This window comes from Dufourea novaeangliae, unplaced genomic scaffold (assembly GCF_001272555.1).
Source record: "Dufourea novaeangliae isolate 0120121106 unplaced genomic scaffold, ASM127255v1 scaffold172, whole genome shotgun sequence".
NCBI lineage: Eukaryota > Metazoa > Arthropoda > Insecta > Hymenoptera > Halictidae > Dufourea > Dufourea novaeangliae.
Genome location: NW_015374058.1, coordinates 453,105 through 668,419, shown reverse-complemented (window position 1 = coordinate 668,419; position 215,315 = coordinate 453,105). Strand labels below are relative to the sequence as shown.

The window sequence follows — 215,315 nt, the reverse complement described above, 5'->3', positions numbered from 1 at the left end:
TCGTATCTATAAACATCTTTCTCTTAAAGATTATCAGTAAAATGAAATATTACGTAAAATAATAATTCTACGAAAGTAAAAGTAAAAGTACATCGGTTTCATACATAAATTCCGGAATTGTGATTTTAGAATGATTCAGTGCATTCTCTCGACTCATTCAATCTACAGAGAATAATAAATCTCTCTCTGCACACTCTATAATCAATGCACAATAAAAAGTGCAATAGCACAGAGGCATTGCAATTTCCTCATAGCCGCAATAGTCTCATCAAATATTTACTCGCATTCCTGGATCTTTATCCATACGGTAGAATTACATTACCCGTTTCCAAGAATAAGACTTTAATTCAGACGATCAACACTAGCAACACAAGGATGCTTCTTTTAACATATATATACGCCCGAAGGTAGTGTTAAGTTCGAACATATTTCTTTTTTTAATTTGTCGTACAAATGTATTCATATACAATTACTTCAAAAAGGTGCATAGCATTTTCAAGTTATTAGAGACCACTACCTTATGCATTTACAGAATATACAAGTGTGATATATAATTGTTGTAATTGTAACTTGACAAATTTCGGTACTGTCGAAATAAATGTCTCGTACATTCTTTCGCGAGGTCGCCTATAAAAACGAGGATTTGCATGAACACCTGTAGTGTAACTATCACTTACATAAAAATTACAAGTAACGAGAACATTTTTCCATATTTATGTACCTGTCACTTATTATCAGACTCTGGATCTTTGTACGAATACCAATTTCTATGCACCAATTTACAGAATAATATCGACATGAAAAAAAAAACCGACAAAAAAATTAAACTCTATTTGTTGCAATGGATGCACTGCGTCATATTTCAAGAGTGAGCCGGATCGGTGTTTACCCGGAGGAGCATCCCTCTTGTAACTATCATCACAACACCAATTGATGCTTAATAAGAACGAATATAAACTGAGTCATGTGCAGTTGCCGCTGTCAATTGCCCGTTTCAAGTTAATTTGCGATGCGGAACAATTAGCTCGTTTAATTCGTAATTTACATTGACCGCCGGGTTTTCGTGCCTTACGACCGAGAAACGCATCATCGTAGCTGCTCTTATCGGTGGTCAGATAGTACCGTATTAGTCATTCTTTCTTTCCTGGTTTATGAATAGTTTCGTCGACTGAACAGTTCGAAATCCGTGTTTGTACATACACACGAACACACACGGGATATTTCCGTCTTATTTGGCCGTGCTATCAAAATTCGCAATTATATAATATAATTATGTAAGGGGAATCGTAGAGTATGTTTTCGTGTATATTGGAAATGCTGCATGTTCGCTTATCGTAATTCTATAGAATCAGTGTAGATATCCATTCTCCCGCGTAGAACGGACATAAATACAGTGAGAATCAAAACTGAGTATGCATCTTGCAAAAGCGAAGTTCGTGTAATATTTTCTGCATCATACCACCAAGATCAAGGTAATCATACAACTGAATAACGATGTTTCTGGCATTTTGTCGTATAAAATTAGCCAAAAATTTTGGAGAAAATTAAATTCGGCACTATAATCATAACTATGTTGTAAATACTGTTAAAAATAGTGAATGTATATATTATTCATGGTCTGGGGCAGCATGATTGTCACTGGTGTAGGACAATAGGCCTTTATCGATAGTACCAGGCCCGGATTAAGATTTTTTGTGGCCTAGGGCTATCAAATACATAAATTTTCAATGATTGAAATTTATTTCAAATAAAATTAAATAACATTTAATCATAACGAAATAGAAAATTTAGAACGGGGCCTCCCTGGAACGTGAGGCCCCGAACTACAGCCCCCCCTCCCTAAACCACCCCTTGATCCACCGCTGGGTAATACTATGGACAAATTTGGATATTTCGATGCTTTAAAATCAAATTGTATTGCAAGTGTAACGAAAGTATGATTGCCAGACTCATCGGTTTTTTCAGCAAGATCGTGACACAAAACATACAGCAAAGCGAATCAGTCAAATCCTCCTCCGCAGTTATCTGTGGGAAATATTAGAAAGCATGGAACGATACTTCCGTTAGTGCAACACGAAATTCGGTTACACGCATGCCAAGACGATTAGCTGTCGTAATTAAAGCTAAAAGTGGATCGATAAGGTATTAAATGTATGTATGTAATTACTACTTTAGACTGTTTTGCATCGTATAATAACATTTGATGTATCAGATATGATTATGTATTCTACCGTTAATTTATGTTCCTACATACTTTCTGTCTTTCATATTAATTTCCAATTTCTGCAACATAAGTGCAGGAATCGTTGCATAAACTTCTGTGCATTCAAGGTGTATATACTCTTTTATATTACTTTTGACTCTCACTGTATATCGATATTATCGACACAAAGTCACGCATACGTTCTATGTAATAAAAGTGATAACGGGCACTTGAGAATAAAAAAGTGGATCATCTGGTTTCATTTCGAAATATTTGCTCGACGGCATATATGTTCTTGAGATTTACTTTTAAATCATTCCAGTCCAGATGACAAGGGTTAAATTCTCAGACTGATATTTTGTATACACATGGGAAATCTAATGTAATAATCTACGAAATAATATTTCGAAAATATTTTCACAATCCGTTCGTGTTATAAATATATCAGTTCTGTGCAACTGTTGTCTGGTTAGCGTCCAGCCGGGCACGTGTTGTTCACGCGCCATTTACAAACATTTTGTTCTAATTCCCTGAACAGTCATCGTCAAATGCACGCACAATGGCTTCTCTGACAAACACAGCGCGCCAGCAATCCGCGATATGACCGAAACGATAGAATCTCGTCTTGCTACGTAACCAACCAGTAACTGCGTGAAAATTGTTTACATAAGCCTCCGTTGATAATCATTTGCTTCACAAAACACGTAAATCGTCTTATGGTTCAACTAACTGTACACCCGTCATTCATTATTATATCTTCCACAATGACCCAAAATAAATAGTATCGTAACTCTCTTTCGTTCGATAAAAATTTTCTTTGTTCGTCCAATAACTCATGTGGATATTTCTACGCGTTAAATTGAATTCGAGAAATACGTTAATCGGTAGCTACATTACATCATATAAAAAAAAAACAGTGGGATAAAATTTATCTAAAAGCTTACCTAACAGACATAGATATACTAAAAATATTCAATTTTCTTTTCGGGTTATGTTGACTTGAGAACATAGTACGCGATGGTAAGAAGAGGATATTGACTCTGCCAGAATAGTTACCAGTTCTGTTTTCTATTTTTATAGTTCAAATCGCATTAGAAAGACTGAGAAAATCAATGTTTCTTCCTTAAGTACCGTTACCTAAGTGACTGCATTTTTTTTCAACAGTTAAGGTTATTTTAAATTTTTACAACCAGTGGCTCGTTATATACGACCGAGCCGAATACAGTTGATGGAAACCGTTCCGAAAAGGATCGCCAGATAATGGTGTTCCGAGAGGTAAACTCACCGATGAGTCGTTTGGAATTTACCTTTTCGCGATAAGTCGGTATGCCGGATTTCTCTCGAAGTAATTAGACATTTTTCACGATTGGCATTCAGTATCGGGCACGAATCTGGACCATATCACGTTCGACATTTGTTTTTCGCACCTCGACTTCTCTATATGTACACCTAAAAATGGGACGAAGGCATCGGCGCCGCCGTGACAAAACGTTAAATTTGTGCGCGGGACGTTCCGAGAGGACAAAATCCTACACCATTTGCCCCTGACTGTTCTTGCGACTTGCGACCGCTGTAAATTTTCCATTCCCTTGTTCAACGGCTCTGTTTCTCTGTCCTTCTATGCAGGCCCGGTGTACGATGTCTCTCAATGAGTCGTGTTGCCACGGGGCACTGACGCTCTTGTAGAAATTCGATTGATTGATATGAATAGTGTTCCGTTAAATTTTATCTGTACGACACGCATCGAACGGGGACAATATCATTCGGCCGTTAAAGCCCAGCACAGTAAGAATATTTAACCAGATTCAATGGTAACTTTCTTTTATTTCGAACCCGATAGAATCGTTAATAATATAAACGAAGGTTCTTACTCTACCCAGATAGCATATGACGCCATGAAGATGCCTTAAAGGCGCCTTACACCTAAAATAGCCGTAAAATAGACGTCTTTAAGGTGTCATGTACTATCTGGGTAGTGCCTGTAAATTGAATCCGTGAAATTTTATAGTTTCCATAAACATTCACAGTCTAATAAGTATCATCGGTTTAATCCTCGTGGACTTTTATTGAAAAATCAGTTTACTGATATAATCGTTTGCTATCATTACAATTGCCTATAATGTAATCCCGTACCAAAATCTCCGTCCAAATATGCTCCACCCGAGATTTTTCCATGCGATTACTTTCGTCCCTCCCTATAGAATGTATCGTTGGAAATGGGGTGGGGGGAATCGTGGAACTGGCCGGAGGGAAGAGTGGAAACGGGAGGACGAGGAACGACGGGTGGGAGACAGGATGAAGTAGTGGCAGCAGCGGCCCCTGCGTGATACACAGCTGATCGGTCGTTCCGCGGCGAAGGAGCTATTCACTGTTTGGTTGCGCGGGTGCGTCTGGTGGTGTGGTGTGTGGGATATCGTTTCTCGAGCTGCGACAGGGATGACAGTGAACCGTGTCTGAGAAAGAATATCCCGTATACATGCGATTGTTTACGTGCTCTATGCGATTTAACGCAGCATCAGAACCAAGAGGTACGAGCGGAAGTGTTAGCCCAGTTGTGGCACAGCTCGCACCGTCGTCGACGCATTGCGGATCGTCGGCCGTGGCGTCGAGTCCGTTCCATTGGAATTATTCTATTCGTCGGTTTCGAAGGAAATCGTTAACGCGAGAAAGGTCTATGACCGGACCGAGACGGGGTACGCTTCATCAGAGGAGCACCAACACGAGTCACCGCGCGACCAGCATCAGGCTGGAATTGATGAAGTCCGAGGCAATCGGGGAGGAGGACACGACTGCCGATCCAGCAGTCTGTGAACATTGATACTGTTTTTTGTGTTTGTTATCCACCCGTGAGTCGTCGTGTGGAATATATTTATTCTGTGTTTGTAATCCCGTCTCTGCGTACATCTGCTGCTCTCCGTCTCGTCGTTGTATTTCGTTTCCACACCCCTACCGTTTCCCTCGTCTACTCCCTGTTTTCGATTTCGACCTGTGCTCTCGGTTTACATTTATTACGTTCGGATGACTTTGTACGGCGATCGCGCGTTAGATTTTCTTTCTTTGTAACAGCGCCGGGGATTGGTTTCGCTTTTCCTTTGTACATACCACACGCGCACGCAGGCGTGTGTACATGCGTGTGATCGCGAGCGCGTCACTGTGAGCGGGAAAGAAAAGGTCGATGACAATGCAACGAGTCCAAGATCAAGACAATGGGATCAACATCAAATTCGGCTCGAGCCAAGGCAAGAAGGGTGACTATACGCTCGTGTCACAGCATACGGAAAAAGAGAAGAATAGTAACTTGAATGGGACCAACAAACAAGGTGAGCTGTCTCTTTTGTATCTCAAAATTTTCACTGACAAAAGACACTCGACTAGTGTTTTTCTTTTTTTAATTTATTTATTTATATAATGTTTAAAATAGAATTTATTTTTGCGGTGAAAGGCTACTTCTGTGTCATCTTTCTGATATTCTTGAATATAAACAAGTTTCTGTACTTATCTGTGACATTTATATTGTACGCAAAAGTTATAAATAGTATGAAACACAATTCAAGGGTTTTATAGCGAATAAACTTGAAAGCGAGGCAAACAATTTTGTGTTTCAGTTAAACATGTAACAGCTCAGGAAGACTTAGTCCCACCAGATGGAGGGTGGGGATGGCTTGTACTTTTAGCATCCGTCATGGTCAATCTCCTCATTCCAGGAACAGTGAAATCTTTTGGTGTATTGTTTGTTGAATTTCTTGAAGTTTTTGACGCGTCACCTGCTGCAGCTGCTTGGATACCAGCTTTGTGTTATTTTCTATATAGTTCACTTGGTAATTATTTCTTCTAAAATATTCTGACACTTTTCAAATCTGAAGCTAAAAGCTCAATTGTATATAATATTTGTTGTAGGACCACTTTCTAGTGTATTATCAGTTAAATACTCCTATCGAACAGTAACACTTATTGGAGGTACATTTGCAGCTGTAGGAATGATGTTAAGCTACTTTGCGGATTCTGTGGCCTTTTTATGCATTAGGTAATTATATAAAACAAGACAAAATTGAAAATTCTAATATTAAAAGATGACAAAATCTAGTATTATCGATGTTCGAGTAGCAATATATGAACATATGTGTTGTTTTGCATTTAGTTATGGAGTCCTGGTAGGAATAGGAGCAGGATTGGCTTTCCCTCCAACTGTGTACATTGTAACTTCTTACTTTGTACGGTTACGTGGACTTGCAAATGGTCTCTGCATATCTGGTAGCGCATTAGGCTCAATATTCCTCCCACCCATCCTTGGAGTGCTTCTACGCGAATATGGATACAGGTATGTTTGTTTTCTGTTGCCTTAATAACTTGATCAATATGACTTTATTTTCCTGATAAAACATTGAATTTCTAATCAGTAAAAAGGAATTACAGCTAGGGAATCGTATTTTCATCAATTGTTTATTTAACAATATTTCATTTATTTGAATTAATGCAATATCATGTATTAATACTCGTCTCTGTGTGTTTATTTTCGAACGTGTAAAACTAAATTGTTCTCGATTGTTTGAAGAAAATAACAAAAGTAAAAAATACACTTTGATGCATTGATTTAAATCAGTTTTGACAAAATTTAATCTTATCTGTGATTTGTGGCCTTGATCGTCCAATTTTTTCATGTAACTTTGTAACGCCGGATGTTGTGTTACAAAAATACAAGACGTTTGTGTATATTTTTTTTTCCACGTGCGTTCTCACGTTCCCGTGAGGATATCTGTAAATAAAGTGTTACTGTCGTAATATTTTGTGAAGATCGTTTTTCGGTGAGTACTAATATATACATCATTACTAGAATTTAATAAATGGATGTGACAATGATTGATATGCATGTAACAGTCTCTCTTTTCCGCGAGGGACGCTCAGATAAACCACGCGCGTACATCTGTGTATACACAACACGCTATTGTGTATAGTCCTGCAAATTTACAGCTCCTATAGCTGTTTTATGGTGTTTCCATTTAAACGCGTTTCTCGCTATAGATAACGGGGGAACGTGAACCGTGTTCAACGTTTCCACGGTAATGTATACACCATACACAAACTTACACACACACACACACACACACATATATATATACGTGTAAAAAAAACTGTAGAAGAAGAGACTAGGAACGCCAACCGAGTTACGCTGCATTCCTCTGTTGTAACACATTGATTGCCACGCGAGTATCCACTGAAATTTTCGGTCTCATTTCCATGGAATATGGAAATAGTACGGAACCAAGATACATCACGGTGTTTATACATACATATACATTCAATCTTATTGAATCTAATAATTCCTAACCAAATTTATCTTATTCAGTGCCTCAGTCTAAAAATTGATTTTTTAGCTTCGGATTGAGTAGTATTACCCACGACCTAACCCATATATACATATACATGTATATGTATATATATATATATATATATATATATGTATATAAATTTGTATACTAACCGGAAGTCTGCGCCTGAAAACGTGTTGATGCCATAAATAACAAGCCGGCTGCGTGTTTTAGGTAAGGAATCTTATCTCATGCGTTTTCTTTGGTTCATGTGCTCTTTTTCCGTATTATTCGAGATATAACGGCATTTCCTATAAAAGAATTACATTTTGAGTTGTATGTTCCAACGGACATTCCCGAATTAAGACACACAACCGCAACACGTGACCGCAATAGAGAAAGGGACGCAAGTACGTTTGGGGCGCCACGATTATGCCTTCTTCCATCGTGGGGCGTGTGTGATGTCTTTCCTGCATCATGTGTAAAGGGACATTAGAGACGTCCAGAAATGAAAGTGTACATTGTTACTCGAAATATAATTGTGGTACATGGAAGATAACGCTTTCTTGTCATTTTTAAAACAAAGATCGTTCTGGATAACAAAAACAAAGAGAAAAAATAGGACAATATCTCACACGCTGAACGAGTGAGACAGAATGATCATCCCACGTATACGCGTGTCATTCATTGCACGCGCAGAGAGTAAGGGACAGAAGTGTGTTTGTACGGTGAAGGTGGGGGAAGTAAACAAAACGTGAATGTGACGATGCTTGCACGTTCCAGACTGTACGCGCACTTTTCTCCCTTACTGTACATACAATAATTACGTCCGCGAGAGAACTACGGAAACGTACGACTTGACGTTTGTTTGAAAGTACATGCACAATTTGCGTTTACGTGCGCGCGTATTATGCCCCCGCGAACGCGTGATGCTCACGTGTTTGCTGCGGCGTTAACGTGTCACACTACGCAGAAAGAAAAAAGGAAAAACAGGGGGGGGGGACCAGGAATTACGATATAACTTTGAAATCGTCGTTACGCTTGTCGCCACAAATTATAAGATAACTTCAACAAAAATGATACTTAATCATATCAATTTTCTCGCGTCGACGAGGCATTATTACATTTTTTTCATTCAATAACACACACGCAAGTTCGTTTTTCCTCGCTTTATTTAAAATCGAAGCTGTGTGTGAGTAAGTCGTGTGTCCTTATCAACTAATCAATGATAACGAGCGCATATATCGTTGATAGATCAATGTGTACGCCTGTAAGAATTTGCATTGTCGTCTTGTCACCATTTTATTTCAAGTTTCCTTTTCAGCGAGACGAGGTGTTGCACACCGGTGTGTCGAACCTGCTTCTCGCCCGTGTGAATTTATGGTCGCTAATGACGACCGCGCGTGTCGAATTATTCTACCAAAAAAAAAAAACCGTGGGACGCGTGTGACGCCCGCGCGTCACAAACTCGAACGTAAATCACTCTTTTTTTTCTTTCTTTCTTTTCTTTCTTTCTTTCTTTTTATCTTTCTATATATAAACACATGAATAGTCTCTCACCTCGAATGCTACACAATCTAGATACGTAAGAATAAAGGACTCTGGCCCCGTCTAAGCATCCGTTTTGTTTTTCTTTTGTTGCAGAGAAATGTGTTTCCATGGAAGAAGACAGGGACAGTATGCGATTTCGAAGAAGACGAACTGTTCGTACCGCGCGCAGAACATTGTACGCGATCTGAAACACGCTAAAAATATATAACTTCCATCGCGAGATCTATTTTTAAAACGCGCGGAGGGATGCACGTCTCGACTTTGATATTATTTCTTTTTCTTTCTTTTCTTACATTTCTGTGTTTTTAGCGCAACGCCCACAGAGGAGTGTTATCGTTCGAAGAAATTTCATGCACGTTTTGCATCACGCTGAATTTTGTTGAATCGATATTTGTGTTTCGCATGAATGCATACCCAGTCAGGAGATATGTATATATTCCAGCTTCTTGGTTCCGCGTGTAAATCTCTTTGTACGGACGGTTTCAGATTGTCGCACAAAGTTGGTGGGGTGCGTCATAGTCTGAGCCCTAGATGGGAGGATGACTATGGCGCAGACTATGAAAACCTGCTGTTTTAAGAGTATTATCAAAGGAAGTCTCATGTATTTTCGTATATATAATTGTAATAATTATCGTGATAACTGTGTAACATATGTCTTGGAATATATGAGACTTCAATAGTGATATTTATCTGTGATAGGTTACCAAACATATGTAAACCAGTGTTAATTAATTTATTATATTATTACTTGTAAATGAGAAATACTCGCGATGTTGTATGAATTACCACGGGCAGTATTATTGGCACTGTTAACTAAGGAGTACCTGTGACCCATGGTATTGACTTTTTTATATTGGTTGTTTTTTTTTTTTTGTACAACTTATAAATAATAAGACATGATATTTGGAAATTTGTTCTACTCCTGTAATTAAAGCATATCAGGAATATAAAAAATAACGCGTTTTTTATAAACGCCTGTAATAATTACTATCTTTTGAATTCTTTTCATTTTATTGCATCACAGTCATATTACATACATTCAGATCCCTTATAAAACGACCATAAAAAAATCTTTCAAAAATATATCATCTGTTTCCATTTCAGTTTTACAACAATAACGAACTGAGACCATTTCTCGCCTGTTCTCGATCATTCGTTAATCATGAATCTTTGGTGTGTGTAGCATTCCATATAAATTAAGGATCATTATCTGTCCGATTACCGTCAGCGGGTACAAAACGTTATTTTCTTCTTTACATTGATCTTCTGTAGTTGGAAAAGCTTGCGACCGTTTCGCCAATGTTTTTCGTTTCGATTAAAATTTTGATTTTCCACAGCCACGGAATGTTCCCCCGATGACGATATTGTAAGCTATATAGCAAAATTCTGATTGTCGACCGAACGTGTGAACGCTAAAGTTTATTTTGCTTTTTTACAGAGGTGCAGTATTAATAATGGGTGCTGTCACTTTGAATGTATGGGCGAGCGCGCTTTTGTACGAACCGGTGGAAAAACACATGGTGCCCGCCGCGACTTCGAGCGAGTCGAATGACAACTGTGACTTGGAAGCCGCCGCCGTCGTCGCCCCCGTAATGATAACTAGTCCCGTGGACGAGAAGAAATCGAATCACGTGATTTCTTCGGAAGACACGAACGAGAAGGCTGCACCGATCGTGCCGAAAAGCGCTTCCAGCGTCGCGTTAGAATATTACAAGAACACGCCGGTCCAGGGAAGGACAAGAAAGATCAGTATGCCGACCGGCCGTGAGATAACCGGCCAGATGCACAGCACGCCCGCGTTGCACGCGGTCCCGGAACGCGGCGGCGGCGATTATAACAGCAGGCTGTCGAGACGCAAGTCGCCCTTACGATCGCCGAGCACGTCGTCGTTTAATTACATCAGCACGCCGTACCACGGTAGCACTCTGTCCGCCTTACACCCGGAAAGGGCGTCCACGTTGACGTTGAACGCGATCTCGAGCACGTTCACGAAAAAGACCGTGAACGAGACGACCAAAGACGACGAGGAGAAGCAGCAACAGCAGGAAAACAAGTTCTTCGACTTCAGCTTGCTCAAGGATCCTATCTATCTAGTGATATTGATCTCAAACTCGACGAACGCGGTTAGCTACACGAATTTCGTCATTCTACTGCCAGCATACGCGATCTCTTTAGGCTTCGACAAGAATATGTCTTCCCTTCTCCTATCGACCGTCTCCATATTGGATCTGATCGGTCGTATCGGGGGCTCGGCCCTCTCCGATGTCTCGATAATGCCGAAGCATTGGTACTTCGTCGGTGGATTGTTCATTTCTGGAATCTCGTTAGCCATATTACCGATCGCGACCACCTACACAATGCTGTCGGTTTATTGCGGTATATTCGGCCTCGCGTCCGGCATTTACGTAGGCATCACCGCGGTGATCATGGCCGATATGCTCGGCACAGAGAAACTAACCTCATCGTACGGTATCTCGTTGTTCGTTAACGGAATCATTCAACTGGTCGGCCCGCCGATCTGCGGGATTGTATTCGAACAGATCGGTAGCTACGGTCCGATCTTCAGCATCCTGGGAGTCATTCTGGTGGTGGGCGCGTCCCTGTGGGGTTTCGTGCCGTTCATTAGGAGAAGGCAAGACGCTCTGGAGAAAGAGAACCCGGTCGAGAAATTATAGTGTATTTCGTACACGCCTGAATCTGACTATCTCTTACGGGAAGAGCTTAATTGTATAATTACCGTAGATGTTAATATATATAAGCGTGTCTCGGTATATAATTAACGATGATTGTATAATTATGAAATACTGTGATGTTAGGAATGAATGTTCTGTATATACCACTGGCACTGTGATGACCGTTACACGATCCACACGCGCACATTTCCAGGTGGATTGGTGGAGAAACAATTTTTTCAAAGGATATATTTTTAAGAAACGTGACGGTTTCTCTTTTCCTTCAAAATTGAAAGTGTCTTGCCTTACACACGTGAGAAAAAGAAAGTTACTCTTTGAATGTATGTTCTTGTTGATACTAGAAAAAAAAAAAGAAAGAAAGAAACACATAGGGATAATTAAGTACTTAGTTCGAAAGCGCACTAGCTGCTGGTGCTACTGTAATTTAAATACATGAAAGCGCAATAATATAATTTAGTGCACATAACGTTCTTTTAGTGTAAACATAACGGTAAAGAAAACGTCGAATATTTGTTCTTACACTTCTCTTGAAAGAAAAAGAAGAGATAAGTATGTATATAATTCCTACTGTTATGAACACTCAGTCACTGAATATAGAGTCAATTTTGTTATTCATTCGTTTACTATTCACCGAAAAATATGCCTTAAAAGTAGGATATAAGTACTTTGTTATTAATAAATTACATTTATAATACTATACAATATGTAAAATAAATAATGACACGAAACATGCATATCTCATTTGCTGTATCCTACGAGAATGAACAGATTATTTATATCTTCAGGATTAATAAAAAGTGATTCATGATTTGCATTTGTTTTATTGAAGGGGCTCGGTATTAATATCGTTTATTACTAATATGTTGTGTAGACTGACCCCTTCATTATGTTTTTGCGATTGCTATGTGCAAAATTTACAGTAAACAAATTTTTTCTCACACTATTAGAAGACATCGGCAACATGACTTATTTCTTCTTTGGTTCTGCATCGGAAGGAGGCGGTAGTTCCCGAAAATTGGGAAACTGTTCCCATGGAGCAGACAATTCGAATTTACGAAATTCTTGGGCTAACTCTAGTGGTTCACATACCACCCTCTGCTTCTCATCGTCATAGCGTACCTACAAAACGAAAACATTTTTTATTCGATTTCTTATTCAATGAAAGAAGATTTATATTACTTGTGTACCTCGACATAACCAGAAAGTGGAAAATCTTTCCTTAATGGATGCCCTTCAAAACCATAATCTGTAAGAATTCTACGAAGATCTGAATGATTTGAAAAGAATACGCCATACATGTCCCACACTTCTCGTTCATACCAGTTAGCAGCATCAAATATATGTTCTACTGATGGAACAGGTGTCAATTCGTCTGTGTACGTTTTCACTCTAATACGTGAATTGTATCTTAATGACAGAATAATGTAGACAAGCTGGAAGTAACAACGTATACAATACTGTATATTATGAGCATTATTAATATATTAATAAACATCTGAAGAAATTCTTACTTCAAATCTATATGTACGACTAGGTACATCTACCGCAGTGATATCTGACAAGTTCATAAACTGAGCATTGTGATGATTTCTCAAGAATGACAATACAGGAATTATTCCATCTGGAGCGATTAAAACTTCAAGTTCGTCGCCAGCAGCAATTTGAACCTTTTGTACATATTTTGGTAAGCATTCGGCAACATATTGACCAAACTCCTTTAAGTTTTCAACATCCACGTGACTGGGTTTGCGTATTGTTGCTGTTAAAAATAAGTTAACAGATTCAAATATAACGTTAACACGATTAGTACTACTGAAACACGGAAGATATGTGATCTTTAAATTACGCAAAATGAAAAGGGTTAAAAGAAATTCGGTAAGAATTATACAATTATTTGAATGGTAATTAAATATCTAGTGAACAATAACTTTACATACGCTGAGTCTCCGTTTTTTCGACTGTCGTGGTATTTGTTCTTAACGAGGGAAGAAGTTTTGGATAACCTATCAATTAAATTAATAATACATTACATAATATGGCAAAAGAGAAATTTCAGAATTAACAAAGAAATTATTTACATTTGGGTGTTGCGACGGGCAAATTTCGTGAGAGCTTTAAACAGTTCCTTAATAGGGACGTCATTTTTAGAGAAAAATCTCTTTCTTCTCACAGCACCAACGAAACAGCACAGCCACACACAACGAGACGTATTTACTGTGCTCTGTAGGTAACAAAGTTGACATATTTTGGTCTCTTCGCATATTGTTTAATAAAAAATTATCTTACGAATGGTGCGTTTTATACGAATGCGTAATATATCTTAAATTTCTTTTTTCTTTAGACTAAAATCTATTAACTTTCTTAAACAACTGACTATAAAAACACTTAAATTTTACTTTATTACTTATTTACATTAGATTTAACAATACATTTACAATATAAAACTTGATTATATAGTTTCTTCATATGATTATGTATAAAATGATATTGTATATACATGACTGAAAGAAGAGAAAAGCATTATATTGCTGTTTACATAATCCTCAACTGCAAATATTTTTTGAAGCACACTGTTGTTCAACTTTCTGCATTTCCACAAGTAAAGTTGCTACAGTGTGTCTCAGTTGATGGAATTTTGACATAGACAATTCAAATATCTGCCGCTCTCCATTGTTGAATGTCCATTCCATTAGAATATGTGGTTCTAAGACTCTGTTTAAGATGCTGAAAATAACAGAAGTTTTTAAACCGACACAGTACTTTAATTTATTATAGAAATTACCTAGAAGAAATTATGATGTCCACATGCCACTTGCAAGATATTAAATGGGCATAAAACTTAGTTCTGTTGATCAAGCCTGTCAACAACTCTGGTCGCTTCTGGCCATAAATCACTGTAGACAAATCTTCAATGCAGTCAGAGGATAAACTATGAAATAATGTCCATTAATATGTCATACAATAATACAATTCAGAATAGCTGAATAATAAATATAATAGGTACTTTAGTTCGTCTAATGTTTGCTTGAATTCTGTAGGCTTAACATTTTGAGACAGTCTGCCTAAGTGAACTTTCAATATCGTATAAATAACTGAATAGTATTCGTCTACAGATTCTTCTGGTATATTGTACTTTTGGCTTATTCTATCCAATATTCCCTCCTCTATATGTTCTTCAGTTATTGCTTTCACAGCAACTGAGAATGTATAATTACAATATTCACACGATCTGTGACAGTTTTAATACATAATGAAATACACTTACTCTGTATTAGAGGACGAACAAACACCTTTTTCAACTCATGCAAAACTTTTGTTCTGTTTCCTAAAGCATACAAAAGTTGACTTTGAAAAGTTGTCATCTTTCCTGCGAACTCGTTATTTCCCGTTTTGCAAATGAGGTAGAATGGAAAAACGGATACGAAATGGAAAGATTAGTTAACAAGTATCAACACAGACGAGATACAGGATCCATAACTCGTATGTGCTCGCAATTATTCAGGCGATAGCAATCTCTACATGCATATTATTAAAAAAATCTGTTACAATTGTCTCAAATTAATAAATCTTAAAAATGTACGTTTAGAATAATACGATGTCGCCATCTAGTGCTGAATAGTTCATACGAATAGCTACTAGCTTGCACGATTTACCATAGGTAGCGTTACGATTTCCTCGCCCTCTGCATCATTCTCTATATGTGAAAAATTGAATACATGTGTATTAATTAGAACACGACATGTAACGATTGTTCGTATACGGTATCGATTTTATGGGATTCTACAAAGAATCTCGCAGCATTGGAAAAAATGTGTATGCATAGCTTGTACAATTTGTTTATATTTTTCATTATATACGATTGAATATTAGAATGTAAAAGATAACTTATTGTAGCTGCTGATATTGTAGTTTTTGAAGTGCTATGAACACTTAATTTAAGCATTGGTGTATACTATTTAAAATTTATGAATGGTGTCTGTGAAATTCCTATATATAGTTGGTTTGGATTCTATCATTCAACTGACCGTGTGGCCTAATGGATAAGGCGTCGGACTTCGGATCCGAAGATTGCAGGTTCGAGTCCTGTCACGGTCGAACCAAAATTTTTTTATTTTAAACCATTTTCTACTTATATCTATCTACCGTATGAAAAGGAATATATGATGTATACGCAAATTATTTTTAAAAATTTTACCTAACTATAATCATTTAATTAAATTTATTTATGTTTTCTGTTTTCTATGTACATATTTGTTTCACATTCATTAATATATTAATAACATTAATTATTTCAATTTATTTCATAAGCAAAATCATTGATAACTAAAAATATTTTACTAAAAATATACATGTAATTATATAATAAATAATAAGTAAGTTCTGTTAGAATGAGAAAGAAAAAAAATGTATTCCTTCGAGCCGGATTTGAACCAGCGACCTATGGATATCTTATCATTTGAACAAGCCGACTACAGTCCACCGCTCTACCAACTGAGCTATCGAAGGTTGTTGAATCCTCAATTCCATTGGAGAGTTAATAAGCTACATAATCCAAATTTGGAAATCTGATTTAATTTTGAATTATTTGTACATTTTAAGGGGACTAAAATATCATTTTACAACAAGAGTTCTATAATATGTACAGTTTATTTTTTTAAATACATTCATTTACAAGGTTTTCGAGAAAATGTGAATTTGCAGCTGCATGACCCCAAAACATTTCTTTCGGCGTGAAAGAAGAGAGCATGTGACACGAAGATGGAGGGAATTAATTATTTCCTACTCTGACATTATGATGAGCATAAAGGTTGCAGCTTTTTTTTCAGATCCTACCACGCATTCCACGTCCGTTATTTGTTTGAGAAGCAGAGTAAAAAAGGAAGAAATACGTTATACTGTTTAGTACAAACGATCAGTTTATGATAGGTTATGTAATGCTTCCAAAGCAAAGATTAATAATATGAAAACAAAATTATGGGTCCGAGTAAAGTACTTCACTAATGGATATAGTCCAAGGTCATCTTGTGTATCCGGTCAGTCTGGGAATATAAAAATCCTTGTCGATTAACTAAACGGTTAATGCATACGGTGGGTACTCTTAATTAAATTACTGTGACCAATTAGCAAATTGGTACTTTCGAATACGAAGTGATAACATGTAGTAACTAGATTATGGATGTTTATGCAAATTAAGGCATGAAACGAAAATTCATTACCGTTGCTGCGTAGTTTATTAAGTTAGAAAAAAAGATTTCATATTAATGTTTCGTATTATTATGTTTTGCAGATTCCAAATTTTTATAAGTATGTAAAATCCATTGTCCAATGATAAGGCACTGAAAGCTATTAGTGACTAAATAGTAATCGTTCGAAATTGACGTGCAATTGTTCAGCCTGATCAATTTGAGTATATTTTTTGTATATTGTTGCATCGGTAAATTTAAAATACAAAAGTAAAGGAGATTAAAAAGTATGCAATCAACTCGACCAATTGTTCCATTTTGAAATAGGTTTACCTAATTTACTTCTTTTTTTTCATTTATAGAACTTGTATGGATTCCGTGCTTTCTAACGACAAAATCATTCTAGGAGTGCCGGTTGTCTAATCAGAACATAGTGAATCCATTTTGACAAGACCACACCTAAATGTCAATCGTACTTTAGACGATCCTTTCTTTCGATTTCCTTTCGTCTATTCATTCGTATCACGAGAAACATAATGTCAGCTATTTAATGATTCCTTTAATTTAGAGCCTTCCAATTGCAATCACTTTCTATTGCTATGACTTTAGTTAGTCGTTCCATTTTTAATGCAGCTATAAGTTGACCATGAAATAAATGTGTATTTATTCTGTCGTCCCAAGTACGTCCGTGAGAGGTTAAAAAAATATATGTGTAACATTCTGTAAAACGAGTTTATACTTTATAACGTACGATGGCTACCGCTCTGAGGCTTCGAATACCGAAGTAGTGAACCCTCGAATGAAGGAGTCCACAAGGAGAGTACATCAATAAAACAGCGAACATCGTACTCCTTGGGAGTAAATATCCGATATTGCCCCGGCAGCAGCCGGAAATTCGTACAAGGCACGGTTCAGTGGCATGCAAATACTCAAAGATGCTTGAAAACTTCAATAAATATCCGAGTATACACATTTATCGATTCAATTCGACGACATGAAACAATCGTGTCCCTATTCCACGGGCGTAATTAGAGTAAACGATGTTGTTCAACGATACTGTCATTCAGGTGTTGTCGTTTAATCAAAATATTGATATGATCACAGTCTCAAATTCACGTACGTACATATATACAAACATGTAATAATGCGACGTACATATGTCAGGTGAACTGTGGGAAACAATGCCACGTACTTTTCCGTTTATTACGTATTTAGTAAATATTGTCGATACACCATAACCCCTTGAATCGCGTGTCTTTTGTTTCGATCGGCAGCGCCACCTTTTTAATGTATAAAAATTACATGTCGATAAGTAAACGGGGCATCCGTTGAGATTATTCATAGCGATTGGGCAATCAATTTTAATTTCAATTTTGCAATCAATAGAATCATGAGACCATCTATCATGTATGTTTTTGTTTTATACATATCATATGTCCTACATTTTATACTAAGGTTTATAAAAATAAAACTCGTCCCAATCGTAGACTTCTCTGTCAGGTTTATTGTATGTATTATATTGATATAATATCAGACTTTATACATTTACATCATATGTAAGTGAAACACGTGATATATTTTATTCTTGGAAACAAGTTTACGTCATGACCATAATTTTTGTTCGAAAGTGCATAATTTATCCCTCCCCCCTGGTCATTCGTCCTTCGATGATAGTCACAAGAGGATGGAAACGCGTGTCGCCATCCGCCGGCCGATGTCGAGAGGCGGCATAGCGTATTCCCCCGTTGTGGGAGGGTGGAACGGTTGGGTAATTCCCTTCTGATCACACGCTACTACAACGAATGGTGTCCATAGTCGAACGAAGAGGGTGAACACGAAAAGAATTGGTGGAACAAAGAACGTTAGAAAGCACGCAGTCGCCGTTCCTGTTCCACGATAACGGTGTAGCCGTGGTGCGCCTGTGCGGCTCGTGGCTGGGCTAGCTGGCGAGAAGAAGAGGGTAGGAAGATGATAGACAAGAATGGAAACACGGTAAGAGAACACATATAGGATAGATTCGCATAACACTAGAGAAAGGGAATAAATTTAGCCGGATAAGAGACTCGTTGCTGAAACAAGAAGAAACATATTAATGAAGGCTTATTAATGAAGAAATCTTAAGGTAACGAATACATAGGGGTAGGAACGAAACCGTGTATATCAGGGAATAACGATACGGCGAGGTAGTAAACCCAGTGAGGCCATAAACGAAAGCCTCTTCCGTAGGTCTGACTAGCTAAGATCTGGCCCAAAAATAGTCGATTTTTGGAAACTAGTCTAAATAGGAAACTAACATAGAAGCGAGTATTTTGCAAAGGAACGCGTCGATTCTCTATTGTCATGGTACCCTTTGTTAGCTGGATTCAAATCATTATGGGCCCGTTGGATGTATGACCCCACCAGATACATATATTGTTACCTCCTGGTATATATCTAATCAAAAATCATAGCATCTTGAATTGGACAGTCAAATATGGTTCAGATATGAGAAAGAAGAAAGGGTGGAACGAATCGAGAAAGGATAAGACATTCATGAGAGAGAAAGAGATGGAGGTTGTAAAGCGGTACAAAGGGTGGCGCTGGTAGGAAGGGGGGGGGGATGAAGCAGAATAGGCGAGGAAGGTGGCGCTCTCGCGCAGTCTGGCGTCGTCGGCCGACTAGTGCGCGGTGTGGGGCCGATTTTAGTCGTGATTTATTTTCGTCCCGTTGTGCTCTCGCGACCGTTCCCAACCGCGGTACCGTCATCGTCGTCGGTGTTCTGCTTTTATTCGTTCACGCGAGGACCATCATTTTAGTGCTGTTACCGGAGTTTTGTAACGGTAATAGCGGGAGCCAGCTAGAGGACTCGTTGCACACCGGTCGATGAGCTCCCGTAACTTGTGTTGTGAGGATCCTCGCGTACAACAGTCGCCGGCCGATGCGAGGGGTAATAAGGTAAAGTTTCATCGCGATGGTACACTACGGTTCCGACTTGGACTGCTGTCCTGGCCGGTAGCGGATCGATTTTCACGAAGAGTAAAGCGGGAGCTGGTGTGAATGTGTGTGTGTGTGGGAGAGAGAGCAAGAGGGCAGGGTATTGGGTGAGAGAAAAGACAGGTAACAGGCCTAGAAATGTGATAACGTACGGTGGGTGGAAAAAGTGTTGGTAATCTGGCGACTCTTATTCACAATTGACAATATGATTAACAGTTATTTCCTGTTGTCTATTTCATAACCATTTAGCTACTCGTTATGATCTAGTGGAAACAATATTTAAATTACAATTAATATTGAGAACAGTATTGTCCATTGGTGACAAAGATGTATCGGTGTATGAAAGTTTTCTTCACCACCACTGTACCGTGTCTTCCTCCTTTTATCTTGCTTTATTACCTTTCTCCTACATCCTCCCCTCTCGCGTTCATTCCTCTCTGACTCGTCTTTCCACTATTTATGCTCTCTCTGACGCTCGAAACGATCTTCTCGTTGGTCGATTCTATGTTACATCCACGGGTTTCTTGTTTCATCGTCTTTTTCTCCATCTATTTCGCTCGGTTGCGCTTTCCGCTTTCGTCCGCCGCGTGCACACGCGTGCGCGCGCGCCTGTGTTCTTTGGCTCGCGAACCAAGGGGACACGAACCCTGAGATAGAATGTCGGTTACTTTTACGTCCGTTTCTGACATATTTTTAACGTTTGAATATAAATCATCTGTTTCTTGCATTAGTATCATTACTGCGACCAAAAATTTTGTCCATTTTCCTTCAACTCTGTAAAGTGAAGTGAACCTCTGTCGCTAGCTAACCAAACGTCCTATAGACCCCACGCAAAGGCGATCAACCCGACGCGTTTACATGTGATGTTCGAACATTCTGTGTGGTAATCCTTTCGGATGAATCGTACCTTTAATTGTACACGTTTCGGTTATCACGGCGTTACACGCTCTGGATTGATCGAGAAGAAAAAAGTGAAAGACCGACAGTACTGTGTCGAGGCATTTGTCAGCAAGACTTGTCCTTGTCGGTTTGCTTTTACAAGTGCATCGTGCCTTTGAATCGCAAAACGTCAAGCAGGTGCAAGTAACAACAAAGTTTTACAGTTTACACGGAAGACCAGACTTCACGGTAGATCAGTTTCAGCCGTTGTACCCCCTCCCCCGGGCAGGAATCGAAGACGAGACCGTAATATCGTGATGAGTTCTCTCAGTGACAGTCGCGACCGACCGATCGAATGTGACAAATTGCCAGCCGGGTAATATCCTATCGACCATGAAGGTGCTAACGACAAGAACGATTAAAGGGATTATTAAGAGAAGCACGGGTGCGACGTTTAGCGACCTCTGCGTGGTAGTGCGCGAGTGCGATAATCGCTTTAAACGCGTCCTAAATGAATTATAATCCGTTGACCGGAGTGAAACCGACGTACGGTCGGGGCTGGGGTGACTTAAGCTCGAATAAGAATCGTGTCGAGGCCTTTGTGTGTGTGTGTCTGTTAAATAACAGGAACCATATATATAATCGTGCGGAATTTTTGGTGTGTACCGCGTCTCTGACCCTCTTCCGCCCTCTCCGATTCTGACCGGTCGATAGACCCGACTCGACGTGCTCTCTCTCTCTCTCTCGCTCGCTCGCTCTGTGTGTGTGTGTGTGTCTGTGCCTCTGTCTCGCTCTATCTCATTCACGGTTCGCGAAAGAGACGGAAGGGAAGAAACGAGGAACGAGTAACGACACGAAAATCGTGCGATCGTGATTGTATATAACGGGACAGTGCGTTTTCCTGATCGATATACAAGGGGACTGCAAAGTGCACACGGGACGTCGGCAAACGTGACCGACACCAAGTGGGTGGTGAAAAAAGGATTTGGTATATATACAGTGATCGTTTGACCCTTTGTTTTGTAAGGATCGAGGGGAGAGAAGGGAGTATGGAGGGAGGATACGTGAAGCTCTGCGACCCGAATTAATCGGTACACAGACAGGGGAACATATACACCATAGGGTAAGGCAGGATTTCCGGAAAGATATACGATGTGTGTTCCTTTGCTTTCGTGGCCCCTCTCGAGGCAATTATACTTACTTTTCGACCTCTCCACTGTCATCCAGTGGTGAGTCAACCGCTGTGGTGATTACGTACGAACGTTGAACGGTGCAAACAGATACGTACAACTTGCTGAGACGGAAATTTGTCGAAGTTTTCATTTTTCTTGTAGAGTGGATATGAATTTTGGAATCCTGCGACCACGTCGATAAACAAGAACCCTCTATAAATTAACCAATATGTGGTATCCGTGTTTCTTATTTTCTCTTTTCCCGTAGCAAAAGGGTGAATCGTATGCTTCCATTATTTGAGTTATTAATAGAATGCAGGTTTTAAGCCTTAAAAACTTACAAAAGAAAATAATACAATAATATAGTTAAAGGTTATAATTGTTTAAAGCTGTGTAATAATAGGTCTAATAAGGTTCAACGTGACTTCGAGTTTATTCGGCAACGGAACGGAATGGAACCATTAACGAAATCCTCGGGGACTTCGTTTTAGTCACAGATTCAGTTAATAACCTTTGTTTTTACCGTGGCAACAATGGGCTCGCTCGTACCGTGAAACCTTCCTTCGCCGGGTGGCTACGGGCTTACGCGACTTCCGGCTGATGCGATTAAATCCTCCTGGATACATGTACAACGAGTGCACCGCAACAAGTAATCTCTTAGGGTCCTCTTTGTAGTGCTTCGAGATTATACGCTTACGTGCCGGCTTGTCCGTACACCCCTGTCTTCGCCATATTAATCCTGGTTATTATTTAATATATACATATATATTAAACCTTCGAACGGCAGGACCATCCAATAACCGGTGACAGACGACGATCACTCGGACAATTGTGATCCGTACCCGACATTCTACATGCTTTGGAAACAATTATATTGTTCACTTTTCTGTGCACACTAAGCCTTCTATTTATGTCAGAAAATAATTACGTGAAATTTTGTTTACAGTTTCTCTTTTGAAATAATTAGAAATCGCAGTAAGAAATAGCATTGTTATGATTAAATGTTCCTTAATATTATTTAGAGTAAATTTCACTTTTTGCAGATTTGTGTACTTTATTATATGTTCTATTACAAACATTTTTTGCCACCTCGCTTTTCAACCAAGGGGGTCCATGAAGGTTGATAGCGCCGGGCCCCAAAAATCATCACTCATCGTCAATCAGAAACATGACTCGCGTATAATCGGACACATTTTCACGATTTTTCATTTGTTATTATCGCTAATATTTGAACTACAGAGACGAGTCAAAAGTGACCCAGTCTTTTATTTAAATAGAAGTGAATGAATGAAACCAAATTTTATCAATTTTAGGGATCTCCTTCGATAACGACATCATTCACTGACGATGTTGCTAAAATCTTCATGAAAGTTTAAACTTTTAGGGAATTTTTTTTTTCTATTTGTCACTGAGATCGATGTAACTAAAGTTGCTGAGTAGAACAATAGTACGTAGAACAATTCTTTAATCGTTAATAACAAGTTTGTATGTTTTTTATTTCTTTTGCAAAACAGAAGAAATTTGTTTTTTATCAGTTGGACGATTGGAGGTGTCGGTGCGTGCACAATGGATGCACATACAATATGCGTTCAGCAAAACTGTCTGAATAAACATGTAGGAACAAAGCAGACCTTGCTACTATAATTTTATGTAACGAAAGATCGAAGCTGAAATTTATGCCTTGTATACTTTTAACTCTCGTGTTTCGAAGGCCGGGTTACCCGTGATCTCTCGACTGTTTACGAAATGCATATCGTATTACATGTAGGCATGTCTTTAAGATTTTGTTAAGGGTCACAATTAACCTACCCATCGATTGTTGTGGTCTCAAGAGCTAATTATCAGTACGGGGATACGCGAGTAAAAATTTTTTCTGGGGCTATCAAAACTTCCAGGGCCTCCTTGGTTGAAAAGGAGAGGGAGTAATAAATTTTTGTAATAAAACATACAATACATAAATCTTAAAAAAATTGAAATTTATTTTGAATAAAATTAAGTAATATATAATCATAACGAAATGGAAGGCTTCGAAGGAGGCCCAACTACTTGGAAAGGGGATCCGGGGTTACAGCCCCCCTTTGATCCGGCGCTGGTCGTCACGGGCCAATTGTGTCGTTCATGACGATCGATCCCTTTTTTGACTGTGTATGTATGTACTTACTTTGTACTCGAATGGTTAATTGCACATCCTTCTTATTTTATTAAATTTATCGCTCTTATCCTTCACATTAAAGTAGGTATTAAGGTTAATTATTTTTCGGAAGTATGAAGTCTTTGTAAATAGAAATAGCAGAGGGAAATGAAAATGTATGGAATGTTTCGGACGATGGCGCGGAATGGTCATCCAGAGGATGCTATCTTTCTCGAATATTTGATGCAGTCTGGTTATTATACGTCTATGCGTCCGACTACAATACGAATTGTTCGAAACCGCCGCGCAACCGTGTCTCTTATGCGGAACCGAGATACGATAATGTCCGCACGTTCTTCATTAAAAGCGTCACGAAAAACGTACACAAGGCGGATGTCCCAATTACTGCCACCGCATAAATTCATTGAATCATTTTACGTCTTGCTTAACATAGAAATCGTTTTGTTAACGAGATATTAACGAAATACCCCGACCAATCAGAGCTCGGCCGGCAGTCTCGCGCTTTGATTGGTCGGGGTTTTTCGTTAATATCTCGTTAATAAAGCCTCTACTAACATTTTTGCTAAGGAAAAACTTGTTCCAAATCACCTCACGAGTGACCCATTTTAGGGACCTACAATACTTTTGTTTAATTAATACAATTCTTTATACAGAATTTTTTTATACGTTACGTTTTTATTCAGTAAAATGCATAAAGTGGCAGTAATTGGGATATGTGCTCTATGTATTCCAATTGCACCTTTCGACCGTGTCACTCGCCACTTTATTTTATGGTTCTTGCAGTAGATATTTGGGACACTCGAGTCACCTAATACCACCACTTCATATAGCTGCATGTAATATTTTCTTTTTTGCAACCGCGCCCATGTGTTCACTTTTCATGATTTAATGTTGCGGCGGTTTTTTTTTCTCTTTTATTTTTCACGAAGTTGACGGTTTCGTCTCTCTCTGCGCGACGAGGTTCCAATTGTCATACGTTCGAACACTGACGCACGATACACTCGCTGGCAGAGGGGGAGGGGGAACGCGTAGCGAGCCATGACGGCGTCGGTTCGTCTCTGCTCGGTTGTTCCTTACCTCGACAACCCTCGTGTGGGGTGACGACCCCGCGTGTCTGCCCTCCCCCGTGCCATTTCGAATTTATTATTTATACGCCGGCAACTGTTTGCATCCGGTGGGAGGATGCGCGCGGGGGATATCCACTTCATTTAAAAGTACAATATCATCGTGCGCCGCCAGACGGTTACAAATGGGGGCAGACGCGCGCGCGCTGAATTAAATTTTGGTGGGCAAACGCGTGGAAAACGATACAGTAAAACCGAAAATTTTCCGTATATCTAGTTTTCTTTACGGTACTTATGGGTTATCGGGACAATTTAACCAATAAACAGCAAATCACAAAAATAACAAATTGTAAAAAAAAGTACTAGGTCTAGTATGAAAGTACTAGTGGTGGTCACACTGATCGCGCTGGTGGCGACTGCGTGCGTAAGGGGGGGGGGCAGTGCCTCAGGCGGCAATATAACAAACTGCAATGTATCAAGAGTTTACTGAATTTATTGGTAACTTGTAGCAGCACCGTATTATCGATCTTCACGAAATTGGACTCACACCACCTGCAAAATAAACGCCCACGTACACGTTGGTATATACGATTTCGTCAGGGATTACTATTAATCCTTCAAATGTTTCTGTTTGATATTTCTCGAGTCTGGGGGGAGGGGGGGGGGCAAAAATCGTTCGCAGACGGAATGGAGACACATGCATCGTGTATACCTTCCCGGTGTTATTTACGAGACTGGGTTCCCTTCGTGCGGCACGATCGAATAAATAATTAGAAAGGGCACCATATGGTTCGGAGTAGGAGTTTTTGCGTGGATTCCGGATAAAAGTGGACACCGGTATTTATATCTGAATTACAACTATTTATATCCACGTCCGTATATGTGTTTCGTTTATTATTTACGGTTGGTGTGTGTGTATGTCTGTGTGCACGCGCCCTTCGTGCCCACGTTCATGAGAACGAACCTTTATGAAATATGCACAGCATATGTATGAATCGTAGTGTGTATTGGTTTACGACCCCCTGGGCAGAAACTTTTCCTCGACGTGTATAATCTTATTAAACGTGCAATTCAGAAAAAGTTTACAGAAATAGGGGAATATCAATCAAAATTAATAACTCGTTTTTCTCCACGTATAAACTTATTCTTTTTTTTTTAATGCATGTATATATATCTGTATTCGAGTTATTTTTACAATTAATTTTATATGAATGAACGTTATTATATTTTTGTTTGGCTTTCCTATTCTTTGCTTAAATCCAAGTGAAAGAATAGAGCAAATTTGGAAAGAGATTCTTTACAGTTATCCCTCGATAAAAACTTTGTGCTAATACGATCGATCACCGTCTTAGACCCGTAGTTTTTAAAATAAATCAAACAATATCAGCAGGCATTGGTGCGTTTTCGGTGTCCTTTTCAGTTTGATCATTAGTTAAACATAATTAGATGTTCATAATATATTAACAATTTATACCATTTTGTTCAGGCGAGTCCAGAGTATTCCTTTGTATAAAAAGCAACTGAATAATTGTTACTGTAAAAGCACAAGACACCTTCAAATTTGTAAATTTGCAATTTTCTTTAAAATCGATTTTTTCAAAAACTGGACGTGCTGGGAAAAGAAAACTTATAAAATATTTAGTTTACATACGTGTTATTAATTTTAACAGTGTAATTAGCTCCAGGTGCACTCGATGTGTTTTCAGAAGGGGGAGGGGGTCTTTCGAATGTTGTGAAACATCGTGCGAATAAGAATGAAAAACGAATAAGGCCTAGATTGAACGAGTTAAAATATCGAGAGGATCACGTGGCGTGTAAAAAGCGTGTTGAAACAGAAGTTTCATGAATATATTTGGATCGATGTACACCTGCCGATCGCAGGTGTGTTAATATCTTCGTTTGTGGACGGGGATATATACATATACTTGTTTTTCAGTCTTGAGCGAGACCTAAGAGCTCTTTGGGTCCACGGTTCGAAGTTATGAATCGTTTTTTAATTGATTTTACGGCCTACGTTGTATCACTTCGGTCAATAGTATTATAGATACAGTAAATCCTCGATGAGTGTTCGAAGGTTCTTTGATTTTATGAAAACAAATTTTTTATACAAGATTCTAAAAAGAAAAGAGAACACGTTTTCTCAAGAAAATATCGATACGTCAATACGTATCGAATACTGGCTACCGTGTCTGACCATCGTTCGCTTATTTTACTTACGACGACTATAGACTGTGGCACGTTGTTGTTAACTGTTTCCTACTCATCGTACAATTTTCTAGTTGGAGTATGCATTCTTATTAATAGAAATGAACAATAATTATATTAGACACGCGAACAGTCCTCCAATAAAATCACTGGAGACCCTCTACGATCCTCTAAAGATGGTTTCGTTTGTCTCTTCATAGCCCACGGTGAACCATCAAGACCTCTGGAAACTCTTTTGAGGCCCTTCAACGAACTTGATGCATCTTAGAGACCTTCGAAAATTCTTTGAGTCCATTAGAAGACCTTAAAGGCCTCTGGGGAAAATCTTTCCCGCCTTTCGTGGACCTTGATGAACCTTGAAGACCTTTGGAAACCCTTTGGGCCCATTAAAAGTCTTCTGTTTTTGCTGTCTTTCTTCTTAAAGACTTCTGCAAACCCATTGAGACCGTTCAGGGACCTCTGCAAACCCTTTAAGGCCCTTCAGGGACCCTGATGAACCTTGAGTGCCTCTGGAAACCGTTTGAGCCCTAAATCAATGACCTTGATGATCTCTAGGAATCCTTTGAGGCACTATAGGACCTCTGGGGATCCTTTGATGCCCTTCACGGACCTCTAAAAGTTCTTTGAACCCCAAATCAATGACTTTGATGATCCCTGAAGACCTCTGGGAATCATTTGAACTGTGTTCGGTGAATTGCCAGTGACTCTAGACTGGTCGGTGACCGCGCGCCGCTGTCGGCACCGAGGACGGCAAGGGGCGGACGGCACTGCGAACGGCGAATCGCAACCGATGCGATGCACCGAGAGAGAACGCACTGTCGTCGTCATCGTTGTCGTTCACCGCAACACCATTCTCGCGGCTCATGGCGCGTCCCCTACGCGAACTCACGATCGATCGGGAATCTGGTACGGTAGGAACGGCACAGGCACCTCGGCCAACATCGGCGGCCCACGCTTACCAGTTTCGATCGCGAAGAGGGCACGGCCGATTAGGGATCGCCCCGTTTCGATATACAGGGTGTCTCAGCTAACTCGATCACCTCGAATAACGACTTAACGGTACACTTTATGAAAATGTTGAGGCGTGAAACTTAAATGGCATCAAAGGGCACATCTTATAAGGTACGTGCTTTTTTGTGGGTGGAGACATTTCAGTGATTTCAAGGTCATCTTGATTTTTTTTTTTAACGGAATGACCTATTGTTTATATCATATATCGATAGGGTATCGAATTCTAAGTAAAGCTGTGGTGACCTTCTTACGTCCTATACGTAATAGTTAACGAGATATTTACAAAATAATCACTGTACTGTAATCGCTGTATTAAAGTTGAGGGGCATCAGTTCGAGCACCTATAGCTACCAGATAGTAAGTACGTATTAAAAATTATTTTGTAAATATCTCGTTTTTACTGGACTTTCGCACATTACACACTTTATACATCATTGTTTAAAAATTACGATAACAATAAGTAATTACGTTTATAAAAATTGCACGAAAAACGAATGTAATTGCAATTTCAACAGTTGTTTTGTTGTTATAAATACATTCAAGTATTAATCTGAAACGTTCATAAATTCAACAATTTGGTCAATCACTGGTTGGTTTACCTTAAATATTTTTTTTAAAGATCAAGAATTACGATCACATTGAGCAAATTCACTCAGCATAAAAAAAAAGTCATATTCGCTGCGATCAATCACTGTATTAGTGATTTTGCATACCCTCTCTAGTCACGATTAAAGGGAGGTCGAGTATGGCGGGAAGTTACGAACGTGTACGTCGAACAAACGTCAGAATTATGTAACGACAGTCGTCACAAGCAAGTGACGCAACGATCAGGAAGAAGAAAATGCACGCGATGTGTTATACGTTGTTTATATCGCGACCAATGATGGTAACGAATCCCATAAATGGCCCCAGGACGCGTACTTATGTGTCCGTTATCATTCAGAGCACGTTCAGCAGTGATTCGACTCGAGCTTGGCTAAATTGGAACGTAACCGTGACTGTCGATCAATGAGAATATTTCTAATTATTAAACTGCCCGTGATTGTGCAAGTGTACGTACAGCCTTGGCCAAAAGTATTTAGCGCTTTTATTATTACAGCCTGACCGCGAAAATTCATTTCTTTGAAACCTGTAATAGTGTTCGTCATTCTTTGTCGAGCAGTTCGAAGGAATTTGATAAACTTTACAATGGAACCGCTAAATCAACTGAGCGGTTTGTAGTCTAAATTTTATGTTTCTTCCAAAAAGTTACAGTCTGCTGGCGGTACACTCGTTGTTAACTCTTTTAGTATCTTTAGTGTCGATGTACAGAATCCTCTCGATTATCGTCCCGAACTCGGGTCCGCGCCGGGACAATAATCTTACAGGGAGAAATGCTTCAGACCTTCGTAAATTCGTTCTTTTTTCCGAAGCTCGAACCTCGACAACAAAAGTGGAGGGGTAACGAAATATGCACTTGAACAGGTTCCACGCCCATCACGAATTGTCACTTCAAGAACGATATTTCGTAGGGATGACGCAGCACGCATTTAACGTAGAGATCCTTCCGCGCAGTTATCGAGACTTTACTCTATTAAAATAAAATTCGCATGGGGTGAAATTTCAAGGGTTAAGAAACTTATTTCTACTGTACAACAGAATTTACTAGTACTAGTAACTTGTAAAATTTTGTTAATAATATTAATTCACTTGTGCACAAGAGGGTCCTGTAACTAATGCTCGAATAATTCTTACCGACGGGTCCATATATGTAGTGTCTAGCTACAAGCGGCAAGAATCATTAGAGAATTACGTAGAACCGACCGGAAGCCTTGGCTTCTTCATTTTCTCTCGATCCCCTGCAAGTCTTTTTGTTCGATGTCGTACAACGAACCAGGTGCTCGCACAATCGGCCTTTTACGCCTTTTTTTTTTTTCCTTTTTCGTAAGCCACGGGTACGGAACTATGCGAGGACCTTGACATTATTCACTGGCATATTGCTCGCTGTTACACGCGCGAACGCTTAAATGGTGCAAACGACGAATTATCGACCAGATCGCGCGACTGTTTCTGCGCGAGCCAGACGTTACGGGCCTGCTCTGATGAAAGGTGTGACGCTCGATCGACGAAACAATTTTTTTACGCGTTTTGGAAGACACTGAAAAGGGAACTACGATATACTTCGAAAACTCCGCCACAGATTTAGACAGTCGTCGACAGAAGCATCTGGCAAATTTTCGTTTTTGCTAGTATTCGGTTTTCTGGGGTGAAACCGCCCCTTATTGGTTAATATGCCTTTTCTTGGTTTACTGTATATTTTGAAAATTATGATAGATATCAAAAAATTGTTCGAATAAAAATTTAATGGCTTCTTATACTCTATAGAACTGTGCAATGAAATTGTTCAAAATTCGTTTATTTATTCATTTGAAAAAACAGATTTTTTATAGAGTATAAAGGATTATAAAATTTTCATTGTAACAATTTTTTGATATTTGCAATAATTTTGAAGATATACAGGAAAATAGGAAAAGGCGGTTTAAGTGGTGGTTTCACCCTGAAGAATCGAATAGCAGCAAAAACGAAATATTGCGCGATACTTCTATGGAGGTCTTCTACAAGTTTACGGAGTTATAAAGAACAATTGGAATTTTCGAGGTAAAGTTTCCTTTTAAACGAGCGATCTTCTGTGTAGACTTCAGGTTAGCTATTGGGCATCACGATGATAATGAAGATTCATGGTTCGCAACGTTTTCGTTTCAGCATCGCATAAAAATCAAAAGTTTAAATGATGTACGATTAAATTACGGAATTATATAGGGAAGAATGGATTACGAGTCGTGGCGGTGAAAGAATGATGAATGCAGTCGGGGGATATACTTATTATCAATTAGAAAGATTTGTGTGATTTTTCCCGACAGGGTAGATTTACGAATAAAAAAATGGGCTTGAGGAATAAATGGTTAATACGAAAATTCTGTAAAAAGTAGATACACCGAATTAGTAGTTTCGAATTGGATCCCCTAAAATCTCCAGTCGGATATTAACCCTTTCTACTCCGGCGACAGCGGCGAAATCTAAAAGTAACTTTGTATTTTTATACATTTAAAAATTAAAATATTCTTCACTTTTCCATGGGGGCCTCTACTGTTACGTTGCATGTATAATTGTATGTTAAAATTAAATAGTCCTGGAGTAGCTGGTTCCTCATAGTAAAAATGACTCGGAGTGCAAAGGGTTAAAAAAATCACGAAGAATGTGTTGAAGGTACAAATGGTGTATCCATTTGTCCAGACGCTCAAAACAGGAATTCCAAAGACTTGGCTCGGGCGACGAAGTCTTAGGGTATGCAATGGAACTTGGCAGCCTCTAACAGGTCAGCCCATTCGTTATGAGAGAAGCCCACGTGCGCTTGAACTAACACGTTGCACCGATTACTCGAGAAACGATCGTCGCTATGTCGATTTATCTGACAAGAAAACTTGGGTATACCTTGAAAATTTCGATTTTCGAAAAGATACATTAACCTTTAAGGGGCGGTTTCACCCAGAAGAACAGAACATCAGCGATAAACGAAAAATTGTCCCATGCTCCTGTCGAAGTCCCGTACAAATCTGTCTAGTTTAAAGAAAAAATCGAAAATTCCCTTGTTAGTCTCATTGTCTTTTTCTTTGTTACAGAAATGGAGAGGACGAGTGCGTCTCGCAGAATGGGTTCGTGCGGGGTCTACTTGTCTCAACTGCGAGCGATGCTCGTGAGAAATCTGTTGCTGAAGAAACGAGAAAAACGAAAGACTACATCGGTACGTCCACGATCAGCATTATAAAATTATTCACGAACCTTTTTGTTCTCATTTTTTTTTTTTTTTTTTTTTTTTTTTTTTTTTGTGTTTTTGGTTATGTCTGTGATCGACATTCGATAGGTGTCTTTAATTCGAACTGTTTGTTCTGCGTTGACGTCGGAGGAATGAAAATAGCCGTACGATCCAATCATAGACATAGAAATATTTCTATTATAAATTATCGAAATATAATTATAAATTATAGAAATATTTCTATAGAAATATTCTGTCTATGGATCCAAGGTGCAAGTTGATACTTAAGTACATTTGTGATGGAAAATTGTGTCGATCACGGTGAGGTGTTTGAAATGTAATTGATTGTGTTTAAACTTCAGAAAATATTTAAGATTCTTCGTTTCGATACACGAACACCGGCCAGCACCTATGGACAAAGAAAATTGGATTTGCAACGGAACGTTTCTGTGGTTCTGCGATTAAAGTCACCACTCCGGTTAGGGATTCAAGATAGAGAAAGGATTTGATTATTTAACCCTTTCAGACCTGGTGGTCATATACACGAAGTTTCTTACAATTTCACCACAAAAACTTAGATACAGTGTGTTGCAGATCCATATTTTTCTTATAAATTTGAATTTTTTCATGTTCTGTGTTTTTAGTAGGTCTAGTGAATTCAGAATTGAATAACAAACCTTTTTTTTTAAATCGTTTTTTAAATATAATATCTAAAGAGTATTGAGTTAAAATGTGTAATCAAATATTTGTTTTTACTCTTAAAAGAAAATTCAGGTCTGAAAGGGTTAGTGTCATTTCTGAAGTACATATATGAAATCCTCTGGAGCATATAGTTTCGTCATGGAGAACTCGACTAGATGGTCTTTGAAACTGAAGAATAGCGAAATTTTGGTTTCTCGTCTCTCGTTCGCTTTGATGTTTTCGTCTGAAACTGCCTTCTTTTGTCTCTCCGATGTGATATCAGATATAGGATGGGATCAGGGGATTGGTACAAAGGACTCGTATCGCCAGTGTGCAAATAATAATGCAGGGAATATAGAATATCGTCACTTTGACGTTCACGTAGTCGAAGCGCTTTATTCGATTCTCGATTGGGGGTGAGAAACGATGATATGAATGGGGGATGGGTGATACATAGACGATACGCCCGAGAAATAATTTTTGTCCCCAAAACAGGTGTTTGTGCGTTAAAGGTATAAAAATAAGTTTAAAAAAACAAACAGCTTCGTTTAATATCTGTATTTTCGACATAAAAATCACAGGATACAACACATGTATCAGTCTCATAATTTTCAAATAACGATCTAAGGGTCTGGGCGTTAACGATATTGTCACTAAAGTGAGAAAGTAGGCGTCTGTCGTAGTAGACAAATGCAGTTATCAGGGTAAGATAAAAAAAAAGGTCTAGACATAAAAGACCCTATGGGGGTATGTGGGAAGCAGTAAAAATAACATGGATCGCGCAGGGGTTAACGATGTTTCTATTCCAGTTGTGAGATCTGTCAACACCCTCAACGACTATCAGAAGAATTTCCCCGTACATAATTCCATTTGTCTGTAAATTAGTCCACGAGAAAATCTATATTCGCACGGATCTCCACCCTACCCATCACGGTGACCAAACACCCCACGAATAAACGTATATACACACTCCACGTGCAAACACCAAACGCGTCACAATTCCTGCGATCAGATTTATTTTAAGAACCATCTAGCCTCAAAACCGGACTTTCTTCTTTTGAACAACGATAAAACCGACGAAAAGAGACGAACAGCCAGTATTTATGAAATTTTTCTCCGCGAAAAACGACGGATCATCATCAAGAGAAAGATATCATCTCTGATCTCGTATTTTGTTTTCCCTGTTTGTAACGGTTCCTCGGTCTTGACGGTTAATGCTCGGTCACGTAGAGTAGGCGGCGCTCTGTGTTCTTTCCGCGGTCCCGGCGCGTTGTTGGTGTCCACGATTTACTATCGCGGACGGGGGACAAGGCAGAAAGGGGTAAGAGAGAGTTTGGAGAAAACAGAAAAGTTCTCTCTCCGTCGGTCGACCCTTGGCCCAGTTGGCACAAGGCGCACGCAAAAAACACACCCACCGAAAACGAATTGGCAGCTCGCCCTCCCTTTCGGTTGCCAGAGCCAGGGGCCGGGGGGAGGGAGGCGGTCCGGCGGACGGCAAAGTCACTTCGTCGCCATCCGATGGGGTTCCCCCTCCCCCTCCCTTTCTACTCATTTCTTTCACTTCCCGTTTTCGATGATCATGAATTCAAATTTCGGCACCCTGGCGTCGATTTTGTCCAACATTTCTCTGTCTCCTTACATGCTAAATCAGTTTGCCATGGTTTCATTCCACTTTTGAAAAAAAAATGTCACTTCTTTCCGCAAACAGCGTGTGCCAGAACCTAGTACAGACACCTCTCGATTATCGTCTGGCTTGTTCTACACGATTATTGTCCTTTTGTTGCCGACGCTCGGACTTCGGGCAAGAAACGGAATTACGAGGGTCTGCAGCATTTCTCCCTAAAAGATTATTGTCCCGGAGCAGACCCGGGATCGGGACAATAATCGAGAGGAGTCTGTATTTCAATTTGATGCCGGACATTTCCATGGACACGACGGAAGGTCGTAATATTGGACAAAACGACAAAACGTTTCCTCGAAAAGTTCATGCACTGACCACCGGATTCAGCGACACTGACTTCGATCGACGTCACATGTTTCCGGGAATTCGGACACATGTGTCTGTGTAATGATTGTTGGTGTAACGTTTTTCTGTAAATTAACATTTTATTGACAGGTAGTCCATAGTTTTTTAAATTTCAGTGCTTAAAAATAAATGGCTTATTAATATTACCCTTAAACGCAAAAGAAATTATTACGTTATTCCGTTAGAGTTTTTAATATTTTTCCATGAATGTTATTCGTGATTGAACTGTTTAATAATAGTCCCTTGTTAAATAGCAACAGATAGATAATGTGGTAAGGTGGACACTAGTAATGGGGATACATTAGGATTATATCGAGATTTGGTATCGATACGTATTGATACCCAGAGTATCGAAAAATGAAGAGAAATAATTTGTTTTAGCAGATATTTACTAAGGCAGATTATCAGATAACAGTGTGCAAACAAAAATCGACCAATGGCAAACTTCGTGGAAAGTTTGCGATATTTGAAATATCGATACTATATCGTCCATCACTAGTGGACACCTTCTCCCCTTGCATTTCAGTCAACCAAATGCCGGGTTCCGAAATTCCGAGGACCTCCAGTTTGCTCACTTCGGCGTGTGCCGCGATAAAGGGTCTATCCGGTAGATCAACAGTGACGGGTTGGAGGGGGGTGAATCGAGGGCCTAAATATAGCTCGTTAGAGGTGGAGAAAATCGATTTATACAGAAAATAAGTATTCCTGTCTATACTTAGTCCCGCGCCTCCTAACGGCGAGCCACTCGATTAACTAGCCTTCCACCATAAAATTGTTCAACCTCGACGGGGCCGAGTGGAAGACAAAGGGAATGACAATCGCGGGGAGAATCTTTACGCGGACTCGACTGACCTTAATCCCACTAAGAATGTTTGGAAACTCCTGAAACGAGAAATTTCTAAAGAAAACATTATAAATAAGAAAGTTTTAATAGAAAAAAATGATCTACCATTCAAATCATAACGAACATCTAAAAGAAATTAATATACGATTAAGAATTTTCTTCTACGCCACTTTTTTCCCTAGCGGAAGCCGAATTTGCTCGCGAGGGTACCTGTTGTCATAGCGGCAAAGTGAGGAAATAACCAAATACTGATTAACAATATTTCTTTGCATATAAAAAAAATTGTCTCTCTTGACTATTGTATTATATTTACCATTAACCTAATATTTCGTACGGATTTTGGCTTACATGAATAAATATTTATTTGATTTGTTAAAAAAAATTTCTCTATACAATTTTCAAACGGTCACTTTAATATGGCCAGGGATTCTATGTAAATAACTGCTTGCGTCTACGTTTCTTTATCGATGTTTACTTCCTCCGCGGGATTTTCTGCTTGCCGTCCTTCCCCTTGAAGATCCCCGGATCGATGACATTGGTGGGCCCGTTGCTCCACAAGGTGGCGGATATTGTTTCGGTGGCCTCAACGGTGGCTGGCAACAGATGCGGACCGACCAGAAAGTAGACTTGCTCGACCCAAGTAGGCAGCGTTACGCCGGCCACGCAACACTGCCACAACGGTAGACCAAGGTGGACCAGCATCATCCGGAAGTAGACGGTGAAGCTGTCAGCCAGGTGGTACCATCGATCTAGCTCCTCCCGGTGCAGCCAGATGCTCGGCGCCGCTTCCGCCTCGGGTTTCGTGCAATACACCAAGTATACCTTGGTCATTCCGATCTCTGGATAACAACGGGCGATCTCGAACATCTTGCAACTTTGTGAACTTCCGGCTTGTAGAGAGCAAGCGTTCTCCAGGTCCACGGCGCTGCTTCTGGGCTCAATTTCCGATCCTGGATCCGTGGACTCTTGTCTGGGACAGTCGAGTTGATGGTCCCTGGTGGTCGAGCATCGTTTCAGCGTGGAGAAACTGCCGATCTCCATTCGACCCACTGAGAATTCTTCACCTGTCGCCGGGGGGAGAGGATCATTTGTGGAAATTGGAACGATTGTACTTATTTCTTTTGGGGATTGGGAAAGTTTTGATACCTGTAATTTGGGGTACTGTTGCGGACCTAGTTTCTGAACTCTTCAGGGACGATTTCATATTATGATCGGAAAGAATATTTTTTTGAGTATTCGACTGTATTTGGGGGAAATATAGAGGGTGTAACAGAAGTGTTGCAGGTCCCTGGAATGGGTCACTCGTGAGGTGATTTGGAACAAGTGTTTCCTTGGTAAAAATATTATCCGAGGGTTTGTTAACGAGATATTAACGAAAAATCCCAAAGGGTTTCTTTTACTAACTCTTTGCAATCAAATGTCAACCACACGTGTGAAACAATATAATTTCGTTATCTGGTACTATAGTTGCGTATATTTTCCTCTTTGCCAATACTTTTATTATTTTTTTTTTAATTCAACATGGGGGTAGTTTATCCTTAAAAGACAAACCCTTCTAAAAAATTAGAATTCCACGTTAGGTTCTTTTATGACCGAAAATATTTTACACCCCCTAAAATTCGAAAGAATTCAATATTTCTATAAAAAATTCGAATTATTCCTATGACAGGTTAAATCTTGGAGCAGGTCAAAGAGTCAAAGCCTAAGAATGTGAAGACAGAATGGGAACAACAGTAGGAAAAGAAGAAATTACAATGGACTTAATAAGCACTGAATCGGTGTCTGCTGGGTTTTATAAATATCACCCCTAAAGCTGACAGGGAATCCATACAAAAAAAATCAGTATCGACCTAACTTTTGTCAGGTTACGAATTAATAATGGGATGTCTCTGTGGAATTACGAGACTGTATATAATTTTCTCTTTTTTCTGTTCATATTAATTTTCTCTTGTGTATTTTTTTAAAACCAAAGGTGCTAGATTCTTTCTATCTATCGGTTTTCAGCACTTCGAAATTCGATCGATTTTGCCGTCCTTCCAAAAAACTCCATTCTTAAAAAGAAAATATCCGCTTTCTTTAAAATTCAGTCAAAACATTTCAAGACACGTCAGTTATTTCCAATGAACGACGGATAGAAGAATTTGAATAGACGAACGTTTAAACTTTAGATCCTAAAGTCTTAAGAGTCACGGGGCTGGGGAGACTGGGAGGAGGATAAGTCTCGGGAGAGTGGTTTACCTGCTATTTCGAGATTCCAGAGAAGCTGAAAACCGTCGATCGACAGATAAAAGTTCCTAAGATCCTCTGGGAGCAGGCAACAATGACGTTGCTCCCAGTTGCTGATTACGGTGTCCTCGCATCCGTTTCGCCTCTCCACTCGCACGTTCTTTACGTACGGCAAACCCTCGAGGATCTTCACCACGCCCACCGTGAGATTCTCGTAAAACGAGTCCTCGGTGACGACGTCCACGAAAAACGACATTGCACCCCCGTCGCCCCACTGTGTCGTATTTTGCTCAATCTAGCTAAATTCAAATTAAAACAAACAAATAGTTGACATATATAAGGTGAGTCAATAAGAACTATTACGTAAAATAACTCGTTACATATTGGTTGGATCAAAAAACATCAGACGGATGCAATGTGATCTTTGTATGTCTTATTTTTTTTTTAGATGTCAAGGTGACCTTGAGTTTTTTTATAGGTTAATGCATCTTTTTTTTTTAATACCGTCATGCTACAGGTCGTCGAATTCGTTAAGAAAAAACATAAAACAAAAAATAATAAAATTATTTCTGCAATTTTTTTATGTTACCCCTACTTCAATAAATACTTAACATAACGCATTCGATTACACATCGTATTCGCCGAGGAAAACAATCCCTGAACGTAGCTTAACATCTCCCGGCCGTCAAAGTAGAATGACCCCTTAACCCCTTGCCTGACGATTTTCGTGACTACTCCAGCCCCCAGAAATCACTTTATCGGATAACAATTGCCCCAGAAACAAAAGGAATTCTACACCTTATCGTACGTACATTTACTCGAAAAAAAAAAATGTGAAATAATATTAACAACCTAGTTCATTAGCAGAAGCTTTCTGTACTTGTGTAAGACCAATCGAGTAGTCTCAGTAAGACTTTTGTCGTCAAATTATTGGTTCACCTGATCGTTCTGGTCCTCAACAATTTTCACGCAAAATCCACAGAAGAGAGACCCCAGCTGAATCCCATTCGGTTTTCCGATGAATCGAGGGCGGTCTAGGGGCCCAGGTGAGACTGGTTTATTCGGTTGTTGATCGCCATGGTGACCGGGAATATCAAAACCGTATCCACTTGTTCGTGTTTTCTACTACCAGAGGGGTGGTAGGTTGTGTATCGAACGCTTGCGCAGGGGATGCTCGGCCGCCCTGCACGACAGGTGTATGGGATAGAGTACAGGTGGGCTTTATTCTATGCACAGGGGTCGGGAGGGTGAGTTTCTTTTCAGCGGTTACCCTGCCATTTCGAATCGAGATAATCGTATATGATTTCGTGACGTGCATTATTAAGTATCAATTGGGGGTTGATGAACATGTTCCCGTGTGTTTCGTCCCACCCTACCCCCTTTGCGCAACTTCAGCCCCGCCTATGCAACCCTCTTTTCATTAAACCGGTTATTATATCTGGCCTGTACAAAGAATGACGTGAAATTCCCTGCAACCGCGTATGTACAGGGTGGTCCAATAAGAATTACCACTCGAATATCTCCGTTATCTTCGAAGATATGAATAAACTTTATTAACAAAAGTTGCTGGGTGTAGAGTGGGTGCTATAATACGGCGGTAATAATTTTTTTTCAGCTGTGTAAAAAATGTATTATAAGTCGGCAGAATTCGTATAAGAGTTGTTCCACGGTGGTTTTTTTCTGTTATTCACGCCGAACGATTTGCTTGTATTTGCAGGAGATCTTCCTACCCCTCTGCACTTTAGGCATTCTGATCGTGGTGAAAGTGTTGCTACCGAATCCAAATTATCCGGCGATGATGTCACAGAGGCAGGAGGGCGGTATATTCAACACATTCAACGGATTGAAGAACAACACGATTGCTGTTGTCCCGAACTCGACGGAAACTTTGGTGTGTACATATTTATGTATATATTCAACTACTAACCGTCTCAATTCGCACAAAATTACGTATAAAGATTGTTCTTATACATTTGGGTGCATTAAATTTCTTCAAGTTGAGAGAATTCTACATCAGTTAGCAATAATGGACATTAACAATTAACACCACATATAGCCATTTATTTAAGCTTTTTTCTTTTTAAGTACCAGGATACAGATACAGAATCCTCTCGATTATCGTTCCGAACTTGGATTCTTGCTGGGACAATAATCTTATAGGGAGAAACGCTTCATACCCTCGTAAATTCGTTTTTTTTTTACCCTCCTCCAGTGGTGGGGATAACGCCTGGACAATAATCGTGTAGAACAAGTCAGACGATAATCGAGAAGAATCTATAATAATTTACAAATATCGATAATCGATACTGACGACATCATCGATACTTTGTTACTGATATTTTAGCCATGTCGATATTTTGACCACCGATATATATCGCCACGAAATATTAATAGAATTTACGTGTATCGACCATCACTAGTCTAAACCTGATCCTGAACAATTTCCCCTTGAGAAACGTTTCTTTGATCGTGTTCCTTCGATTTTCCAGAACTTCTTGAACTCGATGAATACCCTATGGTTATCGATGTGGGATTATCCTGGCAAACTCCCCTTGAATTTCATGGTGTTCGACACGAAGGATGACCTGCAGGCTGCGTACTGGAGGGACCCGTATAGTGTACCACTAGCCGTAATTTTCGAGAATTCTCAGCCGATATCACAGCGTCTTCTGTAAGATAGTTGTGCAACATGTATTTATTCGCTTTTGTGTCTACCATTATCATAAAGATTGAATCTAGACCAAACGTAGTGTCACCCATTCCCAGGAGTGGTTTTGTTTGGCAATGCATCAATATAGGAAATCGGGATAGTACGATAAATATTGTAAATGCAGTATTTCGCACCCTTGCGATAAAAGTGACGTAAAACATGTTTTTCGAGTTATCACTATGGGATAGTCGCAGAATTCAATGGGTGTCTAGAAAAAGGATGTATGTTAAGTTTCATAAAATTTACAGGAAAACGTGAAAACATTTGATTACTCATTGTAGCAGTTGAAGAATAATAATGATTAATTTTTTCTGTCCAGCTCCTGACCCCTAGTGCCATTATCGAGTACTAGAAACTTTTCCAAAGCGTCTTCTACATCACGTTGGCTCTTGTTTCACGGAAAAGTCCTTTCCAAAAATTTATAACATTCGCCCTTCTTCTAGACACCCAATTCGATTATTGTTAATCGTCAAGAGTGTAATCTTTCACAAGTTGGCTAGAAGAAAGCGGTTATGTGTCACTTTTACTGTTTGGAGTGAGACTGTAATTTCCGACAACTCTGCATTTTGTGAATCGTTTTCGAGCTTTCACTTTTGGTAGCAAAGGGCACGATGTATGTCTTTGATCATTTTGGGCATGGACGAATGTCTTCCATGAGTATCTAGGATAATTTCTGTTCAATTTTGAATATCGTTTAGTCCTGAAATCGAGCATTGCATTTCAGGTACGAGATACGAACTAATCCGTCGTACACAAGTCCGCCATCGCCGACCGAATTGTATTCCGCCCCAGTTACTTGTCGAAAGGACACCAGCCACTGGATGGGTGGCGTATTGTCGATAGAGACCGGTGGATCGTGCCCTGTGAACAATTACCTGCATTCTGGCTTCTTGGCGTTGCAGTTGATAATGGATATTACAAAGATAAGGGTACGGTACCGGATGATCGTTCTGTATCCCATTAACCGTTATTTATGCTTCTAGAGACTGTGGCTCTGTTGATCGTAGGTGTGCGCACTTTAGGAAATTACGCTGTATTTGTGTCCTAATCCACCACTATGTACACTTCACCCTATATTTGGATAAACAGTTAATAATTCCCCAATGCTACTGTTAATATTTTCAAAGTACAGTCACTTACAGACTTCTTTCGATTATTGTCTGGCTTGTTCTAAGCGATTATTATCCAGGCATTATCCCCACCACTGGGGGGGACTGGAAATTGTCAAGCGCAGACTGTTGTCCCTTCGCTTTTGTTGACTTCGGGCAAAAAACGAATTCGGGACGATAATCGAGAGGAGTCTGTACAAGGGAAATTCTGTACCCCAAACACTCTGATTTGTTTTAAACTACGCGGGTTTCTAGACTCTTCTTGCTGATATGCGGTTCTTTAGAGTGGAGCCACCCCTTAGAAGTTAGTGTGTGTCTTCACATTGTCTTACATATCTTGTAAACTATATAGTTTTCAAGATATATACAGGAAAATTGATAAAAGACATATTAACCTTTAAGAGGTGGTTTCACTCTGTTGAACCAAGTATCAGCAAAAACGAAATATTGACCGATTCTTCTATCGATATTCCCCACAAACCTGTGGAGTTCAAACAACATCGGATTTTTCGGGGTACCCAAGTTTTCTTGGCCGTGAGTTTGAGCGACCAATCGAATTTGTCCCTGGTATAATGCAATATCGATAATGGTATTAGTATAATTGTGTGCGTTGGTAATTTACAGTTGGACACAGGGAACAGTGACGTAGCTCTGCCGGATGTTAAGTTGGAAATGTTCCCGAAGGAAGCCTTCACAGCGAGTAATTATATACACAACATTTTATAGTCATTATATTTCCATTTCTTTTTTTGCACGTTTAGTATACAAAGGCTGTCCGACTAACGTTAGAAAAACCATACAGTAGTCTACAGATACTTGTGTTTCTTTCGTGGGCATATTTCTAAGGATATGTTTTATTTAGACTGGATGCTGGCCTTTAGAGTTGTTATACCTCTATTTATGGTACTGGCTATCTCGCAGTTCGTCACTTACCTTCTGATCCTGATAGTTGGTGAAAAGGAGAAAAAGATCAAGGAAGGAATGAAGATGATGGGCCTGAAAGATTCGGTGTTTTGGTAGGTGTTTATGGGTAGATTGCGTTCTGTTATTCTAGTTCCCCTGTGAACAATGCATGATCAACGAATATTGTATATACATATTATAATCTTGCATGAGCCAGTAGACAAGCTTACCTGAAAAAGATAATCGAGATTCCATGGCAGAAATGAAAAATCATTTCGTTCTCCATTTCAGGTTGTCGTGGTTCATTATCTACAGTGTCTTCGTCTTGCTGCTCTCTGCGGTCGGAGTGATACTACTTTTTACACTACAGATGTTCCAGCACACACACTTCTTACCGATATTCCTTTTAGTAGTGCTCTACAGTTTCTCCATAATCATGTTCGCTTTCATGATAACGCCATTCTTTGACAAATCACGGGTAAGCATCGAACAGCCTTACATACTGGGCTTCAGAAAAAAAGAAATCGGATCCAGTGCTTGCGATGAAAATTAGACTCTTCTTTTTTAGCCAAGGAAATATCGACAAAAGTTTTTGTTTTTTTTTACTTCCAGACCGCCGGTGTACTTGGCAATTTCGCCGTGACGATATTGAGCTTGATGTACTTCATTCAAGTTTTCGTGAAGGACTCCAGCTCCATTTACTTTTGGGTGGTGTCTCTTCTCAGCCCGACAGGCGTTGCTTTGGCGATGGATAAGGTCTGTGTCGAAACAGAAAAGGACACTGTTCTAATACCCACGAATCGAAAATTGCAAATAATGTGCTAATGACACTTTGTGACAATTAATCCAGGCACTTGTGCTGGATCTACAAGGCGAAGGAGTCAATTTCGGTAATCTTTGGTCCAGTCCTGGTATACCCTTCGGAGGAAGTCTGATTATGATGACTCTGGACATCTTTTTGTATGCCTGCTTAGCCTATTACTTCGACTCTGTCATACCCAGTAAGTTCTTTCCCGATTTGTTCTTTACTGAACTGTTATTTAATATAGGCCCCACGCGAAATTGGACACTTTTTGAAGTAATATTTCGGAGTTTGTTGAAACTTGGATATGTTGTAGTCTTTAGTGATATATAAATGTATCTCAAAGGATATTTTATCGAAGGAAAATGTTTTCTTTTAACTGAAATAATTTGATAAATTGCTGATATGTCTCCACAGTAAGAAACCACAAAACTTCTTCTGATAAGATTGTTAGTTCAACGGATAATTCATTACTCGATCGGTCGTGCCGATATGCTTCGACGCAGCGTTTACTTCAATTAATTTTCATATGACTAATTATAATTTAAAAAATTATAATTTTCCATATTTTAAAAAATTTGTCCATAAAAAGGACAAATGTGACTATACCCTCATTTTCTTCAAATTTTTCAATAGTACCCCCGCTATTCTAAAATTGCATTTAAAATAATTGAAAAATAAATGGTTAAAAAAATATGTTTGCTCAAGTGAAATAATTTTTATTAGGTAGTATCTCCACTGTAAGCACACACACAGCTCATTTCGATCAATTTGTTAAATCAACAGTTATGATTTATCGAAAAAAGGTTGACACAACATTTCAAACTGCTGTAAAATGAACAATCCTTAATATTTTCACAAATTCTTCGAAATACATTTATATATTATTGAAAACCTATAACATATCCAAGTTCCAACAAAATTCGATGTTACCCCAAGAAGTGTCCGATTTCACATAGAATGACGGTAATAGAAAAACCGTATTTATAAACTCAACCCAGTAACTCGTTGCTATGGCACACAACGAATACAATTCAAATTTAATCCTAGGCGAGTACGGAATAAAACGAACACCGTGGTTCTGTTTGACACGGAGTTTTTGGTGCCAGAGGAAGGCTCCACGGGTGAGTTGATGAACGCTTAACGATGAAACTCGACTGGAGAACAACACATAAGAACAAAATAGAGGAAAGAATTGGTTCGTTTTGTCCAGGTTCCGTCGTCCAATGGCGAGTCAAACTCCTTCATACCGGGCGAGGAAACGAACCGCGACATCGAGCCGATGGTGAGGGAGATGAAAGGTCGCGAGGCCATTAGGATAGTCGACCTTTACAAGTCCTACCAGAAGTGTCGCAAGCCAGAGATCAAGGCTGTGAATGGCATCAACCTAACGATCTACGAGGGACAAATCACAGCGATACTTGGCCACAACGGGGCCGGGAAGACAAGTCTGTTCAACATACTCACCGGCTTGACCGCGCCAACCGCTGGCACCGCTTTGATTTTCGGCTACGATATTCGCGATTCCACTGATATGCAGGTGATCCGTAGCATGACAGGCGTTTGCCCGCAACACGATATTCTGTTCGATCTTCTGACACCACGGGAACACCTTGAGTTCTTCGCGGCTGTACGGGGCATTCCGAGGGCAACGATAGATCATGAGGTGAATACACTTAATCCTTTTTCTTAAGGGAGGATTCTCGTGCAACAACTCGATTTTTGGAAATTTGTTTTTTCTTTAGAAAACAATTCATAATATGCGAGTAAACGATCTTGAAATATAGGAGGCCATACTTGAATCGTAGAAAAATATTTTTGTTTCGTTTCAATTTTTCTTATTGTTTATAAACGATCATGGTTAACCAGAATTCTCTACTGTTATCGTCTCCAGGTGAAGAAAACATTGAAGGATATCGATTTGTCGGAGAAAGCGGACACTTTTGCGAAGTATTTGAGCGGCGGTCAGAAGAGGAAGTTGTCCGTGGGTATCGCCATTATTGGCGATCCGAAAATTATCATTCTCGACGAACCGACCGCTGGTGTAGATCCTTACTCCAGAAGACAGATGTGGTCCTTCTTGCAATCCCGTCGTCACGGGAAGGTGATATTGTTAACCACGCATTTCATGGACGAGGCTGACATATTGGCGGACAGGAAGGCGGTGATCAGCAAAGGGAAATTACGGTGTTGCGGTAGTTCGTTGTTCTTGAAGAACAAATTCGGTATTGGATATCATTTAACGTGAGTCAAGAATATATAATGAATAACCAAATACATTCTATGCTTGACACACAATTCACACATCAATGATAAAAATACCCCTGCGCAGATTGGTACTAGAAGGGAACGCGAGAGAGCACGCTATTAACAGATTGGTCACTTCACACGTGTCGAAGGCTGAGAAGGCGAGACGTCACGGCCGGGAACTGAGCTTCATTCTGCCCCATAATTCCGTGGAGAATTTCGCCCCGTTGTTCTCCGCCATAGAACACGAGATCAAAACCAGATCGAGTAGATTGGGGATCAGTAGTTACGGGGTGTCGATGACCACGCTAGAGGAGGTGTTCCTGCATCTTGAGAAAGACGAGGGCACAGAATGTACCATGGACAATTTATCGAAGAAAATGGTACGGAATCGAGCGTTGAGCAGGTCGTTGTCGTTGCAGTCGAAGAGCACGTCTTACCAGAGCTTGCAGAACGAAGGCGTCACCGTCCAGAACGACGGTCAAGCGAAAGGTACGTTCACAGTTCACCGTACCACTCTAAATATTATCAAGTTATTGGAACATGGATTCTTCTTACACCAGGCGCAGGCGATCTGCCGGACGGCGTTCATAATGATCGAAATCCTCCTGTCCTCGGCCTCGGATTAGACCCCATAAAGATCCGGCCTAACTTCATACAGACCCTATACGCTATGCTTCGCCTAAGGATACTCAGGCTCTTCAGGAACATTCAGTTACTCTACTTCACCATCGTTGCTCCACTTCTCCTGATTGCTCTTAGCCTTCATTTAAACAGAATTCGGACTGTTGAGATCAAGATGCAGTCATTAAAATTGGACAATGGTACGCTACAGCCTCGTTATTTCATGTGTATACGGGGTGAACCGCGAAATGTGATCAGCTTAGATTATTCCACTGTTAACTGTAGGATCGAAAATTGTTGTAGCTAATGTAACATGATGCAATGAGAGCTTTAAGATGATTATAGCAAATTTTTTGTCAACCCCCTGTTTTCCCAAAGTTTGCAAGGTCACCTTCAGTCTTTTTTAACGGATACTGAGACGAATTCGGTAAGCATCTTGGCAAATAATTTTTTTTCTTAACTATCTTCTATAGGTTTATCTATAAAAAAAAACTGAAAGTGACCTTGAAAACTCTGGAAAAAGAGGGTTGACAAAGAATTTAGTTGTTATGTGGTATTAGTCAAACAACTTTTCGATGGAACAGCTAGGCAGTAGAATAGTTTCGTGGTCCACCCTGTATATATATTCAGCGGTTGTTTAGAACGCAAAGATGTCAGTGTATAATATCGTTGATAGATACCTACGGCGAGGAGACGAAACTTTTGTACACTAACCATACCGATCACGATATAAGCGACTTAATCGATGGAATAGCTCAGGATATACGATACATTGAAGAATACAATGGAGATTTCGCTAATTTATCGAAAGTCGCACCGCACATGGCTGTTTTCAGTATTAACAAATACAGCGAAGGGAAAATTGATTTGACTGTCGCTTATAACGACACTATGCAACACTCCCTACCGATTTTGATAAATTCGTTATCCAACACGTATTACAGGTAAGACCGTTAATTCTCAGAGACACGATTGACCGGAATTTAGTTACACTTACATTGAAAATTTATTGCTTATAATTAGGTTGCTCTCGGATAAAGAAGATTTGGAGCCAATAGGGGTGAAAACTCATCCTTTCCAACAGACTTCTCAACCGCAGGAATTCAATATTGGCACAGCCAGCTCTGCTGGGCTTATCGGAATGAATTTCGTTCTTTTGCCGATAGTCTTAGTCGTGGACATGGTCTACGATCGAGAGGTAATATATTGGCTTCTATTAAATGACCATTGAAGGTGTTAACAGCTTGTTAATTGGTCACAATTACATGTTCTGTAGATAAAAGCGAAGAATCAACTACGTGTGAATGGTCTGACGTTTTCGATGTACTTCCTGACCTACTTTATCGTACTTGTCAGCCTGATAACGTTCATCTGTCTCTGTATACTCGGCATCATATTCCTCTTCGATGTGCCTTCGCTTCAAGAGATACCAGCGCTCATCACCCTTGGCGGTCTTTTAATGCTTTATTGCCCGGCATCCATTCTGTTCTCCACGTGTCTGAGTTACATGTTCGACAAGATGGATTCTGCACAGAGTATTCTACCCAATATTGTTACCTTCTTCGGGCTCATACCCTTTATACTAGTTACGAGTCTCGATATGCTCGGTCTTAGTAAGTAATAATTTCATTCTTAAAAGATTAAGTACATACAGTATTACCATAGCTATTTCCGTGACATTCGGGACATTGGGAATACATCACTGAGTTCTTAATAAAAAGCAGATGATTCGTTAGAAAAATGTGAAATTACCGGCGAATATGTGCTGTATCATACTATTGCATGAAATTTCGATGATTCTGTTGAACATTTGCTTTTAGACGGTCGGATTTTCTAACAATAGCCAAATTGTTCTTTCAGGTGGAACAGCTGCATTCATTCTGCACGTAATCTTCTCTTTATTAAACACATTGTATGTGCCGTATGCTGCGGTGTATTATGTAGAACGAGTCCACCTAATGTGCTCCATCAACGCCGCTTGCCATCATCTAACTATGTCCGATTATTTGACCACGGAAATAATTATAATGGCCTTTGGAGTGCTTCTGCACTTCCCGGTGTGGTTCTTTATACTTTTGTTATTGGATATCAAAAAGAGCGGTGGCAACGTCAGCGACATATTCAAGCATTTTCTGGTTAGAATACGTTTTTTTTTTTGTATATTCCAAGTACTGTATCGAAATACTATATCGAAAATTGTTACATTCTTATACTCGTAGCGTAACGGAGGCTCCATAGGCGAGGAAATAATGGAGAACACTGATATTGGCGAACATGAGGACTCGGATGTTAAAGCCGAGAGGCAGAAAGTTTTTAATCTCATTACTTCATCGTCCGTTCAGGAACCGCCTGTAGTTCTGGTACAGGTACGAATGTCAAAGAAGACTTTCCAGTGTTAGATTAAGTTCAATTAATTACGATTAAATTGAAAACGATTCGTTGTTTAGAATTTGAGGAAGGAGTACCGACATCGAGAGTCAGGCTCCTGTAGTTGTTGCTCTAAACAAGAGGAGGAGGTCAGTCAAAAACAACGAAAAGTCGCCGTGAGAAATCTCTCGTTGGCGGTGGAACCAGGAGAGGTATTCGGTTTACTGGGTCACAATGGCGCTGGTAAAACTACAACAATGAAAATTATCATAGCGGAGGAGGCGGCCACTCGGGGCAGGGTTCAGATCGGCGGTAACAATATTCATTCCCATATGACGGAGGCTTTCAGACAGATGGGATATTGTCCGCAACACGATGCTCAGTGGAAGAACATCACTGTCCGGGAACATTTAGAGTGTTACGCCGCTATACGCGGTGTACCGTGGGGAGATATCGGCCGGTAAAATTTACACATACTCTCGGCACTTTTCAGACGTCCACAAAATTAATAAGGAAACTATAAATAAGCTCTATTTTCTTTTCTTTTTTAACAGAATCGTAGACCTGTATCTGTCCGGTCTACAAATTCACGAGCATGCTGACAAGCAAACGCAGGAATGCTCCGGTGGGACAAGAAGGAAACTCAGTTTCGCGATGGCAATGATAGGTGGTCCAAAAGTCGTTTTAATGGACGAGCCCAGTACAGGGATGGATCCTAGGTCGAAAAGATTTTTATGGGATACGATCCTCGCCAGCTTCCAGGTGTCCATCAAAGTATAATATTTTCTATTGTCGTCGCAAGGCTCGACACCACTTGTGCTGAAAGAAAAAATATTTTCATCCGCAGGGTGGCAGAGGGGCAATTTTAACGACGCATTCGATGGAGGAAGCCGATGCTTTGTGCTCAAGGGTGGGTATAATGGTGAAGGGAGAGATGAGGTGTATTGGATCTACCCAACATCTGAAGAATCTTTACGGTGCTGGATACACCCTTGAGATGAAACTTCTGGGCGGTGATTGTACACCCACGACACCTTCCGGCGACCGGATTACGGGTCTGAAAGAGTTCGTTTCGAGCCTGTTCCCGGACGCCACCCTGGAGGAAAGTTTCGCCGACAGATTAGTATTCGGCGTTCCCCAACACGCAGTCAACTCGCTGGCCGAGTGCTTCACGCAGTTGGAGAAAGGTTAGGCATATAAAGTTTCTTAACCACTGTGCCATGGCCGACTCTAGTACAGGCCGGAACATATGATGTTGCAACACCGTATCAAAACTAAACATCAGTCCGATTGATGGTCCGATCGAGTCCAATTAAACTACTGTATACGTCGCTTTTATATGCATATTTAATAAGGGTCAGTTGACTCATTTACATGTAAATTTATCTAGCCGGTACCACATAACGCTACCGGTTTTTCCTTAATTCTCATGGGACTGATTACAGCGTTGCCAAATTTACTATGTTCCGGCCTGTGCTGTAGTTGGCCATGACTGTGCCCATACTATTTTTTGTGTGGTCTCGTTCAGCCGTGTACGCGGGACAGATATCTTAACCCCAAACGTTGTTTTATTTCTGCGTGGTTGCAAATAATTCTTAGGATAAACATAATAATACCGTGTCAATGACATTTGGTATTCGATTTTCAGCGAAGCTCGAGCTGGACATTGAAGAGTACAGCTTCAGCCAAACCACTCTGGAGCAAGTTTTTCTGAAATTTTCGCACTACGACGAATCGAATTCGGGAGAATCATGACTCACAGGGAGTGTGTTTATTCGAATGTATTACACAGTGAAATACTCGTGGGACTGTTCAAGTGTAAACGAATCGAGAATAGTGATATCTGTTCGTTAATGTTCCGTTGTGTATACTGTCGGGAATCGGTAAAGACAGAATGATCTCTGCGCTCGTAAGTATCAAGAACGTTCTGATAACAAAGAAGTTTCACGTTACCGTTCGGTGCAGACTTTGCAGTTACATTATTCCTGTTTTGAACCCGACGATCCTGTAAGTCGTAAGTGAACAAAAGAAAAAAAAAAGAATCGTACTATGTTTACGATATACGTCGATCGACCTAACACTGAGAGAAAGAGAGAGAGAGAGAGAGAGAGAGAGAGAGAGAGAGAGACACGAGTTAAATGGTACATCTTTTCTTTTACGTGCCGATGTTCTACATTGTTATGTTCGTCAGAATTATACAGTGACTTCCTGAAGTGATTATGTCGTGGGATATGAAATAAACATACATGTAAAGTTAACGACTTGTAAATAACGGAGACTGTGAATGATATCTCCTAACGTCAGCAGAAGTGATAAAATAATACTATTCAACACTGCAGATTTTCGAATTGTATTGTAATCTAGTCTATTATTCGATTCCTAGGAATAGGTCTCGCGAATTAATATTGCTGTGGAATTGGAACGTTTATTATCATCGATTATAAATACACGAAGCATCCGTTGACAGGGAAAACAGAGAATAAGAATCTCCAGACCGGTATTAAATACTTTTTAAACGCAGTGAACTCTAAATGGACTACCTATGTATGTGCATTGGTGAACGTAAACATGTACAGGACTCTTTGTCTAAGTAAACATTTATAATTGCTCGAGATTACATCGAGTAACTGTTAACACGATGACATATTATTATTTAGAAGTGGATGGCGATTGTATCCAGAATACATCTGGATCTGTACAATCGGGAATGACTCTTAATTTGTGCATATATAATAGTACGTAGTATGTATTTATAAATATTTCTCCATCTCGCTTGTGGTCTTTACCAAAAGCCTTTCGAATAATGAGACAGACACACGATAGGTTGTTAATCTTGCCTCAATAGCGCGTAAATATGATAATAATTCAACGCGAGACATTTCCGGACGAAAGCCAGTGGAGAATGATAGGGTGGACTAGAATCGAATAACAGTAATCTAAGAGAATTTCAATGGTCCACGAATTAAACTTCATTGTAATATTTCAAATGATTTGCTTTTCACCATACACGTTTTTTTTATTGGGGGAACCTTGTTGTTCCTTTCAACTAATAATCTTTTATTACATTATACAAGATTACCTCAAATATTTTTTAAACACCGACATCCGAAAATAGATCTAGAAAGGTCACATTAAGAGGTCTTCCTACTTTAGGAGGTTGAACAAATTGATCTTTTTTATATTACATACTCTTTTATCATAAAGTTTACTGTCCGAAGAATTTTATAACGATTAAAATTTTACTGCATTCGGCGATGTAGGGATATTTCTCTAGAGCTGAACATTAGAGAACATTGCTAAAATAGAATGAGGTTTAGTATTTAAAGAATGATTAGTTTGCTTAAAAGAAACCCTGAATATTATTTATTTTTTAAAATACTGTGGTAGGAAGACCACTTAAGAGCATTACTATGGGAGGAGTAAAAGGAAAATACATAAAAAGAAGCTTTAGTCCAAATAGGAAGAAAATAAACGCCCTCAATTTTCCATGGAGAAAGATTTCGTTCTTAGACACTCATGTATGTATACGTTCGATCTTCCGTGACAGTAGAATTCCGAAAAATCGAACAAAAGAGACAGTAGGGGCACCGTTTGAAGGACTGAGTGAAACATTTTGTAGATGATAGCGCATAGTTAGATGAAAAATTGAAATCGCATCGTAAGGGATGTATTGATTTTTGTAAATAAAAAGAATTCGTTATAAGAATGATTCATATACATATAATATATATGTATATCTAGAGACTATGAAATGCAAAAAAATTCGTGCGTTATGGCGCATGTGCGCATTTATAGGGATTGTGTACGCACAACTCTCGTTTTAGCTAATACCAATATGATATGAAATTTAGTCAATTATGCAATTATACGAATGCAGAGAAAAATAATTGCAGACAGTTTTATGAGAATTATATACGTATAAATATATAAATATGTTGTATATTTATATATTTATATATAAATATGCTGTGTATTTATATAGAGTGTAACACATGCATATACGTATACCGTTTTTTAAAAACATGTGTCATGATTGTGAGGTACATACGAGAATATTATAAACATTCCTAATCATATGTTGCTGCATTAAGGGGGAATTAGGTGTATTTGCATTCACACCAATTTGGTTTAGTTTTTCGTTAATTTCGTATTCATAGCTGTATCTATACGTCTATCTTCTCTGCTCATATTAACCGCCACTTTTTGGCTTTACCTGTTAAAGCGGCTCGTTCGCGTGTGTCGATTTTTCACGACGATTGATATATATGTATATACACACGTATAAATATAACGAAATATACCCGTACAGGTCAATTGCTCAGGGGATAGCGGGGTATGACGAAAGAAACATTTTTTTGGTAATGATAAACATCTGTCCGATTTCGTTTCATTGATAAGTACGTAATAAGACTGTTAAAAGCAAATTCAAAACGCCCGCCGATGAGCAATCCGCCATACAATGAAGTACATATACTAATAATTAGTCTATGGTTTGCGAAGTTGTGTTTCATATGTGATTGTCCACAACTCGGTCTTGTAATAGAATTTAATAAAGTTTAATAGAGTTTTCACTTTATTTGGAAACCCGGTAGCGAGATTGGACATTCATTTATTGGATAAAAATGTGTTTTTCATCAAACCCCCAACCCTTATTTGATTGGCCTGTAAGTCTTGAATCACCCTTGTATATGGATTTATAATTCATAATCGGTGGAAAGGATATACGTAGTCATGCAAGTATAGACCATTGACAAGCTAGTCTCACTGATGTTGCAGGACACGAAATTGTACTCATGAAAACGTACTCGGAAAAAATATTCCTGGCAACTGACAGCAACTTTTTCTGCTAGCAGGAAAGCTACAAATTTTACTTAGCATCTGCAATGTGGAAGTTACTTTCTACGTTTAAATAGCCATTAATGTTGATTAGAATAAAGCAACATTGAACTGAAACAGTGTTTTTTGGACAGTTCGTACGCGTGTGAGTGAGCCTTCGCATCTCATCTTTCTGTTAAATTCTTTTGTCCCATTTCACGAGCACATTTTATATCTCTTCCACCGTAGGTACGTACGCATCGGAAGTTTGCAATTAAATTCGCGGATTTTCTCTTGATAGAATTTCTTTAATACACTGTACAATGCCACTCTATTGTTTACAGAATCGATCGAACAATCGAGCATACACGAGGTATTGTTTCCCGTGCAAGAATGACCAGGTGCGTTTAGTCCACTCTTAAGCTTGTAAATCGAATATAAAATTTATTGCGCTGTTGGTACGTATGATTTTATAGCATATATATATATATGCTATAAATCATGTATATATATATATATACATGAATACGTATCGGTACATGAACCAACACGACTATTTGCTGGTCACTTTTTCGTTTTGTACATCAATGATAAATCTCTCGTTAGAACGAGTGAACAAAATAATTGAGAAGTGAATAATGGTGGGGGTCGGATCGTTTGCACACACGGCACTGACGCACTTTACTCAATGCTCTCGCAGCTCGCGCATATAGCATGCACGTACATACACAACACACACACACACACGCATCATACACATACACACACTTACCAAGGAAATTTAAGAGAGAAAGAGACTCGTATAAGACTAGATACAATTACTAAATGCGATTATCATCACCAAGTGAAAAAAACTACACGCCGAATATACCCTGTCGACGAACAATGATTGACATACTGCGGAAATAACATACGTATTTGTTGTGTAAAGTGAATGTAATCAATTGGTTAACGGAAGCTTTTTCACCAATAAAAAAAATCGGAAAAAAAATCAGTTAAACATTTACGAAGTGTCCTTCTTAAAAAGCGTTTCGTAGTTTTTCTTTTTAAACTATCACTGAAGGACAAGTAGGTCCACGAAGAGACCCAAAGAGCTTCTTGCATCTCGAAACTATTGTTGTTTAATATACAATTTTCAAGGTAACCAATAGTAATATACATTTTATCTAATTGATAACGTTTGTTATCTACTAATTAGCAAGGTTCGTAAGGGTAATTGCATTTCCTTCGAGAGACTTTATTTCGTGGTGTAATGCGAGTGTAACATTGCATATTTGTTGAGAAATACCATTCTTAGAACGGTATTTCTCAACTCCCACCTTAATGTGATTTTTTTCACAAATATCTAAAACGTACTTGTTGCAACTATTTATTTGTTTCTTTCCTAACGTTACTAATTTTTTGTTCCAATAAATGCAGCATTCTTGAATGTAATATTGAAAATTTATATATTTTATACATTTCACAATACAATAACTTCGTTTCGAAATTCTGAATTATTTATAGTTGACGTAGGTGTGTCAGTCACTATGGGCAGCTTGTGTCATAAACAAATGTTAGGTATCAAAGAATTTTTATTAACACGTAGATAGCACGAATTTCATGATCAGTAAATTACCGTTAACGTACACATATGTCCTCCATTAATATTTCCACTAAAAATTCTTACGTATATATATACACATGATACATACACATAGGACACACGTGTATTATTAAATGCTTTATATCAAGCAGAACGTGCATATATTGAAAAAAAGGAGTGTTCGTCACGATTCGTAAAACCGTAAGATGTATCAAAAGAGATTTGTGGTCGTTCTATGATTATTAACAATGGCGAGCCTCTTTTACCAGAATATTTAGACGATTTGTTTAATAATCATTGCCGACGATAATGATAATAATTAACTCTGTAAAAGGACACTAGGTCCCCTGCTTCGGATAAATAAATTTACAACTTTGAATTTATTGTATTATTGTTATATTACTACAAATATATGTATACAAGACGGTTTATAAAATTGCCAACAAAGAAATGTTACTTCCGATCATTTTGTTTTCTGATATTAACGAACGGAACGTCATGCTAGATTTAACCCTTACTGTAAACACTTTTCCGATTAGATCGAAGAAGCCTGAAATCTAAACAAAGTGTTATTGTAAATAATCGGGAAGACTAAAGATTGTTAAAATCATAAGAACACTCAGTACTTTTCATTTCATTTTTATTAAAAAGTATTCGTTTTTTAAATTTATTCACGATAAAACTGTTCTTACATGGAAGGTAATTGTCTGTTATTGTTACGAGGTAAAATTTCATGTATCGTGTCGTGTTGATACTTAGAAGATGAGGATAACGAACACGCGTAAGTCAAGAACACCGTTTACTGTATAGCTTGACGTAGACGTGTTAATTCGTTTCAAAAACGTGGTACATTTAACCATTTAAAAACATTTAATGTTGTGATTTAAAAGCCCTCCTCTATTTATACTTTAAACCGTTGATACATCTTCTTGAACTTTGTTACAAAATATTGAAAATTACATCATTGGATTATCATTATATTTGTTTTCTTTATATCTAATCTCTCATTAACTCGATAGTAATGTATATTATACTGTGTAATAGATACTAGAAACATTTCCACGTTTTCTTTTTCTTTGAATAAAAGAACTGAAATGTTTATTAACAAAAGTAGAAAAAGGATGAGATTACACTAATCAAAATATAAAAAGAACATTTCAATCGGAGAAGTAAAGATTTCTAAATCAATTGCTTTTTTTTTCTTTCTATCTTATACATTCCATACATTTTGACTATAATAAATTAATTACATTTCTAATCGTATCTTTGTTCCTAATGTGCCTCTTAACGTTTCCAATCACTCGATCAATGAGCGATAATAATCGTTAATGAGGTGATTCTTATGAAACTAAAACTTTATCTAGACCTTCAGGCGAGGCCCATGTGTAAAGTAATTTAATAATTATGAAATAATAAATGTTTCCATTTGTTCGCGAGAGTTACCAATAAATTTGAACTATATACGTAGAAGCATCAAATTCCTATTTATAATATATTACAATATATCTACTGCTCAGCGAATCATTCTTAAAATTCAGGCTATCGTAGCTTTCGGATCTGATTAACTTTCATGATTAAGTTACTTGTTCAAGCCGAATTTTAAGACCAAATAAAATTATTGTACAATCGACCATTCTCATATTCTGTTCATCGACGCTACCATCGAATCGCGCATCTGCCAAGATTCGACTTCGTCCTTTACATGAGATCAGAATACATATGTATGTATATATATACGTTCGGGCGTAGTTACTACAAAACGTTTTTAAAAATGCAGTACATTTTTTCCTTGTATTACACACTCGACAAAATAATCGAAATTTTTTACAAAGTTTATTTACCACATTTCACTTCTTTTTCTTTTTTTACGATCGCATTTCTCCGTTTTACCAATGATCGGGGGACAATAAATAGGAAATATATGGAAAAAATGCATATCCGTAATCTTCCGAAAGATTCACGCGATCGAATTAAAAGATGTCACACGAGTTTTCCAATAATTTAGAGTTTCCTTCCTCATGTGGAGAGGTACAGACGATGATAATCATTCGCTCCGAACGCGCAATTACACTTCGGGCATTTCCGTTGCCGTGTTTCGTAACGCGTACGCAAACAGTCCCAACAGAACACGTGGAAGCATTTCGTCAACACTGCGTCCTTGCGTTTTACTTTGCAGGACGGACAAGTGAGAGTCTCTTTGTATTCTCGCAATTCTTCCGCCATCACTTCGTCCAAAGTCTCAGCTAGTTCTATCTTTTTCATTCTCTCGACTTTACGTCTCAATTGAGCAATCTCCTCCTGGAATAAAACGCAGCAATTACAAAATGAAATGGAAAAAGGCATATACAGGGTGTCCCAATATATCTTCGACTCCCAGAAATGAGGGGTTCTTGGGATGTTTTTCAAAAGTTGTGTCAAATCATCCAAGGAACCCCTTATTTCCAGGAGTCGAACCAATTTTGGGACATCCTGTATATAAACATTAGGGTCGGATACATTAGGAAAATCTTACCTGTAATCTTTTTGTTTTATACGCTTCCGCTTCCAGGGAACTTGTCTTCTCGGCCACAACTTGTTGCGCCTCTTTCATCTGGGAATGGTATTTTTCTAACAGTACACAAAAGATACGTATTAAAGCGCATTTCCATTTCGACGAATTTATAAAGTTCGTATATCGCTTACCAAGATGAAGCTTCAAATCAGCCGCGGACTGAGCACTCTCAATAGCTTTCCGTTTATGCATTTCCATTGCCTGTTGCCGCAACGCCAATTCCTTCTCGACCGTAGCCAAAGAGTTCTGTAAAAGACGTTCTTTCTCTTCTAATTTCCGAACAACCACATTGGCCGCTTCAACCTGCGTCGTGAGCGTAGAAACCTGTTCCTTTAACACGTCCTTCTCCTCTCTGGCTAATTTGTGCAGCTGATTACTCTTGATCCTTTCCGTCATCAGCTTGAAGTTAGCGTCGTCCTTTTCACGGAGCTGTTGTATCAATCGAGAATTCTGTTCTTGCATGTCTTCGAAAGCTTGACCGGTTACCTCCATTTCGTTTAAAAGAGCCTCCTCCTCCTGTAACCAGACGCAATTCTGTTCAGCGTTATTCACAGTTCAAGGTTTCAATCAAAGATGGGCTTTAAACAAAAGAAATTTAGGATTCGCCAGTGCAATAGGCGAATACTATTTTTTAATTTTATTATTGTTCATCGAACACTATTGATGCGTCATAAACTAACCTGCTTTTGAGATGCCACCTGACGCTGAAGCGTGTACGCCTGTTCCTCCAGTTTCTTGATCTTTATTTGCGCGTCCTCGTCTGCCAATTTTTTACGCTCCTCGCGTTTACTTTCCTAGAATGACGTCATAATTAATAGGAAGTTACGTGTTTTAAATTTAAAAAAAGGGGTAGTCTGCTTTACGCACTTGAATTTTCTTTATTTGCTGACGCAATTCTTCTAATTCCGCTCTTGTTTTTCGTTCCGCCGCCATCAGTTGTACTTTGTCTCTTTGCTCTTTACCAACACCTTTGTACATGTCTAATAGGAGCTTCATTTCTTTCATTTCATTCACAGCCTTCCTGCAATTAGAACGAAGACGTATAAACGATACAAGGAGACAAAGTGGACGGCAAAATTAATAACAGATTACAATGCTTCTCAATGAATCAATTTATTACCAGAGTTTGGTGACTTCGCAAAAGTTGTCACGTTAACTTGATCGAGGGTAAATCAATTTGTGAAAGTAATATGTGATAATAGAACCTCTGTCTATCGCGTGAATAAAGTGTAATAAAACACCATTCTAATGAATGGATGGAAGTATCATATGATCACCAAACTTAGTAACGATACAATTCATTGTACGTTAACATACTTGAGTTGTGCTTTCAGGTCTCTAACAAGCTCTGATTCAGCTACTTTTGTGTCTTTGGTGCGATGAGCAGTATCGCGATGTTCGGTCTTAACGTTCTCCTTCTTGATGTCCTTCTCGCGCTTTATATCTTTCTCCTTCTTCAGAGTTGGAGACGTTAAGGTCAGAGAATCTGGTGTACCTTTGTTTCCCTCCCCTTCTCCGACTTCAATAGTTTCAACCTCTTCTTCTCCTGATTCTCTTTTAATGGAAACTCCGCTCTCTTCTTTAATCTGCATTAGTAGAAATATGTAAAACCATTATTCTAAAAATTGTTTTTACATTATTCGATAAAATCTACGTATACACTTAAGTAAAGTTCAATGTTATTAAGACCTAATAACATTACCTGAAAACAGAATTTAACATAAAAAGAAGGTATGAGTTTGTACCTGTGTAGAACCTGGAAGAGAATTCGACGCGTCTTCTTCTTTTCCACTGCCATCTGAATTATTGCCTTCCTTATTTTCTTGAGACGTTTGCTGGCCTAGTTTGGCAGTCAGTTCTTCTATTTCTTTCTTAAACTGTAACAAATTATGGGCATCAGTAACAAATACTTTCATTCGATTAATTTAACGAAGTTCTTTCACAATCGTTTAATGCGATAAACATACCCTTGGTATTTCTGAAGACGCTTCTTTGTATTTTCGTTTGTAACGATGAACTTCACCTTTTAATTGTTGATTGTGATTCTGCAGGGACGTTATTAAATGCCTCATTTCTCTATTAATTGGTCCAGTCTGTTCGTTTGCCGCTAAATTTTGTTCGAATTCGATTCTTAACATTTCGTACTCCTTTCGTAATTGAGCTAGAACATCCTCGAGTTGTATACATTCTCCACGCAGTTTCTTTTGTGCCATCAATTCTTCGCTCTAAGCAGAGAACACCAATTAGATTCGTGCGACACAGAAATTATAAAAGGATACAATGTATATTAACACTTGCCTCCATCATTTCGATATGACGCAAGTGAGCGTTCTTGCTGGACTGTAATTGTTGCCGTGCATCATCCAACTGTGTTTTCAGTTGCATCGATTCGTTGTATAATACAGAGAATTGCGACTGTAAGCATTTATACTCAGTGGTCTCGACAATTACTGATTCTGGAAGTTGACGTATCTGGAAATACAAAATATATTTCGAAATAAAATCGAAAGTGAGACGTGACAACAACGTTAAGACTGATTCTGTTAATTTTACACGCGAGTACTTTCTAGTCAAATGTAAAGAAGTAAAACACAAGAAACGAGCAAAAGCAAGTGTAACATGAGTATTTATTGCACATGACAATAATTTACATTCTGCACCGTGCATAAAGATAATATATACAAAACCGAAAGAACTCACATCCATCTTTAATTTTTCTACTTCTTTCAATGTATCGCGATGCTGCTGATGCAGTTTATCCAATTCTTGTAACCTATTATTTGCTAGTTCCCTTGTCTCTTCTAGTTCTCTCTGAAGATCTTCAAGCTGCAGAACAAATGGTGAAATTAAATGTACTATTTGTTCTGTTAAGAATAGCCGAAAAGTACATACCTTTGTCTGTGAAACGCTCGACGCTACAAGGGTATTTGGTTTATTGCTACCCTTTTCATCAGTGCCATGTATTTGCTGAAATGCTTTTAGTTTTTCGATTGCTTCTCCAAGATGGTGTTCCAGTTTGTCATTACGTGCTCTCACTTTATTCAGTTCATACTGCAGATCATCCACTTGATTACGTAGCTCTGCAGCAAGTGTGTCTTTTCCTGTTATAGTATCTTGCAATTCTGACATCTAGGAGGCGATACACATTCATTAAGAAATTTCTAATTAATTGTTAATGAAGAAATAAGTCGAAATTACCTTCAGTGAAATAGTATGATATTTCTCGTGAAGTTGTATGTTTATTGCCTGAAGATTCCTATTTTCCATTTGTATCTCAGAATTTGCTCTACGCACCACTTCATCAATTTTAGGTGCCTCCTCTAAAATACAACAGTGTAGTTAATTTTTAATTCTGTATACCACTCTGTAAATATCACGGATAAATTTGTTAAGTCTTGTGTAAGGTATTAGTAATTTAACATTAACTCAAAGCTTCTACAATTGTGTTCCATCAAGTTAGAGCTATTTGTACTGTACAAGAAAAATAAAAATTACTTATTGAAATGAAAGCTTAGGATATGCCTACTGAATAAGGAAGGACACCAAGTGGTCGAAACGGTTGAATTACCTCCATCAAATTCCCCCTTCAGTGCCAGCATAATTTTCTCATTCCTTTGAGAAAGACGATCAAACGCCTGTACAACTTTGGAAACGGCACGTTTGGAGACTTGGACACGATTTGCTAATTTGTCATCCAACTCTTCTTTATCCCAAGAAGAGAGTTGCATGAGAAACGATGTTGTAGCTTCACTCTCATCTGTAATTGCAACCGATAACAAATAATAAGGTACATGTAATTGATCATTTAATACTTAGAATTAGTCAAATTAATGCAAGTTTATACTTTTATTTTCTGACTCATCGGCTGTTTCAGCATCAAATCTCTGAAGTAATACACGTATGTCCTCATTTAACTGGTTCCAATAACGATTGACAACATTCAGTACCGCGTCATCCTGCATCTGCCTTTTTTCCAACTGTTCAATTCTTTGCCTCAGTTCCGTCTCAATTCTGTGACGTTGTTCTAATCGCTAAGAACATTACAATAGAATAATAACAGAAACTAAAACTAATAGAAGAATGAGTTCACAATAAATGAAAAAAACAGATCAGAAAAATGAATATTCAATTCAATTAAGTAGCTTCCACAAGTGGTAAATATTTTTGATTCTGAAAAAACTAATATGTGTTAAAATTAAAGACTCATAAATCTAGACATTAAACAATACCGGGCACTTCTTATATAACAAATTTTTCAGTTCATTAAATGATTGATAATCACTTTCAAACGCTAAAACTATTACTGACCCTTCCAGTTATTAAAGACGAATAATTGTATGGTAACTTACGTTATTTAAAGTTGCAAAAAGCGATACCAATCGTAATAAAACGCGGCCAAAACGGTACATAAAAATAAAAGACCTTGGTGGCATCTTTTTTTCGACACTGCTATTTAAAATAGAACTCGTAAGTGTAAACATCTCACCTGGGCCAGTTTCTTATTTTGAAACTGTAGAACTTTCATGTCCATTTCTTCGAGGGTCGATATAGGCCCGATTAAAATCGGCTCGAATTGAACTTTTTTAATGGGCGGCTGGGAAGCCGAGTCCCCGCTGTCTGCGGGTCGCTTTGACATTTTGCGGCGGGCAGATCGTCCCTTCTGAAATCACTCAAAGTTAGAAAGCATCGTGAGGAAATCCTAACGTGACTGATCATTCGAAGCCCCTAAGATTTTTGTTATTGATCAAGTGAAATCTATACCTCGTAACGTGTACCAATACCTCCAGCGATCCTCTACACGAATACCTCTGCGTTTCTGTATCGCTATGTCATCATCTTTAGACGACGAGAACCTGTCGAAAAGAGCGCACTTTCGACAGATCTTTACATTTTATTAAAGACGATCGACAAAAAGTATATGACCGTAACGGAAGCCGCCATTGTGCACGGCGTTGCATACGCGGCAAATCAAAAAATGAGGCGAAAACATCGACGTTCGGCATAGACATTAAATTTACGTAGAGGTGGAACACAATTACGTGTTCTTACGAACCCCCATTTATATACAGCTCTTTACTTTTTTTTTATTATGCAATTTTGTAAAGATTTATTTGAATATGATTGTATTCGTATTAGCGATAAATAAATCTGAGGAATAATTGGTGCTAGCCAGAGTTGAGCCTTATTGGATAAAAGTGTCCAAAGAGATCCATGGCAACATCTATGAGAAAACGTTCAAATTATAAGCCAACGAGTGTCACATTCTTGCTGTTAGATGACAGTAACATATTCTTTCATAAAAAAATTCTTGAGACCCCTGTCGCTATCTAACAATGGAAGCGTAGTTATAATTAGCTTATAGCTTGGACGTTTTGAGGTAGATGTTGCTACCGCCTATTTTTTCGCGTTAAATTTGAAATTTTGTTCGATAGTTTATTACCGCATGATTCCAAGCGATCATTGATCTATTAATCTATTGCAAAGAAAGCAATTGTGCGAATAATATCAGTCAATTAGTATAATGGTCGCTTAATGCCTTTAGTAATTAAAATGTGTATAGTACTGAGTTTGAACCCGAAGCCCTATTTTTTTTACTTGGCCGAAAACATTCTTTATAAAACTGACGCTCTTAAATAATTAGTAGGTAATGTTAAATATAATATTATTGCTTATTTCGGTATAAGATATTTCACAGGTTACATGTGAAATTCAGTCAACGTTTCTATAGAAACCACCCCTTCCCAAATCGTCTGTACATATAGATCAAACCTACAAACCCGGTGGTTTAAAAGAACTATCTGGTCGGAAAGCCGAGAATTGAAAACTTCGTAAAATTAATAAAAAAACAACAGAGAAGTATCAAAATGATTAACAATCGTGCTTACGCTATAATTCCTCCACCTCCGCTGAAGTTTACATTAGACGAATGGCATCTTAACAATCGTCATAGGTATGTATGATATCATTTAGTTAAATGAAAAATTCAGAAATAGTTTTAATATAATGCTTGATCAATTTTGATCCATATTTTGCCTTGTATTAGTAACGTAGAGAATATGGTTAAGAAAGTGCACTTTCCGATATAGAGAAAAACAAATTTTACCGTGACTCAAAAATGACCGTTTTTCGTCTTTCGTTGTGACTTTTCGCTATCAAATTAATGGAATTAAAACCATAAAAAAAATAGCATAAAAAACGGAATTCACAAACTTAGAATAAGATGCCGTATCCTATATCTGTCCTGAACTCTTTATTGTCGATCGAATCAGGTATCGATGTTCCGAGGCTCAACAAGAATTAGCCGATCGACTTTTAACCGAGTCTCAACGAGTCTGCGAATTGAGTACTGAGAGAGCTAAAGGCAACAAAGAGGAGACAGACCACAGATTGAAGGAAAAGCTCGAGGACATTGAGTTCCGTAAAAAGGAACTGTTGCGTATAAGGAAGGAAGTTCTTCTTGAAACCGATGCTCTATTGACGTACAAGGAACGCATCATGGATGCGTTGTCCTCCGTTAGGAGGAACGCTCTTGTTATTTGCGAGAAATGTCTCATGTTCAGGTCGAACTACAATTACGAAAATAAATCATCCGATTGAAACATTGATTAAAAATATTTCGGGGTCGAAATATTTTAATCTAACGGTCGAATACTTAACTCTCACTGTGATTTCCTTCCAGGGAGCATAGGTTAGGAATCGATCTAGTTCGCGACGACGTCGAAAGGGAATTGTTGAAAGAATGCGAGGTAATCAAAGGCGCCGAAAATCTGCTGGTTCGAACTCTGGAGCAAACCCAAGAGCAGATTCGTAGGCTAAAAGCAACCCTCTACTATATGGATCACGATCTCGAGGATAAGGAGAACAACTTACGCATCGACAAGCGTAATTTGTCTCTAAAAGAAACCAGCTTGAATTTAAGCATATATCATGGTGTTTCACGGCTCGATGCGTCGTACGAAACTTTTCCATTGAATTCTCCTTTGTTTTACGTTGCCCGAAGACCGCATCGTTAATATTCGTTTTTCTGTCGCAGGACGATAGAATTGAACGAATGGGAGATGCAAACAAACGAGAACATTGTCGCCGCATCGAAGGAGATAAATAGCGCCAGGCCAATGCGCTGTTACATCGACACAATAATTAAACAGGCGATCGACGATTTGAACGAACAGAAGAACGCCACTGACGGGGCATTCAAACGGCGTATCGAGGAGACGAAGGAGGCAAAAACGAAATTAGAGTTACAACACTCCGAGGTGTGTTCTCTCTCCGTAACTCGATCGGATGTGTTTATTATTGATATGTTTCGATTTTTCCTTATTTCAGATAATGCGACAAGCGAACGAAATGACACAAAATGTCACCCGTATAGAGAAAGCAATCGCTGAGAAAGAATGCTACTTGGCTTTATCGCATACGAGACTCGGTAATCGATGTCAAAGACCCGGTCTAGAGCTCACGCGAGATCTAGTGGAAACTCAACTGGTCAAAGAAGTGTACGAACTTCGCGAGGTCGTGTCGAAACTACAAGCAACTATGTTCGAGGTTGGTACTCGGCTTCCACTAGGGGAAAAAGTAGTGTTGGGAAAGGGCCTCCTACCATGCTTATACCACTTGGTATTTGGAATTACTGAAATTTATGCCGAATTAACATTCGATTGAACATTTATTTCAGTACCTGGAATAAATTTACTAAGTGGTAGAAGACTTTTCTTCTACGCCGCTTTTTCCCCTAGCAGAAGCCGAATTTGCTCGCCAGTGTACAATAGAAATAAGACTATGAACTCTGGAACTCACTTATACCATTTCTGAAAATTAAAAACCATTTCGTGTTCTGTTGCGCCACTTGTTCCGACACCCTGCATATGCACAATGTGAACCGTGTTTTTTCCAAAGCATTACTGACATGTAATTAAATATTGCAGGCTCAGGCCTCATTGCGTTACTTACTGAAAACGCAAATCCAAATTGAGGAGGATATCAACATTAAAACGAATACTTTAAAGATCGACGAGGTCGATTGTATGACTCTCCGTCAGAGTATGGATTATCATGCATATTGAATCAATTCTGGGATTCTCTGTACGATCAAACAATGCATAATAAAATACAAGAAGTAATAAAATCAACCCTCAACATAATTGTGTTAACAGATTCCATTCTACCGCCAAAACGTACTCGAAAATATACATGCGCTGTCATCTACGGCAAAATATTCAACTATTAGTAATTTAGTACTCATTTCTTCTTATTAGATGACGCAGCTATGTTATTTTTTTGCGTGAAGGTGTATAACCCGCGCCGTGATGTGTGCATGTGTCGGCAAAATATTCAACTATTAGTAATTTAGTACTCATTTCTTCTTATTAGATGACGCAGCTATGCTATTTTTTTGCGTGAAGGTGTATAACCCGCGCCGTGATGTGTGCATGTTATGTATCCCTTGTGTGATTGGTGTCAAGTGGACAAGATTCGATAATTATGCCTAAGAAAATTAAATATTAATCAAAAACATCATTGAGAATATTTAAAAGAATAGACTGACACCATTGGAAAAAAAATAAGGGCACGATATAACACTGAGAATTTTCGAATTATTGAGCGAGGTGGACAATATTTTGACCGTCCTTCGGCTGACGTATAAACATAATTTCATGTGGATCTGTCTTCATGTTTCAGAACTAAATTGTGGTGAGCCATCTTATAACGTAACCAATGTAAAAATTGGTGCGGAACGAAATTCGGTCCTCTGCTATTATTTTCACGTTTGATCGAATGTATTGTGCACGTATTGCAATTTTGTTATGATCTAAAGACGAAAAGTGTCCTCGAATATTCGAAATAGAATTAAGTGAACATTCTCAAGGAATTCTCGGTAGTGACCCGAGTAACCTACTGTTAGGTTTCAACGCCGCACAATGGATTCCATTCCGAGAACACACGAAGGTTTGTTGTCGATCAAAATCTTTAGCAATTTAGGATTGCTTGTTTATCCTTTCCGTCATATTATTAAGTGTATTAACATTATATTTTTGGCAATTTGTAAAAAGTTACAAGTATTTGCGACTTCATTTGTGCGTTGTTAATTTTCTTGTTCACTGACATGCGTTAATAATTTACAGATATCGAAGCGCAAATAAGAGAGATACAATCAAAGAAGAAAGAGATACAAAATGCTTCAGCAGAGAAGGATCAAGTGGGTTTAGGAAAAACTGGTTTTTATGATCAAGACATCTATGACGGAAGTAATAATAAATATGAAGGGTATGTCACATCAATTGCAGCCAACGATGAAATTGAGGTAAGTTCATCACTTTTAAAATTTTTAGGTATATGGAAGCATAACAGCCTGGTACATTTAAGACGTGTAATTTTTTCAGGATGAAGACTATGAACCTACCACATTTAGCACTAATAAGAGACCAGGTTATAATGCACCAGCAGCATTGCTCAATGATGTTGCTCAGGTAACAAATTTACAACAGTTCATATGCAAACATATGTGTCTTATTTTGCTATTTCCAAGTTATGATTGCTTTTCTATTCTGGTAGTATTTAGTAGCTGTATACTTTTAAAGCTGTAAATGTAACTGTAATTCTCTGAAGTATAATATTAAAGTTAATCGACTCAATTTTAACAATATTGACACTGATGATATTTGTCATGTTCAGAGTGAAAAAGATTACGATCCATTTGCGGATAGACGACGACCCACCATAGCAGATAGGGAAGATGAATATAGACAAAAGAGGAGAAGAATGATAATATCTCCCGAACGTGTTGATCCGTTTGCAGAAGGTTGGTATTTTTTTTCCTTTTAAGTTCAGAATTATAAGAGTCGAACAGGTAATTAGATATTAAGTGTGTTTGCATATTATTATCCTTGTTGATATTTTGGGGCAATGTAACAAGCTACAACCACAAAAATTCTTATGTTGGTACAATGAAGTACAGTATTTGGGAACTCTTCTTTTGAATGTGAGAAATGTTGTGTATAATTGTATATTGATTATATTGCAACAAAATATATGCACAGTAAAGCTTTTATCACATCGAGTTTATATGATAATAAACTCGTATCACTTGTCATAAATATACTGCGGTATATTAAAGGAAAAAGTTAACCTAATTTTCATTGTAACAAAGCTTAATTTTACTCCCACAAAAATGCAATAGAATTTTTTTGAACAGTGTACAATATAAAGTCAGTGTAATGTATCAAGAATAAATTTGGTTCACTTTTTCATGTTAGGTCATGATATTAGCTACATAATTAAAAGGAAGGTATTACACAGAAACTTTACTAGTTCAATGCCAATATGATTTAATTCCTCTTCATAATACTATTTCCTTTCCTTTCTATCTTTATAAAGTAGAGTTCACAATGTTGCCAAAAAACAAGAGCATAAGTATCTATGAAGAATTTAATTTTATTTGTTCACCAAGATCACATTCTTTTAGTTTCCTCGATAATCTGTGAAATTGCTGTGAAGATTTTACTTTAAATTATTGATAGTGCATTTTATTTCATATATCATTAGACATCTTTGATCGTCTCTGTATGTTCTTGACAAATCGAAGTCTTTGCAGATAGACCCATATGAGACTGTATGTTATTTAAGTAAGCTAATGTATATATTAAACGAAGATATTAAATATGTTAATACTACAGCAAGCACCAACACTTGCAAGAATTGCTGTTAATTGAAAGAATAATTTATTACACAAACTGCAATCTGTGAACGAAAATATTTCATGTCTTTACGAATGTTTTAAAGACTTAGTATAATATTAATATGTTATGCTGTAGTATTTCTAGCTATAATAACCGAGGAAAATCGTAAAATTACAGTGTTTCGTTAGCTCTGATTCCGATCAAGCTTCAGAATTGTTGAACGAATCGGGTCTGTTTTCGTTTTACACGAACGAATTGTTTTAGATATTGCCTCAGTTATTGGTAGTTAATAGATTTAAGATTTCTTTTTACTCAGATTGTGGAAGCAATGTGAAGTAGAAAAAACTGGCTTGAATGAAGAGAGTGAATGCGATTCTTTCAAATACATACTAATGTGTACATTTTTTTCCAATCTTAGTGACGGTCTGCGCATTTGGAATCATCTGCTTACCGAGGATACTATGTCGAAGGTTAAGCGAGATTGAATTGTCACAGCGTTACATTCATGTCCTACAGATGATACAATGAGACTTTTCATGGTTACATTTTTAATTTTCGATATATTTTCTCTCGTCTTTTTCATCGTAGATTTGGTGTTTTTTTTCTTGTTTTATACTTTCATTCAGACCCACGTCCTTAAATTCTCATTGTATCATAGGTTTTTTTTCCGCGAGAACGTAAATATTGAAAAAAAAAAAAAAAAAAAAAAAAGAAAATAGTATGAATGGTCGGTGTGCAAATATTATTAATAACAAGAATGAGTTGATTTTTAGATGGCTAAAGTATTTTTCGATGTGGAAGACTTGAGCAGGACAGTGCTCCCTATGGCACCAAACTATCACGTACGTATGATATATGCCATCTACTGTTGCAGCTCTCTCAAACCCGTTGTTACGCATAATCTATTCTCTTACTTACCACTGGTCCCTATAACTAAGTAATCGTTGAACTGCTTTTGTTGTCGTTCGAATTAATGATATACCGCAACGTGGACACGAGAGTGAATTCAGTAGTTTACTTAGAATATACCCAAATATTCTAAGGGCATTTTATTGATAAATATACTATAATAAAATGACTAGGTATGTTCGGAAGTTTTTTGAAAGTTTGAGCATTTTTCGAACAATTGTCTAATGGTTGCGCTTTGCGTGACTTCTGATTCTTGATTACAGGTGGTAAGACTCCAGACATCGGTTCGAGAACGTACACAGAGATTATGCGGGAACAGTTACTCAAAGGAGAAGAAACAGAGGTAATGTCTGAATTCATCGTTGCGTTTCCTTGTTCGTTCTTCGTCGAGTAATACAAACATTCGTACAATTATGTTTCCGTCTGTCTACAGTTAAGAAAGAAATTGGCAGAGAAAGCGAAAGAGGGAACGTTAAAAGCAAACGGTGAACCGAAACCGGCACCGAAAAAGAGAGGTCGTTGGGATCAAACGGACGATGCTCCGACACCTAAGAAAGCATCTGGCGCCACTGCAACACCAACGTCCTGGGATAACGCAGACGTAAGTAAATAAGGAATTCTTAACCCAGCGCTGGTGTGGTGGGGAAATGTAACGAAAGTGATAAGGTGGGATCCTACAGACGCACCCAAATAATGTAATGTATTATAGAAATCTATCTCTTTTTATTCAATATTAGATTACGTATTACTTAAATTTTCATTCAAAGGTGACACCGGCTGCAATCAGATGGGACGAAACACCTGGTCACGGTAAAGGCGGAGAAACTCCTGGTGCAACACCAGGCGTAAGTACTCGAATGTGGGATGCTACACCAGGACACGCAACGCCTGGTGCAGCCACTCCCGGTAGAGAAACGCCGTCTCATGAGAAAACAGTTTCGAGCCGTAGAAATCGTTGGGATGAAACACCGAAAACTGAACGCGGTGAGTGTGCCCATTGAAATGTTGCATGTTAACAACGCGTTAAAGAGTCAAATTAAAGAATGTTGTATTTAAAAAAACAAAACAAAATTACAGAGACACCTGGGCACAGTAGCGGTTGGGCCGAGACACCGAGAACCGATCGTGTGGCGGGTGATTTGATTCAGGAAACCCCTACACCGTCCGCTAGTAAACGACGAAGTCGATGGGACGAAACGCCGTCGAATCAAACGCCTGGATCGATGACACCGCAAACTCCAGCAACACCTCTTACAACGCCCCATCAGACCTCGATTTTAACACCCAGCGGAGTGACGCCAACGGGTCCGAAAGCGATGGGACTGGCTACGCCAACGCCCGGCCATTTAATGTCTATGACACCGGAACAGCTTCAGGCGTATCGTTGGGAACGTGAAATCGACGAGAGAAACAGACCCCTTTCGGACGATGAATTGGATGCCCTGTTTCCACCTGGATACAAAGTTCTGCAGCCACCGGCGGGTTACATTCCGATACGTACACCCGCGAGGAAGCTCACCGCGACGCCCACTCCGATAGCCGGCACTCCCCAAGGGTTCTTCATTCAAACGGAGGACAAGACTGCGAAATTCGTAGACAATCAACCGAAGGGAAATCTTCCTTTCATGAAGCCGGAGGACGCACAGTATTTCGATAAATTGCTGGTCGACGTGGACGAGGAGACGCTTAGCCCCGAGGAACAGAAAGAGAGGAAGATCATGAAGCTACTTTTGAAAATTAAAAATGGCACACCACCGATGAGAAAGGCGGCTTTAAGACAGATCACTGACAAGGCAAGGGAATTCGGCGCCGGACCGTTATTTAATCAAATACTTCCCCTTCTAATGTCTCCTACGCTGGAAGATCAAGAACGGCATCTTCTGGTGAAGGTCATTGACCGTATTCTGTATAAATTGGATGACTTGGTCAGGCCTTATGTACATAAAATTTTGGTCGTAATCGAACCTCTGCTTATCGACGAAGATTACTATGCTCGTGTAGAGGGTCGAGAAATAATATCGAATCTGGCGAAAGCCGCCGGATTAGCGACGATGATCTCTACAATGAGACCGGATATCGACAATATCGACGAGTACGTACGTAACACGACAGCAAGAGCGTTCGCTGTTGTGGCTTCAGCGTTGGGCATCCCCTCGTTACTCCCGTTCCTAAAGGCCGTATGCCGTAGTAAAAAATCATGGCAAGCTCGTCACACGGGTATCAAAATAGTCCAACAAATCGCTATTCTGATGGGATGTGCCATACTGCCGCATCTGAAGAGTTTAGTCGAAATTATAGAACACGGTAATTCCGATTATTACAAGTCCTTAAATTGTTATTGTACCGTGGACAATATGGATGTGTTATTCAATGGATATTATTGACAATTACAGGTTTAGTCGACGAGCAACAAAAAGTTCGTACTATTACTGCTCTGGCTATTGCTGCGTTGGCTGAAGCAGCGACGCCATATGGTATCGAAAGCTTTGATTCTGTTTTGAAACCACTGTGGAAAGGTATTCGCACGCATAGAGGGAAAGGTCTAGCTGCGTTCTTGAAAGCCATCGGGTATTTAATTCCTCTTATGGACGCCGAATATGCGAATTACTATACTCGTGAAGTGATGTTGATTCTTATACGTGAGTTTCAGTCTCCTGACGAAGAAATGAAGAAGATTGTTTTGAAGGTAAATAAACTATAACTGGCAGCAACGATTTTCCGATCAAACGTATTAACTTACATATATTACGATTAATTATTCGTAACAGGTAGTGAAACAATGTTGTGGAACAGATGGTGTGGAAGCACAATACATCAAGGATGAAATCCTTCCGCATTTCTTCAAGCATTTCTGGAATCATCGTATGGCGTTGGATCGTAGGAATTACAGACAGGTATGTATTCGATATCTAAGCAACGTACAATGATCCTGCATGTGACAATAATAAATGTCAACTTTATAGCTCGTGGACACGACAGTGGAAATCGCAAACAAAGTCGGTGCTTCGGAGATCATAAACCGTGTGGTGGACGATTTAAAAGACGAAAATGAACAATATAGGAAGATGGTTATGGAAACCATTGAAAAAATAATGGGCAATTTGGGGGCAGCGGATGTTGACTCCCGTTTGGAAGAACAGCTCATAGACGGTATACTATATGCGTTCCAGGAACAGACAACAGAGGTTTGTAATGTTTCGTTTAGTAAGAATTTAGCAATTAACGTACAGACTGCGAATGATTTTATCTTATTACAGGACGTTGTTATGCTTAATGGTTTCGGTACCATTGTGAACACATTAGGGAAAAGGGTGAAAGCGTATCTGCCACAAATATGCGGTACAATATTGTGGAGATTGAACAATAAATCGGCCAAAGTAAGACAACAAGCTGCTGATTTGATTTCACGTATTGCAGTGGTCATGAAGACTTGCCAGGAGGTGAACTTCCTTCTAATTTTTTATTTAGCGTGTCCTAGAACTCCCGGGGCAAACGTACAAGAGCTATTACTATTAGACATTAATAATATGTTTGTATTTTGGTAACAGGAGAAACTGATGGGTCACTTGGGCGTTGTTCTCTATGAATATTTAGGAGAAGAATACCCCGAAGTATTAGGTAGCATTTTGGGTGCATTGAAAGCTATTGTTAATGTTATAGGAATGACAAAAATGACCCCACCGATTAAAGATTTGCTGCCGCGACTTACTCCTATATTGAAAAACAGACACGAGAAGGTTGGTGTCATTCGTGTTTTCTGTACAATAATTATATCCAAATTTTTCATGTATCTTGCAGCTGTATGAACATCATTTTCAATATATCTTCTTTCAGGTACAAGAAAACTGTATTGACCTAGTAGGTAGAATCGCGGATAGAGGGCCTGAATATGTATCTGCCAGGGAATGGATGAGAATATGTTTCGAACTTTTGGAACTGCTGAAAGCTCACAAGAAAGCAATTAGGAGAGCCACAGTCAACACCTTTGGCTACATTGCAAAAGCGATAGGGTATTTATATGCTGTTCTGAAACATTGTTCAAGCTTGAACGATATTTTACATGTATTCGTGTTTTGTCTGCAGACCTCACGATGTGTTAGCAACTTTGTTAAACAATTTAAAAGTACAAGAACGTCAGAATCGTGTATGTACTACAGTAGCGATAGCTATTGTTGCCGAAACCTGTAGTCCATTCACGGTGCTTCCTGCGCTAATGAATGAATATAGAGTACCAGAATTAAACGTGCAGAACGGTGTACTAAAGTCTTTATCCTTCTTATTTGAGTACATTGGGGAAATGGGCAAGGATTACATATATGCTGTTAGTCCGTTGTTAGAAGACGCGCTAATGGACAGGTAAGGAGTAATATATTATTTTCAATGGGAAATTATGACCAAGTGATTTCACATTGAAATTGGTTTTTTTTTTCTTTTTACAGAGATTTAGTACACAGGCAGACAGCCTGTGCCGCGATTAAACATATGGCACTGGGTGTTTATGGATTCGGGTGTGAAGATGCATTGATACATTTACTGAATCATGTATGGCCAAATGTTTTTGAAACATCGCCACATTTAGTACAAGCATTTATGGATGCTGTGGATGGTTTACGTGTCGCTCTTGGACCAATTAAAATATTGCAATACACTTTACAGGTATGTGACTTGTAGAATTGTTAGGTTAAATCATAAATATTTCTAATACGAAGTCAATCAGGAACTCGAAGAAAGTGGCTGGAGAAGAAAAGATAAATTTTTATTATATGAATTGTATTGTTTTGTAAATTGCAGGGATTATTCCATCCAGCACGAAAAGTACGTGATGTATATTGGAAAATTTATAATTCTCTTTATATAGGTGGACAGGATGCTCTCGTAGCTGGTTATCCTCGTATCATGAATGATCCAAAGAATCAGTATATTAGATACGAACTAGACTATGTTTTGTAATAATTTAATTATATGTAAAAGATATGTATCATACATTTATATAATCTACACGACAGGATTAGCATAATTCGCTTATTATTGTTTACAAACATCAGCTGAATAGTTGTATATTACGTGACACATGAAATAGACGCTACGGTAGATCTTTGAATCTATTTATTTCTTTGACTTCTTTAAACAAGTTGTACGTAAATCTTGTTCAATTAAAAATTAAATCTAATTACAGACTTACTTCAGGAGAAATACGTGTCAGTTCTTATATGAATAAAATGTTTCATATCGTAAATGACATAGAACTTATTTCGCAACATCGATTTCTATGTTCAAAAAATTTATTTTTAATTCTTTAAGACAGAGTTCAATATTTAATAGCGCAAATTGTGTAAATTGTCAACGGACTCAACTTATGCATGTATGTTACAATGGTTAAGTATCATTGGAGAATACAGTCATATTTGTTTTACATAATATATTTCATTCTTCTATGAAACATTCATATACTTAGATCGATCATAATAATTTGTTTTGTATAAAAATTGTATGTGAATCGTCTGCATCTTTAAATAGATATTGTTTCAAAAAATCGGCATAAAGCACATACGCGTAAATATAGAAACGCATACATATCACTGTGTTCATAACGATTCTCAATTGAGTATGAATTCAATGCAATTCCTTCAGTTTCGGTCTTAACAAGTGAATGACATTACCATTTACACATATGTTGAAACGAACAGAAAGAGAAAAACGAGAGAAATTTCTAACTCAAGTTCGTAATGTCATTGAAAATATTTGACACGCATGTATCGTTCATTTACCTAATAGCACATTCTGTAACGTATACATAAATATCCATAAAGCATTACAATAATAAGAAATATATTTGTTACAAGTGTGATATACTCGAATTAAATTTTATATGCAAAATTCATAGATAATAAACACAACTACCAAGTTACATGATAATATATAATTAAAATAGAATAAACTGTATATTCATAACAAATATTCCACAAATGTACGATTTACATTCTTCTCACATTAAAGCTAATGATATTCAAATATTATCTTCAAATATAATGAAATCTATACTTGGTGATACATTTTAATGAATACTCATTCCGAAATTGTAGATTTTAATGGTATTTCTGCACAGCATGTAAATAATGTTTCATGTTTGTCCAAATGACTATATATTCTTAACTATGAAAGCTGCAAAATGAAACACAATGTCCGCTATTGTTCTGTGCCTTATTTCGTAGTGCCTATATATCGTTCTCTATATATAAACGATTCATTATAAAAAGAAACTTTGGTATAAGAAGTACATAGAATTGTTAATTGATATAATATGTTATAACTATTAAGACATAAAGATCAGCCGATTATAGAATCACATTGATACAATATGTACAGTTTGTAAAAATGATGTCCAAGCTAAGTACTTGCATATTACTGTATACGAATTTACAGGAGCAGCTTTTGTTCTATGAGAAACACTCGAAAAACATACTTTTCGCATTTCTGTGTTCATTTTCTAAATAGGTTCGAGGTTCATAGTTTTTGATTCTTAAGCATGAAGTCTGTTCATGAACTCCACAGCATAGGAAAATGATTCTTGCAATTTTAATTCCGACATAGCACCAGACACAATCTTCAAAAGCAGTGAAATTTAACTGTAATAAAACTTATCAATACATTATAAAATACCGTACCAAGACTATATATGCCATTTCGTAACATATGGTTTCGTGATTTTACAAGTACTTCTAACAAGTTTAAAAAGAAACAATTAGAAGCGTAATATCATTTACAAGTATTTAAGTATTTGTTACTTCCTACACCAGCAAAAAGAATAAGCAATGAATAGGCTGCGGATATCTATGCTACTTCGTGTTTTTATAAAATAATCAACGGGAAATATTAATTACATAGAATTTTTCCTTTTTTGTGTTAATAAACTTATCGAATAAAAGGCACAATAAATAATCTATTAAAACTTTAATTAGTTCTTTTTGACTAGCTTTTCCAGAGTTGAAAATACTACAAATGCATAGAATCCGCAATCGAGTAATGAAACTTACGAATACGTTAGATTAAAATGAAAAAGAAAACAAAATCGACAAATATTACAAGCACACGAAATTGTAATATACAATTACATATCTCGCTTACGTTATCTAGGTTATGAAATCTCTTTTATACACAGGCTACATGAAAATAATATTCTTCTTTTGTCTGTGTTGTGATGTGTTAAAATTAAAAAAAAAAATTTTTTTTTTAATTTTTTTTTCTGTATGTCGAATAACTTTGGTAAATAATTATAGAATGTGAAGGTTGTCAGTCATTTCTACAAATAATGAAATCATTTTACGCGAAGAAGTTTTCTTCAAAATATTTGAGAATTGCAACCGGCTATTTTCGCTTTAAATACATATAACGACCGTTTCTACAAAACTAGTGTAGACACGTAGATAATTTAGCGTTTAGGAGAGAGAAAATAGCACTGTACAATCTTTGGACAATGGAACTGGTTTCTCTTCTCTCAAATCCTGTTGCATTTTATATTCATTAAAAAAAAAATTAACATAAAAGTGCAACCGATGTCTAAATACTTTACAATATCATGATCTATAAAAGAAATACATTCTAATTTGTACAAGTACTGTTCAGAAGCTTGGGATCACTTGTAATTTTTTAGGTATATGAAAGAATAATAATATAGTGTATACAGTAAATCCTCGATGAATGTTCGAAGGCTCTTTGGCACTGAACACTAAATATTTCATAAACTGATGGCCATACGCGGCTGAAAGAAATATCATTGGCTTCAGAATTCCAAGCTCTATCACTGTGCTAAACCTCATTAAAACGTCAGCGTTACATCTGGAGATCGCTCCTCGCTCGTACTGAGGAGCTTTTGAACACTCATCAAGGATTCACTGTAATATGAATCTAGTATTTCATTTTTTTAGTATCATTATTTTTATATAGCTATGTGTATTCTTCTAAAATATACTAAAGGGTATATCATCCGTTTCTATTTATCCCGTTAATTGAGAATCGATCCCAAACTTTTGAACGATAATGTGTGTATGTGTGTATATATATATACGTTCAATGATATATGTGTATATACGACGTAAAAGAAGACAGTCAAAAAACATGTTTCTCGTTTGATACCGCGTTCACGACTATGCAAGTTTAAATAGATATTCGAGTATCAATCTGGAATGCGAACAGAAACGCGCACGAGTATACGTTGATATAAAATCCATTCAACACACTTAACGTTAATATTGAAAGGAAATTTGAATCAAAAGGGTGCAACAATCGCCGCTGCTTCACCCCTGCTTGTTGGCAACGAAGCACACTCGTCCCATTTATTCGAATGAGGATCGTAACATTCCACGGTAGAAATTGTGATTTGTGTTCGATAAAAATTGATTTCCTGAGACTGATCGCCCCCTATCACGTACAGTCGACTGTCGGCTGCTGCAACCGCGGGATACGATCTGCCTATATTCATGGGGGCCACGGTGTTCCATTTATTCTGTAACGTAAAAATTATTCTTTCAATTGGAGTACCGCATACAGGGTGCAGACGAAAGGATAGTACGGATAGAATTCGTTTCGGGAATATTCAGGAAAAGAAGGTTACCTTCTCGAACGAATATCGTTCAACGGATGTCAAAACCTCTTGATTTTTATTAGTGCCACCAACAACGTACAGATAACCATCTAATATGGTGATCCCCATCTGTGAACGTGGTGTGAGCATTGGTGCTAAATAAGACCATTCTCTAGTCACTGGGTTATAACTCATCATATCTTGACGGTGTCTACTATTCAGTGTACAACCACCTACGATGTATATTAGTCCTGTACAAGATAATTAACAGTTAAATATTTATCTACCATATTCTGACTATATAATGTAGATACATTTTGTATTAAATCATTCGACCTTCATAAGCAACTACTCCCATACTGAACCGAGGTTCCGGAAGTTGTTCATCGAGTGTCCAAGAATTAGTTATCGGATCGTATATTTCTATCGATCCACCAATATCGTTGCCAACCCAACCGCCAAATGCGTATAAACTATTATCCAAGGCACACAGTCCAAATTCACACCTGGGTACTTCCATACAGGCAATCGAAGTCCAAACGTTATCGCGTGGATCATAGCATTCGCAATTGGCAATAATACATGATTCGAGTTCCCCACCAACGACATACACTTTGCCGTCTAACAGTGCCACTCCTGGTAGTATTCGTCCTATACCTATGGGCGCTACTTCACTCCACTTGCTACAAGAATAATCACAATCCTACTTAAAAATTGAACGAAACTGTAATAAATAATAATGTTTTCTTTATATTCTTAATATAATGTATAATAATCGACAGTACAATAGAGTAGAGAATTAGAATTCGAAAGTAGAATACCCAGTGAATATGTCGTATTTTTCAATCGTTTCGTAAGTACTTTCAGCAGCTCTGCCCCAGCTGTTCGCTGAATGTTCGCGCCGCGATCCACCGATCACCAAAATATTCTTCTTCGCGCAGAGTCTAGGATGCGCATGAAGGGGCACAAGACATCCTTTGTTCGACACTAAATCCTTTTGTATAGATCTCAACGCGACGATAAGACTCGCATCTTTGCATTCCAAGATTACACGTTCCAATCGTGCTAATGAACACAGCCGTAAACGTATGTGACTTAATATTTCGAATACATAACACCTTCTTGTTGGTATATCGTGAACGATCCAATTGTATGCAGCTTGGAAGACCTGTTACATTCACAACAGTTGTTTGAACTGTTTGTCTTACATTTATAGTAATCGAGATTATACATTTTACTCGTTCTATTTTTGTATTAGAAGTAAATATACCTGGAATTCAGTATCAATATGAATATAATCACTACTGAGAAAATGAACGAGATGTTCTTTTGGCAGGTCCAAAAATTCCTCCTCTTGAGATACTTGAGGAAAATTGACTTGTATAAAGCGTAGGGCAGTCTCCAAAAGATCTAGTCTGTTATGTGCTTCCGCGAATCTGTTTGATAGACAATTTTTTAAGAAATGTCAGAAAATTTATAAACCTAGATATTTGAATAAGTCATCAGCCAATTTTATGAATCTTACCTGTAAATCCCAAGAGCATTAGAAGGATGAAGTTGTTGTTTCAAATACGTAATACAACCAAACACCACTTCATCCAATTCTAACATATCAGCTGCTGCAAATAATTCTTGAACATTGTCCTGGGTAATGTCAATGTTCCCAGTGTAAATGAAATCCACCAGGAGGGAAAGAATATTAGCTGACAACGAATGAATTTCTACTAACTCCTGTTGTTCCTCCACCAGACCTCCAGTGAACATTGCATTGAAATATGCACTTCCAGCGGCCAGAACTGACCTATGTGCTCTAATGACACTACCACCGGCAACCAAGCCCACATCACTGAATTGATTCTTCAGTCTTTGGGCATTTAAGTTTCTTAATACTTTTGGAGCATATTGGCCCACAGCATAAACAATATTGGAGACATCGGATGTCTGTTTTACTGCTTGTGTTGCAAAACCCATATTGTTACAGTTATGGCCATTCTTTATTGGTGGCACCGCACCATCCGCCATGAAACCATCAAGTTGTCCTTTATCTGCAGTTCCTAGTAAGGGAATAATAATAAATAATGTCTACTTGAAAGTATGATGTGGTCATTCTTTCGAATATAATTATCAACAATTCGAAAATTTTGTGCAAAATCATGATACTTTGTAGGATCTTGAAACATTTTTGTTAATTTCATATATTAGAAGTATATAACAGCCATGTTGTTCAGATATAGTAAATGAACAGTTCCATTAATAAATGTTGGAGTAAAGACTACTTACGACATATACGCGAAAGCACCTTGTAGACGCCGTGAAAAGATTTTGTGTTGTTTTTCCCTTTTAAACGCATCACTACCACCACATTTTCACGTGATTTATTACTGCTTGACACTGCTTTCCGTTCGATACATCCTTTCCCAACTCTGTCAATCAATCACTAATCCCGTAATACAAAATCTGGCATATGTCAAATAACTGTTTAGCGAATGAAAGTAGCTACGAGACGATCGTTAACAAATGTGTAAGTATTTAATCGCACCACACCTACGGAATTAGTCACGAATGTTAAACAGGGAATCACGCATTGCCAATGTTTCCTGAATGGAACACGAAGCTGTGTGCTCGACTTGACATTTAAAAAGAACGATCAAACCCGTTTGGCTTTGTATGTATTTAAATTAAATCTTCCTATTCATTCGCTTCACTCGTTCGATTTTGATAATTCAATTAGGAGTTCATTGCCTCGCAGTTGTGCCAACAGGATGTGTTGATGAATCATGTTACTAGGGTTTAAGGTGCTTATCACATCACTAACAACTAGTCACAATCATAATAACAATAATAATAAATACTGGACTAAAAAAAAGGTAGTGATAAGATTAATAAACAACACATAGTTACCACTTTATTGTTTTTTTATTTAAATAATTATGAGAAAAGACACAATTTACAACAATACATGTAAAGAATTCAATAAAAATAGGCTTAAATATTATTTCAAATGTAAGTCCCTCGTCTATGTTTGGCAATTTGCCGCATAATCTTCGAAACTTCCTAAAGTCTTCGAAAGGTCGTCGCAGCAATTTAGCAAATTCAATCTGGCATTCAATATCCACAGCAATGATGACAGAGACCTATAGATATGTATATATTTATCGCCTGTTGAATTGTTTTTGTCGAATAAATTTTTCTTGAAGGACCCAAACACCTGGTACGGCCATGATATGTACGCAAGTTCGGGTCAATATATAAACTGGATGTGAAAAATACAACGATTTTCCAGCAGTATGTTTAGGTTATTTAAAACGTATTTGACTGTCCGAAATAATATACGCATCACAGTCGACGTATATCCCGCGTGAATATTAGATATCTTGTCTGTAGTAAGCCTGATGTCAGTTTTGGCTCAATTATAAGCCTACAATTTTAAACATTCTTTTTGTAACTTCCAAATTTATGTCTGTATGTTTATTGTATATATCCAGCCCTTGGCAAGTGAATGACACGATAATAGAAAAAGAAACGGGACAACTGAGTTTGGTGAAAGTTCCCGTTGACCTGAATACCTGCCGGTCATCTTTAAATTTCCGACCGTTTCTTCTGGCAGTTACTTACTTTGCCATGGCGTGTGTACACCGTTCGTCTTGATCGATGGAGCTACTTCTTAAAAAATCCTTATAACCGTTTCCTGGTAAGTTTGCAAAAGTAACTATCAAGACTAAATAATTTGTTTATCGAATTCAAAGTGCTTACAACATAATATTACGAGATCGCGCAAAATGTTCGATAGAATCTGAAACTTCATGATTCAAGTTACCCTCTAAAGTGCATATATATATATATATATATATATATATACATAGACGTAGAAATATGTTATATTCTATGTGTATGGTTACGTATTGACGATTCGACAAGTTTAAAAGCGGACGCGAACAGCAACGGTTCTGTTTCCCGCGTTTTAATTGGCGGAAACTGTAATGTCAGTGATAAGCAAATAATATATTGTTCGAACATGCAATAAGTATAATCAAATCGGGCAAGAATATTTTTCAATGATAAGCGAAGGACGTATCTACCCTAGTAGCATTTATGGTTGGCCAACGGTATCCAACAGTCGTGAGTTGTGAGTTAGTTGGGATATAGTTAGTGTTTTTGCCTAGCAATTCTCAAAATAGGGCCTACGACGACAGAGTTATGACAATTTGCCAACGAATATCCAGTGTTGGGCCTACAATTATTATAGTTGGTTAATTAACAAGAATTTACATTGATAATATAACATTGGCCCACCCAAAGTTTGCCAACATTTAAATATATCAGAAACGTTGCTAAAACCAAAAACTTGTTATTATATTTCAAATTGATTTTTTTGTTTACTCACGATTTGTTACTCTCGTGCAACACGTTTCATATTTGACATTTTGTAAAAATAGAGTCAGGGGATAGAAGATTTGAAATAACTTATAATAATTATTTGTAATAATTATATAGCTATGTGTATAAATCGTACATAATAAATTGTAAAGGTAATTTTGCTGGTAAAAGACGTGTTTACCTGTTTAATGTACATATACAATTTATACATGTATATAATTATTATAACAAGTAATTATTATAAATATTAATTCCAGTGTTATATGATTTTATGGAAGTGTAGTATAGCCAATTGTCTTCCTATTGTTGGTTTATTGTAATAGATACTCAACAATCGTCCCTACAGAAAGAAATCTCCAGTTGGTTCTTCGTAGTATATAGTCACGTAGGCCCCACGTTGGGTATGATTGTTGGCCCAGTAGCAAAAAAGGGTGACAATTCTAACTGTTGGCCAACCAATAGTGCATCATAGGCCCATCAAAATGGTAACAGTAATTGCTACTAGGGTACTTTATTAAATCTCTAGATCAGTGTGTTCGTATCTCCGGACCCGATAACAAGTTCTTCGCGCAGAGAAGTATCATCCGTACCACGATGGCTCGGGACCCACCGAAGTACGAACTTCTGAACGAGAAGAAGACCAAGGAGATGCTGCAAATATTCACGGGCGAGAGAACTGGTTGGGTACTCGTTGGCCCCAAAAAATGGTTCTTTCCGTACAGATACACCGAGCAGGGTGAAGGCTTTTATAATTTTAAGGCAAGACCAGACGACACGTGGGTCGTGTCTTATCCAAGGTCTGGTAAGTGCACCGTATTTTGTAATATATTTTATCTGTGTTATAAATCATAACATTCTAGTAATCATATTTCCAAATTTGCTCCCTTTCGAATTTATGAATTTTCGAGTTTTCAACCGATCATTTTTCTAATATTTTGAATTATCGCAATATAATAAAACAGATTTGTTCAACATGTGGCTCGCTGGTCCAAATCGAATCGCGCCCCCACCGGCTTGCTCTTCCAGCCGAGGGGAATGATCTACAATGATCTCCTCTATATCCACAAGAAGCCCGACGAGATAGAGGCAAGCAAGCGTGTGCGCATGCTCTGACTGTCCCCACTTTCGACGCTCCCGAAATCCTTACACACGGGATCTTGGCCGCTCGCCGCTTCAATATTATTCAATCGATACATACCTACATTATTATGGTTTTCAGATCATAAAAATACAAAATAAAAGACGGAAAAGTATAAAACATTTTAGGCATTTTCTTATTTTCAGGCACGACATGGACTCAAGAACTGGTTTGGCTTTTATCGAACAATTTAGATTTCGAAACGGCCAGGAAGAAGCTGCTTGTAGAACGATTTCCGTTTCTCGAGTTCGTATACATTTGAAAGTATTTTATAACGTTCCATTAATCGCGGATTCATGAAGTTTATTTTCGTGTGCTTTATGATCATATTTATCGCATTACGTAGAGACAAGTGTCTTCTTAATTAACGTGACGGAAGATTTATTGTCATCGATATTGCCTCCGTGACCCCAAAAGTCTTTGGCTAGTGGGTTAAAATAGCGTTTCATAAAATAACGGTGCAACCGAAAGCCTCAGAAAATTGAACATATGCGAAGAAAAACGTGGAACTTAAGTTTATTCGTCAGAAATGAAAAAAAAAAGCACATTTCGCGACATGAATAAGTTGACGCAGTTTGTACTTTTGTTTACTATCACGACAAAAAATATGAATTTGTGTTTAGGTTTAGTATGTTCAATCACCCGGAAGTAACACTCGAATTTTTGGAGATGAATACAGGAAACAAAGATAAGACAGATATGTGCAGCAGTTTTGCCAAGCCAGGATACGAGGTCCTAACAAACATACCATCTCCTAGATTCATTAAATCCCATTTTCCGTTCAGTTTATTACCCGAAATTCTGGACAGCGGCTGTAAGGTATTTACAAAGATTTTCGGAATCGAATATAATTATTTAGTCTACTTTCGCGTAACCATTATTTGAGTCTTTTTCTATGATTAAGGTGGTCTATGTGGCGCGAAATCCAAAAGATGTTGCCGTTTCGTGGTACTATTGGAGTAAAGGAATTAAAACACAAGGATACTTGGGTGATTTTGCAATGTTTTGGAATTATTTTCAAAATGATCTTAGTATGTATTGTTCAAGTCGGAAACAAATTATTGTTATGTAACACGTAGCAGATGTAACATTTAACATTTTTAGCATCCTGGAGCCCTTACTGGGAACATTTAAAGGAAGCATGGGCCCTCAGAGATCATCCAAATGTACTATTTATGTTCTACGAAGAAATGCAGCACGTTAGTCAAGTTAACGTTTCAAGTATATTTAAGACTCTTTGGAGGGGATCCTCATTATTGTTTCATTTTTAGGATTTTCCAAAAGCTGTTAAGAAGGTCGCCAAATTTCTCGGGAAGAATTATACGGAGGAACAGATTGGACACGTAACTGATTTAAAGAGTGTGGCATTATGACAGCAGGAACATTTGTTAGGAGAGGTCAAAGTGGTGGTTGGAGGGACATGTTTACCCCAGATCTTGATGCCAAAGCCAATGAGTGGATGGAACAGAATCTCAAGGACACTGATTTCGTCTTTCCATATTTTAATAATAATACTAACAATAATTGTCATTGATATTTTACATACACGGACTTATTAGTTTAAATTATTTATTTATCAGATTTTTCCTTTGCACATATTACACTCAGACGTATCACTACATTAGTCCTAAAGGCATGCTGTAATTCCTTTTCTGTTAACTGTGATACCAGTTTTACCATTTGCCCATCTTTTCTTAATAAAATCCCTTGGTAACGTCTTTTATCACAGTTTAGTGACACTAAAATATTCATAGTGCCATCTTCTCCAATATCTAAATGTTCTAGCCTTATTTGTATATTGTATGGTACCTCGTCTTGAAGGAGATCCAATAATTTAGCTCTTACTGTTTCTACCACTATAGTATCAATTGACTGATCTGTACACAAGTTCTGATCATACTGCCAATCCTTTGCTTTAGCACAATCGCACAGATAAGTCTGAAATATATGTTTGAATGCAGACATTATAATATTTGTACTACTTTCATTCTAATATTGTTTGAATTATATCTTACCCTTAAATCATTTACACCATCTCCACTGAGGGCGGATACCATGAAAATATCATCAAACTTTGGATAATCTGCATTACTTGTAAGCTTGTTTATCAATTCTAATAAGACCTGTTTTTGTTTAAGTTTATCGACTTTATTCAAAATCAATAGTAGAGGCGTGTCCTCTTTCTTCTGTTTTAAATAATCAATGACAAAATCACTGATTTTATACCTAGTATATACATTGGTAACATCTTGTACTACTCCTATAATGTCTGCTTCAGATGCTGATACTTCTGGATCTTGCTTATAAGATGCCATTAATTTGTACTTCTTCAGCTCATGATTTGTTACTAACCCAGGAGTGTCTACGAATACAATTTGTGTATCACCTTCCAAATACACTGCTTCAGCCTTATGCTGTGTTGTATGAACTTTTAAAGATGTGGGACATATCTGTTTGGTATAGAAACATTCTTTTAATATAAACTGTTTGAACATTAAAATATGAAAGTATGGGCTCATGTATGGATAAAATTTTTAATTTTTTTATATTCACTTGTAAAGTAGATCTTATATGATCAATAATACTGACAGAATAATAAATACTACTAAAAATAGATATAGTCAATTCAGATTGAGTACTGATGCCGATCTGGATTAGATTAGAAATGAATTGCTTGTTGCTCTAGTTTTTATACATTAGTCCATATACATCTGTTTGCATAAACGTTTAGTCTACTCATTAGTATTATTGGCTGTGTAAGATCAACTCTAGCAACTTATTCTTACACATAAATAAAAGAATATACTTCAGAATACGTACATTGCGACGTACAAGAGTATTCACAAGAGTACTCTTTCCAACATTTGGTAAACCTAAAATAGCGACCTTCAAGAATTTTGGATCCTCACGACGTAGTGTTACATTATCATCACATTGTAATATAAAATCATCATTGTTCTGAGTATTCAGCACGGTAGAAGAAAAGTAACAACGTTTGTATAGTTGTTTTTCAATTCGAAGCGCACACCTTCCTATTGTAATCAACATTGTTTGCAATATCCAGAAATCCCTTCATCAAATTATCGATACTTTCGTGTGTATTTTTATAAATACTCCTGTAGGTTATGTTACAATAAGCATTATATTTGTGTATACATGCGGACAGTTATGTTCCTCAATGATATATTACACCAGAATGGTATATATTATGTGCATCACAAAATGATCAATAGAACTGGATAGAATTTTGATTCAGTCTATCTCTTTTGTTTCAACATTATTCAACATTAACTTTTACCAGCTTCTACCGCTTTTACGTTGCGTTTAGTGCGTTTAGTTTAACCAGGCCTGGCCATAGACATATATAATAGACTGCGCGGTCTTATGGTAGAGCTGAAGTCGAGACCGAAGAACAGAAGTAGAGCCGGAGTAACACTCTCTTGCTCGCATATCGCAGAGGGTGGAGGAAAAAGCGCAGAGGAAAGGGAGGCACAAAAGAAAGTGGAAACAGAGTGAAACAGAGTTGAGGGACCAACGAGAGGAGTATATGTATGGATGAATCGGTACAAGTAAATACGAGTACATTACTCGATACTTTTGTTTCGATAGCGAGTATTTTTGGTATCGATACCTGCGGATCCGATCGTAGGTATCTAACAAAGGTATTCGTATCGAATGAGATTAAAATGTTTAGTATCCAGTAAAACAATATATAAATTGTAGAAGTCGAATTAACTCAAATAAAATCGTGCCGCACTCAATATATCGTAAAATATATCCGCGAACTTCAAAAGGGTCGTTGGTTCAAAGTGGCTAAGCGTTCCGAGTACGGAACCGGTGAGAAGTTTTTCGAACGCGATTGGAGCCCCGCAGGTTACATTAAGATTTATATTATTACATTCACTACATATTACATAATAAGTACAAGACGGTTTAAATTGAAATAATTCGACTTCTACAATTTATATAAAATATTTATAATCGTATAATATACTTACTTAATAATGGAAATATAAAAATTTTAAATGTTTGTGTTAGAAACTTTGTATTGATGCTTCGATTTTTATTTGAGATCTGTATTTCTCATAGATTCTGGGGTAAGTGCCGTGCGGTCCCTCACACTAATAATCAGTGTGTTCGTATCTCCGGACCCGATAACAAGTTCTTCGCGCAGAGAAATATCATCCGTACCACGATGGCTCAGGAACCACCGAAGTACGAACTTCTGAACGAGAAAAAGACCAAGGAGCTGCTGCAAGAATTCACGGGCGAGAGAACTGGTTGGGTACTCGTTGGCCCTAAAAAATGGTTCCTTCCGTACAGATACACCGAACAGAGTAAAGGATTTTATAATTTTGAGGCAAGACCAGACGACACGTGGGTCGTGTCTTATCCGAGGTCTGGTAAGTGCTCCGTATTTTGTAATACATTTTATCTGTGTTATAAATCATAACTTTCTAGTAATCATATTTCCAAATTTGCTACCTTTCGAATTTATGAATTTTCGAGTTTTCAACCGACCATTTTTCTAATGTTTTAAATTATCGCAATATGTATGTTGCAATAATGATTAATGTAAAACATGCCTGTTCAACATTTGGCCCGCTGGTCCAAATCGAATCGCGCCCCTACCGACTAGCTCTTTCAGAGCACAAGCCTGACGAGGTAGAGGCAAGAAAACGTGTGCGCATGCTCTGACTATCCCCACTTCCGACGGTCCAGAAATCCTTACCCACGGGATCTTGGCCGCTCGCCGCTTCAATATTATTCAATCGATACATACCTACAATTTTATGGTTTTCAGATCATAAAAATACAAAAATAAAATACGGAAAAGTATAAAACATTTTAGGAATGTTTTCATTTTCAGGCACAACATGGACCCAAGAATTGGTTTGGCTTTTATCGAACAATTTAGATTTCGAAACGGCCAGAAAGAAGCTACTTATAGAACGATTTCCATTTCTCGAGTTCGTATACATTTAAAAGTATTTAGTAACGTTCCATTAATCATAACGTTCCATAATTCATGAAGATTATTTTCGTGTGCTTTATGATCATATTTATCGCATTACGTAGAGACAAATGTCTTCTTAATTAACGTGACGAAAGATTGATTATCGTCGCTATTCCCTCCGTGACCCCAAGTCTTTGGCTAGTGGGTTAAAATAGCGTTTCATAAAATAACGGTGCAACCGAAAGCCTCAGAAAATTGAACATATGCGAAGAAAAACGTGGAACTTAAGTTCATTCGTCAGAAATTTAAAAAAAAAGCATATTTCGCGACATGAATAAGTTTACGCAGTTTGTACTTTTGTTTACTATCACGACAAAAAACATGAATTTGTGTTTAGGCTTAGTATTATACTTCACCCGGAAGTAACACTCGAACTTTTGGAGATGAATATAGGAAACAAAGATAGGACAGATATGTGCAACAGTTTTGCCAAGCCAGGATATGAGGTCCTAGCAAACATACCATCTCCTAGATTCATTAAAACCCATTTTCCGTTCAGTTTATTACCCGGAATTCTGGACAGCGGTTGTAAGGTATTTACAAAGATTTACGGAATCGAATATAATTATTTATTCTACTTTCGTGTAACCATTATTTGAGTCTTTTTCTATGATTAAGGTGGTCTATGTGGCGCGAAATCCAAAAGATGTTGCCGTTTCGTGGTACTATTTGAGTAAAGATTATATAACACAAGGATACTTGGGTGATTTTGCAATGTTTTGGAATTATTTTCAAAATGATCTTAGTAAGTATTGTACAAGTCGGATACAAATTATTGTTATCTAACAAGTAGCGAATGTAACATTTAACATTTTTAGCACTCTGGAGCCCTTACTGGGAACATTTGAAGGAAGCATGGGTCCTCAGAGATCATCCAAATCTTCTATTTATGTTCTACGAAGAAATGCAGCACGTTAGTCAAGTTAACGTTTCAAGTGTATTTAAGACTCTTTGGAGGGGATCCTCATTATTGTTTCATTTCTAGGATTTTCCAAAAGCTGTTAAGAAAGTCGCCAAATTTCTCGGGAAGAATTATACGGAGGAACAGATTGGACACGTAACTGATTATTTAAATATCAAAAACTTCAAAAACAATCCAATGGTGAATTCTATTTAAAGAGTGTGGCATTATGACAGCAGAAACATTTGTTAGGAGAGGTCAAAGTGGTGGTTGGAGGGATATGTTTACCCCAGATCTTGATGCCAAAGCTAATCAGTGGATGGAACAGAATCTCAAGGACACTGATTTCGTCTTTCCATATTTTAATAATAATACTAACGATAATTGTCATTGATACTTTACATACACAGATTTATTAGTTTAAAAGTTTACATATACATATGTAAGTGAACATCGAACAATATATTACATTGAATTATTTCTGCACAAAAGGTGGGACATATCTGTTTGGTATAGATATATTCTTTTATATTATTTAAAAATTAAAAAAATAAAAGTGTTGGGAATAGATTTTTTCTCATCGAAGTTCTACCAGCACAATATGTATCCGTTCACAGTAACGACATACTATCATACGTAATGTCTTCAATTTTGTGAAGATTTTTTTATAGGGTTTGCTGTAGTTTTCAAAATCAAAGACCGATGGTTTTGACGTTTTTTCTGTGAAGAAAGAAGTTACAGGTATTTCACATGTTTATACTTCTTTTATTAATCCTTTAACGCCTAGTGTTGCACCGGTTCAACATTGATTCTAAAATTGCGTCCAATTCTGTTGCCGATTAATATCTAACTTTTTTGAGCATGGAAAAAAAATTAAGAAGTAGGTATTGGTGTTTGGACTTAAAAATAACAAGATACAACATATATATGTATATAATATTATTGATATATCAGTCTCATAACTTTGAAATAACGGGTTAAGAGTCTGGGCGTTAAAGGATTATATAAATATATTACGCGATTGTAAATATTTCCATATCCAGTAAAACAGTATATAAATTGTAGAAGTCGAATTAACTCAATTAAAACCGTGCCGCACTCAATATATCGTCAAATATTTCCTCGAACTTCAAAAGGGTCGTTGGTGTAGTGCAGGGATGCACAGACCGCGGCCCTCCATTGATTTGCTAGCGGCCCGCCGCACCATGTGTTCTTTTAACTTTTAACAAGTTACACGATAGATGATTTTTACAAATTGGAACATGCATACAACAAAGTAGCTGGTAAAGATCAGTTGATCACTCTACTTTACGGCCACATTTTATCTTTTCAATGCAAGTTCAATGCAACATTCGACCGAGCTCGAGAGTTGTACGAGCAACAGCGATAAAGGATCACTTTTCAAACGTGTACTGACGCAAGCCATTTCACTACCGTTCATTGTCCCGTAATCCACATGTAATAATAACTGATTGAATCCGGCAGAGGACTACTGCAAATTATTACACACGTCTATCATATGCCACCGGTAATCAAAATTTCGGCGACAAACTTATGAAACCTTTATGAAGCTTTGAAGACGGTACGGAAGATTTGCAAGTTACAGGGGAGGGAATTATTTGCGGCATATAAGTTACAATATTTTATAAGCCTGAATAATATCTAAGCCTACTTTTTCTGAATTTATATAAATATCATTACAATTATATTGTACAATTATATAAATAAGTTGAATTAAAGTAACATAAGTATCTTAGGGCACTTTTATTGAATCTATACAAATATTGCGCGGGAAAAATTGGGATTTATGGGACATACTAGTTGCGCCCCCATCACTTGGTGGCGGAAATTGGAACTAAATTCAGAACTTTCGATAGTTCGCAAAGTCGCCACCAGATGGCGCTGCTTAAAAGTTTTAGAATTTGTTTTCCTACGCTTCCACTTTTTCCGCGCTTTTTTCAATTCAAATTTCGTGCCAAATTTAACATTAATCTTATTTTTAACGCGATTTTAACTGTATTTAGCAATTATTATTGCTTTATTAATGAAAAATATGGGATAGAGGAAGTGATAGCCTTAGTAAACAACGCTTATGTAACATTCAACTGTTTATTATTGAAAAAATGGTTAGAAAATGTACAATTTACAGTTGTCTTTGTATAAAGTTAACAATAATTGTCTTAAATACTACTTATGTACTCGATTTTACAATATATTTATTATAATATATACAGTAAAACACGGCTTAAATATTATTCAGACTTAGTGTAATTTATCCGTCGCAGAAAAGTTCCACTTCTGAAGTTGGTAGATGTTCCGTACGATTTTCAAAGCTTCGGCTGCATACGATAAATGTGCATAATAAATTGCAGTATCCCTTGACCACATTCAATCTATTATTGTTACCTGCAGGTGACGGGGGAGTGGACGGTAGTGAAATGATTGAATCAACATGCGCTTGAATCATGGTCTTTATTATTGTTGTTCATGTAACTCTTGAGTTTGGTTGGTTCTTGCTCGTCCTCGTTTCTAATTTCTACGAATCGAAATCTCTGGTAACTGACAAGTTAATGGAAGCTGTACTTACTGATTCTGTGCGTGTGCGCCGTATCTCTCGACTAACATTCGCGCACATTCGCGGAACTTCCGCGGCGGAAGTAGTGTACGCACGTGAAGAAGCCGACATGGGTAGCACGGAGGTAACGTCTGTCACGAAAAAATCGAACGACAGTAATGAAATTAGTGATGTGTACGGGCCAAATTTAAAGATCCTTCCGTGTAACAATCAAGTGAAAGAGCTGCAGACTATATTGCGAGACAAGTACGTAAAGGAACCACGGGAGGTTATTCGGTTTTGTGTGTAGAACGTGCTTTTTTTTATATGTAGTCGTAGACAGGCCGATACGATGCCGGTGGCTTGTTTCTTCTCGATTCCGATTAAACAAATTAATAAACACAATGCGTTTCCGTTTACAGAAACACCACCAGGAGTGACTTCAAATTCTATGCTGACCGACTGGTGAATTTGATTTATTTAATAAAATTCTTTTGACACGTTGTCATGTACTTCCAATATACGTTACAACTTATTAAATTGTGTCTGATGCAGAAGCTTCTTATTTCATGACAATAATATTCTTTTAATGAGGTGTAGAGTATCTTCAAAAATTCGTCTTCTGGATTGTTTTATCAATCCTTAATGCCTATTCCCTTATGTAATTAATTATATTTAAATATATTTTTCATATTCTTTGGAAAGCTTTATCTATGAGCTATCAAAAAAGCCATATATATAGATAATAAGATTATCATGCTACATTTGGTACTGATAAATTACCATTTTAAAGTAGAACTACATTTCCCTGGTAATTTATAAAATTAGAATACTATAGTTTTGTATTTCATTGTTTAGATAAGGCTGGTTATAGAAGAAAGCTTAAATCAACTACCATTTTCCAAATGCGTGGTGACTACTCCAACAGGAGCCAAGTACAAGGGCTTGAAGTATCAGAAAGGAAATTGTGGAGTATCCATAGTAAGAAGTGGAGAAGCTATGGAACAGGTATTAAATATTGGGTCCTTTTATAAGCAATGTGATTTTTCTAATTTAGAGAGTTATGCAATTACATAATTGACCTTCGCATGACGATGACTGGGACAGAATAGACCCATGTGGCAATGTTACTTGACTCTGCTCGTGTTTTAACTGTTTACGTTCACTGCGAGAACTCTGTGGTTGTCTTACATTTACAAGTGAATTAGCAATAAATTAATTCAATGTAGTACAATATTTTGAACAGAACCAATTTTTAAAGTCCGTCATGCAAGGGTTAACGAATTTCTTTTCTTAAGATTAAACAAATTTAATACTTTATATTAGCAGTTACTATTAGTAATTCCCATTAATTACATTGTTTAGGGTTTAAGGGATTGTTGTCGCAGCATAAGAATTGGAAAAATATTAGTCGAGAGTGATGTAGACACGCATGAAGCTAGAGTAGTATACGCAAAGTTTCCAGATGATATATCTGGGAGAAAAGTGTTGTTAATGTATCCTATAATGAGTAAGTAGAAGATAATCACAAGGGTATAAGCATGCAAAATATTATTCTTGTCGACTGTACTTTCTTCAACTGTGTGTTGCAAAATTGTAATTTTTAAATTCAAGGCACTGGGAATACAGTGATAAAAGCGATAGCTGTTCTAAAGGAACATAATGTACTTGAAGAAAATATTATCTTGTCAAATTTGTTTTGTACACCAATTGCAGCCAGATGTCTAGTCACTGCATTTCCTCAGGTAAAGTGTCTATGTATGCCACACAGATAAGCAATTTGCATAAGTGTTTTATACTTTCTACATAACTCCTTTTTTCTTGCACAACACGTAGAGTCGTTTTTGTAGGCTTTAATACAATTTAGAGAAATGTAATAATGAGAGATAGGTATACAAAATTCTTTGTTGAATATTTAATTAATTAAGAAAATTTAATTTACATATATCATTCAAAGAGAAACAGTCATGCTATAAGAAACAATTAACCCGGTAGCACACACATGGACTTCTGAAACATGCTCCCATGTGGGGTACTCACAGACCATCATTTAAAAACTAACATTAATTACCAACAACATATGGATATCTGTATGTTTTATGTTACGTTATTAAAATATTAGCAATATGTACACAAGGAATACAAGGTGTTCCAGATTTCAACGCGCAAACTTTGTCAATGTATTTTATGGGTCTAAATAAGAAAAAAATGTTATATATATATATATTGCGACTTCTGCAACATAATGTAGAAATACATTAGTATGTTTTTTTTTTAAGTCTGTTTATGAGACCTCTGTTTACTGTCTGAGATCATCTAAGATTTTGAAGGTAATTTCTGCCAGTACCATTATTAAGTTCTTGAACTTCATACCAAAATGCCGTAATTATTAACGCATCAAGAGTATGCAGATGATATGTAATTCTTTTTCGGCTTCTTCAATGGGAATGCCCGTGCACCTGTGAGGGAGTATCAACATAAGTATTTCTGATGCATTCTTACTTTGTATCGCAGTAACCCGAAGTTCGTTACGGTTCCCTTCGTATTTTTTTTTTGTTATAACTGTTTTACAGCTTTAAACGACCTATGTGTACATAATATTTTTTTCTTATTAGACCCATATAATATACTGACAATGTTTAGCCGTTAAAATCTGGGACACCCTGTATGGAATCCATGGAATAATATTAATACATTTAAACAACTTGTAATCTAATTATCAGACAATTACTAATTTTCTTCAGACAATACGTAACAGTAGGACACAATTTTAAAATTCTTATAGAAGAAAAATAAACATCTCACACAGTCCAATATAAAAGAAATTCTTACCAAAATAATATAAGGAAAATACAATAGGGACTAAAGTATAAAACACAAGAATGAACTGACAGCACTGTGCAAATATACGAACATTCGATGTAGCTCTGAAGAAATCGTAATCGAAACTAATGTACTGAATGTTAACAACGTATTAACACGTTCGCTGTGTACTGAGAATCGTGAACTTTCGCAGGGTGCTGCTATTCTGGCAGTGCACGTAAACAAAATATGTGAGCGCGACGCGGATCCGCGACGTACTTAGCAAACGTGTTAAGAAGCTGGACTGACATTGAGCGACAAAACAATAGCTAAAGAAATATGAGAAGCAGATAAGATATCTGAGCGGTGAGGGTTCCATGGATCCCCACCGTGTGTGCTGCCGGGTTAACGGCCACTTCTTGTTATGCTAATAATATTATATCATCTATTTGTTTCCTTAATGTTGCATTGCTTTTCAATTTCTGTGTTCCAACAAGCATATCATTTTAAGTTTTTCACTTTATCGGATAATTTGTAACGTTCCGGAAATTTTATGGATTGTATTAATCAAATTATTATATATGTAGTACTATCATAGCAGGACAGAAGTAAGCAGTTTGTAAATTAAGTAACATTTATAAGTTGGAAACAGATGCCAATGTTTTGTATGAAATTAAATTCCCTTTTACAGATGAAGATTTTGACGTCGGAGATTCATAGTGTAGCCCCAAATCATTTTGGACAGAAATACTTTGGTACGGATTAATTAAATTTTATTAATTTATGATATACTAAGTTAGTACTTAGCATAGAAAGAGAAACTACCAGAAAATCAGTCGCAGAAGGCAGCATATTGCATTCAAGTATATAATAATAAATTTTATATAATTATGCATTACAAAATGGGAAATATTGGCACTATATTTGTAGTATTGCTAGTACTGATTTCTATAACTTGGTAAATTCTGCATGCAAAAAAGAATTATTGTAGATTGTTGTATTATTGTTTCTCATGCATACATACTATTGAGGTGAAAAGATAAACATTAATTTTCTTCAGCTCGAATAGGGTGTATTTTGCGAACTAGTTGAACGGTTTCATTTAAAAATTCTGTTCTCGTTTTTTAGATTTTTATTTTACAATCAATTTCTAAAAATTTGTCATTAAGGTGAGTATATTTATAATAGAAATCTAGAAATTTAGTACAAAGTTTACTGTTAAATAATTAACATATCTTTTTTTTTTTAAAGTTATATGTAGACTTACAACGTTACATTCTGTGTGTATAATTTCGCGTAACTGTAGTTTTAATGTACTCTTAAGAATGTTACATGCAATTCACAAGTTTATTGTGCAGCTTAGGCAATACTGTAATATGTTGTCATTTGAAATCTCTGTAAAGCATTTATTGTCGAGCTATAAGTGATGTAATTTATTATTCATTATTATATTCAGGTAGAGGTATTCTAAGTGTATGAACGAATTGAACGTAAAATGTAATTCGTTTTCAAATTTATTCGAATTGCCAAATTCGATTCTGTTTCCACCTCATTGTATCACTTATTGCGAGGTATCGTGTATAATAGTTCCATAATACGCTGTTCAAGATACGTAAAGTGTGCAATTATAAAAGCTGAGACCAATATTTTATACTTCCATTAAAATATGCTTTTCAGTTTGTGATTCGTTAAAAATTTTTTATTTCATTCGTTCTCAAGTGTACATTTAAAGAAAAATGTATTACAAAAGCATACTTTGTGTTTGTAATTAGAAGATTGCATAAATCTCCTGTTGACTGATTTTCTGCCATTAATCTAAGACTGTAAGTAATGTGTTTTATTGTTACTTAATCAAGGTAAATCAGTCGTGTTCTGATTGGTTAATCTTTTCAGCATAATATACAAAATAAATTTGTTTTCTAATTTCTACACTGCATATTGTAAACTGTGAATTTCAAATGCTATAATACAATAGAGAATAGATTTTCATGAAATAAAAAAGAATATGTTTTTTTACAGTCATAACAGACTGAATTTCAAATAATTTTTTCTAATATTTTTACTTGTGTAAAAACATAAATCTGATCTGAATCTTGCAAATCTTGTAAGTACTCTTAAAAAACAGAACATGTACTGAACTTAAAACATTATAAGAATTCACAGTAATTTGTTCAATTTTCGTTTTTTTTTTATTACTATAAATAGTAAGTAATTTATAAGCAGAATGTATAATTATGTGAACTAAGTGCTTAAAACTTTGCGTAGTCAAATGTGCATAATATTTTACCAACCTCTAGTATTTTGGTATAATTGTAACAAGAAACATAAAGTACTGTAAAGTGTTTCATCGTCTATCTCACAGAGCACAATTTTTATTCAACGTTTAAACATACGATCGGCATAATTCAGCACTCCTTTTACAGGTGCAAAATGATGTCTTAAGACAAATTTTTTGTTGTGTAAATTGTACAACAACAAGTCGAAAGAAGTACATCCTAAACGAAAGTTATACATCTCAGTTTATTCAAGTATCCTGTATTTATGTACATGTACTACAATTTATTTATCAAGTATTGCAAAATGTATATTGCATATTTATTAATGAATAGTTTTCTTATATTGAAAACTTGTATAATTCAATATTGAAATACCAATTTACTGGAATGCAGATGTCATTTTTGTTAATCAGTTTGTACTGTACACTGAGAAAGATGTCTGTTTTACCACAAAAGAAAATCATTACAATGTAATGAAGAAGATAGGAGCATAAGTGTCTTACCGAACAACACTCTGTGTTAATAACATATTTAACGACGGTGGAAGTATTGTATTTTAATTTTTCTTCTAGTTTCTATGCAACGAGTCGTGTGTGAATAATTCTAATTACTTTTTGAATGCATACTAATATGTAGTATGTGTGGGAATAAGCGGAAAATTTGACATAAATGTTCAATGCAGAATTAAACGTGAAATTTTTGAATGTATAAATTGAGTGATGTACATGTGATAGCATCATTCATGCAGATAGTAATTATTATTTTGTTTCTAATGCATAATAACAGATATATAAAGCAAGAGCAACACGATGAAATGAAGAACATTTCATGAATACTATATATTACTATAGTACATACCATTTATAAACAATAACTTATGTTAAAACACAACCAAATGAAGCTTATTGTGTACCTGTATTAATCAAATCCTTTGTGGTTGTTGAATGGTGGTCTAGAATTGATTATGCAGCTTTTAAGTTCATAATTACGGTTGTGTTAGTTTTTATATTTCTTTGTATTTCATATTTATTTTTCTTTTCAGTTTTACTGTGAAAGTAAAATTTTAACTTCAAAGTTTCTACAAGAACGTTAAAAAACTATGTGCCTTGCAATGTACCTACAAAAGAAGCTGCATTACAGTCTCTAGAATTGTGACTTTAAAATTCACATGTGAACTATGAGCATTATATTCTCTCACATAAATGTCTTCAGTGTACATAAATGTCTGTTATTACGAATAATACCTGTACACTACTGTACTATAATCTACCATCCCTTCAAAGTATATTTCAAGATTTAAAAATAATTTTTGTACAACAATAAACGTACACTCGAAAGATATTGTACATGTATACAGTAATGAATAACTATGCACAGTAAATAGTAACTGCGTGACATAAATGATCTAAAATAAATCGAAATTTGTAAAAATAACACGCCTTTTTTTTATTTAGAAATATGTAAAAATAAATGATACTTCTACATAATTATTTTTGTATTGTAAAAGATTTATACACAAGGTTAAAACACATATTAAATATTATTAAATATTTGATCAAATTTATTAGTGATTATTTTAAACGATATAGTAAATTTCTCTAACTTGAATACAATTTTCTCATACTGTTACATTTAAAAATATTCCTTAAAAGTAATATTCGTTTGACAGCAACTATTTTTTATCAATTTAGAGTTTAATTACCTTACGTATGTTTTGCATAAGTATTACCAAAAACACGTTGAAAATTATTGTTTTCAGGCTGTTCTCGTTTCAACGTAGGAGAGACTACGAACATGCAAGGCAAAGATATTTGAAGAGTTGTGTTACACATACACTTTATAGAGCTTAGAACCCTATTTGTTACGAAAAAAAAACAAATTTATAATGATAATTCTACAGATAGAGATTGTAATACAAATTTTGAATTTTTAAATTTGAAGTGTGATATTCCAAAGCTACATATAGATAGGTAATTTTTATATTGATTAAGTTTAATGCTAGTCTTTTAATTATTGTTTATACAAAAAAAGATATTTATTTTTGGAAATATCATTGTTAATGTATGCTAGTAGTTTATGCATATAATGTTAGCTATTATCGTTGAATACAACATTTAGGTAAAGAATACGAAAGAATAGTAAATTATTGAATATTTTTGAAAAGTACAATATTTGGTACATCTGCCTGTATAAAAAGAAATGTGTATATATTATAGTGTATTAAGATTACCGTATTCGTAATATGTTACTTACCATATTGTAATACAGACATTCCTGGAATGAAAATTCATTGACATTTGTACCTACATAATTGTAATATTGAAAAAATCAACGCATGTACCACGAACCGATGTATGTACAGAATTACTTAAACAGATTCTTAAACTTCTGTCATGATATTTATTAGTAAAGTCTTATATGCATGTAACAATGATCAGCACGATTCATATACATGTTGTATAATGAATGTTTTTCTCGCAAATATATATTTTGAATATACCATGATAAAATCTATTAACTTCAATACTCATGTCCAACACCTTTTGTTTACGGATACAGTGTTCGATGATAAAATGATAGACACCTCGCCTCACTTCGGTAAAGCTTATTATTATTAGATTTTTTTCCCTAATTCGTTTGTAGTAGCAAATATTTAATATTCAGAGGCTGCGATACGCTATATTAAAATTAGTCAGGCTTATTATCTCGTGCACAATTACCGTATCATGAACTTTATATTCTATATTTTATTTCATCTTATAACAAAACAGTTCATAACACTTGCGTAAAGCTACAATTTGTTCGTGATTAATACCCTCCTATTATTTGATCAGTTAAATGAGCGTTATATATAAAATAATTAAAAGTATCTCAACCTGTTTCGATAAGTAAGAAAGTAGGACCGAATACATTTAATCGACCTTACTTTTTCGAATTGAAACAATTATAAGTAGGCCAGCGGTAAAAGGGTTCAAGATTATCAGTAGTTTGGTGGTTCTAATCATCTGTAAGTAAATATTTTCTGCATGAAAAAAGTAAACGAGCTACTGCTACAAATTACATTCTATACTTGTTTATTTTTAATTCACTTGGAATATATCTTTACGAATTGGATTAAGAATAACAAGAATAAGGTTGTTATACACCAAATCGTGATGAATTAATATGTAATTTTGTCTTGGATACGTTATGCAAAACTAAGAAATCTGCCCTAAATTAATCCTAACATGCTTAGAAATAATATCGAGAAACTGTTTCGTTCTCTCTATTTTTCCATATTCAGGATGTAGTTTATGATAAAGAATCACTTAATGCGCATGATATTATGATTAATTTTGTGTCGTCTTTTTTAATAATTGCGTTTTATAGAAAACTGAGTGTTGTACTGTCCGTATTTATTTGTATTGCGCAACGGGAAACCCTCTCAACATGAAGATTTGATATAAAATCAAAAGAATGAAGCTAAATTATTGTGAAGAATCACTATCACATTTTTAATTAGGTGTTCTGGAAGTCATTTCTCCAGTACAAATGGTAAGTAAACTGTTTACACCTTGGACTATCTATACGCGTAGAGAGACTAAAGACTAACCCTCTAAAAACCTTTCAAAATAATTTCAACTGACATTGGAAAATCAATATTTCAGTATGAAATTTCAAACGACAAGAGAAAAATAATTCCCAAACATGATAAAACTATATAATTTCATTGTTACAGTTTTAGTGAGTAGCAGGAGAGAAAGCATTCTCAATACTGAAAATTTATTAGTCCTAGCGCGCCGTTATTGTCGCAAGTAAAAAGTACTGAATAAAATACAATATGAACAATGCAAAATATGAACACAAGAACTTAAAAACATTATACATTAACTAGTGATATGACGAAAGATGAAATTAGTTCATATCTGCTAGCTGGACCTATCAAAAATCTGTTGGTGAAAACATACTCAATTGCAATACAAAATTGTTCTATAAAAGTGTCACTTATACTTCATTTATACTGTTCATTCAATGTGTCTTCTGCAGCACAGAAATATTATCTTGGCAGTACTTTCACTCAGCCTTAGAAATGTGATAAATATAGCTTTTATAAAATACCCTTACTCATGGAGAATCAAGGATGTCAAAGAAATATAAAATACCCCACTATCAAATGGGCTTACTTCCCACCTACTCTTCTTTCTCTTGATCATCGGATTTTTCTACATTCTTTTCAATACTCTCTTCCGGATGTTCTATGTCTTCATCTGCCGTGGTATGTGTCCCCCCATCATGCTCTACAGGTTTTGATTCATCTGACTCTGGACTTTTATTTGGCAGAGCTGTCCTTTCCTCTAGACTACAATGATAGAAGAAGGAAATGATTGAGTCATGTAATAAAGAATTATTTTTGAAACTTATTGTTTTCATCGTATATATTTGCACTTATACCCATTACCTAACTTAATTAAATAATTACAGAATTATGCAATCAATGTGTATATAACTCTTACCTTTCCTCTTGCACTGCAACTGCATCCTTGTCTGTGGAAGGCTAAAATAAACATGTTGTAGTTAGTACAGACATAGTATAAATTTAGTGCCAAGGACAAAACACAAGTAAATAAACACATGTAAGACAATTGAAAATGAAAATTTATAGTCACAAAAATCAGATTTATAGTCACAATGTTCAAATAATTATGATATTTACCTCTCTACTTGTAGTATTTCCATTTTCTTGGATGTTCTTACTTTGATTTGAATCTCGAATAGTGTCTGTTGCACTAGCAGGAGGAGCCACTTTCAAAAACTCTTCCAATTCATCCATCTCATTTGCCAAATCGAAATCTTCATAATCCTGTTAGGTGATTCATTACAATCATAATAGATCAAGCCAAAAATTTATAAGCTTATAGATCTAGAAATATAGAACTAGATTTTAAAGTTATTTCTGATCAATTTATATAGCGATAGTTACCCCACAATATTCCTCTTCATTAAATATTTGTGGAGGTAATGGATACTTGCTCTCCCTTGCGATACCATTGGTTTGCATAAACTCCTTGTCCAATTCTTTTCCTGGTTCTGTTATATCAATGGTTTCATACTCTACATTTTTACTATCTAATATCATTAAAACGCGCTGTTGCCTCTTTTTTACCTGAAAAGATCCAATAAAATACGATTGTAATTTCATAGAGAATATACACTCGTATAAATATTTACGATCATCCGTGTAACGGTATAACGTATTCAATTTTTGTATCCAAAATACCATTGTTTCGGCGTTCTTATCGATCCGATCGAATGAATACCATTTTCAATTTCATCGATAATCTTTCGTGTTAAAGGAAAAAGAATAATTTCCAATTAACACAGAACAATATCATGACAAGGGACCACGGAAAAGGATCTACACGACATCCCAGATAACTCGGGCTTCATTACGACGAACATAAACATTCGACGAAAGCTTTAATTACCCAGGATCTGTAGTTTTATTTCCCAACGAATATTTCTCCATATCCATTCTACGATCCTTCGCGTTAATTTCGCGTTAAATTCGTCAAAAAAGAGCTCGGTCATCGTCCGAGTGTCTAACATACGTTTCCGTGATACCAAATGCATCTCCACTTCTATGAGAAACCAAACCGTATCTCTGTATCGAAACGAGGAGCGTTCCGCGCGACGAATAAAGATCCGCGGTTGACAGTCTTGATCGTTATAGCGACACAACGGTCGCTTGATTCTCAATGTAACCCGATCCAACGTAGCCGTGAAATATCGTAAGAATTCAGGTGCCCGGTAAATCTGGCATTCTCCCTCGGAGTCGCACACACAGAGGGACGGAGACGCATTTGTAAGCGCGCTACACGCACACGGACAGACAAACACAAACGCTCTCTTTCTGGCTCTCTGCTCTCGCACGAAATATCATTATGCTCGGTTGCCCGCTGCGGGTGTTTTTCGCACTCACTTCCTTGTTGCCGCTGATACCCGATATGTAGATTTTGACGACCATCGTTAGCCGGCGCCCTCGTACCAATTGACACGCTCGCGCTCCTGCTCGTCGTGTGTGCCACGATTTATGCGGTTCCGCTAATAGGAGTGATAAGCGATCAGCGTGAACCGCTATAGGCTATTTAGTCCGGCGATCGCCGACGATGAGCAACACTGATTTAACGCGCACTGGCCTGGGCTGGTCTGGGATCCACTGGCTACGTCATTTCAGGCCGGTTTAACGAGTGTTCTCATGCGCGACTGCACACCAATCCTTTCTACGTCGCGGCCACGATCCAACTGCTATCCTGATACCAGAACTGTGTACACCCTCGACGAAATTCTAACGGTCAGGTATCGGGGTCACAGCCACGACTGCATTGTCCGTGAAAATTTAGTCAACCGATCTGGATTGTATACCCGCCGTCAGAAATTGGGCGAGTTTCACTTCACCGAATAAATACGATCTCTGAATTTATTCGTAAATGGCAAATGGTGATTTTAATCGGTCACAAATATTCTTCCTTCGTCATGGATAAATGTGCTACAGCACTTTACGTGAAAAATTTAGCCGAATAAAATTTTATATTCGTTATTTTTTTAGCGAGGAATAAATCTGAAGAGACCAATCGGTGCTGCCGTCTTACATACGTGAGAGATCGAGGACTAAGAGGAGCGCTTCTCGATATAGTGACCTGGCTACTGTAGGCAGAATTGTTTTTATTTTACTAGTTGTTCGACTAAATTTTTATCTAAATAAATGAAAAATTATTCGTTATTCATGAATAGACTCTGGAATAATTTATATCCAATTTTGCCCCCCTTCGTATTAGACAGGCTATGTGGGCCCTTCGGTTTTCATTAATCTTTTCGTAATGATCGTATAGAGAAGTGTTAATCGATGGAGTATTACTAAGGTGATGGAGATCAAGGAATTAAAAAGTGCGGGTTTTATTTGTCCATATGGTATGATTTGAATTCGTGCGTTTCATGTTACGCCATTGCATTACGGTTTCCGGTGACTGACGCGCATCGTGAAGATTGGACTTTAAAGTCTCTCTCCTTTTTCCGGTTCTTTTGGAACGTACCTTAATTTGTGCAAAATGGTAAGAATTGTTATTGGAAAATATTCCTTGAATCTTATCGAAATATTAGTAAACTTTATGGTGTTGTGTTGAAGACAATCGTTGACTAAGTGTTGAAAAATATATTATGGTCATTTATATATTTTGAAACATTAGTTTGTGTATTGAAATTGTGATCTTAGGTTATATTTGTCCTTCAATGGATACATTATGCTATTACTTGTACTTTTGTATAAAATATCACTATAGGGAATATTAATGAAATGTGGTGATACGCTTTATTGGCTTTTTAATTGTTAGAAAAACTAAAGTGATAGTGTTGCAATACCACCTAACTTAATCTATATGTGTCATATTTATATATGTATAAACATGATAATTCCTTTATAATTATTCCGCTTCACCTATACATCAAATTATTAATAATTTAGTTTTAACAATAATAATTGTTTGGAATTGTTAGGCGAAACGCACGAAGAAGGTAGGAATCACCGGAAAGTATGGTACCCGATATGGTGCCTCCCTCAGGAAGATGGTGAAGAAGATGGAAATCACCCAGCACAGCAAATATACCTGCACATTCTGTGGCAAGGTAAACAGTGAATTGTAACATATCATAGACACATGATGATTTACATTTAAAATAATTTAAGTTATATTAGAATAAGACTCTGTTACAAAACAAACATGTGTCAGTATGCAGTACACAAGTATTGTATGTTTTCTATTTAGCTATGAGTATTACAATAACATTTATACTTAAATGTTTTTTTTATTGTGCGGTAGGATGCAATGAAGCGTAGTGTCGTTGGAATTTGGTCATGCAAACGATGCAAGAGGACAGTTGCAGGAGGTGCATGGGTGTACTCAACAACAGCTGCTGCATCTGTTAGATCTGCTGTTAGGAGATTGCGCGAAGTTAAAGAACAATAAGTAAATATAATAAATATCTTATACTAATATTTCAAGACTACAATTTATTTAAACCCTCAATTGATTGCTTGCAATTTTATTTAGTCGCAAACTACTTGAGCTTACATTATCCAAATCTGCATCTAAGCAAAAGAAGTAAATAAATCTGTTTAAAATTATTTTGGTAAAAGAGTAACACCATGAACATTACTTTTCTTTTAGATTTAATTAGGCTTGTTGTATTTCAATATATAATACATCAGAATCATAAATAGTTGGATTCTGTCATAATATGTTTAGAAATTATTCTGGAGGCACATAAGAAACCATAGTTATAATGTCTATTTACACGTGTTTTCGATTGTTGAGATGTATATTGAATTTTATCAGAACTGGACACATCATCTTTTTACAATCTGTATCGTGTCTTATTCTAAGATAGAATTCGATTAATAATAAGTAATCTTTTATGTAAACTTCATAGAACATGAACATACATAGTCTTCCATAAATTAATGAAGCTAACTGATACTTATGAAGTTATGACCTTAGAAAATGTATGAAGATGTTAGCTTAATCATTGAGATTAGTTACATACATGCTTCTCAATATTCATAGAGAAGAACCTAATGGAACATACATAAACTATTTTATTGTCTTTGAAAATGTATTACTTTCACAAGTTATTTTTCAAGTATAAGTGATGAAACAATTGTTTCGTTATACTTAGACAATATTTGTATGTACATAAATTCAAATGTAAAAAATAAATTCAAAATGTTTAAACTTACGAAGTAATCTTATTAACAGCTACAAATTTCTTAAAAAGAAGTTCGTATTAAATGATTTTATATGCTCCAATGTAATTTTTACAATTATGTTCATTAACGATGCCATGTTGCTTTCACAAATAATTACAAATATTACTTGAATAAGATGAATTAAAATGAAGAAAGTATGTTTACAAATTATTGACTTTATTTCTTTTCTATACTCGTGAACTTACTTAACTTTATCAGTTTGAACAACTAACAAATTATCTACAAGTTCTGCTAACACAATTCTTAATTAAACATATATTCAAAATAACATATTGATTTAATGGGAATCAAGTCCTGTACAAAAATAAATACTATAGTTTTGCAATGAGTAATTAAATATGTATAATTAAGCTGTAAACGATAATCCGCTTGCACCATCACCATTCCTTCAAGTAACATAAAACTGAGTATATTGTCTGATATTAAAATTCTCCTAAATTGAAATTTCAGAGTTGTATAATATATTTTAAATATTATAAATGTAGTTCAGTGGCTTCTTATTTAAGGTTGTAGAATTAGCTAGATTTTTTCTCAACCGCGAATGGAAATACAATAATCAGTCAACATTTTTACAGAGAAAATGCTCCACTTCGTCGACTTTCTTTTTTCGTATTGTGAAAAAAAAACAACAATCTGAATCTACTATAATGTAAGGGAAGGGCGCCAGAATCTGATAACAACATTTTTACATTACTTACAGGAAACTGTTCTCTTGAAATCTTACCCAACAAGTATATTGCACTCTAAATCTTTTGACACACCTCTGGTACACGGAAGATGAAACGAAATCTGAATTTATCGTGAATCGCATCTTTCCAAGATGATAGTCATCATAAAAATATTTACTATTTTGCTTTTTAAAAAAATACGGAAGATATTCTGTCTCTAATTCAAGAAAGTTCTTAAAACATAACACTACATTGAACAACAGTCAATAGCTTTTTCTTCGTATTCTTAAACGATATCTTGTAAGTATAATCTCATATAACTATGGCGAATTCAAGTGTAAGTACATACTTATCCATCCAAAAATAAAGAAAATAACAACTAAATCATACGAACGAGATGCAACAAGGAACTGTTAGAAATATCAGTATAAAAAGATTCAGTGCTCTTCCCTAATCGCTAGAAAATTGTACAGTATAAGTCCTAGATCGTAGTCAGTAGTGTCACAATAATTCCACTTGCATTCCCCCAACATTCACTCAGTCGTAACAACATTTATGCCACGAACACATATCTGTGTCTTTTAGTGCACTGATATATCTCCCAGTCATCCAGCATTGCACTCATCCCATATTATCAAATATGTCTCTCTTTTGTATCAACAATCATTTATTTATAACAGTGGTCTGATATGCTTTCCTCTCTACTGTTCGCTGAAAAGAAATGTCCACATCCGTACCATTTTGTATCACTCGTGTACATCCGCGCACTGTTCGGACATAATTTCCTTTTCCACTTAGACGTTCTTGTGCATTTTCAATCAAGGCATACCATGACAAATGGCAGTAAATACATGATACTGCGATTAACAGTAAATAAATCCTATGTAACTAAAAGCATTAACTTCAATCTCTCGTTTTTAGATATAACTGAATTTCAGTTGCAAGATCGATATCCACTGATCGAAGTCAGGGTGGATTTGTCTAAAGGTGATATTGGGACTTTCTGGGGTATAATACTATCATCGATTTTGATCTCGCACGTAGAGAAGTCTTTTCACTGTCAAATCTCCATAGTAAATTAAATATGTCAACAAGTGCTACACGTAGTTGTTACACTCAGTCGATATTAGCTGGCCTGCCATTTGAATTTACTACGCATTTTCCATTTCTGACCAATGTTATGGGAATCACATGGTGCTAGGACAGGTTGCATTACATCGTTCGAACGAGGTTTCGACAGGCAATGTCCTGTATTAGTGTGTTTGATCATTTTTGTCTGTGAAAAGATACATAAATTTATTCTAATGTTTACTTTAAAGATATTATGTCTGTTCTAAGCAGTGTGTATTTTACCTCTTCATTATAAACCCATGCTTGATTTCCACCCATACCATGGCAACGTACTATCTTGACTGGACCTTGGGGACTAGCTGCATCAAGGCACATATCATCAGACATAATTTGCTGTCGTTTGGTATATGCAAATACCTAAAGAAACAAAAACCCTACTTAATTTTCATGAATACGTAAGATCTACGGTCATCAAACTTTGGTAAACAGTATGTAGAGTTATGACTATTGAAGCTTAAGAAATGTAAATCTCTTAGGTGAAAGCCTCAAATCTCCGACCTGATAGATTTTTCGCACGAACCTGATTACCACCTAATCCATGACAATAACTAATCCCAACATTCTCTCCTGTTCTCCTGCCCATTGTGTCCAAACAAGTTTGCGTGTCGACATTTTGTACATCGCCCAAATAGTAATAGTCCAGAGGCATCGGCGATTCAGGGTATATGTTTTCCAAATACCATCTGAAGCTTTTACACTTCAACTGTTCCCTCAACTTGACACGTTCCGATACATCTCCGACAGCCACGTTTCGAGCTCCTATAAGTAAATGTAACAACTCAATATCGTTGAACAGGACACCACCTTACATCTATGTGACGTAACAATGTGCTTTGCATGGACGATTGTTCACTGAAAATAGAGTGTGACGGAAATATGTGCCAACATAAAGGAATTGCCATGTGTGGTGTATTAATGCCGTGATGCTTGCCCATTGGAATGACTGTGCTACTGTGTATTGCAACTTGTAATCGAGACTTTTAATTCGGATAATGCGAACGTAATACATTGTCCTCTGTACATTCTTGTTTCTTCGGGTTACGTCTATCGATTTCCTAATTTAAACGATACGCATGAAACAAAAGGAAACACCTTAATGATGTTTCCTATAGGTACAGTATCCAACGGGTATCTGATATACATGTAGCTGGTTACCCGGGGTTGCGAGAAACTCGTAACGTACACAACTGATAAAAGCATGCCAACCCAATAGATAGAAAAACATAAAATAAACATGCATGACAGACAAGCCAAAGAATTCATAAAGAAGCACATGAGAACTCAGCAGCGACAATGCAGTCTGTTCTTTGATTTTTGTTTTCTCTCTCTCATCCACAAATGCTGGACTGTTAGTGCTACCTGGATTAATGTTGTAATAGAAGTACTTCCATTGGTCCAACCAGACCTCCGCGAGTCGCGCATTGTTGTGGTTCACTATCTTGCTGGTACCACCAGGAAACGTATACGGTGTTGATTTACGGAATACATGACCGACGTGCGAGCACGTTGCGATCTCCAATGTCCCACCACACATCCATATCTAACCAACTCAGTTCTGTTAGTATGTTAGCAGTTACAGTTCATAACACGATCAACGAAAAATAGCTAATACATTAAATTCAGAATTGTTCAGACGGACCTTCACTCTCCCTCTGCTGTACCTATAACGTGGCTTATAAAATCATATCAACTAAAAGCAAGGGAACTCATTCTGTTAGTCAGCTGGATGGATGAGTGGTTAAGACTTATATTGAAGTATGTGTGTAATATTGAAATGCAACAAAATCGATCGTACTCCTGGAAATCAGATCTCGTGTGGCTAAATGCAACAACTCGATCCCAAACTCAGATTTCACACACCAGTAAAAGTATTTTGGGAAAACTGATAATGCATGTGGTTACAGAGAACACAATCATGAATGCATATACGTGTTAATATAACATTCTATGCTAGATGCACAAACAACTTGGTTAATGTTACAATAAGAAATACATTTAAAAGTTAATCTCACAATTGAGTCTGCGGGTATTTCATAGTTATGGGTGTTAATATTTTTAATGCTTAGTTCAACTACGCATGTTACTGATCGCGATAACACTAGTGCAATTTTCTTTTATGTTCCGATTATCTGTTAAGTTTCTAACAAATCTTTTTTAGTGTACGAGAAGTTCGTATCTTTAAAATACACTTTAAGGTACACTTCTACAGATATAATAGCTTACTTATTACTCGAGTAAAAGATACTGGTAACAACTAAAAAGTGTGCTATAATATACTATTTCTTTTGTATAAAAAATATCACAGCATTGCTTCTATCAGATACCCGTCAAGTATATATGTGTACTTGGAACGTTTGTAAACATACTCTAGCACTATAAGAATGTGTACTGTGTCAGTGTCTACCGAGAGTACATGAGCTTAAGCATCAATTTTTCGATCAATTTTTACCTTTTGTACATTCTTGTAGTGAATCCGTTTTTTTTTAGTCGACATACTACAATAATTGCACACTTTTCTAAAGTAAAATTCAATATTGTTAAAATTTCCGTTTACTAGTGAATAATTGACATTGTTAATTAAATAAATTATTGTAAGGACAAAGTGGAAAAAAAGAAATGAAAATGATACACGTTATTATCTAACCTGGGTTCATGGCATAGTAAAAATCTCTCCACTCATCCATCCAGACTTCGGCCACCCTAGCCGCATTGTGTAGTACTACTTTGCTGACACCACCAGGGAATGTATATGGACTCTTGTCTCGGAATACATGTCCAACGTGTGAACACGGACTGATTTCTAATGTCCCACCGCATTGCCATACCTATAAGGTACTTTATGACTTCACAAATGAAGATGAAGGTATTTATAACTAAACCCTCTAATTGGAGTCACAGAAACTTAGATCCTTCATTTCTTTCAACAGCTAATTCCAGAATCCCATTACCGTGTAATACTAAAACTTCAAGAAAGTTATTCAAATCTTAACCATCAAATGGTCAGATGATAGCGCCATTCCCGGAAAATGGATCTCAGTGTATTCCATGAAAGAGATATCATTGATTTGATAGATTCTTCACAAATCACATGTTACGAAACTTGAAGTTCTAGTATCAAGTGTAACTACGACGTTACTGGTACTTTACAGTATTAAAGTATACAAAGAATGAAACGTAACTACTTATTGTATACATGTACTGTAAGGAAAAGAACATTTTTATCAGGAAAATAGCTCGAAAAGCAAACAAAAGGAATACATATTTAAGTTTTTTTTAAATATGTGCTCTAAGTTCCTCTGGAGAAACACCTGTAAATTTTTAATGTCTGTATAACAGACATTAAATAAAAATATTTTAAAAAGTACAATGCCGCGCACTTTTGTACTCATTACTTTTCACGTGCTTATCCTACTTCATGATAGGATACAAAGTGTCACCGATAAATACTCACTCGGAAACTCATTTCAAGGTTTTCACCTCCCCAAATGTCCATGCCTTCGTCGTACGCGCCCAATTCGTAAAAGTAATCCTTATCGATGGAAAACAATCCGCCAGCCATGGTCGGTGTTCTTAGAGGAGCCGTTCTGTCTCCCAATCTTCTGTCCATTTCTCTTTGCGCTACTCTGTACCTTAAACGTTCAAAACATTTTCCATTCAGCAGCGTTATTAAATACAGTGTTCCTAAGGTCTATAAAAAATATTATTTTGAAAACACTGTCGTTCCATACACTTTTGAGAAGCTGACTAGCTCGAGTGTATCTTTACTATAAAGTGAAGAGAAAGATAAAAAAATTTTCTATGAAACAAAAGTGTACATCTTCAATAATGATATTTGTCGGAGAGTGTACTTTAGGTTTCCCTCGGTCAAAGAGTACCTAAACGTCACTCGTTACGGCATCCAGATAGATTCTGACCGTGTGAAATGTAGATTAACTTCTTGAACAAGACTCACTGCTGGGAAATGTCAACCTTCCTTACCACCTAAAGTTCAGTTTCCAATTGAAACCACCCCACGTCATGTCGCTAGCCGGAATGTATTCAAAGGTATCGTCGCTAATCACATCAATGATGGGACAGACAACGGTCGTTCTCTCCTCAGCGATCCTGGCGAGCAATGGTTCCAGCCAGCCTTCCGTGCACTCGCAGTGCGCGTCCAAGAATGTTATAACTTGCCCCTTGACGTGCTTCGCCCCGAGCAATCTAGCTCTTATTAGGCCTGATCTCTTCTCGGTACGGTACACGTACGTGGGCACAGGCAGCGTTTTTACATAGTCCTCCAGCTCGTGTTTCAAGTGAGCTGTGGGATCAATTGAGTATTATCAGTTATTGTGTAAAGTGATTCTACCTGAAGATAACTATACAGTAAAGTGATAAACTCAGTAGAGCTATAAACAGAAGCTGGTTTTAGAGATTTGGTTTAGACCAGGGTCCCCTGTTCCAAGACATTTAGAGTGGTCCAAAAAATTTCAAATCCTATTCTACAAGAGATGGGTGGATTTCCAATTCGGAGGTTGGATGCAATGTTCTGTTCCCTACTGTTATTATAACTATTAATTTGCTGCTGGACCCTAACCTCTGTTTATGCCCCCCCCGCCCTAAGGTTTATCATCTTGCTGTTAAGATTATCTTCAAGTACACGTAAGACACTATTGACCTTGTTCGCTCTTGTCATCCACAAGAATGATCTCCTTGAGCAGTGTCCGTGGTGAGCGGTTTATAACCGACCAGACGGTCCTCAGCAAGGTGCTCCACGCTTCGTTATGGAACACAATGACGATGCTAGTGTCCGGCAGATACTTGCTGTACTTTTTCGTCTTGCATCCCTCCAGTCTGATGTCCTTCAGGGACCGATTCAAGGAGATCATGTCGCTGGCCATCAGATTGAACTGATTCAATTTGAACAGTTCCTGTTGCCTGGCCTCGTCCTCCGGCGAAATATGTACGGCTGCGCCCAACTCGCCGGGGTTACCTTTGCTCTCGCGCACCATCTTCGCCGGCCTCCAAAGATGCAGCTCGCTCTGCTTGTAGTGTTTCTTGCCTAGTTGACTAGTGGGCTGGACCTGTTGCTCGTCCTTCAACGCCTTCGGATGCGGCACACTCTCCTCCGTCAATGATTGCTGCTTGCCGCTCTCCGAGCAACCCCATCCGGACCCTCCGATACAGTCCGAATAGAGCATCAACACCATCACGTCCACGAGGAACCATACCAGTGACGTGAGCAGTATCACTTGACACGTGTGAATGCGAATCTTGAAGCGGAACATTTTCTGCGGGGACTTGTCACCTCGTATCCTGAGCTCATCACCCGGCGCGACCGGAAGTACTAAGAGGCCTGTGACGGGTGCCTTCGAAGAGGGATTTATTCACAACCGAATTTTTTGAGATCTGCCCCTTCGTAGAGGGAATCACATGACTATGCGCGCGGGGTTTGGTATCTGGAACAGAAGACATATCGTGACTGTTAGCGCTGCCTCCATACACTTGAATATTTTAGTCTTTTTTGTGGGTGCAGGTATAGGTTATCCCTCGCATAACACGGTTAGAAAATTGGGGAAACCCCCGAATAACACGGTATCGCTCTAACATGACTAAAGAATTGTGTAGAATACTGTACTTTTGTCAGTTTCTGAAATCTAACCTTGTTTTTTTTTGTATGTATTTACATATCAGTTCTAGTTCCGTACAACACGAATTGGCATACCATTTATTTTTAGAAATCTAACCACCATGTTATACGACGGTTATCCGTAAATCTTTTTAAAACACGGTGGACGTGATACTTCGTCGGCATTGCGGGCTAGCTTTATCATCACTGACCCTGATGGAGGTAGCTGCGATGCTGACGAAAGGAACCCAAAATAATTTCAAAGGTTCTTTCAATGTCTGGTTAGATTTTCCAGTTCCAAGCGATATTCCGTTTATATTAGGTTGAGTCGTAAATAACTTCTATCTGACATTTTTAAATTTATTAGGGACATTTTGCAATCAATACCAATCTAATACGTCCCCCGTTACTAAATCTTACAGCTGACATTTACTTTCTGTATTCTAATTTCATTGTCTTATTTCACCACGTTGAAGGTTATTTATGACTCAATCCCTGGTGAAATAGATTTCCTGCTAATAACATGCACGGTGTCATATCACTAGCGACACCAATGTCACAGCGGACAAAATGCACAGTAACCGTCAGTGTTGGGTAGTATTTTATTCGAATAACACATCGTGAGAAATAACAGTATCTAAGAGCGTCATCCCCACCTTTGAACAGTTAATGAGATTGAATAATTGTTTGCCAAGTATTTACTCGTTCCAGAACAAGTATCATTCTTATTTCCACGTTTAATCAATTGCAAACGCTGAAGTACTTGTTTCTGTCTTTCATTTGTTATTCGAAACTTTTTGGTCAGATAATGAATTTGCCCATCTCTGGTGATCATTAGGATACGATCCAATATTTCCTGATACGTTTCGTTTTCGGTCACACGATATTAAATGTCCCCAGTCGGTATTATTTAACGTCACCTGTGCCTCGCGCATAAATACTTGCTTTCCCCCAGCAGTTAAGGTGGTTCATACCTGACTCTCTGGTCTAGAAAGCATCATATTACTAATTGGTCTTAAATACCCACTAATATGTACCACGCCAAGTAATCTGTTAAATACATTTTAATAGCGTATAAAAATTATATCTATGAATTTCAACATTTCAAATGATCAATCTTCATTATGTTATAAATAAAATATATATTTTGGTTAGTCGTATGACTCGACTGTGCTTGTTTCTGGTATACGTTCTAAATAACTAAAATATTTTTTATATTTATTTGAATTTCGCGGATATGAGCCTACTTCAACAAGCATGGTACTAGATTTAATTCATCAGAAAACTCAGGATTTATACTTTCAGTACCTAGTCGTTGGTTAACAGTTGCAGTTTCTGTGATGAGAAAAGATTATACTTCTTATAAGAGCTGTGTTAAGAACTGAATTTTTGACAAGCTTTTTCTTATTGATTGCATCGGTGACCTAGTCTCACATTTTTCGATTGTGTGTATTTCGTTCTATTAAACAATCTGTACAAAGTTTATTTAATTATCTAGTCTAGAATTTCGCACGAACCATCTTAACACCGGACTACTTGTGTTTTTGCCGCGGGTCTACCGGAAGTCACGCGATCTTCGCCTCTTTATTTATCCCGTTAGACAATACATAAAGTCGATCTACCACAATATATCGATTCGCTTCTATTCTTTTTCGCCGCGTGGTTCTGTCTCGAAGACGATCCCCATTCGTCGTTGCTCCTCTCTGCCAGACATCCGACCGCGTGCACACCGTGTGCACATTCCTGTGTGCCCCCGTCCCGTTTAGATTTCGCTCGGCGTACATTTGATAATATAGTACCCCTCCCACTCCACCCGTCGCTCTGCTCACGTTTCTCAGCGTATTGGACGCCGGTGAATATGTACATATTTCGCGCGACAAGGCGTCAGATATTCACATCAAGGCAGAGGCACGCGTATAGAACTTTGGAGAGCTGAAAAAATATCCTTATATGCTTCACGGTCGACCAAGAATCCAGAGATGTTCAGCCTGTAACTCTGAAGATCAGACAAGCATTAAGATTTTTGGGGCCCAGGAATATCAAACCTTCGAGGGCCTCTTTGGTTGAAACGCGGCGGAAAGGGGGGGGGGTACAGATTATTTTTAAATTTAGCGTAATTCTTAATTATTTCAAAAGGGAAAGAATAAAGAAAATTTCATTCGGTTATTTTTTGACATAAATGGAAGGACTAAGCTGCGTCTACATTATACAGCAAAATAGTGTTCTATAACAAATTGTTATATAACTTTGCTATATAAAATAATATGTTTTTGTGTTTTGTTACAAGATTATATCTTTTGGACGAGTCTGTGACAAGTGTGTGTAACATTTCGCATCTCGTTATAATAATGACGTCCCACTTGATGGATAGAACTTGCTATATAACACGAAAAAGTGTTATACAACATTTTTCTTTCTGTTTTCCTAACAGGTTTTGTAACCTTGCTATATAACGTGTTATGCTATACAGTGTAGACGCAGCTTTAGGTCGGGGCCCGGGGCTACAGAGCCCCGCCCCTTAATTCGACGCTGGAAAGATAAAGGAGGAACAGCACTGTTCTCGTTTTCATAAAACGGAAAAGGATCTCTGAAAACTCTATATACTCTGAAGTTAGCTTCGGGCCAGAGTGAGAGACTCACTCGTTGCCAACTATCGCAAGTCGAGAACAACAGGAAACAACCTTAAAACAGAACGAAAATTATACAGACCGATTACACGTCCCTACGGAGTAAGCTTCTTAGAAAGGGGGCCATGAAAAGTGAGAAGTTCCTACTCTCGCCGGTTAATAATGATTAGGCGATAGCGGGTAAGGTGGAAGTGTTTCCGTTGGAAATTCACCGGAAACGTTGCTGGGGGGGGGGGGCACACACACACACAAATATCTTCTGGTTGGCTCTAACGAGGACTCGCGCGTCTGGGAAAACGATATTACCTCCCGATGCTTCCCGGTGACGCTAATTAATTAGCGGCTGCTGAATAATTCACTTTCATCGCGATAGGCTCCACCTACCTCGGCTGCCAGAGGTAATAGTACCCCGATAATTGCATACCGCTCCGGGAATAACGGAAACGGCGAAGAGACACCGGCGGGACCAAACGAGCCCGCTTTTAATAAAACCGCCTGGTGCCTGGGCTGCTGCGGCGCTTCTCCACGCTCACGGGCCGGATTTCAGCGTACAGTACGACAAGGTGCGCGCGCACGGGCAACTTTTGAGTAACCTCTCTCCACCCCCCTTCGCCCCCCCTCCTATTGGTGCTCCAAGTTTGATGAGGTTCGAGGCTCTGCGGTCGGGGATGCAATAAGCCAAAAAGGGGAACTTCGAGTCTGGCCCGTGGAATGTCAAACAAAATACATATATGTACGGGTCATACATACGTATACGTATACACGGTGGTGTGGTGCAAGTCGGAGGGAGAGACGGAAATGTACCGCTTCGAGCGAGAGACGTAACGTGGTCGTAAAGTAGCCGAGGTAGCTGAAGTACTATATGTATACAAGGTGACCCTCGTATAACAAAGTGGGTTGGGGTTTCGAAAAATTGCACTGTTATGGGAAACTAAGAACTACAACCTCGTTCAACCGAGTCGAGCACTGTAATCATACACAAAGGGGAGCAATGACCGTTTTAGGTGGGATAGAGACAGTTGCCAGCTAATAGCTGGGCTTAGCACGCGAACTGTTTTGGTTATGTTTACTGACACGCAGTAAATGTTATCAAGAGCAAACTGCTGAAAATCTGAAATAAATAGCGTTTTGGGGGATATTAAAGTTCGATGGACAAGGCTTATGCTACTATAAAGTAGGTCACAAATGTTTTTGTAAAACGTCCTATTTTCAGCGTACAGACCAAGTGTCCACATACTTATGAGTGTACATACAAAAAGTAGGGTTAGGTTATAAAAACGTAACAAACCTACACCGTTCCAGACACTATTTAATCCGTTGTGTTATTTGAAGATTTTTCCCAATTCTTTAACCGTGTTATATGGAGATTGCTCTGCACTTATGTTTCAATTGTGGGGAGTAAAGAGCAAGAAATCGGCCCATTTGCATCGTGAACCATGAACGCACCTCATAGTGTCTATCGCAAGGAGGAATAGATGAGGATCGACCCGTATCACCGGTAATTTCTTTTACTTTAGATCGGTATAGATCAGCGCTGGGGAGCCCCTCGTGTGTCTACTTCCCTTTGCAAACTGTTTCTTTCACACTGACTGCCCACGTTGTTAGGGAAACCGCCGCGAGGCGAACGAAGCGGTCATGAGAAACGCGCAGTAGTTTTAAAATGGAAGACTGTATTATTATTTTCGCGGAGGGTAGCCATATTGGTTCCCACTTCGGACCACCATCTTTTTTTTTTGGAACGCAAGAAAACGATTGTGAAATGACCTTAAACGGAGAAAATAGTGGAGTTATCAGAATAGAAGACACTGAGCAATTTCACAGAGATTCTTCATTAATGATATAATATAAAATACGATATAATATAAAATGTATAATGAATTAAAGGCCAACATAAATTCCAACAAAAGCATCATCACGATTTCAGGAAATCCGTCATTTTGTCGAGTTTAGTAGACCCCATTGTTAATCACGATACCATGGCTACCAGTAGTACTCGAAGGACTATATTCATCTCGGAACACATTGTATTCAGTGAATACGAAGCTACTACAGACCGTTAATAAACATTCGCCAGTCACAAACTTTATAGCGACAATGAAAATTTTTAACGTCTTCGTCGACGATCGTAACTGTTTATAACACAACGTCGAGTCGTAACGTCGGAACGACGGTTGTTCCGGAAAGCGTCGCGTTTCCATTCGGATTCGGGGCGGAGCGATAAGTGCCTGCTCTCGGATTCGCGTAAAGCTGCGTCTACACTATACAGCAAAGTTATAAAACTTGTTAAGAGGAACGGGAAGAAAAATGTTATAAAACACGATGTTACAGAAAATTTTTCGTGTTAAACTGCATCTACACTATATAGAAAAATAGTGTTATATAACAAATTGTTGTATAATTTGACAATATAACATGTTTTTATAATTTGTTACGAGACAATTCTAGTTGAGTCTGTAACAAGAAGTATAACATTTCGCATGTCATTATTTAATTTGATGGATCACATACAATTTATTATATAACGTGAAAAATGTTATACATTTTTTTTTCTGCTTTTATTACAAGATTTTCATAACTTTGCTGTATAACGTGTTATGCTACATAGTGTAGACGCAGCTTAACGAAACACGAAAACCCAGGTAAGTCGCGCACACACAGGCGCACTATGAAACTTTGGTCTAACCGGACAACGATGCAAATTAATTGCAACACGACTTGCTAACAATGTTTCGTTGTTCCTTTGAATTTTCGTAATTCCACATTTTTCTTTTCCCTTCTGTATCCCCTCGGGTAGGTAACGCTGTGCATTCACGTAACTGCACTCCGTTTTTTCGCAATCGACTTGCTACGCCTTGGTTTGTTAACATCGCGATTTACGAAACGGATTCTCTAGGTTTCACCCATGACTGATTATTAATTCCACTTTAATTGAAGCGGAACTTTCGGAATCGTTGTTTTCGCAATCGTGCGTCTAGATGCGATTCGTTGATTAAGCTCTTTGAAACGATTCTCGTTTCAATGGAGCAATTCCAGTGTACGATAATGAACGTTGCATTAATTTATGCAAATTAAAGTTTGATTCGACATTTTCGAGTCGTGATATATCGTTCCTCTAGTTCTTAAATGTTCTATCTCCACTAGTCTGTAAACTGAGTTATAAAGTTTATGAAGTTTAACATTACAGAAACAGGAAAGTAGTTAAATAATCTTATCTTACTAAACAAATTTTTCATTATTGTTACTATTTAGAGATACAACCATTAAGGAAAGAAACTTTCAAAATTTCAGAGTTACGACTTAAAAGAACATTTCTTATTTTCTCCGTGGAATTTCATTTATATTATGGTGAATTAGTATTCTTTGGACCTACGAGGCACACGTACGTTGGTTTGGTTTAGGTTACGTCTTCCACGGTTACGCACATCCGCGATTTCCATTCAATCGGACAATCTCAGCTTCCCGCGGCTTCGAATCTCGCAACAAGAGTCCCGGTTGCGTCAACACGGGTGGAATCGTTAACAATATAAATTCGTAATCACCCAGGCCCGAATATCTCGCGGAAGGCATCATCGTCGTGTCCCGATGTTTCGCAACGGAACATCGCAGTGGAGAATAGGAACGATTCACGGCAGGCAAATTAGCAGGAATAATAATGAGAAACGAAAGAGGGGAGGGGGGGGGGTCGTACCTACACTGTTCTCGACGCACCTGTGCAAACGAGCTACACACACCACACAACATACACGATCACCGAAACACGTGTGTATTTTGCCCCCAACGTGGGTGAACTTCCACCGCACAGATCGGTATCGATGAAAGCCCGATTACACGCGGAAGTGACAGACACTGGAGCCCCAGCTAGAAACCACCGAATGGAAACGCATCGGTGACTACAAATCGCTGTTCTTTCGTGGCTCAGAGACCAGAATATAATCATCGCTCGTAATACCACGGTAGACAGTGTATTGTTCGTGAGTGGAGCAGCCTCTTATGATGCTGTTTTCCCCTTCTGTAGGAAACGGAAATGTTACGCGGTAGTTACTCGAGCCTTGCAACGCTGCTACGTACCCTGAATTCAGGAGAATCGAAATCTGTTCTGTTTATTAAGACCGTTACTCAAAGGGGTGGTTTCTCCCGCGATACTCCTAAGAGTAACTGATATTCAAGAATTTTTTTGTAACAAAAACTATTGTTGGTATTGGATGAAACGTTTTTTGGGAATAGAGGACATCTTCCAGTTGTAGAAAACAATATTTTTATGCCCGACAGTTTTTAGTTTATTAATTAATGTGGAAGCTTGTTACCCTCGTCGATGATGTAACTCTTATTGGCGTACACTGTAGTACCCGTCATAGATTGCAGGAAAAGAAAAAATTTTCTTAAAATTACATAGTTAACGGGACTGAAGCAAACTCTAATCGATAAAACAGGATTTCTGACATCAGAAGAGATCCTCCGGCTTGTATTAACTGAACCGAGGATTTCCTAGAGATCGATTTTCGTACGAGTCAATTGGGAAAATGTCTCCTTTTCTGCGCCTATCTCTCGAATCTACGTATGTCACGTGTGTTTGTGTGGGGTTGGTGTCGTCAAAAGACTGTGCGCACCAAAGCAATAATTCTCGCATCGTTGCACGTCGCGAATAGAATTTCACGATATTACGGCGCGGTAATATCGACAGACAGTAGTGAACGGTGCCCGATTCCCGGGCTTGACACAGAAGGTTCTCACCAGGAACATCACAGTTAGTCGGATTTTATTATCCCCGAAAATGTCGGTTTAAACCGGAAATAAGACTGTCGTCGCATTATCGTCAGCTGATATCGGAGGAGTTCCGAGTATACTCTGTGATTCAACATGTGCCGAGATGGGTAGGGCTTTTATGACATTCAAGGCGACTGATAAGAACAGGCCCCTCTTCTTTATATATATAGACGCGCGATTTGCAAATAAAATTGCGGTGGCGACCGTGTTGACTGTGCGCAAATAACCTTCGTCTTGTTCTGTTTCTTCAAACAACAATTGGCACACCTATTCTTTGCAAAACCATCGTCGGCACATATAAGCATAACACGCTGATGGTTGCCCGAATTTTCACTGCTGACAATCAGACGATGTCATGATTAAACACAGCTGTTCTCAAGATTTTGCTATATACAGTGAAAATATTTACTTCTCCCCTTGTCACGCATAGTACAGGAAAGACTCCATGAAAGTTTGAAACTCGGGTCTGATTTAAAACTTTCACGGTGCACCGCGAATCGTTTCAACAACTCATAAATCGATTGTTTGCCCGAAGCCCCACCCTTGGCAACAAAAGTGGGAGGGGGGATAAATTATGCGATTGGCACGTTTCACGGCCTCCCCTCCCCAGTGCTTGGGATGAAGTAGAAACTCTCACGAGGAATTCCTTGTCCAACTCTTATCGAGTATTTACTGTATTTGGATCATTTTTCTACCACCAAGTGTAGTTTCTATTATTATTTACCATAATTATTTTAAATATACAAAGTTCAACGCCAATCGAGTGCTTTACACACTAACATTCGAAGAAATTGAAGAAATGAAGTTAGTCACTTTGGCCTTTGAATAGTTCATTTAATATCGAATATTCTTCATGGCTATCAAAGTATCTGAATTTCGTCTATATCTTTCAAATTATCAAGTACATTCACCAAATCCATTAACACTAGAACTACGAGTACCGAATGTATACTAAATTAACTGATATAATACAGTAATATACATAATATATAGTACAATTTACCATAGTATACTGTACCATAAAATTAATAGTAAATTAAAAGCCAACAAAAATTTCGTCGAAAGGATTATTACAATTTCAATAATGTTTAAATACCAAATCTGAAATCCGTCATTCTGAAGGTTTTAGTAGGTCTAGTGTTAACGACAGCGAAAATGGCCGGCCGACTATACTTCAGAATTTCATCGTTTCCTGCGTATACACGGGAACATCTAAAATCCGGCTACAATCGATCCACTAGAATCTCCATCTGTAATTCCTCCTGATGGAACTCCAAGTGACTGAACCCTCGTAGTCGCGAAAGACGTCGTCCACGAAACTCGAATTTAATAACGCAGTTTCCATTTCCCTGGCTCTCCCATTGGGAGGTTACCGATGATGGATTCGCAACGCGGCATTTTCGGGACGCAGGGAGAACCAGCGGCAATAACTTTTCCGGGAAACACGTACATAACGTTTCGGGTCGTACGCGTTATGGATTTCCACAAAAGCGTTTCAACTTCGCGACGGGCGTGTCGACGTCGCCGCGATATATCGCCCCGGAACTATAACTCTCCATCAATTTCTAAGAGGGGACGGTCGAGGAACTTGAAATTCTCGACGGAACAACGGAAAAGTTCCGCGTAGAAATCGCGACGATCGGAACAGAAAGACTCAATAATCATTTTTCTCGAGGATTCGACACGGAAACTCCGTAAGGCGTTTCCTCTCGGGGGAACGATTCCCTCCTTTTAGCGGGAATTATTAAACAAATCCGGGAGTTTCGATGTCGAAACGGGCGTGGAAGGAAACGATGCGCCACTTTGTTTTCGCTGGGAAGATCGATTCAGCGCCAGCAGTGTCGCTTCCGACTGCGGACCGGTACGACCCGGAAGAACTATCGCGGACGAACCCGGTTTTTTTTTTTTTGACTTTTTGAAATTGTTTCTTGCAATAGCAAAAATACTGGTTAACGTTAATGGCTAGAACTGCTGACTATCAACTTATGAAAATGATAGCTTTCTGGAGAATATAAATTCCACTGATTAATTTCCTCGTTCGCATAGTGTACTGAAAAGCTCTCGAAATCTCAGAGCATACACTGTCACGGTTGAAAGAGGTTTTTATGGAAAATTATTGAGCAATCATTTTGGGCTTTGTTCTTAATTCTAGCGTTAATAGGATAACTGATTATTGCATTTATAGAACATTGGAATGTACGGCATTGAATTTATTTTATTTACTTCAGCATAAAAACCATTTTATTCAAAATAGAGATTTTAGGAATAATTAACCCCTTGCCATATAACATCGAGTCAGACTCGTGTTGACGATTTCAAAATCGAATCAAGAAAGAAGAATATTATTCGGTTTTCTTTGAGTCGAAGTGAAATGCCACGTTGCTGGCATTAATGTTGAACTGTTACAGTAAAAATACCGTTGTGATAAGTACAGAATTCTTTTCGTTTCTGGGAAATCGGCAACAATGTAATCCTGGAGTCTGCAGTCGTTAAGAAAATTGGGAAAGAGGTTAACAAAGGCCTTCATTTATTTGAAATCAATTTGATTTTCTTTGAGTGAAATAGCTCACTTGGAACCTAGAATTTCAAGATTTACAACAGTTGTAATTTCGAACAAACCGTTTTTTGTCGTTCTGCGAGGAGAATATAGGTCCTCCGTGCGAGGTCTCGTTGCGGAGAGAACGAAAGTTGAAAATCTGTAGGTGCGCGAAACTTCGCCTCGCGCCTGGGGAATTTCTGCAAACTTTATTCATTCTGTTACAACAAAGACTGTTTGTTCGGTTAATTGAGACATTGTCGGAGGTGTACGTGTTGTTGTATGCGCAGCTGATGTTCAAACTTGCGGGATCCCTTCTCAAACATTCGGTCAACTTCGCGCAAACCTCCTCGTGTTTCTACAGGCATTTTATATAAAATATATTCAACACTGTCGAAATCGTATTTTGTAATGAAATTTTGTTGAAAAGTTTACGGGGTATCGTTAAATTCTAACGTCACTAAAGGATTTTATTATAATTCGTTGTTGCTTTTGGAACACCCGTTATGTACAGTCGATCGTGAAAACTTACGATCATTCTCACGAAACTGGGAGACTGTATCGATTCGCTTCTATATTTAACTTAGACCGCGTGAAATAATTCATAGCAGTATCTTATAATCTAATCAAATACGACGTTCTTTTAATATAAGTATAAACTTATAGGTTTTGTTAAACAAATTCCCGTGGATAGCGTTGAAATAACACTGCTAGCTGTTCGATCGAAATTTTATTTGGCTTGTATAACAGGATTCAAGAAGAGCTTGAAGATGATTCTACTAAATTTTTTGTCAACCCTTTTCAGCTAGCAGTTGAATAATCTATACTGATCATACGTTTCGTGGTCCACCCTGTATACAAAACTGGAGGAAATTATTATATACTCGCAGATATGACCAAAAAAAAAAAAAAAAAAAAAAAAAAAAAAAAAATACACGATACTCATATTTTATTTCGTAATTTCAAATACGTCTCCATATCGCAACAGTGGGAACGAAGGGGTTAAACAAACTCGACTCGACGCCTCAACTACAAATGCATCAGAAATCGTTTCGTTTTCGGGCTAACCGCAGTCACGGCCGCACCCTGTGTACACACACGGTGCTCGGATACTTCTTGCCGGCCTGTCCATGTAATCGCCGGTCTACGAGCGGCAAGAATCATCTGTGGCCGTGTGTGTACATTGCGGACAACCGTGTCAATACTCGTTCGCACGGTAAAACGAGCCATAAAGCCGATCAAACGCAACGGAACTTATTGTACACCGGGTCTGCGTTATCGAGTCGATGTAATTCGCGCTATCGCCTCGGGAATTTAATTAACTCGCGGCGACGGTTTTAGATTCTCGCCCTGTATCCATTGTTCCTCTGCGACGAACGAAATTCCAACGTTAAAAATCGCGCCTACTCGCGAACGACTCCCCCCACCCCCTCCCCTTTACCATCATTCCGCGCGTTCCTGTCCGCGATTGCGATCGCGAGTGATTTATTGGCGGAGGAAACGGAGAAAGCTTCCGAAAGTGACAAAACTCGCTGGTACCCTGACATTATCATTGTTTGGCAGCTAGACCGCTCGATGGAAACGTTATTCTAGGGAATTTTAGGAAGCAATATGTATTTATTAATATTGACTCGTGGAAACGATATTCTAGGGAGTTTTTGTTTGCACTATCCATTTACGGATATTTACTAATGGAAACGATATTCTAGGGAGTTTTTGTTTGCACTATCAATTTAGTAATGGTAACGTTGCTCTAGAAAATTTTAGTATGCTATTTACCCGCATTTTCGCCTAAATATCATTCGAATATTTCAAGCAATTCTACCGAACAAATTATTACGAAAGTTCAATACATATATAAAAAGACATATTTACAAATAACACAATTTTATATTATCCACGTCACAAAATAGCGGGGACCGTTTCGTAAAATTAGTTTTCACTGGATAACTACTCCTTGTCAATGTAAAGGGATTCCAATTACAAGTGTGATTGCGTTATTTTCAAAAAAGGGGTGGTGTAAGATAACTAAGGCAACAATTCCTATTCGAACGTAAGAAAAAAGGATCTCGCCCATTCGATTTCGTGTTCTCCAGCGTATAATTCATCTTTTAATTTTTGTTCTTGTAACAAGTTTCCAATGACGGTAATTACTCTTCTTAACTCGCGGTAAAAGACGAGATCGAGGTTATTTTGCATATTTCAAGAGGGGACCGAAAGTTTCGTTAAAATGGCGTCAGTTTTGAAGGACTTTACCGCCCAGACTTCTTATCGCGCTCGCGGTTTCCAAGAGATTCGTAATGGCGACGGGTACTTTCAATTACACCAGCGTTGAGCGACGGGCGCCTCCACAATGCACGAAGATCGCGGACAAACCGGCGCGAATTGTACCGTTATTAACGCAACCGTTTCTATACGGGTCGCAAAACCAGCCCGGTGAAGTTTTTCCGGGCAACGAGCGGGATAGATTAACAATGGGACACGAGCCGGAAACGCGGGTACGCGCGTGCGTGTGTGTGGGCCGATTGATACGTTTTCGCTGGAAACGCACCGTGAAGAATTAACCGTCGAGGGACTGCGCGGAGGCGGAGCACATTTATTTTCCCGGCAGGACGCGCGGGATTTCATTGAATTCCTCTGGCAATTATCTGTATTATATGCCTGGGAATGATCTCCCGTTCTCGATTTCGCCGTTAATTGTGAAATATAATATGAATTTTTTCAAGCCTTACGCGCACCGCGCTTCAGCCGGAAGAAGATCGTTTCCGGTGAATTTTACAGCACCGTATTGTGATGGACTTTCATTCAAGAACGTTGCGCTAGGTTAGGTTCGTAAGAATTAACTTGTGCAAAATACAATGAATTAGAATAATACCCGTACTTTTCTGACGACTGTCATGAACTTTCATTCAAGAACTCTGTGTTAGGTTAGGTTCGTAGGAATAAGACATTAGGATAATGTATTTTCCATGCAAGAGGTAACGGAATAAATAAATTTCCGTGGAAGTAAGTTGAGTCCAACTCGACTCAGAGTTTCAAAATCAAACAGGTGCCTCGATAAATAATCTATCGTATCTTCTTAATGAATCGGTAGCATAGTTTAAATTCGTTCGATTTCTGAGAACTTAACCGTTTTAATGCGACAGATATAGCAGATGATATAAATACATATATCTAATGGTGACTGACAAGGAAATATCGGTACCCCGAATAATTATAAAAAATGTGTTATTTTTGATAAATATTATAAAAAATGGATGTTTTCCAAGGTATTTCTAGATGGTACACGGACAAATTATAAGGTACTAAAATGGTTAATAGCATATACTTATATGACGCTAAATTATAATACGTATTCGGATATTTCTACTTGCCACAAGTGGTGCATCTCGCTCATCGATCCGTTCAATGTATTGAGAGGCATCCCGCGCGCGCGTCTCCTGCGGCCGTTGCAACGTTTCGAGCACGTAGCGTTACAAATCGAATAACAAGAGGGACCATCCAGGAGGAGGGGGGATCATTGAAAGCCGCGACGAGCCGGTCGAGTGTCGCGAACAATTCTCGTTAAAGCGCGACCAACGGGGTCTTTAAAGGTTTCACGTAACGAGAGCCGATAACTTGGCCCGCCGCGAGGCAAACAGTCGTTTTCCAACAAAGCCAGACCGTCACACGTCGCGAAAACCAGGTATATAAACCCGAGAAGGTACGAGGAAGGAAGACGTCGAACGCACACGAGGACAGTTATTATTGTGCGTAGATAACTCCACGGGCGTTTTACAACCGGGCCGCTACTGGGGAAGATATTCGGTATAATCGTTAGAGATAACGTTCGAGGTACGCGAGGGACAAGTAACGAGCCGTCTATTATCGTTCTATTACCAGAAATCTAGAGCACGAAGTAATAACAACGTTATTTTTACCGAAGTCTGACAGCCTTGTCAGGATTAACAAGATCAGAACGCCCTGTATATAGATAAAAAAAAAAAAATGTTTCTTACTTGTTTCACAGAGCATACGAAGGGAACAGGAAAGAAATGTAGAAAATTCTCTGTAGACTTCGACGTGGCAGTTCACGAGTCATTGTCGAAAAGTAGTTCAAATTTACGCGGTAACGGGTACACACGCTGCGTTCGAAACGTGACTACGAAGTTCGATACCGGAGAGAAAACGAAGCAATTCACAACAATTGCCCGTTTTTTCTACAGTCCAGACGATCTGTTCACGGTTCGTTTCGTTTTCGAAAGTCACTTCACGAGAACGTCGGTCATTCGGTTTTCCGTCCTTGACAGTCGTCTGTCTCTGCCCGTTTCCTAACCTCACGACGGCCACGCGATAAGCCCGTATTATATGTTATTACCGTTAATGAGGTCGTTTAAAGTTCCTTCGCGTGGAATTAACCGCGAGACTAACGTCGAGAAGAAACAGAAATTGAGAAAAAATGGGTCGGTCGAGGATCCGACGAATTTGAAAACGCGTTGGATGTTGTGAATAAAATATGAGACCGCCTCGACATTTCACCGTTTCGCGCGTAATTAACGCAAGGGACGAAGAAAAGATAGTGGAATGCGCGCGCATGTTGGTGGTAACAATGAAGTTCTTCCGCGACCTCTCACATGTGGCGCCTAATTTAATTGGCGTATCGGTTGGAATGGTTACCGACCAAGCTGTCCGGAGAAGACTGTGTGCATTTACGTGTATGCCTCTCCGCGACAGGAGAAAGAAGAGAAAACAATAATTTAGAAACAATTATGCAGTCACGTTGAGTCATCTCGCACGTTCTACTTTCTAATCCGCGACAGCGAGATTATTATCTTGCCGTGAATCACCCGTGTGGTTATCTTATCTATGTATATGTTACTCGCGAACACGACCCCGAAAACAGTTCGGCCATCTTTTGGAAAATTCATGACACTACGCGTCACGATTCCATGTTATCGCGAATCTCACCGATAAGTGTTTTTTTCTTTTTTTTTTTTTTTTTTGGAAATGAAAACTATTGCTCAACCTACCACCAGTCGGCGAACCAGTGATAATTTCGAGTCAGCTGATGCAGAAAATCTCCGTCCCCGGTTGAAGGTTAATTCAATTCGCTCTCCTAAACACGCACACGTAACATCGGTTTAAATGCATAATTCGACTAACCGACGCACGAAAATAATCGTAGCAATCGTTAAATTAAGGGTGAACACTCCTCGAAAATGAATCGTTATCGTGTGAACTGTGCGTTAATTCTCAAGCATCGAACGTTCATTTATCAATGCGTCCCGTACGGTACAGGGGCAATTTCCCGAAATTCCTATACCCTGTATCGCAAGCAATGCAATTGCATCGTATTTAGATTAACCAGACGCAGATCGTTCGTGCATTTATATTTAATGTCAGTCGAACCGAATCCACGGATCGGTCCATTATCGTTCCGATACGATTCCGTGAATACCATCCCCGTAACGACCAACAATCGTAACTTTCACGCGTTTCGCTGTAATCTCGTTCACCACGAGCCTATTGTCCCTATAGAACGCCATACCGACTAGAAGAATCGTTCTGGCGATTATTCTGATTTGCCCTGTGCCAAAAAAAGGTCTACAAAATGCTACGTTTCGCTTGTATACCTAACCTCAACTCACTGAACGTTTCGTTTTGAAACTATATTAAATACTAATTGATAAAAGAACACGATTCTTCAGATCTAGTACCAAAATCAACAAAAAAAAAAAAATTTCTGGTGAATTCCAGATTTTGTATTTCCAAGACACCACTTTGAAAAATTTTAATTTCAAAGATTCTTATTTCCCAACGGATGCCTGTTTTTCACAGTTCGAATTGTATCCTAAACTTTGACTGTAATTTCTGTCAGAAGCGTAGTAAGTAAATATATTCTACGATCGTGGATTAGTGTCTCATGTATATCAGCCCTGTAAAAATTCTGCAAGAAAACATATTTCTGTTTGTCGAATGAGGTTATCCGGCGACTGCACGAGATCGAATCTCGGTACACGTGTCCTTGCAGGTCGAGCAACGCGTCTCGCCTTTAACCGGTCAACTCGCTCATCAACCTGAGGCGAACTTCACGGCGAACCTTTCACTCGTTTTATTAATCACCGCCGAAGTATGCCGTCTATTCTACAATCCTAACGAGCGAAAACCGGCTTTTCATTGTAAATTGAAATACCATTTGTAACGAAGGTTAGTCACGTGAACGGCGATTGGTATTCATCGGTACGTCCTTATTCCCGTAAGAGATTTTATTCCACGGTGTTTGATCGTACGTGTTTTCGAAGGAAGTTTCGACGGCAAAGGGGGGTCTCGCCCCCCTGTTGGTGGACCTTGGGAATACAGTAAAAGACGAGCAGGTGTGCCGCATTCCTTTAAACGGAACACTGACGTAGCCCCGGCGGAATAAGATTACTGGTTCCACGGGCAGCAAGAAAAACCAGACGGAATTCACGTCCGGTTCCATGCTGAATCGAACGCGGAACGTACTGTGGGTGGAACGAATACAACTTTATAAAAACACACAACGGTGTTATATTCTCGCCTTGCACTTTTTCAGAATGAGATATTAATAATTTAAGCACGAACCTAAATTGATCTAACATTCAGATTTGGCCATCCTAAATGAACTGTCAATAGCCAGAAATCGTGGAATCAGATTTGTAAGCGAAGTGCCCTAATTATAAGAGCTTATTCTCGTGAAACAAAATTTAAAAAAATTTGTTAACTATTTTGTTTGCTGACAGTCTATAAATGTGTACTAACATGTATAGGGTGATTAGTCCAACTGGACAACAGAAGATTACTTCTACACTATTAGCATCTATTGTAAATATCTAATTAAATATACACCTCAGACCGGCAATGCTTCGATATTTTTTACCAAATGTTTTATCCTCTTTTACCTTTCATTAAAAACATAGGTTATGTAGTGTAAAAAAACAAAAGGTAACCGTCAAAAGTTGATAATAGAAAAACAATATACTCATTACAACATGTGTCTACCTTGAAATTACACATCTTTTGTTCTACATATTTCTTCGAGCAAAGAATAATGTACAAGTGATATCTATTATAGTCATCAAGTTGGACGAATTACACTGTATCTATAACGAAAGGCCGAAACAAATGAGGTCTCTCTGTATCCGTCACTACTAATAGTTCGATGAATGATATTTATGGAACTCGTTTCCAAAATGTAATATACATGCAAATATCGCCCTACAGCGAAAAGATGAATTTATAGCTACATCGTAACAGATACGAAGCAATCGTTCAAAATTGATTTAAAACCCGACATAACAGAAAGAATGACTAAAAAATAAATATTTCTTCCGAGTTAATTTACCCTGAGCACAGTACGAGGGTAAAAAGACCTCTTGCACAGGTCAGAAGAAAGTCACTGTATTTCGTTCCACCCACCGAAATTTTGCACGGGGAGTCACAACACAGTAGCAGATCGTAAAACATTTTTGCCACGCGTTAAGGACACGTTCACGGGGGGGGGGGAAATATCCACGCATACACGTATCCAATGCAGCACCGTTAACTTGCACAGCACATGGTCGAGCATTGGTCGCGCGTGTCACTCGGCTTAAAAAGACATTTACCCAGATTTATCGTGGTCGGGTGAACGTCGGCCTCCGGCTCGGCCAACCGTGTTGCTGTATCAATTGACCGAAACAAAATCGTCGACTCGAGTCTCTCGGACGTGGCTGACTTTCGAAGCTTCACCACAGAAATTGGTTATTCGAGGCACACACTGTAGTTGCCGGTGCAAGAATTCGTTGCATGCGTAACAGTTCGCGATGCTCACTTGGAAGCTTTGCTCTGTGATCCCGGACACACGAAACGTAATCACGATTGTCGTCGTTATCTCGACTGCGAGACCCGGATACAGTCGAGACACGTCAACGAAATTCACAAGAGTTGGACACGGGTGGAAAGCAAGACGCGGACTGTAACACACACGAACGGATCACTTACCCCCGTGAGGCGCCAGGTGCGACTGAACACGAACGGTCAAAAAAACTTCTGAACAGACTTCACTCGGGACGACGCGACGAAGAGGCTCTCGCGGTCGCACGCGGACCGCTCCCGTGACTGCGTGCGACTGCTTTCCACCAGCGTACCGCTCGATTACCACGAATCCTCATTGAATACACACCTCTTATGACCTAGTAACGAGAACGCCTCCAGGTGCACATCCCGTACGTCGCACATACGTGTACATCCGACACTGCAGAGCCACTGAGCATCGCCGAGGTTAGGGCATCGAAGTGGGGACACCTGTTCGACATCCGTAGCAGCACTTTCTACGCTCGCCGATGATGGTCGTGCTCGGGCAGCCGCTTATCGATACCATCCACGATCACGCCGATATGCACAAGATATCGAGAGGCCCGTCGACTGCGTCGAGATTTATCGGACCCGAAACGACTGTTCTGCGGGGATCCCATTCACGGTCTACTCGGTCTCATTGATTCCACACTGGAGACTGTCACGCCACCCGTGGACGTCCGTTAAACTATCTGTCGATAACATGCGATCTGGCGTACGGTCGGTATGTACCGGTTGAACTCGTAATGTTATCGACGGTGAAATGGCCAAGTTGGTCAAAGAAATTTTAATTACATATAAACATTGTAAATATGTAATTGTTATTGGGACAAAGTCTATTTAAGGAAATATGAGAAATAATTTTATATGTATGTTGTTCGTTATCCACAGTTGAAGTTATGATTTGTAACAAACATGGAGAGAGTTGTAAAAAGCATAAGTAAACTTCACATAAATTTCAATGTAATTACAAATAAAATGCAGTAAATATTCGTTCGTTAAAGTGTATTTACAATTGTTGTTTCCTTTCCGTTTTCTATATTGGACTTCTTGAAAGTAAATGCCAAGCACGCGTATTTCAGAAGTTTACTCTTTAGAAATAAGTTACCAGAACTGGCTTCGTACACAGTATGATCGTGTATGTACCTATTCTGTAACATGAAAGGATAATAGTGAAACACTCTTTTACTTCAGTTTACGCTGTTTTTCATTAGGAAAGTTTGCAAGTTAAAATTTTCTACCATCTACTTCCAACAGCACAAAAAGGGGCAGTGTTTTCACGAATAAAAGCTTGAGAAGGAAAAAGGAGTACAGAAAAAGTAGCGCTGCTCCGTGAAGTTTGTTTTTTCTATCCCTCCCGCCGTACTTCTTTTTTTCAAACAAATTCCATGGCTGCGCGCAATGTGGTTGTAGAGTCAGTGTTTGTTGCGCCCGGTAATTTTCTTCTTTAAAGTAGCTGGTTTTTTTCTTATTAAGTAAGTACACGTAGAACTTTCGTTAATTTTATTTCCATTGCGATCATTCGTCGGGCCGGCAATGCAGAATCGCGAAACTGCACCACCGACGGAACTGGGGCAAATCGAATGCTCATCTCAACCACCGAAAACAGGTCCGAACACCTGAGAGGATAATGATTCCCGGGTGGTCAATTCTCCCAGAATTATTTAAAATAATTCACGTGACTTCGAATATATTTTAAATAAACTTTGCCCAACACTAAAGGCAATAAAAGTGACAATAATTGAGACGTACAATCGGATATACGTTTTATTGGTCCAGCTGTTCAACTACATAGAACTATTTATAAAACTTTACAAAATGCTCAACGTTTCGTAAATGGGGGATACCTTGCATGTATTTACAAGGTGAAGAAGTTACGAGTACCGTAAATGTTGGTTTACAAGAAGCTTTTTATGAATTGGTATATGTATATATATATATCTATACATATAATTGTATACATATCAGAGATTCTTCGAAATACATCTAATAGAGTTTCTCAAGGGGGGGGGGGGAGTCGATGTTGATGTGACTTTCCGTTTCGAAGTCTGTCGTGATTGTGCAAATACTTCCTGTAAAGCTCAGACTCCTTTCTCCTACGAAACGTGTAACACGTGTTTATACAACAGTTTGAAATCAACAGTCGGTCCGCCATTCCCGACATTAGTTCTCTCAATACCCTTCAACTTGACTACATTTCCGCCGGAAGTTCCACTAGTCATTCGATCTTTTCAACCGTTTACCCTCCATTTTACGTGCCATTCTTTTTTAAATTGTTCACTTACTCTTGACGAAACGGACCAGAAATATATTAACTCTTTACAAATAATTCACGTTTCTTTTAATAAAAATCCTGTTTCATTAACACGTTGACTGTCATGATCGGTCGAAAAACTTTCGATTTCTGAACAGTAATATCTGCAATGTTTGGAAACTGATCATTAGAATAATGATTCATGTAATAAATATTTGTAATAACAGAAACTTAAAAAGATGGATATTAGGGCAATAATTTGAACAGTCAACGTGTTAGATTACAATACGGATTTTTTCTACTATTGATTACAAGATTTTCGCGTTCTTCATTACCTGTCCACTGCTTCTGACGGAAACTCCCGAAGAATAATTAGCAAAGTGTGAACGATTAACCCTACAGGGAGTAAGTTTTGTTGGTTCGTAAGTGATTTGTTGCGCACACGGAGTTACATTGAAAAACATTTGATTTTTTGGTAACGATGTATGTGTGTCGAAGATATTCTGAGGTGTTCCATAAAAATTGACATTACACAAACCATTCACAAAATTCATTTTTACTAAGTACGTTTTGTCATTGGTACTAGACTGCGGACATTGTGCACATGTAGTGAACGCGATTGCACACACTGTACCGAAATAAAAATGCTAGGGTGTAACGCATTCTTTTGTGACTCTGGTTTTCCTTAAAATACTTCAAAAACTTGAAATTCGCAAAAACATCCGCAGTCTATTAATTGGATGAACATTCTATAAATTCAAATTTCTGCGTTATGAACGTCAAGTGTTACCAGACGTTCACTGGTTAAGACCGCAGACGCTATTTTTGTCTCGTGAACGATCAAAATTACATCAAGAATCGAATATAAAAAAAGTTTTTGGAAACTTAAGAAAATACTTCTAAAAGCAAGTTCTCCAAATTTTCTCATGTCCATTTTTAATTGAAATCATTCTTTGGCAACTAACGAGATAATTTTCGGGATAATTTGAACAATACAGCAGTGATTCAAGCAACAGCAAAGAGAAGCGAGTATAGAAACGACTAAAAATGTGAAATTTGTTTGCAAAGTTTTTTCAACCTTATACTCTCGCACAGTCTTCGATCCATGTTTTCGTCAGACACAAATTTCTTTCTTTCAAAAACCGTTCAGAAAGCTGCGTCTGTTTCGACGTGACGCTTCGCAATAAAATCTATCACGTAAAAACGACTTTCTGCGACGGATGGAACGATCCTCGCGTAGTTAACAGCCGTGTAAACCTAGAACACTTAATATTCAGGTACTAAGCATTTACCGTTTGATGACTGAGTTACCGTATCAAAGTCTTTGGATGATTCATTTACTCATCAATAGGAATAGAATGGTTTAACCTTTAATTGGTGCCCTCTTGTAAAAATATTCCTTTGTAGATTTATTCATGTTTTTTTCAGTGACAAATATTAAGATATTGAAGAAACTAGTAAGATTTAAATGAAAAGGTATTCCTGAATGTGAGGACTTTGAATCGATGTAGGATTCAAGATGGCGGACTTAGCGCCATTGAAATTTCTGCACTATAATTTGTTAATTGATGAACCATTATGAATCATCCAAATTCGAATGAAATAAAATTCAACCTTTCAGTGTTTCTTCGAAAGTTATCGTTTCTTAACATTTGATTAATGATTACCAGAGAATAAGAACTCCGAGTCAGTTTAGGAATCAAGATGGCTGACCTAGTGTCACTGAAGATTCTTCCATCTCATTCTTTCAGGCCAATACTACAATTGATTCGTTAACGAACTAACGTAAAATGAAATAAAATTGAACATTTCTGAGCTTTTCTAAAATACTCACTCGACGACACCAACCAAAGGTTAATATCGACTCTAGTGTTCAGTCGACTCACAGACGATATATGTTAATAGCGAGCTCTACCAGAATTCAGGTGAATTTTTAGTTAGTTAAGGGTAAAATACCTGTTGCAGGTTGGTATACAATTTCTCTTCGAAGCTTTCCGCGTCTATCTCTCTGGTCTCAGAAATTCGAAACGACGACTATCCCTCTAACAGGGACAACACGATTCGAATTCCGGATAGATTCGTACAGGTTACAGAAAATGTTCGTCGACGAGATGAGACCATTTCGACCGCGTAAACTGGTCATCCGTTGGTCTGATATTCGTTCATGAGTGTAATACGTGTACTTGTTCCTAAATTGTACTTACTTTCGAGGTTTTCTACTGTATCACTTAAACGTAAACGAACTTTCGAACTAGCGATTCGTGGTGGCGATCTTGGAGACCAGCTCCATTTCTCTATATATCATTCTCTGTAGAAACTTAACTCTCACCATGCTGTCGATCTCCTCTTTCAAATTGTTCTCTCCTCTTTCTTTAAGTGTCTAACAATGCGTGTTATTTCGTGAACACACATGGGAGGGAAGCATCGATCCATTGGGAAGGTAGTTGCGTCTACTAAGCGTACGAATAAATAATTCAAGTGTATCAACAATTGTCTAGCACATTCACTATTTTTTGTAAAGAAAAGTTGAAGAAGACAATTTCCTTTCAGACTATATATCACCACTTTTACTAAAACGAAATCTTGGAAGAATTAATCGAACGAATGATGAACAGATTGACACTTCCCTCGCAGTAATATGGTAACTAAGAAACCATTAACACGGATAATTACTTCCCTAACTTACTGTGACAATTTAATCGTAGATAGACTATAAATTCCATTTACGTACACACTAATACCATCGTCCTCGCCGTTCTGGCAAAGGCGATGATCATAAATCCTCTGCACGATACTTCCACAGTCGTTTGATTTTATGAGTCGTTTTGATTAACATGAGATACTCGCGTTAACAATGTCGTCTTTGTTAATACTTTATTTCGTCCGTATCCTCTCTTAACGCCTTCGTATTTGATATCTGTTCTGGCAACGTTCGAGTCTCTGTCGCGTAACGAGTTCCTTCTAATCTGAACTTCTTTAGAAGATATTGAATTCTGAGATCGGTATTGAATGTGAAAGTTACAAAAATAAATAAAACACAGGTTCCATGTCACTGTTACCATTGGCCTGTTAGGATTTCAATGTATACAAAATTTCTTCAATTCTGTATTCAGAGGGTAACGTGAATTAGGATCTGTAAAATTAAAAACAATTGTAATAAAGAACAATTTCAATGTTCCATGGAAACTATATAGTATCTTAACAGCACCGATCATTTATTTCCACCCACCTAATACGTCAAGTTCCTATTCATCGCGACATTTTGCTACTACTGGGCAACCCAGAAACTAACACAACAGCGCCATTATTGGGCAACCCAGAAACTAACACAACTTGCGAGTGGAATAATACAACTTGTTAATTCTGTTTCAATTAAAAACATCGTCTCAGAAGACAAAGGACCAAGAAAATTGAACGAACTCGTTGTCGAATGTGATCTAACTCTGTTCTGCCCGAATTTTCGTTCAGGTCACAGGCCTCAAACAATGCCATGACCAATAAACGGCGACTACGGTTGGCAACGCGAAATTTACCAGTAACGGGATGCAATCACCGTGATTCGATCGGTAATCTTATACGAGATGGGCTAGATAGCGTCGACACGCTCCTGTTTGATCGAATTTCCGTTGACGCGAGATTCCGATGCCAGTCACACCAGCGTTGAAGAGCTCTGAACGCCCCGTCCCGATAATGGCCCCCGTATTGTTCACGGATATTGCGTGTACGGAGGAACGGTCATGAACGACGAATTTTCCGATCGAGAGGTCATCATCGTCGGGCCATTCCTGGAAGAACTGCGACACGATCGATTCCACGACATTGTCTCCTGATGATTGAAATGTATTCACTGGTTTCACGTCCCTCGTATAATGCACTCGCTGAGGACATTCTGGTCTGGGGAACAGATCTCGTCATTATTTGAGTCATACATTTTGAGTAGTTCAGTACCCTATTCAGCGAATAATGTTGTGATAATTATGTGGTCTTACTATACGTTGTAACGTAAATCTATGAAATATAGTGAACAGACCGGAGATGTTTATGGAAACAGAGATCTTTCATTTTGTGATGTCACATGATCTCAAGTAATAACTAAAAATAGTATTCAAACGAATTGCCGCACTTATTTGGATCTTCCATAACCGCATACAATTTTATGTCTACCCATCATGTGCGAATCAGTGGTACTATCCCATTTCATCCCGCCTCTCAGAACCATTAAAACCGACTCCAGTCTAACCGCGACCCTAAACCTGAACTATGGCCCCACAAAAATTGCACCTATCCAAATTTGGCCGACCTGGCTCTAACCCAGAATCGTGGCTATTCGAAAATTTTCAGATCCCCGATTCTGAACTTCAATCATGGCTGACTAAAATTTACCCGAAATGATCCCAAACTCGAACCACGGCAGATTGACATTTGCCCGACCCGAAACAGGTCTTTGTTGACTTCAACCATGACCGATCCACATTTGCCTGACCCGACCCGGAACATGATTCGTGGTCGATATAAACTCGACCGACTCTACCCTAAACCAGAACCGTGTCCCCGCCTAAACGGCGCTCGAAATTCGAAACTGTTCCCGCAGTTCGATCGTCGACATCCTAGACGCTGGTGGTGATCTGCTCGATCACGGTGACGTCCCGATGACGCCTCGGTCGGTTTCTGTACGAGTTCTGGTGGCTCAACCCCTCGGGTACGCTTTTGCTGGGTCTGAGAGGCGGCCCGTAGAATTGCGGCTGGTAATAATTCTCGGCGGTGTGCATCCTATCCATGTCCCTCTCCCGTAAATTCTCGTCGATGTCCAACGGGACGTGGAGCGATTGGGACTTGGGCAGCCGTGGCCTCGGCGGCGGCGGATAGGTCCTAGGTGGCGGCACCGCCGTGGTGGAGAGATGCGAGTCGGGCAATATCGGGGACGACGGTTGTTGACCCGATCCGACCAGGAAGAGCAACGCTGCGCCGCACAAGGAACTTAACGTGCACGCGTAGTAACCCACTCTTGGGATGTACGCGTTCATGTAACCTGAAAGATCGCGGGAGTGTAGTTTGGAACTGTCCCTGGACCCTTTCGGTATGGAGGGTACGGTCGAGGGTACTACGGGGGTACGTGGGAGGGTACGATGAAGGTTACGATAGACGGCAGGGTAGAGAGTACGATGAAGGGTACGATAGAAGTACGATGGATGGTGCTATGAAGGGTAGGGTGGAGGGTAATATGGAGGGTACGGTGGAGGGTACGAGGTACTGATTTCGTTAATTTATGTTTCTTCAGATACCATTAGGTGCACTAATAAGTAACTCAATATTTCTTTTATTGTACGGTGACACATTTCAAATTAAAAGTATTTTCTCGATTTTAAATTGAAGATGATAGATTCATGACATCCATAGAAGTCAATACCGATTTCGTTAAGAAATCGTGCCAACTAATATATTCATTTACAGGGTGTTACAAAAAAAAGCTTCATAACAATCTAGGGTATCAACTCGTTAATTGATAAAACAAAATGTCCTTTTAAATATGGGTTGAAAGATTAATGTTTTTAAAGTTGTTAACAATTGTTTGTTCCGGTTATAGCGAGTGACTTTTGCGCTTTGGGAGCTATCGGTGCCGTATAGGAAGAATTAAGAAAATTATTAAAGATCCGATAAGAATTGTATAAAACTTCCTGTAACCAGAAAAAGAAGCAATGATAATTCATTGTTTCCATACAGTACGATAGTTCTCGAAGCGAGAAGATCACTCGTTTCAACCGGAAGAAAAAAATTGCTTATAACCTTGAAAATATTAATTTTTCGACCCATGTTTATTAGCACTTTAACCTTTTTTTTATTACCTTGTAGATTCCAAATTCGTATTTTTTGTGTGGTAATGAAACTTGTGTAGAGTGAATATTTTTATGACATCACACAAGCTTCTCTTATACATAAAGTTTTTTAGACTGTCGGACTCGATTTACATAGGTTTGCTACCGCGTAAAAGAACACCACGCGGAACGTACACATCGCGTACAAAAACTACGCGGGATCTGCAATCCACGTAAACTGAGGGACGTTTATACAGTATAAATACGCCCCGAGGCAACCGTGTGATTCAAAATTCACGAGATCGGACGATATTTTACGTACTCCGGTAAAGAAAGTAACATAGACAAGTCACAAACATTTCCGAAATGATCTGTGTCGAATACTCGATTTTGTGTCAAACCACTGTTGAAACCGTGAATTGTGTGTCAAACTACTGTTGACAATGTGAATTCTGTGTCAAACTACTGTTGAAATTGCCAATTCTTTGTAAAACTACTGTTGAAACTGTGAATTCTGCATGAAACTACGGTTGACAATCTGAATTCAGTGTCTAACGTCTCTTGAAACTATGAATTCTGTGTCAAACTACTGTTGAAACTGTGAATTCTGCATGAAACTACGGTTGACAATCTGAATTCAGTGTCTAACGTCTCTTGAAACTATGAATTCTGTGTCAAACTACTGTGGAAACCGTGAATTCTGCATGAAACTACTGTTGACAATGTGAATTCAGTGTCTAACGTCTCTTGAAACTATGAATTCTGTATCAAACTACTGTTGAAACCGTGAATTCTACATGAAACTACTGTTGACAATGTGAATTCAGTGTCTAACGTCTCTTGAAACTATGAATTCTGTATCAAACTACTGTTGAAACCGTGAATTCTGCATGAAACTACTGTTGACAATGTGAATTCAGTGTCTAACGTCTCTTGAAACTATGAATTATGTATCAAACTACTGTTGAAAATGTGAATTCTGTGTGAAACTACTGTTGACAATGTGAATTCAGTGTCTAACGTCTCTTGAAACTATGAATTCTGTATCAAACTACTGTTGATACCGTGAATTCTGCATGAAACTACTGTTGACAATGTGAATTCAGTGTCTAACGTCTCTTGAAACTATGAATTATGTATCAAACTACTGTTGAAAATGTGAATTCTGTGTGAAACTACTGTTGAAAATGTGAATTCTGTGTGAAACTACTGTTGAAAATATGAATTCTGTGTGAAACTACTGTTGAAAATATGAATTCTGTGTGAAACTACTGTTGAAAATATGAATTCTGTGTGAAACTACTGTTGAAAATATGAATTCTGTATCAAACTATTGTTGACAATGTGCATTCTGTGTCAAACTACTGTTGAAACTGTAAATTCTGTGTCAGAGTACAGAGTTACCAGTTAGAGGAACTCCGAGAAGGATAGGTAGAGCCTCCGCGGCCTGCACGAGAGCCCAGGCCCGCGCGAAGTGTCTCGCCCGTAGTCTTTCGAGGGCCAGCATTTTCAGAGAGTAAAGGGCGCCGCCCAGGGACGCGCCGTAGAGACCGGACGCCAGGACCAGTCCGTGGTAACCCTGTACACTGCCCAACGCTACCTGTGCGACGGCTTTAATAAAGGAAAAAAATGGACGAGAATTAGTTATGTTTCATTGTCACGAATATAGTAACTCTATGTGTCCTTATCTTCGAATCATTTATGACAAATAGGATCATTCTCTCTCTATAAAAGCTCGTATCAACAACTTTATTATAAACTATTTCTACCACCACCAAAATGGAGGTTCACTTATAAAATAAGATTTTCTGTCATCCACCCTTGCATTTAAATTCTACCTACACGAATACATTACTTATATCTAAACTCTACTTATCACCTATCTTTGGAGAATATTTATACTTTATTTCTTCCCCCCCCCCTATCTTACACCTTCCCTCTTCCTTTCCTTCAGTTTCCTTCCCTTTAACGCCCAGCCAATGAAATGGTTATTTAAAAATTACGAGACTGACATAAGTATATGTTGTACCACACCCAAAGAGGGAATACTATACTATTGTTCTTTAATGTACACCTTACTGTTCCGTTCCAAATTCTTTCTTCTCTTATTAACATCCCAGTACAAGGTCTCGTTACTGTTATTATTGTACGATAAATAAATGCTAAGAAATAACAATTCCAGGAATATCGCGTCGAACACGAATGTTCCAGAGCAAAGGGTACCGTCGCGGTACAAAATCGTCGTTCCTCTTTCGTCGAGTGGGGCGGACGTACCGCGCGAGTTCCCTGGTCATTTTTCAGCAGCGGTTGCACACCCTCACATAGAGCCACAAGCACGCTATTCACACAGCACAGTGTACAGTTCACTTGGTAATCCTCTTACAGTGCGCAGTCATTAGCGCGACCGGAAATAAAGCAACGAGAAACGGCGCCTCTGTAGCACGGCTAAGCCCTGATGGCTTGATCATGATACTCTCGGCGAGTACACCTGCTGGAAATTAATAATCGGGCCATGGACGTGAATTGTGGAAATTACGAAATGGTTCGCCTGTTTTCGTGCGTTTCATAGAAACTGTTCGTGATTGTTGTGCAAGGTATATATAGGCTGGACTGTTTAAACGGGATGGTTGAACGAAGGTAGGGAATAGGTCAAGCACAGAGTACGAGGTGACGATTGTTTTAGCGCGATCCCGATTTCCTTGTGAGTATGGAGGACTGAGCAAACGGGACGCGATAATGAGACGGCCGGAACGCCCGGGCGGACGGTGACGAATTTAAACGAGAGACGACGGTGTCGACACGAGAGGGAGGAATGACATGGAACGATGACGACTCATCCGTTAGAACTCGTCAGTCTTGACTGAGCAAGGCTAAACGATAAAGTGGAAAGTAGGTTTGGAAAAGCAAAAGGATGGCAGGTTTGGAAAAGCGAAAGGAAATCAGGTTTGGAAAAGCGAAAGGAAAGCAGGTTTGGAAAAGCGAAAGGAAAGAAGGTTTGGAAAAGTGAAAGGAAAGCAGGTTTGGAAAAGCAGGGATTGGAAAAGCAAGGTTGGAAAAGAGTTGGAAAAATAGGGTTGGAATAGCAAGGCGTGCAAAATAGGGTTGAAAAGCAAGGTTGGAAAAACAGAGTTAGAAAAACAGACTTGGAAAAATAGGGTTGGAAAAACAGGGTTGGAAAAGCTAGTTTAGGAAAGTAAGGTTGGAAAAGCTAGTTTAGAAAAGCAGCGTTGAAAAAGCAAAAGAAAAGCAGTAAATTTGTTCATATATGATCCTACTCTGTTTGTCTGTACACACACGGTCTGATTCTACTTATTTGTTCATATCCGATATCACTTTTTCATCAGTGCATTCCTACCTTCTATCTTCACAGTTCCCGTCAAGTAATTCCCCGACAATTTCCACGAGAACAGAATATCTCCCTTCTTCGCTACCAACAAACTGAAATTACATTTACCACCGTCACGAGAATCGTCAGCCTTCCACAAAACAAATTCCACCAGTCTTTCTCGAGTTTCTTTGCTCGATCTTGATACGACCGGATTTTACCAGACGTAAAAATAAAATAGTCGGAAATACGCCACATGCGTTCTCTGGTCCCATTAGAAAGACGAGGAGGAAATTGCAAATACTTTTTTTCCACCGGACGGTTTATCTCTCGCTGGCAAGCCACCACACATTCTATTTCATTCGGGGAACTCGATTCGTTCCGACACGCGGATAAGCCGGTTTTCGGGGATCTGACACCCTCCTCGGTTGTATATTTCAGGTCTCCGTTGTATATTTTGGCTCTTCGTTGTATATTTCGACTCTTGGCTTGTCGCGAGAAAGGGGAGGGTTCCCGTTTAGGAGGGGAAAGTTCAGCGGCTGATCAGGAGTTATGTTCGCCCGGGAAATTTCTCGCTGGGTCGCGTTTTGCATTTCAACTCGACGCCCCTTGCGGCTACGGACGTCCCGTTGTTATGGTGGCGTTGACGTGCTTGCGGTCAGACTCCTCTTCAATGGCCGAAAGCAAGCAGAAAACGTTTGATCTCGATTTGGATTATCGGTTGCGTGAAATTGAATCCGTTCTTGCACGTGAGCCCAATGGAAATTATAAGTTGTTGATTTATCAGGTGAAAAATGTGATTTTGAACAGGCTTGATCATGTTTGATCATACTTGACCTTGCCTGGCCATGCTTGACCCTGTTTGACCATTATTGATCATACTCAATACAGTTTTGTATCATGTTCGACCTTGCTTGACCACGATGAACCGGCGTTGACCCTGATTGCCCATGCTTGATACAGTTTTGTACCATGCTTGACCCTGTTTGACCATGCTTGACTCTGTTTGACCATGTTTGACACAGCTCTGTACCATATTTTGCACAGGTTGGTATCATCCTTGACACATGCTTGACTATTTTTTGGTCAGAGGAATGTATCGAAGCGTCTTTACCTTGGATAATTTGTTTTAAAAGAAGCTAGAAATTAGTAATCCTGTGTGATTGTTTGAAAAAAGGTCGTGCCCCGATTACGATCAATATTTATGTTTCTGTTTCTTTTCTAGTAATCCTTTAATAAAATTTATAGAGTGCACTAGTGACATACTGTACTGTTTTTATGGAATCGAAGCTGATTTTGAAAAATCGACTCACAGTCGAATATGGTAAAACGTGTTAATTAACAGGGTGCAATTGATCCAAAAATCGTTTTCAAATTCTTCCTTACGTCACACTTCCGACGCAACCAATCCGACAGTGAATTCACGGTTGATAAAAGGTGTGTCAACAGTTAGATTTAAATATCTCTCCCCTCGGCGTAAAATCCACCCTTACTCCTCGTCGAAAGCGACTTCAATTCCAACAAAGGGGAATGAAAATTTCACGCTCGACCGCAGGTAAAATATTCCAGGCACTTCAAACACCCCCTCGATCGGTCGGACCGTCGCAAATTTCGGTCTCCCTTGGAGATATATATCTGGTGGTCAGTACGTCAACGAGAGAAATCTACCCAAGGGGATGAAATAACAACGACGCCTGGGACGTTTTAGAAAAATATACAGTGACCCCCACAGATTCCAGCAACGAAGCCCTCATATTTATTTGACCACATTACGCATGGAATCTCAAATGTTATATTCAAATTCACACACTTGTCACAAATGTGTACATTTAATTTTTCTTTCGTTCAAGCATCATTCCAAAATTTTAATTAAACCTTCACTAGAAAATTCTCCAACAAAACACGGTATTCCACGAATTCATTGTTGTTAATATTTATGAATATATTTTATTTAAGTCCACCGGAAAATTAAAAAGAGAAATATTTTTTCAAGCCTTAAAAAATTAGTCCCTGAAGAGGTTTATTTTAATTCACATATCGTGAACGAAGAAGAAGTAAAGATTCTGTATATTAACACTGTATAAGCACACAGTGGCCAACAGGAATAAAGATTGCTTTCTGTGGAATATTTCTTAAGTGGAAAAATTATCACGTGCACACAGTGCATTATAGTAGGTAATTACGTAAATTATGCATTATAGTAGGTAATTACGTCGTAGTGTTTTAGATGTACTATAAGCCTGGTTTTGAGTTTTTGAAAAATGTCAATTATTTTTCCAGATATCGTTCCAACGCTCTTGTGAAACAGATTGTATACGAGTCACTGATATTTCGGTACTCGACAAAGAAGGAACCACAGCTTGGCCAGTCAGGTGTTGTGCTTTTCTACCAAAAGTTCGTCGGCCTGACGTTTCTAAACGTAGACCCTCATTCAGCTCTTGGGGTAGACTCTCCCCCTCCCATTTCCCTTACCCAAGGGGGGGCTCTATCACCCTTTTGAAGCCGGCGAGGCTCTCTTCGAGTGTGTCGGCCGCATGCACGCGTCTTTGCCCTCTCATTCAGTCGGCTTACCCTCCGCTCGATTCCCGCCGACACAAAGTATTTTCCATTCTGTCCCGAGTCACCAACCCTCTACCCCTTGTCCCACACCCCAGAGATTCTTCCTTTCTCTCTCTTTCGCCTCGGTTCTTTGCTTTGGTCACAGGAGGCGAATATCGCAAAGAGGAACGGTGGAATCGTTAATGGGGGGTCTGTGGACCGAGGGACGGTTTTAAAACGCTGCCAGTGGAGAGACTAGGAGCAGGACTTCATTACGAACGGCCCATTTGGGTGGTTCCTTGGTGGATTGTGGTTTTTCGTGTTTTTCGGTTGACATTCGTGATTGTACGGTTTTGGATGATAAATGTACAGGATATTATCCTCGAACCACCATTTTTCAGGCATTTTGCGATAATCTGACGAAAAAATGTTTTCAACTCAAGTTAGTCAACCGACGGTTTGCTACAGATATGAATATTAAAGAATACATGAGTCGTAGCTGACATCAAGACGAATTCAACGACCTAGTCTAATATGACTATCACTAATATCGACCTAAAATTTAGGTTCGATAAATAGAAACGTTAATATGGCAAATTATTTTCATTCAATTGAATTACAAATTTTGAAATAATTCCTGAAATTGACTAATGAAAAACAAGGGACAAGTGAATAATTCGTCGCGTAAATCTGTAACGCAGTAAACGGTCGAGAAGAATATATTTTTTTATTTTGGGCAAAGAAAAACGTGGATTGATCCTGTTCCGGTGTCTTGTCTGAGCACAGATAGGGTTATATCACTTGTTGCGTTTGGCCGGAACTGGGTTGTCCGTGGAGAGACTGTAGTAGTTTAACGTAGAGACATTTCGCTTTGCATATGATTCTCATTTTAGTTGTTTGAATACATTCGAATTATTGTCTTTTCTGATTAGATATGGTCCTGTACTACTTGACAGGTGACAGAGACGATATTCTTTTTACTTGGATACGGGACAGATTGTTCTGCTCTACTTGTTCGCTATGTATGACACTATTGTGCTTGCCTGTCTGTATACGAACTCGTTCTACTTATCTGTACCTCGTACCAGTATGGTTCACATACGTTTCATTTTCTATGTACCTACGTATTTCAGTGTATTGACTTCCCCATGTTCCTTGCTTATGTGGACATCGACCTGTGTGTTTTACATAGATGGTTCTATTTTATCTAACTTGTATACCGACCATTTCAGTTTCGTTTACATGGTACAAATATTTTGTTGTTGTCTTACGTAATAATTGTTTGCCTGACGTATGATCAAAATCAACGTGTCCTGCGTATAACCTATTCCGCTTCTATATATAGGGTGTCTTTTTGGAAAACTGTTTCGCCTATTCTATCATACTTGTCTGTCTAGATACAAACATATTTCACTTGTCCCACTTGCTCATTTATTCATCTCTCCATTTCATCAACTTCTCTAATATCTGTATCATTAAAAAGGATATTTAATTGGTTTATTAATTTCCAAAATATATCAAGTTTCCGGACCTTAACACACCACTTAACCATTTTTTCAAAAAAAGTGAACCTATCATTTATTAACGGTGAATAATTGACTACGTCCAGAGAATAAAATCTCAAATTTTCTTTTGACACGATATCATTGAATATTATTTAACATAAAAATTTCTTAGTATAAGTGCCTAATACCCCGAACATTTCAGACTGATCGGTACATTTGTTCAGCAGTTACGACTATAACTATGACTGAACTTATCATCTCTTAACAGACTACAGTTCCTTCGGTGTTGACCATTGGACCTATCGATCCTCCTAAATTGCAGCCGGTAGGCAATGCGTTAATAGATAAAGCACTATGACAGGTTGCATACTGACCGACTCCTAAGAGCGCCGCTTGACAGAGATACTGCCTGGACACCAGACACTGAGCAGATGGCCGAGCAGTAACAACGCCCCAAGCCGCGCAACCGAGGGCCGCTGCCAACCCGAGACAAGTCTGCAGTAGCACTACAGCGCTGGCCTCCAAGCCATCCTCGTGCCCGTGTACAGCCTGAAACCGATACCGCTCATTAGGAGATTGCAACGGTGAAACGGCCGCCCAGGTAACCAGCACCACCGGCCGTCAGACTGGTTCCTATCGTTATAGGAATCTCTATCTCGTATACCCACTCACAAGCAAACTCCGCTTCAGCTACGGGGAAAAAGCAACGTGGGAGATGAACCTCCGACCACTAGGTAAATTTATTTTGAGTACTGAAACGAATAGTTAAACTGAATGTTAATTTGGCATAAAGGGTATGTAGCAGGATAAGGTGGTCAAAAGTGCCCTTAGACCAATTTGACGATATACCATTCGATCGCTTGTTAAGAAGAAACAGTTTGTGCCAAGTTTCAACCCTTCATCTCGACCACGAGGGTAGTAATAGAGAAAATTCGGATTATTGGATTTACCTCGGATTTTCCTGTTTAATAGCGTGCAACAATTCTGTAAAAAATCGGATAGATAAAATTTGCCAGGGCACGCGTTGGAGAATTTTTGACGATTTTTTAGGTGAATATTTTAGTTGTGAAAAAGCAAAGATACGGAAAAATGGTGTGAACAGTTTTCATTCTCACTTGTTCGAAACGTAGACACCCCCACCCCCCGGGTTAACTTCCCTTGGATGGGTTCAATGTGAAAGTTCCTGAGGTTATACGGAGTGAATTTGAACCCGGGCCGAATCGTCCGCCACGATTATGAGAGTGTAAACCCGGCTAACTTTCGGTGAAACTTCGCTCGACAAATCGAGTTCGAAACTACAGTCACGTGGCTGATCGGCGGGCGCACGTGTGTGCTTGTGGCAGTTCTGTAATCGTGGCCCTGGGATACACACTGCTACTACAGTGAAGTGTTCGAGAAGCGAAATTATATCTGTTACGCGAAATGATATCGATCTGATATACCGTAAATCATCGACGAGTGTTATGTTAAGTTGTTATAACTTTGTCCGATATTGTACACTTTCAAAGTTTCCGTCAGTCCTCGTATTCCATAATGCTCTGCTTGTCTGACATATCATGATAATGTACTACATGTCTGACATACCGTGACGATGTACTACTTGCCTGATATATCATCGCAGTGTACCACTTGTTTCACATACCATGATGACGTACTACTTGTCTGACATATGATAATAACATACTACTTATCTGACCCTTTATGAACATGCCCCACTTTCCCGTCCAATCACTGACCTAACCCACGCGTCTGACCAGTTAGCGACCCATTTCACTTTTCTGACCGACGACTGATCTACGCTATTGGATTTTGGTCGTTCGAATAATAATCCTTGTATCATAAATGTACTCACGATGTAGAAAGCAGGAGTATAAAGGCCGAAACCAGCGGCTCCCGCAGCCAGCATCAACATCCTGACGGGACGACTTCCCAGCGGGCTTAGATCCACCCAGGGCTGCTTAGGCGGCACCTTGGTTCTCTTCTCTTTCACTTTGCCCCGCTGATTCTTCAGGTGCAGCATTGCCCGCCGTTGAGGGTGATAGATGGAGGCACTCTTGTAAATCAAGCCCAGGAAGAAAGCCAACGAGAGAGCTCCAGTTACCGACTGCATCCCCCGTTTCCAGCCCAGCTTTCTGAGAAAACATCGTGAACGTTACGACCTGGGGAAAGGGAATTGCCCTTAAATTTTGTCATACAACTTTTCTCCTCCGTATCAAAACGCTACCCCATCGATTTCGTACCACATCGATATAAACACAAGGATTCAGTCGATACGTTTCGGTGGATTCACCCGCGAGTTCGATTTTCATCGTGCAGAAGGTCGTAAATGTTTTCAATGTCAATGTTCAGCCTATTATATTCGAGTGCTTCTTTTCTATTAACTTCGCACAATATTTACGAACAGTATTTTATGCATTACTTGTCATTCTTTGAAGATAAGAGCACAGGTGTTCTTGTTCTTATGCATTATGTTTTATTCATTATACCAAACTCCTGAATATTGAACTTGAATGTGCACACACGAAAAAAAAAAAATAATTTTTCGAGAATCTATTGTACAAGAAAGGTAGTCCTAGTTTAAGATGTTCTAGGTTGTGGATTCGAGGGAGTCCCGCTTGAAAATTCCAGGATCAACTGATGGGAAACACGTGACTGTTGGAACGTGCTCGATTGAGCGTTCCTCGCGTGGCTGTAAGCAAAATTGATTTGATTTTTTTGGTTTTGCCGCGGGACAAGAACGACGATGCCGTTCCTGAGAATCCGAAGCGTCTGTTCCATCGAGATGAAATTAGATTCCTCGCGACGAGTCCGCCAGCGTGTGCTCTGTTTGCCGACTGGGAAGTTCTCGTCGAGGGGGGTCAAAGCGACCGCAAAGTTCATAACGCGAGCGCGGCATGAAACACGAGCCAGAGGTTTCTACAGGTTTGAGAGGCCAAGGAAATACTACAGTCGGAAGCCATTCACGGTCTTGTTTCGAACGGCTTTAAAGTTCATGCAACCGAATCGTCTGTCGTTCTCCCGAAATGACGGAGTATCATCTTTATTCCAAGCCGCGAATGTCTATCATAGAGCTGCTCGTTGATTGTTTCACTAAAAATTAGGTGGTGCACAATACATAATTGCAGTGACTCAGATATTTAATTTTATGATTAATTTTGTACTCCTTGTCTGGCTATAGTCATGGTGGTTCTCCTTACTCGGTCAAAAGCATAATCTTCTTTTTTCAGAATACTTAGGGTCGTACTCCTTGTCTGGCCAAAGACCTAATTTCTTTGTCCCAGAAAAATCACGACCGTACTCCTTGTCGGGCTAAAATCATGGTCGTACACCTTGTCTATGTAAAGTCACGGTCATACTCTTTACCTGACAAAAAGCACAACGCCCATGTCTGACTAAAATCATGGTCGTTCTCCTTGTCCGGCCATGAGCATGCTTACTCTCCTTTTCTGGATAATATGATGTTTATCTGACCTACCATCATCCAAGTCCACTCACCCGTCCAAACACTTAACCCTGATCCGTCCCTTGTGTCAATTTGACACAATTTTCTCCGAAGATTTTTACTTTAAAGAATTTGCACATTTAACTATTTATCACTTCATTGTATTAATTTTTTACCATTGGATCAATTTGACACCGAGGGATAAATGAAGTTGGGAAAATGAGGGACAGATGAGGGTTAAACTTACAAAAAAAAAATGAACCCACGGACATCTTTTACTCTGTTTCTAGACTTTCCCAAGAGGTACCGATGCTCCGATTTTGAGACCGAGCAAATACTCACTCTGTAACGATAACTCCGCCTCCATTCGTCTCGTACCAGTAGCCTCGCGAGGAACGTTTATTACGTTCTTCGCCCACTCTGTCGTGTCGAAAATACACAACGCCATGACGTCGTCTCTCGGGAATGTGTACACTTTCTTTACGAAGCTCGTCTTACGTAAGCAACACCCCGTGTATATTACGGCACGATAAATAACCAGGTGACGAGGATTACGATTGTCGCGTAACGGCGAACAGTATATCACGCGGGTAACACGTGTCGCATTAATACCGTACTTATACTACTGGCCAATGTCGTTCTGCCGCGTACACAGAGCAGTACTAGCCCGGTAGTTAATGGTTTTATTGTTTCTGTCGCGGAACGCGATTAAATTCCACGCCCTCCTCCTGTTACACCTTCCAACACGAGTCACCCCTCTAACATGGGAGGTCTTTTTCCGTATTTTTTTTTTTACGAGGAGTTTCAACGTTATTGGAGGGACGGGAACAAACTTGACGAGCATACCATACGAAAGCATTCCCATGAATTTCTGAAAATTTCACGAATCCTCGCCCGACTTGTTAACCGCTCGTACATTTTCACGGGCACTATTACATATCATGCAACCTTATATTCATGTCAACGCTAATCAGGAACTTATTCCATTTTCTTCTTGACCCTTTATAGTAATGGTAGGCTTCCGAAGCTACTTTGTACGGATCTCGAAACAATATTGGGTTTCACTGCCAGTTTTTCTAAACTTTGAAATAAAATTTCCAGCTTGGTAAGCGATTTGGTCAACAAACGTGACAATCTTTCCGTGAACAAACTTGTGAGTCACTGTAGACCAGTGTGATTTTCTTGTCCGTGACGATATTTCTTTGGTCTAATTTAATTTTTTATCGTGTTCTATAACCTCTCTTTGGAAACTCTGCCTGAAATATCGGAGTAACCATAAAATCTCTAAAAATAGTAAACTCATTTTTAATTTATATTCAGAGACCGATATTTGTTGATGTCACGTTACATACATTTTCTTACGTTATCGAAAGAGAAACAGTAAATACACCAGTCACACGGTTCTTTTTCTCGATTCATTTTGTAAAACTTAAACGAAGTTACCAGGACCCGCGAAGTCAATGCGATTGTCTCGATAATTGATTGATGGAACCACGTCGGTGTCCGTTTGATTGATGGCATCACGGAATACCACCCCCTAAAATAAAAAAATTCAATCGTTCCGACGTTCGGTTACTCGGATACAGTTTCAGATACGAAACACACCGATTAATGCACTTTCTTTTTTTTGTTTTTTACCTTTTCAATACACCAGGTTACCGAGATAACTGGTCCTGTGTGTATGTGTGTCTGTCAGATTTATCGGGTGCGTGGGACGACGACCACGGAAACGGTTACCGTGAAAAATCACGTGGGCGTGTTCCCCTGGTAACGCCGGGGCGTACGTGGGCGAAAGGATCCACGCGCGTGTTACGCAGCAGAACTCCTACGTACTCGGGGCTCTCTCCCCGATATCAACCACCACCGTTTCTCTCTCTCTCGCAACCTACATCTAGCCGGGCACAACTGCCGTGTCAAGAGTTTCCCGTGAGGACTTCCGCCCCGAGACGTTTCGAAGGAAGAATGTTCCGTTGAAAACGGTGTAATCGTCTGGAGGAAATAAATTTTTTAAATTCCGTTCTCTCGTGCCGTTTTTCGCCGAAGTTCGAAAACGGACTTGGCGGTCTCTATATTGAGTTAATCCACTTGGCGGTATAAATATTGAGTTACTCCACTTGGCGCTATATGTTTGAGTTATTCCAGTTAATGGTTTAAATATTGAGTTATTTCACTTGATGATATATATATATATATATATATATATATATATATATATATATATATATATATCGAGTTCTTCTACTTGGTGATACACTTTGAGAGATACTGCTTCTATTATTAAATACTATCCCGATGGGATTTTGCTACACATCATAGTGAGATATAGTATTGTACTTCCATTATGATATTCTATCCAACAAGATTTTCTTTCGCACTGTACTGAGCTATATACTAAATGCATAACTGTCCACCAGTCATCCACCTCTGCAATTATAATACACTGCAACAGAATGTTCGCTTCATTTTTACTTCCACACAAACTATTCCGCAAGATTCAAAATATCAGATAAATATCCATCAACCTAGAAATTATTCCATAAAATTCTGACTTTATATGAACGTCCACAAAACCGAACTAATTTACGAGAAAATTTTACGTATTGTTAAACGACCGACTAACAGAAACCTACTGGAAACCCCACGGTGAAAATTACTTAGAACCGTCATTCCGTGTGGAACGAATTCAACATGTGTTTCAGCTAAATAGAAATCTCTCTGTCTGCCTGACAGGCCAACAAGCACACTCCCCCCTTGTCTGGCTACACACAGACCCGTTCTACTGTTCCCCAACCGCACCTTATATTACATTTGTCTGTCAACGCGACCCCGTTTCATCCAGCGCAACCGATCTGTTCATTTTCGTTCTGAGACGTGCGGTGTGTCGTGTATTCATTCTCACGGCCGGTTAAAACATCGCCGCGCGTTTTATAATGAAACGGGAGCCTCTGCTCGCGTCGGTTCCAATTGGTGGTGGGCGTCGCGAAACGAGTAAATTAGATAAACTGAAACTCAATCGTTAGCGAAGGGGTGGCGGGTGGGGTGAAAGGCTCATGTTACGCAGTGGAGTTTGTAGCCCACGTCGTTTCCCCTGCGTTAGGAAATTAGGAAGAATGGAATTGAATCGTCGACGTGGGGATGGCGCACGCAACCGACCGGTATTCAGGCGAATTCGGACTGGCTCGTTGTCAGAATATTTACGAAATCAGAGGGGGTGTGGTGGGGGGAGGAATGAAATTGGATCGTTAGGGGGCGAATTCTATTATGCTGGGGAACACGGAATCACTGTTATTGCCCCTGGAAACATCTCGGAAAAATAGAGGGAAAAAATACGGATGTTCATGATCGTGCTTTGTGAACGGACTTATACAGGGTGTTATGCTGATTACAACACTAATTAAGAATAATTCAAACTAGACATAGTTTTATTTCCGATACGAGGGATTTTAGAGTGTTTATCATAATAATACGCTAATGTGGTTAAGCTTCATTGAAATCTCTATTCTATACGGTTTGGAGGACAGATGACTCTATAAATGCATGAATGGCCACCGACTATTCGTAATTATATACGGAGTGTTTCCGATATCGTCGGACAATCAGAATCGGGATGTGATTCTATATGGAAAAATCAGTCGAAAATGTGCAATAATATTTTGTCGTTAGATGCTTCGTTTTTGAGAAAGGTGAAGTTGAGAATCGGTTGGATTGAAAGGAATCCATGAGATCGATGGAAATATTTCTGACTGACTACCCAAAGTCTCTGTGTCTCGATCATTTTCCTTCGAAAGAACAGAGTGCCCGAGTGTATTGCACCTGCAATGCAGTAGATCCGCGGCAAACCGTGGATCAGCTGTCTAGAAGTCGGCAAGAGCATTAGTCTCCCTCTAAACAGGTGAAATAACACTTGATCTCTGACAATTATTAAAACATCACAGCTCCAAGAACGTTTCATATTATTAAATTGCATTCTTTCGTACAATATATTCAACTATCCCTATGAACATATAATTGTAGAAATATTTATACTGAGAAACAACAGGCGCAACATGAAATCATATAGGCTGTGAGTGATCTTCAATCATATTCGTACGATGTCACGAGGAACCCTCTGATAAATCTGACTATAGACTATTTTGTACACATACAATTTTAATTTGTCATTTATCACACAATTGCATCACGAATGAATAATACTTTCTGGGCAATAAAAATTGAGGGGCAACAAAATACGCGCTTGACAGGTTCCACGCCAACACCTCCCAGTGGTGGGAATAACGCCTGGACAATAATCGTGTAGAACAAGTCAGACGATAATCGAGATGAGTCTGTATTCTTTTAGTTATATACCCCAGTGTGAAACACCTTCTTTGTTCACAGGCTGCACATAAATCCTTGTAACTATGATATTTACGGATTTGTCGTGGAAATAAACGTTTTTTTACTCACTTTAACACTAGAACTACCAAACAAATCAAAATGACTTGTCAGCATACTCCTATAACAATGATTAAAATATTATACCAATACATATTCTAAGATCTCTGGAACTTTTATTACGATATGAAAGTGAAGAGATTAGTTAATGTATAAGTTTGTAAATTTTCAACAGTTTGACATGTTTATCATCGGTAGTTCTAATGTTAATTGTACAATAAAGTTATCCTCAAAATTTCAAAGAGATTGGGTTTACTAATTTCTTCGCAATAAATTCCCCGAAATTCGTTCATTTCTAGCTGTTTACACTAGACTGCCTCCCCCTCAAGTGAAACGGTCGAGACAGTCGAAAAAACGCCTATCGGAGCGTGTTTCCCAACGGACAAACCGCGGACGTTACATACACGCGCGCACACGGTGGTGTAAACTTACCCGACAGCCTCCCTGTAGAAGACGCTGAAGAGCACTATTCCCACGCCAGCGCCAGACTGCACGACCATCTCGACGAACTCTCGTCGTTTCCTGAAGTAATGGCCCAGCACCACGCCGGCGGTTTCCCTGACGAGGCCCGCGCCGGTACCCAACACCAGACCATAGCTGTTACATTTTGCACCGTTGAGAGATCGTTTTGGTTTCAACAGAGGGGCGAAGGGGTGGGGGGGGGGGGCGATACGAATGTTTTCTCCCGACAGGTGCGACGGTCCCGCGAGCAAGGGAGTTTTGGGTAATGCTGGAACGCAGTGGGAACCGTTTCTCGAGAAATCGGAGACCCGACATTAATTATTCATTTGGTAGATAGTTGGACGGTGTTTGTCGTGAATATATCGGGTATGAGTGGCGAATAATTTCTCGAATAAACATTGAGAATTTATCGGGGGATGATTCACCCTGTGGCGGTAAAATATGTTAAGTAGACAGTTAATAAATTATTATAGATTAATTAATGAGTTCAATGCAAGAGGGAGGGTATGTCAGAAAATGTAGAAAATGAGATTTTTATTGATTCTGGTAACTCTTGGTGTTTAGTTAGTATCTCCTAAACAATAATTATATGATGAATCAATTAGGAGTATTGATATACTGTCGATTGCATCAGAAAACGTTTTAATAAATTATGTAGCATTTTAACGGATGCATCGGATGGATACAATTTGATTTTTTTATATCTTATTTCCTTTTCAAATATCAAGGTGATCTTGAGTTTTTGTTGGGGCATAGGCTCCCTTGTGCACTGGACCCTTCAATTTACAAGAAAAAAATTGCAACTCTCTTTTTAAAAGTACATCAAATTCTATCGTTGGTTAATATTCAACTAAATCCGTAGTTTCATTGATATGACGCAGATCTTGAAGTGTTCAGTCGAGAAATTCAACTATTCCCTTCAAAAATAAATAAAAATAAAAAAAAAGGGAAAAAAATGGCTCCCAGACACAAAACTTCACATTGATCGCTTGCTGCGTTTTCACACGAACAGTCACGTTCGCCTGTTCGATTATACTATACGAATGGATACTCTATTTCTGTACAGTACGAAGTTTACCACGAAATTAATCGGAAGCCGCTTGACCAACTACTTATTCTTCTCTAGACCGAGCGCGCCAGGGGTCCACGGGGCGCAGAGCGTGCGGTCAGTACATCTGCAACGAAGACTGATCATCTTCGATTTCGCCTCCTGGGAGCTTCCGTATTTCACCGTCGAAAGCCCCTTAGTTTCTCTGGTCGAGAGGGCGTGCGCCCGTCTCACCGCGGTCCTTGTTTGTTATGCTCGTCATTTTTCATCGTGTCGTCGACTCTGTTTGCGAAATAAATTGCCGGACGAGCCTTTGGTTCTCGCCAACGGTCGCTCCGAACCCACCGTTTCTCCCTTCTACTGGCACGTGAACACGGCTCGTAAAAACCGTGGCCCGTTAATTTGTCTTGCGTTCAGACGCGAACGATGAATGCACAAACCCCCGCCTGCCTTAATTGCTCCAGCGAAAATGAATTCACGTCAGCCGTCCCTAAAGGATTCGTCGTCGACCGTTTTTGGTGAAACACCATCTGGACGTGGATTAATCCGCGAGACAATTGCTTGGGTTCGTGGGACACACCTTTTGAGTCCACGCAGGGAATGAGAATGAATGGTAGCGTTATTCGAGAACGAGTTTTTCTATCACTGTGACAGTCAATTATTTTTTTCATGGGGTAATATGCATCGTGTAGGTGTCACAATTGCTTCGAAGTGACAGTTTTCGTTGGTTGCACTGTTATCATTGACCTATTCTGCTTGCTTGATAACGAAGGGTTTTGCGGGGTTCGTCTGAACAGTTTCCCAATTTTGGATTTTATAACTTGTCTGACCAGCGGTGGGTTATACTACTTGCATGTTCAAGGACGGTTAAAGATGACCAATCTTATTTTTAAGTCGAGAAACGGTTCCAATTGAACTTCTGTAACAACTCCTTGATTCCCTTTGTTATACTGATTAATATTCTACTACTTGACCACCAGGTCTCCCTAGCATGAAATTTATGGGGGTCTACATTAAGAACTTTATGTCGAACTGTTTCCGATCCGATCAGACGAAAACTTCTCACTCACCTGAGTAGCACCTGGTGTAACTCAACGGCGAACGAGGTGACCAGGGACGCCAATGCCAGCACAAGACCGCCAATCACTGCCGTAAGCCTTGTATTTCCGCGGCGACACGCGCACACGACCAGCGGAGCCGAACCACGGGAGACCGCAGCACTCAGCGCTCCAGCCCACGCTAAAACGTTAATTCGGTAGTTACTACGGGGCACGTAGACTAATGTCCCATTGGCTACGAACAGAAATATCCGTTTTCGTGTTTCTTTAGCGATAAATGTCTACTCTAACTAGTTTCTGACTTATGAATATGTCATTTTGTCGTTTGTCGACGAGGAGGTTATGTGAACGATCATTGCTGGATCTTTTAAGATTTATATATTTTAAATTATCAGTGGTCGATTTTTTAAGATTTAAACCTTTTGAGTAATAAACCTTGGATTTTTAAAAATCTATATTATTAAAACGACCATTAAACAATATTATAATGCACCGTAAAGAAGCACGTTATTCAAAAATAAATGTTCACGTAGAAATGATGGATGCGTCCTAGGGATAATGTTTACTTTAACACAAACTATAACTCTTTAACAATGTAATACATTTTACAATGTAAACCATGTAACACGGTCAGTAACCGAAACACCAGCTCTTTTTATACCTACATTTCTGTTACACGACACATCCAATTACTACACACACGTTTACAAGTACACAAACACCTTATCCCAGTAAATTTTTCTAAAAATTTAATACCGTTCTCAACGAGCGCGTGCCACAGCGTCCCTGAAAGAGGTCTTTCCCCCTTCTTTCCTTCAATTTCCCCCTCCACCGTTTATCTCGTAAAGCTTAACTAGCAGAAACACGGTCCTCTAGCCGTTGCAATCTCAGCCCGAAGTATCTTTCACAATTTATTTCCTTATTGAAATTGCAGTGGGTCGCGACACGCTTCCACGCGCGTCAGGATCCAACACGGCGGAGTGGATATATACCCGAGGGCGATGCTCGTTTCATACGTGAGCTCCTCCGTTGACGTTCTAACGAAATGCTACGACGACTTTGACGGTGCTGTGAGTGCACGATCGTAAAGTGACGCGAATCATCGAACGAATAGAAAAAAAAATACACCGAATAAACATGAAATGTTGGGTCGAACGTTTTATTCTAAATAAATTCCACTGTACTGTGTGAGAGAAGGCGATTTACAAAAAAAAGTCGCGTTAACTGCTCGCTGGATAAGTAAAAATAAAAGAAGATAGAATCTGTGGGAGCCACAAGGCTCGTTTACCAGTGTCCACGCTACAAATCCGCGACACTCGTGAAAAAAAAAATTATTACATAAATTTCGAGGATCATCTCTGGTCTTCTAGCCCGTTTCTTTCTGTTTCATTCATGCAGAAAGGGACGGTGGTCCATTGACGAGTTGAATCATGGCGTGTTTCGCGAGAGCCGCCTCCTTCAACCGTCCAGGTGGTTATTCCCTCCTTTACGGTTAATTAGGAGTCGGCGAAGAGACTCGACCGGCCAATTCTCGTAATTAAACGAACGACGGGGGTGGTGGGTGGCCGCCGCTTTGTGTTATGATTTTCTAATTAGTTCGTACAGGTGGAAAAAAGGCCGACAGTCGCGTTCTATCGTTATATTCCATTCAGTCACCGTTAAAGACTTAACACATTTAGAATACATACTCTTAATTCTTCTGTGAAACTATAATACTTAATAGAACAACGGTTAAATAATATCTTGATATGCTTAGAATACATAGTACCAATTCTTTGGTTAAAGAAAATGGTAGGAATAAAAACGATCCATAATACTAAAGTTACAATGCTTATCAGAACGACGGTAAAAAATACTGGAAATCATATAAAAACCTGGATAAACTATTCAGGATGATAATTCATTCTTTCTTAACGGTAAACGAAATGATATGAAGACCAGTCTAGAATAGCAATGTGCTTCATTTACATCAACATTCCCATTTTACTCGTCTATTTTATTCTACGCATTATCCGCCTTTGACTATCCCCCATCTCGATTCTTTCAAACGAAGCAGTGCATAATCATTCTACTATCCCAAACGCGACCCAAATACCACCTGCTTGACTAATACGATGCAATTATACTTATCGGACTCCCAGCACACAGACCCTTGTCACGGAACCTCTTCGCGCACGAACCACTCGAATGTCCGTACAGAGCGAAAGAGTACAAACATAGCTCGAGTATCCCGATGTATCAAGTATTTATTGACTTTTCATCACGACTCTACCCACTCTGATCGATTTCATCAGACGATTCCAAATGTTTCGCGTGCCCAGGCGCGGAACACACAACGGTTACAGCCTTCTGGTAAAAGAAGGAACGTGCTTTTTGCATTATTCATCGGTCTGCACGAACCTGGCCTCCCTTTATTCCCCCTTCCACCATCCCTTCCTACGCTACCCCCCCAACTATTTTTCTTTCCCGTTCGTAGCGTCTCGTGGGCGACCTGGTGGGCGGAACTTGGTCAATAATTTTCGCGGGTATTAAACACGGCGGAAGTGCAGAACGTGTCCCATCGATTTCTAGTTAAGCGCGGCGAGCTGAGATATCGCCCTCGGCTTGATAACGCCGATAAGCACGGGGAACCTCGATGCAGTTGGCAAGTTAATGAGACCCTCGTCTCGTTTCAGCTTTTTCTTCCGTCCCCCCTTCTCTGGCCCTGCTTTCTACACCATCGAGCACAAACTGTGGAAAGAACTACTCGAAATCACGATGTTGATTTACGATGGTGGAAACTTTAGTTACAAGATGAAGGTACTTTAAGGGAAACACACGGGATTGATGTAACAGTCCACGGATTTTCTTTTTTGTCCGAGGATATAAGCTGTATAGAAGAAAATCGTGTTGAAGAAAATGTATAAATTCATTTTTTATTTACTTTAGAGGATATTACTCTGGGCTGTGCGGGTCAGACCACGGAGCTTTATGAAATTACTCGTTTTTCTGGATCGTTAGATTGAAGTATCTAACGGTCCAAAATTTTTGAAGAGATACGGGATTTATTAAGTCACTTATGAAATGAATTTTTATTATATTTTTTTATAATGGATTCGTTGGTTTTTTTATGCAAGCTTCTATGCATCATAAAAGCATATGTTTGGCTGCTATTTGTCTGTGTATACGCTGACCTACACTACTTGTGTGCCTAAACACGTACTGGTATTACTCCGTTCTCTGTGTACTAATCTCTCATGCTTATCTATCTACATGTCAAGTTACACCAACTGTCTGCCTAGACCCCAACTTTTACCACTTACTTACCTGCATACTAATTTCTACCACTTGTCTGTCTAGATACTGACTTCTACCACTTGTCCGCCTAGATACTAACTTCGACCACTTGTCTGTCTATACACTAACTTCTACCACTCGCACGTACAAACTCAATCCTCTAATACCACACTGAAAACATCCATGAAACCGGAAACTCCGTTATCTTAATACACCTAATAACCATCAATTTGTGGGTGTTCATGGAAACACAGAACGTCCTGACTCGTCTCCAAGGGTCGAAATCAAATACAGATCCTTTTACAAACACTAAAATCTCTCAAAAATTTTATGAAACCTTCAATTACATTAAGCTTCGAACAGTCATGTGCACCATAGAAGCAAAGCAACCACAGTCTACGAACAATCCTAAACGGTCCTCGGAAGTTCTCCGCCGAACGATTAGAACATTCAAGTGAAACGATAAAAAATCTCCCGCGGTTGAATCTCTCGTTTCACGACTCAGGATTCCTTCTTCGCCCACCGCGGGACCCACGGAATAATCCACGGCTCTCCGGGGGGATCTTTCTTATTAGATTTTTATCCCAGGAACGTTCGAGCGTACGGGACCCGTGATAAAACTTTGAAATGACACGGGGTCCGGACGGTGGCGAGGTGAACGGCGGCATCGACGTTTAAAAATCAACGACACCTGGATATGTAAGATTTACGGTTCACTTTCCTACTTCCGCAGGTCAGTACCACGTACCGTCTTCCAATCTCCTCTCGACTGACGTTCGCGCGCACCAGTGGAAACTCCGCTCGCTTTCAATCACGAGCCCGTTACACGAGAACTTTGACCCGTCTGAACCGAAACCTCGTTTCCCACGTCAACCGTTTCACCCTTTGGGAAATTCTGAACGGACTGACTTCACTTTGCGGTGGACGTCGACGTTTCAGGACGATGATTTTGTCTGGCCTTTTTGCGATCGTTATCTCCGGTTCATTCACATCATGAATATTTACGCCCTTTTTCTTCGTTAATAAAAAAAAGAAAAAAAAAACACTACACGAAAGTACGTCGCAATTTCTTTTAACACTACGACCACCGACAACGACACTCTGACATCGTGTGAGTCTCAACTAGTATTTTTCACATAAAAACAGTTATTGAATTTTTTTTTCTTACGTACATAGGAAAAACAATATTTTATAGATTCCTTATCCTCTAATAGTAAGGTCAAGCGTTAAGTCACAGGTTTATGACAGCTGTGGAATGACTTTTTTTTTTATAGTCTGTCATCATAAATGGTCGACTTCTCTCGCGACGAATCGTTTCACGGAATTGTCCTGTGCCCGATATCCTCCCGTGTTACACAGCGATGACCCCTTTAATAAACCGGCGTCGAGTTTTCGAATCACGTAATTGGACAATTATCGAATCCCCGGGTCCGGCTATCACGTTGTTCACGTGCTGTTTGACGATCGCCAGGGAGCTGGGGTCGTAACATTCATCGGGAGGAGGGAGGGGAAGGGGAGTGCAACAGAAAACCCGGGATTTCTACCCGTTAATGAAATCTTCAATTTACGGGGCAGGTCGACCGTAAGGCGCGTGAATCGTAAATTATTTGGAGTTTGCACGCACACACACTCACACCCATAGATACTCCCAATCGATTTCCCAGTTTCGTGTGCGATGTACGGCTTGTTCGATGATAATTTGCGAAGCTTCGAGCATTGGGGACGATGTTCCATTCCTCTTCTGTATATGTGAAGTGTATGGAATGTATGAGCATCCCCTTAATGTTGGATCCACTAGAAACGTCGAAATAACTGGTTTATAAATTATAATACAAGTACGAGGGAAATTTTGAACGATGTATTCTCTGTGAATTTATGACGGAATTACGAGAACTACGTGGAACACTATTTTAGTTTTGAAGATTGGATACCCAACTATTTACTTGGTTCTTTTAAAGTCGTAAATCGTCAAACATTCAATGCATTTAGTTAATAGAGGCTGTTGGGCTTGATTTAAATTATCCTACCATATTAATTTTACGCAATAATTTTGTAACGGTATTTAAATAATCCAGCACTCTTTGCAATCTATGTGTTACCTATTTTATATGAAAATGGGTGACACGTGGAATGCAAATATGGCTGGATTACCATATTTGGGTGATCTGGCAGTCAAATTTTTAGAATTGTTATACTGTTCCATTGTCTCCGAACAAATCCTCACCACTTCCCAGTTTTTAATCTATTTGTTTATCCACACAACTGTACCTCTTTGGCCATCGTTAAGATCTTATTTTACCGAATTATCTATAGTTATAATGTCTTTCACATGCATATTCATAAGAGATATCATACTACCGGTCTGGTCACGAATGATCCTATTCTACCTGCCTCCCCAGGGATGATACGATGCCACTGGCCTGTGCTGTTACGATCCCAATTCATCTGTCTACTACATGCTACTCTTGTTTGTTCCGAACCGAACTGCTTCTACTTGCCCAACTGCATACAATCTGTGTTGCTGTCTGTTAATACAGACCCCCCACGTTCCACCTACTGATCCACCGGAAATCCTATTCTACCTCGTTTATAAACGATCTTGTTTCACGCATTTGCCTTCTGATCATTGTTATCCGATTGCTGGTGAACCTATTTCGAATTATATTCTATCTCCTATTTGAATGGATATTGAACGAATTTACGCTTGTTAGAATAAATTATTATTAATATTATTATTATTCGACAATACTGTGCACTTCGTCTGGTCAAATGCGATCCTATGTTCCTTAATTAACATTTCACAATTCATTTAACGTCACTTACAGCCATTTATGCTTTTCATTCCAATCCCAATTTAATTTGAATTTCAATGTTAATTTCAAGCGCGTTATTAATTAAATTTCTTAAATTAAACCCTCGAAAACTGCGCGTTACATTGGTAATTTATGCAGTTCGATATATCGATCCGTATCGAAATGAAACGCAAATTGGTCGGCCAGAAAGTTTCGATTATCATCAGCCCTCGAAAGTCGCGTGTCCCGTAACCACAGTGATCACCGAGAGTCTTTATCGAACGTTTGGACTACCAAGTTTCAAAAACATTCGAAAACCATCGGTGCTCGTTCGTCGAACTGGGTCTCCAGTTGTCTATCAAGCCGGCAATCTTTTTTCCCCTCAACTTTCCACGTCGAATTTCCACGATGATTTTTTTTCCCATTGATGAATCGGCGTTATCCCCAGCGAAGGAGATATACGTACTTATCGAAACGCTAAATTTATCGAGCTACTAAATTATTCCGTATCGAAGGTGACTCTAGTGATCGTTGAAAAGCAACGAAGTGAAATATGGGTGAATTGGCGAAACAAATTTTTCTATCACGAAATTCCTGTAATTCGATACACTCCGAGAGGACCACTCAGGAAGCAGCGTAATGGTTTATTTCGGAAACGAGCATGATTATACGATTATGGGTAGATCACGATCCATTAAATCGAATAAAGGCCAGAGGAAAGTTTCGTCGACGACTATCCCACTCGTACCGTGAAATATCGCCGTGATAATTCCGATAAGATTGCCCCTATCTCTTCTCCCTGTCCTATTCCGCTGGCGCGCGCGCGACTGGGAAACTTTTCTATTAAAGGCACCGGCGCCATCCCCATCGCCCGTGATCTCGTAATTTCACTACCTGCTGATTTCGAGTTCTTCGTGGTTTTCTTCTCGGCTGAAATAGCTGACGGGGTCTCGATGAAGACGGAGAAAATTTTCAGATGAAAAATATCTTCCCGATTGTCGCGTTGCGTTGTTTCACGAATATCGTCGGTTGCCAACGGATCTAAATATCGGTGTATGTACACGCTGTTCCCAAACTGGGTGATCGAAGTGAGATAAGCTGCCATTAGTGTACTAAGTATGGAACGTCAGAACCGGTAGCTGGGTTAACACTGACCACATGAGAATATCTTGTGATGATTATGATTAATCCTTGGAGTATGGATTATTATATCAGGTAGGTGAGTCAATCGTGACCCGTCACTAAATTTTGATATTCTTAAGATTAAGCTTTTAAATACGGAATATTAGAGGCAATGGTTGGGTTGCTCGCGACCCATAAGATGCCACGATATTTAGGATTAATTTTTGAAATACGAAGCGACAGAACCGATGGCTGGGTCAACAGCAACCCATACCAAAAGTTTTGGGTACAATCTCAAAATAAAATTTTTGAGGACTTCTGAGTGTAATATAATATCCTGATAGATGAATGTTTAAACGGTGAAGCTTTCCTTTAACGATCAATGATTCAGCTTATAACCGCAAACCATCCTCCGAAACACTTAGCCTTCCCCACCCCTCTCTCCGAGTCCCGAGTGGCTTTCGTCCGCGACCGAAACGCTTCCCAAAGGGCTACAAATAATCGTTCGACCGAAACAATGCACTCAACGTAGATTCCAGAGACTGAAATCCGCGGTGGCCAATCACTAAATTTTGCCCATCAAGCATCCTATTGCACAATTAAAATCTGAAATTCACATGGACAACTTTCTTTCTAAGCGATTACGTGCTACTAAATACCCAAAAGGTACTTATGTCTTCTTTATTGCAGCAGGCAACTCATCGCGTGAACACGTTTTCTATAAATCATCGAAACTTCGTAATTGTGCTCAACGTTTTTTTCATCAGACGATTTTACTGAATTATTCAAGATCAAGTACTTTACTGGAAATGGGAAAAATCAAAACTTTGTAACTACTCAATGGTTTGATGGTCAGATTATTTTACTGAAGTGTCGAAGTATTGTATTTTTACTAGAATTATTATAACATAGAAAATTGCGAAGAAGTACATATTTTCTCAGTTATCGAAGCAGTATCACTATCGGAATTGAAATAATTAATTACAGGAATCATTTGGATTGTCCAGGGAAACTGATTCACTGAACGAACATCGGGCATTCGAGCTCTATGATCCATATTCCATGGTATTCAAACACCGCTGAAGCCAGGAACTCGAAAAAAGGGGACCAGGAAACCGTATAGACTCGAACTCCGGCCAACGAACTGCAAACTTCGCTCTGAAACAACATTTCTGGGGAGGGGGGGGGGGGAATCCTTCACTGAAACTGAATATAGGAATTCGACCGGTTCTCGTGTTCTCTAGAGAGTCAGGAATTTCTAAAGCTACGTCTCCACATGTAAGAAATTTTCGAGGTCTATTACCGATAGGAAAACTCAAGTGGATACGTAGCATTTGTATTTGTTATGTTACGTATCCACATGAGAACAATTATCGAGGCTTACTCTCGCTGTGTGACAAGTTCAAAAACAAGTATACTATCCTAAATAGAAATAAGAGTTTGTGCTACGTATTCACTTGACAGTGTACTCTTCTAAGTCTTATACACTGTATCCACGTTAAACTAGATTTCCCCAATTTTAATTCTTAATAAACCTGAAAGCTGTTTGTCAACTTATGATGTCTTTCCACTTGAAACTCATAAGAGTTCTAGTCCTGGCAGTGGAAGTGATAATTTCCGTTGCGTATCCACTTTGGAGCAGACTTTCGCAATTTTTTACTCTTGCAGGATTCGAAAGCACTTTTTCAACGTCCGAAGCAACGTGCCCACTTGAGAATAAATTCGGACGAGTTGCATTCCCAAGAACAGACGTGAGAATTTACACTGTTTATCGACTTTAAATTAGATTTTAATAAGTTCCGTTCTCGACAGACCTAGGAGCAATTATTCAAAGATTCTGCTACGTTTCCACTTAACGACAAACTCCCACAAATTTGATTATTACAGTAATTGCAATATCCACCGCAGACTAAATTGCTCGATCAGTACCTTTGATTTCAGTCCCAACAGACTATCAAACTCAACCCAACTGTCGAGTCGCCTCACAGTATCAAGATTCTATCCACTGGATCTTTTTTCTATGCTAGCCAACCAACTTTCCCAGACAATGCGGGACTGAATATTACGGATGTTTCCGGCGGCGAGACGAAATTCGTAGCCAGCCTGGAAGAAGATGGCCAAGGGGAGAGGGGCTTGGGGATGATAATCACGGGACATCACGGGCCGATCCTCTGGAGAAATTGTTCGCTAACGAAATGTCTGCAGCCACCGTCATTCAAACAAAGTCGCCTGAGCCCTTCCCTCCGTTCGGCCCTTCTCCCACTATGCTCGCCTTCAATTCTCGCGTCCGCCCCCGGGGGCTACATGGCCGACAAGGGCCGCTCTGCTCCACATTTTATGCGAAAATCCGTGAAACGATGATCCCCATCCCAGTGCTCTGTCAGCCTCGACGCCCTCCGATCAATCGACGCCTTTCGGTCATTCCTACTCCGTCAGCACCGCTTCAACGATCATTAATACCGCTTAACACGCGATAAATTTTGCAATGAAATTTTCGGTGATTTTCAGGTAATTTTAACCCACTCATAGTCGTGATAGACCTACATATATTATGTTTTTAGGCGTTAGGTGTATCCACAAGTGATCCAGTAGTTTTTTAGGAAATTCGTGTTAGATTCTATGAGAGTTAAGGATCAGTCGAAATAATTCTCTTGTATCTTATATCCCATTTCCTATTACTGTCACCGATAATCATACAGTATGAATTTTGTTACAAATAGTATATTGTTTATTAAAATTAAAATGTTATTCATATGTGTAGGGACTTTCCCTCCTAAACTGTCCTATACATTTTCTTTACAGTATTTCTTGCAAAAATTTTGTAAATCGTGACGTAGATAGAAAAATCATAAAAATCATAAAATTCTCGATGAGTGTTCGAATGCTCCTCGGCACTGGACATTAAAAATTTCATGAATTAATGGCCATATGCGGCTGAAATAAATATCATTGGCTTCAGAATTCCAAGCTCCACCACTATGCTAAAGGAACCTTCGAACACTCACAGAAGATTTCCTGTACATCTGAGAATAATCATTCCAATGATTATGTTCATCCATTTCGATCGACTATTTTCTGTCGCGGATACTATACGGAAGTGCACCTTTTCAGTGATCAAGGTGTTGCATCTCCACTCTCATTCACAATCCAATCACTTGAACTGTATATCGACCGGAAGCGGTGAACAACGACGAAGAAAAAAAGAGGAAACGTTCATTCCCGGTTGCTAGTCGTGTGTATTGTTTCCAACGACTCTCTCGTTCTCTTTGCCATCGTCTGCGATGATTTCAACAGGTACCGACTAGATCGTATGGGAATAATTTAAGTGTCCCGACATTTTTAGCACCATCGGCGGCGAACGTACATACCACTGGTCGCCACAGTTCCGCGGGACGTCGCCGTGCACCGCGAAACGATCCATTACTCGTGAAATACAACGGCGCCGAGGTTCCTCGGGATTGTTCCTCGATCTCTTCCGGCCACAGTTTCCAAAAGCTCTCGAGTACAGCCGGTATTTACGGAACATAAACGATTACACGGACTACTCTTCGGGCTCTGAACTCTTGGGAAAGAAGACTAGAATGCACGAGAGACGTGTGTACCCGGGGTAATTGTATTAGTGTTGAAAGAATAAGAGATTCGCGGAGGCTCGTTTGGAAAAATTTGAAAAGTTGTTGTTTGTGGAGTGAGTATCAGGCTAAGGATTATTCTTGAGAGTACAGAGTAAATTTTTCTGTAATTTCTAGACGCAACGGAGATTGAGAGCATACGTTTGTAATAAATGTAATGATGTGTTTAGCTGTGGATGCTTCCATTAATTTCACTGTAATTCAAGCACTGTGGCATTTTGCAGTCTTTCGGTGAATTAGTGGAACCTAGAATGTCTGAAAAGTAGAGAAGTTGTTGAATGTCTTGAATATATTGGAAGTGCAGGTCTTGAAGGTACTGAATGTATTGAAAGTCTTGAGCGTTTTGAAGGTATTGAAAGTCTTGAGCGTTTTGAAGGTATTGAAAGCCTTGAGTGGCTTGAAGGTATTGAAAGTCTTGAGTGTCTTGAAGGTATTGAAAATCTTGAGTGTCTTAAAAGTATTGAAAGTCTTGAGTGTCTTGAGGGTATTGAAAATCTTGAGTGTCTAGAAGATATTGAAAGTCTTGAGTGTCTTGAAAATCTTGAAAGTCTTGTTAAGTCTTGGACGTCTTGTTAAGTCTTGGAAGTTTCGAGTGTCTTGAATGTCTTGGAAGCATCGAAGACTTTAAACATTCTGAAGGCTTGAGGCTCTTAAATGTCAAGAATGTCAGGAAGAAACAGCTGTGCTTCCATCAACATTATAATCGCCGAAGCTTCAAACAAAACGTTTATTCCTCGCTGACATCAGTTTGTCAGACAAAACGTGCGCCGTTCACAAACTGTATACAAGCATTTCAATGGTAAATTGCGTGTCGCTTTTCTGCGCGTAATGTTTCGACGACAACCCCACGCAGCGTGAATCTTGCAGTTTAATATGCACCTACGCGAAACTTGCATCGTGCAGCAACGGCCCCGGCTATAAATCCCAACTGTTTCTTCATTGAATTACTCCGGGCTCGCTCGTTATTACTACAACACTTGTACACACGGCACTGCTGCGCGTCGGGAGTCGCGTTAATTTTAATTTTAAAACGCCCGTTTCCTCTTCCTCGTCCACCCACGATTCCCGATTTTTCGTTATTCCACGCAAACGCCGGCAACAACGAGTTTAAGAATCATCTGAACTTCGTTTGTATGTACTAACTAGAAGATACTAATTTGAATATTCACAGATATTCTACGACGATCTACAGTTAAATATTTATTTAATGGGTTAAACTTTGGTGGACGTTGTGTGGGTACAAAGTGATTCAATTCAAAAATTTCACGCACCACTGCAGTTTACAGGAACTTACTAAATCGTACAGTTGATTCAGTTACTGGCTATCAAAAGTTTCCGGCGAAATTGTAGTTCTAACGTATCTTTTCAAAAATATATAATATGAATGAACTCTTGATATACCCATACTGAGGATACACTGCTTCATCAGGTTTAAATTAAAAATGTTCTTGCATAAAAATAATCTGTTCTTTTGTTTCTAAGAAATACAGGCGAGACAAAAGTTATGACAAAGATACGGACAAGTAATAGATTGGTCGAAAACTTTTGGCAGCCATTGTATTTTATATTATTACCGTATAACATTAGACGTGCGGAGAACTTTTGTAGTTTATGTATTTTATTTCGTTCTCACTGAGATTTAACATTAGACCTCGACGATCACTAATTTCTGTAACGACTGTATTTCCCCGGATACAAATATAATACATAGTAATGACAGTATTACATCACGAAGATTCTTCTAGAGCTAGTGTTAACAGTGACACAATACTTCTTCAAAATACTAATTCCAATTCCAATACAGTATTCCACCGGATAAAAACTCCTCCGATTATTTATTAAAACACGAACAGAAAAGCAATCGGAACTCTCCAACGCAGCTAATAAATTCCCAAAGCCCGAGTACATTTCGTCCCCGATATCGGAAGCGCCGCGTACAATAAATTTCCGAGGCCAGCTTCGAAAGAACCGTGGGTGGTGGGAGCGTAAAAAGAGTCGTCAAAGGTGGAGGAAAACGGGACAGGGGACGGGTGTGGATGGCCGACGACACGTCCAATATCTCTCTCTCGAACGCCAACTTCCCGAACTCTGGTAATTGCGCTCGGATTACCGAGTGACGTCTGACTGCTCCAGAGAATTATCCGCAGTCCATCCTCCTCCCTCACCCAACCCTTTTGGATCGGTGGGGGGTCTCGTCGTCTGGCTGGATAATTATCTGGCCCCATCCCACTCGGATCACACGGCGCTCTCTCCGTGCTCGGGACATCGGAGCTTAAACGGTTCTCTCTGTGAAACGTGAGGTCTTATCGGAACTGCATACCGCGGCCGCCCGTTGCAGAGCATTCACGACTTTCATGCCCCAAACTGCGACTTCCGGTCCTGGCGTCATCCCGATTTGGGCGCGCAGTCACGGTCACATTTTCCTACCCCATCGAGAGAGAAATGGGAGGATAGACAACTTTTGGTGTTATTGATTAAGGAACGATGATACGCAACATAGTAAACTCGGTTCGAATTTCCTCATGCGATCTACCATCTTCGGTGGATCAATTCTTATTTATTTTGTTGATATCAAGGTGAATTTAGATTATATACGTATGGACTTTTGAAGCTGAAGATCGGGATAAAAAAGTCTTATTCAACTGTACGTGCATCCAACACAGATCTTTAAATTGGATTTTCTCAAAAATGAAGAATCGTTCGAAGAGATGTTATTCCACATTTTCGACTTATTTTTGTATGTAGAATCACATCAATAAATTGTGGACGTTCGAGCATTTATAGTATCATTTGACCTCTGAACCGTATAGAATACAGATTCGAATATAGTTTAACAAAATTTTTGTATCATTATTATTAACATGCTAAAACCAGAAATAGAACTGTACAAACTGAAGTTTTCTCCATTACTAATCGAAATTGGGAATTTGCATAATCTTATGCTGTCGAATTATAAGCAATCCCACATGTTTGCAAGTCACTGTGGCTGCTAATCTGCGAAGGGAAAATCTGGACGAGGGAGAGATCGATTTGGCAGGGAATTGCGGTCGTGTTTGCGTGCGAAAACCCGCCGCAGCAATTTTAACTCCCGCGGCCGCTAAGCAAAGAGTGCCTAAACAGGGGGAGGGGACACTTGTTGCTGGACGTTGTGTCGCATAAAATATCCAATACATCAAAGTGCCGATAGGGAACCAGAGGGCGCTTCGGTCATCGACATTCTACCGGCTGTTTGACCTGGTTTTGGGTACGTCGTATATTAACCCCTTGCCTTACAACATCGAGCCAGACACGTGATTAACGATTTTAAAATGAATTTAGTAAACATGTATATTATTCGTTTTTTTCGAGTCGACGTGAAATACTGTTTCGCTGGTATTAATATTTAACGTTAAGAATAAATGTAACACTTTCCATAAGAATAAAATTGCTTTTGTATCTGGGATAACATTAACGGTAAAGTAATTCTTGAGAGTGAAGTCGTAAAAAAAGTCGTATGACAAGGGGTTAATGATCACAGAAGTGATTTCTGTGAGTAGATACAAAGTAGTATACGAGGTAGAGGTAAATATTGGCGTTATTTAAAGGAAATTTTAATGAAATAAGTGTACGAATAATATAATTATATTTTAATTCAGATTCAAATTCTTTCAGTCACATTTTAACCCGTCCGTAAAAGATCCTATTTTCACGTAGAAATCGCATTCGATCTCCATCGTTTATTCGGAAGATACGTCAAGTCTTGAAATTCGACAAGTGAAGCACGTTCGGAATGATGACAACCGAAGAAGAATGTCGACGAAAGATATGAAATATGGAGAATAAATGTGGATTTCATTCGACGGCCGCCATATATCATCTTGACTGATCGCCTCACGGACAAGGGCTGATTTTTCAAGTCAATTAAAAATCTATCAACCCTACACTTGACGTTACCACAATTAAAAAATTAAAAAGGATAAATTCCACTGCCGCCTACAACACTTTTTGCAAGAATTTTACAAACTAAATAATATAAATTTCACGAACATACATTATTAAGTCATAAATTTTGCTTCCGGAATTATAGTGTTAATAGTGAGATAAGACTAATTCGAAATACAATAATAATCCAAAACACTAATTCTAATTAGACCAATAGTTCAAAATATTCATCTTTATTGCAACGCCAACTCTTATCGCTACTTTTGATTACAATACCAATTCAAAATACTAAGTCTGATTACAATACCAACTGGTTACAATTCAAAAAACGAAAATATACTTGTAAATCAATACTTCCGTTCTTTGAAACTCAACATACATTGCACTGTTCTAAATATATCTATTGACATAAAAATTACTAACCCACAGTACAATATTACACTTAAAAACTTCTTTTTCAGCAGTACGAATGTCGATCAGTCACAAACTAGTCTCGAAGGCAAGGTCCGATGCACAATCACCGTAAAAAATCACGAAGCAAGCAGGGCCCGTTAAAAAAAAAAAAAAGGAAAGTAGCAGCGAATAACCGGCACCAATCGAACGACCAAATAAATACGATCATAAATTCGACAACAACCCGGCGAGAACCGTACGGTCGAAGGTGGGAGGGGGTCTCGATTCGTTTTCAACCCCGTGTTTCCCACCCTCGATTCGATTTCCAATCGTCGGCGGCGGCGATTTTTAATCGAGTGTCCCCGGTCATCTGTTTCAACCAGGTAACGGCGCATTTCCACCGTGTGTGGAGGACGTTATGTGTCCCCTTTTATCGCGTCGATCGACGAGTGGACCGCTGCTGATTTCGGGCGGAAAAACACGGGGAACCGTTACTCGATCGAGCGGGAAAGGATATTTCCCAGGCGGCGTTTTCCAATCGTCGCCGAGCAGATCCGGAAGGACGTCTTTTAGGGGCCTATTCCCGGTCGTCGCGGAAAGATTCTTTCCGCCGTGGTTAACCCCTTGCCGTACGGTTTCTTTTACGACTTCGCTCTTGAAAGAATCATACTTTATCGTTAATATTTTCCCAGATATTAAAGGAATTTTATTCTTATGGCAAGTGTTACATTTATTCTAAACCTTGAAAGTTAAAAAATAATTTTTAATATGTACTTGCTATCTGGAAGCTATAACTGATACTCTTCAATTTCAATACAGTGATTATTTTGTAAATATCTCGTTAACTATTAGGTTTAGGACGTATGAAGGTCGACGCATTTTTACTCAGAATTTAATACTCTATATGGTACACAAATTAGGTCATTCCGTTAAAAAATGACCTTGAAGTCTCTGAAATGCCTCCACCCACAAAAGAAACACGTACGCTAAATGTCTCCCTTGATACAATTTACGTTCCACGTCCCAAAAGTATCATAATTTCAGAAAATTTAAAAAAAATTTTTAGAAATCAAATTATCATCGAGATGATCAAGTTACCTGAGACACCCTGTATATATTTACTAATGTAGCAGGCGTATAAACACTTGGACAGTGTGTTCGAATGTATTTATATTATCAAGGTAATAGTAAAGAAGCAATGTTCGCACAAAAAATTGTTTAAAATAATGCAACACTAGAAAAATGTTATATTCACTCACACGTAAGAAAAACGAATTCGACACAACACACATAGAACGTTCGTGTGCAGAATATTCTCTCGAGGCTCACTGTTCGACAGTTGAAAGACGACTAACAATGAAAGCGTCTTTAGGTTCCCCTTAAATGCCAGATGTTGTGTACCGTGCGGTCAGAAAGACTTGTCATTGTCCTACGGATTTTACGCATTTACCGTAAACGTGAGAATATGCAAAATACAACACAGAAAATATTTCGTAAAGATTGACTATAAATTTTACTTTACGTTCGATCTAAAAAGAACGTTTAGTAAGGGAAATATATCCTTAACGTATTTTCATTTCATTTATCAATAAGAATCTGAATTTGCACAAACATCCACTATCTACTAACAAGGTCTATTCTGTAATAAAAGTAAAAATTGTTAAAAAGAAAATAAGTGCTACAGAGAATTTCGAGTTTCCTCGTTTCATTGTTTTGATCGTCGTGTATAGGCTACGTGTTCCATTCGTGAACGGCACTGTACAATCTGTAATCGAAAACAAGATTAGCCTGTACGTTTCGCTCATCTCGTCACGGAAAATTTAATTCCACCTGGAGGAATGGCACTGGTCGATTTCGTCGACATTACGACGCTGCATCGTGGCCCAGAATCAAAATTTAGCGGCTTAAATGGTCGAAAATAAATCTCTTTTATTATACCTTAAAAAAAAATTCACATTTTGAAACTAATCTTGAAAGTGTAAGAAGACGTTTGTTTAAAAAATTTAACGTCAGCAACAAACGTTCGAAAGTTTTTGCTAATTTCGCCACGTGCTTCAAAGTCAAACTTCGGCTCATTCCAACGCAGTCAAGGAAGTGAGGTTTAAATAAAATTATCAGTTTCTACATTTTGTTATTCTCTGTGCCAAATAATTGTATCAGCGACTAAACTTTCATTCTGGACCACTGTGCGCTGCAGCCCACGGGCTTTCGTCACCGAAGCAATTTCCACCGAATGAAGGAACGTCACGTTGAATAGACGGACCTAAAGGCCTGTCATCGAACCTGTCCGTGGAAGAAGAAACGTGCAACGACGAACAACGCTGAGCAAAAGTCGTCTGCTAGCCAGAGGTGAGGCTGGAAGTACAGGGCGAGTCAATAAGAACTACCATCTAAAATAACTCATTACCTATTACGTAAATCCTCGATGAGTGTTCGAAGGCTTCTTGGCACTGGCAAGAAGAGTTCCTTAGGTGTAACGTTGGCTTCTTATTTAGGTTTAGCACAATGATAGAGCTTGGAATTCTGAAGCCAATGATATTTGTTTCAGCCGAATACGGCCATTATTTTATGAAATATTTAATGTTCAGTGCCGAGGAGCCTTCGAACATTCATCGAGGATTTACTACTGTAGTTGTATCAAAAAACGTTTTAACGAACTATATCGCATTTTAACACTAGAACTACCGATGATAAACGCATGTCTAATTTGATCGATCGATAAACATGGCAAACTGTTGAGAATTTACAATCTTATAAATTAACTAATTTCTTCACTTTCATATCATAATAAAAGTTCCAAAGATCTTAGAAAATGTATTGGTATAACATTTTAATCATCGTTATAAGAGTGTACTGACAAGTCATTTTGACTTGTTTGGTAGTTCTAGTGTTAAGGGACGCATCGGATGGAATTTAATTTCATTATATCTGGTCGCTTTTCGTCTGACAATTAAAAACGTGATTGTCGTTTTGTATAAGGTAATAACGATACGTATCTATTTCGACGAGCATCAATCTTTTCAACGAACAAAAGACCCACGAGTACAGATTTCGTTTTTTTTCGTCGTGGAATTCGTACTCCCACAGGGACGCAAAGCTTCGATCTCCGCATGAACAAAGCGACCGGCCTTTGTTACGCGTCACCGGCGATCCCTCGACTTTCGCGGTCGCGCGCATTGTTTTAATTATCGTCAGATCGCGCCGTTTCGCGTCCCGGGACATCCTTGACCCACATTTCGTTGAATACGGCGTAACGACCTACCCCACGCCGCTAAAAGCTCGTCCTCGTGGAGATTCGTAGACAAGGAAAGTTACCGACCACGTTTTCCAATTGTTGCACGGCGTAGGTACTCAAGATAAGCTCGCGATTTGCCATTGGCTCGATGGATATATTCACTTTACATTTATATTTCCTAATAATTATTCAAAATAAGGGAGTCACTTCTGATTTCAATGTCCTTGAAATATCTTGCCAACGTCATCATTCTGGACAACTTTTTCCTATACATATAATAGTCATAAAAAAACCGTACATAAATTTTTATTTTACAATTACTGCGATCCTAGAGATACTTCTTCGGATTTTATGTTAATCTCTTATTTCTTATACACATTATATTAGAGTATACTAAGTTATATTCTATTATATATTACACAGTTTAATTTAGCATACATTAAAAATGCTGGTAGTTCTCCATAGTGTTAATGGGGAATCTGTGATATGATTTTTTCACGCCAAGGCTCAGCACTTTTTAAAATTGGCGAATCGAGGTGTTATTGAAGTTACAGCTAGTGTTTTCCTAATGAATATAAAATGATATTGCGTTTTCGACGGTCGAGAAGATTTTGTCGCCTTAATAATACCACGAGGCGTACACGCTATAAAAAGGCGTTTCCGCCTTTTTGCCCTTTAGAAGCGAGCCGATACCAAGCGCATCGGGGATTATTTATTATGACAGCGAAATTGTAATGTTCATCGAGCACGGTGCATCATATAGCCGACCTTGAATCTTTGAACTTCCAGCCTCGCGCGAGATTATTCTGGTATACTTCGATCGCGGTTACTTGCGATTTATCTACCGGGTGTACCTACCGACAACGAACAATATCACAGGGTATCGATATCTGGACCTCAGAGCCAGAGTGTATTAAGTCCATTTTAAAAAAAATGTTACATTTTTATGATGATAAAAATTATTTCGTACTAAGTCGTCTAGTTTTCAATATAAGTACATAATGGTCTAAAAATGATATAAGTTCATATTTTTAAAACAGTGCAAAGCCCATTACATCATTGTAATAGTTTAATTTCTCTCTAAATCTGCGTAAAGAGGACTACAATAAAAAGTCTAAAGACAAATTAACAATTACACGGATCGAAGCTTATTAAAAATCATATGTAGAAAAGTGCAGTAAACCCGTACAGATTAATTCTGCGAACGTGGATGATCCGATCTCACGGAAATCCTGATTTAACCTGGAGGAAGGAAGACGTGGCCAGGATCAGCAAGCGTCTCCGGAGGACCCATTTAACCGACGATTTTAATATTTCAAACGTTCGGGTTAAGGCGATTTTAAGCCCAAGTCGGTAATTTTCAATTTAACAGCAGCGGCTAGGTGAGGGAGAGGAGGAGTGGAGTCGTTAAATATTTAACCCAAACCTGCGTTTACAGTATAATTTACACGCTGGACGGTCACCAGGCGAACGATCGCTACAAATAAGGTACAAATGGCGGACTAATACGGGGAACACGGGAAGCTTTGTTGCTCCATAAAAGAAAAAAAAAATACAAAGAAGAAAAAGACGGTGCAAGGAGGAACGAGAAAGTTTTTCGAGCTCGTAACACGGAAGAAGCGACGCGGGGTAATCGATGGACGACGTTGTACCGACATTGTTAACCGTCCTCGCGGCAACGAATACAAACTTTCGTCGTAAAATGCTCCACGGAGAAGCCGAGTTTTTAATATGTTCTTATTAAAACACGAGAGCACGCTGTTCGCGTATTCCTTTTTTAACTTATGATTGAAATTACAAGATGTTCCCCTTGGTCGTATAGTATCAGAAGAGATACGAGAGGTTACGACACGATTTTCGAAAGAAAGTGTTCCCTAGCTGGATGTACAGTAAATCCTCGATGAGTGTACGATGACTTCTAGTGTGTAATGTTCATATACGGCTGAAAGAAATATCATTGGCGTCAGAATTTCAAACTCTGATCCCTGTGCCAAGTTGAATCTGATGAAAGTTTTGTCTTCCATTTGATTTCACAGAGCACTACAGGCTATGAATGCATTATTTCCACAGTCTAGTAATAACAAAAAAAAACTCTAGGAATCGATCCAAAAGGAGAGTTCTTCGTATACCCTAAAAATGATACTGATTCTGCATCGGCTGACTTGAACGAAATTCGTATTCACGGATTCGTCTAATTTGGAACGGAAGAAAGGAACCGAATGGTTCTTGAGAAATTGGGTCTACCTTCTCCATGTGAATACGGAGGGCCACTCACGCGCATCGTCCAGGCTCTCTGCATCACCGAAACGAAAATCCCCAAAAGCTTCAGCTTCCTTACGTAGCCAGCTGGTTATATACTGGCCCTGCCAGCCGGCGCAACGAGTACCAAGCGTAAGGCAGATCACAATGGAGCCAGGTGATGCGTTACCCCTGACGATATTACGCCAGAGAGATTCACCGTGTGCCACGGGAGTAAGTAACTCGGAAGATAAATTCTGTTGTTTTCGGGGGGAACACAAGTCACCGTGAATTCTGAGACGTTGTTTGTCTTGTGAATCTGTTTGATTCACTGAACGACCGAAAAGGAAGAATTTAGGATTGATTATTTTTTTGTTATTTTCAGCACGTATGTTCGTTGCATGGATCATTTTATGGTAGGGTAAATGCACCAATGAATGAGTACTTAAGAGACTTTATAACTACTGAAATCATGATTTTTACTTTTGTCATGCACTCGTGATAAATTTTTCTTAATTTTCAAATAAAATTCGTAGTTCGATACGTCGGAATTTATTATACTAGATACTAGGGGGCCAAAGTGTTTACCTTTGTATAGTAAAAATGTGGAAATAAAGACAGATTGTGTAAACGAACGTGATATTCACGAGAGGTTATGTTTCGATAGTTTTGACAACTGAAAAAATGCATAATCCCCCGAAGCTTTACGTTTAAAGGAACGTTTAATGGCCTGCAAGAATAATAGTGAATAATTCGTGTTTCATTGTTCGCCTTCACAATCGAATTTCAGATCGCGTGAGGATATTAGGGGCCGGGAACGCCGATATTTGTGCCCTGTTATCGGCAGATGGCCGATAGGGAAACGAACGTGTGGAACGGCTTGCGGAATACACAAATAGGTATTTAACGTAATATCGATTTGGTGTTTGAATAGGATTTAAAATTATCCGTTTTCCTTTCCTCTGTTCGTTGCTCATACACGTCGGAATATTCATGCATCGGTATGTGTATAATAAAAGATATTTTAATCCCATCGTCTTTACACGTTTATTTTTTAGAGTACTTTCATAACCTAGATTTTAATTAGAAGGTTGCAGAACTCACAGTAAGCACACCAGTGAATCCAAAGTGCATCCAGTACCAATCCCAAAAACCAAAAAGTAGGTCTCTTGCGGTGCACAGAAATCTATACAGGCATCGATATAGCTGTAGATCTTGATACAGACACTACTCACTCTATAAACCTCGATGCAGACATCATTACTTCTATAACGTCAGATACAAGCGCCATTAAACTTGAGCAATTGAATGGAGATAGCAGCGAATCGATGAAACACGATATAGACACCATTGGTCCTGGGAACATAAATATGCACGTCACTGAACTCACGTAATTCCATACGGACGAACGGGCTCAATAGAACTTGATATAGATGACACTGGATCTATAGAAGCTAGTGTAGAGGAAATTGAAGTCATAAAGCTTGATGTAGATGTTACAAAGTTTATAGAACATGATGTAGAAAGTGCCAAGAATGTAGGGACTTTTCGCCTTTTCTAGGCCTCGAGACATTAAAGACATTTAGGAGTCCCAGGTTCCCACAGAAATTTAAGATCTTCGAGATTCTTTATAACACTAGAATCCATCGGATCCTAAAACCCCTGAGACATCTGGGTTTTCCTAGACTCCCAGACACTTGGGATCCTTAGAGGTCCTGAAGTCCCCCAAAAATTGGGGATCCTCAAGAACCCTAGAAACCTAAGACTCCAAAAAACACTTCTGGAATTTTCTAAATATTGAGCCACTTAAAACGAGTCCTGGGGTCCCTTAGAGCCTGGAGGAGGTTTTTCTGGACTCTACTATACCTTCGACACACCCAACCCTCTTGAGATCCCTGAGACTTCTTCGCTTCATCAGACTCTAGGGACCCCTAAGACCTTCAAGACACCTAGGATCACGAAAGCCCTCAACACCTCTGAGACCCTAAGACCTATAGAGCTCTCTAAAGTCCTCCAAAACATTCAAGACACTTAGGACCACCAAGACTCTCCACACCTTTGCGAATCTAAGACGTAAATGGTCAGATCCTCAAACACCTTGTAACCCCTGAACAAAACATGTTCCGTTCAACAAACTTCGTCTGCATCATTTTCCTCTGCCATCTCGTCTCAGTCGTCAAACGTTAGCTTGTCACCACATCTCCAACACAAGGAAAACCTCGTCTTTCTGTAACGTTTCGACGATTTCCACGAATTCAGGATTTTCATCGGCAGCTTGTTCCCAGTATCCTAGACTCCGAGCCACGCTAGTGCGTGTCGATAATCGAATCCCGGCCCCGTCTCTCCGTTCGAATGGCAAATCGATACGCGCGATGTGCGCGACGCATTTCGCAACACCGATTACTGGAGGATAGGAAGGAGTGGCGCGGGCGAGGACCTCAGCGTATCGACGAAGGAACCACGGCGCTCCATTATCCGCGAGGCGTTCTCCAAGTTGGCGTGTAACGTCGTTACCGTTTATCGCCTTCCCCCTTCCCCATCCGTTGAATATTGCCGTTCGAGTCGGACAATGACGTTCCCCGGTGAACGACGACGGGCGTCGTCTGCGCCGTCAGACCGCAACAAAGCCCGAGGCGTACCGGGAAATCAAGGAGACGACGCGACGAGACACGCGGCTTATTAGACAGGCGAATAAATATCAAGCTGATATTCTGCGCCGTTCTTAATGACGTTCCGCGGCTGAATATTAAATCCTCGGATATCCGTGGATACCATAATATGGAAAGCTTTGACGCGTTCATTAGGGATTCAACTACGAACTAGTGGCTCCGGCATTGACGACACGTGGATGATTGGTGGAATTTGCAGGTGGTTGCTGAAACATCGAATTGGACATCCAAGTTTTACGTGTCGAATGAGATATTACACCGTTTACCGGATTTTGAGATTGATTCAGGTTTTGTCCCGGAGTGTGCGCAACTAGAAATCTAGCCAATGAACATGGGAGGCAGAGTAGAGAGTCGTGTGTGGGTAGAATCGAACGGGAACGGTGATCGATCGCGTAAGATTTGATAGGACTGTTGTTGGAATCAGATAACACGGTACGTGCTCGGGACTATTTCTATGGGCCTGGATACAGATGTCGAGTATATTTACATATTGAAGAAAATAGGGCTGTTCGACGTGATATAGATGTTATTCGATCGAAAGAATTTGATACCGATGTCGTTGCGCTTGAGAAATTCCGGGAAGCTAGCATCTGGATCCATGGAAGAGGATATATAGGCCTGGGAACTTTTGGAACTCTATAGACGCGTTATTCGACCTGCAGAACTTGGTATTGATGTTCCTGGGTCTGTGGAACCTTATATGGATTACATAGGGGACAAAATGTGGTAGATTACATAGTTAAACTCTTGAAAATCGATAAAGATGTCGCTGAGCTTATGGAACGTGAAGTCAAGTCTATCGAGGTCCCGGGGACCCTTTGGGATTTACTTCATGCGTCTGGCCAGGAATGGTGATATACTACTTGCCTGGCCATGGGGAACTTTATACTACTTTTCTGATTAGGGATAATTCTACACTATCTGTCTGACAAATGCTAGTCCCACACTAATCGTATGACAAAAGGAAGTCCTATACTACTTGTCTGACTGGAGCAAACCTATACCACTTGTCTGACAGTGAGAAACCTATACTACTTGTCTCACAGGGGGCAGTCGTATATTAGTTATCTCATCAGTGACTATTCTATCCTATTTTTGTGGCCTAAATGAGTCCTTAATCGGCTTTTCTAACCTGGGAGGGTTTCTCTTCACCTTTCTGCTCCGAAGCGCATTGTATTCTACTTTTCTAATCTGAGAGAGTTTCCATTCGACTTTCCCGACCCATATCTTCTCGAATTACCCCAGCTACCGGGGATCTCCCAGGAGACACCGAGGACTCCTGGGTTTCCCTGGACCCACGATACTTCTAATACTCCTCGATTAGGGTATGTACCAGGTAGCACTACCGCCGTTTTCATGTACCATGCAGCCGTACCTCACGCTACTCATTAGACGTCCCGCAATTCTGTATAAATGGTCTACACCAACTTACTAATCGTCTATCCGATACAAGATTCATCGTATGTATTGCGTGTTTCGTTGCAAATCCAGAAAGTATAAAGTCGAAACGACGCACTGTGGGCCAGTTCGAAGAATTAGCTGTTCACAACTGTTTTAACGTTATTTCAAGACTTAAGGACAATAAAATATAAATCGTGGAATTTGTCTTGACATCAGCTATAATATTATTAAGTAAAAAATATACAGTGACCATAAAAAAATCAAGGTGACCTTATTTTTTATTAAAAAAAAATTTTTCGGTGAAAAATGGTATTTATAAAAGTTAGATTTTTAAATGCTTGTTTTAACTACAATTTGTAATATGTCCCATTACATTCATCGTTTTCGACTGTGATACACATTTAGGAAGCAATATACATTCGTTAAACATCGATATGAGGAATTTCTCGATGTCGTTAACCAGTCGAAATCGACGAATCCAAGCGTAACAAGTACGCCAAGATGACACAATAGCTCGTGACTCCCAACGGATATTCCCAACGGACCTGATCCTCTGCTGTCGTCTCAGCTAAAAGATCCAAGGATCTCGGACAACGCCACGCTCGCTGGGTTTCGTTCGAGCCCGCCATTTATTATTTACGAGCGACCCCGCCGGTTCGTTTCACGTCCGTCACACGGAAGATCCCCCGCGACTCCGTGACATTCAATTTCTACCCCGTCTCCGAAAATGGGATTTCCTCTCCCCCAACCTCTGACTCCCGTGTGATCCTCGCCACCGTCAACGGGAAAACACAGCGTCGGCCCTCGCGTGTTCACCGGGAACGTCGACGTTTTTTTTCGAAAAGTTCGCGGATATTTCGCATTTCCTCCGCCGTAATTCGACCGGTCGAACGGTGATCGAGCCTGACCCCCGGGGGGGTTTTTAATTTACAGCGCTGGCAGCTGTCGACGAGTTTTTCGACCACATGCGCGCACGATTACTGCATGAGGATACCGTACCGTTAGCGTGCTCTGGGAATTTTCGATACCTCGCTGCGTTTCGGCGTGATTTTGCGCTTGGTCGACGTGAAATTGTTGCTACACACCGGGCATGGTAGATCCGAAATTTCGTGTTTTGTACTATGTTGATGTTGATGCTCGAATAGATTTCATTTGCCTGGTTGGAATTAGGATCTATATTTGGAAAATCATTATTTGTCCTACTACACAGATTTATTTCTGCACCGTTTCTAACTTCTTTTAGGATTTTTGGTTTTTTCTTGTGGGATTTTTGTAAGTCAATAATCTTAGCAAAATAACAAGAATTATTTATTTAGTCGAATAGAAGGTTCGACTATTTAGAAGTATTAGGTCATTTCATGAATTTCTACGTTCCTCTAACGTGAGGGAAGTTTGTTTAAAGGAGACACGTATACACGTATGCAAAAATAAGCAATGATCGATAGATTGGTTATCTTATTTATAATCCCGCTTCCTCGTGTTGTACGATGAATTCTCATCGATATTCTGCACCTCGTCTTTTATGCGGTACAACTAAAAATCAGTTGGTATATTGAAATTGTACTCTGTGCATTGAATTGAACTCCACGATAAAATAATGACGTTAAGCACGATCCAGTGCTCCAATCAATGCAAATGTAATATTTATTTTCGTATTGCTTCCGTGTGAATTAACCATATTGACATTGAACCGATGTAGTCTATCAAAAAGAACCGTTCTAAAATGATTTGCAAAATTAATAGATGGATGTTTTGATCTTCAAGACTAAGAACGTTTATTGTTTATTCCTAGCAAATCGAAAAGTTTTCGGGCAAATTGGAATTTTGTAAATTGCCTGAAAGGTGGCGACAGAATGCAGAATCAAACGGTACATATTAGTTTACTTATTTTACGTAAAAATCGGCACGAACTTTCCGAACAACCCAAGTAATTTTTACATTTTAAATTACACAATATTGTATTATATTATACTGTACCTAACCCAGACCATTACAAGTTAATTGACTGATACTTCTAACGATGTTCCCCACAAACTTCCAAACATTAAAAAAATATTGACATTTTTGGGTTACCAAACTTTTATCGAGGCTCCCCACAAACTTCCAAACTTTAAAAAAACATCGATATTTTTGGGTTACCAAACTTCTATCGAAGTTCCCCACAAGCCTCCAAACTTTAAAAAAAAATATCGAAATTCTCTGGTTACCGAAGTTCCCTCGTAACAAGCCTCGATCCAAAGATGCAGACACACCTTCCGGCTCCTTCGAAGCAGGAAAACTTGCGAGTTTTCACGGTGTCTCGCGGAGATCGAGCGCAAAGTTCGACGAACTCGGCCGTGGACCCCAAGTCCCACAGACGTATATGGACAGCTCTCGAAGCTGTCTTGGGAGAAAGTTTCGGTCGTGGAACAATCGAAAGAATCCGAGACGCGGAAGTGCACTTCGACCCCAGCCCGGGTTTGCAAGTCTTAACGCCTGACATTTTTCAACCCCTCCGGCGAACCGACATATTTTAAGCAGTGACCTTTGCCAGCTAACGCCGTCGAAGGTCCGATTTTCCCTCTTTTATCTACCCCCTTCGCAAACCCTGTTAACCCTTAAATTCCCAGTGTTGCACTGGTGCAACAAGCATTTTAAAAGCGCCTTAAATCTTGTCACTGGTTAATATCTAACTTTTGTCAGCAAGGATCCGTAGTTTCACTGATGTGAAGTAGATCTCCACGTTTACAGTAGAGAAATTCAAGTATTTCCTCGAAAAATAAATAAAAAAAAAGTCTGTTCAAAATCGATATCTTCGATTATAATATAACAAGATATTACAAATTTATTAGTCTCATAATTTTAAAATAACGATTTAATGGTATGGGCGTTAAAGGGTTAACGGATTATAAGGATTCAACTTGGTCCTGATATTTATGTCGATGATTATGACCTTATTATCATTTTTACCGATGAAAGAAAAAGGTCGAGAATTTTATCCCAACGAGTCAGGCTTAATCTGGCGTGTACACATCGACACGCACGAGGTATCACTAGTTCATCGAGGAGATTCGACCGAGAAACAAACACGGAAACTGTTTTCATCGGGGAGAAAAAGTATTTCACGGTGGCCCGTGAATTTACGACATCGTGAGGCATTAATTCGAGCGTCCCGTTCCTTTTCCATTTTCATCCGCGGTTTTTCCACAGCCCCCCTATCCACCCGACCCCCCGATTGCGCCTCCCTTATTTGTTTCGCCGGGACGAATTCATTTGCAAACGCAGCGGAAGTTCGCGATAATGAACACCGAGGAACGTTCTCCCTGTTACGGTCGCTTCTTTAATTCGCAACCACCACCCCGGGATTACTAACCGCGACTATTCTTTGTGTTGAAAAAAAAAAAAAAGAAAAAGAAGAAAACAAGAAGTTGCTCGAAATTAGTCGCCTTGGTTGCACGGGCTCAATCGTCAGTTTTAATATGAAACATGCAGTTCTTGAGATTCCGTTTATCGTGGTCGTCAGACGGAATTTTGTTCCATTAAAAACGAAGAGAGGAGAATATGGAAATTAATATTAGTATCAGGTGAATACAGGGTGTGGAGAAAGTAACTAAATGGAATGATCGTCGATTAATATTCCGTGGAGATGATGCGTGGACAGTTAACGTAGAGGCCTATCCGCGTAGTTAACGCGACTTTACTATACCTCTTTATTCGGATTAAGGGAATTAGACCAATACGAATCGTGGATGGCTCAGGTAGCTTAAATGGTCAAAGCAGTCGTTCCAAGAACGAGAAAATTAAGTTCGTCTTTGGTCTAATAGACAATCATGAAATTTCTGTTCTCCACCGCAACACAGAATTTATCGCGTCCATTAGCGGTAACGTGTGCTTCCCGGTCGGGGGAAACAAGAGTATTAAGGTCAGACGTTAAAAAGTGGCTGGAAAGAAGAGTAGCGGCCACATAGGCCTACTGTGAGAGGCTTTCGCCCGATAATACGTGAAATACGGAAGTCCTCGATAAGTCGTGGTGTATTTAAAGGCTACGGAAAAATAATGGCTGGCCGATGGGCCGCGAACAGTTGGATAGGACTTTACCTATCCATGCCCTACACAGCCGACAGCTGATAGATATTGGAGGAGAGCTTATCGTTGACCTACTCCACTTAGTTATCTAGTATACATCACCGCGGACCAGGGTTGAAAAGTTCGATCGATTATATCTGGTATATTTGCGTGGCGGCTTGTGGCGGCTGGTATATTCGTGGACCACCATAATAATACGATGGAGGGGCTTGGATTACGCGAAATTACGATCAGACTGCGGATTTTATGCACCTACGATACTGGAAATATTTACTGCATCACTATTAACCCTTTCTAACATTAATTATTTTATTTAAACGATAAAAAATATATCTTTGCATGTAGTTATTTGTTAGATGTCAGATTAGCAGGATATTCCAAAATTAGAAATAAATAAATAAATTTGTTTATGAACAAAAATAAATATTGATTAAACAATTCTTAGATTGTATTTTCGAGAATAAAATTTCGCCCAACTACGCTCTGCCACAAAATACTTTATCGGTTGCGTTTTCGAAACGATCAAAACGATCAATCTTCGCCAGTGGGGCAGCGACGTAGTCGTGTTTAAAATATTTCGCGGGAGTTGCGCGGAACCGATGAAGTTATTGAATTATGGGTGAGCTCGATCGATTAATTTATGCGCGCTGTGGTGGCGGTTGATTGAATAAAGATATCACGTTCTTTTCCCTTCTTTTTTTTTTGTCACCACTGTGTAAATATTCTCGTGAAAAAACGTCTTCTGTCTATCTGTCTATGACAAACTTGCGATATTAGCTCTATTAAATAAATATTCATTCAGCAAGGAAGTTTCCACTGTGCACGATTGATATTCACTATTCACTCGATTTTCTTTTTAATTCTTGCAAATTAAAGCGAAGACTAGAGTGTACAGGATGTATCATTTACTTCCAGAATAATATAAAAATATGGAAGAATATGAATATTAATATTAATAAAAAATTTTTATGTGATTTTTGAGATAAATTGAACACCATGTATACAGGTCTTCTGTAATCTTTAATTTGTAGAAATTAAAAGAAAGTCGAGCGGAAATCAACCGTAATAATCAATCGTATACATATAATAATCAGCATAATTAGTAAATCTAGATATATTCATACGAGTTAACAACATTTTTTTTATACCTTTAAATATCTTAAAGGTATATTTATTTCCTTACACCACCTATGTTTTTAAGTGATCATACGAAGACCTTCATCGAATACTTTTATAACTGACCAAATTAAATAGGACACCCTGTATATTCTTGCTTCTGTAAAGTTCCGCCCATTTCCCATCAAAATGGTTAGTTACAGCCGGACGAAAACAGCCCTCTATTACATTTAGCTGGTTGTACTAACTGATATTAATATATTCACAGAGCTGGCCAGATCATCAGGTGTTTTACACCGAGGATATTGCGTTTCGTATTTACTTGGAATACCTTCGAAACGCCGTTGGTGGTTAATAAATCGTGTTCGTACCGTGTAACATTTAATTAGAATGAACCCGGGGCTCCGATAATCGGAACAAAAGCCATATTATTGCGCCCCGAGAATCGCTAACTACACTCTCGACAGGGCGATATTAATATTTTCCATTTCATCGTTTTATACATTTCATCGAATGTTTCGCTGATCACGGTCCAGCGGTTGGATTACTAATCGACGAACATGAACCACCAAAATGTTTCGCGACGGTGGTAACGACACGAATATCGTTTTGATTATTTTTACTTGTATGGGTCACTATAGATCCAGTCGCCTAGTCTGACCGAGTTAACACGTTAAGCGGCATCGTATAAAAAAGATATAGGGTTTTTGGCCACTGTGCAAGAAAATTTCGATTTTTTTTAATTTCGCAGATTCATAGAGATTATCAGGCGATTTTGTTTTGTTTCGACTTTTTGTTTTTTTCAGGGTAAAAACACCCTTAAAACGGTAATATGTGTTTTCCTATTTTCCTATATATCTCGAAAACTGTAGTAGATATAAAAAAATTGTCGCGACGAAAATTTAATGCTTTTTTATGAACTATAAAACTGTGTAATGAAATTGTTTAAAAATTTGTTTATTTATTTATTAATGTATAAACAATAATATTTTTAACAATTTCATTGAATAATTCCATACAGCATAAAAAGTTACTCAATTATTATGCCAACAAGTTTTCTATATTCACTGTAGTTTTCAAGATATACAGGAAAATAGGAAAACGCACTATAGCTTTCAAAAGGTGTCTTCACCCCATAGACCCAAAAAGTAGCAGAAAAGAAAAAATAAAATTTCCTGATTTTATTAAGCTCTCGTGCAAACATGCAAATGTGCAAAGTTTCAAAAAAATCATTATTTTCTGTTTACCAAAGTTCCCTTGTGAGTTTTCGACTGTCAGATATCGTACAAACGCATAAAATCCGCCGTCCACCTTTTAGACGGTAATTCTCTTCACCTGCTACGAAGTTTTCCCCCGCGTTATATTACAAGATATTATCCGAAAATTCTTGGATACAGGTGAAACAGGGTCGACGAGGCGTAAAAATTCCTCAGTCACCGTCGTTGAAGGGTTCTTACGTGGCCTTCCCCGTCGACCCTTCGTAACGCCTTCGCTGAAATTCACGTCACGTCCGCTCGCTTGATTGCTTTCCCGATCCCGTCCGAGGGAAAGAAAAAAAAAAGAATAAAGGATTAATTTTAAATTCTAGTCCGCCGCCATTATTAAATAACGGCGTCCGCGGGAAATATGCGCGACGCGATTCCTCGCGAATAAATCTGGCCCGCTCACCTTTCGTGGCGGCGGTCGGTTACGTTTAAAATATTCCGAAGAAAGGAACTCCAAGATCCATGGAAACGCGAATTTTGTCTTGCGCCGGACGAATCACGGTGATTTCAATGCGTGGCGGGGAAAAAAAGAGAAACTCTTCGACTGTGATGAAGTACAACGAAGTTGTCGAATTATCCATTAACGAAGAGCAATAAAATGTTTTCATATTTCCTTTCGATTGAATAAACAGCTTTAGACCGTTGAAATATGGGACATCGTTAAGACTTCGATGAAACTCGAATTCGATATTAGGTTAACGGGAGGTGATTTTATTAAAAGTATGGAATTTCCGTAATGATTGTGGAAAAAAAAACTGCGATGACCTTGAAATCCTGAAAAATATGACCTTCAGAATAATGTTTTACCTATTACAATATTTACCCCTACGAACCAAATGATGTTTTCCTTCAAACAGATTTTCGTATCATCAAATACAAGTAATATATTCAAGGTGATGTGTTAATCAGGTTATTTTGTTCACCCTTGCCTTGTTGAAATACAGGCACAGTGAGTATTTAAGGAATCGAATAAAATGACGCTGTAGTTCTTGAGTCTTGTCAGGTGTAAAAAAGTCCTCCGTCTAGTCGGAGGAAGATACAGAAAAAGCCAGAAAAAAAAAACGAAAGGTTGTAAGAAACAGAGACGTACCCAGATCCATGAGGTGTTCCTCGCCAAAGTGTCGGGCGGCGTGTACATGAAGAAGCCCGAAAGCGAGCTGCATTCCGGTAGTGAGCAACAGGGCGAGGAAGCCGGCCGCACAGACCAACCACCCCCAGCCGCCATCTGGATAGAAATGCGTCCGCATGCCGGCATCGTCTATGTCTGAATGGAAAGATTGCCCTCTCTTTACGATCGATCGTTAAATCCCCGTCTCGTTCGCCCGCTCGAGCACAACCAGACAGACACGTGGAACCGCGTCTTCGACGAACCCCATCGATTTTCCGAGGCGAACACAAAACAAATTCTTATCGTAGCAATTTTAGCGAAGTGTACACGTGTTTTTCAATGATCAATCGAATTATTTATGCACTGGATTGATGTTTTTTTTTTTTTTTTTTTTTTGGAAAATATATTCGGTTGAAAGTTCATGCGTTTTATTCTAAATAAATTCCATAGTATTGTTTTCATTGAAAGGAATTTATTTAATCAGTGACAGAATTACCATTAGTTTCTATTACTTTTTCCCACGGTTCCGCGAGTTTTTTATACCGTTTTTTACCGTACGATCTTTCCGTTCAACCCAAATACATTGAACTTACGAATTGAACCATCGTTTCGGCCACATCCTCTGTCATAATGTCTAAAATTTTGAAGTTGAACGAATTTCTACAGTCCAACGATGCCTTTTATTTTAAACTAATCTCGTCATTATTATCCAAAAACGATACCAGATTCCCCAGAAGTGAATATATCAAACGCCCCAAAAAGACTGAGCATGCTCGGTAAAACGAATAATAATTTTTAGACTATGAACACTGTACCTGGACGCGGGAATGCCGGCACGCAGCGTGGAAACGTCCACAAATTCCCTAGCATCCAATTATTGTTGTCGGGGATGCTCCCTTCGGACTCCATGTAACGTACCCTGGGATCTGAAAGACAAAGGAAAAAAGGACAGCGATAATAAAAAATATCGACAGGATTCCAGTGTCTGTAAAACAATGTAAAATCGCAAAACAATATGACGGTGGACAATCTTTCCTCGTTTTCTGGTTGAAATGCAAATCGAGACGGGTTGCCGTGGATTAACCCCGTGCGGGGACGGGGGATTACGTTTCGCTGTTTTTGCGTAATTCGACGATATATTTGCGGAACTTAATTACGCCGGGTGAACACGCTGAACACAGACGGCGATCAATGAATTTACGTCGCGGCGGCCTGTTTTCCTGCCGCGGCTAAGCTCCGCGATGGAGATAAATACTGATTGTCCTGAAATCAGCATTATTAAACCGAGTAACGTTGGTCCCTGTTGGTGTATCCCGGATGCTAATTGGAAAAAAGATGTTACGTAAAAAATTACGATCTATTTATGTGAAGTATTTTTCTTTATGTAGAAATTCGTTCGCTGAAGTGTACTCGTTCATTTCCAGTTTGTTCACTGAGCACGGATTTCCTTTTTTGTTATTAGAACAGTCTGCAAATATGGTTCATAGTTCTTCAGTTATAAGTATTTTCCTCGATCGAGTATGTATACTCTTATTCAATCTGAAATGGGATCGCTGTGGCGGTTTCTACTTCTGCGATATACCTATTGCACAAGTCTGACCATGCACGGTCCTTGTACTATTTGTGGAAAAAGATACAGTGATTTACAAATTTTGTTCACGGTTGGCTGACATATTTATTTCAGCAGTTTACGTACCAAACTACGAATCTTATATTAAAATTAAGAAAGTTTATCAAGAAAGCATGTTAAACTCTGCGGATACATGAATAGAAATTACATAAAAATTTGCACACTTAATTATCATTTTAAATAGTATATGAACGAAAACGAGGGTTAATATATGAGTGTGTACTATTTTCTTCCTAAGAGACAATCCCTATTTCTATTTGTCTCATGAGTTCCGATTAGATACCACTTCTCTGACCAGTATTAATTGTATACTACTTGCCTGAGAAATGGTAATCCTGCACTACCTGTCTAATCAATGACAATCATATACTACTCGCTTGGCCAATATCGGTCCTGTACTACGTGGCTGCTCAATGGTAATACTGCACTACTTGCCTTGCCAATAAGTCATTATATCACTTGCCTAAGAAACGACAACAGTATACTACTTGTCTGACAAGTATCAAGAATATACTACTTACCATGCAAATGATAATCCAGTGCTACTTGTCTAGCAAATGACAATATTATACTATTTTCCTGACCAATAACGATGCTATACTAGTCACTCGCCTGATAAATGACCATTCCATAATATTCGTCTGACCAAAGAAAGGACTTATTCTATTCCATAACAAACCTGTCCCTCTCCAGTTACACAATGTATTCGAATCACTTCTTTTGAACTTGCTCTATTTCTTTCGAACAATCGTTCCAGTTCATTCTCAAGAAATCTATCTCGTGTCCTCCCGCTATCTCTCTCCCGCCGAACGAACAATTCGTTCCGGTTCGATGCACGCATAAAAGACCGAGAACATGCCTAGTGGCTCGTCGTCGATACCAGGCCGAGACACACCATCTTCTCCTCCACCGAGGAACACCGGCCGTGGCAGCTGGCAACGCTGCTCGGCCCATCCCCGTGTGCTACAGACGGTTCTGGGGGGAGCAGGGAGGATGAAACGAGTTGAAAGAAACGAAGAGGAAAAAAGGAAGAGTTCGAAGGGTTAGATAAAAGTGCTCATGAAAAGGTGATGCCAGTCACCATCGGACGGTGAGAATCCAAGCGAAGCGGTCTGGGTGGCTCTTGGCAGACGAGGGTCGATGACTTTCAACCGGTGGCTGAGAATCTTTGGTGGCTTCAGAGGAGTGAGAGAGCCCAGATATTTGGTTACTTTCGGCGACGAAAGTAGCTGCAGACGAGAGGATGTCCTCTCTGCAAGCAATCTGAAGCTATATCGATCTCAGTGACTGGCAGGTGTGGACCGTCTGTTTATGAATGGAAAATCTTCGTGAACTTTACTGCTTCGGAAGATTCTGTCCAAGGATAACCGTGAAGCAGCAGGTAGACCTAGATGAAGATGCAGTAGGGGTTAGGACTGACCAAGATCCATCAGGTCACTGTCACTATAAATCAGTTCGATTAGATGAACAGAGATCTGTCTCTCGACAACGTGTACGCTTCGATTGCGCGATTTGCCTGTATGATGGATTGCGTACTTGTCTGAAATATTATCCACTTTCTGGATGGGCAAGAAGACGACAATTAGAAAAGGTAAAGGATAAAGTGGCAGGTCACGAGATTCTAATTGGCGTTTCTGGACTGTGGATTTTAGGCGATTGTCACAATCAGATAGATTCTGAACCCAATAAGATACTCAGAAGTAGAGAAAAATTCCAGCATTGTCTTTATAAATCACTTCAGACACTCTGAATTCCGTGTGAAAATCCACAATCTAGTTGTTTCGTTCTGACATTTGCACTTCATGTTTCGCAGATTTCCCGCCACATTTCGGATAAATTATTCTGTTGCTCTTCCAGCTTCCTCGAGACACTCTCTCAAGCATCCAGGAAGAATTTTTCTCCTCCAAGCAGCGTATAAAATGGCCATTCTCCCCCGTCATCCTTTCCCTAGCGACGACCACAATGGCGCTAGAGAAAAAATTCTCCGTTTCGCAATGGAATTCAATACATATGTACATACATGCACGTTTCCCGACGTGTTCCTCGAACACGTGCGCAGTTTTTCCACGGTGCGTGAAACAATTTTTTAACGCCCACGCCCCCGGCGAAAAAAGAGAAAATCGGTGAAAAGCGGAGACGCGCGCGTGGCGTCAAAGCGACGCCGGGAAAATACGGGGCGACGTGAATTTTTAATTTTCTTTCGTTTCTTTTTTTCGCCTCGTCCCGCGACTAAACACGACCTTTCCTTCGTCCCCACGGTTAATTACAACGCGTGATACCGCGGTCGGGAAGTGGTTATTCGAAAAAGGCAAACTTCCGGCTCGGAAAAAGAACTCGTCCAGGACGAAGGTGGTGTCTCATCCCGATTCGAGGGAGAATTTTCGCGGTCTTGCGGTTTCGTTTCTGTTACGACAATATTTTCTCGGTTCGACGTCGGAGATCTTTATGGCCTAATGATCCATCGTGCAGGTTCATGATTCATGAGTATCGGCGGTAAACGGATTTAAACGTGGAGGCAGGGAATCGGTACATATTCTTGCAATTCTTCTGTTTCTCGGTATTTTTTTTTACAGGATTCGAAACATTTAGCTATCATGAGGTTTATTTATTGTACACGGTGGATCAGTAAGTTTGGCCATCTGGAAAATGAAGAATTTGGTCAGGCAAATGTCCTTGAATCATAAAAAAAATATTGTCTTCATCGCTGAATAAAGAATTTGGTGACAGTGTCTGATTAGGGATTGTCGACGACGTGGCCATCCGAATGCTATAAAACTGTTCCATCTAAAAAAGGACTCAGTAGATTTTTAAAAAGATTAAGTAGATTAGTAATTTTGCAAGCATTAACTCTCCTATTCCTATCATGCAACGAGAAACTGAATATTTTTTACACGATCATGGGTCACGATCGACCGAGTGTTCACGAACAATGGCTGGATGTACTGAGAAAAGAAGAAAGGGGAAACATCTTTTCAGTGATGGTAAATTATTGAAAGAGTAATTATTCTTAATTACCAAGAGGTAGCGAGAAGAGAATGAGGGAAATAAATCGACCGAAACTGGATCGCGCCGCGTGAAAAATGAATTGAAAGGATGGGAGCCACCACTGCATCAGAAGGGGGCCGTTGGAAAGATGGCCGACCTTTAGGACAGGCGAAATTGCCGCGAGGAAGAAATTATGACAGTTTTTCGGAGGCGCGGCGTGACGCTGATGCGCTCGTAAATAATTCGTCTCGCGTGAAACTGTCCGTAGCATTGTTTCGTATCTTTCGAGAGGGAACGAAGATGGACGAAAGCAATTCCGTTTCCGTTCTTCTGGCCTGGTGGATTCAAATATTCAAGAGGTCCCGAATGGCAAAAGAAAACCGCAGGATCATGAAAAGGCAAGTGTTTCAACGTAATTTCTCTGTTTCTAACCTAGTTTGTATTAGGTGTACCAATAAGTAATTCACTATTATTCTAATATTCACTATTATCACTATTATTCTAATGTGAATCAATTTTGAGGGCTTCCAAAATGTATGAAAACACAGAATTCCAAGAATTAGTTGACGAAAACTGAGCTCAATGCACTTCAGAACCTTCCAGGGTATTGAATGTTGACTGATCATCGGTCACGAAACGTTTACATGCCATGGGAAAAATTCCAAAAGGAGGAAAATGGCGTAAAGTGATTCTCTTGCATGACAATGGTCGTCCACACTTTGCTTTTAGTCGTGGATCAAGCGTTGTAGTAGTTCGTCTGGGAAGTCTTTCCAACACCTCAGCAACAGCAAACAATTTTCATATTTGTGTACAATTAATAGGATATAAAAACCGTAATGTGTATGTTCCTCGATGTATACATTTGTACTGCTGCAGTGAAAAAGAATCGAGGAAACAAATACGGAAAAGCGATCGGCAAACTGGCTGTCCGTTGCGCTCGAAACGAATTTCCCCGGGGCTAGGGAAGAGAGGAGTTGGGTTTGGCGGCTCAGTAAATCGAGCGATAAATACAAAACTTTCCCCCATCGAGGCCGGATATTTCGTCGGGGATCGCGCGAACGCGATCATCTACATAATAGAAACAAGCTGGGAGTAATGCCACGAACGAATTCGAAATCCAGCCGGGTGATCGAATCCAATAAAATACGATCAATCGAAAGAACTATATCGTCGATCGAGATTTTGCATTTTATCGAAAAAAAAAACCGAAAAAAAATGTACTCTTGTCGTTTCGACGTTCCATACGATTTACGCACCCCCATCGACGACCGAACTTGTAAATTACACGTCGAATTAACGGTATATCAGTGTGCACCCTCTTGTATGTCAACAATCGATCACTTACGCTGTCAATCTATTTCACGTTCTACTACTGAACTTCCTGCCAACCTGTTGTCAAGTTCCAGCTATTCTACTAGAAATTTACTGGCAACTTACTGGCAACTTATTGTCAACTTACTGCCAACCAACTTCCAACCTACTGCCAACCTACTGCAAACTTATTGTCACCTCACTACCAACTTACCACCAACTTACTACCAACTTACTGTCAACCTACTGTCAACTTACAGTCACCTTACTGTCACTTTACTGTTACCTTATTGTCAACTTACTGTCAACTTACAATCAACATACAGTCAACTTACAGTCAACTTATTGTCAACTTACTGATCGTAAGATTAAGTTCCGGGTCTAGATCGATTCAGCTACCGCCAACCACGGTATCGTGTTCCAAGGATTAAAAATCAGACGAAGACGGGAACGCTCACGGATACCAAGATCGTTCAACCGGGACTTGATAAATGGAAGAACAATGAGCAAAAAAATTCCAACGAGACCCGACAAGGGGGTGGGGACTGGGTGTGGTGCTAAAGTAGTTCACTGGTTCAGTGATTCAGAAGTGGATCGCAGCACCGTTTCGTCGGTGGTAGTCCGCCGTTCCGACTCGGGGAAAAATCAGCGTCGGATGTCATCAACAGCCTCGTGCCTTCATTCTGTAGGGGAGGGGATTGCAATCCGCTCGAACAAACACGCTCGCGTTTCTCCTCTTCCTTCACCACTGATCGTGTTGGGGCAACCGTAATCCGGCTGTGGCCTCGTCGGGTAATACATCCTCGCGTGGTATCCGATTTATTTGAAAGTTTACCACGGGGTTCGAACCGCGAAACTTCTCTCCCGAGCAGGATAACGGTCTCGCTGCTTCCTCCCTTACTATTCTGTCCCCGCTATCGTGAATCCGTTTGGCCGAGTCCATTGTACGATAATAGTCGAGCAAAGATAGCACTGGGCATGTGGTGATAGATTTATCGTGTTTCCGTTGTCGAATTGCCTGTAGGAACTGGTACTGGGTCGATTTTAACCCATTGTGAATTTTTGTTGATTAAATTACTTTTCTTATTGGTATGCAAACATGGAGACGTACTGTGAGATCATGCTGTGGGTCAAGATTGACTCAACCGGGTGTTCTCACGGCTCGTATTCTGAAGGTTGTACATAGACTTGTTTCAAGGTCAAGATAAATTAGTAAAATAAGTTTTTCTTTAGAACTGACGAAACATTTCATATCGTGGAGAAGAAAGTGACATTTATTTATTCCTATTTCATTTGAAAACGAAGGTAACATAAAGAAGTTCGAAATGGTTTAGAGTCAAGAATGATAAACGTAGGTTAATTTTCCCAGCTATCCAGTAATTAAGAACTCGCTAACTATCCTCAGATCTTTCGACGAAACAAACTCGTTGGTTCGAGATCCGGTTCGTTAGAAAGCCAGCTTGATACCTCGAAGCTTCTATTTTAACTTTGGAGAAAGCACATGGTTCCGAGATTCTATTAATTTTCTTTCCCTTTCTGCTGCTTAGTGTTATCGTTGCACCGGGACCACCACATGGTCTTTTTTAAACAATACAAAGGCTGGCTTCTATTCACCGAGCTCCCGGCTGTTCAAGCCTGTTCTTCCTTTCTTCTGCATCGACAAAGGATGGACTTAATAAATTGTGCTACAATGGGAACGACCAGCCAGAAGACAGGAGAACGAAAATCAATTCCACTCCACCGAACTTATTGTCTGTCGTCGAAGGGATCACCTTAAATGATGAATTTCTCTACGAACTTTCATCCCCTTCCAATCTCTCAATCTTAAGGCAAAAACTACCACTCCCCATTAGGCGATTCGATAACTTTTGTCTTTCAACATTTCATTCTATAGAATGGAAAAACTTGTACTTTAATACAAAGCTCATGTAACATTGGGCCCCATAGACCTTACCCACTGTCCTCTCGGATAAGTTTTGTGATTAGTGATTGTTCTAACTGGTCAATTATAACATAAGGCCTCACAGAGATACCAACATCCTCCATCACGAGATATGGTTTCAATTGCCTTGACTGTTCCATCAGTCATGGCATTAGGCCTTATCCATTATATTTCTCGTCCAAATTTTATGGTTAAAAATATTTAATAGTTTAAAAATTTATAGTCAAATATTTTATAGTTTAAACGCCTTGGATCTTTAATCATAATGCTCGATCTCACATAGCACGTTCATGTTATGCTCAGACCACGCTGCGTTGCCTCATCAACAACAACAAAAGGTATTCCAGACAGTCACGAATGTCTTGAGTCACCCACCGTCACCCGAGCGTTGCTGTTCAACGTTTACGCTGAACAAAGGGATTGTATGTTTGTAATTTAACAGACAGTGCCACTTCGTTGTGCTATACATCCGGACGGGTCTTGAATATTGAACGAAGTAAGGAAACTCGACACAGAAGCGGATTAGGCCAGTCACTTAGCGAGCAGCGCACAGCCGCGAGAGAACGAAAACAGGGGTATCCGAGATTAGGGGGCAAGTTTACTGCGCGGAGGACCGAAAGGATGGCGGCAGGACGGTGGGTTATTGTTGTCGCGGCTTTACGAGAAAAGTTACGCAATATGGCTGGGAAAGATGTCCCTGACGACGGTTCGAATGAAAATGCAAAACAGGTTGTTGTCTTACAAGTTAAATCAAACGCCGACGAGATTATGGAAAATCATACAGAGACGTGGAAGTTTTCCGGAAAAAATCAATTTTCGTGAAGGATCAGTAATTGAAATGATCCCTCTTCTCTTAAGGGTATACGAGTACTTGAATTATTAGAGTACTCGAATTTCGAGTGAAACGATGACCGTCGAGCCAAGTCGAGCGTTTGAATATTTCAAGCTACTTGAAATCGACGAACTGTTTGAAAAAATTCGATTTACTTGAAAAAACCAAAACGGCTGGAATATCTCTCGTAAGACCTTAATTTACTTGGAGACGAATTTTCAGCTCGACGATTTTCGAATTACTCGAATATTAATAATTCTGTAGACATTAAACTCAAACCCAGACTCAAATACATTTTGTTCACACCAATGTCTAAAGCTAGAACTAAATACTATGAATCTGAAACTCAAATAGATCTCGTTTAAATTACTTTCCAACTCGTGAAACTTAATTCTGTGAACCTTGAACTCAAACACATCTCATTTACATACGATTTCTAGCGGCTACAACTCACGTCACGCGGATTTCAAACTAAAATTACACGTCGCATCCACGAATTACCCATGAATTATACGAGCAAACCCGACTGACTTTCCGATCTAGAGAACGAAAGAGATCGATTTTCCCCAAGATCCAAGGCATAAACCACCCCTTTAGAGGACAAGATACTCGGTTCCCCCGGAACCGATTTCTCTTACAAACGAGCTTCCCCGAGATCTCTCATTTTCCGGGCTCGTCGCTGATTTATACTAATTGAAAAAAATGACCGTAACTCACCGCCGTGATAAGAGCTCCCCCGATGGGGTATGTAGACGTTGCTCCGTGGCTCGCGGCAGTGGCTCGGCGTGTAGTACTGCATAGGATGGTGAATGTAATTGTTCGGTGTGCTCGGCACGTGTACCGGGTGGCAGTGCATGCATCTTCGCGGCGTATCCGGCATACCCTGTGGTAGGAAACAAAGAAGAAATTTCCTGCGAATGCATCAAAGAGAAAGGGAGAAAGCCAAAACAGTAGTGGCCGAGATGTGGTCACGTGGTGCACGTTGAATTCGCGCCCCTTGGCAAGTAAATGGGGGAGGAGGGGTGGAAGTTTCACGAATGGAATACCGATTAGACCAACTACCGAGAGTAATTCCCGTGGGTCTGATTAACGGGGCTCGCCTTTCCACCGTGATGAATGGAAACTGTAAGCGAACATTGATTTCGTCGACTGAAAATTCAATCTCCGTACACGGTTGGTCGACGCACTTTCTGTCGTTCACGGTTCATTTGCGCGACACGGTTATTTGTATCGTAGAAAGTCGAAGTCGAAAACAATAACCGGTATATAGGAAAATGGGATGAAATAATAAAATATCCTCGGAATACGGCAGGCTGAAGCCTGTGACTGGGTCAATTGTGATCCGTAATAAGATTTTACAGCATACCAGCGTATAATGCGCTGTGTGTGTGCTGTGTTTGTCGATGGGTCATCTTTGACCCAACCGTAGGTTTTCGAGGGTTGAATGTGGAGTTGCTTCTTCGAAGACACTCTAACAACACGACTGTCAATTCCACGAGAGAATTCATTATACATAAGTCGTGATTAGTGGTGGGACCACGAACAAATGGCCCAAACATGTTTGGACATTATCAAACACAAGATATTCGAACAGTTCGAACAGTGTTCGGTCGTTTCAAACATTTCAAACATTTCAAACGTTCAGAACAGTTCAAACATTTAAAACGTTACAAACAGTTCAAACATATCGAATAATTCAAAAGTTTTAAAATTTGCGAATGTTTCGAACGCTTCAAACAATTCAAACGTTTCGGATAATTCAAAAGTTTCAAACATTTCAAATAAAAGCTCAATCGTTTCGAACAATTGAACCGTTTCGAACGCTTCAAATAGTGTAAACGTTTCGAATAGTTCCAACATGTCCACACTGTTCAAACTGTTTAAACATTTCGTCAGTATTTCGAACAGGTTTGAACAGACTCATCACTAGTCGTGATGCTCGCAGTGTGTACAACGATCCCGTTGGATAGATGCTCGCTCGTCTACCAAAAAATGGGTTCCATGGTCTGACTCGACAGAAGGGTTGGCGGGAGGAGGGAGGGGGTGTACTTCGTCCGTTAATAGCGCGTCTTACGAAAGAACAGGCTTGGTTCGTGAGTAAAACGAGAGAAGAGCCAACGGTTTTTCTTACCTGCATAGAATGCTGGGATCGCAGCGATCTTATCGAGCCGGTGGGGTGCAAAGAAGGCACGCTGCCCCCGAAGCTCATCGCGGAGTTTCTACATCCGCCTGGGGTGGACCAACCACCGCGGACGCTGGCCGAGGTCCACCCCATCCCGCTGCCGCGATCGTCGATCAGCATTTTCACGGCTGACCCGGCATCTCACTCCCGATCGTTCGTCGTTTTCCCTCACGCGGTGACCGTTTGATGAGTGGCTGTCGATATCGAACGCTCAGAGATTTTCATTTGATTCGTCGTGGATCCGGGAACCACGTGATCCAGAGGGGTGCACCTTGCCCGGGTGTGGTCATCCTGCGAAGGGGGTAGTTTAGATTCAGGTAGCTGGAACAGAAAAAAAAGAGTGCTATAGATTTCAATTTCGGAGGGACTGAAATTATAGATTTTCAGGAGCCTGATGTGAGGCAGGTTTTGGATAACAAAAGGTGAGTTTTTTAGGGGCCCTAATGCAAGATTTTCGAGGGTATGATGTCAGACATATTCGAGACCTTAACCCAAGAAATTGTCGATGGTCTAACGCGAGAGATTTTCAAACATATGACGCAAAAAACTTTCGAGGACCTGTCACAAGATAATTAAGGGCCTGACACGAGAGATTTTTTAAGGATTTATGCGAAAAATTGATGAGAACCTTTTATAAGGTTTATTTGAACTTAAGAGATTTTAGATGCCTGAAAGTACGTAAGCGATTTCGAAAGATCAAAATGAGAAATTCTCCAGGCATTGGGATAAGAGGCTTGCGCAAGTTTGAAAATCACTCAAGTAGCAAGCACCACAAGAAAATAATTCAATGTCGTGCAACTAAATTAGTTCACGTCATGTTTACCCTAATTTGTTCGAACAAAAAGAATCTCAGCTGGCAAAAAGCGGAGCCGGTTCATCGGGAGCATGCCAAGTTTTCGTGAGCATCGTACGTCTTGCGGCTGCTTGTGCTGCATTGGTATGCAGCAACGAGCACCGCACTATTTTCCAAAATACCTTCAATAATGCTGTGCATGCAGAGTATACTCTGTACACGAACGATGGTGTTAATTGGAACGTCATACGGACTAACAAAGACTGCTTCTACGAGAAATAAATACAAACCTAAAAAAGTACTTTGAAATGTAGTTGTAGCTGTGTCGCTTCGGTTCTCAAACTTGATTTAATCTCACTTACAAAAATTTCTAACCCGTGGAATTCAGTTCTGTGGACCTTAAACTCAAATACATCGTTTTCACATGGATTTCTGATACGTAGAACTTAATTCTCTGTACCTTAAACTCCAATGTATCACATTTACATCGATTTCTAACGTATAGAATATATTTCCGTAGTCCTTAAACTCACATACATCTCCTTTCCATCGATTTCGAACGCGTAGAACTCAGTTCCCCAGACATCAAGCCCAAATACATCTCATTCGCACGGATTTCCACGGTCTAAAACTCAGTTCCGCGGTTTTCAAGCTCAAATACATCTCATTCGCGCGAATCTCCGAAACGCTTCGAATTTATCACCGTGGATTTCTCCGCCGCGTACAATTCATTTCCGCAGATTTTCACCACGACGATGGAATCGATTTCAGCGGATCACCCAACGCACTGACTGCCCATTTCGATGGATCCTGAGAACGCACGGTAGCCCGACAGGTATTCGATATGAAACTTTTTCCTCGAGGTAGATTTTTCACCATAGAAGAATCGGATAACAATGGGGGGATGAGGATCGACCAACGTTAACTGGACTATGCTGTACACACGATTCCCAGCGGTAGATAATCTGTATTTCAGGGAATTTACGATTTCCTGCCGTTGATCCGTTGACCGGTTCTGCTCCAGAACACAGAAACACACGCACACACAGAGGCACAGCGGGGCTCGGTCGCGAGCCACGTCCGCCCCAAGTTTCCGCAATAAGGAGGAACGGCCCGGAAACAAATGGCGGATTTGTATTCGCCGGCGGCGTTCAACGTATATTTCAACTTTACCAGCCGAGGCGAAAGGGGTGAGGGAGGGGATCCCCACGTATAACGGCCGCAAAAAAACACAGAAACAGTAAATCTTTGCTAAAACACTGGTTAATCGAGACACTTGTCCGTGGAACGTTATTCTAACGCGACTCGCGAACCGAAAGTTTGCATCCTTCGTGAGAAAAACCGGCCATAGCTGAATATGTGCTCCACCGATATCAGACATTTTTTTTATTTCAATGAAAATACTGGAAGGTTTGTAAATTCGTACAAATAGTAACTGACAGATATAGTAAGTGGTACAAGCAGTAAGTAGTATAAGCAATACTTAGTACGTAAATTATTGGACGTACATTTGGCATATTTCTTTACGTTTTTTTTTTTTTCAAAGTACGAAGTTTATATTTCACTTTATTTGAACAATTACGGACACATGTGATAAAAGAAAATATACGTATTATCCAATCCCTGATTAATTGCTTCGATTCTCATCCCACACAGACACGTATCTATATTTTAAGGAAATATCATTTTAACCACCTGGTCTTCAGGTAACCGTCGTCCCCCCGCACTGGAAGTTCAAGTCTGACGAAGTAGTTGAATCCTTATGTAAATTCTAAAGGATTGTCTTCTCCAAACTTCAGGTCTTTGAAATCTTAAGTGTTATTAAGTCTCCTTTATGTAACTAAATATTCGTACTTACATCAGACTTGCAGTAATCAAAGTTTAAAATTCAATAAATCCTCCCCTATGCGAAACATTAACCAGTTCATGGATTAAAGTAAAATCACTGAACGGAAATTTTGTAAATTCTCTCTGGAATAACGGAACAACCGTGATTGCTCGATATATAATTTCAAATAGACTTCATACCAACGATTTTAGATTGACTCGTGGACTCGTCTGTAATGAAGTCACTGAAGAAGTGTCATTCAAGAAGTGACCCTTCAACGGGAACGAAACATCCCCTCGATCATCGTCCGTATCATCCTCACAAAAGGGAGGCCCGTCCCTTCTCCCAACAAAAACCGCAAAAAAAAAAAGAAACCACTCCGCGCACCCCTTCAAGATCCTCCACGACCCCGGGGTTCGTCTCAAAGCAACCCCCTGAAGACCCCGCAGGCCCTGTCAATCTCCCTTGGATGCACGCGTTCAACAAACCCCCGGTGCACCCTATATATGTATATACAAGGTGATACGCAGCTTTCTGTGCACGCTGTTTACCTATCCCGATGAGAGTGCTACTCTGAGTGTCCGGAAAGTCAAGTACACTTTTGTACAAAAGGATACACGTGATGGTTTCACAAGATTCGAATATTTCATCCTCGTAAGACTCGAGTGTCACGTGTCTCTTTTATTTCTGGGTAACGAATGGGGCTCGAATACTAGGGAGTCTTTTGGAAAGTCAAGTGAACTTTTATGGAAATTATAGTATTTGTAACGATTAGAGGTGCGGAATTTTATGAATGAAATCATGATTTCATTTCAATCGAAACCAATTCGAAATTCTTCGAATTTCGCGAAACAATCTTGTTAACAGGACGAAGGAAAAACTTGTTTCAAATCACCTCGGGAATCACTCTTTTCATGGACTTTCACCTATCTTGGGACACCCTGTATATAAATAAAAAAAAAAACTATTAAAAAATCTTTAAAAAAAATCGTTTATACTCTCCATAAATATATTAATCAACAGACAACACTTTATTCATGTTGACCATTTCGTTTACTGAAAAAAAAAATTCAAAAAAATTACAATTTTCAGGGTTTCACAGTGGCAAGACCACTTAAACCTAAAGTACCTTAACCACCCTAATCCACAACATCCTGCCAGTAACCATAAGTACAAATCCGCAATGGACAACTGCTCAGCGACTTCCTGAAGTACCATGACAACAGATCTCCAATCGTTTCTTACCGAGCACCCGGTATATACAGCATCGGGGCCGCGTTCATTTCACGAAGCGTTAGCTTAGAAGTCGAGTATTGGGGTAGTCTGCCGCGTCGAGACGCGGCAAAAGATGCGAGTTGACAGAGGCTACGGACTTCCGATCGTGGCTGGAGAAAAGGCGCGATTGGCCGCCGATGTGAGGGACGAGGGGGATAATCCAGCTAGATTGAATCCAGCGTCGTGAAGCCGTGGAACGAGACGCGCTCGCGTGTTAGTGTGAAACCGGACGATGATCGTGTGTAACGGTGGGACACTGTATGAAAACATTCCTCGACGGTCGTACAGGGACTGCGAGCACAGAGGACAAAGCGCATCATCGTTATCTACCCTCACTGTCCCTGTCCCCAACCCTCTCGAAGCTGGGCCAGAGTGTCGGACAGGATGTTCGGTCGCGAGAGGGGCACGTACTACACGAAGCCTTCGATCCACTTACGTTTTTGCCTTCTATCAACGTACGTGCGTGTTTGCCGTCGATCTACTTGGGTTTTTACATTCGATCTATTTCGGTTTTTACCTTCTATCTACTTGGGTTTTTGCCTTCTATATGTTTGGGCTTTTGCCCTCTATCTATTTGGGCTTTTATCTTCCATCTACTTGAGCTTTTATCTTCTATCTACTTGAGTTTTTGTCATCTATCTATTTGGGCTTTTGCCTTCTATCTATTTGGGCTTTTGTCCTCTATTTATTTGGGCTTCTGTCTTCTATCTACTTGGGTTTTTGCCTTCTATCCGTTTGCCCTCTATCATTCACTTCAGTGAAACGTTCTTACGTCCTTAATTATATATTAAAAAAGAGACGAAACAGAGATAATTCAAGAACGTAAAATTTGAAAACACGTACTTCTTTTGTCAATTAAAGTACGCTAACCTGGAGAGTTACACATTTGTGACGTCTTGAAGCGAACACGTGTTAATGACTATGTTCAACGGAAAAACTGCTACCTTTCGTATGCACCTAATACCTGGGAGATAGAGGTGGCCGTTTAATATAACTTCGTGAAGCTTTTGCTTGCTTTGCTGGTGATAAAATTTGGATAAAGTCGGATTATCTTCCGATTGAAGTCAGAATCCCAGAAGCGCACTATCAGCGCTGATGCTACCAAGTTAGTCCCGGGGCATCCTCTTCTATTTTACCGTTCGTGAATCCCTCCGAAACTCCAGAAATAAAAGAGATTCGATTTCAATTTCTTCTTTCGAATCGAATCGAACGCCGGCTTAACGAGCGTTTCCCCTTTTTTCACGGCTTAAAGGCGTTTTCCATATGCTCGCGAATAATAATTAACCGGAACGGCGAACGGGAGGCGCATTGGTATCAGTTTCGATGGTCGCAGTTAGTACCGAAACGAGCGTCATTATTGGAATATCCGCGAGGGACAATGGAATTCTCTCTCTTATTCGACGGCGGAATATCTCTACGCAATCGAATTGGACACTGTTTCTGGTGTTCCTTTCTGGTATTCGTTTTTATTCTCGTTAAATTTTTATCCTGTATCTGGTCCAGTTTTTTTCATACATTTTTGGTAGATTTTTCTTTACACCCGCTTCTCCTCTCTTCCTACAATTTTTAGCTGTTTTATTTAATTTAAAATTCATACGCCATATTAATAATTATTTTCCATGGAAAGTCTCAGAGTATCTCCACCTGGATTTTAGTGGCCAATTTAGTGGCAAGCAACGACACTGCTGCCTACGCTGCGATACCTAACGAACATATGTATACTCCTTACTTTATCTACGTATAGACTCTAATGAAGCTTCACTAAACGATTTCCAACATTCAAACTTACGTTACGAGTATTTATTAACACACACCAAATATTCTCCCCGGTCACATTTAGAATAAACTACCAGAGAACAAGTAACAACAGCCAGAACCTCTCCAGCCCACTCTCCTGTACCATGTTTCGTTATCAGCTGCATATATTCCAAAGCAGAACCTTTCACGATTCATATTCGAGCTGAAAGTTTATCGATGTTCCAACTCTCATCGTCGTTTCTTTCTCGACATTATTGCGCCGGTATTATCCGCATATACCCGGTGTTGCGCTAAATCCGCTCGAAATTCTTCGTCATTGTGTCCCCGCAGGGTTTTCCAGACGGAAGCAGGAGTTAGCATTGCCGCGAATCCCCGGACACAAAAGGGAAAATCCGTCTTCGATCGTACAGATAGCGTCGCGGAGTCGATTCTTCGCTGACGATTACCTCCGGTCGCCTCGCGCGCGTTCACGCTCGATGGGAAAAATTGAAAATACTGGCGAGGTCCTCGACGCCGTCCTCCCCAGTTTTCTATGGTTTCGATCGGCTGTCCGATTAAATCGTGCCGGTACTACGTTTGAACCGTCAAGGTCGAAAAAAGTATTCTTGCCCTACACATTGCCAACTGTACAAATATTATTACGATGTAACAACTACATATTTAAGCCCCATTTCCCCTTTAGCAGCCGACAAAAAAGGTGACACATAGGGATTTTTTTTGTTAAAGATAGCAAAGAAGATATGGTAAACAAACTTCCTGGCTTTTATATATGATACACTCGAGTAGAATAAAAAAAATTTTCGTTTCATTATTCCTGCATTGCAGGTGGCACCAATCGTGTTAATCCGAAACTGCACTGTATACAAACGGTGCTCATTATAACGTAAAAAGTTAATAACAGATTTTAAAGATTCTTGTGGTATTCTTTTTGTAATTAACTCAGCTATCGTACGACCAACTATTGAAAATTCTAAAACATAAATTCCTTTTGTTATTCACAAAAATATAAGTATAATTTACCCTTTTTTTGCATGCCTTCTTAAAAATCAGTATTAGCTCTCGATAATTACCCGTTCCTAGATCTACCTGCCCCTAGAACCCCAAATGAATGCAACATCACACAACTAAATAATCCAGTGGCTTATTAGATATAGATAATCGTGTGAATAGCAGATAAATGTTCAAATATCACTTTCCTGCAGAATAAACGCCGCTACAAAAGAATTTTAGTTTCCTTTTCTCGCCTCGGAAATACTTTCTTCTCGGTTGTGTCACGCTTTACCGGACATCCTCTGCTCGCCACAGGAGGTACAAGTCGGTCCACTGGTTTTTTACATTCGCCGTGCGTTTTCAATTCTATGTCACACGTTCCCGAGCAACATTTCCCGCGTACACCATACGGGAGGAACGAACGTCACAACGCGTTCGAGCGAACAGGAATTCGGATAACAGGAAGCGGAGGCCGTGATGTCGAGTTCGCGCGACAGCTCGTCCTCCCACCCCGTCCACGAGACTGTTATTCTGGCAAGTTTAAATGGTCCAGCCCCGTAAATGTCGGCCGACCGCGAATCACCGCGGCGTCGTTCGTTAAATTAATGCACACGACAGTTTGAAGGAAAGTTTCTCCCTCTGGCGCGTGGCTCCGACGCGGCGACACCGATTCCCCTCGTTAAACCGACGTTTCTTTCTCGAACCCGCGTTCGTTAAATATTTGCCTCGCTTTGTTATCTCTCGCTCGGAGCTGCAGAGCGGCGAATTATTGTCGTGTCAAACTACACGATGAACCGAGATGAATCTCAGCCCTGGCGACACTTTTTGCTTCTTCGTTTTTGAAAAAAATTTCCTTTAATTACATTATCAAATCAACGTACTACAGACTCCTCTCGATTATTGTCCCGAACACGGATCGGCGCCGGGACAGTAATCTTATAGGGGCAAATGCTTCAGACCCTCGTAAATTCGTTCTTTACCCGAAGCTCGAACATTGGCAATAAAAGCGGAAGGGCAACAAAGTATGCGCTTATTACGCCCCCACTCCAGTGGTGGGGATAACGCCTGGACAATAATCGTGTAGAACAAGCCAGACGATAAACGAGAGGACTCTGGAATATGTAATTGAATTTTATGATATTGTTGCAAGGCTAAACAAGAAAAACAAGAATACTTTGAACTGCAAATGGTTAAAGTATCCTTCTACCTGGTATTTCAAGGGTTAATCATCGATAGCCGTAGCCAGAATGATTCCTAGTGGGCAATCGGTGGCCAAACGAGAACCACCGGTCGCGTGTTAACACCGAACGGCGACGACACACCGTAAGGCCGGCTGAGAGAGACACGACTGCTTTGAATCGTGGGTGGTGTGTGTGTGTGTTATTGATTTCATCCCGGGGAGAACGCTCTCCCTACCCTCCGTGGCCACGCGACCCGCGCCGCCTACGCGCCGTACCCGACCCGACCAGTCCCCGCGCTTTCACGCTCTCCGTTTCAGCCTGTGGAACAGGCTTTCGAGCAAAACATTCCATCCGCCACAACATACCACAGAGATATCCCCGACGACTGATTTTATCAAGCTCAATAGTAACACACTCGATCCCTACGCCGGTGGTACACTCGAAAAAAAATTCGAATCGCGTGACGTCGTTAATTAGAAATCGGCTGCTTTGATGATCATCGACTGGGTATGTATCACCTCTTGTAATATCATATTGTTGCGACTTCGCGGCCCCTTCCGTACTTGTAATTTTTTGCACTTTAAGCTCATTCGTATGCAAATTCAATTCACTCGTTTGCAAATCAGATTCACCTTTTTGCAAATGAAATTCACCCTTTTGCAAATCAAATTCAATCATTTGCAGACGAACTTCACCCTTTTGCAAAGCAAATTCAACCTTTTGCAGACGAACTTCACCCTTTTGCAAAGCAAATTCAACCTTTCGCAAACGAACTTCACCCTTTTGCAAATCAAATTCAACCTTTTGCAATTTCTGAAATAAAAAGTAACTACATTCTTTTTTTTTAAAATGCACTTAAAATTAAACTTTCATTGTAACAGTTTTTCAATATCTGCTACAGTTTTCACGATATACAACAAAATAGGAAAAGACAAATTAACCTTTAAGGGGTGGTTTCACCCTAAAGAATCGAATATCAGCAAAACATAAACCCTGTGGAGCTTAAAAAAAATCGAATTTTTCACAGAACCAATGCTCGTTTGTAAGGTAGTCGTACTATTTCCCGTAAGAGTATGTATCGCACAGTCGCGATCAAATCGAATTTATTATGGTCTAAATGGTTCTCGTCGGTATCTATGCTCGACTCAATGCTCGAAAATCCAGGTCAGTGACTAATATACTTAGACAGGAAGACTCGAACCAGAAAGATGTTACCCAGCGCGTATCGGACATCTCAGGATCCTCTCTCCCGGTAGCTATCCGATATTCGGGGCAGCGGATGGAGGAAAATTGATAAAATCGCCGTCTGTTTTTAAGTCGAGCTCCGGCTGGTAAGATGCTCCAGACAGTTAGACGTCGTTACAGGAAGCTTATCGGGGTCATACCCGGTCGGAAGCTCTCGGTGTCATCGGACCAACGACGTCTGCAGCCGGCGATGGAAAAGAAGCAAAGAGCGCGTTAACGTGTACCCCTACCACCCCCATCCAGCCCCTGACCAGCCGGTTGCTTTATCGTGCATCGGAAAATTGAACGGTTCGTAGACACTTCCTCTTGCACGTCGAAACCTCCATGTTGTCGGTTCTCTTAACGAGCAAAGTACTCACGTCAGAGACAGTTCTATGAAACTGACTTAACCCGTAAACTGAGGGTCTTCGGTATACCCTTTCCGATCTGATGTTATAAAATTGTTGTTGTATTATTAATATTTTGCAGACGTAGACGACTCGTGATCCTCTGAGATTCAGCACAAGAGCTGAAAAAGGTGTCGCACACCTGACTTGATGTTTAACTTAAACTCTCGCGAGCCTCGAAACGGGAGAGTCGCTGAACGACGAAACCCCTGACGAAACTTTACTTAAGTCGTCGAACCGTCGAGCAGCTCAGCGCGTCCGATTCCGACCCTTGTTAATTTGCCACCTCGGGAACGGCACTGGGGGATGGCGACAGAAAGCGTAGACTCGGGAAACCTAGAAGCGCGCTCTGCTCCACGGTTCGGTTGAATATGTATGAACTCGCAGGTGCGCGGCCCCGTTCAATTCTCAGAACGTGAAGTCTTCCTGACGCACACGTCGAGCAAGGAAAGAAACTAGGACAGACGCCGATTCATCCGGTCGCAATATTTTAACACGACCAGAACGTTGCTCGGGATATCAATTTCATCCGACGTCGACGTTTAATTTCCGAAAATTTTGTGTATAGATATATAGGATGTCCCATTTAAATCGGTCCCCACGAATATCTCTGAAATTATTTGTGACACCGGAACAGTGTTTCACAAAAAAGTTGAATGGTATCGAGGGGGATACAATTTGATGTCAACACTAGAGGCAATATAAAAGTCAGCTTCATTTTTTTTAAATGGAACCATATACTTTTTAATACGTTGATCTATGCAGCTTGTCGTTGCCCGCAAAAAATTATAAACCTGTTTATACCGAAAAACCGCTAGTTTGGGAGATGTTTTAACTCTTATTACAAAAGGGTACTCAATTCCAATGTAGCTTCTACTCGTGGAATTGAAAACTCTGTACTTCTAACTCTCTTGAGATTGAACCTTCTCAAATTTACAAAAGATGTCTGACCAATATAAGTTCTAAATTTGAATCTTCCATAATTAAAAGTTGTCGACTAATCTTATACAGAAGAACCTGTCCATTGTGTATGTTTGTTAGGAGCTTACAGTACTAACAGAGGGAAGCAAAAAATGCCTGACCAACATAGGTCTTAAAATTGAAACTTTCAAAATTTTAAATCGCTGACTGGTCAAATAAGTGACCTAGGTTATATTTCCTATGCTTTTGAAGAACCAATAATAACAACTAAAAACAACAAAAGATGCCTGACTAACATACACAGGTCGTAAAATCGAATACTCCCGAATTTAAAGTTGTTGAACAATCGCGAAGGACGACAAAAATGTTTTCTACCGCGAACAACCGCCAAATTAGTCGGCTCGCGGGTTCTTTTCGCTCCCGCGGGGAATAACAGCGGAGGAAAAGAGCCTGAAGATGTCGACGGTCGAGAGCGTCGAGAGGTAGCGTCGATACAAGAGTCATTTCTGTGCAGACAGCGATGGCTCGAGTGGACAAACAAGAGTCTTGGGACGGTAATTCTTTTGTGCGTGCGCGTACCACTTAACATCGCCACTTTTACGCGACCCTTTTATTGTTCGTTGCGTGAAAAGGGGAGTTTTCGACGTGGACGAGGGGGCTGGCATTCGTCGCGTCTAAAACAATTTTGATTACCTCCACGACTTACACTCGAATTCAGAGATTGCATTTTTCGCGATTTCATCCAACTTAATTTACTGTAATTAATTACACGGGTCGTCTTCGTAATTATTATCATCTAAATTACAGCCTCTGCTGTTGGTGGTACGAAAGAAGTTACTAAAAAGAAAAGTGTCACATGCTAGAAGGATTGATAATTAAAGAAATGGAATCTTGTCCACATGACGGTACTTTAGTCACTTTTTGATATTGTAACCCTCATGATCCTATGGCTGGATCACTGGTGACCCATCGATGAACGCAGTTACATGAAATAGTTTATATCCTTACCGACAAGAATTAAGAAATAATACACTTTTTATGAACACTGGATGTATAGCGCTCGTATATAATTACTGCTTCTCACTATGTATTATTCAAATAAAATTCTGCCCACCTTTGATATGTACATACATACACTACCTCCTAAAAAGCATCCTTCCTATTAGTTGGACTTCTTTTCAAATGTAAATAAGGTGTTAGAATCGTCCCTAGGGGTACGGATAAAACTACACAAATGTATCATTTTAAAGAAAGTCTCATTTCAAAAAACTGGTATAATATATTCAAAGTTTGAAAGTTCGATTATATTGTCGAATAATCAAGGTTACTCATCATGTATGAATTTTTTTAGAAATTATGCAGAATTCGAAAGTTACAGACTGAAAAAGATAAATTGTTACGTGGTCCAACCTAAACAAGAAAAAGAAAAAGAAGAGGAAAAAAAGAAAGACAAAGCAACAGTACGGCGTTACCTGTGGAGCGATTCACCCGAAGATACCCGACCTGCATTTTTAACGTGTATCGATCACAGGTGATCCAATTAACCACACGCAACGAACGGTTAATTGGAGCGGCACGCATTGAAATCATCGGGTGCACATTGCACACGCGCTGGATCATCCCTTCCCGGAGATCGCTAATTAGTAATTAGCCGAGGTGAGCTCGACCGGTTCGCTGGATCGCGGTATCTTCAACGTCAAACGCGACAGATTATGCGAATTCGTCCGGACAGAGATGCGCACGGTAGGTCGCGTCATTGTTCACGGTCGCTCATTATCACCGAGCGACGATTCCGCTACGGCACGAGCAATAACAGCCGGATAATGCTCGGTTTAGGATCGATCCCGTTGCAATTACGAACCTTCGTGTCTAATCGTCGAAAACCAACTAGCTGAGGAGCTCACGAATCTTGGTCAAAGTCCATTTACCGGTTTTCTCTTTACCTTTTTTAAACGGGGTTTAATGTCGCAGCAAAACGAATACAGTAACATATGTATAATATAATTCAGCCTAACATAATATAACATAAAATTTATAATAACCCGAAGGTCAATGGTAAATTTCAACGAGAAGCATCTCTATAATTTTAGTAACTACATTCAACAAGCAATCTCAAATCCATTTCGACGGTTTTCCTACCACTAATATCCGATTCAATTTTTTTTTATAAACGAAGTTTTCTAAGAAGAAAATTTTCTTCCAAACGCACTACAAAATTCTCTCCCGAAAATCATAGACACCTCACGTCACCTATGAAAGTTTCGGGAACGTTAACAATCTCCATAAAGTTCCCACCATTAATATTCGAGGTGAGAATAATAAAACCTGGACGATTTCACCTGCCGGTTTCAGTTTCAATTCCGTCGCGTTAAAACAGACTATATCCTTTCCGCCGAAAGTGGACCGTCCATTGAATTACGGTAGGGGGTTGGGCAGGGGTCGTTAAAAACTGCCAAAGTAAAATATACGACCGAACGAGAGGTCTCATTTTCCATGCCGGTTAAAATCTGGCCGCCGTAAACCGTTCTCGATTACAGCCTACGCCCGGTCGTTTCCCCATCTGATATTACCCCCATCCATTCCATCCATCCGACTGCAGGGACGGGACAAATTTCATCAAGCATCCGTCTCCGTTTCAATTTATTATTTCGCGGGGAGACTTTCTAGGCCAAAACGCGGACGCGCGGGAGAGAAACGGTCCTCGAGAAGAATCCGACTTTGATGAAGAACGACTCCAGAATTTACAACAACCCATGAAACTTCCTCACCGGAGGAGATTAAATGGCCCCATCCACCCCCCTCCCCTTCCTCCAATTTAAAGTGTTTTTTCTCGGGGATCTCGTGAACGTCCAAACGATGTTTTTTTTTTGTTACGTAAGCAGAAAAACTAAACGGCTGAATGTCTCGAAACACGCGGTTGAAGCGAAATCTGAGCGTTAGGTGAGAAACGAAATCTGTTTATTTCGATCTGATGGGATTTTAACCCTTTCAGGATAGGCGATTCTTAGGGAACACATCAGTGAACAGTACAGACTCCTCTCGATCTCATAGGGAGAATTTGTCAGATTCGACATTAAACTACGAAACTTAATAAATAAAGGAGCTTGAATTGAAAATAATTTAAGTCCTCCGAATAAAACCGGAACTGAACTTCATTAAAAGAAATTATGCTAGATGTTGTATAAATGTAGTGTTTTCAATTCATAAAAATATAATTAACCCATCATAATTGGGTCACTTACCCTTACGGGGGATTAACTCTCCTTTTGTCTTCTATCAGAACCTAATTATGAACCATCGGCGAAACGAAAAATATTCCTATTAACGGGTCAAAATGGAACCTAACGAAATACCCCAGATTTTGCAACAGTATCCACAAACAGTCTCAATTTCGCGCAACTGTTCCTCCTTTATTCGCCAGTATCCCAGTATGTATAAGGAGAAGCTCGACGCGGTAGCCATTAACGTCGGCCGCGACGCTGTCCACCAGTGATCGGTTGTTTCGATTCCGGTACGGGCGCCTTCCAGCCGAGAACTTATCGAGTACCAAGACTCGTTCGTCGGTTTCTTTCCAGCGTGTCGCGCTCCGGGGAATCGACGGTACGACGAAGACTATACGCTCGAATAGCACGTCCCGCGAACGACGCGCGACGTGACGTCGTTTTCGAACCCGGATGAAACTATCGTTTCGGGATCACGTCGTTTGTCAGAGTTGAACCGTTTTCGAGAGTCGAGAAGCGTTCCAACCAGGGTCCCTCCTGAAATTTCGTTTCGATCTTTTCCCGGAACTTTTCACGGTGCTAGTAGCTTTCCGTAGGGGTGGAAGAGGAGGGAGGAAGGAAGCGGTTTAAGGAGAACCGTTTCACCCCTCGGAATCTCTGACGAAGCGTTCCTCCAGTCACTTCTATTTCGAGAAATTCGGAACTTCACACGTAGGTGCTCGGAGGGAGTATTTCCCCAGGTCTGAGTGCACGAGGAACTTGTTTCGCCAGAAAACGACGCACTTTGCGAGAGGAATTCGACATGGTGATTTAGATTTTTGGATGAAATCCTTATCTACGGAGATATTGGTATCTAGTATTCCCTCCCGTGCTATCTTTCTTTTTACTATGTCTATCATTCTCTTTTTCGCCACAGCCTCCCCCTCACCCAGTGGTAGGGATAACGTCTGGACAATAATCGTATGGAACAAGCCAGACGATAATCAAGACAGATCTGTACAGTGTACAAAGAAGATCGTGAAATAAGCTCCCACCCCATCGTCGATTCATCAACAACTCGTCGCGCCAACAAACTACCTGTGGGCGGTTAATCGACTCGTTTCCCCAAACACTTCCATTCACGTTGCAACATCCGGACCAAAAGACAAAAGACCAATATTTCCCTTCGTGTTCAATTCCATCGCGTGGAAACGTTCGGGAACCATTTTTTCCCCTCGAGGCTCCGCGAAAGCGTCAGACTAATCACGTACTGGTACGAACATCATCCACCACTCCCTTACGTTCGCTCGTACCGGAGACGTCGTATAATAACACACACACCCAAAGCTGCAGAGCGTCCCCGGGATACGTAATCAACGGAGGTGGAGAATTAACGGCAGGGGATGCGGAGGAACCACTTGGGTTCGTTGACAACGACGCGATCTGCATCTTGTTTGCGGATGAGCGATCGAACGTTTCGTAAACAGACGGAAATTTGCAACCGGCCGTGCGAACGCACATCCCTTCGCCCCCAACGCGACGGTGGACGGACTAATCCCCGTGGACAATATCGCGGAGCCGTTGGTCGATTTTTCCCGATCAATCCCGTACCCGCTTTGCCCTTTAGCCAAGCGTTTAATAATCCCCCCAGTCGCGACCTTCTGTTAATAAAAAAAACTTCCCACGTGTCTCTCGCGCGCTATTGAAGTTCGCGTTGATACGCGACCACGGCATACACGCGTCGTTTTTTCCAATCTTTTCGACGATATTCTTCGAACTTCGTACAACGCCGTTTTGTTATGGTCGATTACGCGTCGAGGATGATTTTTTGGGATTTTTGACGACGTTCTTCTTGTTTGACTTCGATTCGACGAAAA

At 39.2% G+C, this 215,315-nt stretch overlaps 17 protein-coding genes and 2 non-coding genes across 25 annotated transcripts; 9 read left to right on the top strand and 10 right to left on the bottom strand.

The window, feature by feature from the left end:
• The first annotated feature begins 4,700 nt into the window (after positions 1 to 4,700).
• On the top strand, positions 4,701 to 12,493 carry LOC107190134 (monocarboxylate transporter 12). The gene is made up of 5 exons (XM_015578887.1): positions 4,701 to 5,523; positions 5,809 to 6,021; positions 6,101 to 6,227; positions 6,342 to 6,521; positions 10,499 to 12,493. The coding sequence occupies exons 1-5, from the start codon at positions 5,379 to 5,381 to the stop codon at positions 11,733 to 11,735; spliced, it is 1,902 nt and encodes a 633-aa protein (XP_015434373.1). The 5' UTR covers positions 4,701 to 5,378; the 3' UTR covers positions 11,736 to 12,493.
• LOC107190135 (NADH dehydrogenase [ubiquinone] iron-sulfur protein 3, mitochondrial) lies at positions 12,488 to 13,974 on the bottom strand. The gene is made up of 5 exons (XM_015578888.1): positions 13,832 to 13,974; positions 13,691 to 13,756; positions 13,265 to 13,512; positions 12,941 to 13,186; positions 12,488 to 12,872 (listed from the first exon to the last, which is right to left on the bottom strand). The coding sequence occupies exons 1-5, from the start codon at positions 13,893 to 13,895 to the stop codon at positions 12,720 to 12,722; spliced, it is 777 nt and encodes a 258-aa protein (XP_015434374.1). The 5' UTR covers positions 13,896 to 13,974; the 3' UTR covers positions 12,488 to 12,719.
• A 322-nt stretch (positions 13,975 to 14,296) lies between these two features.
• LOC107190113 (COMM domain-containing protein 5-like) lies at positions 14,297 to 15,115 on the bottom strand. The gene is made up of 4 exons (XM_015578847.1): positions 15,019 to 15,115; positions 14,758 to 14,950; positions 14,536 to 14,682; positions 14,297 to 14,477 (listed from the first exon to the last, which is right to left on the bottom strand). The coding sequence occupies exons 1-4, from the start codon at positions 15,113 to 15,115 to the stop codon at positions 14,297 to 14,299; spliced, it is 618 nt and encodes a 205-aa protein (XP_015434333.1).
• Positions 15,116 to 15,775: 660 nt separating this feature from the next.
• Trnar-ucg lies at positions 15,776 to 15,848 on the top strand. The gene has a single exon. It is a non-coding gene; the product is annotated as a tRNA-Arg (tRNA).
• A 315-nt stretch (positions 15,849 to 16,163) lies between these two features.
• Positions 16,164 to 16,259, bottom strand: Trnay-gua. The gene is made up of 2 exons: positions 16,223 to 16,259; positions 16,164 to 16,199 (listed from the first exon to the last, which is right to left on the bottom strand). It is a non-coding gene; the product is annotated as a tRNA-Tyr (tRNA).
• A 15,821-nt stretch (positions 16,260 to 32,080) lies between these two features.
• Positions 32,081 to 51,341, top strand: LOC107190050 (ATP-binding cassette sub-family A member 5-like). The gene is made up of 23 exons (XM_015578772.1): positions 32,081 to 32,173; positions 39,680 to 39,853; positions 40,452 to 40,633; positions 41,397 to 41,601; positions 42,406 to 42,481; positions 42,644 to 42,797; positions 42,976 to 43,162; positions 43,297 to 43,440; positions 43,535 to 43,685; positions 44,537 to 44,610; positions 44,700 to 45,152; positions 45,381 to 45,730; positions 45,819 to 46,225; positions 46,297 to 46,557; positions 47,034 to 47,301; positions 47,381 to 47,555; positions 47,634 to 47,970; positions 48,218 to 48,492; positions 48,577 to 48,723; positions 48,805 to 49,184; positions 49,279 to 49,486; positions 49,572 to 49,911; positions 50,373 to 51,341. The coding sequence occupies exons 1-23, from the start codon at positions 32,081 to 32,083 to the stop codon at positions 50,477 to 50,479; spliced, it is 5,148 nt and encodes a 1,715-aa protein (XP_015434258.1). The 3' UTR covers positions 50,480 to 51,341.
• On the bottom strand, positions 36,208 to 38,218 carry LOC107190049 (tubulin polyglutamylase complex subunit 2). The gene is made up of 2 exons (XM_015578771.1): positions 37,975 to 38,218; positions 36,208 to 36,800 (listed from the first exon to the last, which is right to left on the bottom strand). The coding sequence occupies exons 1-2, from the start codon at positions 38,216 to 38,218 to the stop codon at positions 36,208 to 36,210; spliced, it is 837 nt and encodes a 278-aa protein (XP_015434257.1).
• A 5,482-nt stretch (positions 51,342 to 56,823) lies between the features above and the next one.
• Positions 56,824 to 62,631, bottom strand: LOC107190047 (E3 ubiquitin-protein ligase Bre1). Its single transcript, XM_015578770.1, has 16 exons — positions 62,437 to 62,631; positions 62,162 to 62,335; positions 61,520 to 61,706; positions 61,244 to 61,432; positions 60,874 to 60,995; positions 60,568 to 60,804; positions 60,376 to 60,501; positions 59,974 to 60,147; positions 59,643 to 59,900; positions 59,421 to 59,552; positions 58,993 to 59,261; positions 58,543 to 58,696; positions 58,356 to 58,469; positions 57,807 to 58,191; positions 57,637 to 57,731; positions 56,824 to 57,422 (listed from the first exon to the last, which is right to left on the bottom strand). Exons 2-16 carry the CDS (start codon positions 62,309 to 62,311, stop codon positions 57,141 to 57,143), a joined length of 2,874 nt encoding a protein of 957 aa, XP_015434256.1. The 5' UTR covers positions 62,312 to 62,335; positions 62,437 to 62,631; the 3' UTR covers positions 56,824 to 57,140.
• A 908-nt stretch (positions 62,632 to 63,539) lies between these two features.
• On the top strand, positions 63,540 to 65,738 carry LOC107190018 (tektin-1). The gene is made up of 6 exons (XM_015578734.1): positions 63,540 to 63,625; positions 63,945 to 64,235; positions 64,355 to 64,627; positions 64,709 to 64,931; positions 65,002 to 65,220; positions 65,601 to 65,738. The coding sequence occupies exons 1-6, from the start codon at positions 63,540 to 63,542 to the stop codon at positions 65,736 to 65,738; spliced, it is 1,230 nt and encodes a 409-aa protein (XP_015434220.1).
• Positions 65,739 to 66,386: 648 nt separating this feature from the next.
• Positions 66,387 to 74,444, top strand: LOC107190043 (splicing factor 3B subunit 1). Of its 2 annotated transcripts, XM_015578764.1 has the most exons (17): positions 66,387 to 66,621; positions 66,798 to 66,976; positions 67,056 to 67,142; positions 67,348 to 67,474; positions 69,524 to 69,603; positions 69,694 to 69,861; positions 70,028 to 70,244; positions 70,338 to 71,564; positions 71,654 to 71,946; positions 72,029 to 72,154; positions 72,224 to 72,445; positions 72,518 to 72,700; positions 72,809 to 72,997; positions 73,095 to 73,270; positions 73,344 to 73,616; positions 73,700 to 73,916; positions 74,052 to 74,444. In XM_015578764.1, exons 1-17 carry the CDS (start codon positions 66,594 to 66,596, stop codon positions 74,208 to 74,210), a joined length of 3,951 nt encoding a protein of 1,316 aa, XP_015434250.1. In that variant the 5' UTR covers positions 66,387 to 66,593; the 3' UTR covers positions 74,211 to 74,444. The 2 variants fall into 2 exon arrangements, with proteins under 2 accessions (XP_015434250.1, XP_015434251.1); XM_015578765.1 differs by lacking the exons at positions 66,387 to 66,621; positions 66,798 to 66,976; positions 67,056 to 67,142; positions 67,348 to 67,474 and adding an exon at positions 68,784 to 69,193.
• A 2,860-nt stretch (positions 74,445 to 77,304) lies between these two features.
• On the bottom strand, positions 77,305 to 80,343 carry LOC107190056 (actin-binding protein IPP). The gene is made up of 7 exons (XM_015578781.1): positions 80,122 to 80,343; positions 79,367 to 79,895; positions 79,112 to 79,277; positions 78,663 to 79,009; positions 78,178 to 78,524; positions 77,872 to 78,092; positions 77,305 to 77,763 (listed from the first exon to the last, which is right to left on the bottom strand). Exons 1-7 carry the CDS (start codon positions 80,189 to 80,191, stop codon positions 77,527 to 77,529), a joined length of 1,917 nt encoding a protein of 638 aa, XP_015434267.1. The 5' UTR covers positions 80,192 to 80,343; the 3' UTR covers positions 77,305 to 77,526.
• A 2,432-nt stretch (positions 80,344 to 82,775) lies between these two features.
• LOC107190059 (sulfotransferase 4A1-like) lies at positions 82,776 to 84,930 on the top strand. The gene is given in 7 exon segments (XM_015578782.1): positions 82,776 to 83,020; positions 83,503 to 83,602; positions 83,980 to 84,175; positions 84,261 to 84,387; positions 84,461 to 84,555; positions 84,628 to 84,708; positions 84,711 to 84,930. Coding segments are annotated over 7 exon segments (987 nt in total). The 5' UTR covers positions 82,776 to 82,812; the 3' UTR covers positions 84,891 to 84,930.
• Positions 84,891 to 86,404, bottom strand: LOC107190017 (GTPase Era, mitochondrial). The gene is made up of 3 exons (XM_015578733.1): positions 86,177 to 86,404; positions 85,372 to 85,806; positions 84,891 to 85,294 (listed from the first exon to the last, which is right to left on the bottom strand). The coding sequence occupies exons 1-3, from the start codon at positions 86,402 to 86,404 to the stop codon at positions 84,926 to 84,928; spliced, it is 1,032 nt and encodes a 343-aa protein (XP_015434219.1). The 3' UTR covers positions 84,891 to 84,925.
• Positions 86,405 to 86,858: 454 nt separating this feature from the next.
• On the top strand, positions 86,859 to 89,668 carry LOC107190016 (estrogen sulfotransferase-like). Its single transcript, XM_015578732.1, is given in 8 exon segments — positions 86,859 to 86,919; positions 87,446 to 87,759; positions 88,227 to 88,326; positions 88,711 to 88,906; positions 88,992 to 89,118; positions 89,192 to 89,286; positions 89,359 to 89,483; positions 89,485 to 89,668. Coding segments are annotated over 8 exon segments (1,149 nt in total). The 5' UTR covers positions 86,859 to 86,911.
• A 2,234-nt stretch (positions 89,669 to 91,902) lies between these two features.
• On the top strand, positions 91,903 to 97,103 carry LOC107190084 (uracil phosphoribosyltransferase homolog). The gene is made up of 7 exons (XM_015578817.1): positions 91,903 to 92,095; positions 92,251 to 92,293; positions 92,687 to 92,836; positions 93,194 to 93,338; positions 93,443 to 93,573; positions 95,322 to 95,385; positions 97,054 to 97,103. The coding sequence occupies exons 1-7, from the start codon at positions 91,959 to 91,961 to the stop codon at positions 97,062 to 97,064; spliced, it is 681 nt and encodes a 226-aa protein (XP_015434303.1). The 5' UTR covers positions 91,903 to 91,958; the 3' UTR covers positions 97,065 to 97,103.
• Positions 97,104 to 100,827: 3,724 nt separating this feature from the next.
• Positions 100,828 to 103,220, bottom strand: LOC107190088 (SH3 domain-binding glutamic acid-rich protein homolog). Its single transcript, XM_015578820.1, has 5 exons — positions 102,866 to 103,220; positions 101,867 to 102,049; positions 101,600 to 101,746; positions 101,400 to 101,440; positions 100,828 to 101,245 (listed from the first exon to the last, which is right to left on the bottom strand). Exons 1-5 carry the CDS (start codon positions 102,908 to 102,910, stop codon positions 101,077 to 101,079), a joined length of 585 nt encoding a protein of 194 aa, XP_015434306.1. The 5' UTR covers positions 102,911 to 103,220; the 3' UTR covers positions 100,828 to 101,076.
• Positions 103,221 to 103,899: 679 nt separating this feature from the next.
• On the top strand, positions 103,900 to 104,935 carry LOC107190095 (60S ribosomal protein L37a). The gene is made up of 3 exons (XM_015578829.1): positions 103,900 to 103,994; positions 104,437 to 104,565; positions 104,760 to 104,935. The coding sequence occupies exons 1-3, from the start codon at positions 103,992 to 103,994 to the stop codon at positions 104,904 to 104,906; spliced, it is 279 nt and encodes a 92-aa protein (XP_015434315.1). The 5' UTR covers positions 103,900 to 103,991; the 3' UTR covers positions 104,907 to 104,935.
• A 1,925-nt stretch (positions 104,936 to 106,860) lies between these two features.
• On the bottom strand, positions 106,861 to 131,373 carry LOC107190040 (polypeptide N-acetylgalactosaminyltransferase 5). Of its 6 annotated transcripts, none has more exons than XM_015578756.1 (8): positions 131,199 to 131,373; positions 112,160 to 112,940; positions 111,484 to 111,802; positions 110,957 to 111,134; positions 110,150 to 110,330; positions 108,026 to 108,264; positions 107,728 to 107,862; positions 106,861 to 107,650 (listed from the first exon to the last, which is right to left on the bottom strand). In XM_015578756.1, exons 2-8 carry the CDS (start codon positions 112,767 to 112,769, stop codon positions 107,501 to 107,503), a joined length of 1,812 nt encoding a protein of 603 aa, XP_015434242.1. In that variant the 5' UTR covers positions 112,770 to 112,940; positions 131,199 to 131,373; the 3' UTR covers positions 106,861 to 107,500. The 6 variants fall into 6 exon arrangements, with proteins under 6 accessions (XP_015434242.1, XP_015434245.1, XP_015434243.1 ...); XM_015578759.1 differs by lacking the exon at positions 131,199 to 131,373 and adding an exon at positions 131,018 to 131,096; XM_015578757.1 differs by lacking the exon at positions 131,199 to 131,373 and adding an exon at positions 130,642 to 130,833.
• A 6,358-nt stretch (positions 131,374 to 137,731) lies between these two features.
• Positions 137,732 to 200,060, bottom strand: LOC107190099 (monocarboxylate transporter 11-like). Its single transcript, XM_015578832.1, has 10 exons — positions 199,811 to 200,060; positions 198,397 to 198,562; positions 189,795 to 189,905; positions 188,962 to 189,135; positions 156,762 to 156,930; positions 154,614 to 154,778; positions 148,158 to 148,437; positions 146,680 to 146,854; positions 140,342 to 140,548; positions 137,732 to 138,153 (listed from the first exon to the last, which is right to left on the bottom strand). Exons 1-10 carry the CDS (start codon positions 199,979 to 199,981, stop codon positions 137,732 to 137,734), a joined length of 2,040 nt encoding a protein of 679 aa, XP_015434318.1. The 5' UTR covers positions 199,982 to 200,060.
• Between the last annotated feature and the right edge of the window lie 15,255 nt (positions 200,061 to 215,315).

Excerpts from the sequence above, each read along its gene's own strand:
- LOC107190134 (XM_015578887.1), top strand. The coding sequence starts at position 5,379 with ATGACAATGCAACGAGTCCAAGATCAAGACAATGGGATCAACATCAAA. Across the intron at positions 6,022-6,100 it reads TTTTCTATATAGTTCACTTG|GACCACTTTCTAGTGTATTA; the intron begins GTAATTATTTCT and ends TATTTGTTGTAG. Across the intron at positions 6,522-10,498 it reads CTACGCGAATATGGATACAG|AGGTGCAGTATTAATAATGG; the intron begins GTATGTTTGTTT and ends GCTTTTTTACAG.
- LOC107190135 (XM_015578888.1), bottom strand. The coding sequence starts at position 13,895 with ATGACGTCCCTATTAAGGAACTGTTTAAAGCTCTCACGAAATTTGCCC. Across the intron at positions 13,513-13,690 it reads CGAAAAAACGGAGACTCAGC|CAACAATACGCAAACCCAGT; the intron begins GTATGTAAAGTT and ends TATTTTTAACAG. Across the intron at positions 12,873-12,940 it reads CACTTTCTGGTTATGTCGAG|GTACGCTATGACGATGAGAA; the intron begins GTACACAAGTAA and ends TTCGTTTTGTAG.
- LOC107190113 (XM_015578847.1), bottom strand. The coding sequence starts at position 15,115 with ATGACAACTTTTCAAAGTCAACTTTTGTATGCTTTAGGAAACAGAACA. Across the intron at positions 14,683-14,757 it reads CAAACATTAGACGAACTAAA|TTTATCCTCTGACTGCATTG; the intron begins GTACCTATTATA and ends ATTATTTCATAG. Across the intron at positions 14,478-14,535 it reads GACATCATAATTTCTTCTAG|CATCTTAAACAGAGTCTTAG; the intron begins GTAATTTCTATA and ends TGTTATTTTCAG.
- LOC107190050 (XM_015578772.1), top strand. The coding sequence starts at position 32,081 with ATGGGTTCGTGCGGGGTCTACTTGTCTCAACTGCGAGCGATGCTCGTG. Across the intron at positions 44,611-44,699 it reads GCCAGAGGAAGGCTCCACGG|GTTCCGTCGTCCAATGGCGA; the intron begins GTGAGTTGATGA and ends CGTTTTGTCCAG. Across the intron at positions 47,556-47,633 it reads ACATGGTCTACGATCGAGAG|ATAAAAGCGAAGAATCAACT; the intron begins GTAATATATTGG and ends CATGTTCTGTAG.
- LOC107190049 (XM_015578771.1), bottom strand. The coding sequence starts at position 38,218 with ATGTCGTTTTTCGTGGACGTCGTCACCGAGGACTCGTTTTACGAGAAT. Across the intron at positions 36,801-37,974 it reads CTGGAATCTCGAAATAGCAG|GTGAAGAATTCTCAGTGGGT; the intron begins GTAAACCACTCT and ends CCCCGGCGACAG.
- LOC107190047 (XM_015578770.1), bottom strand. The coding sequence starts at position 62,311 with ATGTCAAAGCGACCCGCAGACAGCGGGGACTCGGCTTCCCAGCCGCCC. Across the intron at positions 61,707-62,161 it reads AAAATAAGAAACTGGCCCAG|CGATTAGAACAACGTCACAG; the intron begins GTGAGATGTTTA and ends TAATGTTCTTAG. Across the intron at positions 58,192-58,355 it reads AGGTGGCATCTCAAAAGCAG|GAGGAGGAGGCTCTTTTAAA; the intron begins GTTAGTTTATGA and ends GTCTGGTTACAG.
- LOC107190018 (XM_015578734.1), top strand. The coding sequence starts at position 63,540 with ATGATTAACAATCGTGCTTACGCTATAATTCCTCCACCTCCGCTGAAG. Across the intron at positions 64,628-64,708 it reads GTTTCACGGCTCGATGCGTC|GACGATAGAATTGAACGAAT; the intron begins GTACGAAACTTT and ends TTTCTGTCGCAG. Across the intron at positions 64,932-65,001 it reads TAGAGTTACAACACTCCGAG|ATAATGCGACAAGCGAACGA; the intron begins GTGTGTTCTCTC and ends TCCTTATTTCAG.
- LOC107190043 (XM_015578764.1), top strand. The coding sequence starts at position 66,594 with ATGGATTCCATTCCGAGAACACACGAAG. Across the intron at positions 70,245-70,337 it reads AACACCGAAAACTGAACGCG|AGACACCTGGGCACAGTAGC; the intron begins GTGAGTGTGCCC and ends ACAAAATTACAG. Across the intron at positions 72,701-72,808 it reads TCATGAAGACTTGCCAGGAG|GAGAAACTGATGGGTCACTT; the intron begins GTGAACTTCCTT and ends TTTTGGTAACAG.
- LOC107190056 (XM_015578781.1), bottom strand. The coding sequence starts at position 80,191 with ATGCGTTTAAAAGGGAAAAACAACACAAAATCTTTTCACGGCGTCTAC. Across the intron at positions 78,093-78,177 it reads GGGAGTAGTTGCTTATGAAG|GACTAATATACATCGTAGGT; the intron begins GTCGAATGATTT and ends TATCTTGTACAG. Across the intron at positions 77,764-77,871 it reads AACGATATTCGTTCGAGAAG|AATAAATGGAACACCGTGGC; the intron begins GTAACCTTCTTT and ends TTTACGTTACAG.
- LOC107190017 (XM_015578733.1), bottom strand. The coding sequence starts at position 86,404 with ATGTTGATTACAATAGGAAGGTGTGCGCTTCGAATTGAAAAACAACTA. Across the intron at positions 85,807-86,176 it reads ATACTCTTGTACGTCGCAAT|ATATGTCCCACATCTTTAAA; the intron begins GTACGTATTCTG and ends TATACCAAACAG. Across the intron at positions 85,295-85,371 it reads ATGGTGTAAATGATTTAAGG|ACTTATCTGTGCGATTGTGC; the intron begins GTAAGATATAAT and ends CATATATTTCAG.
- LOC107190084 (XM_015578817.1), top strand. The coding sequence starts at position 91,959 with ATGGGTAGCACGGAGGTAACGTCTGTCACGAAAAAATCGAACGACAGT. Across the intron at positions 92,294-92,686 it reads AATTCTATGCTGACCGACTG|ATAAGGCTGGTTATAGAAGA; the intron begins GTGAATTTGATT and ends TTCATTGTTTAG. Across the intron at positions 92,837-93,193 it reads GTGGAGAAGCTATGGAACAG|GGTTTAAGGGATTGTTGTCG; the intron begins GTATTAAATATT and ends TACATTGTTTAG.
- LOC107190088 (XM_015578820.1), bottom strand. The coding sequence starts at position 102,910 with ATGGTCGTCAAAATCTACATATCGGGTATCAGCGGCAACAAGGAA. Across the intron at positions 101,747-101,866 it reads ATGAAGAGGAATATTGTGGG|GATTATGAAGATTTCGATTT; the intron begins GTAACTATCGCT and ends ATCACCTAACAG. Across the intron at positions 101,441-101,599 it reads GAAATACTACAAGTAGAGAG|CCTTCCACAGACAAGGATGC; the intron begins GTAAATATCATA and ends TGTTTATTTTAG.
- LOC107190095 (XM_015578829.1), top strand. Across the intron at positions 104,566-104,759 it reads CCTGCACATTCTGTGGCAAG|GATGCAATGAAGCGTAGTGT; the intron begins GTAAACAGTGAA and ends ATTGTGCGGTAG.
- LOC107190040 (XM_015578756.1), bottom strand. The coding sequence starts at position 112,769 with ATGTTCCGCTTCAAGATTCGCATTCACACGTGTCAAGTGATACTGCTC. Across the intron at positions 111,803-112,159 it reads GGATGACAAGAGCGAACAAG|CTCACTTGAAACACGAGCTG; the intron begins GTCAATAGTGTC and ends TTGATCCCACAG. Across the intron at positions 107,863-108,025 it reads ATGGATTAGGTGGTAATCAG|GTATTTGCATATACCAAACG; the intron begins GTTCGTGCGAAA and ends TTGTTTCTTTAG.
- LOC107190099 (XM_015578832.1), bottom strand. The coding sequence starts at position 199,981 with ATGCTGATCGACGATCGCGGCAGCGGGATGGGGTGGACCTCGGCCAGC. Across the intron at positions 198,563-199,810 it reads GATCCCAGCATTCTATGCAG|GGTATGCCGGATACGCCGCG; the intron begins GTAAGAAAAACC and ends TTCCTACCACAG. Across the intron at positions 189,136-189,794 it reads GCCGGCATTCCCGCGTCCAG|ACATAGACGATGCCGGCATG; the intron begins GTACAGTGTTCA and ends CTTTCCATTCAG.